This window comes from Podarcis raffonei, chromosome 6 (genome assembly GCF_027172205.1).
Source record: "Podarcis raffonei isolate rPodRaf1 chromosome 6, rPodRaf1.pri, whole genome shotgun sequence".
NCBI classification, from domain to species: Eukaryota; Metazoa; Chordata; class Lepidosauria; order Squamata; family Lacertidae; genus Podarcis; species Podarcis raffonei.
In genome coordinates this window covers 81,429,422-81,717,779 of record NC_070607.1, presented here as the reverse complement: position 1 = coordinate 81,717,779, position 288,358 = coordinate 81,429,422, and the positions used below count along the sequence as shown (strand labels likewise).

The 288,358-nt window shown below is 43.3% G+C and overlaps 6 protein-coding genes across 14 annotated transcripts; 3 read left to right on the top strand and 3 right to left on the bottom strand.

The window, feature by feature from the left end:
• Positions 1-52,496: 52,496 nt before the first annotated feature.
• On the top strand, positions 52,497-64,017 carry KCNG1 (potassium voltage-gated channel modifier subfamily G member 1). 3 transcript variants are annotated; one of them, XM_053394258.1, is made up of 3 exons: positions 52,497-52,884; positions 58,369-59,178; positions 61,880-64,017. In XM_053394258.1, exons 2-3 carry the CDS (start codon positions 58,420-58,422, stop codon positions 62,648-62,650), a joined length of 1,530 nt encoding a protein of 509 aa, XP_053250233.1. In that variant the 5' UTR covers positions 52,497-52,884; positions 58,369-58,419; the 3' UTR covers positions 62,651-64,017. The 3 variants fall into 3 exon arrangements, with proteins under 3 accessions (XP_053250233.1, XP_053250232.1, XP_053250234.1); XM_053394257.1 differs by lacking the exon at positions 52,497-52,884 and adding an exon at positions 52,987-53,446; XM_053394259.1 differs by lacking the exon at positions 52,497-52,884 and adding an exon at positions 53,779-54,033.
• A 39,083-nt stretch (positions 64,018-103,100) lies between these two features.
• Positions 103,101-104,557, bottom strand: MOCS3 (molybdenum cofactor synthesis 3). Its single transcript, XM_053394260.1, has one exon. It carries the CDS (start codon positions 104,555-104,557, stop codon positions 103,265-103,267), a length of 1,293 nt encoding a protein of 430 aa, XP_053250235.1. The 3' UTR covers positions 103,101-103,264.
• Positions 104,558-104,730: 173 nt separating this feature from the next.
• Positions 104,731-115,129, top strand: DPM1 (dolichyl-phosphate mannosyltransferase subunit 1, catalytic). The gene is made up of 9 exons (XM_053394261.1): positions 104,731-104,853; positions 106,900-106,999; positions 108,261-108,294; positions 108,828-108,904; positions 109,025-109,050; positions 110,294-110,389; positions 111,073-111,141; positions 111,340-111,454; positions 114,782-115,129. Exons 1-9 carry the CDS (start codon positions 104,750-104,752, stop codon positions 114,884-114,886), a joined length of 726 nt encoding a protein of 241 aa, XP_053250236.1. The 5' UTR covers positions 104,731-104,749; the 3' UTR covers positions 114,887-115,129.
• A 21,378-nt stretch (positions 115,130-136,507) lies between these two features.
• On the top strand, positions 136,508-183,009 carry ADNP (activity dependent neuroprotector homeobox). 5 transcript variants are annotated; one of them, XM_053394255.1, is made up of 6 exons: positions 136,508-137,203; positions 139,410-139,520; positions 171,244-171,356; positions 173,870-173,962; positions 174,824-175,111; positions 178,801-183,009. In XM_053394255.1, the coding sequence occupies exons 3-6, from the start codon at positions 171,249-171,251 to the stop codon at positions 181,936-181,938; spliced, it is 3,627 nt and encodes a 1,208-aa protein (XP_053250230.1). In that variant the 5' UTR covers positions 136,508-137,203; positions 139,410-139,520; positions 171,244-171,248; the 3' UTR covers positions 181,939-183,009. The 5 variants fall into 5 exon arrangements, with proteins under 5 accessions (XP_053250230.1, XP_053250229.1, XP_053250228.1 ...); XM_053394254.1 differs by having other exon boundaries at positions 171,241-171,356; XM_053394253.1 differs by lacking the exon at positions 139,410-139,520.
• Positions 183,010-185,262: 2,253 nt separating this feature from the next.
• BCAS4 (breast carcinoma amplified sequence 4) lies at positions 185,263-231,727 on the bottom strand. 3 transcript variants are annotated; one of them, XM_053394264.1, is made up of 5 exons: positions 231,392-231,715; positions 222,307-222,378; positions 215,295-215,396; positions 212,778-212,912; positions 185,263-185,942 (listed from the first exon to the last, which is right to left on the bottom strand). In XM_053394264.1, exons 1-5 carry the CDS (start codon positions 231,584-231,586, stop codon positions 185,838-185,840), a joined length of 609 nt encoding a protein of 202 aa, XP_053250239.1. In that variant the 5' UTR covers positions 231,587-231,715; the 3' UTR covers positions 185,263-185,837. The 3 variants fall into 3 exon arrangements, with proteins under 3 accessions (XP_053250239.1, XP_053250237.1, XP_053250240.1); XM_053394262.1 differs by lacking the exon at positions 185,263-185,942 and adding an exon at positions 194,033-194,239 and having other exon boundaries at positions 231,392-231,727; XM_053394265.1 differs by lacking the exons at positions 185,263-185,942; positions 231,392-231,715 and adding exons at positions 194,033-194,239; positions 228,074-228,202.
• Positions 231,728-242,918: 11,191 nt separating this feature from the next.
• On the bottom strand, positions 242,919-265,811 carry PARD6B (par-6 family cell polarity regulator beta). Its single transcript, XM_053394251.1, has 3 exons — positions 265,251-265,811; positions 256,995-257,217; positions 242,919-246,510 (listed from the first exon to the last, which is right to left on the bottom strand). Exons 1-3 carry the CDS (start codon positions 265,323-265,325, stop codon positions 245,678-245,680), a joined length of 1,131 nt encoding a protein of 376 aa, XP_053250226.1. The 5' UTR covers positions 265,326-265,811; the 3' UTR covers positions 242,919-245,677.
• Positions 265,812-288,358: the final 22,547 nt, after the last annotated feature.

Sequence of the window (288,358 nt, the reverse complement as noted above, 5' to 3'; positions counted from 1 at the left end):
ACTCCCAACTCTCTTTTTTTCTCTCTAAGTTCAAACTGTAAAATTGCCTGCTTCTCAACCAATCTCCTGTACAGCACAGGTTCCAGACCCCATCTCCTCAGGTAAATTACCCATTCAAGAAATGCATCCTTAATCAAAGAGAACCATTGATATTCTTTTGAGAAGTCCTACATTACTGAGCATCAGGTGCCACTTTAAGAAAATCGCAATGATAGGCCCATTCACAGAAACGAAGGCAGCCAAACTCACAATGATAGTCAAGTAATCCTTTTCATGTTCATAAGTATTTGTCTCTCGTTCTCTAAATAATCTTAAATGCATAGGCTACAGCAACTCACTCACCTTCCAGCAAAAGCTAAAATTTGATACCCTGGTTGCCAGAAAAGTTTGGAAATCCTGTCATATATACGTAGTTCCTCTCTATCCTTTGAAAGTGAGGACATAAACTCCACATCACAGCAGGTCTTGGTTTGAGTGAGGGGTGGGGGGTAGGATTTCTGATGGCAGAGAAGTGAGAAGTCTGAAAGTGAGACAAAGCACATGCATGCCCTCCAACATTTCTCTGATGAAAATAGGGACGCCCCATTCCATAATTATAATTTTACTATTTATACACCACACATCTTACTGGGTTGCCCAGCCATTCTGGGCAGCTTCCAACATATATAAAAACATAATAAAACATTTTTAAAAAATACTTCCCTATACAGGATTGCCTTCAGATGGCTCAGGGATCAGATAAGTCCATACCCTCCAACATTTCTCCAGTGAAAATAGGGACATCCTAAGGAAAAGTGGGACATTCCAGGATCAAATCAGAAAATTTGGCTTCTCCAAATCAGGGATGTCCCTGAAAAATAGGGACACTGCACATGTGAAGAGGGCTTCTTCTTGTAGCCCAGACACATAAATACAACTTGCATTTTGCAATTGTCTATTTGTTTCTGGCTATCTCTGCTCCAAAAATTGTTGGGACAAATGAAGCACATCGTCTCTTGCATAGGTCAGAGACCTTGCAAGGCAGAGAAGCCAAACAATAATATAAAACATGGCTGGGGAACCTGAGCCAGATCGACTACAGCTCCCATCATTCTTGACTGGGGCTGACTGGGGAGCTGGAGTCTACTAACAACAGGAGGACCACAGGTTCCCCATCCCAAGTCTAATGGGAACAAATGGACCACAGCGAACCATTGACTCATGCACTCCCCTTTTCCTCTGTTCCTCTGACATCTGCTTTCACTTGAGAACGAGCCACACTTCTGTACTATGGACAAACTCAAGAAACTGGGAAACTGTGGTTTGTTCTAGCCAGAGTTAGTTTAAGCAACCCAGAAGTGATGTATTCTGATGGCCTGGTTTGTTTCAACTAATTTTGGCTAGAACAAATCACAGTTCCCCAGGTGAGTGCATAACATACAGTTGTGTGTTGTGTGTATGTGTGTGTGGTTTTTTCGGAAATAAAATTTTATTTGATTTTCCAAAGTATAAACATACAACAAAACCAATTCCGAATCTAATTATCGAGATTACTCTGAATCTCCTGACTTCCTCCCATCACTTCCATGGGTCCTATTAATTCTATTTTCAACTGCATATCAATACTTCTTCAATTTTTCATATTCTTAGATTACACTGGGCAACAATTTTTTACTTTTTGAATGTTGTCTAGATTTCTACAACTGATTTAGGGTATTTTTGCACTGCTGAATCAGGAAATGGCATCCGTTTCTCTCCATCAGGTCAGGTTTACTGTAAACTGAATGGTAGGCATTGATAAAGGTAAGTACATGTAAATTGCATGTTGCTTCACCATTTTTCAAACTTCAGGGCTTGAACTTCCGTTTCTTGGAACTCCTGGAATGCTCAGCGGCAGGGAGGTCTCTCTTCAGAGTCCAACAGTAGTCAGCCATTATGACTGTGTCCCAGCGACCCTGATACCTGGTCTCCATCTCTTTCATGTCCTGATGGAATCTCTCCTCCTGCTCGTCACTCATTGAACCCAGGTTCTCAGGAAACCGGTCCATATGTGAAAATAGGTAGTGCATCTTGACGCTCATGTTGCAGCCCAGGTTTCTGAAAGCAGTCAGCATGTTGTTGAAAAGTTCTGTGTAGTTTCTGGCCTTATTGTTGCCAAGAAAGTTCTTCACTACCAGAACAAATGCCTTCCACGCTTCCAGTTCCACTTCGTTCATTGAGTTTCCGAACTCTGGATCTCTGATGAGCTGACGGATCTGAGGACCGTCAAAGATGCCAGCTTTCAACTTCTCCATGGTCAATCTTGGAAAAGCCTGGCACAAGTAAGTGAAGCAGTCACCATCCTTGTCCAGAGCCTTGGTGAACTGCTTGATTAAGCCGAGCTTGATGTGCAGCGGTGGGAAGAGTATTCCTTTTTTTGCAAGGCACCAATTCCTCCTGCACAGGCCAGTCCTTTTTCGTGTAATGCTGAGCACGGTCCCTACTATCCCACATGCACAGAAAACATGGGTACTTGGTGAAGCCAGACTGTTGTCCCAACAAAAAGTTCACCATCTTCAGGTCAACACAAATAAACCACTTATGCTGATCATAACCAATTTTCTCCAGCACATACTTCACCGCTTCATAGTTCTCCTTCAGTGTACTCGAGTGAGCCAGGGGTATAGAGGCAAACTGGTTGCCGTTGTGTAGCAGAACACATTTCAGTGATCGCTTGCTGCTGTCAATGAACAGTCTCCAATCTTTGGGTTCGTACTTTGGCACTCCAAGCTTGAGCAGAAGCTGCGCAATGTCTGCACAGTACACCAAGTCCTTCTCTTCCGAGAAAAAACGGAGGTACTCTTGATGCCTGTTGCGGAAGAAGCTGATGCAAGCACTGTCAGAGAGGAGGTTTTTTTCCCTTCAATCTGGATGCCAACAGTTCGGCAGAGTCCTTTGACAAGCTGAGGTCGCGAACTAGATCAATCAACTCCTTTGGGGAAAATGGATGTGGAGCATCATCTTCAAGAACCACTTCTTCTTCATGTCCTTCAACATTGGAGGCATCTTCGTCACTAATGTCAGGAAGTTCTCCGAAGATAGGCACTGGAATTTCATCACAATGAGCTACAGGACGACGTGCTGATTGAAGATCAGGATTAACTTAGTTTTGATCCCCCAACTTTATGCTTTGCCGCACTAATTTATGAAGATTTCGAGGTTTTATGACTTCAAACTGATCCCTTTTCGACATAATCACCCAGAACTATCGGACCTGAATACTTCTTGTCATTAAAATAATCATTTCCAATCAAAACAATTATTTGGCATGGCATTTTACCCCCACGAACTTCTTCTAAAATGCTCCACACAAGCGTACATGTGAACAAAAACGTAAAAAACGACATGTGGCCATAGCTCAAAAACTTGACCTGATTGAGCAAAACCAATGTGATTTTTGGATTCAGCACATCAGATTCGTCCTAAATCAACTGAAAAAACGCAGACAACAAATTTGTTGTTGACCAGTGTTATCTATACATTCTGTTACATTACAGGTGTGATTAAAATCCTGTTAATGTTTTGACGTGTTTACAGTGATTTTGTATTTACATTAGAAATATTTCCCATTCTTTTTTAAATTTGCTGTCTTTTTGATTCCTGAGCTTCCCATTTAGTTTTGCCATTTCGGCATAGTCCATCAGCTTGATTTGCCATTCAGTTGTGTTGTGTTTTTGTTCTAAAATGGAAGTGGAAGCTTTCACATGCCTCCTTTTACACACAAAGCCACAGCTCGATGGTACAGTGGTACAAACCCTGGTATTATTACTATTATGATCTTCTTCCTCCTCCTCCTCCTCCCTTCATCCAAAGATCTCAGGGCTAGTTAAATGCACCAATGTGGTCCAAATGGAGGAAGGGAAGGGAAGAGGAACCTGTGAGTATAAAGTTAGAGATGTGTTCTCTTACTCCTCTACCATTATCAGACTCGGTCCCTCCCAGTACAGTTGGAGACAGCTGGCAGTGGGTCAAACCAAGAATGAAACAAGTAGGAGGCTAGACTTCTGCCCTCAGATGCAGTGGAGATAGCTGCAAAACATTGCTAAGGTACATGAAAGGAAATTCATTTTTGTATTTATAGACAATGAAGCTTTTGTACAGTTCAGGAGCTTATTAGCTGAGACACGAGATAAGCCCCAAAAAGTGCACATAAACTCATGCAATCTGCTGGGATTCTGAACAAACTTGAGCTAAAAATAACCGCTCATTATGGCATCTACAAATTCAAAAGGTTGTTTATATTGTGATCACACAACACTTGAGTGGCTTTTTTGTTTGCTTGTTTGCTTGCTTGCTGGCTTTTATTGCTAACATTTAACTTTTTGGCTCAGTTTTCTGTACACTTCTTTGCTTTCCTCACTCCATTTTTCACCTGTGTTTTTTAATTTGCACTTCTTGTTCGGAAGATTACTGTTGGAAATGCGCTAATAAAGTTCAGGCAGGGACAACAAAATATCCAACAGAAGGTGTCATTTGTATTGGGCCAATACCCCAATGAAATACATGAAAGAAAAATCAATAAAGGGAATTTGGGGGAATTGATGAAACAGAGCAAAAGACTGGGGAGTTTTTCAAAAACAGAGATTAAGAAGTACTTCCAAAAATCTATAGTATGAGATGTGTCACTTCTGAATACTGCTAATGCTTGAAGATAAGACAATGGAAGGGAGCCATCTTAAATTACGCATATATTTGCATTAAATCTAGCTCTTTCATTCTATTTATAGACACAGAACATATGAAAACCAATTTACATGTTAGTAACTTTCGGAAATGGCTTGAAATATTTGCATAATTTAGCCCAAGATGCTGTGTGCAAATTAGACATGTCCCTTATTTTGCAGAAAGTAGTTATATATTTCAACTAACAAGCAGGCTGTGAGAGAACTTTGTGAGGACTACAAACCGACTAAAGGATAATTTAATGGTTGTTGTTCTCCTGCAGGACTGGCCCTGCCTTTAGGTAGAGTGAGACCACTGTTCCAGGCAGTGGGTGCGGGGGGAGGAGGCAATGGTTTTGAGAGAGGGAGGTGTTTAAAATAAATAAAAGGATAGGAAAGTTTCTTCCTACAATATCTCTCCAGACTTAAATTTTTAAAGGAAGGCAGACTGGACCCTGCCTTTCCGACTTCTGAAAGTCAAAAGAGAACGCTGCAGATTTGGTTTCAAGCGATTATGCAACAGGAGAATGTTATTAAAGGGAGCGGGCATAGGCTACAGCCAAGTACAAACTCTTAACTGAATGCCAGAATTCACCACTAAAGCGTTTTGTGAAGGAAATTTCAGGGTGAAAAGCCTGGAACAAGAACACTACAAAACAAAGAACACCTGATAGAACAGAACAGCCTGAAAGTATCTATATTTGATACTGAACATTTGCAGGCTGTTCACAATAACAATAATGCAAAAGATGACTATGCAAACAAATACTCTGGTTGTGGTCTTCATGGGGTTTCAGAGGAACTGTACATGAAGATCCAAAGCATTGATCCTGAGACATTGTGCAAGTAAAACGCGTGCTCTGGCAGTGAGTGACGGCTCCTTGCTAAGCCCTTCCCCAGTTTGTAATTTTTTCCAGGAAACATATGATTGGACACTGTGGAAAGCAGGTTGCTAGTGCATGTGGGCCCTTGCTCTGTTCTAGCAGGAACTCGTATGCTTTCTAAGGGCTGTAAACCATGCCTGATCACCTCTTAAAACAGTTTTCCTGGAATATATCATGCAACCTTTTTGTTTTAGGTAAAGGTAAAGGGACCCCTGACCAGTAGGTCCAGTCGTGACCGACTCTAGGGTTGCGGCGCTCATCTCGCTTTACTGGCCGAGGGAGCCGGCGTACCGCTTCCAGATCATGTGGCCAGCATGACTAAGCTGCTTTTGGCGAACCAGAGCAGCGCATGGAAACGCCGTTTACATTCCCACCAGAACCTATTTATCCACTTGCACTTTGACATGCTTTCAAACTGCTAGGTTGGCAGGAGCAGGGACGGAGCAACGGGAGCTCACCCCATTGCGGGGATTTGAACCACCATCCTTCTGATCAGCAAGTCCTAGGCTCGGTGGTTTAACCCACAGGCATTCACCAAAGTTGCATGTTGTAAACAATCATATGAGTGGGTGCAGAAAAATGCTGCCAAGCTCTGCCCCTCTGGTGCAACTTCATTATTCCATGTACAGTCCCTCATTAATCTTAGAGTGAAAATTTGCAGCGGGGAGTCTATTCTATTCACGGGCCTGCCGAATCAGGGTTCAAATCATGCAGGGAGCCTCCAGAAGCAGAAGTTGTTCCCTGCTTCAAACTCTCACCCTTAAACTCATGGAGAGTTCTAAATTGAGTAGAATTGATGTGCCACAGGGGGTAGACCTTGACAGCGCACACCCCATGCTTCCCTGCATAATTGCTTACATGAGGCTGCATTAAACAGCCAAATAGGCCTACAGACTGATTCCTACACAGAGGTGTCATGCGAAAGCACTTAAAGAACTTATGTTTCTTAGGAATAATTGCATGATAGGTCGCATAGGAATCAAAGATACACTTGCTCTTTCCTGATCACCCATGTCGCTTTTTAAATGTTATCTCCCATCCAAATGACACGTTTGCTCATGTTTTTACAGTGGGATCCAGCTCGATCCAGCACTCTGATTACATGACTAACAAGAGCTACACTAGTGACATTTTGAAATATACACATCACTGTGCTTTACTTTTGTAAAACAATAAGCCCACCAGAAGAACAAAATTGACAGATGGCTGGCAAACAACATCACTGAGAGTGATGTGCTCAGAGGAGGTGGTGGTAATCCAAAATGATGTGCAGGTCGCAACTCAAGTGTTGTTGAAGTCCAAAAGGCAGTATTTGGAATGACCTCAGTGGACTTCAGAGCAGGTTTCTATAGTCCTGACAGGTATAAAGGTTTAGCGCTGCATCTGGCATAACACATTCTCAAGATCTCTTACCCCTGCCCTCCACATTCATCCATATACTATATACACACACATACACGTTCTCAAGAAAAACACCACAATTTCCCAAATGGTACACATTCTCTCTTTCCGATTCAGTCCTAGTAAACATCATTTCTGTTTGCATTGTTGAGCCCCATTACAGCTAAACCACTGTTCAGAACCACCAACTGGTCCTGAATGTGACAGCCTGTTGCCCAAGAAATATGGATTCTGACAGTGCCTGCACTTTTAGACTTTTTGTATCTTTTGTACAACTTAAAGACCTGGCAATTTCATCCTTTTCTCCCCAATTGCACATCACCCAAATAGTGATATTTTAATCCAACGCTATTCACTGCCTTCCTTGTTACTCTGGAAAGATACAAAGTTATTTGTATTGATTGAACACTCCTAGGTGGGCGGGTTTCACTCTTTAAAAAACACACGCACACAATCTAATATTAGGCTTTGTATGTTGCAAAGTAAACTTTTCCCCACATGTAGGGCAAGCGGTTTCTATAGAAACGAATGCTTTTCCCATTCGACATTAGAGTTGCTATAGCAACATATCAAGAGTTATAGAAATATGTAAGAGAAATTAACTTCTCAATCGTGTTCTCCTCCTCCTTTTTTTTCTGTGCCCCTTCAATTTTCTAACTATGAAGCCTTCATTTGTTCTCATAGTTTTCGAGTGTGCAAGATGTTTTCCCAGAACAGAAAAGCAGTTCTCACCAGGTCCTACTTCAATCCACGTCTTCGTGTGTTTCTTCAGCTGAATTAAATGACCCACTCCAAATGGATTGAGCACTTCATGCAATGCGTTCAGGTAACAAGCCCGGATCAGCTAAATTGTGCCTATTTAGAGTGGAGTACCTAGTCACAAAACATGATTATAATAATATAGTTATGTGGCGGACTCCAAAAGGTGACTCACACTATTGTGTTGGAAGAGAGTATGGGTTGAAATGTTCATATGCAGGAAGGTGCTGGCCTGCGGGCAATAACATGGCCTTGTGTTTTGCTTTACAGACTGCGGTCCTCTTAGGTAAGGAAATATTTGTATTATCCTTCCTTCACTCACCCTAGTAAGTGATGTAGCAGAGCAAACCGCCTCTATATTCATGGAAGCTAGTTGATTAGATTCATTTGAATCTTTGTTGTTGTTGTTTAGTCATTTAGTTCTGTCCGACTCTTCGTGACCCCATGGACCAGAGCACGCCAGGCACTTCTGTCTACCACTGCCTCCCGCAGTTTGGTCAAACTCATGCTGGTAGCTTTGAGATCACTATCCAACCATCTCATCCTCTGTCGTCCCCTTCTCCTTGTGCCCTCCATCTTTCCCAACATCAGGGTCTTTTCCAGGGAGTCTTCTCTTCTCATGAGGTGGCCAAAGTATTGGAGCCTCAGTTTCAGGACCTGTCCTTCCAGTGAGCACTCAGGGCTGATTTCCTTCAGAATGGATAGGTTTGATCTTCTTGCAGTCCATGGGACTCTTAAGAGTCTCCTCCAGCACCATAATTCAAAAGCATCCATTCTTCGACGTTCAGCCTTCTTTATAGTCCAGCTCTCACTTCCATACATCACTACTGGGAAAACCATAGCTTTTACTATACAGACCTTTGTTGGCAAGGTGATGTCTCTACTTTTTAAGATGCTGTCTAGGTTTGTCATTGCGTTTGAATCTTTACAAGATGACTAATCCAATCTGCCTTGCCCAGATGGATTACTCCTGGTGTCCCCTTTTCTCCCTCTTAAAATACAATAAAGACTCGCGGGTCTGTCTTTAAAAGTATAACAATAAGTTTACTCACAAGTTGTTCACAGTACACATCCTAGAAGGCAGGCTTACATCCTTTGTAAGGATGGGCCGAAGTGCTGCTGGCTGAGAGCCGGCAGACAACAAAATGAATGAGATTTAACTTAGAGTTGAATCGACCAGAGAACAAAATGGCTGTGTGACTCTGCTTTTATAGGGTCACAAACATCTGCTAAGTCACGTATAGCAGGGACAGGAAGTTACACATCCCACTGTCTCTGTCCACTCTAGGAAGTAAAGCATGTTGTAACTGACTGTACCGATGTAACGCATCCCACACTCTGTTAGGAAGCTTCTTCTATTTGAAGGGCTTTCTGATCCATGCCCAGTTTAAAGATGAAGAACCACCCTCCCTCCTCCGTTGGGGAGGAGAAATTGTAAACAGTAAGGTCAGAAGGAAAGGAGATACAGAAAAATACAGACAATGATAATTAACTTTATTAGCAGCAGACAACACAGACATCCTGGCATTGATAAGCCAATAAACGCACGTAGTGTGATAAATATCTACCATGCTGATTCAGACCTGAACCCCTTGATGAACTGTAATTCAGTGGTTTCATGTAGTCTCTACTTTTGAAGCTCTTTTGTTCAAGTATGGCCACTTTAAGATTCATTGCAGGGTATCCCAAGAGGTTGAAATGTTTGTCCACTCTTTTTTGGATATTGGTATTTCTGATATGACAGATTTGTGTCCATTTATTGAACTTTTTCATATAGATTGGCCAGAATGTAGTTCACAAAAGCTTAGGCCGCAATATATTTGTTGGCCTGTTAGGTACCACAGGAGTCCTTGTTGCTCTTGGGACTTGTGTTTCTCGGATAGGTGTTCTTCATGTCATCATTAGATGCTTTCTTTCCCAGCCTAAGGCCAACAGAAACAAGGTTTTAAATCCTTGTGTAAAGCCAGTGTGGTGTAGTGGTTACAAGCGGTAGACTTGTAATCTGGTGAACCAGGTTCGCGTCTCCGCTCCTCCACATGCAGCTGCTGAGTGACCTTGGGCCAGTCACACTTCTCTGAAGTCTCTCAGCCCCACTCACCTCACAGAGTGTTTGTTGTGGGGGAGGAAGGGAAAGGAGAATGTTAGCCGCTTTGAGACTCCTTAAAGGGAGTGAAAGGCGGGATATCAAATCCAAACTCTTCTTCTTCTTCTTCTCTAAGCCAAGCATTTCTTGCATAATCAAAAGCCCATTACACCTGACATCATAAAAATTACGAATTGACCTAGCTTTTGATTAGTACTGCTGAATTATGAATAATACATCGTTGCTGAAAATGCCGACTTCTCCCCTTTCCTTCATCTCAAAAACTCGACCGTTGTGAGAATCCAGTGGGTTTTGTTTTCTTTTCTAGTTTAGGCTTCAAGCTTCTAGCTGTCTCACACTGATAACAATCGCAGTGAGTTTCATGGAATTGCTACAGAATAAGAAGTTACCTTCCGGATAAGGTCAATGTTCTATATTGTCTAACATCAAGTTCACACTATGGCCTATCAGATGCCTCTGGGAAACCATCAAGCAGAACTTGAGCACAAGAACAACTCTCCCCTCCTGTGATTCCCAGAAACTGGCATTCAGAAGTTATAATGCCTCTGAGAAAATTAAGTGCTTTGAGGATGGCAACTTCTGGTTACTTCGAGGCAAATGGAGCTCAGAAAGTTCACCCACATTTGAAAGAATCTGGCTAATGGGCCCCACAGGAATAGTAGGCCAGGGGGGTGATAGAACCCAGCTGAAATGCATTTATATCTGTTGGACTTACAATCTATGAAATTATATTCAGTAATGATTAAAGAACCAAACCCTCACTAGAGTCAATTAAATGTTATTATGTCTATACACTGCCAGGGTGTAGCTTCTCTTTCCATATAATAAAATTAGGGCAGAAATAATTGGTGACCTATTTCAAAAAAAAAATTATTATTGTTCTGAGCATGGCTTGTGAATGATAAACACTGCAGCTTCCTACATGCTTAAAATAGCTAATCAATAAAATTATAAATCAATGAATTATATAATAAAACCCTAACTTACAGGGAATAAAACCACAGGAAGACCACCATCCTGTGGTCTTACTTTCCCAAGAGCATAATTTCTCACCCAATGTTTCAACCTGGTCTCCAATTATTTCATAATTATATCAGTAGTGGCTGGTCAATTAAAAAAAAACGTAAATTAAATTAATTGCGTATTTGAATAATAGCTAAGGAAATAAGCTTGAAAAATATGTAATATCCTATTTACTGTATCATCTGGAAACTCACAACAATGGGAGCTGCCTATTCAGCCAGAAAATGAATGAGTCTGATTGTATATGCTGCTTTCCTACATGCTTTGGACAACATAAAGTGCTGTATTAGATTAGTTAGTCTAATTTTGTTGGACTTCCTAAATCTAGTAAAAGTTGTAGGATCCAATTTCCTGCAAAATTAAATGAGAGCAGACCTATATCTTTTTCTTTTTTAAAACCTTCATTTCCATGGACAGGGTTGAGGGTGGAATGAAGTGCAAGGAATAGTACGTAAATAGTTAAACATCACACATACCATCTCGGGACTATTTAATTGCTCATCGTCTAACATTGTATATGCCATCAAATGCCAACAGTGTCCTTCAGCTCTCTATATTGGACAAACAGGCCAAACCTTACGCCAAAGAATAAACGGACATAAATCGGACATCAAGAATCACAAGACAGAGAAACCAGTAGGAGAACACTTCAATCTTCCAGGACATTCTATACAAGATCTCAAAGTAGCTGTTTTACTACAAAGGAATTTCAGAAATAGACTGGAAAGAGAAGCTGCTGAATTGCAACTCATTACCAAACTTAAAACCATGGAGAGACCTGGTCTGAACAAAGACATTGGATTCTTATCTCATTATACATGACAAAGCCATTTTCACCTTCTCACCCCTTGCTTTTTCCTGTAAGACCTATTGCAGTCGTTAAGAGTCATCAACAGGCTCATCACAGCTATCTGCCAATCACCCATTCCCACCACCCTTCTGAGTAATACCCCTCCCCACCTTCTCACTATATAGAGGGATCTGGCAACTTCTGTTTCAAGTGTATCTGAAGAAGTGTGCATGCACACGAAAGCTCATACCAAGAACTAACTTAGTTGGTCTTTAAGGTGCTACTGGAAGAAAAAAATTTTTTTGTTTTAGTTAAAAAAAGAATTGCGACTGGCCAGATGGTGAGAAGAATTTAGTTTACAAAATACATGAGAGTGAAGTGGGAAAGACGCTTGCTCAGCCTGGCAAAGAGTGCTTTTGACACTGCATGCTATTAAGGAATCCAACTGAAATCCCAGCTTTCATGTGGAAATGTTGAGGTCTCTTTTATTTTGCATCAAATTTTGCCACGGGAAGTAAGAGGAAGCTGACTCAACACCACATAGCTGCATAACTTTCAAAAGTCCTGAGCACTTCCATTTTCTGGCTTTTGGTCAATCCCACTACTGCAATGGAGGGCAGAGGGCACTGATGTTAATCTATTCTTTGGAAATCAAACCCCCCTTGTGGGACAAGCCTGAACAGTCTCATTCTATCCAAGACTGGAGTGTGTTGTGATGCAACATCAGCAGCTGTTGGCATTTATTCCATAATTCCACTGGCTCTCCTTTAAAATAATATCCCCCCTTCTCTAGGGTTCAGATTGCACTCACTGCCACAATGCTTTTCCTGGTGATTTATGAGCATCCTAGGAATTATCATCATCATCATCATTATCATCATCATTTTAATTTATTTATTTGGTTTTTCAAATTACAGCTTTACAATCACATATCCAACATACACCATAAAAACAAGATTCCAAAGAATCTCCTGGGCTTCCCTCCTCCAAGATTAGGATTATTATAAAAGATGCAGGAGGAAATGACCAACAATAATAGGACCCACAAAGAGGAGGAGGGCATGTGAGGATCTTTAAAACTTGCAGAATCTGGTTCTGTTGTATAGTCAGTGGCAAGATATGGTATATACAGTGTTAGTAGAGCCATGGCAGGTCTGAGTTTTCCATGTGCTAGTTTACAGTTAACTCACAAATAAATCTGTACCTTCTTCACGACATTATACAGCTGGATAGAAGATTAACTGAAGTAACACTTTCTGCTACAATGCTGTCATAGATCTAGGGTGCTAGAGCCTGCCAGTGAATGGTAGAAATTAATAAACAGTAGTGTGGTGAGAATTCACTTCTACATTATCCAGGTGATAAACTGAATGTGTGTTGCCCTCCTTTCTACAGCTAAAGTCACCAGCAGCCTGTTTTAGAAGAAATCTTCTCCCCATCCTTATTTTTGATGCCCTCCTAATGCCCCTGCCTTTCATTTCATTTCAGCCGCTGTCCTCAGATGTACATGTTCATTTCAAGTGCTTCCAAGTCAACCCTGAAGTTAAATAATCTCCTCGCTCCCCAATTCTTTCAAGCGTCTTATGGAGATGCTTTCCCAGGCTCACAAACCTTAGAGAAGAGGCAGTGAGCAAAATCGAAATGGAAGCAAAACACAACTGAGCATTTGAGACAGAAAACACAGTGCCTTGAATAAGAAAATCTTTTTCCTGGGAAATGAAATCATGGTGACTAACAAGAAGGATAGCATGCTTTTTCATTTCCGGCAGCTTCTATCCCTTTGAGAAGATGATTGGGAAACGACTAAAATGAGCGAGATCTGCCTCTTGGGTGGCATGCATATTTGTGGTATGACAAGGTTAAAGCACATAAAGCATTTAAAAACCATATTGTTAGGAAAGCATTGTTTAATGTTTGGATTAGATATAAAGATTTGTTGGAAAATAAAACCCCAAGGTGGTTGTCACCAATGGAAGCGAAAGCTCAGAAAAAGCTCAATATGGAGGCCAGATGGCCAAAGTATTGGGAAATTTTGGAACAAGAAGGAGATAGACTGAAACTGCAGAGTTTTGAGAAACTAAAAAACAAAGTGCAAGACTGGCTTCATTATGATCAGATAATGGAGGCTTACAATTTGGATAAGAAAGTTGGCTTCCAGGTGGAAAAATCTAAATTGGAAACAGAACTGTTAGAACCCAAAACTAAGATTTTGTCAAAAATGTATAACTTGCTGCTGAAATGGAACACTCAGGATGAGACTGTCAAATCAGCTATGATTAAATGGGCACAAGATGTTGGACATAACATTATGTTTGCTGACTGGGAACAGTTGTGGACCACTGGGATGAAATTTACGGCATGTAATGCCTTAAGAGAAAATATTATGAAAATGATATACAGGTGGTACATGACCCCAGTCAAGCTTGCAAAAATTTACCATTTGCCCGATAATAAATGTTGGAAATGTAAAGAAAATGAAGGTACATTTTTTCACCTTTGGTGGACGTGCCCTAAGATTAAGGCTTTCTGGGAAATGATCTATAATGAATTGAAAAAGGTATTTAAATATACCTTCTTGAAGAAACCAGAGGCCTTTCTCTTGGGTATGGTCGGCCAGTTGGTGTCAAAAAAGGATAGAACTTTCTTTATGTATGCTACAACAGCAGCAAGAATACTTATTGCAAAGTATTGGAAGATGCAAGATTTACCCACTCTGGAAGAATGGCAGATGAAGATGATTGACTGCATGGGATTGGCAGAAATGACTGGCAGAATCCGTGACCAGGGAGAAGAGTCGGCGGAAGAAGATTGGAAGAAATTCAAGGACTATTTACAGAAATATTGTAAAATTAATGAATGTTGAATGATGTTGGATAGAAATTAAGGGGTTTTTTAGCTGTAATGCTTTGAGATAAGGATTTGCTGAATAAATAATTTGAATTGGATTACAAGAAGGGGAGGTATGAGGAGGTCAGGGAAATATGTCACTGAAAACTAAGTATTGTGAACTATATGTGTTTTTTAAACTTTTTTGCTTTTTGTTTGTATAAAAATTGGAAATTTTAATAAATATCTTTAAAAAGAGAGAGAGATCTGCCTCTTGGGAATCTCAGTAAAGAAAATGACCTGGAGTTTCATGTTACAAGAGGCCAAAACCAAGGTAGACATCTTGCAGAACCAACTAATATATGAATTCCCATTACCTTGAATTATACAAAACACCCCCCAAACAATGGAATGCTCTCATTCAGGGTATCTGTGCATTACTATTAGACTGCCATCATTCTGAGGTCTTGGCAAGCCATGGTCTATGGGTGGTCTCTGCATTTACGGTGACAACATCCAAGTATCTGTGGACAGAGTAACATACAGTGGTACCTCAGGTTAAGAACTTAATTCGTTCTGGAGGTCCGTTCTTAACCTGAAACTGTTCTTAACCTGAAGCACCACTTTAGCTAATGGGGCCTCCCGCTGCCACCGTGCAATTTCTGTTCTCATCCTGAAGCAAAGTTCTTAACCCGAGGTACTATTCTGGGTTAGTGGAGTGTGTAAGTTGAAGCATCTGTAACCTGAAGCGTCTGTAACCCGAGGTACCACTGTATAGTCACCAAGCTAAAAGAGTTAACAAGGTGGATTTACCCACATCAATTTCAAGCTACGGATAGAAATTCTGCAGAATTTCATCAGGGCTTTAGTCCTTGGTGCCTTTGGCTGGTGTGCTTCCTCCCCACTGCCCCCCACCCATTTTCCATTCCCAATTCAGGCATGTGTCAAATACTTGCCATAGAAAACAACCAAGGAAGTGTTAGCATTTCACTCCTCCATTGCTGATGTGTGACTGTTACATCACGTCACATATCTGTGTTTATTTTCTAGGCTGAAAAGCCTGAGAACGGAAATGGGCCTTATCTCTTCCGCTCTGATATGTTTTTGTACTTTTTACTTTTTGTTCTCTCTCAGAGCTAGAGGGAGAGAACGCCATGATCATTTGTCCTGTAAATATTGTGAATAAAAAAGCTTAGAATGAACACACAATTCCCCACTTTGTTTCTGCTGATCTTTGCTGAGTGTGTGTGCACATAGGCATCTGCTATGTGTCGCTGGAGCATCCCGGGTGTTATGTACTGAGTTGAATAGGATTCAAAAGGCAGCAGTCTGATTGGTCCTAGAACAATAGGGTCCAGAATGCAGCAGTCTGATTGGTCCTAGAACAATGCAGCAGTATGATTGGTCCGCAGGAGTCACCCAATCCAGCTCCAGGTGGAAGTGAATCCGCAACCTGATTGGCCTACAGGAGAATCCCAGAATCAGCCAATCACGTGCTGCCCATTGTGTAAATAATGTATATAAAGCAGATATTTTAGGGGAACTTTCATTCCTCACAACTATGAATAAAGAGCATGAAATCCACACTCGACTCCGAGTATATTTCACCGGGACTGTTGATTTATGGACGTCCTGGAGCTGCGCAACACCAGGAGGCCTGGAGAGATTTGTCTCATCCCAGGGGCTGCGCAGGCCCCCAGGGGCGTATCCTGACAGGAAGGACATCTATTTTTACCAGTGTAACATAGGCACACAGATTGCCTGAACATTTAACTTAGCGTGCTGGCGGAGATGCTTCATAGGTAGTATAAGATCCTTGTCCAAAAATATCTTAAAAGGCAATCACATTTAAGAGAGAGCTTACGGTATTTGAGAAGTTAATTACGAAAACAAACAGAGATAAGTAAAAATATATCAGCTTTTACTTAAATCAAATACAGGACAGATAACAGAATACATGGTGAAGGGAGCACAAAATGCTAGGAAGTATATTCCTTTGGATATTTGGGGAGGTCTCTGGAAATCATCTCATAAATTTTCATTAAATTTGAGCATAAGAGAAAATGCTTCAAAGGCATCAGCAAACAGTGCATCATTTCAGCAAAGATAAGCAAATTTGGTGAAAATTGTCCATCTTTGTGCTGGAAATGTCACAAAGAGTTAGGGGGCTTTTTCATATGTGGTGGAAGTGTAAGATGATGGATGGTTGTTGAAAGATAACAAAAAAAAAACAATGTCCAAAGATTTTAGGAGAGGAGGTCCTACTTCACTTTATATGGTTTTTATTAAATTATGTTGAACAATCAATGAGGTCAGAAGATAAAGAGCTGGTTTCTTTTGTGGCCACTATGGCCAGAATTCTCTACACAAAATACTGGAGATTACAAGCTGTACAAAAAATTAAAGAATGGGTTGAAAAAAGGGGGGTTCACAGCTACAAATTCAAATATTTTCTAAAATACTGAGAAAGAACAGAGAGAAGAGAACCTCTTGGCAAGGTGGCAGAAATTTATTGATCTTAGGAAGAGATATGGTTTAGAACAAAATAGTAGTTATGGATTTACAATGCACTAATATATGAAAAATAGATACAGACATATCTTATTTATTATGAAAAATGTTCATGAAAAATGAAAATGATGTTTTAGATTTTCCTAATTGGGGAAGATGGAGCATATTTTTTTTTTTCTGTTCAGCTTTTGGCTAGCAACATTATTATTATTGAATTAAGTAGTTATGGTTTTGTGGAGTACTCTGTTATGACTAGTAATGTTATTTCTCTGCAGTAAAGCTATGTATGCTGTTAAAATGATAATGATGATGGATTATGAGAATATATGTTGAACTTCGGGTAAAGGAAGTGATTCTCAATTGAAATATACTAATAGGAGGTGGTATTCAACTAAGTTTTACTCAAAATAGACCCATTGAAATTAGTTTACACAACTAAGTTATTTCCATGAATTTAAATGGTTTACTCTGTGCAAAACTTAGTTCAATACAACCAAATATATTAGATAGAAAATATTTAATAACTTTGATAAAACCTGAGTATACGTAGTCTTTCATGAAGAAATGCAGTTATCTCAATTACATATCCTTAATAAAATAAAGATTTACAACTATTAATCAGCACTGAGCTCCCTTTTGTGGAAGACAACACTGATTAACGTCTAGTTTAAAATGTCTGTATTGTAAATCTGCAGTTGCTGCATTTGATCATATTTGGCACATCCATCCTTGCATATCAATCCATTAAAAGCAAGCTATTTAGCTTAATGTAAATAGAAAACCCAGGGGCGGATCTTTTGGCATAATTCATGGGCACTGCTTATGTTTACCAAGCTTCCCATAAATTGGCATAATTGCCTACATTGGTGTGGGATGTGAACCATCAATAAAATCGCTTACCAATATGAAATGGCCAAGCAAGTCCACTGATCTTCCATGACTGGTTTCAATCTTCAGGTTTTATCTCCACGGTACTAAAATGGTTTGTTCAAAGAAGGCAGGCAAGTATGTCTGGAACGTGCATTCTGAGAACTGCAGCTAATGGCAGAAAGGTTTTGAACGGCAGCAGCTGGTCTGTTGAGGCTGAGCTGCCCTCCTGATACTGGCATTGCTGAGGTTGACCTAGATGGCATTGGGTGGTGCAGGGTGGAGGTAAGGTCTGGGCTGCACGCAGGTGCCATGGGAGCACTGGACTGGCTCTGCTGGTGCATCTGCACAACGCTGACCTCACTGTTGCCCTGTTGCACCCCAGGAAAGCTACAGTGACACATGTGCCAAGTGGGTAGCTCTGCCCAACCACATTAGCTGCTACTGATTTTGAATCAATCACAAGAGGCAAAGCGGAACAACTCTGTGCCAAAAAATTCTCCTCCTGCCCAACCATTCTCTACAAATTAATGATTAAAGAAATTGCATTCAAAAAGGGAAGGTGAGGGTGTTCAGGGTTATTGCTGCACTTATCTTATTTTCAAACGAAGATCATGGCCACTGGTCCCATCACCTCCTGGCAAATAGAAGGGGAAGAAATGGAGGCAGTGAGAGATTTTACTTTCTTGGGCTCCATGGTCACTGCAGATGGTGACAGCAGTCACGAAATTAAAAGACGCCTGCTTCTTGGGAGGAAAGCGATGACAAACCTAGACAGCATCTTAAAAAGCAGAGACATCACCTTGCCAACAAACATCCGTATACAGTAGTTAAAGCTATGGTTTTCCCAGTAGTGATGTATGGAAGTGAGAGCTGGACCATAAAGAAGGCTGATCACCGAAGAATTTATGCTTTTGAATTATGGTGCTGGAGGAGACTCTTGAGAGTCCCACGGACTGCAAGAAGATCAAACCTCTCCATTCTGAAGGAAATCCGCCCTGAGTGCTCACTGGAAGGACAGAGCCTGAAGCTGAGGCTCCAATACTTTGGCCACCTCATGAGAAAAGAAGACTCCCTGGAAAAGACCCTGATGTTGGGAAAGACTGAGGGCACAAGGAGGAGGGGACGACAGAGGACAAGATGGTTGGACAGTGTTCTCGAAGCTACCAACATGAGTCTGACTAAACTGCGTGAGGCAGCGGAAGACAGGAGTGTCTGGTGTGCTCTGATCCATGAGGTCACAAAGAGTCAGACATGACTGAACGACTAAACAACAACAATGCCAAACATATCCATCAGATATGAAGAGTCGGAAACGACTAAACAACTAAACAACAACAATCTTATTTTCATCGGAGAAATGTTGGAGGGTATGGGAAACTTGTTAGATGGCTTGGACTCCATCTCCCATCATCTCAAACCAGCATGACCAATGATCTGGGATGATGAGAGCTATTGTTCAACAACTTCCCAAGGGCCTGTCTTTGTTTTAAGACACCATAATGTGTAGAAACTGGCTTTATACAAACTACAGCTCAGTTGGTAGAGCCTGAGACTCATGAGACTCTTAATCTCGTGTCATGGGTTCAAGTTCCATGTTGAGCAAATGTTTCCTGCATTGAAGAAGGTTTGATGACAGGACTCTCGTGGTCCCATCCAACTCTACAATTCTATGATACAGCTCAATGAGGTTTGTTTGAAACTGTTAAGTATGGTAACATAAGAGAACTGCATTTAGTACAACGTTCTTTTCACTATTAACCTATATTAGCACATCAAGGCTCTGACAATGTTTGTTGTCTCCTGGTTGCCTAAGCACAACAAATATCAGCAGCTCACTCCCACTTAACTACTTATCAAGAAGATGGATCTTGGATGTGCTTGCTGGATGTTGGCAGCTAGTGTTAAGTAGGTACAATCAGTTCCATTTTGAGGTTGGCATGAAATATTCTTAAGGGTTTTTCACCTCCCCAAAAAGAAATATTTATGGTCATGTTATTAACACTCTTGCTTTAGAAGCCAAAGCAGGACTGGGTTTGGTTGAGAAAATGAATTATTGTGTACAGGAACAGAGCCTGTTCAACAACGTGTTATTGTGAGGAAGAACAAACATACAAAAGAATGCTCCCCTTTTCAGCTGAGAAATGTTGGAGGCTGTGATTTCAGGGAGCCTTTCTCAACCTGGGGCTCTTCAGGAGTTTGGGGACTACAATTTTCATCAACTGCAGGCAACATATGCCAGTGGTGAAGGACAGCAGGATATATATTCCAAAACTTCTGAGGGGCAGCAGTTTGGGGGCAGCTGCTTTAAGACTTGGATGTTAGTAAGAAAAAGTTCCCTTCTTTCAATGTTATACACAGAAAGGCACATTGAACTTAATTAAATTAGTGTCTTATGATTTGCTACTGTCCACAGTCTCTCTGCCAGCCTGATATACAAGCCAGTTTGAGAAGCATTTGCTTGGCCAGTGGCTAAAGCACTAAAACCATCACAGCAAATTGTACTTTCCTGCAGAATTTGTTCATCTCAGTCAAAAGGGAAAGCCCTGCCAGTACAGGAAGTTGAGAACTTGATCTGAAATTGCAAAAAATCACATTTTCAGAGCTCGGAACGTTTTCATATCAAGCGTTCCCATCTGCAAGGATAGGGGTGGTGTTAGTGTAGATATTACATAATCTCAGTTTATAACTAGTTTCCAAGTCACAAACAGACAATTACAAAACACATTTAATAAACACGAAATTAATCCTATTGGAATCTGACAATAATGAAGTTAATTTTGCCAGTCAACAAATAAGCAAGCCTCTCTTTCCAGTAATTCTCCCCAGGGATGCTCGTCTGGTGCCTTCATTGCACATCTTTAGGTGCCAGACGAAAATGATTCTCTATAACCTGGCCTTTGGATGATTAACACTCTATGGCCTTTTAAATGTGTTTGTGGGATATTAGATTGTTTTTGTTTTATTATGTATTTTGTGTTCTCACTTTGTATTTTTTGTGTTTGTGTGTTCAGACCCAGAAACCTCCCCCCTAAATAAATTCAGACTTGACTCAAATTTTGGTTTTGGTTTTTGGCAGAATTTAGGCCACAACTTTATTGATTACAGAAAGTGACTGGTTGCATAGGCTCTGGTTCGACTAGCTCCCTGCCATGCAGGTAGCGCTGACCCAGGGTTCCAGCATAGGTCAGCCTAGGGTGAACACCTGGATAAGCGGAAAGCCAGGAACAGGCTATCTCCACCACCCAAATGTCCCCCTGGACTCAGGCACAGGCACAACCCCCTCTCAGGGGTTGACCAAACCATCGAGTCCCTGGATTCCTTTAACGGAATACCCTTCACATAGATATGGCAAGACCGTTCTTCCATCCCTATCACTTGAACCAGAGCCTATCCGCAACCTTACAAGTTGTGATGATTTGCTACGCGGCAGGCGAAACCCAAATGGCAACAGTCAATCAGCCAAGTGGGGAAAATTCCTGCCAGGACCCTGTCCCAACAATAGACGACATACAACAGCATAGCAAGTTCAAGCGCAAAGCTCTGGGTCACATGCATGGGTATAAATAGGTCCCTCGAAACGTTTGGACTGCGTCCCATTGGCCAAATTGCACCCAGCTTCAAGGGACCTGCCAATCAGGTGTTGTGGCTGACCAATCATACCCACCCACAACACAGGGAGTCGGTTGTCCAGGACTCACCTCAATATGTGCCCTCTTTAAGGGAGGACCCGATTGAGAACCGCCCTATGATCTTTAGATGAAGTATACAAATACCATCAACACCAACATTTAATGACCCCCCCCCCGTCAAGTAAATATAGCTGATTAACTTACACATAGTTTCAAACTAGAGACATCAGTGATCAGCAAAAGAGGCATGAGTTTTATATGTCAGTGTGTTGCAGCAAAGGTTGGAGAGGAGCAAGCTGGAGGGTTTGTCTAATCTTGTTGGACTCTTTTTGATCTAATATGATTCTTCTTTGCCGGTCTTTCCTAACTGCCACTTCGGATTTCTTCATTCTCATTTGCAAATGGTCATTTAATGAGGCTAGCCCAAAGACGTTGGTGCTAGGCATATTATAGGCACTGTAAAATTATTTACAGTTATTAAAGGAGGATAAATGATGATAACTCCAGTACTCTCTCTTCTCCAAAAGAAAACAACTTTGGGATGACTGTTCCTAACTTTCCACCAAGCAGAGAAGAGAGAAGAAAATAAAAGATAGTCTTGCTGTCAGCATCAACACTTCGAATCTTTGACTTTTAACTAGGGAAGACATCCTAAGAAAATCAACATGTTTCTGAGCCTGTGTATATATTTTTGCATTTATCCTCTTTTTGCATGCAGTTTGTGATGTACCCTTTCGAAAATAGCAGCCCAAATAGTAACCCGGGCTTTGCATAATTAGCTATTATTGAAAGTAGCTGACTGTTTAATGAAGTTCCAACTCACAATGCGACTGATGAAAAACAAAGAGAATATATGAGACCTGCAGAAAGCTAATCAATGTTAGATGTCAAAAGTAGGAGGGCTAAACAGACGGATTATAATAGTCAATTCTTTGTTTTAAAGCCTGTCCATATATATACAGTTGCAGGAAAGACACATCTGGATGGGCAGAGAATTGATTTTCCAGTCAAAGCCCAATATGCCAAGAAATGAGGATAGTAAAAGAGATGAAATAGTAGGAAATAAAATACCCAGCATTTCATGGGCCTGGGAAGCAATAAGTTAGTCCAAGTCATCATCTTGCCTGAGATGAAAGGCAGAGGGAAACGTATGCCCTGAAAACTTGCGAATAGATGTCACACAATGGCTTCCAGTTTGTTTCTGGGTCCATTCAACATGCTCATGTTGGTGTTTAAAGTCCTAAACAAGTTATGAAGGGAGAAGAAAGGGTTAATCTCAATATTATCTGCACCGAAGCTAATTTCTGCAGTTGTGGTTAAGCAGCTAACAAAAACCACAATTGCTTTAGCTCTGCAAGCCAGGAGCTGCTTCCTGTTTGCAATTGCTTTAGCTCTGCAGGCCAGGAGCTGCTTCCTGTTTGCAATTGCTTGAGCTCTGCAAGCCAGGAGCTGCTTCCTGTTTGCAATTGCTTGCGCTCTGCAAGCCAGGAGCTGCTTTCTGCACATGCTCTCTGCTGCAGTAACGCAAGAGAAGAACACACGAACAAGGGAAGGAGGGGGGCTTAGCTAACCATATAGCCATATGCCATATAAGGAAATAAGCTTAACCTTGCCAGCTGATTGGAGGGAATTAAGGAGATGGGTATGCTCTTAGGTATAAAAATGCTTGTTTACTTTTATCAGTGTAGCCAGTCTTTGGAAAGGATTCCACTGGTTGCCTCTGCGCAGATCTCAATAAACTTTTTTTCTCTGAAGAGGAAGTTGCTTCCCTGGTGCTTTTGTTCTCTCCTCGGTCCTGGGACAAGCGGGCAGAAATGAATCCCTTGTAAACTAAGGCTTCAGTTAGGCTACAAATATCTAACAAATATCCCTACAGTCCATCCTGGGTATTAAGATAAACAGAGGGTGCCCTTTTGATAGTTCCATCTCCCTCAGAAATTCAGGGGACTGCTCTGGGAGAGGGCATTCTCTGTGGTAGCCCTTAAGTCGTGGAATTTCCTCCCTAAGGAGGTGCATCTGGCTTCTTCTCAATATACAGTAGTACCTTGGGTTACAGACACTTCGGGTTAAAAACTCCGCTAACCAGGAAGTGGTTGCTCCAGGTTAAGTACTTTGCCCCAGGATAAGAATGGAAATCGCACGCCAGCAGCGCAGCGGCAGCAGAAGGCACCATTAGTGAAAGCACGCCTCAGGTTAAGAACCATTTCAGGTTAAGAACAGACCTCTGGAACAAATTAAGTTCTTAACCTGAGGTACCACTGCACAGCTCTCTGCTAATGCTGAAGACACATCTCTTTACGCTGACTTTTGACACCTGATATGTGTTTTCAGGGTCTACGCCATGGGTAGGCAAACTAAGGCCCGGGGGCTAGATCTGGCCCAATCACCTTCTAAATCCAGCCCGTGGATGGTTCGGGAATCAGCATGTTTTTACATGAGTAGACTGTGTCTTTTTATTTCAAATGCATCTCTGGGTTATTTGTGGGGCCTGCCTGGTGTTTTTACATGAGTAGAATGTGTGCTTTTATTTAAAATGCATCTCTGGTTATTTGTGGGTCATAGGAATTCGTTCATTATTTTTTTTTTCAAAATATAGCCTGGCCCCTCACAAGGTCTGAGGGACAGTAGACCGGCCCCCTGCTGAAAAAGTTTGCTGACCTTTCGCTATTCCTGTGACTGTCATCCGTTTCGTAAGTGGGTGGAGCAATGAATGCAAATGTTACATTTGTAAAGCAATCTAGTTTCTACCCACACTTAAACAGCCCTCTCTATCCCCCATATAAACAAGCAAAAGGCATTGTGCTAAACCATGCTTTAGTGTGGCATGCGGACGTGGTCTCCATGTACCGGACTTCTCACTTTTACCACCGCTATTATTGCCCTCACCCCCAGGCCCTGAACCACGTGTTTGAAATCGAAGCCCAAAAGTTCCACTTTTCAGCTCCGACTCTTCACCTTCTGGCACAATTGCAAATGAACCGAAATATTAATTAATTTGCATTAATTAATGAGATAAAAATGGGGATAGATGCCTGAAAGACAGGACATGTCAGCAAGTTTACAAAGCCAACTGTCTCAAGACAGCAGTAAGGTATATAATTGGCACAGTCAATTAGTGCAGTCAATTGGAAGAATCCTGAAAGATTTAACCAACCAGTAGACAATTAATGACATGAAAACTCTCTTCTTAATTCTATTTATAATCCTGTTATGTGCATCAGTGCATACTTTTCCCTTTTCTTGCTGCATTTCTTATGCCAGAGAAGTGTGTTTGTGTGTGTGTGTGTGTGTGTGTGTGTGTGTGTGTAAAAGAGTAAGGGAACAGGAACAGGACAATTGCAGAGAAGCATTTTCATGAAGTGCCAAAGGAGTGTTTAAACCTTCCATATGAATGGATTCTCTCCATGAGATCAGCTGCAGGCCAGTCACTGCGCTGGCATTACAAAACAAGCATACCTGTGTTTGTCTCGCAAAGCAGTTCTGCCCTAAGGAGTTGTTATTATTTTCTTATTATTCTTAGATTTCTAGCAAACAATTTCCTCCAGAGGAGCCCATGGCGGCAAGTTAGGATGGGAAACCTCATCAACTGTTGGCCTGGATAGTCACAATTACCAGGTGAGGAGCAGTGGTATGCAGATTGGCAGGATGTGCAGAATTGCATGGAGAAGGGATGCAGCAAGAGCAAGTTGACCCCATCTGGACCGCATTGGGAGCCATTCGGCTCATCATGAACCACCTTTGTGTGTGCAATGATAGGCCCTGATTTAATAGTCACCTATTATAGTAGGATTACAGCCCCGCAAAAAAGTAGGTAGTTAGCCCAACCCACCATGTGGTATTTTGCTCCACTTGCCATGACTCCACTGGCGGAGGAGGGGGTGCGGTGGGTGAGGTCTACCCCAGGTGTCATCCCTGAGGAGGGGTGACATTGCTGTCGAAGCTTCCGCTACGACCGAGCTAGAAAAGCTCATCCTCTGGTCGAGTCCTCAGAATTGCCTCCAACAATGATTAACGACCTGAGCCTCTGATAAGGCTCCAGGCACGTTCCCTCATTACGCAGAGTATCCAGCAGCAGGGAAGGACGAGAAATATGAGCTACATTGCAAAGAGTTTTATTTCTAGTTACACAGACAGAAAAGAAACATCCTCTCTCTGTGAGAGCAGAGAGCAACCAAACACAAAGGAACAGGAAACCAGTAACATCACATCCGTCTCCCGTGAGACTTCCAACAGTCTGGAATGCAAAGCAGAGTCTTGTGACTCCAAGCGCTGCACAGTGGCAACACACAGAAACCTAACAATCGCCCCCCCCCAGGACGCTCGCCACTTTCTGCAGGTGGCGCCCCCCCTGGGATGTTCACCCCACCCTTGGGCGCCGCTCCGGGTGCCAGAGCAGCTAGCTCCACCTCTGCATGACTCCCTGGCTATAGGCCAAACCACTATTCTTCAGCTGGTGGCATGGGTGGGCTCCCACTACATGGCCCAATCTACATGTGCCACAACAGCAGCAGTACCTGTCAGGGGGGTCCCCTGGAGGCAGGACAGGCCCCCAGGCAAACCCTTCTGTGTGCCGCTTGTGAGATCCATCTTCGTCCCCGACGTGATTCCGTGACCCATGTCGTGGGACGTGAGCACACATTGACTTAGCAGAGTCAATAACAGCAGAGCTAGGCTTGAGGCGTGAGTACTAAGCTACTTTTATTATATACAAATCAGGACAAAGGAAAAACATGGCTCCTCTCTCTTCTTCCTCGGAGAGAAGGGAAATACAACAGTACAACAGAGTGGAACAGTGTAAAAACAACATCCGCTCCCATGACTCCATCAGTGATGGAATGTAAACACAGACATGTGATGAAACAATCCCATATATCTGCACAGCGGGGGAATGGAAATCCAACATCACCACCATACAAATATATGGTTAAAAGCTAAGAAATGGGTCCCCAAATGCATGTTTGGGTTAAAGGCAGTCTCAGGTCTTTAAAAGTTGGGCAACTGCTATCCTAAAGCAACTTTGCCTCTCAAGTATGTGTCTGAAGAGATTAATGCTGAAACATCCTTTCCTCCTTGAGATGTTTTTAAAAGGTATCATCTTGCCATCAGCAGCTGAAATAATGATCTTGTTCAGCAGGCTATAATCACCCTTCACAGTCTTGCAGGGAACTTGGGGCAGCTGGAGTAGAAATCTTAATTCTTGTGCCATGTTAAATCCTGTGTCTCTGCTAATAAGCTTCCATCCGTTGCAATCAAGGGAGGGGGGGATTGTAATGGAGAATGGGGAGTGACCCAAACACTTCAACAAAATTACTGCACACAATTACATGTGAGGTTGTGATTCAGAAAGGTCAATCTTTTGAAGGTTTATAATTGCTGTACTTTGAAGGAAGTATTTGGAAGTGGTATTTTTTTTAAAAAAAAAAAAAGCTTGAAAGCATTCAACATCCTGGAGGCAGGATGTTGAAAGAGATGGACCAGGAACAGGGCCATCTTAACCATAGGCGCCAGGGGTGCAGTTGCCAAATGTATCTGTGCATTTGCCACTCTCTGGGTGTTAAGCTGTGGGTGAACATATCAGATGACACAGCGATTCTTCAAACAGCTCTTGTTTATTCACAGGTCAGAACAGAACTGAACTGAAGGGTTCAGCCAGCCTGCTTATATAGAGCTCCAGTACAACGTAACTGTAACAACTTTCTGTAACTATCCAATCACTTAACGTCACTTTTGATCCCTTATTTGCATATGTGGACCTGAACTATCTACAGTATCCCCCTGCTGGCCCAGGGTGAGAACTTCACTACATAACACCAGGATTCTTGCACACTCTGGCACAACTAAGAAAAAGAAGTAATTTTAGGCCTATACAGACAGAAATTGGTTCTGTGTTTGCAAAGGATGGAGAGGAAGCCAACCAAATTTCAATTTGTTTCATGGATGTAAGCCTTTTGTTGATGGCAGAAAACAGCCACAATTTTACAGTAAATGTTATCCCTTTGAGCTTCTCATTTTAAATCTCTGGTGCATGTGGACATTTATAAATGGGTGTGGATGTGAAGATAGGGGACACCAAGAAGTTTATCTCCTTCGCTACTAATATCCAGGGACATCCAATGAAAGTCAGTGGCAAGAGATTTGGAACAGACAAAAGAAAGTAATCTGAAAATGATTGATTCATAGAAATTAGTGTCACAGGACTGGTGTGATGAATGCCACCATTAGTTTAGATGTTTTTTAAAAAGGTGATTAGACAAATAATGAAGGATAAGTATATGAATGGTGATTGGTCACGAAGGCATATGCCACTGAATATTAGTTGCTTGGGAGGAACAGCAGCAGCCTGGTTTGTGGGCTTCCCCAGAGATGTCTAATTGGTGACTTATGAGAAATAGGGTGCTGGACTAGAAAGACCTTTGATTTGATCCAGCAGGGTTCTCCGTATGCTTTTATAAGCTGTATTTTGTACAGCTGGAGTGGGGAGAGCAAAACAAAAGGCTCCTCCACACTATTTTAAAAAGCCTCTTTTTCCAACCTTCACCTGTGCACTGTAGTACATTGTTCTTTTAATTCTTGGTCTGGCAGGAGGGAGAAAAATCATTTCCCACAAACTAAAACCTCATTGTCAGACTTAAAATATGACATCTACAAGCTGCAAAGATTGTGGGTTATTTGTGAGCACAAATGTTTGAAGTAACGTCCTTTGCCGTGCTGAACCAGTGGAGCAGGTGATGATAAGAACCACTCTAACAAAAGCAGAACGAAGGGCTGATAATGCAGCACAAGCTATCTTTTTGTTGTCGGTATATGCTAGTGCTTCCGTACTTATAAAGCAGCTCTGTTGCCAATAAGTGCTTTCTATTCCTTTTGGCTTTTGCAGGAAGGAATTTGCATTTTCTCCTTCTTGATTACCTTGCTTGACATTTGCAATCAAATAATGGGGCAGAGTTATCTCAGATAACTTTACTTGAAAAAAAATACTTGCAAATAATTTATCCCAGCTTAATCAAGTTTGTTTTAAGACAATTGCTCATAAATGTATTGGGCTGCAATCCTAGCATAAGGAGAACTTAAGAAAAGCCTGCTGGATCAGGCCAGTGGCCCATCTGGACCAACATCCTGGTCTCACAGTGGTCACCTAGATGCCTGTGGGTCAGTGGCATAGCATGGGTTGCCAGTACCTGGGGCCACACAGAGTGGGTGGGAGGGAAGGAAACAGATGGAGTACACATGCGCATTCAACTGCCTAACAGCATCTGCGTCACCCAGGAGATTACAGCCACAGAGTTAAGAAAATAAGAGTTCTTCCGTTGTCTGGAGAGGTCATTTCCTGATTCAAACCGAGAAGCTGTTTTCAACAGAGCCCAGCAATGAAATCATGCAGCTGTATTGGAGCAGCACCAGGTGTTGAAATTGTGCATCCCTAACAATTTTGCACCCAGGGCAAGCAACCCTGTGCCCCTCCCCACGCCATGCCATTGCTGTGGGCACAAGATTTGAGCACAAGAGCATTCTCCCTTCCTATGCTTTCCTGTAACTAGTATTCAGAAGCATGGCTGCCTCTAACTAAGGAGGCAGAGCCTAGCCACCATGGCTAGTGTTAAGTTGTGGGTGAACATATCAGACGACACAGCGATTCTTCAAACAGCTCTTGTTTATTCACAGGCCAGAACAGAACTGAACTGAAGGGTTCAGCCAGCCTGCTTATATAGAGCTCCACTACAACGCAACTGTAACCACTTTCTGTAACTATCCAATCACTTTTTAGTCACTTTCAATCCCCTATTTGCATATGTGGACCTGAGTGAAAACTATCTACAGTATCCCCCTGCTGGCCCAGGGTGAGAACTTCAGTACATAGCAGCAAGTACTCTTCAATAGCTCTCTCCTCCATGATTCCGTCTAATTCTCTTTTAAAGCCATCCAAGTTGGTGGCCCTCACTGCTTGCTTTGGGAACAAGCTCCATAGTTGAGCTGTGCGCTGTGTGAAGAATTATTTACATACATACACACACACACACACACACACACACACACACACACACACAACTGGTTTTTACAAAAAAGAAGATTTACTTACTTTTCTCTGCTGAACTCTGTTGGAAGTCCACAAACTATGAGAGAGCAAGAAAAACTTTTCTCTTTCCACTTTCTGCATGCCGTACATACTGTATCACCTCTTCCTCACCTTTTCTCTAAACAAAAAACTCCCAAATTCTGCAACCTTTCTTCATAGGGGAGTCACTGCATCCCCTTGCTCAATCCTATACACTCTTCCTTGGAAGCAAGCCCCATTGAAAACAGCAGGGTTTCCTTCGGTGTAGGCATGTCAGGCAAGTTATGCAGTGTTAGCCTAAGCATATTTACTTAGGAGTAAATCTCCATCACTTATTTTGGGTTTACCCCCTAATAAGTGTGTTTAGGATTGCAGCCTTAAAAGAGGTCAAATGAGACTGCCATTGCTTATGACAATGTGTTGCCCTCCAGATGTTTTTGGATTAAAGCTTGCATTGGCTGCATGATGGGAGTTGTAGTTCAAAATCAGGAAGGCACAGCATTGGCTACCCCTAACTTACAGGATGTACAAGCAAATATGATCATGGTGGTGAGTTTTTTGGTTTGTTTTGACCACTATCATCTCTGGCTAAACAGGTTTTAAATGTTTTGGTAGTACTTCAAAAACTGTTTGGGCAGTGATTCCCTCTGCAGCTTTTAACACCACTGTAGTGAGAGGAAGCAGCAAGTGAATAATGATGAGTTGCTTCCAAATTATTAAGAAGGAAAAATCTGGTAAACTGAACTGTGAGGGATAAATTTAGCTTTTTCTCCTTATAAACTCCTCTCACTTTTCCTCATAAATTGCCTGGCACTGTACTGTTTGTACAACCCATGCAAGATGCCCCACCTTCCCAAAGAACCTAACTTTTTTAAAAAAAAAGGAAAACAATGTTCCCGTTTGATATGCGCTGGCATCAGATAGGCTAAGCACAGAGATTTCTGGTGAGTGTGTAGATGGGAGTTTTTCCAAGTGAAAGCTCAGAAAAGTGTCGAGCAACCTTAATGGGTGGCACACTTCCAAGGCGCTTTTTCACAAATCCACGAGGAATGTATAATTATAATTTGCTCTGCTTTTTCAGACGCTGTATTTCTAATATAATGACAAAACGTGCAGTGCACTCCTATGCATGTTTATTCAGAGGTATATTCAATTATGATGTTGTAGGTTTGGGTCAGTCCAGAGTCCCTTCCGATTCTTGGTGTTCTGTACCAAGTATGGGCAGGGGCGTAGCTAGTGGAGGGGGCACCGCAATGATCCACGCACAGGGGCACCGCACAGGGGTGCCACAGCGATCAGTGCATGGGGGAGCCGGGGCGAGCTGCCCACAGAGTCTGCCTGGCAGACGCAAGCCCCACACTGCTGTTTTGGGCAGCGTGAGCCACTGTCACTCCCAGGAGAGACGCGTGGCTTGGGTGCGCTGCAGGCCAGGCCCCACGGTAAGTGCCGACCCCCGCGGTGTGCTATTTTGTCACCCCCCTCAAGCATGATACCCAGGGCAGGCCTCACCCCTGCACCCCCCTTCCTACGCCCCTGAGTACGGTTTAGAATCCAATAGAGGATTCTATTATTGAAGTAGTCTGGCTGTTTATGTTAGCCAGATTTAATATGTTTCCCTCTATGATAGTAAGAGGAAGATACAGTGGTGCCTCGCAAGACGAACGCCTCGCAAAACGAAAAACTCGCAAGACGAAAGAGTTTTCCGTTTTGGAGGTGCTTCGCAAAACGAATTTCCCTATGGGCTTGCTTTGCAAGAAGAAAGCCCATAGGGAAATCTCCGCCGGCCTTCAGAAGAGGTCCTGGACCTCTTCTGAAGGCCAGCGGGGGGCAAAAGTCTTTGCTCCCCCCCCGCCTGCCTTCCCGGGATAGCGGAGAAGCGCAGCGCGTTTCTCTGCTATCCCGACGGCTTTTGAAGGCAGGCGGGGGGGAGCAAAGACTTTGGCCCACCGCCGGCCTTCAGAAGAGGTCCTGGACCTCTTCTGAAGGCCGGCGGGGGGCAAAAGTCTTTGCTCCCCCCGCCTGCCTTCCCGGGACAGCGGAGACTTCTCCGCTGTCCCGGGGCGATCTGAAAATGCTGGCGGGCGGCAGCGAACGCATCGCTGCCGCCCGCCAGCATTTTAAAAGCCCCCGGGACAGTGGAGACTTCTCCGCTGTCCCGGGGCGATCTGAAAATGCTGGCGGGCGGCAGCGAACGCTTCGCTGCCGCCCGCCAGCATTTTAAAAGCCCCCGGGACAGCGGAGAAGTCTCCGCTGTCCAGGGGGCTTTTAAAATGCTGGCAGTCGGGAGGAAAGCCCTCCTGTCCCCGGAGCTTGCGGGGTGGGAGGTGGGGAGAAGGGCTTTTCTTCCCACCGCCAGCCTTCAGAACAGCCTTCTGAAGGCTGGCGGTGGGAAGAAAAGCCCTTGTCCCCCCCCCCAGCCTTCAGAAGAGGTCGGGGGACAGACTGTCCCCGGACCTGGTCTGAAGGTGGTTTCCATAGGAACGCATTGATTGATTTTCAATGCATTCCTATGGGAAACCGTGCTTCGCAAGACGAAAAACTCGCAAGAAGAAAAAACTTGCGGAACGAATTAATTTCGTCTTGCGAGGCACCACTGTAGTTAGCTCTCTCAGAAGCAGAGCGTCTCTGCAAATGTAGTAAACGGGAACCTGATACTTTGGAGCATATTTTCTTTTCTTGTGATTTTGTCATTTATGCCAAAAGACAATTATTAGAGGCCTTACAACTTAACAGGCTCAATTCTATGCCACCAACAGTTCAGGACCTTCCCTCGGACAGGAATGATCAAATTACTTTAATAATGGCTGAATTTTTGAGTGCTGTCCATGTAGAAAGACTGGGCCATTATAAAGAGATTTAGTGGTTCTTAACTGATCGGTGATGTGGTAGTGTTATATTGTATTATTTATGCAAATTTATTTTCTCTGGCATTAAAGATCTGATTGGGACAAACCTTGTTATGCTGAATTAGTATTTTGCACAATTTGTATATGGTGTTTGTTTGATAATGTGTGGTTTGCTATGCCTAATAAAGGATTGACTTTTTAACTAGTCTGACAAGGAACATTCCTTGTTATTCACAAACGTGCCTAGAGAGCTGGTGTAGTGGTTAGCATATCAAACCAAGGAAAACTGTAGTCAAAATCCCTTTCTGTAGGGCCCCAGCTCTCTGCGAAATCCACACACAAAGGCCTTCCTTCTCCACAAACTGAAGTTAAATAAGTACTGTGTGTTCTGCAACATTTGTCCCCACAATATCTGAGAGCCAATTTTCCTATTAAGCCTTTCTGTGTCTCCCTTTCATCTGATTAAGTGCATTAGTCAGAAACAGATAGGATATTTGCCATTAACTTAATACGTATTTGTCACCCTAAATGATGTGTTTAGAATAAGGCTGCAGTGAAATTACACACCATTATAGATGACACCATATCAGAAATATTCTATACACAGATTAAAATGCACAAAGAGCCTTTTCTCTGCAGCTATAAAAGCCGCGGTTCCTCCCAGGCTTAAAGTGCAAAGTATAAACTAGCTTTGTCCGTTATGTAAGACAAGAGTGCAAGAAGCCCCCTGCTGGATCAGGGGATCTTGCTCTTCCTTACCCTTCAAATTTCCATTTTCCAGGGACAGTTCTGGAATTACTGAAGCCATCCCAGTTTCTGATCTGATCCCGGAATGTCCCGGTGTTCCTTTTTCTCTCCCCTCCACATCTCGGAGAAGAATGAAAAGTGGTGTGTTTGGGTGGGTGGGTGGGTGCAAAAACGGAATCCTGTTTATACTGAAAATAAAATTCTTGCACCAAATGAAGGATATGGTGATGCTGGCATACAAAGCCCTTCCTAGAATTTTGAAGGAAAATGTCACCAATCCACTTTAAATTCATTGATGTTGAGAAAATTTACTGTTCCCAATCCTAATCCTGCGGAAAGCCATCTAATTCAATTTTAATTTGATCCTGACTTGTTTTTAGGAGGTAATTTAATTATTGTTTGATTTTATACCAATGTTATATATATGATGTTAGCCTCCCTGAGCCCAGTCCCGGCCAGGATACAAATAAAAGTTGTTGTTGTTGTTGTTGTTGTTGTTGCAATGCTTCAGCAGCCTGCCATTTTTAAGGAAACGTGTGGAGTGCTGTCAGGGGCTCAGGAGCAGAAGCACAGGGGAGAGAGGAAATGGAGAGCGAAGGGGAGGAATCCGAGGGAAGCGTAGGGGAGTATGACAGTGACCCGAGAGATTCCATGAGCTTCTCCAGCGAATCAGAAGATTCCCAGAAGGGGGCACCGATGGTGAGGGCAAGGGAGGTCCCAGGGGGGACGCACCAGAAGCAAGGGGCCAGCGGGGACTCCCAAGGCAGCAGCGGGGGATCAGGACCAGCTCCCCCACCAGAGCGCAGTGGGGGGGAAGAGTCACATGTGTCAGGACCAGCCTCTCCTCCAGCGGGGAGAGAAGATGAGTCAGGGCTGACCACGCCCCCATCGGAAAGTGGGGAAACGGAGGGGAGGTCAGTTCCAGCTAGCCTCCCCGAAAGGGGGGAGCAGTGACAGCAGTGTAACGGTCAGAAGGAAAGTGGGAGGCTGGGCGCGCGCGCCAAGTTCAAATGTACAGGCGCGCGGGACAGCAGGAAACCCGGATTGGGAGCCAGGTCCTAAAGCCCGACGGAGGGAGGGGGAAGAGTCAGGGGACTCAGCGTCAGAAGAGTCTAGGAAGGGAGAGACCCCGACGGGCAGGCGGACCCAGAGGAGGAAAGAACAAAGGAAGAGGTGGAGCAAGGCTAGAATCTTAAACTGGTGTCAGGGGGGAGGAGATTCAGATGGAGCTTCGGCGGTCTAGAGTTTGAGACGTAGGGCTGCACGCTGCAGCTGTGGAAGTGAAACTGAACTTCAATAAAGACTTTTATACTAAACAACGAAGCAGCATTGGTCCTCTGTGAGCTGGGACCTCGGGCAGCTCTGACAAGTGCTTATTTCTTTATTGTAAGCAGAGTTTTACACAGTCTACTGAGAAGTAAGTCCCACTGTATTCAATGGAGCTGACTCCCAGGTAACTGGGTAAAGACTGTGCAGCCTTACACTGCAATCCTAAGCATTCTTCCTTAGAACTGAGTCCCAATCAGTTCAGTAAGATGGTATGTTTCTGATCATTCTCACAGTTTCCATTACTACTGCTGCTGCTGTAGCCTTTTTCCCTTCTGAGCGTTGCCCCAGGGTGAGAAGATAGAGTAGTCAATGGACGCCAGGGTGAGGTTTCACAGAGAAAGAGTTTTATTCAGCTCTGCACAGAGGCAGCCAGCGGAATCGCTTCCAAAGGCTGGCAGGCCTTACAGCATGTTGGCAAGCCATTTTTATACCCTTCTCATCACCCCATACATCATCATCCCTCTCCTTATCCAACCATAATACACAATTCAACTCATTCGCCCTGTTAGCCCTTGTTCATTGGTCCCTGACCCCACCCTCTCTGAACATACGCACTTACCTAGCTTGCATAGCAAATTCTATATAATCTGTTTAAGGCAGGCACCGCCCATACATGCTTCTGCCCAGGCCATTTTCCTTATCTTCTCTTTGCACGTTCCAAGGAGTGCCCCTGACCTTTATTTCACATTCTTGTGTTCTTCACTGCTACTACTACCAATTATTATTATTATTATTATTATTATTATTATTATTATTATTATTATTATTATTTCCTACCTTTTTCCCTGACAGAGACTCAAGGCAGCTTACAGCTAAAATTTTATTTCATTCCATTTACCTGTTGAATACAATCCCTTCTCTCACACATTTTTTCTTTACAATAATCCTGTGAGGTTGTGAGGTTCACTCAATGTGACGGGGGAATTTCTGGAAGGCAGTGGATCTTTGGCAAGTAAACCAAGAAATCGTGGTTTTCTTGCAATTTCGTAAAAAATAGCTCAACAATTTCAGGGTGTCTCCGGGTTTTTACTTTTTGAAATATGGCATCCCTTCCTTAGAGCAGCTGCCTTCAGAGTCCAACACACTGATGGCTGTCCGCCCTCATGGACCCTTCAGGCCCATTGAATTTCTGCAGCCACAACATAGCTGGCATCCACCATTTTGATTTCCCCACAATACCCCAGATGTTGTGTCAGTCCATGGCACTGCGGGAAAAGAACAAAAATGGCACCCAACTCCCCCAACCAGCACCTCTGGGACATTGTGGGGAAACAAAATGGCAGATGCAAGAAGACTTTTACTCAGCAGAATTGTCATTCCTTACAGCTAAAAAGAAAAAACGGAGAACGGCTACATATACATCCTACACATTTAAAGCAGTTTACCTCTCACAGAGCTGTAATTCCCAGAGCCCTTATGATCTATTTTCTAAAATAAGCTCAACAATTACAAAAATACCTCAACAACTTTCTTACTTCTAGAAATATGGCAACCCTGAATTTGCAGTACCAAAAATCTAGCCCCCTCCCTTGAAACTTTGGGGACCCCCCCCCCACATAGGGGGAGAGACAATGAGAGTAATGTGCAAAGGGACCCTCAAACCTGCCCTGAATCCATTGATTTGCTTTTACCCATATACCGGTATTTATGCCCCTGTCCTGATACAAGTTCATGCTCTACATATTTTCCCCCATAAAGGACTGAATAGCATTTTCCAGGGAGGGGAGCGGAAACCTCTGCAGTGGTTGAACTGCAGAAAATAGGCAAGCTTGTTGCCCGTGATAAGCAGAAAACAGGCATAGATAATTACAAAGGTGGGGGGATGGGGGACGAGGAGAGACATCAAGGCAGATACTTATTTTTAGATAAAGACTTGGAGAAGATTTATGGTACAATTACTATGAAATACCATTATCAGATTCTTGTGTCTGCTTAATAAAGTCCTTATTTTAGAATAATGCTTCCTAAACTTAATTTGTAAGGGCAGGAGTCATTAACCAGATAGCTAGACTGCATTTCATGGTAATTTTGCCCTATGCAAAGACGTATGTGCAGAATAATCACATTATGTATGTCTCGCATCTTGGTGTATTATAAGAACGATAAGAAGCACAGACACTGTTTGAACTTCACGTTGTCTCCCCCGGTTCATTGTTACAAATATCCACCCCATGCTAAATGAATTCATTATCTTCCTTATTCATGACCCTCAAATTTAGATTAAAGTTAGTCTAATTGCATGCCTTATCCATTCCTTAAGACCGTACAGGCCAGCTGCTCTCAGATTCTTCCTAAACTTAATGCTCTTGCCAGTTGGGGAACTATAGACCAACTAATTTTTGACATCTCCACACCCCTTTACCAATTAATTAATTAATTAATTAATGCCCCCAAAAAGAGGGGTTTGGGGTTGGAAAGCTGCATGCTCCTGCCTGGTTTGTGCTCCAGATTTAATTCCCTTTTCTTTAATTTATGTTACGTTGTTTTTTTATTTCTGAAATAATGCAGAAACAGACAGAATGTTGTCTTTCAGGAGCAGGTAACTCTAGCAACAAGTGCACAAGTGACATTTGAAGTTAAGAGTTGTACGCCGGGGTTGGGGCTGTTTGAGGGCCAGTGTGGTGTAGTGGTTAAGAGTGTTGGACTCGTAATCTGGTGAACCGGGTTCGCTTCCCCGCTCTTCCACATGCAGCTGCTGGGTGACCTTGGGCCAGTCGCACTTCTCTGAAGTCTCTCAGCCCCACTCACCTCACAGAGTGTTTGTTGTGGGGAAGGAAGGGGAAGGAGAATGTTAGCTGCTTTGAGACTCCTTAGGGTAGTGATAAAGCGGGATATCAAATCCAAACTCTTCTTCTTTTTCTCCTATTCAGAACTTTTGGCTAGGGGTTTTTGTGAGCAGGAATTTTCCTGATGATATCAGATCTGTGGAACTGAGGAGCAAGGCCATTTCAGCAGCGGCCCCCGGGGCCTTGAAATAAACTCCCAGAGAAGGAAAAGAACACGCCTCTCATTTATTTCTTCAGGAGGGAAAAGCTGAAGACCATTTGCTAATTCAGGCTCAGAGAGTGCAAACCTATGCACCGATATTCAGAAGTAAGTGCCATTTACCATTCAGTGGGGTTTACTTCCAGATAAATGGCGACAGGACTGCAGGCGTTGGGAGAACTAAAATGAGGCTGCAGCAGAACCGAATGACTTGCTTTTATCTTTACTTTGCATTCCACTTATTTGCTTGATCATGCTGGCATTTGCGGCGCCTGTCAGAGCTGCTTCAAGCAGAGAGGCAGAATATGAATATCTTAAGCAAATGAACAAGTAACTTTTGCGAGAGCTCAGAGGTGTGGTCTGTAGAGTTTAACTCATGCAGATTTCTCACAGCAAGCTCATGTAGCCCTCCTGTTTCTTTTTTTTTTTTATAATAATTTTTTATTACAGATTTTTATAACAACACAAACATATAACAAATACATAAACAAACAAAAAACACAATCAAAACAAAAAACATGTACCATTTCATATCTTAGTTTCTTACACCTTTCTTCCCCGACTTCCTCATGCCTCCCTTCTCTGTATTCCAAGTTCTTATCATTTACTCAGCAAATCTTCCCTTATTTTAATAAAAATTCAAGCTAATCTTCCTTATTCTCCTTGTCTTAACCATTACTAATAGTAACCATTTACTTTCCAATCCAACATCATTCTAACTCTCATTAATTTTGTAATATTTCTTTAAATAGTCCTTAAACTTTTTCCAATCTTCTTGCGCTGCTTCTCTTCCCTGGTTTCGGATTCTGCTCGTCATTTCTGCCAAGCCCATGTAGTCTATCACCTTCATCTGCCATTCTTCCAGTGTGGGTAAATCTTGCGTCTTCCAGTACTTCGCAATAAGTATTCTAGCTGCTGTTGTAGCATACATGAAAAAAGTTATATCTGTCTTTAACACCCCTTGGCCGACAATACCCAAGAGAAAGGCCTCTGGTTTCTTGGTGAAAGTATATTTAAATACCTTTTTAAGTTCATTATAGATCATTTCCCAGAATGCCTTAATCTTCGGGCACGTCCACCAAAGGTGAAAGAATGTACCTTCCTTTTCTTTACATTTCCAACATTTATTATCAGGCAAATGGTAAATCTTTGCAAGCTTGACTGGGGTTATGTACCACCTATAGATCATTTTCATAATATTTTCTCTTAAGGCATTGCATGCCGTAAATTTCATCCCGGTGGTCCACAACTTTTCCCAGTCAGCAAACATGATATTATGACCCATATCCTGAGCCCATTTAATCATACTTGATTTAACCGTTTCATCCTGTGTATTCCATTTCAGCAGCAAATTATACATTTTTGACAAATTTCTAGTACTGGGTTCTAACAGTTCGTAGCCCTCCTGTTTCGCCTCCTCCCCGTTTGGATTCACACGCTCCTTTCCTGGCCCTTCTCTAAATAGTGTTAATGGTGGTGCAACGTTATGTCTGTGGTTTATGGCAGGGATGGGGGATAAATTCTATTCTGTTGACATTTAAAGGCAAACTTACCTACTTCACAAGGTACGAACCGAAGTTATCCAGGCCAAGTGAACAAAAGTGCATATACCTATAAATGCATATCATACTGAAAACAACATTCGGAAATGCACTGCACATGGGGAAATTGCTTGCAAAAATGTGTATATTAGTGCAAAAATGTGCATATTTGGAGAAATTCTCGCTAAAAAGCTGGTTAATTTTTATGAGAACTTTTTAAAAAAAATATCACAAGCTGATGTGGAAATGTGGAGAATTGAACTTAAGAGCGGGAAATGAGAAACTCAGAGAAACCAAAACTGAAAGCTGCACCCATCCATTGCAGCAGCTGGTTATGCTGATACAGACATAATACTGGAGTTCCACGCAAAGACCAGCTGTGGGAGAACTCTAGCTCTCCAGATGTTACAGATTCCAATTCCTATCAGACCCATCAAGCATGGTCAATGGCCAAGGATCATGGAATAGCAGTTCAGAAACATTTGGAAGGCCTAAGTTCCCCCACACCTGATTTTGACTAAACATTAGGTGGAGCTCCCTGATGATGCAAGCTGTTTTGAAAATGGAACAGATTGCCCCTGAAGTACTACCTCTCCTTCATTGGAAGTTTTTTAGCAGGTGCTGGAAGGCCACCAGTCAGGGATGCTACAGTAGTAGATTTCCTACATTGGCAAGGGAGTGAAGTAGATGAACTCACACCGCTAGGATTCTAAGGTTCCCTGGACTTCCTACTGATCATATAAACCCAATAGGAGGAGTGTGAAACAGTGTTACTCTTGAACAATTAGCCTTCTAATAAGCTTTGCCAGTCTCAAAAGAATGGCAATTTATTTCTTGGTACAGCTTTCTAACGAATAAAAACCGGTATACAGTGGTACCTCAGGTAAAGTACTTAATTCGTTCCGGAGGTCTGTACTTAACCTGAAATTGTTCTTAACCTGAAGCACCACTTTAGCTAATGGGGCCTCCTGATGCTGCCGTGCCACCGGAGCACAATTTCTGTTCTCATCCTGAAGCAAAGTTCTTAACCTGAGGTAATATTTCTGGGTTAGCGGAGTCTATAACCTGAAGCGTATGTAACCCGAGGTACCACTGTATTTTAATTTTAATGAAGATCAACACAACTTGAAAGGCGTAATGGAGCAATCATTCACACTGCCTCAGTTAACAAGCAGAGCTGAGATACAAAGGAATGGCAGGGAACTTTCTCATGAACAAAGAGAGAGAGAATCGCATTGTCACACAACCACGTTACAGATATGAAAGAGGAAGGGACAAAGGAAAGCAGCGCAAATGTAAGAATCATTCCATAATAAATGGGATGAAAGGAAAAGGGAAAGGTAGGTTGGGTAACACGAAATCTGTAACAGAGCTGGGCTTATGACAAATAGCAACAACTAGGCTTCTAGCCTATGTAGCTCAGTGGGACAGCATCTGCTGTGTACGTAAAAAGTTGCAGGTTCAATCCCCACCATCTCTAGGTAGGGTTGGGAATGTCCCAAATGGACCACCAGGGGAAGTGAAACTGCTCGTGGCGTGATATCTCATAAACAGGGATTTTTTTCTGCCAAAACTCGCCGAAACTCAGTCCAGGCCCCTCTCAGGTGGGCGCCATTGCCGTTCTAAGAAAACGAGGGAAGTGTTCATGGGGAGTTCCGGCACCTATTTTTCTAGAAAAATAGCACTGCTTATAAAGATGTGTTATCACTCCAACCTCATCCTATGAGTATTGGCCAGAATCCAATACGAAACCATGCTAATGAATTGTCAGCGCTGTTAACACAGATTGTCGAACTTTTGAGTTGACATTACGGGCAATGGCAAACAGAGAAAGACATGAAGTGAATGGCTGAGAGCAAGAGGTGTGTGTGTGTGTGTGTGTGTGTGTGTGTGTGTGTGTAAGCACTCTTCAAACCATAGCAAACCTGTCAGGGAACTGCCATCAGTGCCGGAGGGAGAGAGCAAAAGCCAGAGGGATTCCAGGGATTGGGAGAAGCAGCCCATCTTCTGGGGAAGAGAATCAGCGTAGCACCAGTGGAGAAGGGGGGCAGATGGGGGAAGCGGCGAGGCGGTCCCATGACTCCTTGCCTGGGACCAGCGGGGAGAGTAGGGGTCCTCCGTTGCCCACGCCCTCCTTGCGCAGAAGGCTTTCGCGCAGAGAGAGTAGGAGGAGACTAGGCGTCAAAGAGCGTCTTTGCTGGAAGAAGATTAAGAAACGCCCACTGACGGATTCTGCCAGCGATTGAGTCAGCCACGGGTGAGTGGCTGTCCGGACAGAAAAGGTTCACTTTGGCATCCCAGCCAGGTGTTTGCACCCAGCCAGGGAGATAAGCACCGGCTTACGCACGAGCAACCCCTAGAACCATTACAGCAATGCGTCAGTCCCTGACGTTGCTTGTGCACAGCCCCGGGGAGGCAGCACGATGGGCCAAACAGTGCCGGCTGGAGAGACAGAGCAAGAAGCCATGGTGCGAGGTCTGGTCAAGAGGAACCGAGACCTGGAGGCACATGCCGCTACCCTGTCAGCGCGGCTGGAGGAGAGGCGGGCTCAGGATGCACAGATCAGAGCCACCCCGATAGGGAGGAAGGTCCCGGGGTTGGTAAACAAGTTTGGTGGAAAGCCCCGAGACTACAATGCTTTCCGAACGGAAATTCAATACGCTTTGAAATTGCAGAAAAATGACTTTGCTGATGACGGGGAGAGGGTGGCTTACATTGTTGGACATCTGCAGGATGGGGCGCGCGAATGGATCAGGCCCTTAATGGCAACGGGGAATGATGCATTGAAAGATCTTAAGAAATTCTACCAGGCAATGGACACGATGTTCTCCAGCGAGGTTGAGCAAAGCGTGACACGGAGGGAGCTGATGAGGTGCAAGCAGGGGAGCCTGTCTGTCAGAAACTACTGGTCGCGTTTTGCGATGTTAGTCCACAAGCTCGGGTGGGATCTGGACTCTGAACCAGTACAAATGCTGTTTGAGGCAGGTTTGGACCCCAAAGTGAAAGACGAATTGTCCAGAGTACCCTGCCCGCGGTCGATGGATAAAGTCACAAAGACTGTGCTTGCGATCGGTGTACGCCAGGAAGCGCGGGCTCAGGAGAAGCGGAAGATAAGGGCGGAACGTTTCCATGGCAACCACATTCCTGAGATGCCGAGGGAGCCTTCCCAGGCAGCAGAGAGAAGTGTTTCCTCTGTCAGCGGCCAGGACATTTTGCAAAGGTCTGTCCTCAACGAAAGGCCTGGCAAGGCATGATGGGGGCTGCAGGCCACGACGAGAAGGGGGAGGAAGGGCCGGTGCAGGGAAACGAGAAAGCCTGGCTGCCAACCAGCAGGGGCAGCAGCCAGGCCAGCAACCAATAGAAGTGCCCCAGCCTGACCCTCCCAAGGCAGCTATAGCCATAGAAGTGGTGCTAGAACTCCCAAATGGGCACCCAGTCAAAGTGGAGGAGCTGCTGGATTCTGGCAGCTCGTGTAATTTCTTCAGCAGAGACTTCGCCCTGGAGCACCAGCTCCACCTGTTGCCACTAGATTTTCCCTTGCAGGTGACCACCACTGATGGCAGGGAACTACTGGGAGGGAAAGTGACACACCAGACACCGCCAATGCGGATGAGTGTTTCCAGGCACACGGAAACCATTGCCTTTCACGTGGCCACGCTGGCAGGACCCCCAGTAATACTGGGAATAAGCTGGCTGGCAATACATGACCCAGTGGTGTCATGGCATCAGCGGTCGCTCACCTTTGGGTCAGCTTACCGCTTAGAACACTGTCTGGGAGGGAAGGAACCAAGAATGACTGTGGCCAGGGTAGCTAGGGTGGCCCTGGAGGAAAAAGGGCAGGTGCCACCACAATATGCTGATTTGAAGGAGGTCTTCAGCGAGAGGGAGGCAGACAGACTGTCCCCCCACAGGCCATTTGACTGCCAAATCAACCTGCTTCCAGGGGCTCAGTTACCGGTGGGTAAGCTGTATGCCATGTCCGACCAGGAGATGCAGGAGTTGAGGCAGTTTATTGACAAGAACCTGAAGAGAGGTTTCATAAGGGAATCAAAGGCGGTGGGGGGCAGTCCAGTATTCTTTGTGGACAAAAAAGAGACTAATCAGCCCAGATTAGTCGTGGATTACAGGGCCGTAAACCTGGTGTCAGAACCCGTGACTTTCCCAATGCCCAGGATTGACGATATTTTGACACGTGTGAGGCAGGGGAAGATTTTTACCAAGCTGGACCTCAGGGGGGCATACAATCTGCTTAGGATAAGGGAGGGGGACGAATGGAAAACGACCATGTTCACCCCACTGGGGGCTTTTGAGTACTTAGTTATGCCATTTGGATTACAATCGGGGTCCGCCTGCTTTCAAGCCTTCATGCACCATGTGTTGGGGCCCCTGCTGTACAAGAATTGCGTAGCCTTTTTGGATGACGTCTTAATCTATTCGGACAATGAAACGCAACACGTCAGAGACGTCAGGGAGGTGCTACAGAGATTGAAGAAGCATCAGTTGTGGGTCAAGCTGGAAAAATGCCATTTCCACACCATGGAGGTCGAGTTCCTGGGGTACAGGTTGTCAGACAAAGGACTGGCCATGGATCCAGGCAAGGTGAAGGCAGTGCTGGAATGGAAGGCCCCCAAAAACAGAAAGGATGTGCAGAGGTTCCTAGGCTTCAGCAACTTCTACAGGAAGTTCATAAAGAACTTCGCTCACTTGATAGCGCCCATAACGGATTGTCTTAGTAGCAAAAAGAAGTTCGCATGGACAGAGGATGCGCAGCAATCCTTTGAAAAACTGAAGAAGGCGTTCGCCTTGGAAGAGCAGCTCCTGCACGTGGATCCGGAGAAGCCCATGAGACTGGAGACGGACACGTCCGACCGTGCGATTGGAGCGGTACTTTTGCAACCCAGGTCCAAGGAGAACTGGAGACCGTGTGCCTTTTTCTCTAGGAAGCTGAGCAAGTCGGAGCAAAACTACACGGTGTATGACCGAGAACTGCTTGCGATCTATGCGGCATTTCGGCAATGGAGACATCTTTTGATAGGGGCGCGGCACAAGATCCAGGTCCGAACTGACCACACGAACTTGGAATACTGGCGGACCGCACGAGTGCTCAACCAGAGACAGATCAGATGGTCCCAGGAGTTCGCCAAGTTTTTCTTCGAGATACGATACGTGCCGGGAGGGGAAAACGTGAGGGCAGATGCACTCTCCAGGAAACCAGAGTACATGGAAGGAGAGGGGCCACCAGAGACCAGGCACATGTTCCCCAAGGACCAGTGGGTGTGTGGGGGAGCGTTGGTAGGGAAACGAGAACTAGCAGGGCTCACCAGAGACGATGAGTTTGCTCAGACAAAAATCAGGGAGCTCAGGGACGGAAAGGAAGACAATGGAGGGTTTGAGGAAAAGGAAGGGCTACTGTACTACAAAGGTTCACTTTGGCAACCCAGCCAGGTGTTTGCACCCAGCCGGGGAGATAAGCACACTTATTTTTTTATCACACTTTCTCCTGCTTCTCACAGTGCCTCTGAGCATCTGATATTGGCTACTGGCAGAGAAAGGAAACCATTAAGTGGGAGGTTGGTTTCCTTCAGCTATTAGGGCTGTTTCAATGTTCTTAATCAGGAAGAAAGGAAGTGTCATCATGAGTGTCTCAATTTATGCTCAATTGGCGCATCCTGTGGGCATTTTGTTGTTGGCATCCATCTGTCTTGGGAGACGATGGAGTGCGCATCCAGGGGCGCATGCCAAACCACCAAAGAATCACAGCGCCCACTGTGGCTGCTGAGATGGATAACTCATAACTGTTGCCTTCCATGTTGTTTTTGCTGCGTTAGCAGCACTGAAGTGACCTCCCCAGGGTCACTTGGCCAGTGGGCCTGAGCAGTGTGTATGGAGGTCCTGGCCTGCCCAGATGACAAGACCCCCTCTCTGATGTGGTCCAAAGGAAAGCAGAGCAATATGCTTGGCACCAGCTTGGCTGCAGGAGTTGCCAGAAGGAGGCGTAAAAGGCACCATCCAACTGTTTTAGGGAGTCCACTCTGGCTTTGTGTAGGTTTCACTCATTTGTCTTATCTTCTCCCAAAGACATTCCCCGAAGCAGTGGGTACCTGTGGGTATAAAAAATCAGAATCAACTGTGGCCCCAATTAAAGAGCACCTTTTGGGCAACCAAAATGGTCAAAGGCCTGGAAACGATGCCTTATGAGGAACGGCTAAGGGAGCTGGGCATGTTTAGCCTGGAGAAAAGGAGGTTAAGGGGTGATATGATAGCCATGTTCAAATATATAAAAGGATGTCACATAGAGGAGGGAGAAAGGTTGTTTTCTGCTGCTCCAGAGAAGCGGACACGGAGCAATGGATCCAAACTACAAGAAAGAAGATTCCACCTAAACATTAGGAAGAACTTCCTGACAGTAAGAGCTGTTCGACAGTGGAATTTGCTGCCAAGGAGTGTGGTGGAGTCTCCTTCTTTGGAGGTCTTTAAGCAGAGGCTTGACAACCATATGTCAGGAGTGCTCTGATGGTGTTTCCTGCTTGGCAGGGGGTTGGACTCGATGGCCCTTGTGGTCTCTTCCAACTCTATGATTCTATGATTCTATGATCTATTGTGGAGGGTGAAGAAGGGGAAATCTTGTTCTCTCAGGCTCCAGCATGGGTCTCAGGCCCCACTGCACACACATGTGCACAAACCTAAACCTACAAACCGGCAGCCCTTCTGATTTTATCTGAGTATAAAATTTCCAGGTTCAGTGGTGTGACCCTTTGCCAGGTCAAGCACCAGTCAGTTAATTTATTCGCCACATTTTCCACATACTTGTATGCTCAAAGCAGTTCACCAAAAAAAAAAAATTGCAGTCTAAGTTAGGGATGGGGGAGGAATTTTATTCAGTTCACATCTGAAAGCAAACTTACCTAATTCACACTTCCTGAAACAATATGTGAATTGGATCACCGCCACCCTTCAAACTTCACACTTCTCTGAATTTTGCAATTATATTTAAGTATTTAACTTAAGTCATTAATATCCCACCTTTTTCTCTAAGGAGCTCGTGTTGGTGTACATGGTCCTCCCCCCCCCATTTATCCTCACAATGACCCTGTGAGGTAAGTTAGTCCAAGAGGCAGTGACTGGCCCCTGGTTACCCAGTGTCAAGTGGAGATTTGAACCCTAATCTCCCAGCCCCTAGTCTCCACACTAGCTCTCAACACAGACCTCCAGCCAAGTAATGTGTAGAGCTGTCCAAATTTTTCATGTTGGTGACAAGCTTTTTAGACATGCATCGTATCTCGACACAGAAATTCAGTTTTGCTAGCAAAATGCAGTCAAACTAACCCCTTTCCAGCGCCAGATGGAGCACGGAGAGCATTTGCACAATGCACCTGCACACTGCAGTAGACACATAAATTTGTCATGACACACAGTTTGGAAAGCTCTGCTGTAGAAAAATGCATATAGTAGGACAAAGTGCACATGCAAGTATATGTAAAAGTGCTGACCTTTAAAGCCCTAAACGGCCTCGGTCCTCTATACCTGAAGGAGCGTCTCCAACCTCATCGTTCAGCCCGGACACTGAGGTCTAGTACCAAGGGCCTTCTGGTGGTTCCCTCACTGTGAGAAGCAAAGTTACAGGGAACCAGGCAGAGGGCCTTCTAGGTAGTGGCACCTGCCCTGTGGAACACCATCCCACCAGATGTCAAAAAAATAAACAACTATATGACATTTAGAAGACATCTGAAGGCAGCCCTGTTTAGGGAAGTTTTTAATGTTTAGGGAAGATGTTTCAATGTATTTTTAACCTTCTGTTGGAAGCCACCCAGAGTGGCTGGGGAAACCCAGCCAAATGGGTGGGGTAGAATTAGTTTAATAATAATAATAATAATAATAATAATAATAATAATAATAATAATAATTGTTGTTGTTGTTGTTGTTGTTGTTGTTGTTGTTATATTGCACATTATACTAGGGGAAATTGCTTTGCAAATTTGCATACAAAAATGTGTACATTATGCGAAATCTGCTCTAAAATGCTGGTGACTATTCATGAGTAGTTTCTTTTTTTAAAGGGCAAACTGGACCATAAAGAAGGCTGATCGCCGAAGAATTGATGCTTTTGAATTATGGTGCTGGAGAAGACTCTTGAGAGTCCCATGGACTGCAAGAAGATCAAACCTATCCATTCTGAAGGAAATCAGCCCTGAGTGCTCACTGGAAGGACAGAGCCTGAAGCTGAGGCTCCAATACTTTGGCCACCTCATGAGAAGAGAAGACTCCCTGGAAAAGACCCTGATCTTGGGAAAGTTTGAGGGCACAAGGAGAAGGGGACGACAGAGGACGAGATGGTTGGACAGTGTTCTCGAAGCTACCAGCATGAGTTTGACCAAACTGCGGGAGGCAGTGGAAGACAGGAGTGCCTGGCGTGCTCTGGTCCAGGGGGTCACGAAGAGTCGGACATGACTAAACAACTAAACAACAACAACAACACATTGTTATTAGCTGGGATCATCATATGACACACCAAGGCTGGCTACAGAGAGTTGGGCACTTGGGGGGACTCAGAGCAGGCAATGACCCCCCTGCCCCTGAGAAACATGTAACAATATCCATTATGAATTATTGAAGGAACAGCAGCAGAAAATCAAATTAGCAGCCAGGTGTAACTCAGAAACCTGCTCTACATTAAAGACAGCAACAACAACAACAACAGAACCGATATGGTTCTTAAACTTTGCTGCATACATCATTCTGGGTTGCTTTTTCTGGGTTGCATTGACTTTTTAACATTCAAACTAGAAAATGGCTTGCCTCTTCAGCATGTGGCACAGGGGCAGCTGCCATGTTGCTGACTACAACACCCACCAGCCCTGACCACTGACCATGCTGCCTGGGGCTGATGGGAGTTGGAGTCCATTGACTTCATGGGCGGGCACCATGTTGGCTACCCCGTAAGTCAAAACATCCAAGAAACCTTAAGCCCTTCAAATGTTTTCCTTTCATTTCATTACAGACTTGGAGATGATCTGAAAACATGTCAGGGACCAGTTTGTCCAGTCATCCCCCCCCCCCCGTCCCAGCTTGGGTCATAACTGTTTCCCTGCTGAATAACATACTAATCCTCATCCGCCCCCTCCAAAAAGCAATTCCCTGAAACGTATTATGACTTTGTAAGCATCCATTCCTGTAAATACTCCTGTATTGTCTTTATTGGAGACAAAGCCTATTAATATTTTAAACGAATAACCCCTTTCCTTTTCATTGAGCCATCGAGAGATTGTTCTGCACCTGCTTTTGTCTCGCTTTTACAACAATGTTTACATCACCTGTACCGCGAAGATACAAACAGCTATGTATTTTATTAATTATTGTGTATTTGCAGCCAGCTCTGTTGCACAGGCTCAAGGCAACAGCAACATGATTAAAATGCAACAATGAACTATATCCCCATTACAATTCAATTAGTTGCTCAAAACATAAAGTGTTTCAAATCATCAACCTTCCCTTTAAAACCTGCTCTCAGTAAAAAGGGCTTTCAGCGTTTCTGAAAGTTGCTTGAGCTTTCAGGAAGTAAAAAAAAAAATGTGGTTTGCATGCATACATAAGAGGCTGGTCACTAGGGCGGGGTGGGGCAGAGGGTGGGAAGGAATTTGCAAAATAAGCTAAGGCTGCCTTTTTGGGAGAGTTATAACAGTAACCAATGTGGAGCCATCCAGACAACAGCTCTCAACACTCCCATTGCATAGCCAATGGTCAGAAATGGTAAGACCTGTAGCTCAACAATGCCTGGATAGCATCACGTTGGCTACCCCTAAAAGTAGGTGGCTGTTCTCCAGCTTTCAATAAGGCAACCCAAGCTGAAACAGTTTGCTGCCTGCTTAGTTTTCCTCTTCCCTCTTCATTCCTTTTTCCTTTTGTGTTGTGTATTTTAGATGTGAGAACAGGGACTGTCTTATTCTTATCAATATTTATGTAAGCTGCACTGGGAGCCTTTTTTGCCTTAAGCGGCAGAGGTGAAAATGCTTCAAAATAAATAAATAATTTGCAAGGCCAATTCTGCATCTACCCCACATCTAGAAGGCTTCACCACTGAGCTTTACAGAAGCCACTAAGCTTAGAACAAAACAGTCCTCCCCTTCTGCTTGTGGAATAAAAAGGATGTCGAGGATCCACGAAGCTGGAATCGCCCTGTTCCACCTTCAGCGTCGCTGCTGACTGCAGAACGACGCTGGTTTTATCTGCAAGGACCAGGGAGCTGGTAAAACAAGCTTTCAGCTTCAGGATTCAAAGGAACAGAAGGTAAGGTAGCCCTCAAGCAACAAACAGTAATGAAAGGGGGATTAAAATTTTCTTCTGGCGCGAAATCTTCAAGGAGGACAGACCAGTTCATTTATTCAGGAAATCCCTTGCTAGTTTAATATGCAGTTAATTTACGGAGGTGGTTGGATCTCTGCTCAACATCTTTAGGGCATCTATTTCTCCACCTGAATTCGCTGGTGATGGTATGGAACACTGCCCAAACAATATTGCAAAACACTGACAGAAGCACTCTAGCATCAAACGGGCCGTATTTCAACATGTTGTTACAATTTTTTTAAAAAAAAAAGTTGTCATGCTTCATGTGTAGCCTTCAGACTGAGAAAAATGTGTCAGAAGAGGGTCAGTGCCTATATAAGCTCTTTAAAGGTAAAGGGACCCCTGACCATTAGGTCCAGTCGTGACCGACTCTGGGGTTGCGGCGCTCATCTCGCTCTATGGGCCGAGGGAGCCGGTGTTTGTCTGCAGACAGCTTCCGGGTCATGTGGCCAGCATGACTAAGCCGCTTCTGGCGAACCAAGCAGCGCACGGAAATGCCGTTTACCTTCCTGCCGGAGCAGTACCTATTTATCTACTTGCACTTGGACGTGCTTTCGAACTGCTAGGTTGGCAGGAGCTGGGACCGAGCAACGGGCGCTCATCCCGTCGCGGGGATTCGAACCGCTGACCTTCTGATCAGCAAGTCCTAGGCTCTGTGGTTTAACCCACAGGACCACCCGCATCCCATATAAGCTCTTTAGTCCTGCAAAAAACAATACCCTTAACCTGTATGATTTGTAGTAAGGCTATGAAATGCAAAGCTTGGCAACGGCACCTAGGCTGGACATATATAGTTCCAAAAGCTTCCTGAGCCACCAAACCAGTAAAGTAAATATGCACTGTATATTCTATAGCCAGTGTGGTTTAGTGGTTAGAATGCTGCCCTAGGACCTGGGGGACCAGGGATCAAATCCCTGGCATGCCATGAAACTCAATGGGGAGCCTTGGACCAGTCAGTCTCTTAGCCTAACCTACCTCACAGGGCTTGTTTTCTCTTGCTCCGGAGGAAATATGCTGTCAGTCAGAGACGACTCAACTGGAACCTACGGACAAATAGCCTGACGCAGTATATGGCTGCTTCCTGTATGTTGCATCAACTGTACCTCTGTCAAAGGGACAGACTTGTCCAATGAGCATGAACAACTTGCTCTATATCTGGGAATCGGAACTAAATCAAAGTTTTCTGGTCCAAGCCCACAGCTGCAGAATCAACATTCAGCACTCATGGATGGCCTTTAAAAAACACACCTGAATTAATCCCTCCCCCCCAGTTAAAAAATAGTAATAACCCTAAGGTCATGTTCTTCAATATACCGTTAAGTTCTGCCAATTTCCTGGAAAGTAAAAGAAATTTCATGCAGTGTGCCATTTCCAAAGCTCCTGTGCTAGTTTAATTGGAAGATCTTAATTCTGAAACTTATTTTTGAGCTGCCAGAGAAGCAAATTATCATTCAGTTTTAATGGTCTCGAATGGGTTTTGTCCGACAGATTTCTCCCCCCCCCCATAGTCCTTTGTTAAAATTGTTCTTTTTTAAAATATAGCCTTAGGTTGCCTCAACATGTGTTGAAAGTAAGATACAAGGGCTTTTTAACAAAATAAAGCGTCATATTATAAATAGGAGCATGGCAAGCAACACATGTGCAAGAAGCCTGCTGTTCAGACAAAAACACAGAAATGCATGAGATAATAATAATAAATAATAAAATTTTATTTATATCCCGCCCTCCCCAGCCAAAGCCGGGCTGAAAGCAGCTAACAACAGTAAAAAATAGCATAGTTTACATAAAAACACAGTCCATTAATTGAAATACATTCTAAAATCAATTCATTTAATAATAAAATCCCTCTGTCCAGCAAAGAAGTCAGCCTACAGCAATGCAGCGTCACCTAGTGGCCCAAGTCCACAATGACTGCAAGAGTTTCTGCAGAGTAAATATCTATATTTGCAGACACGGGTGGCGCTGTGGTCTAAACCAGAGCCTAGGGCTTGCAGATCAGATGGTCAGCAGTTCGAATCCCCGCAACAGGGTGAGCTCCCGTTGTTCAGTCCCAGCTCCTGCCCACCTAGAAGTTCGAAAACACGTCAAAAGTGCAAGTAGATAAATGGGTACCGCTCCGGCGGGAAGGTAACCGGTGTTTCCCTGCGCTGCTCTGGTTCACCAGAAGCAGCTTAGTCGTGCTGGCCACATGACCCGGAAGCTGTCTGCGGACAAACGCTGGCTCCCTCGGCCTATAGAGCGAGATGAGCACCGCAACCCCAGAGTTGTCAGAGACTGGACCTAACGGTCAGGGGTACCTTTACCTTTACCTTGGACGGAGATTTTAATCAGGAAACAGCGTAAAGAAATCATTTTACTTTTCAGTGCATGGTTCTTGGAAGCAAACCCCTCTATTAAAAGTGGATCAGCGCTGTGTCTGAGAGGGGCTGTGGGCCAGTGGTTTTTTAAAAACCCCACGCTTTGAATGTATGGTCGCAGGTTCAGTCCCTGTCCAAGTAGACCCGAGAATGACTCCTGCCTGGAGAGTCAATGTGTGTGTAGACTCTCTAGTTGGGAGGGCCAACTTTTGGTGGGTTGTTGATTTTAACACTAATATATCCATCAACATGTTATCTATCCACCAGGTAAAAGACACACTTAGAATTAAAAAAAATGATGAGCCCAGGAATATGTTAGAAGCGCCTCCAAAACGGCCTCCCACACGAAAATCCACTCCCTGCAATCTCCCCACGCCACGATTCTTTCCTCATTTCAGTGTTATAATGCGGTGTGTGTGTGTGTGTGTGTGCTGTTAAACAACATGGGAATCAGAAATCCTTGTTGATCTACCGCAAAACACCCTACCAGCAGATCTCGAGCTACCCTCCGCTTTCCCCGGATCCTAGGCTAGCTAGACGGACCAGGGGATCCTATTCCATGCAGCAGAATCCCACGTATCTGCACAGGGAGGACAGCCGCAACTGAACTGCATCACTAACACGCTGCAGCGATTTGAGGTGTGGGGGGGGGGGGCTGTCCTACAGAAATTGCTTTCCGGAGTATGGTAGGGCCCGGCTGGGGTGGAAGATGCCGGCAGCCTCACACACAAAAATCTAGGCTATAAAGCGTTTGCGAGAGTGGGGGGATTCGTTCCTGGTATATACTGTGAGGCGCACACGCGTGCCGCTCCAAAAGGGAAAAGTGTCTCTACGACCACGTGTGTGTTTGCGCGTGTGTCTGCTATGGTTCACTGCAAACCTGACCTCTTCCTATTCCCGGTTTATTCCACGGATACCCCTGCCTTGACGTGCTTAGTGGACTGGAGGCGGGTTACAAAAAGATGCATACGTCGTTGAAGGGGAAATTAGCTGCGGAAATATATCGCCGCTGAACGCTATGGAGGCGATCTACAGAACGAGGGACGCACTTTCCTCTTAATTGCATGCGGCAGAAGGAGAGCTGCGCACACGCCGGAGTCGAAGCCCTGCAGCCGGGTCTTCCTTCTTTGCAACGCTTCACTCGATGCGCGTCCCGCGGAAAGAGAATCGAGATCTTCCTTCGTGGGAGCGGCGCTCCAGCCTGGAAAGGTGGGATTTGCTTCTTCCATGCTCACGTTCCGCGGGGATGCGAGTTTCACGCCCACTTGTTGCAGTGTGTGTGTGTGCGCGCGCGCGCGTTCCTGTTGCATGTACAGTACAGCCCTGGATGCGAGAAACGTGCGCTGGCTCTCTGCCAAGCAAGAGCACGCGTCCACTGGGATGCGCGTCGCGGCGTGCAGACCTGTTGCAGGCAAGCGCGTCCCGGCGCCCGTTGCGCTCAGGGCGCACTTGGCCGCCGGCTGCCGACCTCGCCAAAGGGCGGGCGCGGAGGGTCGCGCACGCGTCGGACTCGTGTGCAGGGTGTGGCCTCCGCCTCTCTTGCGCGGGAGCCATACCCCAGGCCGGGCTTCCTTGGGTGCCGGAGCCGCCGTTGCCATGCCCGTGCGCTCTCCTTCCAAAGGGCGCAAGCCGAGGGCGTCCCGTGGGCTCAGCCCCGCCGCCGCCTGCGCGCCGGAGTCTCCGTCCTGGTTAGCGGCGCTGCTGCTCACTCCCGGGCTGTTTCTCCACCTGCTATGCCCGCCCAGGAGGAGAAGCGAAGCGGCTGTTGCAAGTAAGTGAACGGATCCCCTCCCTCTCCTCGCTTTCCTCCGACAGGCGATCTTCTAGGCGCGCAGCTCCTCGCCGAACTTCCCGGGTAAGTTTCTCGGGGGGAACTTTATTCAGTTCCGGGAAGCAAAGCAGCGGATTGGATTGGGGAATCCGGTATACAGATCCGCCGCCGCTACAAGCTCTTGGGTCATTCCGGGCTCCAAGCGCTTAATGCAGGTTTAGAGACCCCTTAACGGCGATTACTCTTTTTTCAAGCCCACCAGCGCGGAGATTTAAGGGAAAGTGCCGGCGTGTTGTTGTCCGTCCCCCCCTCCCTTTGCGCGCCCCACCCTTTCCGTATTGGAATACGGAGGGAGGGGTTAATCCAGATTTAATGCGCGTGGTCTGCTTTGACTTTCGGTCCCAGGGACACTTGAAGAACTACCGGAGCTGGTAGTAGGATGGTGTGGGAATAATGGTGAAATATTTTGCTCGCCATAAAATTATCCACACATTCCTCTTACATCAGTCACCGCGTCTGGGAACGGTGTTCTGTTTTGGTGAAGATCCGCTTTCTCCTGCTTCTTTTCCGCCCCCGCTATCCCATCGGTATGTGGTCTGATTTTAGGCACGATTACTGAGAACCAAAAGCCTCCCTCTCCTCATTAATTCGGTGGGATTCACTTCCAAAGCATGCATGGGGCTGTAGCTTTAATTTTGGATCGCTCCCTTCATTTCCCTCTTTTCCACCTTCCACAGCCCCAAGACAAGCCTCTCCAAACTGCAGTTATGGAGCCCCACCACTACAGCAGGTTGAATCCAATCTATCACTTGGTGCAGGCTGTCTGGTATGACTTGGGTGCTTGGAAACGTTGACTGCATCTGGTATCATAACTGCATTGGATTCCATGTGCAAAACCCCAAAGCTCTTTTATTTTCACATCCCCAAACAAGACTTCTTTGCTTTGCTTGGGGGGACAGAAGTGCTTTGGAACAACTGAACTTCTGCAGTTGTGCACCTTTGGAAGCCCAGGTCTATTTCCCCTCAGTTGTTTTCCTTTGCAATCAATTGAGTGACAGCTATCTGTGTCAATCTTTGTGATAAACGTGGCGTATTGTTGATATGGCATATTATTGGCATCAGTTCTCCTGCCTCCAGTATCACACTCTTGTTTCGTGTCGGATGCTTTCTCTCAGTTTGAGCAATGTGGTGCATTGAAGTTGGGAAGGTGAATGAATTTCATACTGATACTTTATTCTAAGCTAGATTTTCTGTTAAAACCAGCTTTATTAGTTGTCTTCATCACTGATACATCTCCTTTGTCTGCTCTTTGTGGTGTTTTCTGTTGCTGAAAATAATCATGTGTTTTAGCATTTCACTGCTCTAGTTCTTGAGGTACATGTTAATGGCTGTTTTGCGGCTTGGTAACAGTTTCTGCAGAAGGATGTAGCCTATCTGAAATAAATTTGCAGGGGAAATGGTCACACTCCCATCCCATCAACATCCAGCAACAATAGCTCTGTAGTTGGAATTAATAGCAGAGTGGATTCTCTGTATTTGCAGAACAACCTTATGGGAAGAAGTAATGTTTTTCTGCAAAATGTATTTCTTCTCCTTAATAGAGTCTGTAATAGACTTTCTGCAAAGCCCAAATTTCGACCACTATTGAATACATGTGTTGATTTTCCCCTGGTCTTTAGGTACTGAATTGTCCTGCTCCAGTTAATAGCTGCAGTGAGATAGTTAAGCATAATATTTATTTTCAGATATTGTAAAAACTTGGATATGCTGATGGACTCATTTTGTTATGCCTTTCAGGTCTGCCTTGTAGTGAGCAGCAAAAGTTTAAGGTGACCTTGTCAGTGTGCAGGTCTTAAATCTGCCAAATCAGAATTTGTGAGGTTGCCTTGTGGTGAGGTTTAAGGTATGTTTCAACTATTGAAGAACCATCTCTTGAACCCTAAACTTCCTTTGAGCTTTACCGAGTGTAGCGTACATAAATAAAGTGGTGGTATAAAGTGGTACCTCGGGTTAAGAACTTAATTCGTTCTGGAGGTCCGTTCTTAACCTGAAACTGTTCTTAACCTGAAGCAACACTTTAGCTAATGGGGCCTCCTGCTGCTGCCGTGCCGCCAGAGCACAACTTCTGTTCTCACCCTGAAGCAAAGTTCTTAACCTGAGGTACTATTTCTGGGTTAGCCGAGTGTGTAACCTGAAGCGTATGTAACCTGAAGCGTATGTAACCCGAGGTACCACTATATTAGAAGATCCCCCTTGGATCACACCCAGCCCAGCATCAACATAATACAAACATAGAAAGCTGCCTTCTATTGGGACAGATAAGTGGTCCTTCTACCTCAGTACTGTCTACACTGACTGGTAGCAGCCCACCCAAGATTTTAGACAGTTGTCTTTTCCAGCCGTAGCTGGAGATTTCAGGGATTGAACCTTTGACTTTCTGCATGAAAAGAAGTTACTCTGTTATTCAGCTACAGCCATGCTTCTGTTGCTTTCCAGCAGCTGTTATTCAGAAGTAGGGATGGAAAGATCTGTCAAGTTTGAGATTTTTCCAATCCTAAATTTGTGATTTACTTGTTTTTTTTTAAATCATTACGAAATTCTTCAGCAATTTAGGGCAAAATTCTCCTAACGAACACATCTTTGTATGCAGTTTTGACTAACACATTTCTGCAAACAATTTATCCTAATATTGTGCATTTTTGCTCGCTGTTTCCATGGCTAAGCACATTTTCACCTAATATTTGCACTTACTTGGTTGGAGAACTGCATCTCAAAATTCAGATAAGTGTGAATTTTGAAAGAGGCCTGTGTTTTGGTCCTTGTTTCAGAAAGTGTGAATTTGGTAAATTCAGCCTTTAATGCGAGCCGAATCAAATCCCTCCTCCATCCCTACTCAGAAGCATGCTTTCTCTGAAACCTGGAGGTTACATACAGGTATCATCAATTGATTTTTCTTCCCGAAGGAAAAGTCTTTCAATGAGACCTTCAGACTGCTTAAACAGCAGATAGCTTTAGTTTCTTGTAGCAATGCCTTTTTTTGGCAAAGCCCATTCATTATATTGATGCTTAACACTGCACCAGGAGATGCTTTGCTAGGGTGGTGGGTGGAAATAATAAAACGGTAGCTAAGACCGTTCCAGACGTCAGACGTCTGTTCAGACTTTTATGACTTGCTGCAGAACCCGTTTTCATCCATGGAGTGAATCGAAAATTGCTTGCACCATGGAATAGTAACAATCCCTTTTTTGCAAGTTCGGTGATTACATCAGAGATGCACTGCAGAAATCCAAATGCTGCAGAGGGAATTTGGAGGGGTGTGTGCAGATGATCAAGAGTGGAATGTTAACACTGAAGTTGCTGCTTCTGTTTCTTGCTGTGGAAAGGGCAAATGTCTCTGGTCTCTTTAGCCTGGCATTGTCTTGGATTCTTGCAGATAAGAGGACTGATCACACAGCTTTCTAAATTTGATAGCCGGGGGGGGGGTCCTTCATCCTGCTGAGTCTGATTAGTTGCTTAGGAGATGTGCCTATGCATGTTTACAGAGAAATCTGTGTTCAGTGCTACTTATTCCCAAGTAGGCGCACATAGGATTGTATATGCGTCTCCCAATTCGGCCGCTCTTAATATGGTCTCTGTATGCATCCCGTTTGTTCTCATGTGAACACACACAGAAGCAGCACTGTAACACTGTGGACTAAGGAAGCTATTCGGTAAACTTTTTCTCAATTAAACAAATAATATTTTTTATTATTTATACCCCACCCATCTGGCTGGGTTGACCCAGCAATTCTGGGCGGCTTCCAACATATATAAAAGCATAATAAAACATCAAACACTTTAAAACTTCTCAGTACAGGGCTGCCTTCAGATGTCTTCTAACAACTGTTTATTTATCTCCTTGACATCTGATGGGAGAGTGTTCTACGGGGTGGGCGCCACCACCGAGAAGGCCCTCTGCCTGGTTCCCTGTAACTTCACTTCTCACAGTGCTTGGTGCTGTATTCGCTCATAGATTGAATTGACGGCAACACAGCCCTTCATGCAAAGGACCAAGGCGTTAAAGACGGTTTAGTCTCCACATCCAGAGAACAGTAACAGAGAACAGAACCCTTTGTAGAAAGATGCTGTCACACCGCTGGTAGGTTAGCAGGTGAAACTATTCAAACATCTTGAAAACACAAGAGGCCCACACAAACCTGCAATATACCTTGCCCTGCGGTAGCCAACGAGATGATGTTGGACTCCAACTCCCATCATCCCCAGCAAGTATGGGTAATAGGGATGATGGGAGATGTAGTCCACAACACATCAGCTACCCACTGTAAGCGACTCTCCCAGCACACAGGTTGCGTGGTCCAGTCCTGCCATCTTTCTTGGCTGCCGCCCAGTGGCTGCCTCTGGTAATGGCAGGTTCCTCTTTCTTACCACCATTGGCCCCAGGTGGCTGTGCTTTCATCCCTTCCTTCATCCATTGCTATTTCATCCTATTTTCCCACATCAAACCATTAATATGCCCTCATCGCAAATAGCCTCTTTGTAGGCTTCACGCTTCTTTCAGTGCACACACCACTTTGTTGTCTCTCTCATCCCTTCCATTGGCTGTACAGTGGTACCTCTGGTTACAGACGCTTCAGGTTACAGATGCTTCAGGTTACAGACTCCGCTAACCCAGAAATAGTACCTCGGGTTAAGAACTTTGCTTCAGGATGAGAACAGAAATTGCGCAGCAGCAGCACAGAGACAGCGGGAGGCCCCATTAGCTAAAGTGGTGCTTCAGGTTAAGAACAGTTTCAGGTTAAGAACGGACCTCCAGAACGAATTAAGTTCTTAACCCGAGGTACCACTGTATAAACAATATGCAGTGCATGGGGAATGTCACACAAACCGAGACCCTGAAATGTCTGTTTATTTTTCCGTTGCAGAAATCTTGTAGCGGGAGCAGCAAAGGGATGTGAAGCCACCTGGTGACCAAGATGACTCTCTTACCAGGCGAAAATTCGGACTATGACTACAGTGCCCTGAGCTGTGCTTCGGATGCCTCCTTCAACCACCCTTTCTTTGCTGAAACAGAAACGCTCAAGGGAGTCTTTTACCAAAGGGCCAAACTCATCCACCCCTCGGAAGAACTGTACGAAAGCATTCGCCCGGAAGACCGGAAGCATCACATCATCATCAACGTGGGTGGCTTCAAGTACTTGCTCCCATGGACCACTCTGGATGAGTTCCCCATGACCCGCTTGGGGCAGCTGAAGTTCTGCAACAACTTTGACGACATCCTCAACATCTGTGACGATTACGATGTGACCTGCAACGAGTTCTTTTTCGACCGTAACCCCGGGGCGTTTAGGACCATCTTGACTTTCCTACGGGCAGGGAAGCTCCGGCTCCTGAGAGAGATGTGTGCGCTTTCATTCCAGGAGGAGCTGCTGTACTGGGGCATCGAGGAAGACAACCTGGAGTGGTGCTGCAAGAGACGGTACCTGCAGAAAATGGAGGAGATTGCGGAAATGAATGAAGCGGAGGACGAGTTCGCGGACGGTGAAAACCAATGCGAAGCTGTGGCGGAGACGAAAGCCGGGCGTTGCATGAAAAGGTTGCAAGACATGGTGGAGAGGCCCCAGTCTGGGATTCCGGGGAAGGTCTTTGCCTGTTTATCGGTGCTGTTTGTGACTATCACTGCCGTCAACCTTTCCATCAGCACCATGCCTGGCTTAAGGGAGGAAGAGGAGAGAGTAAGTTGATTTTAAGATGCGTAGTTGATCTTAAGATGCGTAGGGAGCTATCTTCAGGCATGTGGGGGGAAGCCATCTAAATGGAAAGGAAGTTGGTGTGATGGTTTTGCAGACCATCAGTGCAAGTATATGTGGACACCAAGTATATGTGGACATGCAAAGCTGGTTTTTAAAAAAATGGGTGGAATAACAAACTTGGAGATTCATTCACAAAGCTGCTCCGTGATCACAGTCAAACAACCAGGGCCCGTTCCTACTTACATTAGGGTAGGAGCGGGCAGCCTCTACTTCTGCCTCACTTCCTGCCTTGACGAAAACCAGAGGGAACATTGCACTATTGCCACAAGAGCCAGTAGGAAGGGAGAGAGGCACATGCTTGACCGAACCACAGGGCATCACCTAGGGCAGTGTAGGGACCCTCTAGGGCAGGCATAGGCAAACTTGGCCCTCCAGCTGTTTTGGGACTACAACTCCCATCATCCCTAGCTAACAGGACCAGTGGTCAGGGATGATGGGAATTGTAGTCTCAAAACATCTGGATGGCCAAGTTTGCCTATGCCTGCTCTAGGGGAGCGAACCTCTAGGCCTAGATGTGGATGGCAGGGGGTAGGGGAGAAATGTGCATTAGGGTATCTTTAAGATCTGCCCTTTGGTTCTTGCTTTAGCACTGAAGTGAAAGGGGCCACGACTAATTCTGCTCTAAGACCCTGTCACCTGGAGTCCTGTGTCCTGTTCTGGGTACCGTACTTTGGGGGAGGATATAGACAAAATGGTTCAAAGGAGGGCAGGAACGATGGTCAGGGATATGGAAAACAAGTCCCATGAAGAAAGTTGAAGGAATTGAGTAAGTTTAGACTGGAGAAGAGAAGACTGAAAGGGGGGGGGGGGTGGTACTGCCTGTAGGGCTGTGACATACTGCATTCAGCAAGCGTACATACAGCCTGTGCATGCAAATAGCTGTGCTATGCAAATCAACAAATGTACTCTCACACAAACACTTGTGCATATGGAGAGAGCTTGTACCCGTGTTCAGTGTAGCACATGAAGAAACATATCGAAGAGGAGAAAGACTTTACTGCCTCGGTGGTGAGTTCTTCTATACTGGAGGTCCTCTAGTGTCTGTTGCAGGACGTTCTCTGCTTCCCACTGGCTTCAGGGAGTGAAGAGTTAACCCTCCCTGCAGAGAAAGAGAAGGGGCAGCAGAGAGAAAGGGGCAGCTCCACCTGCTTCTGCTTTCAACCCCGGTCTGTCTTAGTAAAGGTAAAAGTAAAGGGACCCTTGACCATTAGGTCCAGTCGTGGCCAACTCTGGGGTTGCGGCGCTCATCTTGCTTTACTGGCCGAGGGAGCCGGCGTACAGCTTCCGGGTCATGTGGCCAGCATGACTAAGCTGCTTCTGGCGAACCAGAGCAGCCATGGGAACACCGTTTACCTTCCCTCCAGAGTGGTACCTATTTATCTACTTGCACTCTGACGTGCTTTCAAACTGCTAGGTTGGTATGCGGCCCTAAACATTAAAGAAAGAGGATTTCCTACCCTTGATCATAGAATCATAGAACTATAGAATTGAAAGGGACCACAGGAGTCATCTTTTGCCCAGTGTGGGGCTCAAACCCACAACCCTGAGATTAAGAGTCTCGTGCTTTGCCAAATGAGCTATGCCAGCTGTACAGCTTCAAAGCGTGGTTAACACAGCAACGTGAACAGGCACCTGGGGATCAGGGGGCCAGTCACATCTGGCTATGCAGACAGCAATATTAAGCACAGGGTTACTGTCACCGCCCCGGAATCACTCAAGCATCGAAGAAAGTGAGGGCATGATCACACTGGGCTGAGCAAATGTCCAGAGTCCAGATTTATTAAAAGGGTGCAGCTGGCCATGTCTAAGTTTAGCATGGTTTATGTAGAAAGGCAGTTTATAATATAAATCTATAAACTTTTTTATTTTTTTAAATGTAAACTCTGAGGAAACTTGGATAACCTGTCCTGGCAAATCATGTGGAAAATTTGACAAGAGCTGGTAGCTGCTGCCCTGCATAGCTGCATGTTCTAAAGCGAAAATTTAAGCCTAGTGAACAGCGCAGGGACATCTGGTGCTAAACAGGCATCATGGGGTTGATTATGTCCTTGGAAGAGAAAACCAGGTAAGAGTAGGATGTAGGTGATTTGGAAGCACTTTAAAACAGCCAGAACACCGCATTTTAACCCATTTTTAATATAAGTTGCAGATCAGCAAGGAGCGCTATGTTGTATTGTTGAGAGTTTTTCATTTTGAAAGTCTTTATACCCAGAAAGGTGGCCATAAAATATTTTAAAATTAAAAATGAATACATAAATAATACAGTCATACCTCAGGTTACAGACGCTTCAGGTTGCGTTTTTTTAGGTTACGGACTGCCGAAACCCGGAAGTACCAGAATGGGTTACTTCCGGGTTTCGGCAGTCGCGCATGCGCAGAAGCGCTAGATTGCGCATGTGCAGAAGTGCCGAATTGCAACCTGCGCATGCGCAGATGCATAGCTGTTGGTTGCAGACGTGCATCCCGCACGGATCACGTTCACAATCCGAGCGTGAAGATGCAACACATAGATACACTCGCATAGGTGGCTTCTTAAAAGCATTGGGCAAACTTCTGTGTTCTTAGCAAAACCTTTCTGCCAGCTGTTTCTTTGCTTACGCAGTCCCCTTCTCTCCCACTCCAGGGCGAATGTTCTCAGATGTGCTACAATATTTTCGTAGTGGAATCCGTCTGCGTGGGGTGGTTTTCCTTGGAGTTCCTCTTGAGGCTCATCCAGGCACCCAGCAAGTTTGTGTTCCTGAGGAACCCCTTGACCCTGATCGATATCGTCGCCATCCTCCCCTACTACATCACCTTACTGCTGGACAGCACTTCGCTGGGCAGCAACAAGAAGCCGACCTCCGGCAACATCTATCTGGACAAGGTGGGCCTGGTCCTCCGCATCCTGCGTGCCTTGAGGATTCTGTACGTCATGCGGCTGGCCAGGCACTCGCTGGGCCTGCAGACTCTGGGGCTGACGGCCCGCAGGTGCACCCGCGAGTTCGGGCTCTTGCTGCTGTTCCTCTGCGTGGCCATCGCGCTTTTTGCGCCCCTCTTGTACGTGATCGAGAACGAGATGGCGGACTCTCAGGAGTTCACCAGCATCCCTGCCAGCTACTGGTGGGCCGTGATCACCATGACGACGGTGGGATACGGTGACATGGTACCCAGGAGCATCCCAGGCCAGGTGGTGGCCCTGAGCAGCATCCTCAGCGGCATCCTGCTCATGGCCTTTCCCGTCACGTCCATCTTCCACACGTTCTCGCGCTCCTACATCGAGCTGAAGCAAGAGCAGGAGAGGATCATGTACAGGAGGGCGCAGTTCTTAATGAAAACAAAGTCCCAGTTAAGCAACGCATCACAGGGGAGCGGCATGTTTCCGAGCCTCTCTTCAGAGACCAGAAATGACGGCTGAAACGGAAGTTTCCATGTCTGCCCTGTTGCCGAGCAAACAGCGACAGGATTTCTCTCTCTCTTTTTTTAATCTCGGCATTTGCTTCTGGAGGCTTTGGGGAGAGATGGCATTGTACAAATAAACACGCAAAGGGCTTTTAGCCATTATGACCGTGGGGACTTGGTTCATCATTATGTTGTATTAGCATTGCTATTAGGGGGTGGGGGATAAGATGGTTGCTTTCCAGTAGGTTGCACAATTTGGGATCATGAAATGGAGATTTGTTTATTTTTTAAAGGAAGAGCAACGTGCATCGTTAACCAAAAGGAGAACAGTGTAAAATTACATACTGGGCACAGCTGTTGCCATTTGTAATGTAAAGAGGCAGGCCGTTTTCCAAGAGAGAACTGACTGTGAATGTCAACATTCTGATCTTTCGGTTAATTGACCTTTTGTTGTTTATTTTTACCAAACTTTGTGAACTATAACATCTCGCAGATCCAGATTTAATCCTTGGATGTATAACCCTGTTGTTTGTACTGGAGTTAGGAAGTTTGTGGGTCACATTTGAAGTAGGCTTAGGAATGTTTTATTTTCTTGCAACTCCCCCCCCCCCCTTGCTGACCTCCCAAGCTTCAAACACAGGACCCATCAAGCAATTTTGGATTATATTCTGAAGATAAGCAATAGCGGCGTCTTTCAGCTATAATTTAAATTGCAGCAGCAAGCTGCTTGTTTCTAAGGCCACTTCTCAATCAGGGCATTTCAACCTACAATTCTCATTGACTCCAGCAAGCATGGCCAGTGGGGGGGAGGGATGATGGGAGTTGTAGTCCTACAACATCTGGAGGACTACCAGTTCTCCATCCTACCTTCAATGAAGCACCCACTTACTGCTGAGTCAAGTAGCATTTCCTGATAGGCGGTCAGGCACAGCCCCAGTGTCGCTGGATGCGATTTCTCTTTTCTGCGAGATGGCTCATTATGTAAAGTGTCTCATACCCGGTTCCATCGTGTATCCAATACCAACAGGAGCTCACAGCTTGCTTTTAGCACCATTTCCCTTCAGACTGGTTAGGCGTAGAAAGGAGATTTGGAAGGGGGGAATAGCTTTATAACTCCCCTCCTGATTTTTCGTGTGCATCATCCTCTGAACATTTATGAGAAAACATACGGCAGTCATCCTCTTGTCTCCAGGATACTGATTGTGCTAGATTGACCTGATACAGCTGTCCTTCTGTTCCACACCCTCTAATGTTAGTAACACAAAGCTAGATAACAGAAAATCCAAACAGAATATGCACCCAAATGCCACACCAGTCATTGTCTCACGGTTGTTTTCTTTTGCACAGGATAGAAGGAAATAAAACTCGCTATGTCTTAATCCAGCTCCGTTGCCGAAATTACTAGTGTGATAGCTGCAACAACTTCTGGACATATGGCTCCTTTCAAGGAGCAAAGGAAAATACCGGAAGCAGTTGCTGGAAATGTAGAAAAGAGGATATTATATGGATGAGTCATTGGAAACTTAGTAAGATTCCCATGAGTGAAACCTAAAAGGCGTAAAGCCTTTTGTTAATTGCCTTGTCCTTCCTTACTGTGGTAAGCGCACCATAGCAATTGGATGAAATATTTTCAGAACACACACACACCAACCAAGGGTCTGATACAAATTGGGTTTCTTTTTCAAGAATCTGGGCATTTTTGCCACCTGGATTGCACCACATGCTTGGCAAACCCGTTGCGTGACAAAATAATGGCTGTGTTTCCGCTGAGGAAATACTGTACACATGAGCCCTTGCAATTCAGGCTTGCAGTAAACTGCTCGTACTCAAGTAACACAGCCAGTGCACTGCGTCCAGTTTTGTCAACCCTGTTGGACAGCATTGACTGCCTGGGATTGGGAAGCAAAGATTACCAAACAGTTTTACAATTGTGTACTGGTTCCATTGGTATCTTGAAATGGTTGGTCTGTAAAACACCCTATAATCAGTGGTTATCAACCTGTTCCCTGGAAGTTTTCCAGCAGTGGCCCAATGAGAAGGCAAACAAGCTTCCCAGAAATAAAGTTAGACCTCCGCAACAGGCCCTCTGCAATATGCAATTTCAGGGGAGCATATTCTATTTGTATAGGGCGATGGGGAGGACCAAGAGGCACGACCGTAGCTTTGCATGGACAAAATAGACTGCCCCAGAATCCTTTGCAACATAAGAGGTTCCAAGGCAAATATGCAGAGGTGGTTCTTCAGCAGATGAGTCTCATCCTGAAGGTTTGGTGTTTGAATATCGCTGCTCTATGAACCCCTGGATCTCATCCAACCATTTCTTCTTAACTGCTCTTTAATTGCCAAGATCTAGTTTATTGACCTAGAAGAACCCACCTGATTTCCAGCTAACTAGATATAGTTATTCATTTGTATTGGTTTATCACTTAATGTGGAGGCAAACAATGTACCTTTCTGGTATCTTTAAATCATGTTAGTATTCATGTGCAAGATCAGGTCCCAAAATGAAAATTTGAGAGCTTAGAAGCAAAATAGTAGAATGATAGGAGTGAAATACCATACTCTTCCGTGTATAAGACCACTTTAAAAAGTATGCTAAAAAGTGGGGGTCATCTTATACATGGATAATGCATAGGGTGGATGTTTGATTGGTGGTCAGCAGCTATTTGGCGTGTTATTGGTTGCTGCGTCAAGGGCTGGTGTTGATTGGCTGATGCTGCAGCAATTGGGCAGGCGATTGGCAGCTTCTGCCGGTGAGGGGACAAAAGGTGGATTTTGTGACACGTGCTGGTGAGCAATTTTCGGCAATCCTCCCTTAAAAAAGCTCAACAACTCTGTGCCATCTCCCCCCATTTTCTTAAATTTGAGTCCCCCAAAATAGGAGGCGTCTTATACATGGGCGTGTTATACACGGAAAAATACGGTACATTGCTGATTTACAATGCAGTTGAGAATATGATGGATAGTTTCATCCCCTTATGCATACATTAGCATTACCTTGTAGTATTTCAGATTTTTGTCGTGCAGTCCAATCCTCTGTACAGTACGTTTATTCTAAGCCTCGCTGTGTTCAGTGGGGTTACTCCCAAGTAAATATGTATATTATTTCAGTCTTAATGACCCAAGAGTCAAACTCCAGAGTGAACTGGGGTTTGGTGGTATTCTGCAGAATTCTGGATGCCAGACCTGCCTGCCAAACTAGAGCTGCGAATTATGCACATTTACTGGGGGTAAGCCCCACTGAGCACAGCAGGAAGTAGTTCTGAGTAAACATGAAGGAAGATTGAGCTGTCAGGAATTAGGATGGATTTGGCTTGCTTTGGTTTTGTATCTTGGTAACAAATTACTTCCAAGCTAGGAATATGTTCTATGAATCACTCTTTAAGAAATTGCTTCTCTTCCCCTTTCAAAACACCAAAATGAGACCCACTGTGGCTTCTTGCAATGAATACAGTTTATATGTTTCAACTTCCATAATGTATTGTGTCCCACTGCCAGCTATGAATATTTTTAAAATGATAATCAACCCTTCACAAAGTACAGTCTCATTTCGGTCTTTGAAGCCAGCTTCGGTGAAACAACAGAATTATTTTACACTATTTTTTTAAAAAAAAAAACCATCTCAATGTTTGCAAGTCCTGAGAGTTTTAAAAATATTTTGCTTTCAAACAGCACAAACAGCTTACGCCATTCCAGTGAGAAAAAATGTGGTATAAGTTAACATCCAAACTATATACACACAAACCAGTATACCTGAGGGAGCGTCTCCATCCCCATCGTTCTGCCCGGACACTGAGGTCTAGTGCCGAGGGCCTTCTGGCGGTTCCCTCACTGCGAGAAGCCAATTTACAGAGAACCAGGCAGGGGGCCTTCTCAGTAGTGGCACCTGCCCTGTGGAATGCCCTCCCACCAGATGTCAAAGAGAAGAACAACTACCAGACTTTTAGAAGACATCTGAAGGCAGCCCTCTTTAGGGAAGCTTTTAATGTTTAACAGACTAGTGTATTTTAATACTTCGTTAGAAGCCGCCCAGAGTGGTTGGGAAACCCAGCCAGATGGGCGGGGTATAAATAATAAATTATTATTATTATTATTATTATTATTATTATTATTATTATTATTGGTAAAGGGACCCCTGACCATTAGGTCCAGTCGTGGCCGACTCGGGTTGCAGCACTCATCTCGCTTTATTGGCCGAGGGAGCCGGTGTACAGCTTCTGGGTCATGTGGCCAGCAGGACTAAGCCGCTTCTGGCGAACCAGAGCAGCACACGGAAACACCATTTACCTTCCAGCCGGAGTGGTACCTATTTATCTACTTGCACTTTAACATGCTTTCGAACTGCTAGGTTGGCAGGAGCAGGGACCAAGCAATGGGAGCTCACCCCGTTGCAGGGATTCGAACTGCTGACCTTCTGATCGGCAAGTCCTAGGCTCTGTGGTTTAACCCACAGCGCCACCCGCGTCCCATTATTATTATTATTATAAACATATAAGAACCTCCAGGTTCAAAGGCATTTTGCTTCTGCATACCAGTTGTTAGAGCAACAAGAAGAGAGGTTTCTTTCCTTCAAGCCCAGATTGTACCTGGGAGACCACTGTGGGAAAGGATGCTGGAATAGATGGGCAGTACGAAACAGTAGTGCTTCTGAATGCCAGTTGATGAAAACCACAGAAGGGGCGAGTGCTCTTGTGCTCAGGTCCTGCTTATAGGCTTCCCACAAGCAGCTGATGCGCCACTGTGAGAACAGAATGCTGGACCCCTGGCGAGATCCAGCAAGCTCTTACTTGTTTCTTATATCCAATTAGTTTTTCATAATCTCCTTTGGCACAGACCAGACAAACAGCGTTCGCCAGAACCTTTCATGTAAAAACCACCACAGCGATTCAAGATGTCTCTGAAGCAAAGATGTGTCACAGTGCAATGGATTTTCATTTAATTCTCTGCCCCTCCTAAGCGAATCGCTCGCTGGATCAGCAAACCTGTCTATTTCCATGCTTTGGCGTTCTGGGAAGCTTAGCGTTATTAAACAAGAGTTTGCCCACCGCCAGTTCAAAGAGCATTCTCTCCAGGGTTTGGTTCTGGTTTGATTGTCGTGTTTTTCAGTCTTGGCTAAATGGGCAGCCAACTTTTTAGCTGTATCTTAATTCAACAGAAAGTATTTGTGCTTGACCAAGTCATAGCTGTATGCTTCGTTTGATGCATATGTCGGGGAAAGGAAACGGGCATGAATTGTGTATGCACAATCTGTGTGGGCAGAGTTTTCCAGTCTGCGTTAAATCCAGAGTTGCCGAGGGGAACAATGCTGGTCTCCACCTTGTGCCTTCTGTTAAAGGGTTTAGAGTGTATGGGAATCCTATGTGAGGTTAACTTTTCCACACATAATATACAACTCACAGCAAGTACGATAATCACACACTAATTCTCAGTGCTCCCATCATGTAAGCACTTGCTGTGCGCAAAACTGGGAGGATGAAATCCATTTTTTCTTGGCCCAGACAACTAGCTTCTGCAGGAAACCCATCAGGCAGTATGGATTTCAACCAGTTATGGCTGTGCTTCAGTTTCTTCATTTTCATCATCAGTGGTTCATGTTCCTTCTAGGTCCCATGTGTTTTCATGCAGGTGTTTCCTCCCGTGCATGGCATGCATTATGGGATTTGTAAACTTAACCCTATACAAAGACCAGAGACAGCCAACGTGGTGCCCTCCGGATGTGTTTCAACTACAACTCTCATGACTGTGAGACTACGGAGCTGGCATCTAGCAACATCTGAAGGATACCCCTGCATTAGACATAGCAGCAATTTGTCATTAAGAAGTTTTCTGAGTTGACTGCTATGTCCCATTGGAAGAGCTCTGTACATTGTGGGTGAGCAACTTCACCTGCCATCCACTCCAGCCAGCACAGGCAATGGTCCGAGATAATAAAATTGTTGAGTTGGAAGGTACCACATGGGTCATTTAGTCCAATCCCCTGCAATGAAGGAATCTTTTGCCCAATGTGGGACTTGAACCCTCAAACCTGAGATTAAGAGCCTCATGCTCTACTGACTGAGCTATCCCAGCAGGACAGTTGTTCCCCACCCCTGCTGTATGTGTTCAGCATACAGTGAAACAGTGCAAGTGTTCATATTGTAGGCTCAAGATCTGTGACCTGGTGCCTGAAGTAGCTTGATACCTGAGATCCCTGTATGTCCTTGTTATGATACCAGATAGTCCCAGCTCAGTGAAGTACTTAACACAGGATTCATATTTAGATCTGTTAATTCAAGGCTATTGGGTAGTAGTCCGCATATAGAGCTCTCCAGGAAGTTGAACCTCGTGTTCAGAGCTTAGTAGCTGTGCAGCTCAATAGAGCCCCTGATTGGCATGTCATGTGCTGCATGCCATGTATTCCGGTCTATTTTTTCTCAAGCATTGCCTAACCAACAAAAGCAGTAGATTAAGCTCCTGCTTAATCACGCCACTGTTCAAGGGGTACAAGTCTTGAGCTGCAAAGCCTGCAGAGGCTCCAACTGACCATATCTGAAGGATTAATTTGTCCTCTAAGATTAGCTGAAAACGTCTATTCTGTGGGTGTGCCATGCCTCCATGCCAAGATGGTTAGAGCGTGGTGCTGATAATGCAAAGGTTGCAGGTTCAATCCTCTTATGGAACAGCTGCATATTCCTGCATTGCAGGAGGAGATGATCCTGGTTCCACAACAAAGACGGAAAGCTGGCTCATATAGTTCATGGCCAGTGCATCAAATGAGTTGAATATGTGAATTGGCCATCACAGAGCTATCACCACAGATTGGCCTCCCAAATCGGCCCAAATGCAGTGTTTTTGAATTGTGTTCATTCATACAAGGTGCTTCCAGTATGGGCATTTACTGTGAGATGAGCTCTTGCCCATTTTCTGCTATATTAATAAGCGAGGGGGTTGTCCAAACAGAGTCTCTTAAGTCTAAACTACCTCACAGAGGAGTTCAGTCGGAGCCTGAGTTACAATACTACTGGATTGCCTAACCGTCTACAGCAAGTGTGGGGAACCTTTGGCCCTGCAGCAGCTCCTGATCTGCAGTTCCCATCAGCCTCAGCAGGCATCCCATCAGAGATGATGGGAGTTGTAGTTCAGCAGCATCTGGTTCCCACACCAGGTCTATAGCACCTTTGCAAGGGAGGAGGAAGGGCAGAAAAGTGGGAAAAAATGGTCCTGCCTCCACTGTCCCCCTTGATCCCACCTCCACTGTCCCCCTTGGCCACCCCACCAGTCACCACTGCATTGCCCTTGGCTGAGCAGTGGATCAGTCAAGTGGGGGAAGAGCCATAGCTCCCTGGCAGAGCATATACTCTGCATGCAAAAGGTCCCGGGGTCACCCTCTAGCACAGGGGTCAGCAACCTTTTTCAGCTGTGGGCCGGTCCACCGTCCCTCAGACCTTGTGGGGAGCCGGACTATATTTTAACAAACAAATGAACAAATTCCTATGCCCCACGAATAACCCAGAGATGCATTTTAAATAAAAGCACACATTCTACTCATGTAAAAACACGCTGATTCCTGGACCGTCCGCGGGCTGAATTGAGAAGGTGATTGGGCTGCATCCGGACCCTGGGCCTTAGGTTGCCTACCCCTGCTCTAGCACTTCCAGGTAGGGCTGGGAAAGAGGTCAACATAAAAGCCTGGAAAGTCAAGGCTAGGCAGTGTCACCAGGGGTCTGACTCAGTGTAAGGCAGCCTCCTTTGCTCCCAAGAGAAGGAAAAGGACTGCTGGACAGAAAGGGTTTCAAGGAGATCCTGGTAACCCAACCCCCCCTCCCCATTTCCATCTGAGCCCCTGAGTAGGAGCTGAAGGCATTCTCCCGATACTCATAGCAATATAAACCCTGCACAACGCGATACTCCACATTCCACTTCCAATTGGTAAGAGTCCAGAGTAGTTGGAGAACATGAGCTATGTGTGACTTGCAGACACTGAATGAAACAGAGAATCGGGGATGGTCTTTTTTTTTACTATCACAAGCACTGCCAAAAATAGCCCATGCATATTCGTGCTTGTCAAGGTGACACAATTTTCCTCCACCTGATCTTGCCAGTGCCAGCCTTTGTCTTCCTAACCATGTGTCCTTGGGCTGAGTGCACACCATACATTCTCCGACAATAGAATCATGAGCATTGTTTGTTGTTGGTGCTGTGGATTACAGTTCGGGGGCGGGCAGGTAAACCTGTTCCTAGGATGTGGAAGGGGGAATGTGTTTTAAATGTATGGTTTGTATGCAGCCCTTGGCTTCCTAACTTTATAGGCTGCTACTTTTGGCATTGGCTTGCTTCTGCTGCCTAATGTTTCAGCCCAGAGTGGCAGCTGGGGCCAAGCCAGAAGGCTTGCCAAGTTGCCTGATGATTTATTGGCTTCTTAATATTCTTACTCAACTCGTTCAAAAGGAGTGCTCCTCATCTAAGCAACAGCCTACGAAAATTTATAGCTGAAAACCTTGGTGGGGTTTCTCATCTTGACCTTTTGGTAACTTCTAATATTTCACCTGAATATTGTTTTGCCCTTTTAGGATTTCTCTGGGCTCTGGTCTAAAACTCACTGGGGTGGTAAACCTGTGTCTAGACTCTGGTAATTCAGAGTGAAGGTGAGACTCACATGTCTGGATGCTCTGCCGTAAGTTAAAAAGAATGTCAGGGGTGACCTTTCTTTCTGACATCTGGTTTTGTGTGTACAAAGCCATGGGCAGTACTAGTTATAACGCCCATGACACAAATCTGCATCAAAACTGCACATGCTAATTTTACATAATATAGCTTCCCAAATCAATTGCCTCTGGTCAGTGAGTTCTAGGCCCAAGTAATCACTCCAAGCATTCAAATAAGTTGCTGGTTTTTCTGCACAGATTTGTAGAGTTACCTTTCTCCACCTCTGTTCTTTACCTGATGACAAGTCATCCATCAGCAGGTATTTGGGGGCCCAAACAAGAGAACTCCACAATGTCTACATCCGTCCACATTCACCATGTTCCCGTGCATGTTTACTCAGAAGTTAATAGGTCTGCTTACAATAATTGCTCAGACACTTTCAAATACTTCAAAATATAAAAATGTGTTCATCAAACAGCAGTGCCTCTGCATACTTATTCCTTCTAATAATGAACTTGTATGCTTGCATGCCCAATTCTATCATTTTGGTAGTGAAAAATATCTCAAAAATAACTTGGCAGTCTTGTACTTGCAGGATTGCCTAAGCTTCAGAAGTATACAAGTATGGAATTTAAATGAAAAAATGCTTTTAAACCCCAAAATGGGATTCTAGTACCTTGAACAGGGCTTTCAGCTGGAGAAATTTGAAGAGATTATCTCCACAGGTGTGAAAAGCAGAACCTGCTGAGTTCTGTAGATCAAGCTCCTATTAACTGTTAATAGTGCAAGAACACACCAGGATGGTTATTTCTGGTCAGTTGGCAGCCAAGCCCTCATCCAGGTGACCCTGCCATAGCCTAAAGAAAGATTTGAGAATTTAATTAGCATTAATGAAATCTCCCTCTTCGTTTCCTTCTGGCATCAATTTCCCCTTCTTTCTTCATTCCTTAAACTGGCATAATGCAGAACCCTTCACAGCAATCACCATCACTGTCAATAGTGCAGGGCACACCTGATAAACTGCAGGCCTGGAAGGAAAAAAATGGCATGTTGAGCTCGCATTCGACTAGCAGCAGCTGTGTCTTCTCTCTGCCTAATAGGAATATCACTTCCTTTCCACTTTTCGGACCTGCTCCAGATACAAACGTCAGCTAAACAGAAATAAAGAGCCCAGCCCTGCTATCCGTTATGCTTATGTAACTCATCAGTTTTCACAAGGCTTCAGGCCAAAGTCAGCTAGGTAATTTTAGACCCTGGACTTAATGGTCTTATGTACATGGTTCCAGGTGCTCGTTTTATTGTTTTCAACTTCAAAAATGTAGTATCATTTCCTGCCACAAAATTGTGCATGAAAATGTGCTTGGCTTCGAGGCAGCAGAAGCAAACAAGTTTTTATTTGTGTAGTCGTGATGGTGCTATGATTTAAGTGAGTTTAAAATGCAAAACTGCACTTACTCAATCTTTCTAATGAGAGGCTGGTAAACTCTTTTTTCAGGCTGAGGGTCGCATTGACCTGTGGTCCAACCAGAGTGGGGGATGCCAAAGGGGGAGTAGCCAAACTGTAAAATTGATGGTGGCAAAAACTACGGTTCCCTAGGCTGTGGGTAGGAATGGGGGAGGAATTGGATTTAGTTCGTATTTAAAGGCAAACCTGCATAATCTTCACTTACTGGACCAATATGTGAAGCAAAACACAGCCATTCTTCAAAATTCGCACTCCTTTTAATTTTGCAATCCACTTCAACCAGCCAAGTAATGTGTGCAAAAATGCATAAACTCAATTAAAGGTGCCTACAAATCCATGCATTTGTGAAAACGGCATATAAAAATGCATTATATGAGGGGAAATTGCTTTCCAAAAATGTACCTATTAGGGGAAATTGCATACAAAATTGTGTATATTAGGAGAAATTCGCTGATAGGTTTTCAGGAGGACTTTTTTTTTTTTAAGCAAATTGATGTGGAAATGTGTAAAATTGCAATTAAGATTGGAAAAACAAGAAACGGAGAAAGCAAACCCGACAAGTTCACCTGTGCCTAGCTGTGACACCTTGACTTCAGCCTGGAGGTCCAGCCACGGCTGTGCTGGTTGTTGTTTGTTGTTTGGCCCTTCCTTATACATCAGTAAATAAGCCCAGGACCTTGAATGTAAACAGCCTTACATAATTTATCCATATAAGCATGAAGCATGCTGGTAAACAAACACCTGCAAATAAATTATACACATGGCCACAAGAGCATCTACTACACACTGATGAACTCTTGTTCTCTGCTCTGTATTACATCTTTGTAACAGCCTGAGGCTATATTTCTTTCCCAGGTTTTGATTATATAAAACCTCAAACTGGTGCCAATAACATTCTGAATGTGTGTCTTTGTGCTGCAAAGTTATAGGCTAACCTTTATTTGGGGAGCCACGACACTAGGTGGCTCCAGAATACCAAGATACAGTGTCCTTGCTCCTGTCTCAACAAACCAGTGAGTGACTACATTGCTCCATCTATTGCTCAGGGTCCTCTGTAAGCACCAATATTTATTAATATGATTCAGACATGGCAAAGCACAGCATACACCTTGAGCCCAGGACTGCTCTCCCAGAGACTGTAGCTGAAGAGTTCCCTCACCAATTTGGGAACCTTGGCCACTGAATCAAAACTTGCAGGAAAATTAAGCTCGGGTGATATTGTTGAATTATTTGCTAATAGAAAAGTCTGCAAAGCCCTGTTAAATGTGCTGCAGGCCAATAGACTGATAAGCAGTATGTTTTCATTCAAATGTAATAGCACTGTTAATTAAGTAGTTTAGTAATGTATCAGTGCTAAAAATGTTAAGTTTGTTTATTTTCACTCGGTTTTGTGAATAGTGTTGTTTTTAATAAGCGTATTAACTATCCCATTCTGATAAATGCTGTTCATTTATTTTCAATCTTTCCCACCCTAAGGGAAACCTAAGCTACTTCAAAACTTGTTTAAAGAAACTAGCAACATTTGGCCTGTAGGAAGATTTAGGGAGGGTAGTCTTTGATCGTGCATCTTGCCCCAGGCCCAGCACCAGCTCTCATCTGCCAGCTTCCACTGGGTCCATCGCTAGACATCAGCCAGCTTCCAACCAGGGATATAAATTGCCTTAAAACTGCAATCCCGCTCAGGAAGAAGACCAGACAATGCTGAATGTTGCAGCTGTTACCTGCTGTGTTTTGTTGGGGAAGAGGGTAAAAGGCCCACCTATATATCCACTCGGCTGAGGAGGCATTATCATAACCTCCTTAGGCCTCACAATTGTGGATAGAGTGATTTGTGGGCCATATTAAGCTAAATCAGTGGTTCCCAACTGGTGGTCTGCGGATGACAGCACAGCATGACAGCACAGCATCCCAAATCATTTGAGAGAGTGGCTAGACAGGTCTCTCACGTGAGGCCATGGCACCCCAAAACATGTGTTTTGGGGCGCCGTGCTGTCACGCTAGTCATGTGAGATGCACTTCCTGGTTGTTGGAGGGTTTGGTGACACCACTTACATAACAGAAACTTCCACAAAAATATCAACATTTTCAAAAGTAAGGGGTCCATGGCTTGGCTTTTGAAAAACAGGGCCCTCGCAGTATTTAGCTAATTGGGAACCACTGATCTAAATTATTTATAGGCCACCCCTCACCTGTACCGATTCCAGGAAGCAGCATTCCATAAAACTGTTGTAGGGGCTCTTGCTCAGCACAAGGGCCACACTTCTTTGTTGGGAACCTTCCAGGGGCCGCATGCCAGCAGTGGGTGGGGGTCAGAGACAAAGGGGAGTGGAGCAACAAATTTGATTTTTGTATTTATACAGGGGGCTCCATTCCAGCTGTGCAAAAGAAGGAAAATTCATGGACTCTGTGGGAGTGTTGTTGTGAAGGGACAGGGAAGGTATTCCCTGTATTTTATATTTAAGTAAATTGCTCTGATAAATTGTTTTCTAAAGTAAATTGCTCTGTTAAAATTGCATATTATCCTGCTTTGCTGAATTGGGAAGAGGCCCACTTCCTCTTTCTGCCGGCTAGCAGACAGCGAGCAGCGGCTTTGCAGAAAGGCCAGCTTCCTCTTTCTGCTGGCTAGCAGGGAAGCCCATTTCCTGTTTTTTTCTCTCAGCTAAGTAGAAACTGCAGTACTCTTTGCACATGCTCTCTGATGCAGTAATGCAAGAGAAGAACACACGAACAAGGGAAGGAGGGGCGTTTAGATAGCCATATGCCATATAAGGAAGTAAGCTAAAACTTGCCAGCTGATTGGAGAAGGTTTTGGGGAAGCTTGGGGGAGGGAAGGGTGTTTTCAAGGTATAAGAAAGTTTGCAAATGTGAAATTGGGCGTAGCCAGTCTTTGGAGAGGACTCCACTGGCTGCCTCTGCGCAGATCTCAATAAATCTCTTTTCTCTGACCAAGAAGTCTCTGGAATTGTTTTTCCCCTCTGGCCACGGGGTTGGCGGACCGCCGGACCTCTGGGTAATTCCAAAGTAAGGCTTTTATTTGGTGCATTGGCCAGGAAGAGGTCCCCACCCCCAGCCGAGGGGCCAGACTCGACCGGGTGAGCAACCAGGACCAGCGCTCGCAATCTCCAGCGCGCACCCTGCCAGTTTGTAGGGGGAGATCGCCACGCTGTGCCTGAGCCGAGACACCCAGTCGGGAGAGAAAAGAGGACGGCCGAAGGAGGGGTCCGCAGCGGAACAGGTAACCCTAAGGGAAAGGGCGTGGTAGGAAGCCTGGACAGCTTCACCTGGCTGTGAGCAGTAGAGTGCCGCCAGAAAAGGGATAAAGGGTCTGGCTGTGAGCAGTAGAGTGCCGCCAGAAAAGGAACAAGGGAACTGGCCGTGGCAATAAGGTGCCGCCCCGCCAGACAGGGACGGGAAAAGGGAAAAGGGGAAACAGAGGTGGCAGTAGAGTGCCGCCAGTAAGGTTGGGGAAAGGGGAAACAGAGGGAAAATTATTTTGGTGTGTTTTGTGTGTTGCATGTTGGGTGTTTTGTATGTTGCATGTCAGATACTCCAGTGGCTGAATTGTCAAGTGTGGGCCGGGGCTTAGCGTCCCCTTGGCCGAGCGATTGCAGGGCTGTGCATTTCTTGGCAACGAGAGTTCGCCAAGTCACAGTCTGTAGTGGTTGGTGTGTGAAAGGATCTTAAGCCCGGTTAGGAGCGGAGTATCTGAAAAAAAATGGGGTCTGGGGCAAGCTAACGTAGTCCTCTGAAATGCTTTTTAACCAACTGGAAAGCAGCTACGAAGCATGATGATTGGGTTCAAATTGAGAAGAGAGAGGATGAGGACATTATGTGAGGTTGATTGGCCCACCCAAGGAACTAATTGGCCCTCGGAGGGCAGATTTAATTTGCAACTAATCAACCCACTATATCAAAATATCTTGAACGTCCACCCAGACCAGATCCCTTATATTTCTACCTGGAAAATCAATGTAGAAAAGAATCCACCGTGGCTGAAAACCTGCCGAGGCGACGCCCCACAAAATACAATATGTGCAGTCCGACCGGCAGGGAAGTCAGAAAGGCCCCCCCGGTGATACCAGAACCGGAAGGAGAAGAGGGGGAAGTCATTAAACCGCCGCCACCCTATGCTCCACCAACTGCCCCTCTAGCGAATCCCCGAGGCCCAGGGCCCCAGGACTAGGGAGGAGCCGGCCCTCAGCCTGAACCCTCCAAGGTTGATGAATTAGAGAGCAAAGAGGAAGAGGATGATGAGGAGTTTATGAAGGGACTAATTGAGTTAGCAAAGAAAGGAAAAATGTGGACACAGTATCAGACAATTGAGATTGCAACAGTATGTACAACCCTATGCGAAAGAAGTGGATGTTAGTTCCCATTTGTTGGCAGCAGCAGGATGTTCCCCAACACAAGGGAAGAAATGGCAGAAGGAATGGATAGAAGCAGCAACCAGGGCGTCCCTCCATAAGTCCCATAAGGCACAGAAAAAGGGTGGGACTGCAATGATGCCTCTACGCAGAGTGTATGACCCACCAGCCCCCCAGGACAGGGTGGGGAAGCACCACCATGCACTTATACAGTCCAACATGTGCCTTTTTCAAGTGCTGATGTGTGCAATTGGAGAAATTAGAACCCTACCTTTGAGGAGAACCCAGATGATATTGCCAACGCCCCATTATAAAGGCTGCCTTTGTAGTTCAGGCAGCGTCCGATATTCGCCAAAAGAAAAAATCCAGAAGCATAAGGGGTTCATCGACCATGGGCTGCAATGGATGTTGAAGTTAGCTCAAACCACTTACAATCAGAGAGATGAGGAGGCCCAGAGAAAAAAGGAGAAGTATCAAACAAGGAAGTTGATGGCATTACAGGCTACCACACCCACCCCTCAGGAAAGAGGAAGTGCCCGGGGAGGAGGGCGAAGCCGTCTGGGGAGGAATCAGTGCGCCATCTGCCGACAGGAAGGGCACTGGAAGAGAGAATGCCCTATTCTATTATTAGGAAGAGATTTGTTGGTAAAGTTGCAAGCCCAAATTACTTTTAAGCCATCGGGAGAAGCCACAATGTCCACTATGTCACTTGGGGAACTGGTTGTGGAGGCACCCCTGAGGGAGTACTGGCGCCTCATGATGGTAAAAGAAGAGGAGGGACCCATCCCCGCCAGTATTCTGGAACAAGTGAACCCCCCAGGAATGGCAAAGAATATCCCACCAATAATCGTGAAGCCCAAGCCATTTGTCAATCCTGTTGCAGTAAATAAGTATCCCATCCCACGAAGGGCGGCTGAAGGAGTGTGGGTGCATCTAGAGCGACTGCTCCAACATAGGATCTTGAGGCAATGCCAATCACAGTGAAACACCCCTTTGTTACCAGTGAAGAAAGGAAGCAGGCTATTATCCTGATACCAGAGCCAAAGAACTGCAGAGAACTCCGTGGCTTTCTGGGGTCTGCAGGATTTTGTAGGATATGGATATTTAATTACAGCATCATTGCCAAGCCTCTACATGAGTCAACCAGAGGAATTGAGAGAGACCCCTTTGTTTGAGGCACAGAACAACAGCAAGCCTTCGTGGATTTGAAGAGGGCACTACAGCAAGCCCCAGCGCTTGGCATCCCAAACCCTGAGAAACCCTTTACTCTATTCGTGGATGAGGACCAAGGGACAGCTAAAGGGGTTTTGTGCCAAAATTGGGAAGCTGGCAACAGCCAGTGGCATACCTATCTGAGCGCCTGACGCCTACAGAACAAGGCTTACCGCCGTGCATGAGAGCAGTTGTGGCAGTAGCCACCCTACTGAACAAAGCAGACAAATTTACTTTTGGCCAAGACACCATTTGTGTGACCCCGCATGCAGCCCCAGCTCTGCTTGACATGAAGGGTACCTATTTTCTCTCCCAAGCGAAGATGAGAAAGTGCCAGATGTTACTGCTGCATCCGCGTTTGAAGTTTCAGGTCACCACCGCCCTCAACCCAGCTACCCTGTTGACAGTAGGAGAAGGTGAGGAGCAGATGCACGATTGCATTGAAGTAATGGATGAAGAATATTTTAGCAGGCCTGACCTCAAAGAGGAGGCAAACCCCCATTGGCCTTCATGGTTTGTGGATGGAAGCAGCTTTGTTAAGGCTGGACAGCGGAAGGCAGGCTATGCAGTGGTAGCCTTGGAAGACCTGTTGAATGGTTTATTTAAATGTAAAGGTTCATCATTGTTGCACCCGATGTGTATGTCTTTAAGGGGCCAGAGCAAGGGCCAGAGTAAGATAACGAGACCCAGCTTTACAGCTGTGAAATGTAGCAGGTGCTGCTGAGTTGTATTTGATTAAGGTGTGTCAGCATTTGGCTGTAGTATATAAGGAGCAGCACCTAGCTCTCCCATTACCCTGGGGGATGGGTTGGTGGTTGGGTCTGGTTTGGTTGTTAATGTACTTAGTGTAAAAGGAGTTTTTGTTTTTCTTATTAAAACCTAGTTTAAGTTATTTTTGAGTCCTTTCTTTTTAATGCATGGTCTCCCCAGCAAGCTCTCTGCGCTACTAAACTGCAAACAGCCAACATCTTTGGTTATGGGCCCAGCTGCTGAGTGGATGACTGCATATTTTTGGACTCTGAGAAAGGTTTGAAAACTCCTTCTCCTGTTAGCGTAGTTCTGTGGGTCTGGAAGAGTTCCAGAATGGTTGACCGGGTTCCTGAAGCTGAGAAGGCTCTGGTCTTCCCACAGCTAACAGATGAGAACTATAGTTTATGGTCTTTTCGGGTGGAGGCGCTTTTGACCTCTAGAGAAGTATGGACCTATGTAACTGATGACCCTCCTGACCCTGTGACTAATGCTTGGTCGAAAGGAGATGCAAAAGCCAGGGCGATAATTAATTTGGCAGTCAGTGACCAGCAAGTAGTCTATATAAGAAATAAGAAAACTGCCAAAGAAATGTGGGACAGTCTTGCAGCAGTGCATGTTAGAAAAGAGTCAGCATCTGCATTGACATTTTTCAAGCAGTTGTACCAGACGAAGTTGCAGCCTGGTGGTGATTTGGCAGCACACTTGAGACGTCTGGAGGCAATACGCGGCGAATTAATTCGAAGGGACATGGACATACCTGATATTCAGTATGTTTTTATCATTCTTTGTTCCCTTAACGAGGACTTCGATGGTATAGCTAGCCAGATATCTGCTGTTCCACCAGCACAATTAACTGTGGAAGGGGTAACGGCAAGATTAATGGGAGAGTTGGATAGAAGGGAGGCTTGTGCCATAAGCACTCCTATTTCCAGAAGTAATGAGGAACGCCATATGCAAACCTGTGGTGATACAACTGCATTTAAAGCTGCCAAGCGTTGTTGGTTCTGCAATAAGCAAGGACATTTTGCAAAGGACTGCAGATCCAAAAGAAAGCAAAGTACTCCCAAGCCTGTTTCTGTTCGTCAGTCACGGTCGTCAGCCCAGCAACCGACATTGTATAGTAGAGACAGAAACGAGCCGCGAGTTTTCCATGCTAGGACAACAGATCATAAAAGACTTAAACGTGCCAAGTGGAAGTATTTTGTTGTGGACTCAGGAGCATCTCAGCATATTTGCAACGATCGAAGCTTGTTTATTTCTTTCGAAGAGGAAATTGGTAATGTACATTTAGCCAATTCACAAGTCTTGCAGTCGCTTGGCAGGGGTACTGTTAAACTTGACTCTTTAAACATTACAATAGCGAACTGCATTTACTGCCCGTCAGTGGACAATTTATTGTCAGTAAGGTGCTTTGCTCGTCAAGGCATAACTGTGCGTTTCTTAAAGTCAATGTGTGAGTTTTTTGATGGGAACAAACGTCTATTATATGCCCGGGAATCTGATGGTTTATATAGACTGTATTTTCGCACCTACTCCCAATCGCCTATAAATTGCAGAGCAGCACAGTCAAGCCAGGGGTTGAGGAATGTAAGGCCACATTCCGGGTGTGTCCATGAGGCGCACAGAATTCTGGGACACCTGAATTTTGCTGATGTAATTAAGACAAAGAATATTGTTAATGGCCTCAACTTAAAACCATGTAAATTCTTTATGCAATGTCTATCCTGTTGCAAGAATAAGATTAAGGTTGCACGCAAGGGTAGGTGCTCAGATAGGAAAGTAACTGAGCCATTTGAGCGTGTACACTGTGATTTAGTTGGGCCACTCCCACCATCATTAGGAGGTTCTAAGTACTGGCTTACTCTGATAGACCAGTATAGTAGATATTGTTGGACTTATGCAATAGCTGAGAAGTCCCAAGCATTTGAGAAGTACAAAGTTTTTTGCAACTGGGTAAAAACGCACTTTAACAAACCAATTAAGAACCTGTTTTCTGACCAGGGTGGGGAATTTGTTTCTGAGGATTTTGAGAAATTCCTGGAAGCGCAGGGGACTACTCATGAGTTATCTTGCCCCCGAAGTCCCTGGCAAAATGGGCTTGTTGAAGTTGTGCAGCGTGACTTACAGGCAGGGGTTAAAACGTATCTGCACGATGCTAATCTGCCCAAAGACTTTTGGGCTGAAGCGCTTAATGCCTTTTGTTATGTTAGAAATCGCAGTTATCATTCTGGTTTAGATGTCACCCCCTATGAAAAGCTGTTTAAAAAACGCCCTAATCTGAAATACCTACGCATTTGGGGTTCAGATGTAATTATGCATTATCCCGCTAAGCAGAAATTGGGTGAACGTAGTGTCCAAGGAAAATTAATGGGCTACCAGCAGGGGGCGTACAGAATTTACATACCAGCAACTGGCAAATTTCATATTACCAGAAGCATGATACAAACTGTAAATTGGAATGGAGTTGCTGTCTTCCAAGATACTGATGGTATAGATAATACTGAGGAAGAAGAGGAAGAAGCAGCAGCAGCAGCAGCAGGAAATGGTGCTTCTGAATTAATGGAAAAAGACAAAAAGTCTGTTGAATCTGATTTGTTTGATGATTTAAAGTCACAGGCACCCGAGGGGAAGTTAGATTCTCTTGAGTTTTCTGACTGTGAGCTTAGCCTACAGGCATCTCTTCAATCGGACAATGATTTACAACCTGAAACTAGTGGTTCACTTAGTCCCATTAAGTCTGAGGAGTCTGACTCTCCTTCCGGACTGAGACGTTCAGATAGAAAGAGACAGAAGCCACAACGTTTTGCAGATGAACATTTTAATACTGTGTATGCCAATAAGGCAGTTTTTGAGCCAAAAAGCTACAATGATGTTCAGAAATTACCTTAAACACACCAAAAATTATAGGTTGCAGTTTACAACATGTATTGACAAAGGTTTTGAAATTTTCTGCGATGCATCTCATGCAGTGGAACAAAATAATTGCAGGGGTGTCTCTGGTATGGTGTTTTGTTATAATGGTTGTCCATTTGAATGGAAGTCCCAGACACAAACCATTATTTGTCTCTCCACAACAGAGAGTGAATTATGTGCATGCGTTCAGGCCACTCGTGATGTAGAATGGTATCTGCAAGTATTTGCAGACCTACAGATGCAAGTAACACTACCAGTAAAAGTTTACCTTGATTCCCAGAGCGGACTTGCTATCCTGTGTTCAGAGACCAATACGCAGCGCACTAGAGTCTTAAGGTTACGTTTACAGTTTGTAAAGAAACTAATTGCTGACGAAATGATTGTATTTGAATATGTTCCAGGTGACAATCAAATTGCGGACATTTTTACTAAAGCACTTCCAAAGGTTACACATGAAAGACATGTACAAAATATGCTTTATGTTTTTGTTCCACAATGATGAACCGCAGGGGAAATGTTGAATGGTTTATTTAAATGTAAAGGTTCATCATTGTTGCACCCGATGTGTATGTCTTTAAGGGGCCAGAGCAAGGGCCAGAGTAAGATAACGAGACCCAGCTTTACAGCTGTGAAATGTAGCAGGTGCTGCTGAGTTGTATTTGATTAAGGTGTGTCAGCATTTGGCTGTAGTATATAAGGAGCAGCACCTAGCTCTCCCATTACCCTGGGGGATGGGTTGGTGGTTGGGTCTGGTTTGGTTGTTAATGTACTTAGTGTAAAAGGAGTTTTTGTTTTTCTTATTAAAACCTAGTTTAAGTTATTTTTGAGTCCTTTCTTTTTAATGCATGGTCTCCCCAGCAAGCTCTCTGCGCTACTAAACTGCAAACAGCCAACAAGACCAAGTGATCGAAGTGCAGCCACTCCCGCCTGGAACGTCGGCCCGGCTGGCATAAATAACAGCGCTCACCAGAGCCCTGACCCTAGCAAAGGGACAGAAGATAAACATTTATACTCTAAGTATGCCTTTCTGACTTTACATGCCCATGGAGCCTTATGGAAGGAAAGAGGTTTGCTTACCTCCAGAGGAAACCAGGTGGCCCACCCACAAGCCTTATTGAACCTTCTGGATGCTGTATGGGAGCCCAAGGCAGTGGCAGTTATCCATTGTTATGGACACAAAACTGGACTAGGAGAAGTGGCCAGAGGAAACCGACTAGCAGACAGAGTGGCCAAGGAAGCAGCCCGGGAACCAGCTCCCGCGTCAGTTATTGGAGCACTGGTCCCTGGAAGGATCTTGAACACCGCTGATAAGCCAATATACACCAAAAGGAGAGGGACACTGCAGATGCCCAGGGGCTGACCATGTCCAAAGAAGGATGGTACCTTATTCATGATGACAGAATATGGATTCCAGAGTCCCTTTCTCGGCAGATTACTCAGAGATACCATGAGTCCACCCACATGGGACCAGATGCCACAACCAGACAGCTGAAGCAGTGCTTCTACATAGCCCACCTTTATCAACTGGCAGCCCAGATCTCCAGGAAATGCCTGCTGGGTCAAAAGAATAATCCCAGAACCGGACCCTTAGCTCCCCCGGGGATTCAGCATAGGGGAACTGCACCCATGGAAGACCTTGTTGTGGATTTCACTGAATTGCCCCGCTGTGGACTATACCGCTACCTGCTTGTGGTGGTCTGCACGTATACAGGATGGGTTGAAGCTTGGCCTACCAGAACTGAGGGGGCGTCCGAGGTAACCAGGTGCCTGCTTAGGGAGATCATTCCCCGCTATGGGCTACCTAGGTCAATAGGATCTGACAATGGACCAGCCTTTGTCCACTCAGTTTTGCAATAACCCCCCATGCTAGTCAAAATGTGCAGTTTGATAATTATGTGCACTCATTCTCCCGAGATTTTCTCTCTTTCTAACAGGTGGACCCAGGCCCACTGCTGTTAAAGTTCCTGACCTCACCCCTTGGGTCCACCACACTTAAGTGAAGAAGGCTATTTTAGATTGGACAGTTACACCAAATCCTGATGATCCTCTGAAGCTAACCATCTCCAGAAGAGCGCCAGACGACTGGACAAGTGGATGGGAGGGACGCCCGCGGGCAGCGTCCCCAACGTAGAGACTTTTTTTCCCCAGCAAAGTCTGAGGCACCGCCAGGACTTTTGATATTGGGGCCAGAACTCTTTGATATAGTCACTCCGTGTGTCAGGCCTCTGCAAGGGTGGATATATATATTCCTGTGGGTATATGTTAATATATGTAGAGGGAGAAGCCCCTTTCGGATACAGTATGTTGGGAGGAAATCATGAGAGTATTAAGCATCCACAAGGACAGGTGGGAAAATTGGTTAAGATAATAGGCTCCTCCTCAGAGAGGTGGGACACAACCTCCCAAGAAGCAAGGCAGCTGATAGAGCACGAGTATCAGTGGGCCCTTCAGCAATAAAATAGATATGTCCCAGATAATAATGTCAGCATTTCAGCCACCATTGATCACATGGAAACAATGATAGCCAGGAACCCGCTGAAAACTACAGGAGGTGATCTATGGGGTTGGTAATATTCCTGGCTGCCTCATGGCAGTTGGCTCAGGCATATTGTGGTATTATTAGCAGGGCCGCTGTTAATCCTTCTGCTTCTTTGCCTCTGTATACCCTGCTTCGTGCAATGCTTACAAGGTGTGATGCAAAAAGAATCATGGCCCTTATTGCTCTTCCCCAGGATTATAAACCCGAGAGACCAGGACGAACCTAGGAGATAGGTTGTCCCAAAAGAAGAGGAGGGAATGAAGGGACAGGGAAGGTATTCCCTGTATTTTATATTTAAGTAAATTGCTCTGATAAATTGTTTTCTAAAGTAAATTGCTCTGTTAAAATTGCATATTATCCTGCTTTGCTGAATTGGGAAGAGGCCCACTTCCTCTTTCTGCCGGCTAGCAGACAGCGAGCAGCGGCTTTGCAGAAAGGCCAGCTTCCTCTTTCTGCTGGCTAGCAGGGAAGCCCATTTCCTGTTTTTTCTCTCAGCTAAGTAGAAACTGCAGTACTCTTTGCACATGCTCTCTGATGCAGTAATGCAAGAGAAGAACACACGAACAAGGGAAGGAGGGGCGTTTAGATAGCCATATGCCATATAAGGAAGTAAGCTAAAACTTGCCAGCTGATTGGAGAAGGTTTTGGGGAAGCTTGGGGGAGGGAAGGGTGTTTTCAAGGTATAAGAAAGTTTGCAAATGTGAAATTGGGCGTAGCCAGTCTTTGGAGAGGACTCCACTGGCTGCCTCTGCGCAGATCTCAATAAATCTCTTTTCTCTGACCAAGAAGTCTCTGGAATTGTTTTTCCCCTCTGGCCACGGGGTTGGCGGACCGCCGGACCTCTGGGTAATTCCAAAGTAAGGCTTTTAGTTGTTTTTTTATATTTTTGTGGTTTTGTCTTGTTACTAGACTGCATCTCACATTGCTGCTTTATATGCCTTACAACACACACACACCAACAGGAAGACAAGGAGAGCTTTTGAAGGCTGAAGGAGTAAGGAGAGAGGATAGGGCTTGGGAAAGCCTCAAATAAACCAACATAATCACCTCGTCAGTAGAAATGCCATGTGGTTCCTGCAAAAGAAATGGAGGCGCAAGCAACCTACAAAGCAAATTTTTAGACAGTGCGAATGAGGCTGGAGGCAGCCTTCTAACCTAACTGTGCAGTCCAAGCAAAATTGGAACCTGCAATAAGTGTTACTTATTTTTGCATCTTACACTGCCACCTTCAGGCCCTTTGCAGAAGTTTTAAAAATATTTTTATTATAGCTATGAAAATGTATACCAAGTGATACAATAGAGTATTAAGAGTACAGTGGTACCTCGGGTTAAGTACTTAATTCATTCCAGAAGTCCGTACTTAACCTGAAACTGTTCTTAACCTGAAGCACCACTTTAGCTAATGGGGCCTCCTGCTGCTGCTGCGCTGCCGGAGCACAATTTCTGTTCTCATCCTGAAGCAAAGTTCTTAACCTGAAGCACTATTTCTGGGTTAGTGGAGTCTGTAACCTGAAGCGTATGTAACCTGAAGCGTATGTAACCCGAGGTACCACTGTACTGAGACTGAGAGGAGTAATACCGCAGGAGCTGCAACATTTGCGGGGGGTGGGAAGGCGGCGGAATAGATGGGTGAGTTCAGAGGCCCCTATTTTGCTACTTTTCACAGGGAACTCAGGGATTGGTAGCTCTGAGAGGAGAATGGAGTAAACTAACCCTACCCAACTCTTGGCCCCCTTAACAAACTACAGCTCCCATAATGCTTTGGGGGAAGCCATGACAGTTTAAAGTGGCATCATAGTGATTAAAACATATGGCATGAGTGTGGCCTAAGAAACTGACAGGATTGCCACTCCCCAGGCTGGGTGTAAGTAAGAAGACAAGGCAGGTGGGGCTGCCAGAAAGCAGATTAAGTAGGGCAGTGCCCATCCACCCTAATGGAGCAGCCTCCATCACGGAGGCTATTTCAGCCATTATGTCAAATGGCTGGATCTGGGCTAGCAGCACAATCCCACTTCTCTCTGTGTGTTGTGTGTGTATGTTCACTCAGATATGATTAGTATTTATATCTACATCAGGAGAGCTATTCTTAAATAAACTTACAGCACGGCCAGTTCCCACAACTATGAAATAAAAAAGCAGAGTCCTTCCGATGCTTCACAAAGTTGACCTTCCTCCAGCAGAGAGGACTAACTCTACCTTATGTGGCAGCAATTTTATTTTATTATTAGTATTTTGCTGTACAGGATTTAGTCTTATTTTCAGCATCTGGGGTCAAGGAGACCTCCATTTGTGTAAGACGGAACTGATTTCTCAAGGTAACGTCATGAGAGGAAAAAAATTAAATTTGGAGACAGAAGCAGAGTTCTTGCTCCTTAGCAACTGCACAAATACATTTGGTGTGTTGAGGGGGGACAGCAGTTATTTTGCAACAGAGGGGCCACGTGTCAATGTCTACAGGAGCCTGCAACGGTGCCCAGCAATTTCTTCCTTTTGTGGTCGATAGTGAGTGACCCCTGGCAGCTGGACACCTGAAGAGCAATTATTATTTATTGTTTATTTGACCAGAGTCAGTATGAACACTTTGGGTGGGGGGGGGGATGTGACCTTCAGGGTGGGGACATACCCACTGCATTCAGCAAGGGATAGAGAGGCCATGAGTAAGGTATCCTCAGCCCCTTAGTTGAGAGGAAGTGGGACTGAATAGGAACCTGTTTTTTTACAAAGCCAGACCCTGGGTCCATCTCACTCTATTGTGCACTCTGACCACTGGCAGTGGCTCCTGATGGGCTTCAAACAGATTCCCAACCATGCCGACCCTTGATGCCGGCCTCAATCTTATACAGCGAGATACTCCCTCTTCCAGTCTCTGTCTACTTTAAGTGCTCTGGTTATTCAACCAGAGCAGGGATGTGGTGGTGCCATGGTCTAAAAACCACCGAGCCTCGTGGCTTACTGATCGTAAGGTTGGCAGTTCAAATCTGTGTGACGGGGTGAACTCCCATTGCTCTGTCTCAGCTCCTGCCAACCTAGCAGCTGTAAAGCATACCAGCATGAGTAGATAAATAAGTACCACTGCAGCAGGTAGGTAAATGGCGTTTCCATGAGCTCTGGCTTCCGTCATGGTGTCCTGTTGCGTCAGAAGCAGTTTAGTCATGCCAGTCACATGACCCAGAAAAGCAGTCTGCAGACAAATGTTGCCTCTCTCAACCTGAAAGCGGAGATGAGCACCGCACCCCATAGTTGAATTTGAGTGGACTTAACCATCCAGGGGTCCCTTAACCTTTATTTCACCAGACTGCAAAAAAGGGTGAAGAATTTCTGAAAGAGGTGGTGAGCAAAATCCAGAGTAGCCACACAACCCAGTGACAGTGTAGGACCTGAGGAATCAGAAATAAAGATCTCAAGGGAGAGAAGGAAATTGCCCTATGCCAAATCAGACCCTTGGCCCATTGAGCTCAGTGGTTCTGCACTGGCTAAGCATGGCTCTCCAGGGTTTCAGGCAACAGCCTTTCCCAACCCTATCAGGAGATGGAGAGGGATTAAACCTGGGACATTCTATGACTGAGTTACAGCCCTTCCCCTGGTGGACATCAGGCTAGTAACATATGTTGGCATGCCCTGGCATGTTGAAGTCCATCCTTGGATGAAATCATTTCCTTCATGTTTAGGACTCTCCAGGCTTAATTAACATTTGACATTAAGCTTAATTATGTGCTCAAAGTCTTGAGCTGTCCAAGGCATTGTATAGTTTTATTTGTTTTCGAGCCAGTTCCTCCTCAGACATGCTGTGGAACTAGTCTTGTGAAGAAACACACATGGAAAATATTACATTGGCATGAGAACTCTGCCCAGGGCAGACACAATTTTTTACGAGCAGTGAAGGAAGTGTCCCCCACTGTGTTCACTACAACATGCATTTCTGCACCAGGAACCAGGATACATTTTCAAAAGCTGGTTCTTCAAGCGTCTGCTGAGGTTCAGTGTGAACTGAAGAAAGTATAGCTATGGAGAGCACCTATTGGATAGTACCTGTGACATCACTAAATGCAGCTTGCCACCCACCCCAAATTCCAGAGCAGTTTTGCAATGTTTTGAAAGATGCTTTTCATTATTTTATAAATGAAAATATTATATATAAAAGAATGAAAATATTATAGCTATAAAGGTCCTTAAAGTGGACAGCCTACTTAATACATGAGGGAAAGGCAAGATAGACTGCTTAAGCAGCATGTAGGTCTGGCATGTTGTAGAGCCAAAAAGACACTTCAAGTGAAAGGTCCACTGTGACCACTGTCCAAGTGTTTCTCTTTTGGACCAGAACAGGTCATACTGCAACTCATAAAGACTGAATTCCACAAGTTTCCTTAAGAGAGAAAGATCCTTTCAAACTGAAAACTTTACATTTATCATTATATACTCTATTGTGGTGTTTAGATTGAACTCAGGAGGAAATTTTTCAATGACTTGGCTGGTTTTGATAACTTACTTGTAAATAATTTACTTTCTGCCTAACCAAGAGAAATACGTTACTGTCAGAATTGCAATATTTCCTTGGCTGCACAGAAACTGAGAACAAAATGTACTGCAACAAATGCCATAAACTGTCAAAATGTACATATGTATTAAGATGTGTCTTTAAACATATGGACTGCCTACCATCACCCTGTTTGCTTGTTTTCACTTCTGCTACAGTTTAAATTAATGCTGTATATTATTTGCAAAGATGCTGAAGTCTTGTAATGATGTAACTGGTTAAACCAGCTGTTCCTATTTGGGTGAAGTTTAGTTCCCATCACCCCCTAACCATTAGATATACTGACTGGGGCTTGCGGAAGTTCAAAAACATGTGAAGGTCACCAATCTGGGAGATGCTAGGTTCAAGTGTTGGCCTTCATTCAACTGGTAGATCAAGACCCACTCTTGGGTCACAACTCAATGTAAACCGGGTGACAACAGTAGCACAGCCACCATAGAAATATGCTGTAAAAAAATTAAGAAGTGGGTCTCCAAGATGCACAAAGGTGGGTCCTGAAAATCTAAAGCATCTCCACCCCCATCGTTCAGCCTGGACACTGAGGTCCAGCTCTGAGGGCCTTCTGGCAGTTCCCTCACTGCAAGTGAAGGCTGAAGCCTTATCCTTGCCAGGGAATCGTTTGCCTGCGTCCCCAGGACCGAAGAGAGAGCAAAAAGCACCAGGAAAGATTCTTCTTTGGAGAAAAAAGTTTTATTGAAATCTGTGCACAGAGGTGGCCAGTGGGATCGTTCCCAAAAGACTGGCCCATAGATACAAATAAACAAGCATCTTTATACCTGAGAGTCTGCCCATCTCTTCCCACCTCTTCAAATTCTCCAATCAGCTGGCCAGGTTAAGCTTATTTCCTTATATGGCATATGGCTATCTGACCAGCTAAGCCCACCTCCTTCCCTTGTTCGTGTGCTCCTCTCTTGCGTTTCTGCAGCAGGAAGCATGTGCAAAAAAAAAGAAACGACCGTCTGGCCAAATATAGCAAGCAACTGCAATTTCTGCTTAGCTGAGAGAAAAAAAGGAAATGGGCCTCCCTGCTAGCCGGCAGAAAGAGGAAGTTGGCCTCTTAGCAAAGCCGCTGCTCTCTCTCTGCTAGCCGGCAGAAAGAGGAAGTGGGCCTCTTCCAAACTCAGCAAAGCAAGCAATTTATCAGAGCAATTTATCAGAGCAATTTACTTAAATATAAAATACAGGGAATACCTTCCCTCTCCCTTCACTCCCTCCTCTTCTTCTGAACAACCTAATACTTAGGTTCGTTCAGGCCGCTCGGGCTCATAGTATCCTTGGAGGAGAGCAGTAAGGGTAATGACACGGGGCCCCATCATGCGGGACATCATCTTCTCCATCATATTTTGCATACATTGCATGAAGCAGGGCATACAGAAGCAGAAAAGCAGTAAGATTAAAACAGGTCCAGCAATGAAAACGGTAGCATGACGAAACCAGCTGCTGTCAGGCAACCAGGAGTACAACCAACTCCACGGATCCACACCATCAGCGGGCTTTAAAGGATTTTGAGCTATCAATTGTTCCATGTGGTCTATGGTTGCAGAAATGCTGACATTATTATCTGGGACATATCTATTTTATTGCTGAAGGGCCCACTGATACTCGTGCTCTATCAGCTGCCTTGCTTCTTGGGAGGTTGTGTCCCACCTCTCTAAGGAGGAGCCTATTATCTTAACCAATTTCCCCACCTGTCCTTGTGGATGCTTAATACTCTCATGATTTCTTCCCAACACACTGTATCCGAAAGGGGCTTCTCCCTCTACATATATTAACATACACCCACAGGAATATATATCCACCCTTGCAGAGGCCTGACACACGGAGTGACTATATCAAAGAGTTCTGGCCGCAATATCAAAAGTCCTGGCGGTGCCTCAGAATTTGCTGGAAAAAAAGTCTCTACGTTGGGGACGCTGCCCGCGGGCGTCCCTCCCATCCACTTGTCCATCCGTGCATAGAAGTGTCAGCGTCCGGAGTGACACCAGCAGGGCGGTCATCTGGCGCTCTTCTGGAGATGGTTAGCTTCAGAGGATCATCAGGATTTGGTGTAACTGTCCAATCTAAGATAGCCTTCTTCACTTAAGTGTGGTGGACCCAAGGGGTGAGGTCAGCAACTTTAACAGCAGTGGGCCTGGGTCCACCTGTTAAGAAAGAGAAAATCTCGGGAGAATGACTGCACATAATTATCAAACTGCACATTTTGACTAGCATGGGGGGTTATTGCAAAACTGAGTGGACAAAGGCTGGTCCATTGTCAGATCCTATTGACCTAGGTAGTCCATAGCGGGGAATGATCTTCTATAACAGGCACCTGGTTACCTCTGGAGGTAAGCAAACCTCTTTCCTTCCATAACGCTCCATGGCCATGTAAAGTCAGAAAGGCATACTTAGAATCAGTATAAATGTTTATCTTCTGTCCCTTTGCTAGGGTCAGGGCTCTGGTGAGCGCTGTTATTTATGCCAGCCGGGCCGACGTTCCAGGTGGGAGTGGCTGCGCTTTGATCCCTTGGTCTTCCAAGGCTACCACTGCATAGCCTGCTTTTCGCTGTCCAGCCTTAACAAAGCTGCTTCCATCCACAAACCATGAAGGCCAGTGGGGGTTTGCTTCATCTTTGAGGTCAGGTCGGCTGGAATATACTTCATCCATTACTTCAATGCAATCGTGCATCTGCTCCTCACCTTCTCCTACCGGCAACAGGGTAGCTGGGTTGAGGGCGGTGGTGACCTGAAACTTCAAACGCGGATGCAACAATAACATCTGACACTTTCTCATCTTTGCTTGGGAGAGGAAATAGGTACCCTTCATGTCAAGCAGAGCTGGGACTGCATGCGGGGTCACACAAACAGTGTCTTGGCCAAAAGTAAATTTGTCTGCTTTGTTCAGTAGGGTACTCATTCACGAATAGAGTAAAGGGTTTCTCAGGATTTGGGATGCCAAGCGCTGGGGCTTGCTGTAGTGCCTTCTTCAAATCCACGAAGGCTTGCTGTTGTTCTGTGCTCCAAACAAAGGGGTCTCTCTCAGTTCCTCTGGTTGACTCATGTAGAGGCTTGGCAATGATGCTGTAATTAAATATCCATATCCTACAAAATCCTGCAGACCCCAGAAAGCCACGGAGTTCCCTGCGGTTCTTTGGCTCTGGTATCAGGATAATAGCCTGCTTTCTTTCTTCACTGGTAACAAAGGGGTGTTCCACTGTGATTGGCATTGCCTCAAGATCCTATGTTGGAGCAGTCGCTCTAGATGCACCTACACTCTTTCAGCCGCCCTTCGTGGGATGGGATACTTATTTACTGCAACAGGATTGGCAAATGGCTTGGGCTTCACAATTATTGGTGGGATATTCTTTGCCATTCCTGGGGGGTTACCTTCAGCCCATACCGCGGGGTTCACTTGTTCCAGAATACTGGCGGGGATGGGTCCCTCCTCTTCTTTTACCATCATGAGGCGCCAGTACTCCCTCAGGGGTGCCTCCACAACCAGTTCCCCAAGTGGCATAGTGGACATTGTGGCTTCTCCCGATGGCTTAAAGGTAATTTGGGCTTGCAACTTTGCCAACAAGTCTCTTCCTAATAATGGAATAGGGCATTCAGGGATATACAAAAGGTTGTGTTACACCACTTGGCCTCCCAACTTGCAGGTAACTGGTTGCAGAAACGATGCCCACTGGGATTTTCCGGTGGCTCCTATTATGGTAATAGATTCAGGGGTTGGTTTAGCAACGGGGGTGGGGACGACCGAGTTGGCCGCTCCCATGTCCTTTCTGTCGGCAGATGGCGCACCGATTCCGTTCAAGACGGCTTCGCCCTCCTCCCCGGGCATTTCCTCTTTTCTGAGGGACGGGGGTGGCTGCCTGTAATGCCATCAACTTCTTTGTTTGATACTTCTCCTTTTTTCTCTGGGCCTCCTCATCTCTCTGATTGTAAGTGGTTTGAGCTATTTTCAACATCCATTCCATACCATGGCCGATGAACCCCTTATGCTTCTGGATTTTTCAGCGAACATCGGGCGCTGCCTGAGCTACAAAGGCAGCCTTTATAATGGGGGCATTGGCAATATCATCTGGGTTCTCCTCAAAGGTAGGGTTCTGATTTCTCCAATTGCACACATCAGCACTTGAAAAAGGCACATGTTGGACTGTATAAGTGCGTGGTGGTGCTTCCCCACCCTGTCCTGGGGGGGGCCTGGTGGGTCATACACTCTGCGTAGAGGCATCATTGCAGTCCCACCCTTTTTCTGTGCCTTATGGGACTTATGGAGGGACACCCTGGTTGCTGCTTCTATCCATTCCTTCTGCCATTTCTTCCCTTGTGTTGGGGAACATCCTGCTGCTGCCAACAAATGGGAACTAACATCCACTTCTTTCACATAGGGTTGTACATACTGTTGCAATCTCAATGTCCACCTTTTTTTCTTTCTTTGCTAACTCAATTAGTCCCTTCATAAACTCCTCATCATTCTCTTCCTCTTCGCTCTCTAATTCATCAACCTTGGAGGGTTCAGGCTGAGGGCCGGCTCCTCCCTGGTCCTGGGGCCCTGGGCCTGGGGGATTTGCTAGAGGGGCAGTTGGTGGAGCATAGGGTGGCGGCGGTTTAATGACTTCCCCCTCTTCTCCTTCCGGCTCTGGTATCACCGGGGGCTTTTCTGACTTCCCTGCCGGTCGGACTGCACAAATTGTATTTTGTGGGGCGTCGCCTCGGCAGGCTTTCAGCCACGGTGGATTCTTTTCTACATTGATTTTCCAGGTAGAAATATAAGGGATCTGGTCTGGGTGGACGTTCAAGATATTTTGATATAGTGGGTTGATTAGTTGCAAATTAAATCTGCCCTCCGAGGGCCAATTAGTTCCTTGGGTGGGCCAATCAACCTCACATAATGTCCTCATCCTCTCTCTTCTCAATTTGAACCCAATCATCATGCTTCGTAGCTGCTTTCCAGTTGGTTAAAAAGCATTTCAGAGGACTACGTTGGCTTGCCCCAGACCCCATTTTTCAGATACTCCGCTCCTAACCGGGCTTAAGATCCTTTCACACTCCACACACTACAGACTGTGACTTGGCGAACTCGCGTTGCCAAGAAATGCACAGCCCTGCAATCGCTCGGCCAAGGGGACGCTAAGCCCCGGCCCACACTTGACAATTCAGCCACTGGAGTATCTGACATGCAACATACAAAACACACCCCAATATAATTCCAACATGCAACACACAAAACACACCCCAATATAATTCCAACATGCAACACACAAAACACACCAAAATAATTTTCCCTCTGTTTCCCCTTTCCCCAACCTTACTGGCGGCACTCTACTGCCACCTCTGTTTCCCCTTTTCCCTTTTCCCGTCCCTGTCTGGCGGGGCGGCACCTTATTGCCACGGCCAGTTCCTTTGTTCCTTTTCTGGCGGCACTCTACTGCTCACAGCCAGACCCTTTATCCCTTTTCTGGCGGCACTCTACTGCTCACAGCCAGACCCTTTATCCCTTTTCTGGCGGCACTCTACTGCTCACAGCCAGACCCTTTATCCCTTTTCTGGCGGCACTCTACTGCTCACAGCCAGACCCTTTATCCCTTTTCTGGCGGCACTCTACTGCTCACAGCCAGACCCTTTATCCCTTTTCTGGCGGCACTCTACTGCTCACAGCCAGACCCTTTCCTGGCGGCACTCTACTGCTCACGGCCAGGTGAAGCTGATCAGGCTTCCTACCACGCCCTTTTAGGGCTTACCTGTTCCGCTGCGGACCCCTCCTTCGGCCGTCCTCTTTTCTCCCTCGACCAGGTGTCTCACTCCGGAGCGGTGTGGCCGGCTCCCCCCACGAACAGGCAGGGGTGCGCACTTGGAGCCGCGAACGCCGGTCCGGGGCTGTTCACCGAGGTCGGGCCTGGCCCTCCCCGGCCCCCTGGGGTGGGGCGATTCCCGGCCAACGCACCAAAATGAAGGCTGAAGCCTTATCCTTGCCAGGGAATCGTTTGCCTGCGTCCCCAGGACCGAAGAGAGAGCAAAAAGCACCAGGAAAGATTCTTCTTTGGAGAAAAAAGTTTTATTGAAATCTGTGCACAGAGGTGGCCAGTGGGATCGTTCCCAAAAGACTGGCCCATAGATACAAATAAACAAGCATCTTTATACCTGAGAGTCTGCCCATCTCTTCCCACCTCTTCAAATTCTCCAATCAGCTGGCCAGGTTAAGCTTATTTCCTTATATGGCATATGGCTATCTGACCAGCTAAGCCCACCTCCTTCCCTTGTTCGTGTGCTCCTCTCTTGCGTTTCTGCAGCAGGAAGCATGTGCAAAAAAAAAGAAACGACCGTCTGGCCAAATATAGCAAGCAACTGCAATTTCTGCTTAGCTGAGAGAAAAAAAGGAAATGGGCCTCCCTGCTAGCCGGCAGAAAGAGGAAGTTGGCCTCTTAGCAAAGCCGCTGCTCTCTCTCTGCTAGCCGGCAGAAAGAGGAAGTGGGCCTCTTCCAAACTCAGCAAAGCAAGCAATTTATCAGAGCAATTTATCAGAGCAATTTACTTAAATATAAAATACAGGGAATACCTTCCCTCTCCCTTCACAAGGTTACAGGAAACCAGACAGAGGGCCTTCTCAGTAGTGGTGCCCTCCCTGTGAAACACCTTCCCACCAGATGTCAAGGAAATAAGCAACTATCTGACTTTTAGAAGACATCTGAAGACAACCCTGTTTAGGGAAGTTTTTAATGTTTGATGTTTTATCATGTTTTTAATATTCTGTTGGGAGCTGCACAGAGTGATTGGGGAAACCCAGCCAGATGGGTGGGGGTATGTATGTATGTATAAATAAATAAATAAAATTATAATTATTTATAATTATAAAAGGTTGAAGACTACTGGGTTAACCAAAACATATTTTGACTGACTGACCTGGATAGGTCAAATGATTCAACCTCAATCTGTTAACCACTACCCATCCAGCCAGGTCCTGTATCTATAGCAGTGACTAGAGGAGGAACAACGACTGGGAGGAATGCAGAGAGAATAAACACCATGGTGCATGTGGATACCTTCATCTGCCCAAGCTGCAACAAAACATGTCTCTCCTGCATTGGTCTCTACAGCTACATAGCCTGCCCTTCCCTGGCTCAAAAACAAAACAAAAACAAAAAAAACCTTGTTTGCAGGCAGACATAGTAGGAAGAAAAAGAATGGATAGTTCTTTCTACTGTTCCATTAGAAGACAATAAAGCAACATAGCCTAGAAATAGCTATGAATCCAGTATAGTCTCTGAGTTCTATTTCAAACTTTTCTTTTTTTATCTAAGTCAGTGAAAGATTAATCAGGCTCTGTGCATAACAAATAATGTCATGTGGATAATTAATCAAGAGCTCTAATGGGCTTTTCAATGCTTGGAGAAGTATCCATTCATTCACCTAATTATATGAAGAGTAAAAGTCAGCGCCAGAAATTTCTTCCATAATTAGATTAAGTCTCTTGATCATGATACTTTTTAAAAGTTTATCAGCCCTTGCCTCCTTGTTTCTTACTTCCTTTTAAATCTGGCGAGTAAAAGTGGCTCATTTTAACACTTTGCTTGAATCCCAGAAGAATATACCCTTTAACATTTCGCAGGTGAAATCTGCATATTTTACAACACCGCCAAGCTTGACTATCAGAGGACTCCACCGTTCACCTCTGGCTGCTGTTCTGTTTCATTAAAAATTTACTTAGCCTGACCTATGAAGCAGTGCAGAACTGAGTGTGCCAGTTTATTTGTTCCATTTATTTCCTGCCTTTACTCCAAGGAGGTAAAGGTGCTGTGCAGAGTTCTCTTCCACAGTATCTTCACAAGAACCCTGTGAAGTAGGTAGAACTGCAGAGTTGGAAAGGACCCCGCGGGTCATCCTGCAATGCAGGAATCTCAACTAAAGCCAGGTGGGGTCTTGAACCAGGGTCTCTTCCATCCCTTTTGGCCTGGTACTCTGACCAATATAACACACTGGCTCGAGTAAACTTAATAACGTTCAGTAGAACATATAGACCTACTTACAAAATAGCTGCAGCTTAAACTTGTCTAGACAGGCAGCGATAAGGAATATAGAAGCACTGGCATTTCTGTGTCTCTGTGTGTCCATTTTCACAATGTGCACTGGGGTCAAGGTGCATCTGTCAAACTGAGATTAAGCTTCTAGGGAGCAGGGTAAGGGAGCTGAGCCCCCCAAGAACGGCAACTGTACTGCATATTTGAGCAAACATTATTTTTAAAAGAAATCCTCAGCTGTTTCCCAAATGAGGGGGGAAAGGAACAGCGAGTACTTGAAACAGGGAGAGAAACGAAAAAACTAGGCCTGTTGGAGTGTCTATGAAAGTGCATAATTTTTACGATCCTCTTTGTTGTTTTGAGATCCAGCATGTTTTTCAGATACTGCCTATAGCGAGCATGCTGGCTTAACATTCGCTTCTACGCCGTTCCCGAGGACAGCATTGTTATCTGTTAACAAGGCTCGTGAGGTGCTGAATTTTATATACTAGCAGTACTGGAATCAAAAGAACCTTTACAGCTGACTTCAATAAAATCAGGACTTCTAGTCCCACTGCTCTATGAGAAGTACGGAGAGCAGGGGAAAGCTCACAGTTAGCTGAGCAAGTACATTATGCTGAGTAATACATGTGCAGGAAGCTTGGTTTTCCACAGTACAAATTATAGAGCAGCAGGGAGGGATAAGAAGGAATTTACCCTACATCACATCCTGGCATTTACTTTTGAGGAGAAAGGGGAGAAGGAGCAATGGTCGAACACTAGGTGGTTGCATCCTGTTGTTGTTGTTATTTCTATACCAACCTTCATCCAAAGATGAACAATTTACAATAAAATGCAGTGGAGCTCCATGGGCACAATGGTACTTCCATTTCTTCTTCCTAGTGTGCATTCCTCAATCCCCAGTTTATTTCGAGGGTGCAAGAGAGGAAGTCCTGTTGCCCGCATGCAAGTTCCTTGTGCCAGCAGTGCTGCAGCATTAGAAACTGCTCTAGGCAAGGAATCTGAGCAGGAACAGAATAAGTTCATTGGGCCCAGAGCCTGGCATGAAGCATATGTGAGCAAGGAGCAAGTGTTCATCAATGGAAGATTAAGGTAGAGTCTGGGCGAAAGGTGAAGCAATGGGAGAATGGATGCAATTATACTGAGTTCCAACTGTCCAAGGATTCAGCAAGAGGGCGCTAAAACACACCATTCTTAAGGCATAGTTTTGTATGTCATTTTATTGTTAGGCACGAATCAGCATGAAGTAGGAATATGGGCACTGTTTGTGGCTTTGTCTTGGATCTGGCTAGCATCCCCAGATGGATGGATACTAACTATAGATTCCAGAAAGAGAAGAGGGACAAGTCCCATTGAGACTAACCTCAAAGACTGGGAGATTAACTTTGCACTGTAACAGATGGATAAAGCAGGATGATCAGGATTGTCAGGAACTGAGCAAAAGAATTGTTCTAGCTATTTAAGATCTGAAGGTGTGTCAGCAATGTTTGTCAGTAATGCTTGAGTTATATACTTAATCTTTCCAGAAACTGGGGGGGGGGGGGACCTCTGAAAGCTCAATTTGCATTTCCCCCCTGGATTGGTAGAAAAGTACTTTAATCAGGACTGATAATCCTGATGCTTTAAGGGAGGGGGCACAGCATGAAAATCTGATTCTTTACATTTTGTGGTGAAGGTGAAAATACAGGAAACAATCTGATTCTTTAAGAAACCTCCCCAATTTTCTTTGAAAGTTAAAAACTAAAATGCTTTAAGTACTGGGTAATTTTAGGTAGGATAATTATTCCCCTAATGGGACATGAACTGGAGAAGCATTCTGAATATCCAAAGGCCTGAAAATTAACCAGCATGTTTGTGATCCTATCATGCCTGTGCTAGTTAGCACTGTCCATTCATTTTAATGAAATCTGCATGGCCACCTGCAGCAGCACCGCACTTGAAATGAATGCAGGCAACACAGAAACTTTTTGCTTTGCTTTTCCCTCTCTTTTTAACTGTCTGCAGCCTGTCATTATGTGCCACTTTTGAACTGCTAAAGTATATGTACCAAATTGCTGCTGTCGATTTTATATGATTTGCACAAAATTCCAGTCCTCTCAAAAGAACTGTCTAAAACGAAGCGGCTCATTCTCATCCAGTGTATCGAGGTTCCCGCCATGCAAAGTTACCATAATCATGTATTACCCTGCAGCGCCACCTAGCACACATTGATTTAACTCTGCAAACTTTAAAATGCAACTTTGCACTAGATTTCACTACAGGCAGATTTACATGCTATACTATTCCCATGATGTAAATCCGCTGTTAGTATGTATGTGAGGGTTTTCCACAACAGCCATAGAGCCAGCTCATGTGTGGGCTGAATCACACTAAGAAGTGTCCAGGTTACTGCCAGTCATTGCTGCTGCCATCCATCTGTCTTGGAAGATAATGGAGGAATGAGCCTTTTGGGGTGAAGTCAAGCAGCTGGAAGGGTACAGTTCCTGCTGTGGCTGTAGAGACTGACACAGGAGGCATGTGTTTTGTTGCAGCAGTCACATAGGAAGACATCCTGTTGTGCTGCTGCAAAAGCACCATGGTGTTTATTTTCTCTGCGCTCCTTGCTGCAGTCATTCCTTCTCTGGTCACTATGGATGCACGACCTGACTGCCTGTCTCCGGGCACTGCAGTCTTCTGCAGGGAATTCCCACATAGCAGGGTTGGTGTTGCATGTTTGCAGGCATCTTTGTAATGCAGAGTTGGTCTACCAGTCATTACCAAGGAATTTACTGCAGAGGTACAGGCTTGCTACAAGATGTGCACAATGGGTGGTATTAGCCACATTATAACAAAAGTCTGTAGAAATCGCCAGTGTAGATCTACAAGTACAAAATGTAATATGGAAAGCACGAATGCCAATAGCAAACATGAAAACACACATTCAAATCAACCATAAGAGCCAATGGTTTCTCAGAAATGTAATTGTAGTGATATAAATCTAAGATTGCAACATGATTTTGAGTTGCAGCCTAGTTAGGCCATGTTTCTTGAACCTAGACATTTAATTACACAAATGTCTAAATTAGCAAGATCAACTGATTGGACTGTTGAGATTATGTTATTTATTACACATATATCCTAGCATTCATCTAAGGTCATGCAGACAAATAATGGGGAGGGTGTGTGTAAGGTATGTTCAGCTTCAACTATAAAATTGCATCACATGTCAAAAATCTCTAGCATGCTGGATAAGGGCACCAAGAGGAAGGAAGAATGAATGTAATATCACAGCCTATTAAAGCTGTTAGAAACATTACCCATTTTACAGTTAAGCCTTATAGAGTGGTATCCAAGTCAGAGTGCAAGTAGAAACACTGAAATCAATGGGATTCAGTTAGTCATAATTAACATGTCCACTGATCATAATTATCTACTCCAAGATGACTTAGTCAGGTACCATCCATATCACTTTGTATTTTCCCCTAATCTCCCATAGCTTGGCTAAATACCACTATCATGTTCTCTAAAGCAGTGGTTTTCAACCAGTGTGCCGTGGCACCCTGGGCTGCCTTGAATGATGGTCAGGGGTGCTGCAGGCAACACTGGCCTCTGTTGCTCTTTCCTTCCCTCCCTCCTCTGATGCCCTCTCCCATCCCTGCCTTTCAAAGACTTGCACAGCTGTTTGTTGCAGCAGCCCTGGCTACAAGCTCCCCAGGCAAATGGTACCTCTGGGTTGCCAGGAGCTGAGGCAGTTGGGGGTAGCTGTGGCAGTTGCCTGGAAGACTCCCAAGGAGAGGGGAGATTGAGGCTGAGGGAACACTCCACAAGGGAGGGTGTTTGAAAAAGGGTAAGAGGCTGCCAGCTCAGCAGGCAAGGGAGGACATAACTGGGCTCCTGAGCCCCACAGGGGTGCCACAGAAAGAATGTAGTTGGTCAAGGGAGCTGTGAACTTAAAAGGGTTGAAAACTCCTGCTCTAAAGTGTCCAGAATAGATTTGATTGAATTTCTAATACACATGCACTCCACCCTACAAAAAGTAGCCCTATTTCTTTTCATTTAGAAACAGGATCAGTCATAGCTAGTAAGTATATGAAAAGGGGACAAGAACAGTAAAGGCATACTGTATAACAGGAGACACAGTGCCATTAGCATGCATGGTGCTCAGTACTTCAATCTAAAAGACTAGATATGCTTTTCTGTTTAAATTTTATTGTAGTATTCTATTGATTATGGCATGCTTTCATATTGTCAGCTGCCTCAAGAATTATTCTGACCGAGGTGGGATATTAATGTTTTAAAGTTCTCTCTGTGTAAAAGTTCATTACTTAAACTCATAATCGGATACTTAAAAAAAGATTATTTGGGAATAATAAATTCTATAGCAAGCAGCAACTGAAGTGAGAAGGACTCCCAAAACTCCATCTTTATCTTCATATATCTAACGCCTGTGTCTGCAAAGAAATATTTGGGGTGGGGGGAGTGTGGACAGTATCTGTTCAACTATCAATAATCACATGGCTCTCAATCTCCCTCCTATTGTGACCTTTATTGCACAGCTGTTTCACCCTATTTTCTGTCCCAACTCTCCAAGATCTGTTTGACATCATGAATTCTGAACACAGAAAAAAGCAACGCAAATGCTTGTAAATACATTTATATGTTCAGTGTGCCAAATTATTTTTGATTTATGTATTTATTTTGCAGCACTGAGGAAGCACATGTTCTGTAAGCATTCTCCCAAGATCTGTTAGTTGAGTAAACATATGAGCTTTGAACTTCATGCCAGAGGAATTTTGTACACCGGTACAGAAGTACAGGCATGGAGAGGAATACTATAGTACACAACAGACACCATCTTCTTCTTGTACAGAAAATTGCTCTTTCCAAAATCCACTACTAGTTGGGTTCAAGGAGATCTGAGGGGGGAAACCTCAAGTTACTGGTTATATAAATGTCTTCCTCCAAGTTATTTAGGAATGCCTCTCTCACATGATTTTATAGCTCACAACCAAGTAGGTCATAAAGAAAAGATGGAGAGTCTGAAGCTAAAGAAAGAGATGAAGTGCTAGATATAAAAGTTTCCAGCAATAGTGTGTGGGAGAAAGCAAAGCATGTGTGCAAAATGTAAACCCCATACACCCAATAGGACTCAGGAGCAAATATTCTCCAAGATGTAGAGGCAGCAAATGGCATCCAAATTGATATAGTGGGATGCAGCAAAGAGGGGAAGAAGGAACACATGAGAAAGTTGAACAGTGCTCTCTCTCAGCTTTGTTAAGCAAAATAATTACCGTACTAAAGACACACAAGGGAGATGATAAAGAAAAGTGAAGGGGAGACTGCCATTTTCAAAGTTCATTGGATCAGTGATGTTCAATGCTCTCAAAAGTATTAAAGGTAAAGGTAAAGGTAAAGGTACCCCTGCCCATACGGGCCAGTCTTGACAGACTCTAGGGTTGTGCGCTCATCTCACTCTAGAGGCCGGGAGCCGGCGCCGTCCGCAGACACTTCCAGGTCACGTAGCCAGTGTGACATCGCTGCTCTGGCGAGCCTGCACCAGAGCAGCACACGGAATGCCGTTTACCTTCCCGCTATAAAGCGGTACCTATTTATCTACTTGCACTTAAGGGTGCTTTCGAACTGCTAGGTGGGCAGGAGCTGGGACCGAAAGACGGGAGCTCACCCCGCCGCGGGGATTCGAACCGCCGACCATACGATCGGCAAGTCCTAGGCACTGTGGTTTTACCCACAGCGCCACCCGCGTCCCTCAAAAGTATTAGACGATACATAAATGGAACCTGATATATACCTTGATTTGGCTTTTGTCGCAGCTTGAGACAAGCATCATTACTAGTAAAAGTAAAAGTACTAGAGATTCAAAAGTAAAGATGTAAATAAATCAGCTTATTATGGAAGCAATTCTTCTGAAACGCTGTGAGTTGCATCTAAGATTTTCTCATCAGTAGATCCATTAAAAGTAAAAGGCCTAAGTCAGTGAGGTCCATTAATTTCATTGGGTCTACTCTGACCATGACTAGCTTCGGCTACAACCCCATACGACTTTTTAACAAATTGACGCACACACACATTTGTCTTTTATAATAATAATAATAATAATAACTTTTTTTCCTAAAAAAGAAATTTCACATATTCCAAAAAGTCTTCTGCAGGAGTATTACAAATATTTTCACCCACGAGAGTGATCAATGAAACACTTGAATAAAAACAAAACGCTATCGCTCTTAGAAAACATCAATACTGGGGGAACTCTTCGTCGATTTTGCTAGCCCACGCCATCAGCCCTCCCCTGATATCCTTGACAGAAATGGGACCAAGTCCATTCTGAGACAACCCCTGCAATATTCGCACAGCCTTCTGAGAGTCATTTCCCAATTTGCAGACCACGTAAAGGGGGAGAGCCGTGCTGTCGTCCGCCCCTTGCCTCGCTTCATGTATCCTCTCCTGCAAGGACTTCAAGGATCCTTCGTCTCCTCCTTCCAGCTTACTTAAGGGCACGTGAAGGGAATGCGGCAGGCGGCAGATGTCCACTTCCACCGGCGGGCGCACGTCCACCAGCACGTGAGGAGCCCGGCTGTCCAGGACCCTTTTGTACTCTTCCACGGACACCCTCTCCTCGCCGCTCAACAGGTGCAGTGCCCGGCACTTGTCCGTTGCCGATGACCCGCAAAACTCCTCATAGTCCTGGAGGGCGGTCACCGTGGGGTGGTCCCCACACACGGCGCACCTGGGGTCCCTGGGCCTCAGCTTGATGTGGCGGAACCTGCCTTCCAGGGCGTCAAAGAGCAGCATGGACCCGTGGCACGTGGCGCCCATGCCCGAGGCGATCTTGATCACTTCCAAGGCCTGGAGGGTACCGAGGATGCCAGGCACGACCCCCAGGACCCCTCCGTCGGCGCAGTTGGTGACCGTCTCCGGAGGGGGCGGCTTGGGGAAGAGGCAGCGGTAGCAGGGGCCCCCTCGGTGGTTGTACACCGCCAGCTGCCCTTCGAGCCTGAGGGCGCTGGCGGAGACCAGGGGCTTCCCGGCCAGGACGCAGGCGTCGTTGACCAGGTATCGGGTGGGCACGTTGTCCGAGCAGTCGGCCACCACGTCGTGGTCTCGGACCAGCTGCAGGGCGTTGCTGGGCGACAGGGCCAGCTCGTAAGGCACGCAGCGCACCCGGGAATTGAGCTCCCCCAGCGCCGAGGCCGCCGAGCGCGCTTTCGGGGTGCCCAGGCGGCTCTCCCGGTGCAGCACCTGCCTGTGGAGGTTGTCCAGCTCCACCACATCCGGGTCCACCAGGCCCAAGCGCCCCACGCCCGCCGCCGCCAGGTACTGAGCCACCGGGCAGCCCAGCCCTCCGCAGCCCACCACCAGCACCGAGGAGCCCAACAGCCGCAGCTGGCCGCTCACGCCCAGCTCCGGGAGAACCAGCTGCCGGGAGTAGCGCCGGATGTCCAGCCGGCTCAGCGGGCCTGGCGCCTCCTGGAACTCGCCGCCGCCGCCTCCCAACACGCTCCCCTCAGCGCGCTTTTCCGCCGCCATGATTTACCTCAGCACCTCACGGAGAGGGTAGAAACGCCTCAGCGGCGAGCCGCGGGTGTTTGTGAGGGAGGGAGCGGAGGCCTCGCCTCTTCCGCTTCCGCGGCTCTTCGGTGCTGAGGCAGCCGGTTGGTACGCAGGCGACGTCGGCTCGGCCCTTGCCAGGCCTCCGCCTCCTCCTCCGCCGCCACCATCATGGCCGCCTCCCGGGACAAGTACTCGGTGCTGCTGCCCACCTACAACGAGCGCGAGAACCTGCCGCTCATTGTGTGGCTGCTGGTGAGGAGTTTCGAGCAGAGGTGACTGAGGGGAGGGGACTTGTTTCGTTTCAGCGGCTTAACTATATACAAAAAAAGCCCCTAGCGCTAACGAGCTCCCCCCCCCCAAAAAAAAATCTGCCCCGTTCCTGTACTCCGCGTTAGTTAATCTGGAATAACTAGCCCCATCTTCCAGACCCCCGGTCCGTTTCCCATCGTCGCCGTTGCGAATTAGAATCCTCCATATCGTGGGGAGAAGCTTTTCTCCCGAGGCCGTTTTAAAGGTGTTGGGGGTTGTGAGTCCGTGGTATATGTACCCCGAAGTAAGAGCATGATGGTGTTGGGTCTGCTTAACTTCCAGGGGTAAAAGATGTACTGTATCTGCTTCGTTTGTTTCAGGCACCACCATATAACTAGGTTTTTAAGGATGCGTCAGACCCATTACGCCCCCATAGAATATGTTTAGACATGACTTTTGTCTGTTGTTTTAGAAAAGCTAGGACTTTGCAGGTAAACCTCACTGTGTCCAATGGGGTTTTCACACTTAGGGGAGCATGTGCATAGGATTAAAGCCTGGCAGCACAAGCCTATGCATGTCTACTTGGAAGCAAACTTTCTTTCGTATCCAAGTGAGATTTCCTTCCAAGCAAGTGTGTCTAGGATAGGAGTGAAACCTAAACATTATTTCCCCCCATCTGCATGTAAAATGGATGGTGATTTTCCAGGGACATTCCTATATTATTATGAAAATCAATTTATTAATCACCTTCTAAACCACTGTCTCAAGGCAATCTATAGACCGGTTTATGTGTACCTGTAAGTGAGTAAGTGTCAGAGTGTAGATTTTGTAGGTTTTCATTAAGCAGTCTTTGGATTCTTGCCTATGGTGAAAATTTTCAGCCTGTTTTCACAGACGGAGCAAGCGGTGTGTAGGTTGCCAGCAACTTCTGAAACATGATTTTTCACCAGCTGTAAGCACATTATTGCGTGTTGATCAAGAGCCAAAATCCAATCTGATAGCTTTATTTATGGAGTAGTAACTTACTTATTTGGAATGCTGGCTTTAAGGACCAGATCTCTTGAATGGGACACCTGGAGTAGTATTTGTGAAATACTACTCTTTGCCAGTAGTATTTGTGGAAAGGATCTAGGGGTCTTGGTAGACCACAGGCTTAGCACGAGTCAACAGTGTGATGCAGCAACACACACAAAAAGCTAATGCTGTTCTAGGCTACATCAACAGAAGTATAGCGTCCAGGTCAAGGAAAGTATTAGTACCACTCTATTCTGCCTTGGTCAGGCCAGTACTGTATCCAGTTCTGGTCACCACAATTTAAGAAGGTTATTGACAAGCTGAAACATGTGCAGAGGAGGGTGACCAAAATGATCAGGGGTCTGGAAATCAATCCTTAATGAGGAACAGTTGAAGGAACTGAGGATGTTTAGCCCAAAGAAGAGGCTGAGAGGAGATACAATAGCCATCTTGAAATAGCTAAAGGGCTGTCCCATGGAAGATGGAGCAAGCTTGTTTTCTCCTGCTCTGGGGGCTAGAACTTGAACCAATGGATTCAAGTTACAATAAATGAGATTCCGTTTAAACATCAGGAATAACTTTTTGACATTAAGAACTGCTTCCCTTAGGAGGTGATGGACTCTCCTCCTTTGGAGGTTTTTAAGCAGATGATGGATGGCCATCTATCATAGATGCTTTAGTTGAGATTCTGCATTGCAGGGGTTGAACTAGATGACCCTTGGGGTCCCTTCCACTTCTAGGATTCTAATCATTCAGTTTCTGAATCAGGCAAATGCCTGAGGCAACTGTGACCCATGAAATGAATAACCAACATTGGCCAACAGTGCAAACCCTACTGTTACTCTGCAGTATTTACTTGGAGCAAGGGCACTATGAAGCATTTCAGTTCCATTTTGAGAGGAGAGTGCATTGTAATAGAATTAATAACACCATTTACTTTTGATGAGGAAGCATTGGGTATTTCTCTCTGTTCCCCTACCCACTTTCATAATACTGTACTGTATATACTTTAACTTTTGAACCTGGCTTTAAAATGTAATTCTCAATTTTTTTAGTGGAAATGATTTCGAAATTATAGTAATAGATGATGGAAGTCCTGATGGGACCCAGGAAGTTGCCGAACAGTTGATAAAGATTTATGGATCTGATAAGATTGTGAGTCATATGTTTATTTTTTGCCGTGACTTGTTTGCTGTTACAACACAAGATGCTTAATAATATTAGCATTAAGGGATGAAATTTGAATGCATGGGTTGTTCGTTTTCTTAACACTGAATTGTTTATCAACCAGTTTATTCAGGTTGATAACATGGGTAGCAACATTGGGAGTAGTTTGAAATTTCCTGAATTAGCATATTTGGATGCAGTTTTAATTTTCACTTTATAAAGTTGTGCTAATTCTTAGAGTTGTCATCACTTGACCTCATAGGATGCTCTAATAGCTGTCTGTGAGAAATCTACCAGATATCACTTTCCCCATAATTTTTGCATTGTGACACACACAGAAAAGTTTGTCATGTTCAGCACTGCATCAGGGGATCCAGGTGCAGTATTAGCAATGCTTCTTCAGCTGCATATACAGTGGGTGCTATTCAATGTTGGTTGTAGTCTGAGTAGATCCATTGAAATCAGTGGACTCTACTTGTCCATTAATTGCAATGGGTTCTACTCTGATTGCGACTCAGTTGGATATTATCCAATACATTTTCATCCATTTGATACTGTGCCCACTCATATTTGCAGAATTAAGTCCTTAAAGGTCTTAAGGCCTTTATAAATGCTGCTGAATACCTCTTGATGAAGCGTTGCTAAGAAAAATTGGAAATGCATGATTTTTAAAAAATGCAATATGTATTTCTGATAATGAGCAAACTTACTTGCACTAAGCCCCTGAAGTTTTTATGTGAGCGCCTAAGAGAGCATGGATGTATGGCAGGTGTATGCTCTAACCCTGCTAGTCAAGCCTCCCTTATTTCGAAGTGCTTGGTGGTGAGCCATACTTTACGCTAAGGGAGGGGGACTTTTTTGGCTCTTTGGGCTGAAATCAACAAGTGGGTGGGCTGACCATCTGTCAATCACCTGACATCGCAATGATTTCAAAGACCCAAAGTCAGGACTACAAAGCACCACGCACAGCTGATTCAGCCAGCTTTGGCTCTATTTCCCATCTTCAGCAGACCATTCTAAACTTGGTCTACAGCTCTATATTCTGTAACTGTTTTGATCTGAATTAATGTCTGTGTAATCCAAATGTTAAAGGCAGGTTGCTCTGTAAATATGGAAGTGTAGCAGCCCTAATTGAGAGAAGAGCAACTGTGTTAATGTTAATATTTAGCTGAAATAATAAAAAACCTACAATCATGGATCATTTAATGCAATTAATTGGTTACTCATTTCCTCCACTGATATTTTACAGCTTTTAAGACCCAGAGCAAAGAAACTTGGATTGGGTAAGTATTCATTAATTTGAGGATTTACAAGTTTTATATTCTGACCTTGAACTCCCAGGGCAGTTTACCATTTTAAAAAGCATGAGTTTAATCATATCTTTAACTCTGTTGGTTAGCGTGTGTGTTGGAAACTTGGAAAAAACTTACATATGTATATATACCTTTCTGGGGGTAGGAAGGCATATTTGTTGGTTTTCAACAGCGTCCAACATATCACAACTCCAGTTAAATAATAAGCTGAACCTACACAATTTTCTCTAACCATGAAATTACACTGTTTATCCCCATTTATGCACTACACTTTGGGGTTGTAGTACCCGCTTGAAATTCATGCATGTGTGACTAACTGTTGCCCGGGACAGGCTAGAGTGGGATAGCAGATTGATCAAGCAGCCATTCAGTAAAAATGTAGGGCATTTTTTTATTCCATATGTTGACTTTAAAGAGAAACTGAATCAGCCATGTAGCTGACAGCTCACATACATGATTCTGAATGTGGGTGACAGATCTTGCCTTTGTATCATTTACACCAGGGACTGCTTACATTCATGGAATGAAGCATGCCACAGGAAACTTCATTATTATTATGGATGCTGACCTCTCACACCATGTAAGTGTTTCTGTTGTATCTGTGCATATATTTCTTTAGCCTTTTTAAAGTTTTCTTTATTTAACGTGAATTGAGCTGGGGTATATTTTCATTTTCCCACATCTCTCTTTTGTGTTTCAGCCAAAATTCATTCCAGAGTTCATCAGGTGGGTAGTATTTTTAATATTTTTAGTATTTTTTAAATATTTCAGTCAGACCTTGCCATTTATTGCCCAGGTGCATAGGAAGCTGCCTTATACTAAGTCAAACTATTTCTCCAACTAGCTCAGTATAATCTACACTGACTGGCAGCAGTTCTCTAGGGTTTCAGGCAGAAATCCTTTCCAATCTTACCTGGAGATATTGGGGAATGAACCTGCAACCTTCTTCCTGTGAAACAGATGCTTTGTCCTGTCTGCATTTACATTTGGTACATTAGCAATGGGCAATAGGTTGAACAATGAAAGAAATAAGAAAAGAAGAGTCTAAACTTTAATTTTTGACCAGAATTAGATAAAGTTTGCAGCAAGGTCAGATTCCTGCCAAACTTCACAAGGATAGCAGCACGGAGATGTGAAAGCCTATGCTTTTGAGTTTTTCTGAAAAATAATGAGTTATGAAATACTTTCCTCCAGAATGGTGAATAAAGTTTTTAAGACTATGTTTTCATAAGCATACTCCCCCAGAATGATTTCTAAAAACTATGCAACAGGTAAACTTTTATGTAAAACTATGAACAGTATCAGATTCCTGTACACCTAGAGAACAACTCTCAAATGCAAGAGCAAGAATTGTTTTTGCCTCTAGGGGGCACTGTCGTTGTCACAAGAGAAGGGAGAATTCAGGGTTTTCTTTGCTTCTGGACTTCCTTTTGTTGACGTATTGGCGGATCTGTTTCTGTCTTTTCTGTCCTCTTGACTTGACCTCAAACTTGTCATCGTTTGATACATATGAAGAAGCAGAAACTGATAGTGATAGCTTAGAAAATGAAAATGATTACATTTCATGTAGTATTTATTGAGTCTTGCTCCCCACCCCTTTTTCTCCACTATTTTTATGGAAACAAGTGTTTTGTGTGCTTAAAACAGTGAGGGACTGGAGGAGGCATAGTAGAACAAAGAAAATTATTAAAATGTTGATTCTTCTGTTATTGTTGCTTTTTGTCTGGTCCTCAAACTGGAAAAACGTAAGATGGGAAGAATTAAAAGGGATTAGTTTCCCAGTTGAAATTACTCCCTTTTACTACAGCCTAGACCTGCCAGTCACAAATGGACCCTTTTTCTCCCCTTCTCAACTTGGTGCCTTCCTTAAGCTGAATTTATTGTATTAAATCGGACCTAGATTACTGGAAGTTAATAGGTTTTTGTTAATGTAATTGTGTTTCCCTCTTCCTCTCAAATGTTTACATAGAACACAGAAAGAAGGTAACTTTGACATTGTGTCTGGAACGCGATATAAAGGAAATGGAGGTGTGCATGGGTGGGATTTGAAACGAAAATTGATCAGGTTGGTAGCTACTTCTTCCATCATTCAAGGTCTGTGATAGAAAAAGCCACACAGGATGATTCTGAGTTCTGTTATTAACTCTCCTCTTCCTCCTTTTGTACTGTTCCAGATTAGTCTTTCATTCTTGCTTCATCCTAGGGTAATAGCATTTTTTGTTTTCGTCCTACTTTGTAGATACTAAACCTGTGGGCAGAGATTTGATTATCTTTTATTCTTGTAATTCTCCTGGTTGTGTTTGGCAATATATAAACAATTTACAAACTGGGATAGATAAATCTTTTTTGTTCTACATGCTTCTTTTCTTGGCTTGATGTGAATTAGCAAACTCTTCCAAATTATGCATTTGTATTGAATCAGGCCAATGTTATTACAGTGGTACCTTGGGTTAAGTACTTAATTCGTTCCGTAGGTGCATTCTTAACCTGAAGCACCACTTTAGCTAATGAGGCCTCCTTTGGCTGCCGTGCCGCCGGAGCCCGATTTCTGTTCTTATCCTGAAGCAAAGTTCTTAACCTGAAGCACTATCTCTGGGTTAGCGAAGTCTGTAACCTGAAGCGTATGTAACCTGAAGCATATGTAACCCGAAGTACCATTGTATAGTGAAATCCCATCTATAGAACAGTTTGTGATTTTTTAACATTGGATTCTGAATGTTTACCAAAACTCCTTATCTTTCTTGGCAGCCGTGGCGCCAACTTCCTCACTCAAGTTCTACTGCGGCCAGGTGCATCCGACTTAACAGGCAGCTTCAGGTGTGTTGCTTCCAAAGTTGCATTCAGCTTTCAAAGATGAGCAATAAAATTAATGGTCAATTTGAAATGGATAATAACGTCAGACATGGATTGAAATGGTAAAACTTGTTTAATTTTGGGAGTAGAGACTGCAGTTGTGGAGTGTTTGTATAACGGAAATATTTCAAGAGGGTTTGATTTTATGTACGTTCTCTGTAGGTTATATAGAAAAGATGTTTTACAAAAACTGATGGAGAAATGCGTCTCGAAAGGATATGTTTTCCAGATGGAAATGATTGTCCGGGCCAGACAACTGGGTTTCTCTGTTGGAGAGGTAAATAATGTTAAATCACAAACACTACTTTTTAAATATTATAAATTTACCTGATGGATAATAGAATAATAATTGGCTAACAGCTGCAAAATGGCCCAGGAGGTGTAATAAGCCTGAGAACTACTAAATCTAATATTGTGACAGAAATTACACAAATTATGTAATGCTGTGAGGAGCTTGGCAGTCAGCAACGTACAAATGTAGGCTTGTGGTAATTGCTGTTAAAAATGTGAATATTTAATTTGTTTAACATCCTGTACTGAGACAGGTACCCGCTTGAGTTCCATGTGTTCACAAAAATGTATTGAATTGAGCCAATAATCCAATGATCTCCAGTCATAACCCCTAATTCAGATCAGTTATACAGAAACTATGCAACTACGAGTTAGTTCTCTCCAACCTTCCAGCAACTATTTAGACTTGGACTGTCAACTTAATTGCTATTAATGAATTAGGGATAAAAGTTAATCCCTATCTATGCCATAGTACACTGGAAAGCCCTAATTAACAAATGTCTACCTAATATGTACCTAACTTCAACAGTCATTACTTATTCTAACAAGCTTTAAACAACAGCAGGTGTGGGTGCTTCTTTTGCAGATGAAAATCTCTTCTTGGCACCCTCACACAAACATGGTGGCCTGCCTTTGTTGTGGATTCTGCTCTGTATTTTGGAAAGTTGTTTGTTCACTATGCATTTGGACATCTCTTAAGATACCAGGCGAAATTCAGTTGTAGTGCTAAGGAAATCATTCCTTCCATTTCTGCTTTGCCCTATGGAATGATCTCCCCTTGGCTCCCAATGTGTTGTTCTGGACATTCTCCCAATCCTTCAGAATGGATTTGGGGGAGGCGTGGGGTACGAGAGGGAATAGGGGAACCCCATTGCACTGGCTTCCAGTAGCAGAACAGGGCAGTTGAATCTCGTCCTATGTAACCAAATTTTGCATGATGGTTCCTGACATCAAGGAGCAGGTTTTTATCTATGCTTAGATACCATTTTGAATCAAGATAGTGGACTGAACCTTTCAGAACTGCACTGATTTTAATCACAGATTTCAAAATTGTACTTCTTTTTTGGTTTCTTAGGATTCCCAAACAGGCACAAGACTGCTAAGAAAATAAACATGTTTTATGAGATTATTTTTTAGCATAAGCGTTCTAGACTGTCTCATTCCACTACATTCCAAGCTGCTTTTTCCTGCACTGGCAAGAGCCTCCAGTAGGAGTCCCAGATTCTTTAGCAATTCTGTCTCAAGACTGTGCCCTTGTTGTCGGTGAAGCAACTGAAAATGTACTAGACAAGCCTCTGCCTTTGGCTCTCCATTGGCAGAAGAAACTATTGCCTAGAGATGCAACAACTCATGTTTGGCAGAGCGGCATGTGTGTGGGAAGCGTGGTTTTTTCCATTTCTGCCTGCCAGCTGATTTCTGGTTCAGTATGCCAACTGAGAGTACCTAGCCAGACTTTCTGTGGATTCCACCGTCTGACTTTGGGCCCTTGGGTATTATTTAACATATAGTCTTACACACTGGAATGTTAAAGTTCCTGCTTCAGTATAGTGAAAATAGCTGGCATTCTAAAGCACTGCAAATCAGTGTTTACTATATTTAAATGAATAGCTACTGAATTAGAACCTTGTGCAATATAGTTATTAAAGGAGCAGCACTTCAATATGTTTGCTACAAAAATAAAATGCATGTTAGGCTTACTGGTAATCTTATTTAACACTTAGAAGGTATATACAGTCACATTTGCCTCTCTTGTTCTCACAGCAACTCTGTGAGGTAGGTTAGTATTGTTCCCAAATTACAGATAAGGCGCTCAGGATGAGAGGTAGTAACTTTCTCAGGGCTATATGAATTCACATGCATCTCCAGATCAAGTCTAGTATTCTGTTCATAGGACTGTGCTAATTCCCCTAACAGTGCGATCCTATGCACGTTTATCATTGAATATTTCCTGCATTCAGTGGAAGTATTATGCTACTTCCAGATAACACCTGTCACTGCTTTTGTAAAGGGTCACTCTACTTATTGTGCATATATTAGCTCTCAATTGAATTGCCGGTATTTGTACTTTTTGCATTTTGTTTCCCCCTTATCCCACTATTTACAACCGTATATACCGGCAACTGAGAATTACACTTCATGCATCATGCTAGAATAAAGTGTGCTAGTTTTTAAGGTGCTACAAGAGCAATTGTTGTCTGAGGCTAGTGTGTGTGTAGGATTGTAGCCCAAGTATGTATCCCTTGGAAGTATAACACTAATTGCAGTTATAACACTATTTTAACTACTGTTGAGATGGTGATGAATTCTGCTGCAATATGGAAAACCCACCACCACATAGATGGGGATGCTGAAAAGAAAGCCAAACAGGATTTTGTCTCAGCTTTTCCCTTTGTTTAAAAGATTTATACCCTGCCTTTTGAACAGAGTTTTAATAATATTTTTGCCAGGCTGTTTGCAGCTATGCCCAATTCAAGACCTTGACTTTAACTTACAAAGCTGAAAGAGGACCTCTCCCTATATCTGCTCATCCAGGCATTGACATCTGCAAATACGGCTTATTGGGTGGTGATGCGAGATAGGACCCCCTCTGCAGTACCACCAGATCTGTGTAACTCCCTCCCTTTGGGGGTGTATCCCTCATTGATGTCTTTTTGTTCTCAAGTCTTCTTTTCACCAGGTGTTTGTGGGTGGAGTGTAAGCCAGAGAAGTAATTTTTTATGCCTGCTGTAATTACTTTTTATGTCTCCTGTAATTGCTGATGTTATTGTTCTAATCTAGTGTTTATGCTGTTTTCTTGTACTCCACCCTGGGGTCCAACACAAATGTTTCTTTAAAAAAACAAACATACAACAAAACAATTTAAATCATTAAAACAACATAACAGACAGAATAACATAGCAGGACATTTTGCTGCAGAAAATCGTCAGATTAAAATGCTGTCAAAAACCTGAGTGAACAGAAAAGTTTTCAGCCACTGCTTGAAAGACCATGTTAACCACAAAGAGAAAGGAGAGCCTTAACTATTCTTCTGAGCCATTGGAGCTTCTGCCACCACATGCAAGATCCAGTCATGCACACTAGGAACATGCTTTTACAGGAGATGGTAGCTGAGATGCTTTGGATTAGAACTAGGTTTTGAGAGTGAAAATGGCTATGATAACATAGGTGCCATCATTTCATACCTTCTCACCAAAGCAGATTTTATTCTGGACATGATGCTAGATGGAGCTGAAGTGGCCCTTTTTTCTTTCTATTACTTCTTGAACTTGTTATGTTAAAACTAAAATAATTTTGTGTTTTGTTTTTTTAATAGGTACCTATATCATTTGTGGACAGAGTCTATGGCGAATCTAAACTAGGAGGCAATGAAATAGTTTCTTTTGTAAAGGGACTGTTGACTTTGTTTGCAACTACATAATTTATTAAAGAGAATCTTCCTAGCATTCCATATACCTTTGCATTGGACTGAAGAAATTATTTTTATATGGGATAGTGGAATCTTGCTAAGTTTTCTTGTGGCTATATATAGAAAATCATTGCTAATTTCTGATTTGAAGAAAAACAATACAGTGCATATAATTCGGGCGGCATTATTTATTAAATGTGAATAATGATCACTGTGTAATGTTTACTATTCAAAAATAAACCCATTCCATTTAAATTGTGTTTAAATTTTGGGTATGTGTGGGATGAGACCACCTGCTCTGAATGGAGTAAGCTATTTGCATCCTTCTTTAACATGATATTCATTGTTTAAAGATTCACATGTCCGCTGGGGGGGTGGAATGGGCCTATGTATGTTAGATTTTATGCATGTAGACTACATTTGCACGTTGCATCCCAGGGAAGCTGAAGGTGGATCAAGTGCATTTGCCCCTCTCCATGTGCATAAGTCAGAGCAACAGAAAATACCATTCAGTCTGCCCCTCCATGTATTTAAATTAAGTGCATTTGGACCAAGCAGGATCACACCCCTGATGATGAGCTGATGTGAGGAAGGCAGGTCCTATTTAGTGCTGGGTGTGGTTCTGCCTCTCATGGACCCAACCCAGCGCTAAGCAGCCTTGCTTCTTCCCCCATCATATGGCACAGAGGGGAGAAACAAAACTACATTTTGCAAGCAACTGCAGCAAAGCAAAACAGTCACACTTGCAAACTTCAGCCTTGTTTCTCCTGTCCTTGTCAATGGACGGGAGGCGACAAACAACCACTTTGTCAGCTCTAGTTTCCCCAAGCACTGAACATGGGGCTGACAACATCCCTTGCAGTGTGGTTCCCAAGCGAAAACCCCCATGCAAGTCCCCAGGCTGTGGGGGCTCCTTCAGAGGAGGTGCTGCCCCATCCAGCATGGGAAATCAGCCAGTTTCTCAGACACAAGAACCACTTACCCCTAAAACCTTCATTTTGCCAGGATTCAAGCCTAGTTAATTTCCCAGCATCCCCTGGTCCAGGGCCTGCACAGCCTCCTGTGATTCAGATGTTGTGGAGAAATAGAGCTGCGTTTATTTTATCAGCATATTGATGGCACCTGACCACAAATCTCTTAATAACTATTCTCAACAGCTTCATATGGATATTAAGCAACACAAAATGCCCTATGGCATAACTGCTAGAGGTCAAAAAAACACGCTCCTGGCGCTAAACTTTTGATTTGGACCTTTAGGTAGGGCCTGAACCACATTATGTAATTCATAATTGCACTGCTTTGGAAAATTACTACCCCTCGCTAGGAATTATGGCTGGACTTTAGCTTCCTTGAGCATTTCTATGCAAAAGCAAGGCAGGATTTTTAAACAAATAATGTTCGTTTGGGACGAGATAGGCAAAAAACCCCAGAAGCACTTGGATATGGACACATGTACAGTGTGGCCTATTTTTCATGGGTGCACCTACATAAGATTTTTTGCAGCTAAATACAACAGTGCATACTTCTCTGAATAAAGCTAGTGCAGTAATGTCTTCCTGGCTGTACACTTCTCCATATTTAGATTACTGCTAACATTAATAGAATCCTAATATGAACTGTTCGTGGAAAAACAAAACAAAAAGTACACTCTGATCCCCGGCAGTAATTTTTTGTGCAGTATACCTCTGCTCTTCTAGAGAGTTTGGTTATTTGTAATTCATAGTATACATGAAAGGAATATGGAAATCAAGCTCCAGAGTTCAGGCTATATAGAATTGCAAATTATCTATCCATGAATGGTTAGGTTCTCTTCTGGAAAATATAGCAGGCCTACAGGTACTCCCAAATTGTGATTGCATTGGGGGAGCGGGGATAAAACTACAACCCAATCTGTTATGTTTGTGTGTAGTGGTGAATGCGAGAGAAAAGGAAGCTTGCTGTTGCAAGACTATGTATTTCCTGGTGCATCTGTTGTGCTTTATAAATGTTGGTTGGTTGTTTTTCAGACTCCAGGCCAAAAGCAGGACATAAATCCACCAAATAAAAAAAACAGTAGTGTTATGGGACCTACATCTTAAGACTTGTCTGTTCAATGGAATAGGCACATGTAGCCAATACCATTGAATCTACCACCCCATTTTACAAGTACACAGCAAGAAATACCATTTTTGGTTAATTGAATATTAATATCTGCCAAGTTTTATTCCTCTTTTTTCAACAATACAATGCAGTTTAAATTGTTAATCAGGGAGCTATGAAGCCATCATCATCATCATATTTTTTTATTATTTACACCCAGCCCATCTGGCTAGGTTTTCCCAGACACTCTGGGCGACTCCCAACAGAATATTAAAAACAAGATAAAACATCAAAAATTAAATAATTCCCTAAACAGGGCTGCCTTCAGGTGTCTTCTAAAAGTCAGATAGTTGTTTATTTCCTTGACATCTGGTGGGAGGGAGTTCCACAGGGCGGGCCTAAGCTTACTCCAAAGAGTACAGATACGTTACGCTAATAATAGGGAAAAGCACACACTAAATATGTTCTCCTTGACCTAACACAACAAACTATTTCCCAAAAGGCACAATGCAAATGGAGAAATATTTCCAGAAAAAAATACCTCAGCAAAGTCTATGGAAGAAAAATGCACAGCATCTATCAGTATGCCAGTCTCACCAAATGTTTAGCTTGCTTAAAACAAGTAATATCCTTTCTACCCCAAATTTGGCATGGGCCGTCCACCAAGCTTGCTTTTATTACACTGCCAAGTTTTAAGAGTTGAACCATTTTTTAACTATAAGCCTTAGAACCTCGTTCCCCCAGCCATGTCTCATTATAATGACAGTATGTGATCCAGCTCCCTCACCTTTAAGATAGTGCCCTGGCTATAGTACATATCTGAATTCATGTTTAGGAAGCTAAGATGAAAAAGGTTGACTTTAGTTTACTTTGAACCTAGTCAGGGCTTGATCAGAACTTGAGTTCATTGGGCTTAACATGGCACCTAAAAAAAAGAATGTAAGGCCAAATATGCTTGGAAAACTAAATTTAGTATCATAGAATTGAAAGGGACTACAGGGGTCATCAGTCCAGCCCTCTGCAATCCAGGAGTCTTTTGCCCAATGTGGGGCTCAAACCCACAACTCTGAGATTAAAAGTCTCTTGCTCTAGTGACACAGCTATCCCAGCAGTAATTCCTTGAATGCACAGGACTCAAGCCAGGTATTACCAACCTTCTCTTCACAAGAACCCTTTAAGTTAGCCTGCTGTTATGTCCAATATGCAGAGGAAGATTCGAGTCGGGGAATAGATGGTTTCAGGCAGCTGATCTCACACATTCCGATAGGAGCATAGACCACCATTCTCTTCGCACCCTCTTGTTAGTAAGCCAGTCCTCTAACTTACCTTTAACAAATTCCATTTATGTCCTCGGTTGTCTGCATGCTGGCATTATCTTTGATTCCTTCAAAGGGTAAGAAGTCCCTTCAAAGTGACTGGAAACAGAAATGTACTACTTGAATGGAAAGCATTCCTTTTAAACGAATGCCTATTTGCTCATGTATAATTGCTGGTGTTTACTAAAATAAGCTCTAGCTTTCCTTTCTCCCTTCCTTCCTACCTTCCTTCCTTCCTTCCTTCCTTCCTTCCTTCCTGTGGCCAGAAGATTAAGCGCCATAGTGTCATACTAATTGTCTGAGCTGATGGTGACTAACCAGAGTGGTTTAAGAATCATTCCCTCTTCCATTGTGACTCTGGGAATTGTAGTTCTCGGAGTGGAACAGAAGTCTTCTAACAACTCTCAATGCCCTTAACTAACTAGGGCTCCCAGGATTCCTTTTGGAAAGCTATGACTGTTTAAACAGGTATGATATGGCTTTAAGTATATAGTGCAGATGTGGCCTCTTGCCTACTTTTCGAAGTGTGACTCTAGATGTGAAAGGGTTAATCTCAATACTATCTGCACCTAAGCTAACTTCTGCAGTTGTGGTTAAGCAGCTAACAAAACCGCAATTGCTTTAGCTTTGCAAGCTGGGAGCTACTTCCTCTCTGCAATTACTTGAGTTCTGCAAACCAGGAACTACTCTCTGCACATGCTCTTTGCTGCAGTAACGCAAGAGAGGAACACACAAACAAGGGAAGGAGGGGGGCTTAGCTAGCCGAGTAGCCATATGCCATATAAGGAAATAAGCTTAACCTTGCTAGCTGATTGGAGAATTTGAAGAGGTGGGAAGAGATGGGCAGACTCTCAGGTATAAAGATGCTTGTTTATTTGTATCTATGGGCCAGTCTTTTGGGAATGATCCCACTGGCCACCTCTGTGCACAGATTTCAATAAAACTTTTTTCTCCAAAGAAGAATCTTTCCTGGTGCTTTTTTGCTCTCTCTTCGGCCCTGGGGACGCAGGCAAACGATTCCCTGGCAAGGATAAGGCTTCAGCCTTCATTTTGGTGCATTGGCCGGGAAGTTGCCCCACCCCAGGGGGCCGGGGAGGGCCAGGCCCGACCTCGGTGAACAGCCCCGGACCGGCGTTCGCGGCTCCAAGTGCGCACCCCTGCCTGTTCGTGGGGGGAGCCGGCCACACCGCTCCGGAGTGAGACACCTGGTCGAGGGAGAAAAGAGGACGGCCGAAGGAGGGGTCCGCAGCGGAACAGGTAAGCCCTAAGGGAAAGGGCGTGGTAGGAAGCCTGGACAGCTTCCCCTGGCTGTGAGCAGTAGAGTGCCACCAGAAAAGGGATAAAGGGTCTGGCTGTGAGCAGTAGAGTGCCGCCAGAAAAGGAACAAAGGAACTGGCCGTGGCAATAAGGTGCCGCCCCGCCAGACAGGGACGGGAAAAGGGAAAAGGGGAAACAGAGGTGGCAGTAGAGTGCCACCAGTAAGGTTGGGGAAAGGGGAAACAGAGGGAAAATTATTTTGGTGTGTTTTGTGTGTTGCATGTTGGAATTATTTTGGTGTGTTTTGTGTGTTGCATGTTGGAATTATATTGAGGTGTGTTTTGTATGTTGCATGTCAGATACTCCAGTGGCTGAATTGTCAAGTGTGGGCCGGGGCTTAGCGTCCCCTTGGCCGAGCGATTGCAGGGCTGTGCATTTCTTGGCAACGAGAGTTCACCAAGTCACAGTCTGTAGTGGTTGGTGTGTGAAAGGATCTTAAGCCCGGTTAGGAGCGGAGTATCTGAAAAAAAATGGGGTCTGGGGCAAGCTAACGTAGTCCTCTGAAATGCTTTTTAACCAACTGGAAAGCAGCTACGAAGCATGATGATTGGGTTCAAATTGAGAAGAGAGAGGATGAGGACATTATGTGAGGTGATTGGCCCACCCAAGGAACTAATTAGCCCTCGGAGGGCAGATTTAATTTGCAACTAATCAACCCACAATATCAAAATATCTTGAACGTCCACCCAGACCAGATCCCTTATATTTCTACCTGGAAAATCAATGTAGAAAAGAATCCACCGTGGCTGAAAGCCTGCCGAGGCGACGCCCCACAAAATACAATTTGTGCAGTCCAACCGGCAGGGAAGTCAGAAAAGCCCCCGGTGATATCAGAGCCGGAAGGAGAAGAAGGAGAAGAGGGGGAAGTCATTAAACCGCCGCCACCCTATGCTCCACCAGCTGCCCCTCTAGCGAATCCCCCAGGCCCAGGGCCCCAGGACCAGGGAGGAGCCGGCCCTCAGCCTGAACCCTCCAAGGTTGATGAATTAGAGAGCAAAGAGGAAGAGGATGATGAGGAGTTTATGAAGGGACTAATTGAGTTAGCAAAGAAAGGAAAAATGTGGACACAGTATCAGACAATTGAGATTGCAACAGTATGTACAACCCTATGCGAAAGAAGTGGATGTTAGTTCCCATTTGTTGGCAGCAGCAGGATGTTCCCAACACAAGGGAAGAAAGGGCAGAAGAAATGGATAGAAGCAGCAACCAGGGCGTCCCTCCATAAGTCCCATAAGGCACAGAAAAAGGGTGGGACTGCAATGATGCCTCTACGCAGAGCGTATGACCCACCAGGCCCCCCAGGACAGGGTGGGGAAGCACCACCTTGCACTTATACAGTCCAACATGTGCCTTTTTCAAGTGCTGATGTGTGCAATTGGAGAAATTAGAACCCTACCTTTGAGGAGAACCCAGATGATATTGCCATAAAGGCTGCCTTTGTAGCTCAGGCAGCGTCCGATATTCGCCAAAAGAAAAAATCCAGAAGCCTGAGGGGTTCATCGGCCATGGGCTGGAATAGATGTTGGAAATAGCTCAAACCACTTGCAATCAGAGAGATGAGGAAGCCCAGAGAAAAAAGGAGAAGTATCAAACAAGGAAGTTGATGGCATTACAGGCAGCCACCCCCACCCCTCAGGAAAGAGGAAGTGCCCGGGGAGGAGGGCGAAGCCGTCTGGGGAGGAATCAGTGCGCCATCTGCCGACAGGAAGGGCACTGGAAGAGAGAATGCCCTATTCTATTATTAGGAAGAGATTTGTTGGTAAAGTTGCAAGCCCAAATTACCTTTAAGCCATCGGGAGAAGCCACATTGTCCACTATGTCACTTGGGGAACTGGTTGTGGAGGCACCCCTGAGGGAGTACTGGCGCCTCATGATGGTAAAAGAAGAGGAGGGACCCATCCCCGCCAGTATTCTGGAACAAGTGAACCCCACGGTATGGGCTGAAGGCAACCCCCCAGGAATGGCAAAGAATGTCCCACCAATAATCGTGAAGCCCAAGCCATTTGTCAATCCTGTTGCAGTAAATAAGTATCCCATCCCACGAAGGGCGGCTGAAGGAGTGTAGGTGCATCTAGAGCGACTGCTCCAACATAGGATCTTGAGGCAATGCCAATCACAGTGGAAGACCCCTTTGTTACCAGTGAAGAAAGGAAGCAGGCTATTATCCTGATACCAGAACCAAAGAACTCCGTGGCTTTCTGGGGTCTGCAGGATTTTGTGGGATATGGATATTTAGTTACAGCATCATTGCCAAGCCTCTACATGAGTCAACCAGAGGAACTGAGAGAGACCCCTTTGTTTGAGGCACAGAACAACAGCAAGCCTTCGTGGATTTGAAGAGGGCACTACAGCAAGCCCCAGCGCTTGGCATCCCAAACCCTGAGAAACCCTTTACTCTATTCGTGGATGAGGACCAAGGGACAGCGAAAGGGGTTTTGTGCCAAAATTGGGAAGCTGGCAACAGCCAGTGGCATACCTATCTGAGTGCCTGACGCCTACAGAACAAGGCTTACCGCCGTGCATGAGAGCAGTTGTGGCAGTAGCCACCCTACTGAACAAAGCAGACAAATTTATTTTTGGCCAAGACACTGTTTGTGTGACCCCGCATGCAGTCCCAGCTCTGCTTGACATGAAGGGTACCTATTTTCTCTCCCAAGCGAAGATGAGAAAGTGCCAGATGTTACTGCTGCATCCGCGTTTGAAGTTTAGCAGGCCTGACCTCAAAGAGGAGGCAAACCCCCATTGGCCTTCATGGTTTGTGGATGGAAGCAGCTTTGTAGAGGCTGGGCAGCGAAAAGCAGGCTATGCAGTGGTAGCCTTGGAAGACCAAGTGATTGAAGCGCAGCCACTCCCGCCTGGAACGTCGGCCCGGCTGGCATAAATAACAGCGCTCACCAGAGCCCTGACCCTAGCAAAGGGACAGAAGATAAACATTTATACTCTAAGTATGCCTTTCTGACTTTACATGCCCATGGAGCCTTATGGAAGGAAAGAGGTTTGCTTACCTCCAGAGGAAACCAGGTGGCCCACCCACAAGCCTTATTGAACCTTCTGGATGCTGTATGGGAGCCCAAGGCAGTGGCAGTTATCCATTGTTATGGACACAAAACTGGACTAGGAGAAGTGGCCAGAGGAAACCGACTAGCAGACAGGGTGGCCAAGGAAGCAGCCCGGGAACCAGCTCCCGCGTCAGTTATTGGAGCACTGGTCCCTGGAAGGATCTTGAACACCGCTGATAAGCCAATATACACCAAAAGGAGAGGGACACTGCAGATGCCCAGGGGCTGACCATGTCCAAAGAAGGATGGTACCTTATTCATGATGACAGAATATGGATTCCAGAGTCCCTTTCTCGGCAGATTACTCAGAGATACCATGAGTCCACCCACATGGGACCAGATGCCACAACCAGACAGCTGAAGCAGTGCTTCTACATAGCCCACCTTTATCAACTGGCAGCCCAGATTTCCAGGAAGTGCCCGCTATGTCAAAAGAATAATCCCAGAACCGGACCCTTGGCTCCCCCGGGGATTCAGCATAGTGGAACTGCACCCATGGAAGACCTTGTTGTGGATTTCACTGAATTGCCCCGCTGTGGACTATACCGCTACCTGCTTGTGGTGGTCTGCACGTATACAGGATGGGTTGAAGCCTGGCCTACCAGAACTGAGGGGGCGTCCGAGGTAACCAGGTGCCTGTTATAGAAGATCATTCCCCGCTATGGACTACCTAGGTCAATAGGATCTGACAATGGACCAGCCTTTGTCCACTCAGTTTTGCAATAACCCCCCATGCTAGTCAAAATGTGCAGTTTGATAATTATGTGCAGTAATTCTCCCGAGATTTTCTCTTTTTTTTAACAGGTGGACCCAGGCCCACTGCTGTTAAAGTTCCTGACCTCACCCCTTGGGTCCACCACACTTAAGTGAAGAAGGCTATTTTAGATTGGACAGTTACACCAAATCCTGATGATCCTCTGAAGCTAACCATCTCCAGAAGAGCGCCAGACGGCTGGACAAGTGGATGGGAGGGACGCCCGCGGGCAGCGTCCCCAACGTAGAGACTTTTTTCCCAGCAAATTTTAAGGCACCGCCAGGACTTTTGATATTGGGGCCAGCCGTGTGTCAGGCCTCTGCAAGGGTGGATATATATATTCCTGTGGGTATATGTTAATATATGTAGAGGGAGAAGCCCCTTTCGGATACAGTGTGTTGGGAAGAAATCATGAGAGTATTAAGCATCCACAAGGACAGGTGGGAAAATTGGTTAAGATAATAGGCTCCTCCTCAGAGAGGTGGGACACAACCTCCCAAGAAGCAAGGCAGCTGATAGAGCACGAGTATCAGTGGGCCCTTCAGCAATAAAATAGATATGTCCCAGATAATAATGTCAGCATTTCAGCCACCATTGATCACATGGAAACAATGATAGCCAGGAACCCGCTGAAAACTACAGGAGGTGATCTATGGGGTTGGTTATATTTCTGGCTGCCTCATGGCAGTTGGCTCAGGCATATTGTGGTATTATTAGCAAGGCCGCTATTAATCCTTTTGCTTCTTTGCCTCTGTATACCCTGCTTGGTGCAATGCTTACAAGGTGTGATGCAAAAAAAATAAAAATATCATGGCCCTTATTGTTCTCCCCCAGGATTATAAACCCAAGAGACCAGGACGAACCTAGGAGATAGGTTGTCCAAAAGAAGAGGAGGGAATTGAAAGGGTTAATCTCAATACTATCTGCACCTAAGCTAACTTCTGCAGTTGTGGTTAAGCAGCTAACAAAACCGCAATTGCTTTAGCTTTGCAAGCTGGGAGCTACTTCCTCTCTGCAATTACTTGAGTTCTGCAAACCAGGAACTACTCTCTGCACATGCTCTTTGCTGCAGTAACGCAAGAGAGGAACACACAAACAAGGGAAGGAGGGGGGCTTAGCTAGCCGAGTAGCCATATGCCATATAAGGAAATAAGCTTAACCTTGCTAGCTGATTGGAGAATTTGAAGAGGTGGGAAGAGATGGGCAGACTCTCAGGTATAAAGATGCTTGTTTATTTGTATCTATGGGCCAGTCTTTTGGGAATGATCCCACTGGCCACCTCTGTGCACAGATTTCAATAAAACTTTTTTCTCCAAAGAAGAATCTTTCCTGGTGCTTTTTTGCTCTCTCTTCGGCCCTGGGGACGCAGGCAAACGATTCCCTGGCAAGGATAAGGCTTCAGCCTTCAGATGTACTTAATCTTGAAGTAGCTGGCATCTGTCTGTTTCAAGAATACGCATCTGGTGGGTGAAGTCAAACCGGTGCTTGCAGGCTTTTTCAGTGGGTGTTCTGATCGTAGGCGATTTCACACAAGTGCGCAATGGCCTGAAATGAACCCCCCACATAAGGCGGGAGTTGGCTGTCATAATAATAATCGTAATGATACATCATCATTATTATTTACAATAATACAACTATTATTATAATAGTAATTTTACACCTGTGAACATAAATTGACACAACTCTGATCTCAGAAAGGGCAATATTTAGAGAATATTTCAGTGCCCTCAAACACTCTGTCGCCAACCTTAATGTGGCCATTCTTGAACATAGGAACTTCAAAGGGAGACTCCAGAGTGAAAAGACAACATATCAAGAAGTTCAAATCTATCACCTGACGCCTGACATTTCTTTTCCCATTACAAGTTTCAAAAGGCTTAAGGATGCCAGGATGTTTCTGTTATCAACACCGCTTTGTGAATTATCTCTGTCATTATTTTGCATACGTTTAAGATAATTATCAGTTCGCTGCTGTTTGCATTTGATTTCCCTCTCTAACCTCGCTGCTTATAATTAGGGACACAGGAAATTGTCTTACACTGAGCAGGATTCATTTAGCTCAATATTGTCTAAACTGACTGGCAGCATTCTCCAATATTTCAGACATGGGACATTCATAGCCCTACTTGAAGCAGCAGGGAATTTAACCTGGAACCTCATGCATCCAAGGCAGATACTCTTCTACTGAGCTATGGTGCTTCGCATTCCCCACAACCACAGACCCTCCAAGTGTCCCTATTTTCCAGGGACAGTCCCGGATTTACAGAAGCCATCCCAGTTTCTGATTTGATCCCAGAATGTCCCACTTTTCCTTAAGATGTCCCTATTTTCATCAAAAAAATGTGGGGATATTGAGTTATGCAATCCCTGAGTCATGGAGAAAAGTAACTACTCAACCTTTGGAAGACAGCTGAAGGCATCCCTGTATAGGGAAGGTTTTTATAAAAATGTTTAATGTTTTATTATGTTTTTATATATGTTGGAAGCTGCCCAGAGTGTCTGGACAGGTATAGGCAAACTCGGCCCTCCAGATGTTTTGGGACTACAATTCCCATCATCCCTGACCATTGGTCCTGTTAGCTAAGGATCATGGGAGTTGTAGTCCCAAAACTTCTGGTGGGCCGAGTTTGCCTATGCCTGGTCTGGGGCAACCCAGTCAGGTGGGCAGGGTAGAAATGAAATGAAATAAAATAAAATATAAATGATATGCCTATTATCATCAGAAAAATGATGGAGGATATGCAACCATGTGTATGTACACTTGCCAACTTAGGATACTCCATGCACCTGATGAACTTAACTCTAGCCCACACAAGCGTATACCATAATAAAATTTGTTACGTCTTTAAAGTGCCACAGAACTCTTACACATACAGTGGTACCTCGGGTTAAGTACTTAATTCGTTCTGGAGGTCCGTTCTTAACCTGAAACTGTTCTTAACCTGAAGCACCACTTTAGCTAATGGGGCCTCCAGCTGCTGCCATGCCGCCGGAGCACAATTTCTGTTCTCATCCTGAAGCAAAGTTCTTAACCCGAGGTACTATTTCTGGGTTAGCGGAGTCTGTAACCTGAAACGTATGTAACCTGAAGCATATGTAACCCAAGGTACTACTGTATTTGAATTGGGATACGTATCTAACAGAAGCTTTGGTGATGAAATGGAGAGTGTATTAGATTTAGGCCTCAATTCAGCTGTCTGCTTCAGCCAATTACAGCAGAAAGTCTTCCTGGGCAAGTGACCCTAACTCAGACTCTTGTGTTTGCTTTGATGTGCATATGCTCTTCCTGCACATGCAGGAACAGCATATGCACATTTCATTTCAGTCAAGGGACATCTATTCATTTCAATTCATTTTAGTCAAGGGACATCTATGTAGAACAGAATAAAAAGGCACTGAGCTGCATTCTCCATTGAAGTAAACAAGGAACATTTTGCAGTCAGGGAAGAACTCAAAAGGAAACGCTAGTTTGGGCTGTTTTACTCTGAGCTTCAACTCCCTGTGGGTACAATGGAAGCAACAGCCATCTCTCCCAGGGATTGTCTCAAAGCCCATGAAGCCACCATCGTTTCCTTCTTCATACTGTACACCGTCAAACTATGAAATTCGCTCCCTCAGTGATGGCCACCAACTTGTACGGCTTTAAAAGATTAGACGAATCCATGGAGAGGGCTAGCTGGCTATTCTTTTCCCTCCACAGCTGGAGGCAGCACAGGAGGGGAGAGTTGCTCTTGTGCTCCCATTCTGCTCTCTGGTTTCCCACAGGCATCTGACTGTGAGAACGGGATGCTGGACAAGGTGGACCATTGGGATATCTACGTAAGGAAAGACAGAAAGAACGTATGACGTGTAGAATGTTTTGCCATCATTAACATTGCAGCATGCTGGTGAAGTAGAGCTCATACCTGGCATAACCTCAGGACTGCATGGAGCCACTGGGCTTGCAACCGAGGCAGATAAGTGATGCAAACTGCAGCAGTTGCAGATAGGGCTCTAGAAGGCAGTGGTTCACACACATGGTACCACAATGTGAGCATGGTCCATCTGTAGCCAAATACTCGCAAGGTAATACTCCTGCAGGGGCCAACAGCGGGGGTTCAAATGTCACCTCATCCACATAACTCAAGAGGTGGCCTTAGACATGGACATGGACGTGGGCAGGGGCAGCTGCCACCGCCTAAATCAAGTAAACAAATAACAATACTTAACTCAAAGTAGAAATAATCAGAATATTTGAAATTGAAATATTCACTGAGGTCACTTGTGAGACATTTGAAGGCAGCCTTGTTTAGGGAAATTTTTAATGTTTGAAGTTTTATTGTTTTAGTGTTCTGTTGGGAGCTGCCCAGAGTGGCTGGGGAAACCCTGCCAGATGGGTGGGGTATAAATAATAAAATAATAATAATAATAATAATTACTTGGATGATGTTGCAGTGCATTCTAGCGATGCAACTGACAACCCAACTGAGCGATAGGTGTGGCTTCATGTCAGAGGTAGCTTGGTTCTGGAACAGGTCAGGTGGGTGTCCTGCCCCCCCCCACCCGCTAAATCCTGGCTACGCCCATGGCCTTAGACAAACCATTATATATACTTAGCATACCTCCTAGGTAGGGACAATAATGTTCCTGGCATAACAGTTGGGGCTGTTGCAGTAATGATTGGTACAATTATCCGGGAAGCACCTTGAACCCTTGAAATGCTTGTCTAAACAAAGCTATTATTCATAACATATATTTAGAGTACTACTGATGGATTGTGACTGGCAGTACATGTGTGGACTGGTGGGAAGGCCCACAGGCTGTTCAAATCCTTGGCCATGTATTCAACATGTACTCTGAGCACAGATATGCTTTGCACATACTGGATGTTGTCCCTATGGATGGAAGCCAGACCACCCAATCTCAGAGTGAGCAGGTTCTTGCCTCACTGAAACACTCTCCCTAGGTGCAGCACTTTAAATATCCCCCATAGAAGTAATTCCAATTAATCTTCCACCGTTTCCCTTTCTTTTCTCCGTAACAGCGCTTTATTCTTCATCCCTTCCACAGGGTTGTGATCTTTTTTTCCCAGCCTTCCCCATTCTGGCGCCATCCAGATTCCGTGGACCACAACTCCCACTAATCCCTGTCCATTTGGGCTGATCCGGCTAGTGCTCACTGGAGTTCTAGTCCAAAAATCTGGAGGTTCAAGGAATGGCAACCAAAATGAGCAAGGTGGAGCAATTCATCCATGACAAAATGTTGCAGCATTTGGGACTTTTTCATTTGAAAGAAAGGCAAGTAAGAGGCGACATGATAGAAGTTTACAAAACTATACATGGAATGGAGGAAGTGGATGGAGAAAAAGCTTCTCGCCCTCTGTCATAATTCTAGGACTCATGCACATCCGATAAAGCTGAATTTTGGAAGGTTCCGGACAGATTTTTAAAATTATTCGTTCTATTGCAGAGTTAATCTATGGAACCTGCTCCTGCAGGAGGCAGTGTTGGCCAACAACTTGGATGGCTTTAAAAGAGGATTGGACAGATTTACGGAGGATGAGGCTATCTGTGGCTTCTAGTCATGACGGTTATGTTCTGTCCTCACTGTCAGAGGCATGACTCTGAATACCGGTCGCTGGAAGCTGCAGGTGGGCACTGCGCTCTTGTGTTCATGTTCAACTTGCAGGCTTCCCACAGGCATCTGGTGGGCCACTGTGAGAGAAGGATGCTGGACTAGATGGGCTATTGGCCTGATCCAGTATGCTTGTCTTATGTTCTTAGGATGAAAGAAAGGCTTTGGTGTTTTAATTTTTGTACAATGCTTGGGAATTTAAAGAACAAGGATAAATAAAAGTAAGAGTACAGTTAAGAGAAAGGGTGGCTCCACATTTAAGCAGGCATTTGTCAACCTTATCTGCCAATGTCAGTGGGTCCTCCCAGGATCAGGCTCATGACTGCCATTTTAAATTTGCCACAACATCCTGGAGAGTGCAGTTTAGTGTCACTCCAGAGCACTCAGAAATCAAGATGGCGGGTCCTGCTGTTCTATAGATAGATAGATAGATAGATAGATAGATAGATAGATAGATAGATGATAGATGATAGATAGGTAGATAGATAGATAGATAGATAGATAGATAGATAGATAGATAGATAGATAGATTTTTTAACATATCAGTTCCAACAGTCATACAACAAATCTTCTCATACTTCTCAACATATCTTCTCATCTTATACAATGTTTTAGACTTCCATCAACACCTCTGATGATTTTCCGTTCTTTATCACTTATTCTGCATTTCTTAATTTCTATATTGCATTTAATTGTCCTTAACCAATAATTCTTTTCATAGTCTTTCTTGTAGTATTTCAGATAATCCACTTTACAAAACTTCTTGCAGTCCTACTAGCGTAATCTGTTCATCACAATTACTTTTCAAATAGTTCATCTATTTACTCCAGTCCTCTAAGAATCTCTGATCCCACAGGTTTCGAATCCTTCCTGTTAATTTATCTAATTCTGCATAGTCCAGGTGGGTCCTGCTGTTCAAAGTGCTGGGCGCTGATACCAGGCCTGCTTAGGAACATTATTGGGGAGGAAGGAAAATCTGCCCTCCATCCCCTAGTGCTTCTTCTGTCCAAGCAACTTCCCCCGCTACCCCAACACTTTGTTCCACATTGCAACCCATTTATAGTAATATCTGCACGGTCCCCTCTGGTAGACTGAGATAAAAATGCTGGGATAATGAAATGATATACTAATAACTTTCCTTCATATAGGTAACCATATTATAATTATTCACATATATTAAGGATAATGATGATGCTTACCAGTAGGGTGGTGCTAATGGCATGCTGTATAAAAACACCTGCTATACAGCCACAACAGCAGCATCAAGGGGTATGATAGAACGCTGTTATTATTTTATTAATTAATTAAATGGTTATACTGCCCTTCATCCAAAAATCTCAGGGTGGTTCATAACATAAAAATACAAAATAAAACCAAAAAGTACACGATGGAAACAAGAACAAATTAAACCAATACTTCTCCCCCTTCACAAACACATTTAAAAGATATCAAGATTCACAAGACAGAGAAACTAGTAGGAGAACACTTCAATCTCCCAGGACATTCTATACAAGATCTCATAGTAGCTGTCTTATTACAAAAGAATTTCAGAAATAGAGTGGAAAGAGAAGTTGCTGAGTTGCAACTTATTACCAAACTTAAAACCATGGAGAGACCTGGTCTGAATAGAGACAATGGATTCTTATCTCATTATACATGATAAAGCTATTTTTAGCCATCTCACCCATTGCTTTTTCCTGTAAGACCAATTGCAGCCGTTAACAGTCGTCAACAGGTTTACCATACCTATCAGCCAATCACCCATTCCCACCACCCTTCTGAGTAATACCCATCCCCACCCTCTCACTATATATAAGGGTCTGGTGACTTCTGTTTCAGTGTATCTGAAGAAGTGTGCATGCACACGAAAGCTCATACCAATACAGTGGTACCTCGGGATAAGAACTTAATTCGTTCTGGAGGTCCATTCTTAACCTGAAACTGTTCTTAACCTGAGGTACCACTTAAGCTAATGGGGCCTCCCGCTGCCGCCGCACCGCCAGAGCATGATTTCTGTTCTCATCCTGAAGCAAAGTTCTTAACCCGAGGTACTATTTCTGGGTTAGCAGACACTGTAACCTGAAGCGTCTGTAACCTGAAGTATCACTGTAACTAACTTAGTTGGTCTGTAAGGTGCTACTGGAAGGAATTTTTTATTTTATTTCGACATTTAAAAGGACATAGACTATTACATCAGGCAAAGGCCTAGTTGAAGACGAAAGTTTTCACCCGGCACCTAGAGATGTGTAATAAAGGTGCCATATTAACCTCCCCCAGAAGACCATTCCACAAATGTAGAGCAACTGCAGAAAAGCCTCATATGATGATTGCAGGGTCTGGATAGGTTCATCTGGGGAGAGGCAGTCCTTGAGGTATTGCGGTCCTGAGCGGTTTAAAGCAGTTTAGAGCCAGTGTGGTGTAGTGGTTAAGAGTGGTAGACTCGTAATCTGGTGAACCGGGTTTGCGTCTCCACTCTTCCACATGCAGCTGCTGGGTGACCTTGGGCTAGTCACACTTCTTTGAAGTCTCTCAGCCTCACTCACCTCACAGAGTGTTTGTTGTGGGGGAGGAAGGGAAAGGAGAACGTTAGCCGCTTTGAGACTCCTTCGGGTAGTGATAAAGCGGGATATCAAATCCAAACTCTTCTTCTTTATAGCTCAAAACCAGCACTTTGAATTGGGCCCGGAAACTAATTGGCAGCCAGTGTAGTTGTGCCAAGACTGGCATCATATGCTTAAACGGTCTTGCCCTAGTGAGCACCTCACTGTCAAATTCTGCACCAGCTGAAATTCCCAAACTGTCTCCAAAGGCAGCCCTACATGTAATACTTTGCAGTAATCTAACCTAGAGATTACCAGAGCCTAGATCACCAATGTTAGCCTAAGCCTGCCCAGATAGGCCACCAGCTGAAGGTGATGGAAGGCACTCTGTGCCACAGACGCTACCTGAGCCTCAAGCGACAGCAAAGGATTCAGAAGTACTCTCAAGCTACGTACCTGCTCCTTCGGGGGAAGTGCAAATCTATCAAGAGCAGGCAATCTCCCATCCATCCAATCTAGGGAACCATCCACTAACAGTGCCTCAGTCTGTGCCAAAGCAGTTTATGTGCCAAAACTGGGCCTAAAACCCAATTGTTCTGCTTATATTATTGCTACTGCTGTATGTAGTTAGTATTTTCACCTCTTGAGCCACGCTGTTGTGCATCTTGACATAATTGCAATTACGTCACAGTTGCACTGTCCTATATAGTTAGTAATCAGACTGTTACCTGCTATTATATGGTTACTGTTAGGCTAGTGGTATGCAATGTATGGTTGCAGCTGTTGCTATGCAGCTGCATTACCCCTGGCATATCTGCCAGCATAGTGAGGAGCTACTAAAGCAGTAGTCACTAATAATAATAATAATAATAATAATAATAATAATAATAATAATAATATATTGTCAATGTACAACCTTTGTACAATGAAATTAACTTGCACTATCTGCGCTGTTGCAGCTTTTTAAAAATGGTGACAGTTGAAATGTCCTTAGAATGGCTTCCCCTGTGATATTTGGTCTCTAATTTGGCAATATTGAGTGTTACTGTCAAGGAGTCACCAAAGATTGGCCCAAAACATTTTGCTGCACTCAATGTAATTGTATTACCTGATGCTACAGGCATGCCACAAGATCTCTCGCAGTGTTCAAGAAAATGCTGAGGTGCATCTCTGAGATTATGCACTCCTGCCATAATACCACAGCTTAGGTTGCTTGTGTAGTCTTAGAATTATAAAATTGGAAGGGTACTGTGGAGGTTATCTAGCACAACCCCCTCCTTAATGCAGGATGTAACCATAACATCACTGATAGATGGTTGTCCTGCCTTTGCTTAAATACCTCCAGAGAAAGAAAAAAAACAAACCACCATCTCCAGAGAAAGCCTTTCCACTGTCAAATACAGTGGTACCTCAGGTTAAGAACTTAATTCGTTCTGGAGGTCCGTTCTTAACCTGAAGCACCACTTTAGCTAATGGGGCCTCCTGCTGCTGCCACCACTACACGATTTCTGTCCTCATCCTGAGGTAAAATTCTTAATCCGAGGTACTATTTCTGGGTTAGCAGAGTCTGTAACCTGAAGCGTATGTAACCTGAAGCGTATGTAACCTGAGGTACCATTGTAGTTCATACTGACTTGAAGTTTCTCCTAAGGTTTAGCTGAAATATGGTTCTCTGCAATTTTCATAGAATCATAGAATCATAGAGTTGGAAGAGACCACAAGGGCCATCGAGTCCATCCCCCTGCCAAGCAGGAAACACCATCAGAGCACTCCTGACATATGGTTGTCAAGCCTCTGCTTAAAGACCTCCAAAGAAGGAGACTCCACCACACTCCTTGGCAGCAAATTCCACTGTCGAACAGCTCTTACTGTCAGGAAGTTCTTCCTAATGTTTAGGTGGAATCTTCTTTCCTGAGGTTTGGATCCTGCAGTCCGCTTCTCTGGAGCAGCAGAAAACAACCTTTCTCCTTCCTTTATGTGACATCCTTTTATATATTTGAACATGGCTATCATATCACCCCTTAACCTCCTCTTCTCCAGGCTAAACATGCCCAGCTCCCTTAGCCGTTCCTCATAAGGCATCGTTTCCAGGCCTTTGTCCATTTTGGTTGCCCTCCTCTGGACACGTTCCAGTTTGTCAGTGTCCTTCTTGAACTGTGGCGCCCAGAACTGGACACAGTACTCCAGGTGAGGTCTGACCAGAGCAGAATACAGTGGCACTATTACTTCCCTTGATCTAGATGCTATACTCCTATTGATGCAGCCCAGAATTGCATTGGCTTTTTTAGCTGCCGCGTCACACTGTTGGCTCATGTCAAGTTTGTGGTCAACCAAGACTCCTAGATCCTTTTCACATGTACTGCTCTCAAGCCAGGTGTCACCCATCTTGTATTTGTGCCTCTCATTTTTTTTGCCCAAGTGCAATACTTTACATTTCTCCCTGTTAAAATTCATCTTGTTTGTTTTGGCCCAGTTCTCTAATCTGTCAAGGTCGTTTTGAAGTGTGATCCTGTCCTCTGGGGTGTTAGCCACCCCTCCCAGTTTGGTGTCATCTGCAAATTTGATCAGGATGCCCTTGAGTCCATCATCCAAGTCGTTGATAAAGATGTTGAATAAGACTGGGCCCAAGACAGAACCCTGTGGCACCCCACTAGTCACTCTTCTCCAGGATGAAGAGGAACCATTGATGAGCACCCTTTGGGTTCGGTCAGTCAGCCAGTTACAAATCCACTGAGTGGTAGCATAGTCAAGACCGCATTTTACCAGCTTCTTTACAAGAATATCATGGGGCACCTTGTCAAATGCCTTGCTGAAATCAAGGTAGGCTACATCCACTGCGTTCCCTTCATCTACCAGGCTTGTAATTCTGTCAAAAAATGAGATCAGGTTAGTCTGACATGACTTATTTTTCAGAAATCCATGCTGACTATTGGTGATCACAGCACTCCTTTCTAGGTGCTCACAGACTGTTTGCTTAATGATCTGCTCCAGAATCTTCCCTGGTATTGATGTCAGACTGACTGGGCGGTAATTATTTGGGTCCTCTCTTTTCCCCTTTTTGAAAATAGGGACAACATTTGCCCTCCTCCAGTCTGCCGGGACTTCGCCTGTTCTCCAGGAATTCTCAAAGATGATTGCCAGTGGTTCTGAGATCACATCTGCCAGTTCTTTTAATACTCTTGGATGCAGTTCATCTGACCCTGGAGACTTAAATACATCTAAACTAGCCAAGTATTCTTGTACTATCTCCTTAGTTATTCTGGGCTGTGTTTCCTCTGCTGAATCATTTGCTCCAAATTCTTCAGGTCGGGCATTGTTTTCTTTATCGGAGAAGACTGAGGCAAAGAAGGCATTGAAGAGTTCAGCCCTTTCTGTGTCCCCTGTTTGAATTTCACCATCTTCTCCTCTGAGTGACCCCACTGTTTCTTTGTTCTTCCTTTTGCTACGAACATACCCATAAAAGCCTTTTTTGTTGCTTTTAACCTCTCTAGCAAGCCTGAGTTCATTCTGTGCTTTAGCTTTTCTGACTTTGTGTCTACACATGCTGGCTATTTGTTTGAATTCCTCTTTGGTGGTTTCCCCCCTTTCCATTTTTCGTACACATCCTTTTTTAATCTTAACTCAGTTAAAAGTTCTTTAGATAGCCACCCTGGCTTCTTTAGGCACCTTCCATGTTTCCGTCTCATTGGTACTGCCTGAAGTTGTGCTTTTACTATCTCCCTCTTAACAAACTCCCAGCCATCATGAACTCCCTTTCCTTTTAGTATTACTGTCCATGGGAACTCACCCAGCACTTCCCTAAGTTTTATGAAGTCGGCTTTCTTAAAGTCAAGAAATTGAGTCCTAGTATGCTTGGCTGCTCCTTTCCGCTGTATAGTAAACTTCGGAAGAGTTTTCACCCACTGGTTCTAGTCCTGCCTTGTGGAGCAACCGAGAACAAGTCCTCCCCAACCTACACAACAGCCCTTTAGATACCTATCTATACTTACAATTATCTTCTCTAGGTTAAACATACTCAGCTTTTTCAATGGCTCCTCATAGGACCTGAATTCCTGACCTGTTGTCTTCGTTGGCCTCATCTGGACATACTCCAGTTTGCGAACCTCCTTCTTACAATGCCGTGTCCAGAGTGGACAGAGTACCTTTGACAGGGCCTGACCACTGCATAATGGAGTGTAATTATTACTTCGCACCCTATGCATCTTTTAATGCAGTCTTAAGAGTGTGTTAGCTTTTTTAGCAGATGTACCACATTGGTGGCTCATGTTCACTTAGCTATCAGCTGCAACATCTTGATCCTCTTTTGCACGTGCATCCTATACTGCAGTCTGTATTTTTTTTTATTTTAGGTAATGTAAATGCTTAGTAGCCCATGCTAATGAAATAAAGGCCTGTCCAATAAAAAACACCACTGGTATGCTATCTGTTAATGCCACCGTGATGTGATGTGCAGCAGTTCACCCGTTCTCTCTTGATGGCGCGTCAATGGTGCCATGCCGCATGCTGATGGGTGATCACCATTGTGCAGGAACAAATCTGGCTGCCTGTTACTGGGAGGTGTGAGGCACACTACTGGTAGCTCACAACACAAAAGGCTTCTGCTGCGTTATTCCAAGAGCAGCCGCCAGACTGTGGCACAAGGATGCCTCTGCCACCCTCTGGTCCTCACACTCGCTCTTGCACTAGTGCAAAGGCGTGTGACCAGCAGCTTAGCGGCACGAGGTGTCAGGATGCTCGCTCAGGTGAAGCTGGGGTCACGTGGCGGGCTCACTCCCGAGTCACGTGGCCGCGGGCTCACTCCGGGCTCTTCCCCCTCCCGCGCGCCACCTCTTCCCCGGCGTGGTGACCCCCTTCCCCTCCTCCCCTCAGGGAAAGATGTAGTGCCGGCTGGGGCGGCGGAGGGATAAGCGGGCGGCTCCGCGTTCCTCTCTCCGGCCCCAGCCGCAGGGCGCGGCGCCTCCTAGCGGAGCCGGGGCAGATCCCGCCGCCGGCTGCCTTTCTCGCGAGAATCCCCCCACTCTGACGGGGTTATGTAACCCGCTCCCCTCACCCACCCACCTACTTTTTTAAAGGGCCCGCTTCTCCTCACGCCGGGAGGGGAGGCGCGACTGAGGAAAAAAAAAAAAACAAACAAGTCCCATTGCCGGGGTCCGGCCTCGTCCCGGCTCAATGCCCCTCACAGGAAGGGGGGGCGTGTGCGCCCGTGCCCGCGAGTCCCCCTCCTCTCCGGCCGGACAATGAGTCCCATATGCTAATGAGCGCCCCACGTCACTTCCGCTCTTTCTCGGCCGCCATCTTGGCCAGGGCAGGTTCTGGGCAGGAGGGACCCGGCTGTATTGTCTGCAGGGCGCCTAGGGAGCCCCCCCTCCCCTTCCCCGCGGCCCGGAGCCCGACGCCCCTCGCCCCGGTGACGGAGCCGCTGCCGCCGCCGCCGCCCCCTCATCCCCGCTGAGGGCCCAGCCCCCGCCCTGCCCCCCGCGCAGCCGGCCCCCCCGGCGCAGCCCGCCATCCAGCCCCCTTTGTCTCCCCCGCACCGCCGGCTCCGCTGCCCGCCCGCCCTGCCGGGAGCCGCTAGCAGGAGCAGCAGCGCCACCGCCGCCGGGGGAAAGAGCGCCCGCCGCTGCTGAGGAGGGAGCGCGAGACCCAGCCAGGTAGGTGCCTGAGCGCGCGCGGGAGCCCCGCGCAACCCTCCCTCCCTTCCCTCGCCCTCCCTTCGCCGCCGCCGCCTGCTTTCTTTCTCCTCCTCCTCCGGTGCAGCCGGGCCCGGCGGCCTCCGATGCTCGCATCTTTGCACATGCCGCTAAGAAGCACTCGCTCCCGGTCCCTCCCTCCTTTCTTCCTCCTCCTCCTCTTCATCTCCATCCGTCCGAGGCCGGGTTGTAAGGCGCGGGAGGACGCCTCCGTAGCCGGCTTTCCTCTCCCTTGCTTGCCTTAACTCCGGGCGCCTCTCCGTTTGCATCGCGCTCTCTCGCTTTCTCCCCCCCCCCCACCTCCCGTTCCTTGCAGGGAGGCGGCACATGGATGTTGCGCCCGACCGCGATTGCATGGGCTGCATAGTGGACCGATGAAGGAGGGAACGAAGGAACGAGCCGGGCGGGCGTGGGGGGTGGGCAAGAGGATGGCGAATGCAGCCCGTCCGCTCCGGCATGCATTCTCGGAAATTCGCCTTTTCCTCCAGCATGTGCGCTGGAAGGAGAGGAGGTGCGCGGGGGGGGGGGAGGAGAGGAAGCGAGGAAAGCCCCCTTACGACTGCAGAGTTGGCGCTGGAAATTTAGAGCAGGCTGCGGTGCAATGAATGGAGAACGGCCGCCTCCTCTGCGACCCCCCCTCCCTTTCCTACTTAGAGGTGTCGGGTGTACTGGAAAAGGCGGGATTCGTAGCTGTAGCAGAGTAGCAGCTCCAAGCGAGTAACAGGCACCCATCCACCCCCGTAACTCTTGTTTACTGCATCCATCCCGCGCAGTAGTTCTTCTAACCTATATTTCAGACAAAGAGGAGGGAAAAGGAGGTTGCCTTCTGGTTCTGTCGCAGACAAACACCACCAGCAGGCACTTTTCCCTCTAACGTGCCTTTCTACACGGGTGTTGTGACTATTTATGTATTTGTCCGTCTCCCCCATCCCCAGTTCAGTTTTACTTAGGCGTGTGCGTAATCAGCGCGTGGCTTCATGTTAAAACTACCGTTGCCTGGGGTTTGTGGCCATCGAAGGAAAAAAATACCAGCCCCCACCCAAACTGCACCGCAGCCAAGTCGGTGGAATGGAGAAATGAGCATGCAAGTCAGTAGGGGGCGCATTCTTTTCACTGGGTAAGGCTGCTGCAGAGAGGGGGGGAGGGCCCCAGATGCACGGAATGGAGTTGCCACACAGCGCCTTCTATAGGCCTGGGAAAATGGGCCTATCACTGCAGGCTCAGTTGCTCTGACAGCAGCACAGGCAAAGATTTAAGAGAGCAGAGAGCATTGATTTAAAGAATCTGGCCACTTCCATCTGCTTTCCTGGAAAACGATGACCAAAAGTGTCATCCTGATGTGGTACCTAAAATCTCTGCCGTTCTTGATGCACCTTACCCCCCTGAAGCTTTTGCTAAAAGTCATGGAGGTTGATTGTGTCTGTGCCACTGAAGCAGCCTGATGGCAGTTAAGAAGTTGCTTCCCAAAATCAAGGTGGTGATTTAAAGGAAGGGACGTAACTACAATGCAGTGAGGATGCTTTAAGCCTTTTTCTAGGTTTAACATTAAACTTTGTTCCAGGTTTGAACATAAAACTTCATGATGAGTAAAGGAACTACACTTCAACTCATTTGTGATTGGGGATGCCATGTATATTATTTACTTGCATGGCTGTTTCTTGTGTGGTGCAGTTCATGATAATAGAGATCGTTAGGAATTTCCAAATATGCATTGCCTTTCCTCAGGCACTGTTTCTTGTTGAAGAAGTATTGCAGATATCTGTGACAATTAGGAGATAAAAACTCGAGTTCTTGGGGAAAACAAACAACTCCTACAAGTTCATCCTGTGGCACCTGCCAATTTTATTCTCAGAATTTCAATGTTTAGTGGAGGCAATGTGTCAGATAAAGAAAAATGCCACATGTGCAGTATGGTGTGACCTACATTTACATTATTAACTCCCTCCCTGATGTCATGCTTTGTGTTATAAGAGTATTAAATTCAGGTTTTTGTCCCAGGATCTCAAACACCACTTCCTTCACCGGGACAAAAGTGGTTCTGTGTGCTCTGGTGATAGATGCTAAAATGAACTGAGAACTAGGCAGAAGCTTTAAAAGCTTATTTAAAAGATAGCTGCTTAAAAAGCAAGACCAAAATAAGTCTACTAACATTTTGTGTTTGTTCTAGAGTGTTTTGATGGGAACTGGAAGCAGTTGGATAGCAACCGATCAACACATTTATTGCAATGTGCAATGAAGCCAGAGCATCCTAGAAAAATGAAAGAACCATAGCTTCCAAGTATGTCTGGTTGAGGTTGCTTCCTTGAACTATGGTTGTTTAAAGAGTTGACAGTGTTTTCAGTGTCAAGAGTATAAACACCTGTCAGGAAAGATGTGCATTTTATCACAGTTAATGTACTCTGCAGTTAAAAGAAATACTGTATTGAACTTAATTCATACAATATCCACACTTGTATGGATACATACCACACTTGCATGATTCTGCAGGAATTCATCCTACTTAATATTTTCTTACATGTGCTTTCCCCCCTTAATGTTGAGAAACATTTTCATTCCTTTTCTGCTGGATTTTTTTAAGATTTAGAAAGTTTCAACTGTGATAAGTATGCCAACTGTAAATTTGACATATTTGCTTGCTGGAATATTTTGGACAACTGTTCTACTCCAGTGGTTTAGTAACCGATAAGGAATCGTTCTGATAGGTCATGAAACCCACTCTGAGTTGATATGATTCAATTTAGACTCTATTCCCCCCCCCCCAAACACTTTCATACATGTTTAAAATTACAAATGTTGGAAATCCCAGGAGAGATAATACTACATAGCCTAGTTCTGTATTGCATGATGCTACTGTGATGTCTAATAAACGAAATGCTAAAACCATTTTACTTGAGTTTCAGCATGTGGTGTCTTGAAACCTATTCTACATGCAGAAAACTACTCAGCTACAGCTTATTTTAAAGTCAAGTGTTGTCGGTTAATAATGGCAGAAAGTAGAAAATGTGTCATGAAGCACACATTTTTTTGCAGGTTTTGTAATTTTAAACAAATTAGAGTGGTGTCATCAAGGAAAAAAAATGCACAGGAATTCAGAAAGAGTTATTGACCGTTGCTGCAGAAAGCCCCATCCCCAGGTAAAACCCAAATATTTTGAACTTCCCAAAGTGTAGGAGATGAAAAAAACAAAGATGAATTTTCTTGTAGTGCTCTCATTTGATGCAGAAAGTTCTGTAATCGTTGGAGAAGGATTGGGCATAGTTTGTATGTGAAACACTTTCTTAAACAAGTACTTCGTTGGCTCCCTGCAACATCAGTCACCTGGAATGAGATGGGGAGCACACATTTCTGTTCTCAACTCTTAATTGTAATTTGAGATGGGCAGGCAGAGCCCTACTTTGCCTACAGTTAGTGCAAAGCAATACTTGAACATTTCAGATAGTTGTGAATGAAATATGCACATCTCAGTGCTCTGGGCAGTGGCTTTGAGATATTTAAGATACAGTACTTTTAACTGGAATAGTTAAAAAGATTTGGATTGAAACTTGCAGTGTTTGTATGTCAGTTTGGTAAAAATCCTGGGTACAGCCTTGTTTTATGATGCAGGCTGCTGGTGGCAAAGTTTAGAGCAGTGTACATCTTTTTCTTGCACAAGGCTGTGGATGCAATTCCTTGTTTCTCCAGTTGAAGAATCTTCTGCATCGGAGCAGGGAAATACCTCTGCCTGAGACATTAAGAGTTATTACCCATTGTAGTGGGATGCATAGTCAAGCAGATCTGACTTGTAAAATGCAGCATTGTTTTATTCTTATTCTTATTCGATGGATTGTAAATGGACATTAAGACCAAAGCAGAAAAAAATCAGTATCAGGTTTGAAGATCTGCTGTCAGGCTGCAGTTACACTTACCTGGGGGACTCAGTAAGACTTGCATCTAAGTAAACATGAATAGGATTGTGCTACAATTCACTTGAAAGGCCAAAAATAGAAGTACAATAAACATTTTACTTGAACTGTGTATATGACAGAGCACCTGATTTTTTCCAGTACACTCCAGCAAGTGAATACATCTATCCCATTCAAAAGTTTATCATGAGGGTTGAAGGACCCTGGTGCAAAATAGGATATGATGTAGAGGGCTGCAATTAGTATGGGGTTTGGTGAAAATTGTGTGTTTTGTCTTAAAGTTATTCTGATAGTAGGCCACTACTGAATGCAACCTTATGCTTCCCTGAAGTAAGCCACTGTCAGTAAATAACTTTATATGGTCAGATCGGTGTAGTTATCAAATGATATTTGGTGTTTATATACTTTGATTTTAGCTTCCATATCTGAATATAACCTATCAATATTTATTAAACAGAACAAGCTGCAAAATGGAATTGTATTGTGATTTCAAAATAATTAAACAAGTATTAAGCAGTATGAAAGTGTGATCATGTACTGTACACAGTTACTTGTTAGTCTTCTTGAATTTACTGGGATTTGCTCAGTCATGTGTCCAAGCCAGTGTGCTTGAAGCCCTGAAGATTTGCAATGTATTTTAAAAGGGAGAAAGGCAGAGAGTATTGAAACTAATCAGCTATGTGTGAGTGAATGTCTTACACTTTAGCTTGTTCTGTTTTCTTTGTCTTTTTCAATAACCTGTTTACTGTCCATGTGCCTGTCTTCATCTGTTCCTATCCTGTTTGATTCTTAGTCTATATTTTTCTTTGTTGTTGTCACCACAGGGCATAAAAACACACAACTTTTGTTGGATCCAACTATCCATTCCATTATCCTGTTTGCATTAATGCTTGCTTATGGGTGCATTTTAAGAAACAGCCACAACTTGGTCCAAGAGGGGAATATACTGTATTATTGCTTGCTTGTTCAGGGGTTCATGTGCAATGTTCCTGTCTGACCTAATCATCCAAGCTTTTTTGCTGGAGAGTTTGAATCCTTTCTCTCTACAGTACTCCTCTCGTCACATACCCAGTTGCAGGAGTTCCTTGTTTGTTAAATAAGTTACCCCATGCAACTGGCTGAAGCACTCCCTAAGAGAAAATTTGCAACTCATGATCAGTTCAGACATCATGGGAAAATTGGTTTAACAAACCAGGAAGTGTCTTCTATAGCCAAGGGGTGGGGAGAGAAAGGAAGTGCTTGAGGTCATCAGTTATTCCTGCTTCAGTAAACCATAGTTTGGACCGGGAATTTTGCATCAGACCTAGCCAAGGCACTTGATAGCGTAAAGGCCAGGGATACACAGAGGAATGCGTACCATAACTCTTTCATTGTGATTTCCCCCTGGTTAGATTTCTGAAGTCAGCCATCTTGTAGCTCCCAAGTTACGTTGGTCATTACTATGCTGTGAAAAGTATGCCTACTTTTCTTAAGTTCACTGCAGCATTAGACACCCTTATTAGGTACCTTATAGTTTCTAGGTTTTGCATTTGTCCTTAGTACCCACAACTTAGCAGTAGGGAAATAACATACAGTGGTACCTCAGGTTAAGTACTTAATTTGTTCTGGAGGTCCGTTCTTAACCTGAAACTGTTCTTAACCTGAAGCACCACTTTAGCTAATGGGGCCTCCTGCTGCTGCCATGCCGCCGGAGCACGATTTCTGTTTTCATCCTGAAGCAAAGTTCTTAACCCGAGGTACTATTTCTGGGTTAGCAGAGTCTGTAACCTGAAGCGTATGTAACCTGAGGTACCACTGTGCAATTGATGGTCTAACATTTAGGGTTTTCCTTCTGGCATTTCTACTCTTAATTTTTCATATGAAATAGTGGCTCCATAATGCTTTGTTTTATTTTTCTTCTACTTTTTCTTACACCCTCTCTTCTGCTGCCATAAATCATTACAGTACTATACTAGGTACCGTATGCCCTATTGATATACATAGAAACATTGATGTGTTCTGAATTGTTTCCGGTTCCTTTCTTGTTAGAAATACTGTGTTAGGATAAAGTGGCTTTAAGCAGTGATTACAGCCAAAATAAGTACTTTGTGTAAGACAGGTGTCCCAGTAGTTATTAGCCATTTATAGCTAAATGATAGCAAATATCAGGGGCAAATAGAGGATGGACATTGTTTTCAAGCCTTCTTGTACGTTTACAGAGATGTATGTCTTACCACTATCAGGAATAGAATACTGGAAATAGATAGCTCTTTAGTTTGGTCAGTAAGATACTAAAACATTTCCTTCATGGAAATGAATGAAAACCACCTTTAATTTCAACATTGGGCAAAAATTTGTTGGGAAAGCGTATTGAGTAGTATAGTAAAATGTTTACAACAATGGGTAGAATTCAGTGTTGCACTCTTCCAGTTGCTCTATGTGTCCAAGCATTTCAGCTTGTTAATTGGAATACTCTCCCTTCTTTCTCTGCCTGCTATTCTGAGGGTCCTCCCTTGAGCCAATTTTGGTGGGCATATGAGCAGGAAGCCCTGTTGCGCAAGCTGATGTTCTTGTACATGGCTTCTGCTGATGGGGCTAGTTAGGTGATTCCTGCCTATTTAAAAAAAATGGCAAGCTACTTTTTGCATTTTGTCTTTATTACTATTTAGTAAAGCACCCAGACAGCTAATTATGAAAGTCTGAACGTTCAACATAAAACTATGTAGGGCACAAACCAGCCAAAGGTAAGCAGTTTGAAGTTGTACATGTTTGGATTGGGAGTTCAGCATGCATTTCATAGAATTGTAGAGTTGGAAGGGACCCCCAAGGGTCATCTAGTCCAACCCTCTGCAATGCAGGGATCTTTTGCCAATTCCATCCTATATACAGTTACCTGGAAGCTAAGCCCCACTAAGTGTATAGAATTGCAGCCTTAAGCTCATGCCTAACTATCCTGTACAAAGTACTTACCTATGGCTAAATTGTTCTCTTGAGTATTTTACTTCTTTTACAGGGATTTCCACCCTGCTCTTGAACCCTAAATGGACTTTCAGAGCAGCCAACAATTAAAAACCAGTAATTTAAAGCAAGCATTTATTTAGCATGTCATGAGTGCCCAAAGCTATGTTTGTTAAATAATCAGTCACAGCAACCCTGAATTAACAGACTAGTACAGTGGTACCACCAGTTGCGCACGGGATCTGTTCTGGAGCTCCCGTAGGATCCTGAGGAATTCACAACTGGAGGTGCCTGTTATGCACATGGTGCGGTAAAGCACTTCTGCGCATGCACACAGCGCACAGAGTGCTTCTGCGCATGCACGCACAGCGAAACCCGGAAAAATACTTCCAGGTGTGCCACGTGCGTAGCCAAAAGGATACGCAACCAGAGGTGTGTGTATCCTGAGGTACCACTGTATTGGACTGAAGTTGTAAGTATAGTGGTACCTCGGGTTAAGAACTTAATTCATTCCGGAGGTCCGTTCTTAACCTGAAACTGTTCTTAACCTGAGTTACCACTTTAGCTAATGGGGCCTCCCGCTGCCGCCGCCGCTGCACGATTTCTATTCTCATCCTGAAGCAAAGTTCTTAACCCGAGGTACTATTTCTGGGTTAGCGGAGTCTGTAACCTGAAGCCTCTGTAACCTGAGGTACCACTGTAGTGTGCCTTCAGCTGCCCAGAAAATTCATGGCTGAGATTGTAGTAAGCAGCCTGGGCTTTAGTTGTAGACAACAAGAGATTAATGACATGTTAGACTAGGGTGCACTGCAGTACACAAGTTCTTCACCTTATTGCAGTTCTGTACATGTATTCCTAAGCAGTGTGGCACACACCCTCTCTAATGATGATGATGATGATGATGAGACCAGTAGCTTGCCTTGTTTTCTTAATGCAAAATCTCACAGAAACCTAAGGCCCTCCAGTTATTATTGGACTTCAGCTCCCATCAGTCCCAGCCAGCAGTCAGGGATGGTGGGAGTTGTAGTCCAAAATATCTGGACCAACACATGTTACCCATTCCTGCTGTAGGCAGATAGCAGAAAGTCTGTGTGGATGTCCCGTCCCCCCACCGCTTATGTCACAACTGTTTGAGATACGCATTTACCTTAGTATTTAATTTGCATCAATAGTTATCTTCATATCTGTTGTGTGTCCTTCAGTACAACGCCTGTGACACAAACAGTCACAGGTAGAGTTGACAGAAAGTGCTTGTGGCAGTGTTTTCCCTTGGCTTGCACCCATGTATTTGTCTATGCAAGTACATAATTGGCAAAGGTAAAGGACTGTTCATAGGGATGAAAAATGTGTCTTGTGACCTGATAACAAAGCTGCCTACATTTTGAAGAGACTTTGCATGTTTTCCTCTTTACATGATGGGAAATACAAGGCTTTAATTTCCACAGCAATCAGTGTGATAGCTTCGTGAAAAGTAATACGTAATACAGATTGCTCTGCAGCTTAGTGCTTCATAAGGAAACAGTTAATTCCTTTTCTGTTAAGAAGTTAGGATGCATGCCCGCTAGATGGCGTGTCAGCTGCCAGTGGAAAATTCCAGAACTCGCCATGAGTGAGAAATGTATGTGAGTCAAAAGGATTCTGTTTGCTAGGCTGCAGAGCAGATGGGAAGACTAGACCAAAAAAGGAAGGTGGTCTTTGTAGGTTATGTCTGCCTTGAAGCCCTCATCAAAGTCCTTCCTTTTAACATGGCAATCAGGTGATGTATCAGCAATTGTCTAACCTGTGGATCACAAGTAAAATAACCTTGGTGCTGAACATACTTTAGTGCCTAAGCCAATAGGGTTTTCTGCGTTCCAAGAATCCTGAGCCCAGCCCATGCTTGAGTGTAAGCTTTCATCCTTCCATCCTCCTCTGTATTTAGCTGGAAGGTTTCATGAGCGTTGGGTAGTCACAGAAATTCCAAGAGAAGTGTTTAAATAAACTTGCAACTGGAATCCTCGGAGTTAGTGTAATTCCTCTTTAAAAGCGTATGCCAAATAACAGTTCACATGTTTCTGTTTAAAAGGCTTCCTAGCAGAGCAGTAACCCTGGGACATGAAGTAACCAGTAATGTCAAAGGCACAAAAAGACTAAACCCTCCAACATAAACGACAATTTGAAAATTGCAGTCTTTTGGCCTAAATGGCGCTTCCTTTACAAGCCTCATCTCTCTTGCAAACGTGCTTGTCAATAAAAACTTTTGAAGGAATAGTGCTTCTATTCCATAATTTCTTAGAAAACTTTCTAACTAGTGGTTGAGTCCTCTATAAATAGAAGTGAAGCTTATTTTGCTTTGTCTTTCAAAATAAAAGCAAAGTTAAGTTTTATAGCTGAAACTAACTTCACTTTTACACAGTTATAAGTAATTCTAACTAATTTCACTGTGAATGGTTAATATTCATATTTTTCAGAAAATACATGAGCAGACAGAGGGAGAGGATTGCCCCCCCCACCCCGCACACAGTAGGACTGTAGCAAGTGCATCCTCCGTTTTGAAGTGATGTTTTTATGGTAATCAAATGCCTTTTCATGAAGCATGCAGTGTTGCTGAGTGAAATTGCTGAGTTTAAAAAGTAATTTAAACTTGTGGCAGGATGGTGGCGGCTTTTATCCGGACAGCTTCAAAGTAAAGTATTGGCTATTAGAATGAATTTCTGATCCAGATGGTCCTTTAAGGGGGTGCACCAGTGTCTCCTAAAATGTTACTGTTCCATAGTACAATGAGTGTCACACTCCTACATCAATATATTTCTTGTATGTAGAACCAGTGTAAGCAACTCAGATAAATAACCTAATCACCAAATTGCACCTTAAACCTATGTTACAGTTGCCACAAACGAATGTCTAGGCACCATTCTTTTTAAAAGTAATATTTTTATTACTACTACTACTATTCTACTATTTTCATTTCTATGCTGCTATATATATTAAAGAAAAGATCTCAGAGCGGTTTACAACACATTAAAGCATCAACTAAAACAATCCAGAATAAAAGAAATTCAAGCTTCAAGGAAAATATTTCAGATCCTTCTCTAAGTGGCATTTTGCTTTCCGCATATTTGTTTACCTACTTAATTTATATAGCTGCCCCATAGCAAAAGTGCTTTAGGAAGCCAGTGTGGTGTAGTGGTTAGAGTGTTGGACTAGAACTTGGGAGATCAGTGTTCAAATTCCCACTGAGTCGTGAAGCTCACTGGGTGACCTTGGGCTAGTCACAGCCTCTTAAGCTACCTCACAAGGTCGTTTTAGGGATTAATTGAGGAGCAGGGTGAATTGTGTACTACTGAGAGGAAAAAGGTGGTATATAAATGCAGTGAATAATCTTTTCTGCTTACCTGCAGATGGAGATGTCAGTTGCCAACCTGGCATCCAGAGATCTCCATGTGGTTGCAATTAGGCTTCTGCCAGTTGCAAAATGCTCCTGGCACCTGGCTAATTTCCAACACTAGAACAGCTTACTGTGATTTGGGTTGGAGTAGCTGAAGGTGAAGGTTATATGGGGTTATGCTACATTTTCAGAGTGGCTTTAAAAATGTACAATATATGCTGTTGAACATTTTAAAATTATTGTTTCATAGACTGAATTTATTTTTGTCTGTGACTAATATCCAAAGAGGGATGCGGGTGGCGCTGTGGGTAAAAGCCTCAGCGCCTAGGACTTGCCGATCCAAAGGTCGGCGGTTCGAATCCCCGCGGCGGGGTGCGCTCCTGTCGCTCGGTCCCAGCGCCTGCCAACCTAGCAGTTCGAAAGCACCCCCGGGTGCAAGTAGATAAATAGGGACCGCTTACTAGCGGGAAGGTAAACGGCGTTCCGTGTGCTGCGCTGGCTCGCCAGATGCAGCTTGTCACGCTGGCCACGTGACCCGGAAGTGTCTTCGGACAGCGCTGTCTCCCGGCCTATAGAGTGAGATGAGCGCACAACCCTAGAGTCGTGTCAAGACTGGCCCGTACGGGCAGGGGTACCTTTACCTTTACCTTTTAATATCCAAAGAACCATGAATTGTTCCAGAAACCCAAAGTGGTTTTGGATGTTTATATCCAGCAGCAGCCCCTGTCCCCTGCAGTGTAATAAACCGCTTTTGCAACTGAGTGGATTTTCAGAAGTGGGTTGTGATGAGACAAAGGAGTAATCCGTTCAAAGAGAAAAAAATGAGTTGTTGGGGCACTAGTACAATTGTAGATAGTACAATTTGGATGCCTGGGCTTAAGAATTTTTTTCTGGATCCTGACCCATGCGTTTAAATTTCACCTATGGTATTAAAGCTACCATGCCGTAATCATATATGCTATAGTGCCTTGTGAACAAAACAGATTGACTTGAGTGGAGGAGCCTTGTAAGCAGATGACCTAAATCTAATCTCATGAACAGTCTTGGTTTGTTCGGTGCTTACATCAACAGCAGTGTTAAAAACTCGGGTAAATAAGCAAGGCACCAAATGACTCCTTAAACCAGGATTACAGTCACCAAAATGGAATGCCTAGTTGCCATTTTGGGGCCGGACGGTTTGAACATTGTATTTTTCAATACAGCTTTTTGGTTCCTGAAATTCGTTTTGATTATGCAGATAAAATATCACAGATAGAATTCTACAGGATGTGTGTGTGGTTAGTGTCTGAAAATAGGCAAGATCCAAGGATCTCCAGGCATGCACCTCCAGATGTTGCCTGGGTATCTTCACTTGGTCACACATGGCCAATAGCTAGGTGCAAAATGTGCCTGGCAAATTTCGAATGCTGATCAACAGGCTTGATATACTCTATAGAAACTTTGTTATTTCAGAAGGAAAGTTAATGATCCCAGTTCAGTGAGTCACATAAACCTCTATTACCTTGAATGGTTCATGGAGCTAGTCCATGTAAGTTATACCGTATTTGCTTGTCTAGTGTGTTACCATTATCTGAAGCTATTCTGCTTCCTGAAACTTCTGTTGCCTGTTATGCCTGGAAACCTTTCCCAGAATGCCTTGTTTCCCTTACTTAATTCAAATCCCTGTTTCAAACTCATATTTTCATGATGGTATTGGAACAAAATAAGTGATCCCATGCCCTACTGTAACTAAGCCTAAGTCTCCAGAACTGATATTAGAATAAGTAACTGATGCAAGTTGCAGTAGAAGCAGATGCATAGCAGCGATCATTTCTGCATTCTTTTGTAGGAAAAAAAGTCATGAGGAGTACTTGTTGAATTAAGCATGCCGCAAGTCAGTAGAGTTGTTTAGCCATTAGCAAGTTCTGTAGACATTATCTACTCATAAGGTGTACAGATTTTGTTGTACAAATTTTGGATTGTGGTTTTCTTTAAGTTGATAATGTTCCTGCTACATAAATGTGCTACTGCATGTAGATATGCTAACAGTTCCAACTTCAGTCCTAAGCCCTTTTAATTGGAAATGTCTTCTTGTCCCCAAAAGAAAGGGGGAATCACTTGGTTGTCACCTCAGCACTAGAACTTACTTTAGGATGACCGTACTCCAACAGTTGTAAGATTTCTGTACTTTTAAAAGCTCTATGGAAATCAGACATTCTTCAACTTACATTGAAAGGACAAGAAAAACTGCACTAGTTTACCACAGCCTGCTTACTACTTACAGACAAAAGCCTGCTTATTTTAAAATATGACTGTACTTAGATGATGGTTTCTATGAAATGTGTCCTTGTTGTGCTCCAGATACATCTTTAGTTTGATTTTAATGACCAAGTATGTCATTATGTACAAAGTTGACTAACTTTTAGAAATATTGCAGGTCTATCCCTTCATTGCCTGGGACTGTCAACTGCATCACATAGAGAGTTATAGAAGATTTACTGGGATGGGATAGTGCATTCGGAAGCCCTATTTGTGAACTTGGGATGAAAGAGGAGGGCATGCACACAAGCCTGGCTAGAACATCCCTGCATGTGCTGGTTCCACTTCCGTCCTTTGCATGTTCAGCATGAAGATCTGAAGTGACAGTCTATCAAGTAAAGGCTTTCTGATTCCAGGGAGGATTCTAAGCATGCTTGCCCAAATGCACTTAGAATCCCCTTCAGACTTCAGTGCTGAATATAGAAAGCTCTGAAGTGGAACCAGTGTGTGCAAGGATATTAGGGGCAGGTTTTGTGTCCCTCTCCCCACTTTAAGCCCACAGCCATTATTCCCAAATGCCTGAATAGGATTATAGCCATCAACAAATTCTTCCTGTTGGTGCTTTCTCTCAAAGCATTGGGAATTAGTTAGCTATTAACTTAAGCATGCATAGGTTTAAGTGCTGTGAGCAGCAATGGAGAAAAGTAGAACTAAAGGCATGCTAATGTATAGAAAAAGTATAGTGGTACCTCTGGATGCAAACGGGAGCCATTCCGGAGCCCCGTTCACATCCTGAAGTGAATGTAAGATGCGCGTTCGCGGGTCGTGTTTCGCCGCTTCTGCGCGTGACGTAATTTTGAGCATCTGCACATGCGCAAGCGGCGAAACCTGGAAGTAATGCACTCCATTACTTCCGGATCGCCGCGGAGCGCAGCCTGAAAATATTCATCCCGAAGCTACTTCAACCTGTATACAAGTCAGTGTTTTGATGAAAATCTCAATTTTTTTTAAAAAATTATAGGTTGAGATGCTACCCTGCTATAAGTACTACTTTGGATTTTGCTTAAAATGTAGGCTAGTAATGAACAGACTGTGGCATAAGACTGATAACATTCCAATTTATTGCATGCTTAAGTGTTCAGTATGCTTATAGATGAACTCCTTGGCTTAATTTTCAACGAAGTATTTTGCTGCATTGGCAGATGTGGATTGGCTAGTGTGCTATGTTTTTGTTCCAAGTAGTTACTTCTTTTAATAGTGCCACTTTCTACTGTAGTATGCTTTTAGAACTAATTGTCACAACCATAACTCTAAGGCTTACCTCACTTTAATTTTATTTAACACTTGGTTTTGTTTAGGAGGATATGAACTTTCGCCTATGCCTGTGCTGTGACCTCACATAATAGGCGTAATACTCGCTGAAGTGGGAGGTTCGATAAGGACAATGATTTTTTGGAAGCTTTTGCACAAAATGTCCTCAATAAGTCTGAAACCAAAGCACCATTAATTTTGTACATAAAATGTCCGTATTATGTGCCCTGAATAATGAAAAGAGACTTTTAAATGTTCCAAGAATTGGTACTGCACCCAAGTGGTGTGCAGATGAATGGTTACTTTGGGACACAGGTAGGCAACCTAAGGCCCATGGTCCACAAGTGGCCCACAGGGGTCGTTTAATCGGCCCCCGAGCCGCCCCCAAACTGAGTCGCCCGCTTGGCAAATCCCCACGCACTGCACTAAACCGGTGCGGTGCGGGGACTTGCTTCTGCGGCATCGGAAATCGCATGTGTGCAAACGCAGACGTTGGAAATTGCAGGCTCACACGTGCATGCAATCCGGCCCACAAAGGGATCTCCGCTGGAGTGAACCGGCCCCGGTGAGGTAAACCTTGCCGACCCCTTTTTTGGGACATGGGCTTTCATTGGCCATATGAAAAGCTGGCAGAGATAACTTGCTGGGAGCTAAGTAATGTGGTGCAAAGAAGAGAATTTCTGTTTCCAAAGGTGCTTGCACAAAACCAGCGGTAAAGGAGGGGTGCCACTGATGTTATATGAACTCAGGCACTGTATAAAAGATTATAACTACAAGCTACGTTCCTCTAGTTATCACCGTTGGTTTTTTAATTAAATAAAAAATATTTATTTTTCCAAATACAAAGCAACCTAGAGAGTTGTAAGTAAATGAAAAATGCAACCATCTCTGACCCCAGTGTACAAAACGTTGGAACAACAACAAAAAAAAGACCCACCCCAATCCTGGCAATACAATTAGGCAACAAATAGATAACGATAATACTGCTTGAAGCTGCTGAAGGTTAATCAGGGAAGCAATGAGATTAACAACCAAATTGTGAAGGAAATAATATGCAATATTAATAGGCCATGTTGCATTATAACTCCTGTCATGGTGACATAGTCTCAGTCAGTATTGTTTAACAACCCTTAAGGTTCCTTAGTTTTCAAGAAACATTGGTTTGAAATCTAGGCTGGTTTCACATATGTTGTTACTACCCTGAAATCGACAATGTATGTTGAAAGTGATATGACTGGCTGAAGTTAATTAAGCAGATTTGAAAACCTATTTAGCAGCATAGTAATACTTGAGTCACCTTTATAAATAAGCAGTGTTTGAAGCCCAGATGGTTGAGTGTCTCTGAATGAAGTTGCTCTTAAAGAAGTTGCCAAGTTAATGCATTTTAAACAGAGATGTAATTGCACCTGTTCGAAAGCTTAATTGAAATGTTTCCTAGTTTGAGTTCCATATTTATGAACGAATATAAATACCTTTGCTTTCTTTTAAAATAAAGAATTCATTTTTGCATCTTCATTCACACAGATATTATATTCCTTGTAAACAATCATTTTTCCAGAATACTATTGGCACCAATTTATAGGGGATGTTTTCAAGATGGAATTTGCAACAAACTTTACAACAAACAACGAAGTTAGAAGGAAGCAATGTGGCAAAAGTATTCTTTTAGGCAATAGGCAAATAAATGGCCTTTTTCTCAAATAACTCCTGCTGCATATGCTAGAGCAGGGCATAGAATATTTATCTGTAATGACTTCTGGCGAGATACTGTTTTGCTTTTGTAGACTTTGGAAACCACAGTGGTACCTCGGGTTAAGAACTTAATTCGTTCTGGAGGTCCGTTCTTAACCTGAAACTGTTCTTAACCTGAAGCACCACTTTAGCTAATGGGGCCTCCCGCTGCTGCCGCCGCTGCACGATATCTGTTCTCATCCTGAAGCAAAGTTCTTAACCCGAGGTACTATTTCTGGGTTAGTGGAGTCTGTAACCTGAAGCCTCTGTAACCAGAGGTACCGCTGTATTTTGTAGCACCCAAGCCACACAGTAATTAAATAGGGATGAAGTGTGTGGTAACTCAAGAAGAGGCTTGGAGAAGGGGTCTCTTAACCTCCCTTTTTATCAGCTGTTGCCCACTGATCTGCAGCAGCACTGGTATCTTATGGTTTTGGTCCTATTGAGTCCCAATATTTCTTGATAATTGGGGCTTGTAAACAAACATTTACCTGCGAGAGTTTATTTCCTGAAATGTAATCCCTTGCTGTTACAGGAATGTGTATATACATGAGCAGCTAATGTAGTTCCTTGCCATGAGTTTGTTGTCCTGGGCAACAGTAACATGTGAATGAACTCTAACATTAGCTCTATCTTTGCATTTGTTCTTGTACATGTTCCTGGAATTGTGGGAAAGCAACTGCAGTGCTCCTGTAAGTAAGTGTGAATTGAATCCTGGTGGACTGCTTAAAATGGTATGACTAAAGGAAATAAAATGCAAGTAGGACTTGAGGCTGCTTCCTCTTCCTGCACCCCCAAGATTATTATTAGTGTCCCGTGGTGGTGCTGGGCTCAGGAGTGGAGGATGACATTGGAGTGGGTGCTGAAACCAGGGAACAGAGGTTGGAGAAGGCCTGTACTTAGCCTCTCCCAGGACTCCTATCTACCCTCTTCCCTCCTGGAAAGAGGAGCACAGCAATGGGAGGGCATTAGCCCACCACTAAGGGGGAAGAACCAGTCTCGAGGGGACGGTACAGCCTGGTTGACAGCAGTCACGAAATTAAAAGACGCCTGCTTCTTGGGAGAAGGGCAATGACAGGCCTAGACAGCATCTTGAGAAGTAGGGACATCACCTTGCCAACAAAGGTTCGTATAGTTAAAGCTATGGTTTTCCCAGTAGTGATGTATGGAAGTGAGAGCTGGACCATAAAGAAGGCTGATCGCCGAAGAATTGATGCTTTTGAATTATGGTGCTGGAGGAGACTCTTGAGAGTCCCATGGACTGCAAGAAGATCAAACCTCTCCATTCTGAAGGAAATCAGCCCTGAGTGCTCACTGGAAGGACAGATTGTGAAGCTGAGGCTCCAGTACTTTGGCCACCTCATGAGAAGAGAAGACTCCCTGGAGAAGACCCTGATGTTGGGAAAGATGGAGGGCACAAGGAGAAGGGGGCGACAGAGGACGAGATGGTTGGATAGTGTTTTTGAGGTTACCAGCATGAATTTGACCAAACTGCGGGAGGCAGTGGAGGACAGAGGTGCCTGGCATGCTCTGGTCCAAGGGGTCACGAAGAGTCGGATACGACTAAACGACTAAACAACAACAACTGGGAACAGACACATCCTCCCAAATGCAGTGCTCCTCTGACTAGGCTTACCTAAACTATTACAATCTGAATTGGGGAACTGGAAAACTATCTGGTACTAGATCACTAAACATCTACTAAAGGTGTCAGTATGAAAAATAATTATCTCTTGTCTATCCTGAAACTGATAGGAGATTCAAGGTAGGCAAGAGATCATTCTTGTTCCAACTGCATAATTTGACAATGGCCACATCCCAGGAAATGGTTTCAGCTGGCTGGCTAAGCCAGTTGCGGGTAGGTGATGGGTCTCAAACCCTCAGTGAGTCAGGGATGTGCCCTGCATGCAAAGACAGGTTCTGATGAATTGAGCAGACAAGACCAATAGCGGGCCAAATGGTCAAGAAGGCAGTTTCAGCATGTGCTATAGAAGGAAGTGAGGGGCAGATGGGGCTTGTCAACCTGGGAAGGTAGCCCGTCTAGGAGAAGAAAAACCTCCACTGCCCTGTTGGTTATACTCATTTGTGAGAAAGGCTTCAGGAGTAAACCCCGAGAAACAATCCTGGCAGGCTGTGTGATTCTTCATTGGTTTGACTTCACCCCAGAAGCACACTCCATTGTGTCTTGAGACAGACAGATGCCAACAACAGGTACCAGTTGCCCCAGTTGAGATTATAGTAGTTCAGGTAAGACAAGCTGAATAAATGAATAAGGATGGGAAATACACTGTCATATATAATAAGAAAGTTGGGTAGGGTACTGAAGGATAAACAAAGGACAGGCTGAACATATGCCACCAAACTCTTGCTAATTAATAGTCAGAAAACTGAGCAAAAGCAGCTGCTTTTGACATTTTGCTACCCATGCCTGTGAGCACTCTGATTAGAAAGGGTTGGGTGAAATTCTAGCCTTTGATTGGAAGCTAGAGTAGCCATTGAGTAAACTGTAGGTCCTCTCCTCACCTCCCTGGCAATTTCCTTATGTGGTAGTGTTTGCCTTTTTTGCAGCCTTTGAGACCAGGCTGTTTGGCTTTCTCAGAGAGCATTTTGAGCTCCAGATTGGTTCAGAATAACTCGCTTCAGACCAGGTCTGAATCACTGCGAATTGGCTCAATTAGGTTCAGAATTTGAGATTCATCCAATGTGGTCTTGCAGTTCCAGTTATTATGTCCCATTTGAGAAAACGTGGTTATTCTTGAAGAGTGAACCTCATTTTCCGTGCTGGTGTTTGTCTTTTAGTTTGTAGCTGTAATCTTGACTGAAACACATATTTATTAAATTGGAATAAACTGGAAAAGTTTATATTATAAAATGCAAGCTATGTGTCTGGTTTACTGTTTAATAAGTTGATTTCCAGAGGGGTAGCCACGATAGATGAGGTTTGTCTGCTTCTTTTAAGGTGTGGTGAAGTGCAGCACAGTGACAGGTTCTGCTTTACTAGAACAATTTTAGGTATCAATCTGTAATGAGATGATATGGCTATATTTAGGATTTAGAGCATTCTGGCCTTGTTTATGCAGTTATGCTGTTCAGGTGTTTCTGGGTCCGCCTTTTGATGATACCAACTATTATGTATAAACTGATTTAACCTAGTTAAGAACTGAACTGCTTTTTATGTTGCTTTTCCATGGGAGGTTATTACAACATTTGTTTCCAGATAAACACAGGAAGTAGTGGAAGGAAAGCACTTGCTGTGATAAACTGTTCTTAACCAGCCAGCACAGTCTGCAATTCAGTGTTTCATGTTCTGACACCCACAGTCTAGTAGTTGTCTGTCGGCAGGAGCCGCAGACGGTTTCCCCCTAAGAAATTCAGTCCAATTAATAGTATTAGATTAAAGCTGCATACTTTCTAGTGCGTGTTTTGTTGTGTCAGTTCGTTCTTGCTTTTCTCTTAACAACTGTTTGTGGTTTCCTGTATCATAATGAACGTGGGAGGACAATGCCACTATCTTACCTCCATTAGCTTGGTCTAAATGTTGGGATGAAAAATTCCTGCCAATTTTATGGTGCAGAGAAATTCAAAGGGGAAGTGGGATCAAGAAAGTAGAGACAAAGTCCCCCTGTTTTGTAATACTGAAGCGTGGCGTCACTCATTGAAACGGATAGAAGATTTAGGATACACAAGAGATAATTTTTCACACTGCATAATTTGACAGTTGAGTTGATTTGTAGCCATCTGATAACAGATAGTTTTCCAGTTGTCTCAGTCATGACTATAATAGTTGAAAAGTCCCTAGTCAGGCTGTTCTGATCTTATAGTTTCTGCTGTAGTTTTGAAGGTGAAATTATCCTGAGGAAGTCTTGCACTGAAGAAGTGAAATTCCCTAACCTCAGGGTGCATTTGTTTTGAATGCAAATTGGTCCTTTTAAAACCCCTATGTGCACATTGCAGCTTGGGTATGTTGCTTGAGTCACCTATGTACTTCAGTCTCTGAGGTCCAGTAATGAAATTTATTTATTTAGGGGGTTTTTTATACTGCTTTTGAAGCTTGTTTACATAATAAATGGCAGCTTAAAACAATGTTCCAGTAAAGTTGTTTCAGAGTCTTCTCAAGGGATGGGCTTTCACATGCAGATTTTTCAGACTCACCAGATTGTCTACACAGATTCTGGCTGTCTTGGACAGCAGTCCTCTCAAGAAATACCCAATCCTACCCCAAGTCAAATTTGGAGACAGATCAGACAATTTGCAAGGGATTTCTCCTGCCACGCAGCTCTTCCTTCAGGTGGAAGAAACCTGTCACATTCTCCACACCCCAAAAAGATTGAAAAATGGGGAAAATGATTATGAAATAATTTCTTTTAAACTGGACAAAAAAATTAAGACTAAGTTTTCAAATACTTACTGCACCAAAATGTTTTCTAAAACTGTAACAGGAAGTCTTGTGTAAGATGATGTACAGTATCAGATTATTGCAGTTTCTATCTATACAGTGAGGACAAATTGGTCCTGAAAAGCAAAGATGCATTTCTGCCTCTTGGAAGGCACTGCTATTGTCAGAAGAGAAGGAAGAAAGATTTAGTTTCTTCTTTGCTTGCGAACTTTCTCTTGTTGACATAGTTGGTGGATTTGCTTCTGTCTTCTTCTCTATGCATTGAAGGATTGAAAATGAGAGAAAGTACAGAACTACATAATTTTGTTTCCATATAATTCACGCTGCTGCAAATATGTTGGACCCAGGATTCAAAGGCAGAAATGTAAGTGACGATAACATTGCTTCTGCATTTGACTGGACTACAAAACACACAGCACGCTTAGGGCTTGATTTTGGGATGGTACTTTCAGATGTTGCAGAGTACAGAACATCTCCAGGTATTTGGCCGAGAAATGTAGTTTGGGATTCTGCCAAGCATACCACTCTTGCAGCATGGTGGCAAAGCCTTTTGTACAACACAGCCCCTGGTACCTCTTGCTTCTGCAGCAGGCGAAAGATGTGGGTGTGGAAATACACCAAATCAAGAAATAAACTGACGCAAACAGTAGAGGTCTGGTTCAATCCAGGGATTTTTAGAAGTCCATTGTAAATATGGTGATGAATATGAAGAAACAGAAAAGATAGTGATAGCTTTGAAAAGAGCCTGATTACATTTCATGTAATGTTTATTGAGTTTTGTTCCACCTTCCTTCCTTTTCTCACCTCTTTTTATGTCTGCTTGATACTCTGGGGGAATGGAGAAGACACAATAGTTTTCAGAATAAGTAATAATTTGTTTTACTCTACGCAAGTGATGGGATTGAGAATTAGGAGAAATCTGTTTTGCTTATGGGACGTGGGTGGCTCTGTGGGTTAAGCCACAGAGCCTAGGACTTGCCGATCAGAAGGTCGGCGGTTCGAATCCCTGTGATGGGGTGAGATCCCGTTCCTCAGTCCCTGGCTCCTGCCAACCTAGCAGTTTGAAAGCACATCAAAGTGCAAGTAGATAAATAGGTACCGCTCTGACGGGAAGGTAAACGGCGTTTTTGTGCGCTGCTCTGGTTCACCAGAAGTGGCTTAGGTATGTTGGCCACATGACCCAGAAGCTGTACGCCGGCTCCCTTGGCCAATAAAGCGAGATGAGCGCCGCAACCCCAGAGTCGGCCACGACTGGACCTAATGGTCAGGGGTCCCTTTACCTTTACCTTTATTTTGCTTATGCAAAGGAGTTTTTTGTTAAAAATATGTGCTCCTGAAATGAAGTTGAATGAATTTGGTTTCCCGTTCTTTTATATGCGGCTTGCTGTGGCAATTTCTGAAATACCTTAATCAAGCACTTAAAGATTGCTCCTTTAACAGTTTGTAATGTTTCAGGTATAATATGAAACGCTTATAAAAAGAAAAAGTAATCCATATAGGGCCTTAACAACTTTGCTAAGCACTGCCATGCAACTTGTATATTTAGGCTGGTTCGTAAGTGATATAATGAAGCTACACTTTCATTTAAGATTTACAAGCTCACCCAGTCCAACTGACCATTGAACAGTTTTGGCTGTGGCTGGCTTTAGTCCAGCTCTTACCTAAGTAGGCAATAGTTGTTAATGTCTACATAAGGTCAGAAATCATTACTATGTAAACAGTTTAGCATATGATAGATTATTTTATCAAAGCGTCACTATGAAAATATTAACAACTTTGTATTTGTTGAAATTGGTTCTTTTTTTGCAGGCAATACCATTTATCTAATTGCACTACTATTGTGAGTATTACTAATGTAAGCAGAATGCCTACCAACAGGCAAAAGTAAATGACTTCTAATTACATATGTGCAATGCAATCCTATGCATGTTTGCTATTAGCAAGAGCCAGTTGTTGTGTGATAAGAGTGTCAGACTTAGGACCTGGGAGAGTTTCAAATCCCCACTTAGCTATGAAGCTCATTATGTGATCTAGTTACTGCTTCTCACCCTGGCCTACTTTACAAGGTTGTTGTGTGGATTAAATGAGGAGGGGGAGAACCATGCAATGCCACATTGAACTCCTTGGAGAAAAAAGTGGGATATAAAGACAAGAAACAAGCAAGACTTACTCCCAAGTGTATTTAGGATTTCATCCTCAAAGTTATGTACAGAATCAAATTACAAACAATATAAAACATTCAAAGACAAAAACACATAGTGAAAACAGCAAAAACAGCATTTAATTCCCACATGTTCATAGTTTCATCTGGTTTGGTGAGAATGCATGAAAGCTGGGAGTTTTTGATTCTTTATGTATTATCATTGTAAAACTTCTATACCAGTGTATGCACTTTAAGTAGTGATCAGGTCCCCACCTGCCATATGGAATTGATTGATTGATTGTAACCTGAATTACAAAATTGAGAAACAAAATTGGTGACAGAGACCATGCATTTGGCACCAGTAAACCTCTTGTGAGAGGCTGTTCATAACTTTGGTGCCACCACCAAAGAAGGCCCTACTTGCCAGCCACCTCACTTCATTTGGGAGAGGCCCTCAGAGCAGCATGTCTGACTAAGATCTTAAGGATTGGGTAGGTATATTTGGGGAAAGGATGATATTTCAAGCAGCCTGGCTGTTAGGCATTACAGCAGGGATGGGGAACCTTTGGCTCCCCAGATGTTAGATTACCACTGCCATTATTCCTGGCTGTTGAATACATTGGCTGGGGTTGATGGGAGCTGGAGTTCCATAACATCTAGAGGCCCACAGATTCCTCACCCCTGCTTTAAGGGCTTTGAAGGTTAAAACCAGTTCTTAAAAACAGGACCCACAAACTGACTACAATACATTGCAGCTGGCAGAGCAAAGGGAAAATCTACTGTCTTGTGACTTTGAGCAAGTTGCTCAGTTTCGGTTTCCCCTTTTGTAAATGAAAGAGCTCTATACAGGAATAAATATAAGTGGAGATCTGCAAACCCTTGTATATTTTTGTGTTTACAGGCCCACTTGTTCCCGGCTATACAGACGTAGATTTGAAACAATAAAAACCGCTAGCACATTTGCAAAGCTAAGCAGAGACTGGTATGGTTTCAAATTAGATGGAGGTCTGTTTGTTAGAGATTCCTGCATTGCCCGGGGGGGTGGACTAGATGACCCTTGGAGGTACCTCCCAACTCTACAATTCTGTGATTCTATGAAGGTACTAATTTCCACTCGTTGCTTCAACGTTTTCAAAATAATTGTCTCCCTGACCTCTCTTAAAGACAATATGTGGAATCCAGTTGGTGCCCTTGTACACATGGAAGGGCTTTTGGTTCAGTGGAGGCATCTATTAATGGAATATGTCAGGGCGCCTTCTGCCAAGTTTCCCTTGCCTGTGACTCCGCAGTGCCCACCGCCCCTGCAAATCAGCACCACAGAGTTGGGGGGAACCATCCAGAACATGTTGGGAGGTGGTATGGAGAGCAGCAGGGGAATGGGGGAAATCAGCAGAAATCTCCTGTGCTCTCCTGTTAGCTGGATCACCTCTGCTGGATCAAAAGCCTTTCTGTGAATGCAAGATTACAGATTGGATTCCTCCCAGTGGGAACTAATTGGACCTGGATAGTGCCAGAACAACATTTTAAATAGGAATTGAATTGAAACTTTAGGTGGTTTCTTGAGAAATCACTTAGTATGTGGCCTTGTAGCTGTTATAACTACCCGTCTTAAAAACAGCTCCATTTTCCCTCGGTGTTGTGTGATGATTGTGTTTTAAAGCTTTTCTGACCAGGAATATTCCATGACTGACAAGTAGCTGAACCAAGCCATTACCCAAGATGCTTCAGATTCTCAGAACTATTTCAGACAATGCAGCCTACCTACCTGAGGCTTCTATTTTGTTGAATTGATCTGATTTTTTAAGTGCAATTTTTTTTAAAAAAAAGATTTTCCTTCTGTTGTTTTTTTAAAATTATTATTAATTATAATAAGGTCCCGGGATGGGTTACAACAATGAAAAATATAGTTTAAAGTGGTTTTAAAACATGCAATTAAACAATTGCAAAAAAGTAGGGTTAGTCCTGAAAATAAACATCTCAGGTGTCAAAAGCCAGGGTAAAGAGGAGCATCTTCAGCATTGCCAGACACTCCTCTGGGGGAAGGAGTCCTCCAGTTTTGAGGCTGCCACAGAGAATGCTCTCGTTAGGACTACCACCATCTTGAGGGTGCCAGAACCACCACTGCCATTTTTAGTACCTGAGGTGGTCTGTAAAGAAGGAGGCTACTTTTAATGAACCATCTCATTTAGATCTATGGAGACATCCTTGCTACAATCCATTATCTGAAGTTGTCTTTGAAAATATACATTAGATCATGTCTAACTGCAAAAATAATGTTGTAACGTATAAATTAATGGTGGTTGATGTGCTGAATATTGCCAATTCAAGAAACTTTCGAATCTGCCTTGTACTTTTAAGACCATTGATCCATCTAGCCCAGTATTTCCTTGCTCTGATTGACTGTAGTTCTCTTTGCTTTTCCCCAGTCACTGCTACCTGAAATTCTTTAAGAGGAGATGCTGGAGTTATCTGCCCAGCACTAGCCATAACCTAGAATAGATGGCTTGAAGAAAGACTGGCACTTCTTTTCAGTACAGAGATAATGATCTGCTGATAGATCTAGCCCAGAATTCTCTACTCTGACTGGTAGCATCTCTCCAAAGACCAAAGTCAGTAGAGCATGAGACTCTTAATCTCAGGGTTGTGGGTTAAGCCCCACATTGGGCAAAAGATTCCTGCATTGCAGGAGGTTGGACTCGATGACTACAATTCTTTGATTATGCTCATGGTGGTATCAGGACTCAGCTATGCAACTCGGGGTTGTGGTCCCTTCCAACTGCACAATCCTATGATTCTTAGCTCTGCTTACCTCAGATCCTATGTGCTGTTAGAGAGCTTTCACACAAATTTGACTAAAGTTAAATACTGTAAATTTGTGTAGCTCTTTCAGTAGCATTACCTAGAAAATAGGAAATTGAATGGGTTTTTATGGAGCAATGGGGACTACAATTCTATTATTTCTACCAGTTGACTTTATCACTCTGGGAATTTTGATGACCCCCATTCTCAAACCTTAATATTTCTCAGCATTAGCAGATACTGACCCTCAATATTTTTTTCTCATTGGGTATTTTTTTAGAGACTATTCAGTCCTCAGATGAGGTGTGTAGGCTGCTTAGTCTTTTCCATACACCTCTTCAGATGAATCAGTTTCTCCTTGGGTAAGGTGTGTATTGTTTCAAACATTCTCTTTGAATTAATGAGAAAAGAAATTGCATTAGAAAAATATCACAGAGGAGAGAAGATTTCACTGAAATTCTCATGGGCAGTGGGTGTAGGGATTTTGTTAAACTTGCCTGTTATCTGAGTTGGCCAAAGGGTGTTAGCGTCATTCTAAAAATCATCTTTCTAGTACAGTGGTACCTTGGGCTAAGTACTTACTTCGTTCCGGAGGTCCGTTCTTACCCTGAAACTGTTCTTAACCTGAAGCACCACTTTAGCTAATGGGGCCTCCTGCTGCCGCCGGAGCACAATTTCTGTTTTCATCCTGAAGCAAAGTTCTTAACCCGAGGTACTATTTCTGGGTTAGCGGAGTCTGTAACCTGAAGCGTATGTAACCTGAAGCGTATGTAACCCGAGGTACCACTGTAGTCTGCACTCTGGAGCCCTCCTGTGTCCTGGCACTTTAATTAAAGGTTAGGGGAAGACTGTCTCCTGCCATGAATTTTTTTCAGATCAGGAAGCGTGGACAGCCAGGAAGGCTGTGGAGTTTGGGAGAAATTTATACAGTTGGGAAGTGGGACCACTCTTGCCACCTTGTAACGACAAGGTAAGCTCAAAATCCTACATGGTCCTCTTTCACAAAGGAAGAACACTCTTGGGAAATTGGAGGTGAGATTTCAGCACAGCACTTGTTTCTCGGCATTCTTCACTAGCTGATGGTAACATCCTCATTTTGCCCGGGTGTCCTCTGACAATGTCACACACAGCCATGTTTGTTGGCAGACCAATGTTTCATTCTGATTCACCATTGGCAGCATTAATGGTTCTTCTACCAGAAGTCATAAGGTACAGGAACTGTAGCAGAAGAGGAACTTGCAGGAATAGGAAGCCTCTGGGAACTCATTGCCTTCAGCAGCTACAAAGAAGTATGTGACTAGTTGTTTATGGGTCTAAAGGATGGTTCCTTTTCAAATGGGTCCTGGAGAAGATGCAGAAATCAGCAGTCTAGGGTGATAAATACTGATATTTGATCTCTTAGAGAGAATTATTGGAAAAATATCAGTCTGTGATCCCTGACCAAAAGCCTAATATACCGGTACTTTGCACATGAGCTGCTTTAGTCAAATGGACTTCCTCTTGTTTTAGTTCCACGTGAAGCTACTTATGATGCTTAAATGTTGCCTTGCTGGATTAGATCGAAGGTCCACTTAGGCTAGCTCACTGACTCCAAGTTTTAAGTATCTGAGTTCTAATATTTTGAGGTGCTAGAAGTCATTTCTATACTACAGGGTTCCCAGACTTTAATATCTAGCTGCTCCCATCATCCCTTGCTAGCAGGACCAGTGGTCCAGGATGGTGGGAATTATAGTCCAAAAACAGCGGGAGGCCTAGTTTTGGGAAGGCCTGCTACATTCCACATAGTTCTGTCAATCTTAATATGCAACCCTTAATCATTCCCTCTTTTCCACTTCTAGCACTAGCCTTAGTATACTGACCCAAGAAATAGAGGATAGTTTAACTGTCCCATTTTCTGTCCCTCATTTTAAGGAGCAAAAGCATTCTCCACTGGAATTAGGAAATGCGCGGGCATCAAAAGGAAAACATTATGGTCTCTTTATTGTAAACTTCCCCTCTTCATGATTCTTTTAGCCCCCCCCCCACACTCTGGTACTTGAGATACAACAACATGATAACTACAAATGTGAGCATGATGGGCACATAACACCATTACAGTGGTACCTCGGGTTAAGTACTTAATTCGTTCTGGAGGTCCGTTCTTAACCTGAAACTATTCTTAACCTGAAGCACCACTTTAGCTTATAGGGCCTCCTCCTGCCACCGCGCTGCCGGAGCACGATTTCTGTTCTCATCCTGAAGCAAAGTTCTTAACCTGAAGCACTATTTCTGGGTTAGCGGAGTCTGTAACCTGAAGTGTATGTAACCTGAAGCGTATGTAACCTGAGGTACCACTGTATGATGGTAGTTTTCTTTTAAATCCTTTCCCTTATCCCCCCCCCTCCATTTTTACTACCAAGGCTCATTAACGAGATACCTAATGAGCTTTGTATCATAACCTCCATATTTTTCCCGATGTGGCTGTAGCCTCTTTTAAATCCTCTTCAGAATATTTGTATTTAGGATATTTGTCTCTCTCAACATCACTTAGACCAGGGATTTCCAGCCCAGCAAGCTCCGGGTTGCAGGCCTTTGTGCGTTTTTGCTGGGGTGGAGGGGCTTGAATAATAATAATAATAATAATAATAATAATAATAATAATAATAGGCACTTCCTATTATGATGGGAGAGATGCATGTTTGGTTTTGTAAATGTGAACATAAAGAAGAGCCTATGGGATCAGGTCAATGATCTATCTAGTCATTGTGGGAAACCCACAAGCAGGATTTGAGCACAAGAGCACTCTCCCCTCCTGTGGTGAAGTGTATGTGTGAGAGAGATACTTGTGTGTCTGTGGTGTGTATGTATACAGTTAGCATGTGTGAGGAGTGGGTTAGCCACCTTGTGCTTTTTTTCCCCTCCTGGGGAATGCTCCCTGATATTAGACAGCAACGGACAGCATCAGGGTGTGGATCTGGGTGTAATCAATATTGTGTGATTGCTGCAGTCAGGATGAGCAGGACACTGATGACTTCTCACAGGAAGCATGAGGTGGGGCGGCAGCAGCAATGACTGCACTCTCTCTAGTTTTCTGTTATGTTACCCCCATCCCCATCAGTCACAGCGCTGCCTTCCAATTCACAATGCACCTGCTGATCCCAAAAGATTGGCGACCTGGTAAGCCTGTCCGATTGTTGCTCAGCTCTCCCTTCCCTGCTAATCCCTTTCTTTATCTTGCTTACATTACCTGTGCCTGGAGTTCAGTTCCAGGCTTGGTAACAAACAATTATTGAGGGCATTTCTTCTTCACCAGCCAGTTTGTTTTACCTTGAAGGCCGCATCAAAGTGTATTAAATAAATATTTGAGAAGAAGTAGGAGTCTAATAATTCTGCTGTTGGTTCGATTCTTCAAGAGCATTCGCAAAGCAAGATTAGAATTCTAAGCAGAGAATGCATTGTATTACTTTCAGAGAAGAGTTGATTCCAGGCAGTCAAGATTCTTCAGTCATATGGAAAAAGATTTTGGGTTCTAGATTGGAATTGTAACAGGACCTGTAGTGAAGCCGTGTGCACAGGACAAACAGTTAATTAATTTTATTTTAGGTGCTTCAAGGCTAAGCTGGGTCCAATATGGTTTCAAGTTGGATTGGGGACCGCATGTTTAGATCCCTTCATTGCAGGGTGTTTACTAGATGACCATAGGGGTCTCTTCTGTGATTCTATTATTGCTTTATAACTCATCTTTTCCAGTTGCACTTTGTGAATATAGGTCATATTGAACCAATCTAATTCAGTGAAACCAGCCACCTTCTTCACAAATGAACTTATACCATTATTAGCAAAATGCTCCGTGAAGGTAAAGATGCTTCTATCTCCAGTTGTGCAGAGATGAAAATCACAGTACAGTGGTACCTCAGGTTACAGACGCTTCAGGTTACAGACTCCGCTAACCCAGAAATAGTACCTCGGGTTAAGAACTTTGCTTCAGGATGAGAACAGAAATCATGCTCTGGTGGCAGTGGGAAGCCCCATTAGCTAAAGTGGTACCTCAGATTAAGAACAGATTCAGGTTAAGAACGGACCTCCAGAACGAATTAAGTTCTTAACCCAAGGTACCACTGTACTCACAACCAGAATGAGACGTGCACTAAAATCTTAAATCCTCTGAATGCTATGAAGTGATCTTATGCCCTCATAACTTTTTGTGAGCACAAAAATAAAGCAGCTCCTTTTTTCACTGACTCCAGCATCTTAAGGTGGTGGTTTGTTTGTTTTTTAAAGCATTTGGCCTTTGTTAATCAGATCACTATGTATGTGGTTGCTCACTTCTTATCCAGATGGTCAATGTGTTTGTGAATTACAGACACACCAAGAACATTAATACGTTTTCACACAAAGGAAATGTTCATGTGCAAGTGTATAATCTTTTAATTGCGGTAGAATTATAATAAGGTAGAGCTGATACTTATACTGTGAATGGGAAACACTTTTGTATTCCATGGGAACCTGCTTCATTAGGCAATCGGTTGCACAATATTTTTTCCAGAGCAGCCACTTGTAAACATGTGATGACAACTTGGGGGGGGGGGCAAGGTTTTAGTCCTTTAGTTTTGCAGGATAGAATCTCAAACAAAAATTTAAAAATCCTAAAACGAGGGTTGGGGGAGAAAAAGTTACTACAATTTTGCTGATAAGTACAAAATCTACCAGACAACTAAACATTTACTGGAGTGTTCAGAAGCTCAGATAGTCAGAATTCTCCTGTCAAGTGTGGATTTTGTGCTTCACAACTATGCAGGTTTCTCAGCTACCTTATTTACTGTGGTCTCGTTCTGAATGTCTGTTTCTGCCCTGGCCAAACATGTTCTTGGAAGTGACCTGTTTTGTATGAAGATGCCCTAAATACTGGTCATGCATTAGTGTTGTTGCGTTAGGTGAAAACACTTGAAGGAGGTGGAGCAGAGGCAGTGAGGAGTCTGACTCACTGAGAGCTTCAAAGGGCAGATGAAGAGGACTGCAGTTGATCCCCGGGCTTGAGATCCCCTCACCCCTGCTCTACAAAGACCAGTAGCTACAATTGGTTTAAAAACAAAGTTCACCGGAACTTGCTGCTGTTTAAACAATGCGCTTTGCTGAGTTGTCTGGAAAGCAGGGGGCATCTTAACAGGAGTGAGGGCAGGAGTCTTCTTCTTTGGCGATCACTCCGAGTAAGATTGTCTTCCATAAACACGGTTTTAACAATGAGTCTGTAAGTGACTATGGAGGCCAATTCTGGACCCACACGTCCTTCCACAGTGGGGACATTGGTTTCCGGGTGGGAGTTGATCACGGTGTGGATTTGCCAAGTGTGCCTTCCTCTTAGCATGTTTCTCCCTTGCGTCCTGAGTTCGAGTGTCTTCAAAGCTCATGACACCTTTGATAAATGCTGTTTTCCAACTGGAGCGCTCGCAGGCCAGTGTTTCCCAGTTGTCAGTGCTTATACTACATTTTTTAAGATTTGCCTTGAGACAGTCTTTAAACCTCTTTTGTTGACCACCAGCATTACGCTTTCCATTTTTAAGTTTGGAATAGAGTAGTTGCTTTGGAAGACGATCATCTGGAAAGCAGGGGGCATCTTAACAGGAGTTAGGACAGGAGTGGGCATACATCTGCCTAGCAGTTGGTTCTAGCTTGAGGCAAGCTGCTTTTCAAAATAAGCACTTCTTCATGGTTTGAATGAACCAGATTCTGCAGGTGCATTGTGGGAGGTCTTAGTGTTTGCAGCCTAGTATAAAATATCTCCTACATGCCCCAGGCAAAACCTTCAATCCTGCCAGCTATAAGAATGAAATTACAAGGGAGGTGGCTTGTTCACAAACACATGCAAGCACATACATAATGGACAGCCCTTTGGCTTTTAAAAATCAAAATCGATCCTCATCAGTTGTACTAAAATAGGGGCGGGCAATTTCCTTGTCCCCAAAGACTGCATGCCGTGGTGGGCTATGGGCCACATGGCTGTAGTAGGCATGGCCTGGGCTCCCCCCACCCAAATACTCCCCAGCTTAGTCTCTCGTACTTATCCTTCCCCCAGTGTCTCAGTGTGGAGAGAGAGAGGTTTAAGCCTTCTCTCCTGGAGCACTGAGATCCAGTAACATCTTCCTCCCTGCTGCAAGCTGCTGGGAATATTTTGTCTGGGCAGTGAGAAAAGGAAGGCACATATGTTGGAAATTCAGGGAGCAAGCCATTGTGTGCATCTTTCACATCCTGGATTTGAGTATAGTGGGTGGAATTCAATGTCATGCTCCTCTAACCATTCTCTCTGCACTGAGCTGGGGGTTCTTGCCCCCCCCGAGCAAATTTTGGAGGGTGTGTTGGGGGAAGAGCAGGAGGGGGCAGCCCTGTTGTACAAGTGGAAGTCCTTGATCAGTGCTTCCACTGATAGGGCTGGTTGGGTGAATTCCACCCAGAATGTTTGTTGGGAGACTAGTTCATGGGTGACACAGGCATATGAACAATAGTGATGAACTGTATAATATATTGCAAGTCAGGTACACTAAGAGGGTTGGCTGGTTTGTTGCATGGTAGAAACAAAATATATTTGTTTCTCCACTTAATATGAATCAAAAGAAAGACTTGGGTGTTCTGCTCTTTCAACTTTTGAATGTTTATTGGCCTTGTGTTTTAATTCTGAAGCTTCTGTTAGCAATTCAGAGGGCAAACAGTCCCAGTTTTGATAATAAAATATACATTTTTAGTCTTCTGAGGATACAAATTTTCTAGAATTGGTTTTTGCTTCATTTGTAATTTTATGCACAACCCTAAGTACAAACAGCAGATTGTAAATCGCCATCCTCCAGCTACTGTCGTAATTATGGTAAGTGGGGAACTCTTAACACAGAAAGTCTATTGTGTGTGCTTATTCATACCTGATATTGATCAAATATCTTCTCAATTTCCCTATAATCGCATTAAGACATAAGGTCCACTAAGGAGCAGTTTAATGTTATTACTGTGGTACCTCGGGTTACGTACTTAATTCATTCCGGAGGTCCGTTCTTAACCCGAAACTATTCTTAACCTGAGGTGCACTTTCGCTAATGGGGCCTCCCACTGCCGCCGGCACACAATTTCCATTCTCATCCTGGGGCAAAGTTTGTAACCCGAGGTACTACTTCCGGGTTAGCGGAGTTTATAACCCGAGGTGTTTGTAACCCAAGGTACCACTGTACATTCTTCAAATGCATCATTCTATGGGCTCATTGAAGGATATTTTAACAACTTTAGCAGTTGTCATATGCTTGGGACAGCTGATGCATTTATTTATTTTCTCTCCTGCCCTTCTTTAGAAAGGAGCCCAAGGTAACAAACAAAACAGAAAAAACAAAAAACCACAAAACATTTAAATAAGAATGACACCTCCTCACCGCTAGATAACTTGAAGAGTTCCAGGCACAATATATTTCAGCAGCCAAATTCTAGGGTACAATTGCAAGAATGTTTAAAACTCTGCCCAAAGTGAGAATTAAGATTAAGCCACTGCTTTAAGTTGTAAGTGTTGCCAGGATACTGATGCAAGCAGTTGAAATTCAGATTTAAGGTTCTGATGGAGTTTGAAAAAGCCAAGTTGTTGATTAGTTATGAGAATGCTGTATGGGTTATGGGAGTGGAGTGGGATGTGTACATAGGGGTGAGTACTGCTGCAGTTTTGTGTATGTGTGTATGTGTGTGTTGCACTATTAAGAAATAAGTTTCAATGAACTTGGTAATTTGAAATCCCTGGAATTTGTCATACTAGTTTCTAAACAAGACTTTTCAGAAGAATGAGCTGAATTCACAATCATTTGGATTTTGAGGTTCAAACGCTTTGTTATTTGGTTGTTGCTTTGATCTTCTAGGTAGTATTCTCTTGAAATCATTGTTGAACTGAGCATATTTATCAGTCAAACTCCTAGCCTGTCTGCTATTTTTCATTGCGTGCCCACAGCCCCGCTTCCTTCATGCACCAGACTGAAAAAACAAACTCTGCAATTTCACTGAGCTAACGTAGCCTGTTGACGAAGAGGGTAATGGTGTGAGCAATGGCTGATTTATGTGTTCTTCATGAAAATGGAAAGCTATAGCATGACATAGAAAAGGGTTAACATCAGGCACCAGCTATTCTGTTTGCCACGGCGAGTGTGGGACTCCACCGAAGCGCATGTGACAAGGGGCCGCAACTTCCTTGCAACTTCAGACCTGCAGAAGTAGGCTGAGATAATCCTGGCCATTGCTTAGCTCTCCATTCCACCTTCCCAGCTCCAAAGTTGGAAAGATGGCCAAGGCTTGTACACCAGCTGCCTGGAGTCATGCAGGCAACAAAACAAGCAATATCCAGCCTTGTGTTTTACAGAGCAGGGAAGAGAAGGGAAGGGGAAAGGGTGCGATATAAATTGAATTATTATTATTATTATTTGAAGGTGCCTTTGATTCTTTCTCTGCATTGACCCTTTCTCTTGGGAAAGGTGAGTTGCGTGTTGGGAGCCTTTTCCCCTTCCCTCCAGAAAGGCCACTCTCCTCAAGCCAGCAAACTCCCATTTCTAAGGGAGAAGAGCTGGTGATTACAATTGTTGGCTTTTATACTTTTCCAATAAGACATTGGGCTGGGGTCACCTACTAAGTCCGGCTCTGAGGGGAGGGCAAACTCCCAGAAAGAGTGCACTGCAATGCTTGCACTGACGTTCCCCTTAGCACAACATTGAATTCCATCCTTTGTAGTTGTCTTTAATTTATGTGTATTGTATGTGCATGTAAAAACATGTAAACAATTGACTTGGCCAGCAAAGCCAGCCAAAAGCTGTAGACCTTTTGTTAGAGTAGCATCTTTTGTTGGGATGAATTTGACTTTTCCACATGAGAGCGGGTATGCAACTTGGTCATTAAGTTGGATGTGTGTGTTTTAGACCAAATCTGGATACTATATTCTCTGTTCCTGTAAGGTGTTGGTTTTTTAAAAAACTTTTTCTGAAGTTTACTTACCTGGCTCAACTTTGAAAACAAGATGGCTGAACAAGTCAGTTTATTTTGAACTGCCTAGAATCTGAGGGATATGACGTGCATAAATGTAAACAGAAAATTGAGTGATAACAGACTTTTTGATCTGAATTCAAGTGCTTTGGGACAAAACGTTTTCAGTAAATTATTTTCTCCCCCTCCCTTTTCTCTCCCCCCTCCCAGTAGAAACTATGTTCCAACTTCCTGTCAACAACCTTGGCAGTTTAAGAAAAGCCCGGAAAACTGTGAAAAAAATACTAAGTGACATTGGTTTGGAATACTGTAAAGAGCATATAGAAGTAAGTACAATCTTTCGTTGAACTCTTGGGTTGCAGTTTAAATTGAAGGGCTGTATCTTCCGTTGGGAATATTATAAACTGAAATGTGAAGTTTCAGGAGAACAGTGATTGACTGGTATTACAAAAGTGGCATGAGTTTTTCGCTTCTTGGCTGTACTTATCAAGCCAAAAACTGTGCTTGGCTGAATGGTGGCCAAGGGAGCCACTCCGCAAAGGGAGTCATCTCCTGAGAGACAGAGAGACATGGAGCTTTCCCACCTAACCACTGCTTGGTCTCTTTGTGGGAAAGGTTGGCGTTGGCTGGTTTAAGTCTGTGCCACCAAGACACACTGGTTAGCCTCTGGATGGAGAACTTCCGCCACATGCTCCACTTGTTATAGGGAGATGATGATGATGATGAGATGATGATGATGATAATAATAATAATAATAATAATAATTTTTTATTTGTACCCCACCCATCTGGCTGGGTTTCCCCAGCCACTCTGGGCAGCTTCCAACAAAGACAAAAAAATACACTAAAATGTCACACATTAAAAACTTCTCTGAACAGGGCTGCCTTCAGATGTCTTCTAAATGTCAGGTAGATGTTTATCTCTTTGACATCTGATGGGAGGGCATTCCACAGGGCGGGTGCCACTGAGAAGGCCCTCTGCCTGGTTCTCTGTAGCTTTGCTTCTCGCAATGAGGGAACCACCAGAAGGCCCTCGGTGCTGGACCTCAGTGTCCGGGCAGAACGATGGGGGTGGAGATGCTCCTTCAGAGATGCCTCGTAGGTAAGAGGTCCAAGGAGTGTTGCTGAAGAAACTCCCACGGAGTTGTTCCAAGGCAAAAGGATGCTCTCTCTGTGTTAAATATCACAGCATTAACTGTGGTAGTCTAGTAATGTGGTACCCGCGCCTCAAACTGCTTCTCCCTCTGCAGTGGAGAACCTCTTCTGCCTACTGAAGGGTAGAAAACCAACCATGAAACTGAGGTGGTACGGCTAGCAGGCAGGAAAGGAGAGGGAGAAAACAGGAGATGCTACAGAATACTGCTTATTTCAAGCCCAACACGTTTTGGAAAACCTTGCTGGAGGGCATGTTTTTATCAACAGTTCTGACACACCAGGGGTTACTGCAGTATCCTTTGTATGTTAGAATTGTTGCTAAAATCTGCCCTTGAGAAATGATTTTTTTCCAAAATGCATTGGGCTAAAAATGAACGCTGTCTTGTAGCCCTTCAAGTCCCCCCCCATCACTTTTTTTTGTCTGCTGAATTGTGAATCTGACTTATGCATTTCAAAACTGTGCAGCTGTAATACTAGATTCTCTTCTTTAGCTACTACCAAAGTTTTAGATTACTTCAATTAAATCGGTGCGTGCACTTTTTGCATATAACCAACAAAATGGATTGACGTTAATGCCCAATTTATCAGTAATAAAATAAACAACGATGCACACTGTGTCTGTTTAGTGTTCACAACTGCAGCACTTAGAAGCAGCTATGATTGATTTCACTGGGACCAATTTAAGCATGAAATACTTTGTAAACTGGACAAGTTATTCGACAATAAATTTGTCAGTCTTCAATGTGCCGCATGACTCTTGCTTTTGGACAAACGCTAAATGCATATTTTGAAAAATGTGGGCTGAAATTTCATGTTATCTGTGATTTTTCACACAATCGTTTCTAATTTTTGTAGTCTGGTATATAGGTTCTGCTCCTGCACAGGACAGATCTAGGAGGATTCTAGCCCTCTAGCCAGGGAACTAGTGCTCATGCCCTCTCCTTTTGAGGATTGGCAGTGAGAGCAGCTTCATGCTCTGTGATCTTCTGGAGAGCATTCTCAGTAAGGTTCTCACTGAGCCTAGCTTTTTAGAGACTGCTCTTTCCGTTTCTACGCCTTTTACTTTAAGGTACAAATAACCTGTCGACACACAAACAACCGTACTTTTCTGTCTATTAGATGCCCCCATATATAAAACTCCCCCTATTTTGGGAGACTCAGTTTTGCCATTATCCGTGTATTAGACGACCCCAGTTTTTTGACATGATTTTTGTGTCAAAAAACCTCATCCAATACACAGAAAAATACGGTAATCTATGCACCTGCAAATACTTCCTTGCTCATACGGTCTGGCAAGCTCATTCCCTCAAATAATTTTTCATATGTGATTATCTGTATGACTTATAGATTGCATAAAAAAATTAAACTGACTTCGTAGGGGGAAACGAACAGGGGCCAGACAAATTTAAGCAATTTAAAGTCATCTTCATTTCAAAGGAATGTTAAGTACCTGTCTTCTATTGAAGTGGTTGTATCATGCCCTTAATTAGTAAAAAAATAGTAAGTGCATTAATTAGTAAAAATTATACTCCCTGGGAAGTTTTCTGTTAATGAGCCCTTTTATTTGTAATTTTTGGTACCTTAATAATTCTTCTTGAATTTTCAAGATCTAAAGAAATGGATAGGCAATCATTCTGTGGTTTGTTATTTCTATTTATGCTTTTGTCAATGTTCCACTGTTGCAGGATTTTAAGCAGTTTGAACCCAATGACTTCTATCTGAAAAACACTACATGGGAAGATGTTGGATTGTGGGATCCTTCACTTACAAAAAATCAGGTTGGTAATAATGTGGTAAAATGACCTTAAATCTGAAACCAATTAAGTTTGGAATCGTGTTTTTATGACAGACGTTAAGTGCTTTACAACCTAAATTATATCTGTTTACGAAAGTAATAATTCCCACTGATTTCAGTGAGATTTATTGCAAGATGTGCGTGCATAGGATTACAGCCCAGATGTCAGCAGAGGTGGGACAGAAGAAAAAGAGTGTTATAGTATTATGGGGACTGGTCACTATGGTGTCTGTGGAAACTGCAGTTGCTGAGTGATGTCTCAGGACTGAGTAGGTCTGTTGAAATCTTTTGGACTTGAGTTTGGCAGTGAGTGTACTCCTGAATATGACTTAGTTGGATATTACCACTAGTAGTTCAACATAATTGAAGAAATTTAAACTTAACTAGCAAATTTGGTGCCCCTTTTAAGATAAGCAGAATTGAGAAAGAACTGACAGCAGGTAGTTCAACTCTGATATACTACCAAAACATCGTTAAACAAGCTTAACAATGGTTTGGTGGGTCTGAATTGACAAAGCATAGTGTATGCAGTGAGGGGGGAAAGTATTTGATCCCTTGCTAAATTTTCCCGTTTGCCCTCTGACGAAGAAATGACCAGTCCATAATTTTAATGGTAGGTTTATTGTAGCTGTGAGAGACAGAATAACAGCAGGAAAACCCCCCAGAAACCCAGAAGACAAAAGTCAGAGATTGATGTGCATTATAATGAATGAAATAAGTATTTGGTCCCCTATCAGCCAGCCAAATGTCAGGCTACCTGGTATCTTCACTGTATGTAACGAGCTGAGAGTAGAAGCACCTGCTGTAAGGGAGAGGTCTTACCTGTAATCCCACCTCGTTACAGTACCTGTACAAAAGAGACCTGTCGACAGAAGCAATCAATCCAGCAGATTCCCAAGTAGCCACCATGACCAAGACCAAAGAGCTGTCCAAGGATGTCAGGGACAAGATTGTAGACCTGCACAAGGCTGGACTGGGCTACAAGACTATTGCCAAGCAGCTTGGTGAGAAGGTGACAACAGTTGGTGCAATCATTCGCAAATGGAAGAAACACAAAATAACCGCCAACCTCCCTCGGTCTGGGGCTCCATGCAAGATCTCATCTCGTGGAGTTGAAATGATCATGAGCAAGGTGATGAAGCAGCCCAGAACTACACGGGGGGGAACTTGTCAATTATCTCAGGGCAGCTGGGACCATAGTCTAAGGTTATCAGATTTTTTCCCAATAAATCTGGGGACGCAGATAAATTAATATAATATAATACAATATAATATAATATAATTAATATATTTTTGTAAAAAAGAAAAAAATATTTTAAAAAATTAAGGGAAAAAGTCAACACCACAGATCAAAGTTTGCTTTAAAACTGAGCTGGCAAGGAGGTCCTCTCTGTGAGTGGGCAGACGGCACCCAGTGGGGACCCAGAGATGCAGCCGAGCCTGCTGCGGGGCTGCCCCAAAGCTCCCAGCCACTGTCGGCTGAAGTGATCCAATGCTCCCTGCTGCCGCCAGATCGAGCCCAAAGCTTTTGCACGAACACACCTACCCCGCACCGCTTATTTCTCTTTCTCTCCCCAGCCCACCTCCCCCCCATCCCTCCTCCTGCCCTCCCCAAAGCCATGCAGCCGCAAGCAGCTCAAATGGAGTGGAAAATGGCCAGTGGTGGCAGATCGAGCCTTTACATTATCTCCTTCACATTTAGTACCTAGGTAAAGGTAAAGGGACCCCTGACCATTAGGTCCAGTCGTGGCCGACTCTGGAGTTGCAGCGATCATCTCGCTTTATTGGGCGAGGGAGCCAGCATACAGCTTCCAGGTTGTGTGGCCAGCATGACCAAGCTGCTTCTGGCGAACCAGAGCAGCACATGTAAACGCTGAGACCAGGGGTGGGTAGAAGAGAGAGAAAGAGGGAGATTGGCGGAAGAGGTGGAGGCGGGAGGTGGCTCCAGTTCAGAACTTGTGGAGAGTCTGTGTCAGGACTTCGCAATCCCCAGTCACACACAGAGAGAGGTGCATGAGCGTAAGGGAGCTGGCAATACAATTCACTGGGATTATTTTTTTCTCTTTTAAGGGCAATTTCACTTGCCCCCCGCCCTCCTTTCCCTCTCTGTCTCTCTTCCTTTCTCTCCCCATTGCTTTGAGTGCGACCAGCTTTGCTCTTGATCTCCATTCACGGGGCAGCAGCAGCGTCCAGGACAGGGGAGAAGCAAGGAGGGTGGGGGGGAGCGAAGCTTGAAGAAGGGTTGGAACTGGATCCTGCCAGAGGCCAGGATGCCATCCAGGGAGATGTAAATGAGGCCGACGGGGAGAAAGGGGGCTTTTCTTTCCGATTTTTGCTCTGTAGCTCGTGTTCCTGTGCTTTGCAATCACAGCAGCCTTCTCCCCACTTCGCCTCCCCGCCAAACAATTGAGTTGATTCTGGCTGCTCCTGTTGGCATCGTTGTTTCCTGGGGACATTTAATGAAATCTGGGGCCATTCCGAGGGTGGAATTGGTCCGGGGAAACATATGCAAATCTGGGGATTGTACCTGGGAACCGGGGACGTCAGGTAACCCTACCATAGTCACCATGAAAACAGTTGGTAACACACTACGCCGTGAAGGACAGAGATCTTGCAGAGCCCACCAGGTCCCTTGGCTCAAGACAGCACATGTACAGGCCCATCTGCAGTTTGCACATCTGAATGACCCAGAGGAGAAGTGGGTGAATGTGCGAGACCAAAATCAAGCTCTTTGGCATCAACTCAACACGCCGTGTTTGGAGGAGGAGGAATGCTGCCTGCAACCCCAAGAACACCACCCCCACTGTCAAACATGGAGGGGGACATATTATGCTTTGGGGGTGTTTTTCTGCTAAGGGGACAGGACCATGTATCGTCAAATCTTGGGGGAGCACCTCCTTCCCTCAACCAGGAAATGGGTCGAGGATGGGTATTCCAGCATGACAATGACCTAAAACACATAGCCAAGGCAACAAAGGAGTGGCTCAAGAAGAAGCACATTAAGGTCCTGGAGGGGCCTAGCCAGTTCCCAGATCTTAATTCCATCGAAAATCTGTGGAGGGAGCTGAAGGTTCGAGTAGCTACACATCAGGCTCGAAATCTTACTGACTTGGAGAGGATCTGCGAAGAGGAGTGGGACAAAGTACCTCCTGAGATATGTGGAAACCTGGTGGCCACCTACAAGAAACATCTGACCTCTGCAATTGCCAACAAGGGTTTTGCTACCAAGTACTAAGTCATCTTTTGCAAAGGGATCAAATACTTATTTCACTCATTTTAATGCACATCAATCTTTGACTTTCGTCTTCTGGGTTTCTGGGGGTTTTTCCTATTGTTATTTTGTCTCTCACAGCTACAATAAACCTACATTAAAATTATGAAGTGGTCATTTCTTTGTCGGAGGGCAAATGGGCAAATTTAGCAGGGGATCAAATACTTTTTCCCCTCACTGTATTAGGCCAACAAACTAAAGCTGGTAAACCATAATTTAGTTTGCAAAGCATAAACTATGGTTTAGCATGATTAATGAATTGACAGACCATAGTTAGGGCCTTGTGTTTTCCTTGCAGAAGCTGCTGCACAATAGGGAGGAGTGAATCTGTGATTTATGAAGCTAAGAGGGCAGAAAATGAAAGCAGTCTAGCAGCCTTGAATTATGGTTTGGCTGTTGTGTGTTTGGAATCTCAAAACAGTGATTTGAGTTACACACTAAGTTTAGCACAAACCATGGTTTGATGTCTGAAGTGTCAGGATATATTTACCGGAGAAATCTGAGTTTATCTAGTTACAGAGTGTATCAGATTGAAAGTTTGGAAACTTTGATAAAGCCATAATTAGATGTTGCACCAATACAGAGATTCTAAAAAGAATTTGTGCATGCTTAAGTTTTTTATCACTGCTTGAGAATCTGATATACGCTGATGAATCACTGAACTGGTTCATATATAGTGGGAAACTGCGCTTTCGTGTTATGAGAACATGCGGTGGCACAGCTTAGGTTTCTGTGCTCTCCCATTACTTCTCTGGACATGAGAAGAGGAAATGGAAAGCTGCTTTCATTGTTGAGCTCAATAGAAGCCATGTCCTGGTGTTTTTACTGCTGTGCATGCTAACACTTACGTGAGAGAGAATAAGAGCACCCTTACAAGCCCTACTTCCTCTGAAGCATAACTTTTTTCCAAGTCTTCCACAAGTTGGGAGGATCAAGTTCTGAAACTGGGAGCCTCCTTTCCTTCTGGAGGCTCCTTACACAATTTAAAACCCTTAGTTTGAAAGTGGTGTGGCTCTATGAAGCTTTCAGTCTCCTAAAGTAAAGCACAAAGTTGCAGGACAAGGGTGGAGGAAGCATGCAGCCCAAAGGTCACTGCAGCTCGTTCTCTTAATGGTAAACCATGGTTTGTAGCATATGCTAGCCCTACTCAGAGTAGACCCATTGAAGTTAATGGACATGGCTAACTTAGGTTCATTAATTTCAGTGGGTCTACTCTGAGTAGCACCAGCATAGGATACAACCCATGGCTTCCTATTACGTCTTAAACAGGCAGCTGTCTTGGTTTGTAATGCTTGATTTGCAGGGGCTGAATGATCAAAAATAAGGAAGATGTATTTATCTGTGGTCTCGAACTAGTCTTCTTTCTTAAAGACTTTCTATGAATTGCCTGATTTTTGCTAGCTTACAAAAAAAAAGAGTGTTAAATGGGTGATAGTTTCATAAGTTTGCCTTGAGGCTGTGATCCATTGAGTCAGAAGGATTAGGAAAGGGAATGCAAATCAAATGCAGTTTTTCTGATACTTAAGTTTCTTTTTTGTTTTGTTTTTAAGGACTATCGGACAAAACCCTTTTGCTGCAGTGCATGTCCATTTTCCTCAAAGTTCTTTTCTGCCTACAAAAGTCACTTCCGGAATGTTCATAGTGAAGACTTTGAAAACAGGATCCTTCTCAATTGTCCCTACTGTACTTTCAATGCAGACAAAAAGACTTTGGAAACGCATATTAAAATATTTCATGCTCCAAATGCCAATACACCAAGTGGAGGCATCAGCACTTTTAAAGATAAAAACAAGCATGATAGCCTTAAACCTAAGCAGGCTGACAGTGTAGAACAAGCTGTTTATTACTGTAAGAAGTGCACTTACCGAGATCCTCTCTACGAAATAGTTAGAAAGCACATTTACAGGGAACATTTTCAGCATGTTGCTGCACCTTATATAGCAAAGGGAAGTGAGAAGTCACTCAATGGGATTGTACCCTTAAGTTCCCGAGAAGAGGGCATGATTCACTGCAAACGCTGCCTTTTTATGCCGAAGTCGTATGAAGCTTTAGTACAGCATGTTATTGAAGACCACGAGCGTATAGGATACCAAGTGACAGCAATGATAGGGCATACAAATGTGGTAGTTCCAAGATCCAAACCTTTAATGCTAATTGCTCCAAAACCACAGGATAAAAAGCCTATGGGACTTCCTCAGAGGATGGGTGCCCTGTCCCCTGGAAATGTCCGGTCTCTTCCATCACAGCAAATGATGAATCGACTGAATATACCAAAGCCTACGTTAAATTCTGGAGGAGTAAATATGATGTCCAACGTTCATTTGCAACCGAACAACTATGGTGTGAAATCGGTACCGCCAAGTTACGTTGGTCACACGGGAGGAAGGCTAAGTTTAACAGGTAGTTCTCCAGTTTCCCTATCCCAGCAGTCTCAATCAATGAAGCAGTATTCCCCAAGTGGAAACGGGCGACCTTACCCTCTTGGAGGGGAACCAAGATCGCAGGCTACAGCAAGGTACTCTCTTTCGTCTGCCAACTCATCTTCACTTTCATCAGGGTCACTGAAATCAACATCATTAGGTCAGTCTCAGGCAGCATCCAGAATATTATCCCAGTCCACACCCAAGCCTCTTGCCGTTGGCCCTATATGTACCACTTCTGCCAATACTTCATCAACTCAGAAATGGAAGATTTGTACAATCTGCAATGAGCTCTTCCCTGAAAACGTGTACAGTGTTCATTTTGAGAAAGAGCACAAGGCCGAAAAGGTGCCCGCAGTTGCTAACTACATCATGAAAATACATAATTTTACTAGCAAATGTTTATACTGTAATCGCTACTTACCTACTGACACGCTGCTCAACCACATGTTAATCCATGGTCTATCCTGTCCCTACTGCCGCTCAACGTTCAACGATGTTGAGAAGATGGCTGCTCACATGCGAATGGTTCATGTCGATGAAGAAATGGGGCCCAAAACTGATTCCACGTTAACGTTTGATTTGACGTTGCAGCAGGGTAGCCACACCAATATACACTTGCTTGTAACTACCTACAACTTGAGAGATGCCCCTGCCGAATCCGTTGCTTACCATGCTCAAAATACTGCTCCAGTTCCTCCAAAACCACAGCCAAAAATTCAGGAGAAGACAGATGTACCTGTAAAAAGTTCTCCTCAAGCGGCAGTCCCCTACAAAAAAGATGTGGGGAAAACCCTTTGCCCTTTGTGCTTTTCAATCCTGAAAGGACCCATTTCTGATGCTCTGGCCCATCACTTAAGGGAGAGACATCAAGTTATTCAAACAGTTCATCCAGTAGAGAAAAAGCTTACGTATAAATGTATTCATTGCCTTGGAGTGTACACGAGTAACATGACTGCCTCAACTATAACCCTGCACCTTGTCCACTGCAGGGGTGTGGGGAAGACTCAGAACGGTCAAGACAAAGGTAATGTTCCCTCCCGACTAAATCAGTCTCCAGGTGCAGGACCTGTGAAACGTACCTATGAACACATGGAATTCTCTCTGCTGAAGAAAAGAAAAATGGATGATGACGATTCCCCTTCCGTCTTTGAGGAGAAGCCTGAAGAACCTGTAGTGCTGGCTTTAGATCCCAAGGGTCATGAAGATGATTCTTACGAAGCTAGAAAAACATTTCTCACCAAGTATTTCAATAAGCAACCGTATCCCAGTCGGAGGGAGATTGAAAAGTTAGCTGCTAGTCTCTGGCTTTGGAAATCCGACATTGCTTCACACTTCAGCAACAAAAGAAAGAAATGCGTTAGAGATTGTGAAAGGTATAAACTGGGTGTCTTGCTAGGTTTCAACATGAAAGAACTGAACAAGGTTAAACACGAAATGGATTTTGATGCCGAGTGGTTGTTTGAGAACCACGACGAAGAGAATTCCAGAGTCAACCCTAGCAAAACTGTTGATAAAAAGATAAATCTAGAGAAAGATAATGAAAGTTCCTCAGACAGTTTTGAGAACATAGAACAGGAGTTCAACGAAAGCAATAGTCCATTTGCAGAATCTGTGTCTAACTCTGGTCGCAAAACATCTATTAATAGTATAAATGAGACACCGGATGAAAGCATATCTAAGGAGACAACTGAAGAAGCCACTTTGGAGTCTCCAGAAAAAATAGACCAAAAGGAGGATGGAGACCCAAAATACAAGGAGAGTAGCTCTGCAGAAGAACCAACAAAGCTGGTAGCTGAAGGTTCAGACAGTGAAGGTGACCAAGAAGACCAAGATGATCCCATTGAATGGAAAGTAGAAGCATCGCCATCTGAAAGCGTACCTGGTTCTCAGCAAGTGTCTGACTTTGAAGATAATACATCTGAAGTGAAACCAGAAACGTGGACGGATGAATCATCCCAAAGTGAAGATGCTACTAATAGTAAACCAGTTGCAGAAACTAAAGGTGCCGCCTCTGAGAGTGACGAAGAACAGTCAAAGTGGAAGAATAGTTCCTATGGAAAAGTGGGCGAGTTTTGGTCCAAGGACCAGTCACAGTGGAAAAATGCAACAGAAATCGAAGAGAGCTTGTCAAATCAGCAGATGGAGTGGCAGAACAGCACAATTGACAGCGAGGACGGAGAACAGTTTGACAGTGTGACTGATGGGGTTACGGAATCGATGCACAGCACCCTAACTGGGGTAGAGCTGAGTAGTCAGCAAGCATAAGCTGTTAAAACTCGAGACTCCATATCTTCCACTTGACAACCGTCTAAACATTTTCATTTCAGAACGACTGCTAAGTTCATTGTAAACTGGTACTGCCTTTTGAATGCAAGGTCACCTGGTTAGTGGCTGCGAGGCTGCCACACCGATTCCAGTTCTTATTTCAAAGTATGCTGTTGGCAAATCTCACTTGAGAGTATCTGCTGTGACGAGCACAGTAACTTAATGTGAAAATGGATATGTTGGTGGCTTCCAGTTGCTCACTGAAGAAAAGCAAAGGTTTTATTTTATTGGCATTTTCAACATATTTCACTCTGTATATGTTCAGCTGTATGTCTTTTTAAACATTACCCTTTTTCACATGGTAGTTTTAGGGCCAACATATGAGCTACCAATTCAATGTGTATAGTAGGACTCTGGGGAAATTGTTTTTTTTCATGTATCATTCTGAATAGTTGAAATGTATATTTGTACAGTCTTTTAGACCTATTCAAGTGATGCTTATGCTATTGTTCTTGTGTACCCATCATAGATTTGGTTCTTTTTTCCTTTTTTTTAGTGTTGCCCTGCTGTGTAATAAATGCTGTATCTAGTTTACCTAGCAAAAAGCTTGAAACTGCTATAGTAAGAATTTTGACAGACTTAGTTTTTGCACATAACCTTGTACAATCTCAAAACAGAGGCCAGCAACATAAAAGTATATCTGGACTCTATTGTATTATAGAATTTTCTTGTTCTTGAATATCCTTGACATTACAACTGATGACTATGTATTTCAGAGCCATTTTCTGAAATCTTTTAAGCTAAAAAAAAAAAATCACATGCAAGAAACAAGTTTGCAGCTACTAATTTTGACACCTTTTAGATCTGTATAAAAGTGTACTGTGTTAAAGCAGCATACGGAAATGAGTGCTGCATTTTTGGATATTTAGTTTTATCTTTAGTTAACACCAACATGGTGTTGTATTCATTTATACCATCTAATATATGACACATTGTTGTAGTATGGATAATTTGTGATCTTTATTTCCCCTTTGTATTCATTTAAGCATCTAAATAAATTGCTGTATTGTGCTTAATGTAAACATTTGCTTTATTACAAGGTCTGCATCCCTCATTCTAAAAACTCTGCTTCATTATGTTGGCTTTTGTTGAAAGGAAGCAATCTTGGATGATGATGCCTTGAGAAAACGAAAGATTTCTGCTGGAGCAGTCTCATACAAATCACAATAGGTGGCCTATATGAAAACAAATCCTATGGAGCCTCAATCAAATAATAGACAAATACAAATGTAAAAGACTATATAGGTTAACTGATGTGCAAATATGCAGCACAGCCAATTTAAAGTTGAGCATTTTAAAGTCCCATTGCTTTCTGTGGGGAAGTTAAATGTATACTTAAAGATGGGGCAGATGAGCAACATGAGGATAAATTAAGGTAGTAGTGAACATTGTAACTTTGGAATGTGTTCATATATCACATATTTCTAATATAATTCATGCATTTATCAGCATTTATCATGTTAAAAGTAATATACCAGGGGCATCTTATTCCATACTAGGAGTGAATACGTAATGATATGTATTTTCCCCTAATGATAGGCATAGGAAAAAAAATACTCCAACATCCCAGTTTGTACAGAGACCATTCTGTTCAAGTGACACAGCTTACTCATTTTCTCAGTTACTGAAAAATGTAAATGTTTTCCCCTTCTTCTAAGACCTCACTTGTGCGGAAAGCTTTTAAAACATCATAGTTTTGCTTCATTGTGCTGCGATGTGCCTGGAGTCAAGGATGCATCTTGTTCTAGCAGGAAGCGGCAAGAATACAACCTGGGCAACTGATAGTGGTGGACTCATAAGGCAAAAGCTCACAAGAAACCTTACAAACGTTCTGGTGATATATATTGACGACTACTTTTGCAGAGGAGGGTAAGTTAGTCTGTATATTTGCAAGTTTTTTTCCTACTAGTCACAGATATAATCAGGTATTAGACAAGCTGTCAGTTCCTGGCAGTCAGTTAATCAGGTATTTGGAGTCGACCACAAAGCAATTAGGTCCAACTTGATATTCCAGGCCACAGCCTGCCATGGACATAAAAGTCTAATACTTGCACTGGTGCCCTTGAAGCAGGTACTGTTCGTATTCATTCCTCCTTAACCTTTTTACAAAAAAACCAAATCCTTTTTGCTAGAGTTCTCCCTAATGTGTCAGCATTCCATATGCTAATAGAATGTATTCCATGTACTTGCATAACATTTCATAGGTTCTAAACTACTTAAACAGGACCTACTCCTTTTCTGTGTTTCATTTTTGGTTTATGCCATAACTGCTTCACAACTGCAGCATAATTTGTGAGTGTGTAATGCAGCACCAATGTCAAAAAAAGATTTTAAATTTTCACACTAGGTTTTTTATTTTGTGCACATGATAGTATAATAAGAAGCCAGGTGTTCTGTCAGATGTAGGCAACATGGTTCTAAAGACATTTTTGTGAGCCCTCTTGGGTAACCTTGGATGAGCAAGATTGCTTTCATTTTATATTGCATTCATGAAAATCAATAGATTGCAGCAGTCTGATCATATATTTTTAATATAGCCTTCAGTATTGATCAATTTACTCGAAAGGATACAGTTGTTTACTTCTGCAGTCTAAAATCTACATCTCCAGAAACTAATAATAGTTGTGTCAATGTGCATCGTTAGTTGTGCATGTCTTAAATGTTCTAAACAGTCCATTGCTGTTGTGAGCAAAACCAATGGAAAGAGCTGGAAGATCTTAAAAGTATGAGCTCCTGTAATCGCAACATCTGCAGCAACAGTTGTGTACATACACTGTATAAATACAGATACACAGAGCTTGTTCTTAGCTGCATGACAGAATTTAGGCATCCCAGAAGTGCCATTCATTTCAGTAGAGGCAGAACCATACACACAAAGTCCATGTGCTGATCAACTGCCTTTGTTAAAATGAGTGTTAATTCATTTCATCCCTTTTAGGGAAGTACTTTGTATAGAGGGGTCAGAAAATGCTTTAAAATCGCATTTAATGGAGAGCTGGCCCAAGACATCTTGGCAGCTGAGGCAAACCACAAAATGGTGCCCTCCTGCCTGCCAGGAAGAAGGGTGAGTGAAGATCTGTATCAGGAATAGAGATCTACACTGGGATCTGCTGTTGTGTGGATTCTGCCTGAGCAGTACCCTGTTTCATATGGGGGAGTCTGCCTCATATGGCTTATATGTACTGCTTCTGATCGCTTATACCTTTGTGGTTGAGCTTGTAACCAAAGGTTCATGCCTCAAAAATAAGACACTGGATGCAATGGTCTCTTTAGTGCGCATTACGTATTTTAATTTGCGTGTTTTGAACATGCTGTGGTTCAATAACAAGCATTTTCCAGAACTAAACCATTCAAGTTATACTTCAGAAGAATATGTGCTATTTGGAAGGGGGGAGGTAAGTAAGATTGTGCCACTTTATTAGGCAACTTTCAAAATTGGATTTCTACACTGCAACAGCCTTGGTATAAATGAAAGATTGCAGCAGTTAGGCACAGAGTAGGAAAATAGCTTCTTGCTGCAATCCATGGTACTTAAGGTAAGTAAGTTTCATCCAATTTTGACATCTTAAATGTGCTATTCCTGCTTTGTTTACATAAACCTGTCTCAAATGCCAAATGGAAGCAAAGCAACAAGACTGTATAAAGTTTTTTGTCATAGCGCAAGGGCCATCAATACTTGGAAACCAGCAAATCTGGGGATTAGTTTCTCCCTCATGGGAAAGATAAAAAGGCAGAAATATTACCACTCTTCCCTTCTTTGGTCTAACATCTATTTTACTCTATCCCTGTAGCTGTTCGGATCAAGTTCTCTCAAATGCTAGAGACGATTAAATGCAGCCTTAGTGGTTCTGGTACTTGCTGCCTATATATTTGATAGGAAAATAATCTTCAGTTCTGTAGAGTTCTGGCAGGCTGTAAGTGTGCTGCGAAGCTGTGGCATGTTTCTGAAAAAGAAGAAAGACATTAGTTCTCCCTCAGCTGGTCGCCAAAGAATTAGATTTTAATTAAATTGCTCCTAATTAACAGATTAAATCAAATTTAAATGTATATTCTACATAATATCTAAGTGGAAGTGGTCTTCTGAGCATCAAAAATAAATTTGGGAATTCTGAATATTTCAAATTGCTGCAACAAACTAATGGTAAAAATTGTTTTAAACCCCCCCCCCCAAGCTCTAGCTCTGTTAGCAGCATGAGATCCAAACGAAAGTTGATACAGGTCTAAGCTTGAGTTGCCTGCAGATTTTACTGGTCATGGGAAGAACCAATTTTGTGACTGAATTACCTCTTGAACTTTTGTTAAATTACTGAAAATCAAGTAATCTTATGTTTGATTTGGTGCAGAAGAAGATGGCACCTATCCTGGTGGCAAGTCCTTCAAACACCTCAAATCTTGCTGCCTTTGCTTTGTATCAGCCCTACCTCTTAATCTGCAGGTGTATCAAGTTATGTTGTACCATTTGAAGCTTTTGTTTTGTAAATGTATCACACTCAATACATTTAAGCTCTCGGGTCTTTGTTCCAATTCTGTGCTAGCATTTAAACAGTAAATTAACACTGAAGTCTTTCTGTGAGTGAAAGACCTTTCTGGCTTTTAGGCAAGTAACTTGGGGGAAGTGATTGCTAGAGAACTGGCAGGTGCAAGCAGAGTGTGTATTAGCTTGGCAAACATGGGTTTTTTGGATTCTAATGGCCCCACCGACAGACTTGGAAGCAGAATGAAATACTCCTCTTAATTCCCTCCTCCTCCCCCCCCCCAAAAAAAACCACATACCCAAACTGGACCATGTGAGGCCTGGACTGACTGCTGGCAGGAAGATGCAGGTCAATGCATCCTTATTTCAGTCTGGCCCTTTGGAATTAATGACTTTCTGATCTTGGCCTGTGGGACATCTGCATCCTTGTCACAGTACCAAGCTTCATCAGACGAAACTAATATAACCTAAAGTCCCCCCCCCCCCAAAATGTGGCCAGTCAAATACTGAGCTCACAAGCAGGGCATGAAGGCAATAGCCTTCCCCAGTTGCTTGTGCCCAGCACTATCTGCCTCTGAAGGAAAAGAAAAGCAAGTTTCTGTTCTGTTCTATAATAACTCAAAACTCTTCAGCTTTCATTTACATATAAAACTGAAAGGATGGGTAAGTCTGTTTAGAAGGGGGCTGGTTCTGGATTGACAGGATGAGGGGGATTCCTAATTCTTGTGCACTGCTCAAATAGCAAATGTGAGTCTGAAAGCACATTTTTAGGCATGTTTACCTGGAAATAAGTCAAATTGTGTTTTGCTGGACTTTCTAGTAATTAGATTCAGCATTACAGCTTTCAGACTTTATGAAACTTCAGTCCAAGAAAGAAGCTTAACAAGATACTTGAGGACAAGAGAACTGAGGCACCAGGTAGTGAAATCTGCTATACTGCCAGCTGTCAGTGAAAGCCTATTAGGAGGGTCTTCTATTCTTAATCTCCTCCTCCAGAAACTGGGCAGGGGGAAAGGAATGAATAGTCAACAAGGCCTTTGTAGCTTTACTGTCTCCTCTTCAACTTTTAGTTACTGATGGCTTCCTCTACAAGAACCCTTAGCATTCCCCCCCCCAATACACATATTTTTAAAATGCAATTCATTCTGAATTTCACTTCGCCATTCCCATCACCCTAGGTCGGTGGAGACCACCACAAATCCTAGACCTGTATAATTAAAAAAATCCTTATTTTATTATCATGAAGAAAAAAAATAAATTCCATTTAGCCATGCAGAAGCACTCTCCTAAGAGCCAGAGGTCCATAATGATTACACATCTCGGTGGAATTTAAGGCATTTGATTCAGCTATAAAGTTGGAACAGATTGATATCAAACTTGACCCACTGTAGTAAGGAAATCGTAGCTGTGGCAAGGTAGGCGACTGCTTGAATAACATTCCCTAACCTTACAAGGGAAACCGTTAATGGCCTTTTCTCCAGTGGTTCCAGAGTGGGACAGTTTTAACATGAAGTATCTCCATTGTAGCAAAGTGACACCAAAGACCTCACCTCTAAGTGCCCAGGCCAGCAGGTAGCTTTATTTCATTTGTGCATCAGAGAGAGAGACCCTTTCTGACAGAGACACTGGCTATGTTTGGTTGCACCTCCAAAGCCTGAGCGCGTTCCTGAATTCAGATGGCCGCCTTCTGGTATAGTTAGTTTCTCGTGCTTGGCAAGAAACCTTCAACCCGGCGCAGGAAGGCAAGGGGCTGGCACCAGAGCCAAAAAGGCTGGTGAGCACTGCAGTTCCCTTGCAGCTCTTTGCTGATCTCCAGTTTTTGCATCCGTGGTGAGGCAAAGGTGCTCCGTCACGGCAACCTGCCTTTTGCATTGCATGGCTGCACTTCCCATCATTGCACAGAGCCTCCCTGAAATGCTGCAGAGGAGGTTTAACTGATAGTGCCACATCTCCGTCACACAGTTTGAGAGCCAACACCCCCACCCCTGGCTCATCAGCCTCAAAATGGCATCGCGCCACAGCACAGTGGAGGCTGTTGCACATCAGCACTGAAACCAGCATCTAGTGGCTTCCTCCTGACGTTTTCTCTTGGTGACTCAGAGTCAGCAAGTGCACGGGAGGATTGCTGGTCTCGGCTTTTTCCCTTCCATGCAGCCCTCCTTCTCACTGAGGTGCTGGATCAAAAATGTGGAAAGAACACCTCTGCAGTACTGAGCCTTAATTAAATGTGATAAAGAATGCCAGCACACTTCCCCTTCCCCTCCGGAGGCCCAAGTTTGGAGTGTGACCAGTGTCTGCACCCAAAGGGCAGCAGCTCAGATCAGAACAAGATGGAAAGGACAGGTAGCCCTGTGTGGCTTCTGAAGTGAAGAAAATAGAGATGACGAGCAGCTACCAGGCTCCCTCCTCTTCAAAGCAAGCTGGCCATTCTCTCTGAAAGCAGCAGTACTGCTACTCAGGAGCTGAGCCATAGGTTGGAATAAGTTTCTTTTTCCTTTATAATGCTGTTTTTGTTTTCAAACAGCTAACAAGATTGGGCACTATCCCCCTTATTGCCTAAAGATCACATCGTTCCTTTCATTAAAGCATTAAGGTTACCAGTTAACCATAGTTTAATTCTGCTGGTCCAGCTTCCCTATTCTAGCAAGTTGAAGGGAATGGATGCATTTTGTTACCTATCCATCTCAAAGCAGCACTGGCCTACAGGTGACTCCTCCCTCTGTTGCTGGCATTTCATCAGCCAGCGCAGCCAATGGTCAGGGATAGATGATGGGAATTGTAGTCCAAAATCTAGAGGGTCGGTTGTTCCCACCCTCATTCATGTAAGGTAAGCTAACTGGTAGAATGAGTGCCAAAAGGCTTTTCTGGGCCCAGTACACTGTACATGGATTGCATTTTCTGCATTCACAAATGACACAGATTTGCATATTATTTGCCATATGCAAATTTGCACCCTCCTCTGCGGGTGGAGCTGGGCCACACAGAAGGAACTGCTTTGGTAGACACAATGTTGACAGGTGAATCCCCATAATTTGATTTCCATACCAGAAAAGGTTCTCTTTGCCTAATTTGTGCTTGCCACACTGCTGCTAAAGGCTCAGGAGCCCTGCTTTCCACCCTAAAAAATGCAAAGAACAAGTAAAGAGAAAAAGCAACAAACCATTTGGGCAACCTGGTAATACACTTTTTTTAAATAACTGTATATGTGTGATATAGTATCCACAGGCAAAAAAGGTGCTGAGACACCAGAAATAAAAAAACAAAGCCAGGTAAATTAGCACACATCCCCTCCTGATTGCTACATTCCACTTGTGATACTGTACAGCAGAGCACAACTAAAAACCAGCTTGTCAACCTTGAGAAACAACAGTGAGCAAACACAGTTTCACATTCTAAACTTTCTGCCATGAACCAGCCACCAACTCTCATAACAGGAGGAGGCATACAATGGCTGCAATTCTAGCCCCGCTTAACTGGGAGGAAGCGCCACTAGCTTCAACAGGATTTACTCCTGAGTAGAACTGGTTATGCCTGCACTCTGTATCACAGGCATCTAATTTTAGTCCTTTTAACCAGACAGATGCTTCTTTGTTACTAGGGAGTGTTTTTTTACCCTCCACCCATGAAGCTCCAAGACTTCAAGCAAACTTAATCTGACCTGGTTATTGTGTGTTTACTAAGATGCACAAGTCCCACTTGTATTCAGCTGAGCTTATTCCCAGGTTGGTGTGCGCAGGAGACTGATTCCTAAGAGGAGTCACCTTAGGCCAGTCACTGGTGTTGGGAGACCAAGGAAAACAAAACACTCTGCTTTTTAGTTTTTACTATTCGCCCTTTACTGGTAAAATAGAGGAAAGAAAAGCACATCTGATCAACATATTTCCTAATAGCTTGCTAAAAAAATAAAAGCTACTCCTACTTTTCCAGTGTCAAGGCCATAGGATTTTTAAAATGTTACATTAATTTTTTTTGTTAGAATTATTAATATTATATGCCTTTCTTTATAGCATAACTTTAGAACTATAAGTTCTGCTTTGTAGTAATACTGAACCCTTTTGCCCCTTACAAGAAAGCCGAGACCTCAATGCTGTACCCACTTATCTGGGAGTAAGTCCTGCTAAAGGGCAAAGGAAGATGAGGGGAAATAGTAGATCTTTAAACTGCAGAGATTTCAAAGGGAAGAAAATGAGCCAGAACCAGGAAATAAAAAATTGTACTTGATGGGGAAACAGCAGCTCTTTAATATCCCAGGCATTCCAACCACCTGGTGTCCAAGCATCCATTAGCTAAAAAGAATGAAAGGTGGGATCAGCCAGCCTAACTCATCTCACACAAATCATTCACATTTTCCTTTGAATCTTCCCCTAAGCCTACTGACTTCACCTTTTTAAAAATAACATGGAAGCTTGCAGTCCAGGCCCCCTGCTAGTCCAGCAGCCATGAGGGGCAGAATTCACACTTTTACCACCAGGCATTTTTTTGGGGGGGGGGAGGGAGAGAGGTACTTTTGCCTGAGATGCCAATGTTGCTGATAGCCAGCAGAGTCAATATTACACTATATGGGCCATTGTAAAAGCCATTCCTTGTATCTTTTTTATTATTATTATTTCATAGAATTGTAGAGTTGGAAGGGAACCAATGGTGATCTAGCCCAACCCTCAGCTAAAGCTTCTATGGCAGATTTATTTATTTATAGAATAAATGAGATCTCTGGGTATAGGGCAGCATATAAATTGAATTATTATTATTAATAACATATCACCATCCCATAAATTACTATCCAAGTTTGTATAATCGAGGGTTACCTCTGCAATGCACTCTCCGTTGATACTGTTCAAGCAGTGGTGGGTTAGTATATATTATCCACACATTCTGGAACTGTCAACTAGGAATCCACTGTCTTCCAAGCTTGCCTATAACCCATAAACACCAAACTGTTGAAATCTTTCATACCTTCTGCTATGAGACAATTTGCTTGGGACGTATCAATGAAATTGTTATCTATGGGCTAAGAAGTTCAGTCAGGAAGGGCATGAGAGTGGTATTCTTGAAGACCATTCCAAAGAGACATTGAATCTAAACTAGTATTTTTTCTAAAGATACTCTGATAGGAAAGTAGTTTGTTAAACAGTACCATGGGGCAATTCAGACAGATGGGATTTTTTAATGTTGGTGTGCCAGCCATGGTGTTGCCCAACTGTCTTAGGACCCCTAGACTTCTGGTGCCAGGCTAAATTAAGGCAGATAAAAGGATTATTTGCCCACAAATACTCATGTTCTCGAAGTGTGAAACATTTCTAGGAGCCTATACACTACTTAATAGCTTTCACTTTCCATTTTGTTCATCTCTACTCCCAAACACTGCTTCTTGAGAAGCTAAGAAAATGGAGAAACAAAGATAAAATACCTACACTGTATTCAATCACAGTGAACTGGTGCTCACTCGATAAGACTAACAAGGGAACCGTATTTTCAAAGTTACATCCATACTGAGGTCCAAGCAGCTGGAAAGATTAGTTCCTATTTCTCCTGGGGTTCACAGTCTAATAGCTGCTCAACAGAAGCAAAGAATAAAACATACATGGGGCACCTTGGCAGAGGCAGGTCTGTTAACAGCACAAAGTGACAGCAAGCAGCGCTAGGCCAATTGTTAAAAAAAGGTGAGAGGCCACATCACAGAAGATCTGCACAAAATCAGCAGGTTTTGCTGTCTACATAACCACCATTCTAGGATTAGACAAGATTATCTGCTTCACCATATAACTCTCCTCATACTTCTGTTTTAAGACCAAAGCTCAATCAGGAAGAACAATTCCATACTTTCAATATCACAATCTGTGTTTGTGGGGCAAGTGGCTTTTTAAAACGAAAAACACTAATACAAAAGGAATGCATACCCAACATCTATTTCTATGTTTAGAGGGTCAGACTCCTAGCACTTTTGCATTGGATTTTCCGAGTCAACAGTAGTTTGTAAGAAACAACAAAGAATTCGGGAGAGGGGAATTCTTACAGCATCTGTCTCCGTGTCTTCATTAGTCACCGGCTTCAAAAAGGGAAAATGTGTTAATATTGAGTTAATTTTCCTTTATCAGCTGGTTTGGAAGCCTGTTGTCAGACAGAAAGGTGGGATATCAATATTTTAAATAAGTCCAAGGTAACCTTGGGATTCCCAACCCTACGTGGCAGTACATTTATAGGAAAGCATCAGCAGATGGGAGATGCTTCATGTGACTTCTGCTCACGACTAATTCTCTACAAATGTGTCTTCCACAGCTGTTTTCACACATACACACCCCACCTTACCTTCTCCCCTAAGCTAGGCCCAAAGATCAAAAAGTGTCGCTGGTTGTGAACTCAGGGGAGAGCAACTTGCAGAGAAAACATGGGCAGGCAGGGAGAAGGGTTCAATACTCTGGCCCCACATGATCTCAGAAAATGCAGGTCTGGAATCAGGCATTTGCCAAAGTAACATGTAGCTCGGTCCTTGACTAGGCATTGTTAAAATTCCTTCCTACGTTTCCAGATTCTGAAGGGCCTGTATAACCATTGCCCATGAACTGCATTCTACAAAGAACCTCAGTGTAGGTGGAGTCAGAGACTAATGGCACAAACAGCTCGGGAGTTGGCAAACTGCCAAGAAGAGGCCTTCTGAGTACTTAGCAAAGTGAAACGCAGATTTACTTCAGCACATATAAAAAGTGGTGGCACAGATATAGGCAGAAAGTGGGTGCCATGGAAGAGAATTTTGGTGCCATGCTAAAGCCCAATGCACTGGACACAAGTTGTAACCTGAGCCCTTTCTGCCATGCAAAATCAGGAGAAACTTGTGCTTGGAGGAGAAAAATCAACAGGTTATGAGCATCTCCATCACCCAGTAAATTTGGATATATAACCAACCACCCAACACTTTAATAGTATATAGTATTAAGACTCACAGCAAGGGTAGGCTAAACAAGTCATCCTGAATAAGCATAACGTCTTTATGAACAGTAAACAATGATATATTCTTTAAATTGTATCAATGACCCTTTTCTACTTGGAATATGAGTTTAGAAGATATACAGTTTGGGATTTTAAATTCCTAAGGGTCACACCCCCTGACTTCCTTATGAGGCTTGAATGGGGGGAGGAAATGGGAAAGAAAGGGTTTCCCCCCAATAATAATAATAAATATAAATCCTCCTCCACCCATAGCAGAGAGAAAAAAGTGGGGGGCTTCATATCTGTATTGGAGGTAGGGAATGTGAAATAGCGGCATAGAGATTGGCTCATGGCAGGAGACAGGTGCCAGGGAAAACACCAACCACTGCCTGACCACACAGAACTGAGCTCATCTCCATAGCAATTATGGAGCCTTCATGAAGACACTTCTCACATAGTTCTAGACTTTTGAGGGCTAGACGTTTACTCTGAAACCATAAAGGCACCAGATGCTAGATTCTATATTTGAAATCACAAAACATATATATAATACACACAGCCCTAAACCTGAAATTTGGAATCAATCTGGCAGTCCTTATGACATTAGGGTCCTCTGCTCAGCTCAAGATCCCTCTTTTCAGCCACGAACTTAGCTAAGCTTTCCTATATGACGTTGCCAGAAGCGACATGTCTAAATGAGGGCCTCTGCTTGTTTTCTATCTGCTGTTTGTGATCAACTTGACAGTCTGTATCTGCTGGCACTCTGGGCTTTGTGCAAGGGCGTTTTGCTCTAGTTTCTAACACAGACTGTGCAACGCTGCCTCCGAACACGACACACTTGCGCTGAACGGAAGAAGAAAAGAAAACGCTGAGGTCCAAATCAAAAAGCGCTTTAACATGCTCCATCTGCTGCATGGTCCCCCCCCCCCGGTGGAGGGCTATTCTTATACCCACTGCTGTGTCTGTGGTATCCACAATGGCAGACAGCTGCAGAGCTGCAGTTTCCCAGCTGATACCAGAGGTAGTCAATTAATGAAAAGTCTCAGTTAACAGCACCAGGAGGCAGGCCACTATTCTCCACATTTTCACACAGAGGGGAAACGAAGTTCAGGGAGGCTACTATCCCCGCTCCAGTTATAGATAAGACATTAATGCATGGCCCAGAATCTGGACTCAGATGCAGGAAAAATGCTAACTTCAAATGAAAAACAAACAAACCATGCGCTACACCACTATGAAAAGGAGCCACTTGTGCAAACAAGCTCTGCTACTTGAACCCAAAAGGGAGGGGGTAATACAAAAAGGTCAGTGTGTGGCCTCAAAACCATCCTGGTTCCCAAGAAAGGCAGAAAACTCAGACCTTGAAATAATGGAGAACTGTTTGTCAATTAAAGGGTTAAACAGCTGTAACCCACACCCCAGGGGTCCATATAACTTTTTTGGGGGGGAGGTGATATTGGTGCACAGATCCTGGGTAGAAAAAAGCCCATTCAACATGGCAACAGCATAGCCAGCTAAGAGGGAATAAAAATAGTCTTGTGTATGACTATGTGAAAACTCTTTCTCTCTCTCTCACCATAGAACTGGCACTGCAGCATGGATGGGGGATGGGCAGCCAGAAAGAGAAGCTGCAGTAATCATGGCGACTCCTGCAGGCTGAGCTCTGCTAGGTAAACTACAGTGAAGCACTGTGTAATAGCAACCGCTGGCCACAGCAACTGCAAAGAGAAAGAGCTAGAATTTTCCCGGCAGGCCAGGAACGCTTCGCTCCTACTGGCCAGGAGAGAACACACACAAGCACACAAAATGCACACACCTTTCTTGTCGAATTAGAGGCAACAGAAGCCTCGGTGTTCTGCAGGTTAAGTGCAGTTGCACGAGGGCAAAGAAGTAAAGGCGGTTTAACACTCAACCGGAGCAGAATGCGCAGCAAAGCTGCCATTGCGGTGATGGGATCTTTGGATATTCAACTGCTTCTGTTAGCAGGAATGTTCATCTACCAACAACCCTTCTGAAATAGCCTATTAGCGCCCGATTACTTGAAATGAGCTACTTAAGAGCGACTAGTGCAAAAGCTTAGATTGCAGTGCAGTAAAAAAATGGCCTGCAATCCATGCAGGAAATGTAATGATACGTGCGAACGTACGTGCGAAAGTTTTTAGACTTTAATAGTCTGCTAAAAACAACTGTAGTTCTGACCAATCTAGGTTGTTGTTGTTGTTTCCATTTATATTCAGTCCTTTATTAAAAGATCTCAGGGAGGTGTACAACATTAAAAACATACAAGTTGTGCCATTTGTTTGGTTCACAGGAAATGCATAATGATAACAATCAGCTGGTAAAGAAAACGTAAAGGGTGTGTCCAAACCAAAGGTTGTGGGGGGAAGTCTTTTCCCTTCCCCTTAAATCTGATCTTCCTTTGATCTTAATGTATCCCAAAGCCTTCTTTTCTGCCCTCTTTAAGCCTGAGCGAATGGAATTTTGACATCAACTTTGGTCCAGGAGGCAGATCCTTTTAGGGATCTGGTCCATGAAGCCAAGAAGGTTCCTTCTCTACAGGATCCCACCTATTCACCTTGGCTAGGGAGAGCCATTCAAGATGAGCCTGCCTCCTTGATCCATCTGGGGGAAAGCTGGTAGAAGCTTCTACATGCTTCAAGAAAACGGGTGGATAAATAGTACAGAAATATAAATTTTACACTTTTCTAACCCATACCAAGGTTGAAGTAACAGATAATTAACCTAAAGAAGGAGTCTTATTACTAAATACAGTTGTACCTTGGCTCCCAAACGCCTTGGTACTCAGACATTTTGGCTCCCGAAAGCCACAAACCTGGAAGTGAGTGTTCCGGTTTGCGAACGTTCTTTGGAACCCAAACATCTGACAGGGCTTCCAATTGGCTGCAGGAGCTTCCTGCAGCCAATCAGAAGCCACGCTTTGTTTTCCAAACATTTTGGAAGTCGAACGGACTTCCGGAACGGATTCCGTTCAACTTCCAAGGTACAACTGTATATCAACACATAATTATATTACCTTTCTTCAAAAAGCAACAACATATGCCCACCTCCCTTGTCTGACTTGTCTTTCAGACTGTAAGTTTCTTGAAGGCAGGCACCTGTCTCTTTTTTTCCAAAAGAGGCTCTGCGTTGATGGAATGGTACATATAATAGGCTTTGGGGACAATCCTATGGCAAGATTTACTGGAATGAGCAGACTGGGATGCAGAGGATCTCCATCAGCATCAAGTCCTTGACCCTGGCTCAGCCAAAGATACATTGGCTTAATTTGCTAATCAGGACTCAGCCATCTAAGTTGAAGCTGGCTGAGCCAAGGCCAGTGTTAAGTCCCAAAAGGTGGCCATTCAGGGGTGTGGCAGGCGCAGGACCAGAGAGTGGTGACTTAGGCTGCATCTCAAGCCTGCCCAGCTTAGCCATGTGACTTGGCAACCCAAAGTAGAAGACTATTTTGAAGGCTCACTTGCTTTCCTTCTGCTGGGCTTGTGCCCTGCTATGGAACAGAGTTTGGGTCTGCTGTACTTTACTTTGCCTTAACTTACCCCAGCTTGCCTTTCACTAGTTGCTTGTGCATAGGATTGCTCCCCTAACCATTATTTAATTCTCAAGGAAGAAAATATGACAATCCTAAAAAGAGGTTTACATGACACACATGCCATCACGTTTATGCTGTGTTAAGTTGCACCATTGTGGTGTCATGCTGGTCACAACAAATGTGGTTTGCACATTTTCTCAATGGCAAGAAAATCAAAGAAGAGAATAAGGTTATTGACATAATATACATATAGATATTTCTTTTAATTTCTTGATGTAGGGGGAGTATGTTTTTTGTGACTAATGTAACACTCAAGTAAAGTAAGTTTTACTCTCCCAAGTTCAGCTGATTGTGCTCCTAACAAAAAAAAATCTTGTCATATTCACCACATGAGAAAGCAAACTGTCAATACAATAAAGGGTCATTAACCTATTCTCTATTTCATTGGAGAGATATTTAACTGAACTTTAGGAGGAGGGAACAGAGAAATTCAGAGTCATCTTGCAGGTCGTGCTTCTGGTTGTTTTGCTCATGTATAAAACGCCATTTTGAAAAAACTGTTTGCCAGATAATGAAACTTTGGAAAATTATCTTTAAAATGATATTGAACAAGTTAACTATATATGAAAATGAAAGATGAGTCTGTAGGTTGACATTTTCAAAAAATTACCCATCCAACTATGAACAATTACTTTCTTCCAGAAAGAAGTCTTTGTATGGTAGGCCACTGCCTGCCTGTTCTTCTAGATAATGAATAGCATGTGTTTCATATATCATCCCTCTGTTTTGTCAAAGGTTTGCCTCAGTTTAAGTATGAATATAAGAGAAACACACCCTTTTTAAACTAGGGGCTAGGCTTCTGAGCACTGTTTCTACTTCTTCTTGAATAAAAACTAGCTAGAATAAAGGAGACAAACATCAAAGAAGTCCATGTTTCCAAATCCCTGATATCTGAAAAGTTTGTGATGGGACCATCCATAAAACATTTCCAAAATATGATTGTCATTAGCCCGGTCAATAAAAATGTACACTATTCAGTGCCTTCATGTTTAGAACTTGTCAGTTGAACATATCAAAAATAAGAAAGCACATCACCAGATACAGGGCCGTGTTATGATAATAGTATTTAATCTGCATTTGCTAAGAGCCCAATCACTGCAAGATTTATAACAGTTTAGGGTACAGGAAGCCATGCACAGCTGCTCTCTATTTTTTATTGTGTTTTGGAATGCTGTGAATATTTGCAATTTCGGGGTGAACAAAAAAACTGCACATCCACTTTCCCCAAATGGCAGCAGGTATTACAAATATTACCAGATCTGTAAAAAAAGAAAGAAAAAAATAAAAGAGGCAGCTTCATCGTGCAAGCTGTTGTGCATTTATGTCAACGGCACCTGCAGTGCTAACAATGATAAAGATCTGTATTAAATTACAGTGCTGTGTTTTTGAATGGGCAACATGACAAGCATATGTGATGCACATTAATGATTGAAATCTACTTTGTGAAAACGGCATAGCCACTTTTGTGGACAAGTGTCACAATCGCGTGATGCCATTGTGACACGAAAGCAGAAAAGGCTGTGGAAATAAAAGGAACAGGTTTTGCACACCCTTATTAATTTTCATCTCCTTATTAAAAGTGGGTAATTTACATTGTGGACAAATGAATGCGTTGAGAGGAGGGGGAGGAGCTGGTTTCAAAACTTCACACTACTCTGTTATTCCTCAAGGACTCATTGATCGCCGAACCTCAGCACATATCAAATATTTCAAGTGGAACAAATTCATTAACTTGTAAACACTACTTAACTAGCTGCAAGTCCATGACAGAAGCCTACATCATTGTTAAAATCAGCGTCTAGGGGCAAGGATTGCGTTTTGTGTGTTAATACTTGCCATCTGCTCATGTTGAATTTTCACCACAGGAAAAAAAAACTGGAATGGCAAGAGAGTGCTTCTAGCTTATGCGGAGCTACTGTTTGTATAGATGTACAAAGTTGAATGAAGCAAAGCAGACAAACCCACACCACAGGGAAAAAAAGAGAACCTGAGCAAAGTTGAGTGGCTTTTCAAGGTATTGCTTGCGCCTTACAACCACCACACTGGGAAATCCTTTGGAGGGAGAGAGAGAGAAAGGGGGGGGGGAGTGCCTGTGCATATTTGATACTCCAGACAGCAAGAAATTTGCCTCAGGGAAAAGCTCTGTGGAGAGAGTTGGGGGAGGTGCGGTGCGCTGAGAGTGGAGCGAAAATGCCTTGTGTTGGGAGGCAGGCGAGAGATCGGCCAAACGTTATGACTCCTATAGGCCACAGTGAAGAACAGCACCTTTGCTGCAACCACCATTACATCACAGCCAGAGAGCTGCTAGCAGCCTACAGAAAATGGCCATAATCCTACCCAGCCAAAAGCAGATGCAGCAGCACACACCCCACCTCTCGCCATGCCGCTGGAGACTTACATAAGTGCTTCTGCTCACCGGAAATAATTATTTCCTTGAAAGCAGTTGCCCTTTGAAAATGTCCATCGAAGGCCTAGGTTTTATTCATTTTTAAGCAGAAGACTGGCCTGCTGCTATTGAAAGCGTGAGCCTTGGTTTAGCCAGGCCTTAATGAGTTACACTCTTCCTGCTCCCCTTGCAGAACACTGGTTTTAAGACTGCGCAAGGTATTCCATGCGGCATGAGTCGGTTGATCTTATTATATAAAGTCCTTCAACAGGGAAACATAAAACGGACCTTTGGAGAAGAACACAAAACTAACATGCAGCTTTATCAACAAACTGGTTTCCTTGGGGCTTTTTCCTACCAAACAGGTCCATAAGAATGTGTTGCTGTTTTTAGAATTTGGGTAATAGCAGTTTTTGATTATGAATTGAGGAACATGCTGCCATTTTGTAGGTGTTCAAAAGGACTGCAGAAATATTTACATTCTGGGGTGTTAAAACCAAAGCAAGTAAATCTCTGTTAGGTATGTTGAGTTGGAGAATGTTCTCATGTCTCATCTAGTTTTTTTAATTCCTCACTTGCATCTCTTCTGTACATTGCAATCTCATTTCTCCATTCAGCAAAGTATCCTTGTTTATCATTATGAAAGGCAAGGGTGCTAGACAGAAGTCTTGAAAGGAAAAAAAACCAGACTGAAAATGAACCCTTCTTCCCAGGAAGATGATAAGTTTCATAACCTTTGTTCATAAATTTCACAAGGTACTGACTATTAAAATACTTTAAACAACTGATAAAGGGTTTTTTAAAAAAATTGGAAATCTTCTAAATGGAAAACTTGGCCATGTAAACATGATTTTATTCAATACATAGCCATTTGTTCACCACTAGCCAGACTAAAGTATAACATTTTCATAGAAAACCATGGGACACACAAATACAAAATTTGCCCTCACCAAAGGTGATTCACAATATGTAAAATTTAATTAAAACCCCCAGCAAGATTAAATTCACAATTCTTCACCAGCAACAGGCAACAAATATCGTTATGTGAGATTTTAAAGAAATAGCCTCCCAAAGTGAGTTTCTCGTATCAATATGTTCCTCAAAGATAAAAGCCATGCCACCTTTTTTCTGATTTAAAATGGAAGCCATTGGCTTAAATCTTAAGATAAGCTAATTTAAGGAAGCCCAAAGAAAGAAAGTCTCCTGTCTCCTCTTCCCCTCTGCAACTACTCACGACCCCCAAAATACCTTATCCATAGGGTTAGGGGTTGGTGAGATGGAGCATGGGAACCTTTCCTGTCAACTTCCTGAAGTTAAGTTATCCTGGGATCCAAACTAATAAGTAATTCTCACCTCAAAGGAGCCCCCCATCCTTTAAGGAAAGATAATAGCTCAGTGCTAAAGCACAGAAAGTTCAAGGGCTGGGAAAGAACTCTCTCTAAAATTGTGGTGATGTGCTGTCAGCCGGTATAGATGATACAGTGGTACCTTGGAAGTCGAACAGAATCCATTCCGGAAGTCCGCTCGACTTCCAAAACGATCGGAAACCAAGGCGTGGCTTCCGATTGGCTGCAGGAAGCTCCTGCAGCCAATCGGAAGCCACGTAAGCCGTTCAGGTTCCAAAGAACGTTCGCAATCCGGAACACTCACTTCCTGTTTTGTGGCATTCAGGAGCCAAAACGTTCAACTCGCAAGGCGTTCAGGATCCAAGGTACGACTGCACTGAGCTTTGGTCTCTCAGTGTAAGGCAATTTTCACTCTTGTATTTCTACATGGTGATACACAGCCTCCTCTGAAAGCGGTAATCCTGCTGCATTTCTGTATTGGGAGTGATTGCATACTCTAATTACAATGCTGCAATAGGGGGGAAAATTACCTCCCCACGCCCCCGGTGAGGATGTGTTAGAAATGTTCTAAGGCCAAAGCATAGGTGCAATATGCACTTACTCCAAGGCTGATATTTTGGGCTCACCAGAGCCTTTGTTTAATTTAGTCTCATGGTGCACTACGTAGCAGTTCTCTAATGGCAGCAAACCGTTTTGGAATGACAGCTATAAATTGCTAATCAGAACTTTATTCCATCCCAAGTCTCATCAACAACAGCATGACTTTCAGAATAGGGTTGCTATTCTCGGCTTGAGAGTGAGAGGGAGGGGAAAGAGGATTAGAGTAAAATAGTGATAGTAAGCAAAATGAATGAAGGGAAAGAAATCAGCCAAAGTGTAACTGTCCAAGAATGGTATTTCTGTGCTCTTACTACCACATTAAGCTTTTTAGAAGCAGAACAGGGCAATCTGAATCAGCATGCCCTCTTTCATATTTACCTTCCTGCTTCTTTGTTAAAATCCTGAAAATCCGAAGGGGGAAGCAGAGAAGAGGAAACCGATTTAGTAGTTTTTCCATTACTTCAGTCACCCTTAGTAGTAACAGATTCCAGATGTTTATAATCCTAAACAGGGACAGCTGATACATCGGAGAAGTGGGGGTGCAGCAAGCCCCACCCAGACTGCCAACAAGCCGCACAACACGAAATACATAATAAAACAAAAACAAAGAAATAACCCCCCTTCCACAAACACATTTAAAAGGCCAAAGAATATTAATCAACCAAGGGCCTGGTTAAAGAGAAATATTTTTGTCCGGCGTCTAAAGATGCATAGTGAAGGTACCAGGCAAGCCTCCCTAAAGAAAGCATTTCACAAATGGAGGGCCAATGCAGAAAAGGCCCGTTCTCGTGTTGCCACCCTCTGGACCTCTCATGGAGGAGGCACACAAAGAAGGGCTCAGATGGTGGTCGCAGGGCCTGGATTGGTTCACATGGGAAGAGGCTTCATGGGGGTATTGCGGTTATGAGCTTGTACATTAACTTGTAAAGGAAGATCACTACAATTAATTTAGTTAGAGTCCCTGTGCTAAAGAACTGTTGTTATCCAGTGCTTTACATCCCTAGATCTTAAATATATCGGTCTTAAACCCAGCTCTAATTTGATATGATGTGTGTGAAACTAGTAGTAGCAGCAGCAGAGAGAGGCACATCCATCAAGTTCAATGAGGCCCAAATGACTATTTCAAGGCAGACACACATTAGATGTGTCCAAATAGAAGCAACCACCAAGAAAATAAAGGAAACTTACATTTAGTCACCCTGATCCAATAAGGTTCAAATAGGCTGCAGTCTATGTATGATATCCAAAGTCTTGAGTAGTCCCATTAATAGCACTAGACTTGAATTCAACAGGCCTGTTCCCTAACAATCAAAATTCAAAAGGATCCTTGCATTTGGTGCTGAGAGCCACACTGCAAGTGTTTCATGAGAGCAGCAGAGAATTGGCAAAGTTGAGCTTCCATGCAGTTAGCACAAAATTTTCAGGAATGTTACAGCTACCCAACTGCAATCAAGGGCAAATGTGGAGCAGGAGGTTAAATTTGAAAACAGGATGTGTCCCAGATACACTTTAACTTTTGCAAAGTTCCTACTCCACGTTACTTTCTCCCAATTATTTAAGTATTTCTTGCAGTGTCCCAAAAGCTACTTGAAACTGAGTTGAGGGGATGGAAATGCAGTCCTGCAGTTCCCTTGTGCTTCTTTCTGCTGTATCATCTTTGCCCTTTGCTGCCCTTGATATTTTAGAGTTCGGAAGGAGATGGGGGGGGGTTCCCCCACATCTTTAAAAACAGACCCTCAACAAAGCCTTCTCTCATTCTATCACTCTTCCCATTCTTCTTCTGAATGGCATCACTTGAAAATTATACATCTATTTACAGGATTTAGTAACACATTAGGTTTGTCTTTGCCCAAGTGTAAATGTTAGGTTCCAAGTTAAATTCCATGTAAATCGCCATGCCCTCCCAGGGCATTACCTAACATTACAGGCAATCTTTACTAAAGAATATACTGATGGAATTCACATGCTGGAAAACAACCATCAATATTTAAATTACGTCAAAGGCTTTCCAGTCACTGGTGTCTCGAATTTTCTCTCTAATCTCTCTCAAAAACAAACAAGAACAAATATTTGAAAACATCATGAGCATCCGTAGATAGAACGGCAAATTTACTATATGAGTTTGCCATTATCAATCTGTCTTTTGAACCAGAATTTGAGATGTGGGATGTTCCCCCCCCCCATAGTTATACACGCTTTCAGAACTTGTTCTAAACTTTGAAAAATGAAGTGCCTAACCATTTCAAAAAAGCAACAGAGTTCTATTTCCAGCAAGGCGGCGGCGACTGCATTGGAGAAGTGTTGCTAAAATACCTTTCTAAAAAGTGGTAGGTGTCCAAAAAAACATGACTAATCTGACCTAACCTAAAGTGGTAACACCACTCAGCCGCAGCACTGAGGAAATGGCATAGGAGGGGTCTAACCAGAGGCATGCATGAAGTTGAGTTGGGGGAGGGCGAGACAGGAAGGCAGCAATCAACTCCCCAGACCAGACTGTGAGAGGCAGGGCTAAAGTGAAATCCTAGCTAGAAGCAGAGCTGTACAATCCATGCAGATGTGCTCCAATACACTCTGGGAGGGAATTTTAGTATTTACTATAGCGCACCACAAACGCAAAAGCTGTGCCACTGCCCTTTCCAAATGAATCACTTAAATGATTTTCAGGAGATGTATCACTTTAAGATGTGTCTGGGGTGGAGGTTTCTGGAGTTCCTCTTCGTACATATTAGCTTTCATTATGGGTGCAAGTTTCCGGCCAAAATTGGAAAATACAAAGTAATGGACACCTAAGGGGTGTCATTATGGCTCAAAACTATGGCTCATTTAGCCACAAATTACGATTCCAACAACGTACCAGACCATGCTATAAACTCCTAGAAGTAATTCTTTATTGTTATTAACACAACTCTTTGAGCACTCATGTGATTCACAGGTCTCTCATACGCTTTTGCTAGTTCTGCTGGGTGGGTCATGAAACTTGATCTATAATGCCACTGGCATGATCCTTAGCAGGCTCACTTTTATTAAGTCTAACCATTTCCTGTTACAGCATTCACAGGTAAAACATCTTGTACCAATGAGTTCCACAGATTAACTGTCTTTTGCATTAAAAAGTAAATTCATTTTAAATAAAGGCTTAAGCAGTCACGTTTTAAGAAGTGGTTACACCCACCCTCACCCCAAATAACACTATCCCACCATTGAGTGATTCTTAGTTAACTTTTCTTTAAAGAAAAATAAAATAAAACTGTATTAAATTCACAAACTTCTCCCCTCTTTTGCCACAAGTCTATTCAGAAGATTTTTGAAAATTAGGAACCCCCTTGCTAGATCAGACCATATCTAACTAGAGCAGGCTTCCTCAAACTTGGCCCTCCAGGAGTTTTGAGACTACAATTCCCATCATCCCTGACCACTGGTCCTGCTAGCTAGGGATCATCTGGAGGGCCGAGTTTGAGGAAGTCTGAACTAGAGTTTAGCATCTTGTCTCCCACAGAGACTTGCCAGAGGCCTTAGGACCACAAGCAGGATAACAGCCTCTGCTACTGCTGTACCCTAGCACAGTACAGTGGTACCTCAGGTTACATACGCTTCAGGTTACATACGCTTCAGGTTACAGACTCCGCTAACCCAGAAATAGTGCTTCAGGTTAAGAAATTTGCTTCAGGATGAGAACAGAAATCGTGCTCCAGCAGCATGGCGGCAGTAGGAAGCCCCATTAGCTAAAGTGGTGCTTCAGGTTAAGAACAGTTTCAGGTTAAGTACGGACCTCCGGAATGAATTAAGTACTTAACCTGAGGTACCACTGTAACTCATAAGTATACTGCCTCTGAACCTGTAGGTAGCATATAAGCATTATGATGTGTCTTATCCCCTTTCAAAGCCATCAAAGCTAGTGGTCACCACTGTAACTTGCACAGTGAATGCCATGGTTTACTTACGTGCCATTTTAAAAACTACATTTTTTTCCTTGTTTTACTGGATGGCCCCAAATTCTAGAAGAAACGATGGGAAGAAAAAGCCCACCTTTCCCCATACATAATTTGAAATCCCTCTTGAATTGACAGAAACCTCTCCTCCCCCCCCCCACCTATAAAACAAACCAAAATAGCGGTGGTGGGACTGACTTGAGATCCGTATATAATTTGGAACTGAGAAAGAAAAACGGAATTAGAGATCTAGCCTCAGAGCATAAAATGTTGACTAGCACACAAACGGGGTGAGGGAGGGGTGGGGAAGCTAAGTAGCAGGGAATATCTTTAATGATAATGTAAACATAGTTGGCTCTGCGCTGATTTATTTCATCGAGGGCAATCAGTGCCAGAACATGACAATCCTTGCTACTGTTGTTCTAGTCAAAGTACAGTAGTAGAACATTAGCTTCTCCTGTATCAGCAACGAATCCATTCATGTGACAGGAACATGCAACCAAATGCCAGACATTGAACTACAGCTCTGCCCCCTATGTGCATTCCACTCGCACACAACCACGTTTTTGTGGGACACTGTGAAATAAACAAATAAATTGCCCTTCCCTTACTCGGGACTGCTGGAGTGAGGGAAGGTGGCCTTCGACTGATCAGTGGCGCTCCCTGCCTCTGCACCGATCCTGGCCAGCTGCTGCACGCACTGCCTGCCCTCAGGCAGGTGGGCAGGCTGTGCAGCAGCCCTGAGCAATTTCCAGGATGAGTCTCTCTCTCCCCCCCCCCTTCCCGCATGGCTTCCCTTTTAAGTGGGGTGCTCCCCAATTTAAGTGATTTCACTTATGTGTGCAGAGGCTCAGACCATAACCCCTGCATAAGGGGAACGTCTGTAATTAGCAATGGCAACTGCTTGCAGAGACAACCAGGCCCAGATCAAGAATGTAATGCCCTTCCTTTGTAAATTTGCCTGTGCATGGCTGGAACATATGCAGACACTTAAGTCAATAGTGCTGCAGAAAACGCTGTCATGCTGCAGTCCCAGCAGAAGGAGCAGCTACAAAGGGACACAGGAAAAGGCAGGAGACTCCCAACCACTTTCCTCTGGAACGAGTTATGCTTCCCTGTTGTAGCTCATAGATATCGATGCAGCACAGGACAAGCCTGACAGTGCAATTCATAAGGCACTCTCCCAGGTGGAAACATGAATGCAGGGTTGTGCTCTACCAAATCTGCTGGGAGGCACAATAAATGCTAAGATAAAGTTACAATATTCACATAAAATATGATGTTTTATTATACTGACCTGATATCAAATTCATATGGACTACTGTCAATAGCTGCAATGCTCTTGACACCATTTATTTTTAAAAAATATTAACTTTGAACTATTTACTTAGGAAACAAATGTACATTCCTGTAATAATAATAATAATAATAATAATAATAATAATAATAATAATATTTATACCCCGCCCATCTGGCTGGGTTTTCCCAGCCACTCTAGACGGCTTCCAGCAGAATATTAAAATACAATGATTCATCCTGTCTTAAAAGCTTCCCCAAAAGGGCTGCCATCAGATGTCTTCTAAAAGTCCAATAGTTGTTTATTTCTTTGACATCTGCTGGGAGGGCGTTCCACTACTGAGAAGGCCCTCTGCCTGGTTCCCTGTAACTTTGCTTCTCGCAGTGAGGGAACTGCCAGAAGGCCCTCAGCGCTGGATCTCACATGTCCAGGCAGAACGATGAGGTTGGAAATGCTCCTTCAGGTATACTGGGCCGAGGCCGTTTAGGGCTTTAAAGGTCAGCACCAACACTTGGAATTGTGCCCGGAAATGTACTGGGAGCCAATGTAGGTCTTTTAGGACTGGTGTTATGTGGTCTCGGCGGCCACTCCCAGTCACCAGTCTAGCTGCCGCATTCTGGTTTAGTTGTAGTTTCCGAGTCACCTTCAAAGGTAGCCCCACATAGAGCGCATTGCAGTAGTCCAAGCGGGAGATAACCAGCGCATGCACCACTCTGGCAAGACAGTCCATGGGCAGGTAGGGTCTCAGCCTGCGTACCAGATGGAGCTGGGAGACAGCTGCCCTGGACACAGAATTGACCTGCGCCTCCATGGACATCTGTGAGTCCAAAATAAAGAAAGCACATGCATTGTTTGATACCATATTGCAGAGATTCAGCACCAAAGAAACTGGACTGTCTTGATGTACAGTGCATCCCCACATAACAGTCTCCATCCACAGAAAAATTATGAGGATTGGAACATTAGGTCACAAAGCCCACCTCAGTTCTTTCCTTTCCTTTCAGGGATCTGAAGATCTAAATTACCCTATACTGGGGAAGAAGGACAAGCCAATGTTGTACCAATATAGCACAAAACTGACATGGAGAAGTTCTGAAATTTGACTTATTTGAGTTATTCCAAAGAAAAATGTGATCCAATCCAAGACTGAGTCCAGTTTCTTCTGCTTTCCACAACAGGTCAAATAGGCCAATGGAAAAGAAAAGTAGCAATATACTTGGGGGTTTATAGCGTAGTGGCAGCTAGGGGTGGGTGGGTCTATCATTTTCGGTTTCTCAATTTTTCAATCTTAAATTCAATTCTCTATATTTCCGCATCACCCTGCATTTTTAATAACAGTCCTCATAAAAATTCATCAACATTTTAGTGCAAATTTCTCCTGATATATGTAAATTAGGTACGTTAATCTTAAATGCAAACTGAATCCAGTTTCTCCCCCATCCCTAGAGGCAGCTCAACTGTATTGCACCAAAATAGGATCTTTGAAATCTGATCGTAACATTCCTTTCTAGTGATTTCATTATGGTTCAGTCTTTGGCAGCTGAAAACATGCATTTTTATCATCTGGAGATGGGCAGCCAGTGGTCTCATAGGATCTTGGTTTCAGAACTGTCTAGAAGCTGTAGTTTTAATCAATTCTCTCTAGTTCTCCTAAGTAAAAATAATGTCCTGTCAGCCAATGTGACCTCAAAAGCAACAGAACTATCTGTGTTGTTGTTTTTTTTAAAGAGTTTAGTTATGCAGGATAATGCCTTTGCCAAAATGACAAAGCAAACTACATGCATTGCACATCAGTTGGCTAAACAGCATATCAGATGGCTGAATCTGTATTGAAGTTTTTGAGCATTTAAAAAATGTGAACGCTGGAGCAAGACATGCACACTTCTGCACCACCCCCTTCAGCCAATACAAGTGGATTCTCTCTCCAATGTTTAGTGAAGCCAGGGCAACTTCCGGTCCAGAGTTCCTGAAGAATGCTAAAAGGGGTGGGGGGAGCAGAGACAACAGTATACAATGCTGATGTGCTGCTCTTCATAAATAGAAAAAGAATGCTAGAAAGGTATTGCAGTTGTGCATATTGCCTCAAGGCTCTTTAAGGCCAGAATACAGCACACATAAATAGTTTAGCTGCAACTAGCTCCTATTCCACAACACATAGAAGCAAACAACACAAAGGCAAAAAGCCTCACTCCAGAAAACTACAAAAAAGCTTCAAGAAGAAATGAAACTTGATGTAAAGCACCAAACACACATCTGTTCTAACACATATGGAACAAAAGTCTACATTCTATTTTCTGATCTAGATGATCCCAAAGCTGCAGACCTGCACCAATGGGTAACAACCACTCCATCAATTTCTGCCTTATTTAAGCTCTACTCTCACCCTCAGGGCACAATAATTTCCACAAGCATCCTCTCTGACTTGTCTAGATTCTATTTCAGTCTGTTCTACGTAATCCTTCTGACCAGCTTTAAAACACACTGGTGAAGGACGGAAAAGGCTCCAGATATGTAATAGAGACTAATCAGCATATTGATGACAGCCAACGGCAAATCTCAGGAATATCTCTCCCAGGAGTTTAACTTACACATTTAAAAGCACTGGTGAAAGAACTAAACCTTGTGGAACACCATGCACCAAGTTCCACTGGGTTGAATGTGTGTCTCCAAATATCCAGTTTAATTGGACAATAAAACTACCAGAGACCAGCCCCCAACACCCAGACCAGAAAGGACAACTTGCCCTTTAGTATAGCATGGTCCTCTGTAGAAAAGCTGCTGAGAGATCCAGTAAGATCAGCAGGCAAGTATTCCTCCTGTAGGTATCCATGAGCAGATAATTCACCAGGGCAATCTATGTATTCTCTGCCCCAAAATGAGGTCTGATACCAGACTAAATAGTGCATCTTTCCTCAATTATTTTCAAACACATCTGAAGTTGCTCTACTACCAACTGCTCAAACAACTTCTTTAAAGACTGGACACAGGCCTATAACTGGCTAGATCGTATTTCTTAAGGAACTGGGTTTGCTTTTTTAAAGGAAGTCCAAGTCACTACTACTTTTACAAGAGAGATAGTCTTACCCTTCTTCAAAGGGGCATCTAGAATACATGATGATAATTTGCCAGTCCTGGCTGCCCAACTACTCAGTAAGTTGGAGTACGAACCTTGGGCCCTCAAGATGTTGCTGGATTCCAACACCTATCAGCCTCAAGTCAGCAAGGTCAGTGGTCAGGGTGATGGATGCTATAGTTCAACAACATCGGGAGAGCCAGATTCACTCTTCCTGCTGAGCAAGTAACTGTTGTCTTCCATTTTCTGATTATTTCCTTTCAGTGAACACCAGAGCCTATGAAACACCAAGTGAGTGAAAAATCTGAATATTTACAGGAGAGGAGGCTACCTCTCTGTAGTTCCCAGCTACACACCTCCAGTTGCCACCTCTCCAGAGTAACTGAGAAGAGGAAGAGAAGGAAACTTAGGTCTCCCATTTGCTATCCTAGGAAACTGCAACTTACTGCTGGATTCCTCCTTGTCCTACACAACTGCAATGGGGCAGAAGTTGGGGGGGGGGTATCGTGGGAACTGAGATATGGGTCTGGAAGGTAGCTAGCAGCAGGGCCACACAGATATGAGGTATTCCAACCCTAAAATGTTACCTGATGTAGCATGCCAGTTACAGCTTTCAGTGAGAGTCAGCCATGATCAAGATGACTCAGAAATATCTATTATGTATTCGACAGCAGAAGTTGTTAAAAGCTCCTCTGTAGATTGCACACAAGGACCCCTAACCCTTACTTCTCTTTCCTGGAGGTTTCCAGCATTGCTCAATATTGCTTCTGTTAGCCTCCTGTTTTTCATGCACACCAGAGGCAGCTTCTCTGACAGTTTTCCAGTGACCCGATAAGAGACATCAACAAGCTTCTGTTGGCAAGTAGCCAGATCTTTGAGAGTGTCATATGTGCAGTGACAGCAGCAGTGAGACAGCAAAAGGGGCATGGGCTCAGGTGATGCATACCTGCATTTATTAGCTACAGGGCTACCACTTTTTAATCTAGAAAATGGGCAGTCTAATTACATCAACTAAGGCAAAACTGGGAGTACATGCAACCATATATAAGCAAGTGGTGGTTTTTTTTACATACCCTTATTAGCCAAAGCACAACTTCAAACTAAGTTTGGGTTTGTTTGTTTTTGGCATACAATGTTTGTGTAATTCAAAAACCTTCATGTGCTGCCTTAAGAAGCCCTTCCTCCCAAAACACAAAGATATTTTTCGAACTGATGACACCAGGGATTTCATTCAGACAGACTGAAACATGGATAACAAGCATCTACTTATTATGGGCAGAGCTCCAAAATATGAACAACTTTGAAAAACAGCTCTGAAAAACTTTTTCATATTCTCCAGTGTGCTACCCTTGCCGTTGTGGTGGCACGGGGTTGCCGTTCCGTGATCGGACTTACGCTACTTGTTGAACGGTTCATTTGTTCAGTCTGTATAATGTTTACTGTACATGTAACTTGTTAAGATAGAGTTGTACATTTATCCACTCCATGTTTACAGTATCTCCAGGGTTTGTCTTGCACATGGCATTTTAGTATGCTTGTTGTTTCAATGGTTATAATTCTATCTCTATTCTAGCTATTATTCTAGTAAATTTGGTTTATACCTAAAAGCCAGTTTGTGGTGGCGTTGTTTTGTTGCATTATTATCATACTTTGTGTATATATTTCAGAAAATTAAACAGGATTTTAAAGCAGACATATTGCTTTAAAGTTCAAAGTGAAAATAACCCTCAAAAAGTTCACCTTTCTACAACTCTTTCAAATGTATTTGTAGGAAATACATTATATTTTAAACTATGAGATCTGTCTACAATTCTTTTCTGTTTAAAGAAGATGGCAGAGCTTTTAAGAGCACGGCAAAATGAGTCATTAGCAAGAAACAGAACAAAACCACATTCACCTACAAACAACCTGAATATGAAGTCATCTCACCACAGAGATGACCTGGCAACAGTTTACTGTGCTCTAACAAAATCCAGGATAGACTGCTGCAGTGAATTATACATGGGTCTATCTCTGAAAAGTGTTTGTACTTTCAACAAATTTGGCAGCCAACCTTTTAACCAGCACTGGCTGCTACGAAAACGTTACTCCACTGGTTAAAGATTTGTCAATGGCTTCTGTGTTGTTTCTGAACTCAAGTCAAAGAAATGGTTGCAATATTTATAGTGCTAAACAGCTTGAACCACAGTACACAAAGACCATCTTCTGCCACATGAACCTGATTTGACAAATTATGTCAGCTTCTGGGGACCCTTCTCTTCAGAAATTAGGGAGATGACTATTAGAGAGATGGGCTTTTATGAAATTCGACATGCTTGCTTCTTGCCTTCATTGCTCTCTTTTGGGAGCCAGGGAGTAGTCTGGCCTATTCTCCCGTACTTTTAGGAGTCCTCTTTTTTACTGCTCTTCTGGTCTAATGAATTTATCGAAATTTATAAATTTTGTTTAATTTCTATTAGGTTTTATCTTCATAAGGGCTTTCTTTAGATGAAAGGTGGGATAAAAAATTGTAAATAAATAGATAATAGTTTCTTGGGTTGCCTTTGCAATGCCTGCACACAACTTGGAATGGAAAGAGACTAATCTGGTGATTAAGAAATGGAGGTGTGTAAGGTACATAACTCAAGATTACTTGGGTAAGTGATATGAGCCATCCTTTTGTGGTCAAAATAGAGGTTGTATCCCAATGTCTCAGGTTCATGAACTGCTGCGGACTTGAATTCTAGCAGCGGTATGATGGACCGAATAATCATTTTGTCGGCACTTAAGATTTAAGTGGGAGGTGCATTTGAGACCACAAATTGCAATTCTAAACAGGGCTCCATGTCTCTAAAAGTGATTCTCCACCCACTGCCAAAAAGCATCAATTCCAGGGAAGAAAGAAGCACATAGCAACATTCCACAACACCCTGTTAGCAGTTAACAATTTCATTGTTTGATTCCACTGTATGCAAACCACTCTGGGAGCCCTTTTTTGGCTGAAGATTGGGTTGAATGCAATAAATAAATAAATAAATAAATAAATAAATAAATAAATAAATAAATAAATAGAGTAACACCAGATGAATGGGATAACTGTAATACGTTATTTCAACAGGCACCCCCCCTCTTCCAATGCATCACAGAACTTTGACACTTACTTTTTTAAATGAAGGTGTAGCTACTGAGCCAAACAGCTTCTGCACAGTGTAGGGAAAGATGGCGTGAGCCTTCTCCGCCTCGAGGACTTGTTTTTCTAGGAAAGAGACATGGTGTCCTGCCATTTTCACAAATGCCTAGAAATGCCAGAAGAGAATAATAATAATAATAATAATAATAATAATAATAATAATAATTTAAACCCCGCCCATCTGGCTGGGTTTCCCCAGCCGCTCTGGGCAGCTTCCAACAAAAGATTAAAATACAATGGTCTGTTAAACATTAAAAGCTTCCCTAAACAAAAATAAAGCTAAACAGTCTCTTTTTTAACTTGGTTTCAGTGCTGCCCCAGTTTTATATCCCAGCTTTAAGAACATCTGTCCAGGGTCCCTGCTTCCTCCAATAACTCAGAGTAGTTTTTTGTGAGCAACGGTCATGCTAAATCAATGCACGACATGTGAAAAGAAGAGGGCTGTACCAATTCTCCTCCTAGTCCAAGCAAAATTACTATGTATACAACAGAAAATAATATTTAGAATTTATTGGACTCCACTACATCTGTACATAAAAGGATTGTCAAAAACAGCATTTTCTTGGAGATGTAATAAGGATAGTGCTTCTTTAAAATACATGTTTTTACAATGTCCTATACTTACTAGGTTTTGGACGAAAGTAGTGGATTATGTAAACAGGAGTGTATGAAAAAAGCTAAAATGTTCAGAGGATAATATTCTTTTGAACTACATACCTACTATATGGAATTTGACAACTGGACATCAATAAAAATAAAAGTATCTTACAGCATATCTAAAAGCATAATAAAAACATCAAGCATTAAAAACCTCCTGATTCTCCTTGACATCTGATGGGAGGGCGTTTCACAGCGAGGGTGCCACTGCCGAGAAGGCCCTCTGTCTGGCTCCAAGTAACTTCGCTGCTCACAGTGAGGGAACCAGCAGAAGAGCCTTGGAGGAGGGCCTCAGTGTCCGGGCTGAGCAATTAATGAATTCATCAATGAATTCCCTGTGCCCTTACTATGGCCAAAAGACTGATATTGCTGCACTAGAAAGATAAATGTGCAGATCCATTTATTCAAAGGACTGAAGACCTGACTACACTTGCCACCTATGAGTGGATTGCTTACAGATGTAGACTTTTGCATGGGCACTTTCAAATGCTTTAATTAACTATGCAAATCTAATAGAATATAATAAGAAATGCAAATAGGTTCCTTCAACTATCATACACATAAATAATGCTAACTTTCCAAACTCAATTGTGCTAGGAAGAATTTCCATCAGTGCACACAGAGGTTGGGTTTGAAATTTAAGAATTTACAGTCCTGATAACACAAAGACTTCTGAGTCACTTAAAGTGATATTAAACAATGCCATATGTATATTGCCATGTTTTGCTGCAGAAGCAGACTTCCTCACAGCCATTACAAGAAGGTGGCTTGTTAAAAAGAGAATATAATTCTGTTAAGTCACACAACCTTCCCTCACATAAACATCCGGCATTCACAACACACATGCACTGTGGAAGAGAGAAGCAAGCAAATTTGCCAACTAATAGAGTAAAAGAAGACATATGAATGTTTGTGTGTATGCAATACCTTTATCAGTATTCATTTATATTCACACACACAATCCTCATAATACATATATGCACACATTCCCATCTCTCAACAAAACCATTCACATGCAACTACAGTGGTACCTCAGGTTAAGTACTTAATTCGTTCCGGAGGTCTGTTCTTAACCTGAAGCACCAGTTTAGCTAATGGGGCCTCCTGCTGCTGCTGCACCACCGGAGCACAATTACTGTCCTCATCCTGAAGCAAAGTTCTTAACCCAAGGTACTATTTCTGGGTTAGCAGAGTCTGTAACCTGAAGTGCATGTAACCTGAAGCATATGTAACCCGAGGTACCACTGTATCACATACATAGAACATTCACATTTTCAGTCTATCAGTTGACTTCAGGATTGGTTCAGCACAGAAGGCATCAGGTAGCACAAATTAACTGTACACTCCTCAAAGTGCCCTTAGGCCCTGTATGTAAATTCTAACACTTCTGATTAGTTAGAATATTTATAAATGTCCCATGGATGAATCAATGGCCTAAGACGTCTCATTTCAATCTACTGAACCCAGAGTTCTTGTAGCCAATAGCTATGAAGATTTCAAAGACTGCAGATTGTATTTACCTGAGTTTTTATTACCTAGTTTGTTTGTTTTTTTTGGGGGGGGGAGGCTGACAAAAGCATTATATTACTGCAACTCTGCATATTCTAGACTTCAGTTTGATGCTTCACTGACCTCTTCACAGCATTCAAAAAACATGCAACAAGAATTAAAAGCTTCATCATATCAATTCTGCAGAGAGCTGAATAATGTTTTCATGTTTCTAGCCATCAGCACCAGATTTCTAGGCTCACTTTTAAATCTTCAACACAAACGCAGAAAAGAACTTTCACATGCATAATCTTAGGGACAATTACTTGATGTGATAACAAACCTCTAGCTTATCCACTTTGGTATAGATGCTGTTCATTTCTATCACCTTGGCTTTAATTAGTGGAATTGCCTCATCCAAGAGTTGGGATGTATTGCTTCTAATCTGTATAGACAAAGGGGGAAAATCTGTATTAGAAAGCACTAACAATAAATACCAAACATATTTCACTCACTATTTAGAAACTGAAGTACTATTACTGTGTTTTATTTATTATATCAGTACTGTGCACTTTCCTTAAGAAAGTTAGCTTATACGTATAGATCTCCTGATGGCCTCCCATTCAGTCCACGCCTACATATCCTCAATGATGCTACAATATCAAGTGCTCTGTTATGAATTGAGAACCATGAAAATATTCTCCAGATGTTGCTGCACTACATCTCCTGTTACTTGATGGGAGTTCAACAACGTCGGGGGGACCACTGGTTCCCTACCTTTGCTTTTGAATCTGGGCACATGCATTTGCAACAAAAAACACATGTTTTCACACAACAATATAGCTATTTGGCTTTCCGTTCACCCTTGTAGGAGAATGAATGCCATGTGTATCAAGTGACCATTGGGCATTCTCTAACTGACAATTAGTTGCCTTCAAAGCTATCCAGTAAAGACTCTGCATAATGTTAAGATTACATATTCTTTACTATAGCACTGCGGAACCTGAAGCGCTCCAGATGTTGTCAGACTCCAGCTTCCATCCGTTCCACCTAGCATGGCCAATGGTCAGGGACAGTGGACGTTGTAGTCATACAACATCTGGAGGGCCTCCCATTTCCCACCCTGCTTTACACCAACAAAAGATGAAGCAGACAAAGGTGGTATCATCACCATTCGACATCCCTTTGACCCAGGTCTTTGTTGTCCAAACATTTACAAAAGCAACAGAGCATTTCATGGACTAAACAAAGTTATCATGGCATAAACCATGGATAGGCAAACTAAGGCCCAGGGGCTGGATCCGGCCCAATCACCTTCTAAATCCAGCCCACGGACAGTCCAGGAATCAGCATGTTTCTACATGAGTAGATTGTGTCCTTTTATTTAAAATGCATCTCTGGGTTATTTGTGGGGCATAGGAATTAGTTCATTCCCCCCCAAAAAATAAATATAGTCCAGCCCCCCACAAGGTCTGAGGGACAGTGGACTGGCCCCCTGCTGAAAAGGTTTGCTGACCCCTGGCATAAACTCTAATCCATGGAATCTTATGCTATAATAAAAATGTTAGTATTTGAGGTGCTTCAGAACTCTGTTGTTTTTGCAGCAGCAAACAAGCATGGCTAATTCTCTGGAAATATTTAAAAATCATTGGTTCAAGGACAAGGAAACGGAGCAGAGGTTAGAAACTGACCCTTAATTTACCAAAGATAAGCAAGCGAAGGTTGCTTGCTAATGTTGAAAGAAGCAACCTCAAAAGGCCTTTTGCAAAGCCAACGTAAGTACATTGAAAAGAAATGCAGTTTGAAATGTAGACAAAACAAGGAGATATTAATCTTCAGAAGAACACTAAAGGTAAGCCCTATAAGGTTAAAACAGGCATCTTCCTCCAGATGCAGAAATATATAAGAATCAAAGTGAAGCCTTAGATTAGCAGTATCCGGAGGTCCAGCGGTCCGCCAACCCCGTGGCCAGAGGGGAAAAACAATTCCAGAGACTTCTTGGTCAGAGAAAAGAGATTTATTGAGATCTGCGCAGAGGCAGCCAGTGGAGTCCTCTCCAAAGACTGGCTACCACGATACAAATAAACAAGCATTTTTATACCTGAGAGCATGTCCATCTCCCCAATTCCCTCCAATCAGCTGGCAAGGTTAAGCTTATTTCCTTATATGGCATATGGCTATATGGTTAGCTAAACGCCCCTCCTTCCCTTGTTCGTGTGTTCTTCTCTTGCGTTACTGCAGCAGAGAGCATGTGCAGAAAGCAACTGCAGTTTCTGCTTAGCTGAGAGAAAAAAAAGGAAATGGGCCTCCCTGCTAGCCCTCAGAAAGAGGAAGTTGGCCGCCTCCCTGCTAGCCGGCAGAAAGAGGAAGTTGGCCGCCTCCCTGCTAGCCGGCAGAAAGAGGAAGTGGGCCTCTTCCAAATTCAGCAAAGCAGGATAGTAAGCAATTTTAACAGAGCAATTTAGAAAAGCAATTTATCAAAGCAGAGCAATTTACTTTAGAAAACAATTTATCAGAGCAATTTACTTAAATATAAAATACAGGGAATACCTTCCCTGTCCCTTCAAAAGAATGATAGAATTATACTGTTGGAAGGGACCACGAGGATCATCTAGTTCAAGCCCCTGCAATACAGAAATCTGTTCCTCAAGAAATAGAACACCTTTTTGCCAGAGATTCGCAGGTTGAATTAAGAACCATACCAACAAAGAAACCAACATAGAAATATGCAGCAAGCCCTTATTTACTCCTCACCCTTGCACCCCCTTTGCTAAAAAAGAAATTCCATTCTATCCTCCCCTCTTAGATAAAGAGAGAGTGTTGTGAACTCTGATGGGATCTTTTCTTCTCTCCTCTCCTCCCTTCCCCCATGGCAGGTTCTTGAAAAATAACATAATCCCTTTTCCCCAGGAGTACCCAAAACAAACTGAGCAAGGTAGAATCATAGAATCATAGAGTTGGAAGAGACCACAAGGGCCATTGCCGTAGGTCCTCCTAACTATCCCAATTGGTATTGGCTGGGTGGGTGAGAAGAGAGCACAGGGTTCTGTGTTTATCAGGGAAACAAACAGTATGAAGAAGTTGCCACTACTACATGAGGGAGAATGCCTTTGATTTTTTTTTATAAAAAGGAGGTGATCTGTCACTTCAAAATACTTTTAGAAAAACATATTTTTGTTTCTTCTTGCCCACATTATTTTTGTCCCACTGATCTGACACAGGATGAGAGAAGGCAGTAAAGTCTTTGTGTGTGCTGGTGCATGTGTCTGCCTGTGTTGAGACTGAATGACGGTTCTATTTTCCCTTTCCTCTTTTGTGTCTACACATTTCCCGCAGTGAGCCTCAAGCTTGCACACACTGCCCTTCCCAGCCAGCACAGCTGCAACAATTACTCTGGACATTTTCACTTCTGTTTTAGACCAACCAGTTCGCTGTGACATTCACACTCAGGCAAACTGTAGTACAGTGGAACCTCGGGTTACGTACCGTCCCCCTTACAAATGCTTCGGGTAACGAGCTCCGCTAACCCGGAAGTAGATGTCCCTAGTTGCGAACTTTGCCCCGGGATGCGAGCGGAAGTCGTGTGCCAGAGATGCAGCAGCAGCAGCGCCTCATGTTAAGAACGGTTTTGGCTTAAGAACGGACCTCCTGAACGAATTAAGTTCGTAACCAGAGGTACTACTGTAGTCTTAATTACGGTTGGTGGAAACAAGTCAACTTCAAAAACACAAGACTGGCTCACATGTAACACTAAAAGAGCCTTCACAGATCCAGCGGCCTCCTGACGTTTTGGTCTACAGATCCCAGTTGGCGAACCCTATGCTGAACCATCAGAAGGGAACCAAAATAAACGAAAGCGAAGATGTAGACATCCCAAAACATGACTGATGGATGACCAGATGGGCTTAGGTATAAAACAACCTAGTGTGCCATTCTATATCTAAACCCTTCTGCTTCGTAGATTAAATGAAATAAGTCTCACCAGGTTTACTATGTTCAGCAAATCTAGCTTCCCTGGGCTAGAAATCATTACATCAGTAGGCTGTTTTTTAAAACCCTCAAAACATGAGACTTTGCTGATTAGTTCTGTTTCACACACCCTGCTGATCAAGGCTCTCACATCTACAAATACGTGAATTTGATAAAAATGTATGGCCGTGTAAAGAAAATCTGATGTCATACATGTCTAATGTGATGGATCTCATTTTATATATTTATATAACCAGCACTCTCAGTTCAGCCACATCTTTGCCCAAAGATTGTTTGAAGTTAGGATTCTCATAAATCATAGGAACCAACAAATTTATGCAAATATATAAAGAATCATTGAGCCCAATAACTGTAACAACTAAACATACCCAGAGAAGCAGGATACCGAAAGCAGCGAAACAAATTAATGTAGAATGTTTTATTGACTCACTAATTAAAACGATGCATCCATTTCTTCATGACAACAAACAGAAGACTATAAATTCCTTGGTTTGTTTTTATGTGCAAAATTTGGAATGAATCTGAAAGATGACATGAAATTTTATTGGATACTATTTCATACACTGCTGAAAGGAAGCTGCCACTACAGGTATTTAGCACTGCCAAGCACAAATTCAGCAAACTAAGCATAATGCTTTGATGCTGCCATAGCAGGTCAATAATTTGTACACAGCCTAATTATTCATACTTCAGATTCTCTAAAAATGTTTTCATGGGTAGAGCAAAGATGAAGCAAGCAAACAAACCCCCATTGAAGAAAGGGATTTGGGGGGGGGGTCCTCGAGGGAGCACTCAGTTTATTGAACCAACTTAAGTGATTTTTGAAAGTTTTAAATAGCTGAAATGCCAATAAAATGAAGTGTACCTCAAAACTCAGTAGAGGCAAAAGTTTCAATTGAACTTTCCCTATAGGGAAAATGAAAAAAGAAGTGGCTATTCCTTCAGTGGCCCTGAAACTTGCAAAAATATTACAGAGCCACAAACTTTAACCATTTTGTTTGAACAGTTCCAAGCTTGAAACCTAAAGCACTATAATAAGATTGATCAGAATAAACCTTTGGCCACTTGCAGAATTGAATCAATTTTCCGCATTCATTGCAATATTAAATCAGTAACAGGGGAGTAAGCAACATTGCCCCTGTTCCAGCTATTATGAGCAACATAACTTTAAAGTCCCAAGAATAGTGGTTTGCGCAATTCCAAGCACTGGTACTTACCTTTAAAGGCAGCCCTACATGGCTTGGGACCTGGATAATGCTTTCACCTACATCAACCAGCCTGTACACTAAAATCTTCCCCAAAGGCCTTCCTCTGGGTGCTGCCGCCACCATTTGAAGCAAATGAGAGAGGGCCCTTTTAGTTGTGATGAGTCGCTTGCAGAGCCCTCTCCCTATGGAGGTTTGCCTGGTAAGACTGCAGATGTTGTTTAGATTCCCAGGCTTTTAACCTCCACTGTAATTTTCTCCTGCTACAATAGTCAGTGTTGCCTTCTACTGTTTTTGCTTGTTACTGTTAAGCAAAATTTTGAAATGAAGGCAGTGTAAAAATGCTGTCTGCATGTGATAGTGTTGAAAACAATGGCAAAACTGCACTGGAAACCAAAAATCATATTTAAAAAGAAGCAGGATTTTAATTTACTCACCTATGGAGGGTTGTTTTGTTTCTTCAAATCACACAACTGTTTTCCAGCTTATGTAAACATTTAGACTAGTATCACAACCCTATCCATGATTACTCAAAAGTATCCTCCATTCAATTCAGTGAGGCTTACTTCCAGGTAAGTGGGAAATAAGGATTTTGTGAGCTGCAACTGTCACAGGGAATTTAGATGTGGCAGAAGCCAGATACAGTGGTACCTTGGGTTAAGTACTTAATTTGTTCTGGAGGTCCGTTCTTAACCTGAAATTGTTCTTAACCTGAAGCACCACTTTAGCTAATGGGGCCTTCTGCTGCCGCCGCGCCGCTAAAACACGATTTCTGTTCTCATCCTGAAGCAAAGTTCTTAACCTGAAGCACTATTTCTGGGTTAGCGGAGTCTGTAACCTGAAGCGTATGTAACCTGAAGCGTATGTAACCCGAGGTACCACTGTATCAATAGTTAAACAGAAGGCTAACTGTTTCAGCATACAGCGGTACCTCTGGTTGCGTACTTAATTCGTTCTGGAAGTCCGTTCTTAACCTGAAACCGTTCTTAACCTGAGGTACCACTTTAGCTAATGGGGCCTCTTGCTGCTGCCGGGCCGCCACGCGATTTCTGTTCTCATCTTGAGGTAAAGTTCTTAACCCGAGGTACTACTTCCAGGTTAGTGGAGTCTGTAACCCGAAGTGTTTGTAACCCGAGGTACCACTGTACTAATTATGTTACAAAAATATTTGATGTCTTTCTTGGGAAGAGCTGCTGCAGCACTGCTGCTTTGGGTGGGTTCGAGACATGTCATAATTTTCTTCATTTGCACTTGCCTAACTAATTCCTACTAAAAAGGGGCCAAGTTGGGCTGCTGTGACAACATACAGCAATTCCACTTCTCCTAAGCATTTCCAATCGCACTGCATATACAGCAGTGGTGAGGAAAGATGCTGATAACATTCTTATCAATTGCAGCTTATCACTATTTTGTTGTCTCAAATGAGTTTGCACCTTGTGGCAACCAGATGACTGCATTATTATCAAAGCTATTATTCAGCCACCCCACCCCAAGTCTTAAACCATCAACTGGGGTGACGCCAATCATCGTGACAGGTCAGCATGGAACCTCCTGAGAAATGCGCTTTGCAACCCCACCAAATAATAAGGGCAGCAGTGCTAACAAGCAACTTTTCCCAAAATGACCTTTGGGTACCTGTCGTACTGAATGCCACCGGACTTTAACCCCTCTGGAAATCTAGAAGAGGGAACATACAGAATGTGTGTGTGTGTGTGTGTGTGTGTGTGTGGAGATGAACCTGTCAGAGTGCTTAAACAACAAAAGCCAGAAGGGCATGGGGATGATCTAGGTTCCTCGATGTGTGTGTGTGTGTGTTGTAAGGAGCACATTAAATTTACAAGCGGAGAGCACTAGTCTAGGCCCTTAAATATTAGTGCGCCAGAGTGCCACCTTGTGGCTAAACCATCACTGTAATAAAAAACCATTTCAGGGAAGGTTGTAATCAAGATGGCTGCCTCGGGAAGAGAGAGAGAGAGAGAGAGAGAGAGAGAGAGAGAGAGAGAGAGCGTGTTCCCTCCCTCCCGTCACCACAGCTGCCTGCTGCCTTGCCTGAGCTGCCAGCATGGCTTCTGAAACACTCACAAGATGGCCTCCACAGGAGCCAAACAGAGACAACAGTTACAGTGTTCAAGGTCTACAGAGGTGGAGCTAAGTACATACCAGATCAGTCATGCCACAGAACTCATCCAGTCTTATTAACATCTCTTCTATAGACTCCTCTATTTCTTTCACCTGGAAACAAACAAACAATCTTAAGGAAGTTGCATCTATGAAAGAGCAAGGCGATCGCCTTCCAAGAATAGACATTAGCACGGTCTGCATTTCAATAAAGTTCAGCAATGCCACTCAGTTATTAAAAATAAACGCTGGTAATCAAATAAATTAATCATTTGCCATTTAGCAATTAAGTGTCACGCACAGGCACGCAGGCACAAAATCAAGGTTTTTCAAGAAATAGGCTACATTTTCAAAAGGGATCGCCTCTGAAGTTTCAAGACTACCCATGGCAATTCTCAAGCATACGATACCTTCAAATTTTGAGTATTTCCTGCTTGGACAGTCTGCACAAATTATAGTTGGTACGTTGCTGAGACATAGGTCTACTGTCTGAGAACAGATCAATTTTTAAAAATGGAAATCACATTTAAGTTGATGGTGCTGTTAAAGAACCCAAATTATTTCTCCATTTTACAGTGATCACTCTTGAGAGCAATTTTAGACAAATACAAATCTTAGTTGAGTTTTTAAACTTGGATGTTCACTTCTTTCAGAGTGGGATTTCCAAGGAAGTATTTCTATTGTATAGTTAGCAAAAGCAACAGAAACTCTTGGGATAGCATGTTGTGGAAAGGAAAATAAGTGAGGAGGTTTGGCCACTCACAACATCTATCTTCTCTCTTTTGTGCTGATGGAAGTTTAGAACTTCTGTGTATACTTATAGAATGGCGACATTTTCTCTAAAATTGCTGTTTGGAAGACAATTTCAGAGTTAACAGTCTCAGCAGCCAATCATTCACACTCGTAAAAGTTTGACAACTTTAAAAATTGAACAGGTTACTTAGGGTCTTGAAGTGAATACAGTCATACCTCGGGGGTTGAAGTTGCTTCAGGTTGAGTGTTTTCGGGTTGCACTCCGCGGTGACCCGGAAGTAACAGAATGTGTTACTTCCGGGTTTCGCTGCTCGCGCATGCGCAGACGGTCAAAACGACATCACGCGCATGCGCAGAAGCAGCGAATTGCGACCCGCGCATGCGCAGACACGGGTTGCGTTTGCTTCAGGATACGAACAGGGCTCCGGAATGGATCCCATTCGTATCCAGAGGTACCACTGTATAAAGAGAGAATCCTGGTGAAAACTAGTTTTCTCTACCCACCTCTGGATCATCTTAGGACTGGTGTAGACAACCTGGGATACAACCTCAGATTTATAGCCCACCCCACTCAGGGTCGGCAAGTAAACCAAAACGTAATGAACGTAATTTAATGATTTTTTCATAGCATTTCTCAACTTAACCCATAAATAATATGGCCTGAGTCTTAACCATAGTTGACCAAGGCTAGTAGCTTTGTCACAAACTGCCCTCTTGCCAGCATAGATACCTTGCCTTAACCATGGCTCATGCTAACCGAGGTTACTGTGTTAACCATAGTTCCAAAATCATATTAAGATCCATAAAAGGTAAAGGTAAAGGGACCCCTGACCATTCGGTCCAGTCGTGGCCGACTCTGAGGTTGTGGTGCTCATCTCGCTTTATTGGCCGAGGGAGCTGGCATAAAGCTTCTGGGTCATGTGGCCAGCATGACTAAGCCGCTTCTGGCAAACCAGAGCAGCGCACGGAAACGCCGGTTACCTTCCCGCTGGAGCGGTACCTATTTATCTACTTGCACTTTGACGTGCTTTCAAACTGCTAGGTTGGCAGGAGCAGGGACTGAGCAACGGAAGCTCACCCCATCGCGGGGATTCGAACCGCCGACCTTCGGATCGGCAAGTCCTAGGCTCTGTGGTTTAACCCACAGCGCCACCCGCGTCCCGCATTAAGATCCATACTGACTGCCTAATAGCTTCCGAGCCAAGTTCAAAGATTTGCTGCTGACATATCAGACCCTAAACAAGCTGGGACCAGTTTAGCAAACTTTCTGCCCCAGTACGGACTAAGGGTGGTATCCAACCAACCTGTTGAACCAGTGCAAGGATTTAATACAGAATAAGTGAATTAGGGTTGCCCACTGTTCAAGATCAAAACCCTCTTTATAATTTCATATAGCGGTTTTGCCACAGAGATATTACTCCTTGGGATAAAAACACAATAGTTATAGTATGGGGATGAAAAATTGTAAGACTGAAGGGATTTGATGGGAAAATTTTCAGTTCCAAAACGTTGCCACCAATGTGATATTGCAGGCTTTTCTTTAAATGTGTAGGCAACACCTATCATAACACCTCAACCATCTAGTAAACCAATAGCTTTATCTTAAAACAACGAAACAAAAAATATTCATAGGGAATTCTTTGAAGAAGGTACTTCCTATAATGTCTCCGTGCAAGTATTCAAATAAATATTTTGATTATTTCTATATAGAATTATTTCTGTATCACCAAACATTAAAAGAAACCAATATGGGCAGTGAACAATATAAAATGATTAATAAGATTACATCAAGAACTCAATAAATCAGAAGAATAACTCAATTTAACTGGATCACCTCTTAGGGAAAGCATGGGCAAACAAATATGTTTTAAGTAGGCACCTAAACGCCCTGTGGGTTAAACCACAGAGCCTAGGACTTGCCGATCAGAAGGTCGGCGGTTCGAATCCCCACGACGGGGTGAGCTCCCGTTGCTCGGTCCCTGCTCCTGCCAACCTAGCAGTTTGAAAGCACGTCAAAGTGCAAGTAGATAAATAGGTACCACTCCGGCAGGAAGGTAAACGGCGTTTCCATGCGCTGCTCTGGTTCGCCAGAAGCGGCTTAGTCATGCTGGCCACATGACCCGGAAGCTGTACGCTGGCTCCCTCGGCCAATAAAGAGAGATGAGTGCCGCAACCCCAGAGTTGGCCACGACTGGACCTAATGGTCAGGGGTCCCTTTACCTTTACCTAAACGCCAATACTGTAGGCACCTGACTACTATTCACTGGGAGCAAATTTCAAACAGCAGGCGACACAACTTAAGAGCATGCAGCACTACTTAAGAGCATTTATTTCAAAGATCCAAGTGACCAGACAGAGGCATATAAATCTCCTTTTCCAAGCATTATTCAGTCTTATCTGTTGCTGGTGAGGTGTTGAAGATTTAAAGCTAGAAGAATATAAATAAAACGTGTTTCAAAATTATTCTTGAACTCGGTTACTGAATGAATATAAATACATGCACCATCTATCACAAATGAAAAGATTTGTTTAATTCCGGCTGGCTAGTAATCATGCTATTTTTATTATTTAAATAATTTTTATTCCACTCCTCAGCCAGAAAAGGCTTCCAGAGTGGCCATTCAGGTCGCTTAAAAGAATAAAACACGGAACCCCAGTCTTACAATCTGGAAAGGTATGGCACAAAAGGAAAATGAATTGGGAGGGAGGAGGAAATGATCAAATGCAAGTAGAAGTTATTTGCTACAAAAGTATGAACACACAGAATAGAAGAGAGTAACTGATGAGAGACAACACACCAGAGTTGTGGTTGAAAAACACTGCCCCAGCCTTGCTGACTGTATAGACCACGGGTGTCAAACACAAGGCCCGCGGGCCGAATCCGGCCCGCCAGACCTCGTCATGTGGCCCGTGTAGCTGCCGCCGGCTGCCAGCCTTCACCTTTTATTCTCGCTCTTTTTTTTTTTGACACAAGAAAGCCGCCTCTTCAGCGCATGCGTGGCAGCCTACAAGCCAGAGAACGTCTGCCCTCTAGCGGCGCCGGCCGTTCTACACAGGAAACCTCCACTTTACATGCATTCAGGAAACCTCTACTTGTTTTTATATTGAGCGCATGCCATAGTCCTACAGATACAACCGGCCCTTTGAGGGTGACCAAACTGCTGATTCGGCCCCCGATGAATTTGAGTTTGACACCCCTGGTATAGACTATGCTGCCTTTTACTGGTGACAAGCTTTTGAAAAGCACAGAATGCCACTTCAAGGAAGAATAAAAACAGAAAGAGTTGTAAACCAAGGAACAGACTTACTACTCTCACAAACTGGGACCACACCCATTTTAAATTATTCTGTCATCAATGCAAAGGGAGGGGGGTGGAGATCTTGCAAGTTCTCAAAATGTGCAAGTACTGTGGGTATGTGGCCTTAGGTTCTCACCTGTCTTTGGCATTGCTCATTTAGTCCCATAAACAAAAACTCATCTCAAACAGAAGAGAATCAGAAAACAACAGCAGCAGGTTGCATTAATGTTTTAGCTTGTGCCAGCAGCTTGTTTGCTAAAATAAAATACTATAATATAATATAATATAATATAATATAATATAATATAATATAATATACCAACACTATCATACCATTGCTAAAGCCTATACAGGTACTTACTACATTATTTCACCACTTCCTGACATTAAAATAGAGCAAGTATATTTTTGCAAGCATGAGGTTCAACTACATGATATGTCAGTTACTTCTAGTGCTTATAGATTCTATGAAAAAGAACACCAGAATGTACATATAGGAAACAAAACAATGATTAAACCACAGCAAAATGAATACTGAGGTCCATAGCTCAGTGGTAGAGCCCCCTGCATTGCAAGCGGAAGGTCACTGCTTCAATCCCGGCATCTCCAGGTAAAACAAGAAAAGATTCCTACCTAAAATCCTAGAGAGCTGCTGCCAGTCAGTGTAGACAATATTGAGCTAGGCAAACAAACAGACTCAGTATGAGGCAGCTTCCTATGTTCCTAATGCAAGTTCACAGCATTTTACCCATGGCAATGTCTAAGTCAAAAGCAAGGAGTATGTGATGTTTCTTTTAGCTTCCATTTTAGCAAAGTTTATTGAAAAGCTGGAACCTTGGTATTTTTAGATTAAAATCCAAGGAGTATAATCTACATCAAATCCATTGCAGGAAACCTATAGCTTCACACCTGGAGAATCTTGAGATCCAATCATATAATGAGATTGGTTCCTATGGAAACATGCCGAGTTACATGTTTCAATACTTTTACCATAGGGATTTTGTGTATCCTTCCTGTCTGAGAGTTGGATTAAAAAAAGGAACACTATTAAATCATTAAGGAGACTCTGCACACATAATATTTTAACATCCTTAGCATCGTTCTGTACGTTGCCTTGAGCAGTATTAGACACGTGACGTACACATACAGTCATACCTCGGGAGTCAAACGGAATCTGTTCCAGAAGTCCGTTGAACTTCCAAAACGTTTGGAAACCAAAGCACTGCTTCTGATTGGCTGCAGGAAGCTTCTGTCAGACGTTCGGCTTCCAAAAATAGTTCACAAATTGGAACACTCACTCCCAGGTTTGCCGCGTTTGGGAGCCTAAACTTTCGAGAACTAAGCTGTTCAAAAACCAAGGTACGACTGTATATTAAACAACATTTCAGGGGCAGAACGGAAATTGTACACAATTCAAAAATTAGTAACTGTGCACAGTTCTGTGCCAAGTGACACATTTCAGTCACATAAGACCCAAAACAGTAGCACAAAGGGCTTTAGCATCTCTATATGTGGCACCACACGAACCCTGCAATTCCCCCAACTGGAGGGGGTCAAAGGAACATTTGTATCACATTCAATTCAGGCAGAACCAAGGTGCATTTAGACTTTTTTAACCAAGACAGATCTGTACGCTCTGTAGTTAGTAGCCATGATACTGGAATGATATGGATTCACTTGGTCACTTCAGAGTAAAAAAAAAAAGCAGGGTCTAAAAGGCACAAGTAAACCAACACAGCTTCAGCTGTACAACTTACATTACTCTTAGCACTGCAGCCACCATGGAATGAACCCTTAAGATACAATGAGAAGGCGGGGGGGGGCAGCATGGACCTCAACACAGCCTTCATCCTATTCTCTCCCTAGGCCAGTCTGGGCACATTCAACAATACAGTACTGCTGCAAATCATAAAAACAGGAAAGGGATGCTGTAGCTCATTCATTCATCTTTCTCCTAGTGACTCTGAAGGTTTGTATTTGTCAAAGTACATTAAACACACAAAACATTTTCAGACATCTGTATGTGGTTATTTAACATGAATCTGCTAAAATATGTATTAAAAATAACTATTAGGTGACAGACAAATTAATGTATCTATTCTACAGCAATATGAAAGACAAATGAACACACACAAAAACACAATAAACAAACAACGAACACCAGATCTTTTGCAACCTTCAAAGCTAATGGATTTCTCTTTCCCCTTCTAATTATTTTGGCTGTATTCTTTTTATTCTTATTCTTTATGTATGGTTTAATAGATCTGGGGTGGCTAAGCTACAGCCCCCCAGACATTGCTGAACTACAACTAGTGTCAACTCTGGCCACTGGCCTGTTGCAGTTTGAACCCCTTCAGATATACTGTGCAGATGTGCTCTAGCAGCAGCACCATTTGCAACAGCAATTTGCTGCAGTTGCTCCCCCCCAAGGAGGGATTGCTACTGTTGATTCACCTCTTCTTGCCCCATATCACAGATAAACCAAGGGTAGCACTGCCAGCTCCTGGGCACTGCTCTTTGTAGTGTCTGTCCCCACCTAGTTCTCGAACTGTAGCAGATAGAACGCCAACACAGAAAGGAATCAGGGTGTATTACCTGTGACAGTACAACTTTGGTATTTTCTCAGCTCCACTGACAGATACCTCCTGCTCTTGAACTGTTTCTATTCCAACTTGTCCTTATAAGACCTGCTATTTAATTTAAATAACTGGTACCTGAGTTTGCTTTTTTCATCTTTCCTCCCTGTCCCTTTTCCTTTTATGTCATGTCTTTAAAACTATTAAGAATAAGAACAGTAGGGGTCGCCCTGTTTTAAATGACTGCATATAAGCCACTTTGGGAGCCTTCTGGAAGTTACATTCTAAATAAATAAATAAAACCTTTTTTTATAGTGCAACTATGCACATGCTTGGGACGCGGGTGGCGCTGTGGGTAAAAGCCTCAGCGTCTAGGGCTTGCCGATTGAAAGGTCGGCGGTTCGAATCCCCGCAGCGGGGTGCGCTCCCGCTGCTCGGTCCCAGCACCTGCCAACTTAGCAGTTCGAAAGCACCCCTGGGTGCAAGTAGATAAATAGGGACTGCTTACTAGCGGGAAGGTAAACGGCGTTTCCGTGTGCGGCTCTGGCTTGCCAGAGCAACGATGTCACGCTGGCCACGTGACCCGGAAGTGTCTCCGGACAGCGCTGGCCCCCGGCCTCTTGAGTGAGATGGGCGCACAACCCTAGAGTCTGTCAAGACTGGCCCGTACGGGCAGGGGTACCTTTACCTTTACCTTTATGCACATGCTGACACAGAAGCAAGTCTGGGTGCATACAGCAGCATACTTTGCATGCAGCTCCAAATTTCCATTCCTGGCATCTATATACATCTTATACCGTACTCTGTATAAGGCAGCTTCTTGTATTATTTCTAGATAAACGGGCACAGCGCTGTAACCTTAGGATATAAAATTAATTTTTATAACATTAACTGACATCTGCAAGCAGATGTGTCTGTGCGTATGGAATTCTTTAGCTTTCCTATGCTTCAACAAACACTGAAGGGAAGGTGGCTAACCCTTCGCTTTGGTTGTGATTATAGCTTTTTTTAAAAAAGAAAATATGTTTATGTTTTACTAAGTAGTTTGTTTGTTTGTTTTACTGCATTGAGGCTTTCTCTGAATTTCAGCCACCCAGACAGCCCAGCTTGGTAGAGGAGGTGGGACAGAAATCTTAAATAATAAAGTGGTTTGATTTTAAAAAGATAAAGGCTGCCTTCACCAATCACACATGCTCCCAGTTTATTTATCTGCTCTTCTAAGAATAGAAGTCAAATAAGTTTGTGTATAGCAGAACTTCTTTGCTTGATAATGCTAACTAACCATTCCTCAATTATTTTCAAGGTTGCATTCATGTATTAAGACAGACCATCAGAAAGCCAACTAGCTCAAGTTAATTAGTTTGGCTCCACACAGAATTGCTTTTACAGAATTAAGACCGCCTTTCTGGACAGCTGCTATAAGAAGCTGCCTTTGGAACAGGGTTTGTGAGTGGGTTTAAGACAGTTATATAAAATGTTGTTGACTGCATTCCTTTATATAAAGATTCTTATTAAAAAATCAGGAAAAGTTGTCCCATCAAGTGGGAGTTGAGTGTACTTATTTGTTTATTTATTTAATAACATCTTATATACTACTTGATTGTTGTAGAAGAAACCTCAAAGCAGCTTAAAAAAGATAGCACAATAAAATGATCACCTAAAATATTACAACCCTAATTAAAAACATACATAAAGTTAATACCAGAATAGATTAAAATGAACTAAAACTAATACAAACTTTCTAAATATCTGCGTAGGCTTGTCTAAATAAGAATGTCTTCGGCAGGCACAAAAAAGAATACCGTTGCGGGACAAGGGAAATAATGCAACCTTGCCTATTTTCTCTATTTGCACTGGCTGCCAGGAAAATAAGACCCCAATTTGTGCCTCAACTCTGAATGGATCCCCACCTCCATGCCCACCCCCTGCTTTCCTTTGTTATGGCTTAGCTTAGAATTATAGAATGGCAGAAGGGTAGAGCTGAAAGGGACCCCAGGGTCATCTAGTCCAACCCCCTGAAATGCAGGAATCGCAGCCAAAGCCTCCCTGACAGAGGCCTCTGCATAAAAGCCTCCAAGGATGGAGAGAGTCCACCGCCTCTCGTGGGAATCCATCCCAAATGACTCTTACTGTTAGTTTAGTATTACACTGTGTGTGTTTGTATCTAAATATATGTGTGTGTACACGTGTACACACACACACACACACAAAATGATAGGATACTAAACGAAGCCTGGCATCTATCTATGTGTGTGTGAACGTATACACCCCCCGAAAGACACGCGACACCCCCCGCAGCGTGGCTTTCAAAGTCTCAATACGCCTCACACATCCGCCAGAGACAAACGAATCCAACCCCAGCCCCCCCCCCAAATATTTTGGCGGGAACCCCACCCCCGCCGCCACGCCCACCTGTCCTTCCCACCACCGTAGCTAAGCAACGCTTCCCCCTCCCCCCGCGGGCGACCCCTCAGCCGCGGCCGTTAACCGCCCACGCACCTCCTCGCGCCCCTCTCGCCCCGCCTCAGGGGCCAGGTAGAGGGCGAACTGCCGAGCCTCGCGCTCCGCTTCTTCCGCCGCCTCCTCTGCCCTCAGCTGGGGCTCCCCGTGGCCGCCTCCCTCCTCAGCTGAGGGGGACAAGGTCGACGACGAGGCCGAAGCTTCCTCCCGCTCCGAGGCCGCCGCGGCGCTCATGGCGGCCGCCGGCAGTCGACTGGGCCCGGAGGCCGCGGGTAACGGCTTCTCCAGCCCCGGCTCGGGGATCCCGCCGCAGCCAAGCGCCGCCGGCCGGATCCGAAGCGGCTCCCTTTTTCCTGGGGCCGCGGGGCGAGCTCGGGGCGCCCCCTGGCGGCGGCGGCGCGGAAGTGCTGCTCCTCCCGCCCAAAGGGGGGGGGGGAGAGGCGGCGGCGCCCCGCATCGCCCTCGATTTTGCCTCTTCCCCCTCGCAGGGGTGGGGAACCTGTGTCTCTCCAGTTGCCGTTGGAAGACGGCTCCCGTCGGGGCCAGGGTGAAGCAGCCACCTCGGGCGGAGGAAGCACAGGTTCGCAGACTCGGAAGGGACACCGAGGGTCATCTAGTCCAACCCCCTGCAATGCAAGAATCTTTTGTGCAATGTTGGGCTCGAACCCGCGACCCTGAGATTAAGAGTCTCACGCTCTACCCAACTGAGCAGACCCAAGGCAGCGCCTGGCAGGGAACTGTCCACACAGATATTGCACCACCAGCACACAAGCTAAGGGGTAAGGGATGCTGTGGCAGGGCAGGGCAGCACTCCCTGTTTCGCATCAAGCAGTAATTACCTAACCCATGCAATAACCAATAGCTCATCATATGGAAAGATCATTTGACAAAATTAGACCGTTGCAGTTGAGCAAAGCCAGAATGCACTGCCTTCCTTCTTCTCTATAAAGGGACCCTTGACCATTAGGTCCATTTGTGGATGACTCTGGGGTTGCTGCGCTCATCTCTCTTTATTGGCCGAAGGAGCTGGCGTACAGCTTCTGGGTCGTGGCCAGCATGACGAAGCCGCTTCTGGCGAACAGAGCAACGCACAGGAACACCGTTTACCTTCCCGCCAGAGCGGTACCTATTTATCTGCTTGCACTTTGATGTGCTTTCGAACTGCTAGGTTGGCAGGAGCATAGACCGAGCAATAGGAGTTCACCTGTCACAGGTATTCGAACCGCCGACCTGATGGGCAACTCCTAGGCTCTGTGGTTTAACCCACAGCGCCACCCACGTCCCTCCTTCTTTATATCATTGCACAAATGTCTGGCTGTTGACCAGTTGCAATGCAATCTTTAAATGCGTGTCTATTCAGGCATAAGCTCTGCCAAGTTTGAAGGGACTTCCAGGGAAGTGTACTTAGGTTGTTTGGTGTTATGTTGTGGAGACTGCCTATTTTGGTGAGAACAAAAAGGAACATTTTTTTAAATATTTCAAATATTTTCTGTGGGTAAAGTAACTGCACACCTGATTATCTGCTCCTTTGTTCATTTAACTGTATGCTGTAACTGTATGCATTTGTATGCTACATTTCTGCCAAGACACCTTGGGGTGGTTAAGAATTTAAAATATTAAAATAAGTAATGAAAAACTCTTTTCAGGTGATTGAGGATACTTTCAGGAGTTTATTATGGGATGGGTTTCCTAGCCCAGGTTACATTTCCTGCCTCCCACCTCATTCTGTTTGTTCTAGAGTTCTTGGATTTGTTTGTTTGTTTAGAATCATAGAATCATAGATTTAACCCAATAGCTTTTTGTTGTGTTCCTTTGGTAGCTGCAAGACAGACAAGAACACAGCAGGTGGAGCTTTCCCTTCTCCATTATACAGTGATGGGGAAGCTGTAACTGCTGTTTGCTATGTAAGTGAGAAGAATAAGAATGCAGCCTTTACATGCAACATGATGCTTTGCATGCTTGCTCAGAGATTGCCCACGGAGTTCAGTGAAACTTACTTCCAAATATTTGGAAACAGGATTACAACCTAAATGATATGTGTCAGTATTTAAAGGCAGAAGCCTATGTGCACTGAAACAGTAGCTACAACCCTAACAACAGGCAAACACAACTGGCCAAATGCAAAAATGTCCCTTTATGCAGATAGCAGACACTGAAATTCTTAAGGAGCATGACGGTATTCCCAGAAAAATTTTTACACACTCCAACAGCAACCATGCTTGCCCTAGTCTAGGACCAGCAGCAAGATTCTTTACATAATGGATGTGGGTGGAGACTTGTTCATAGAACAGGCATAATTTACACTGACCTGTCACCAAAAGATATTGCACACAATTGAAGCAATAGACATTAAGACTTAGCCCCACTCATTTTATAAATTTATTGCTGACCCGTTTAGATAATGAATATGTATATGTCTCTCTCTGGACATACAGTGATATGTATATTATTTTAGCAAAATAAATAAATACTTTAAAAATATTGAGATGTGCCTCTAGATTTGTCTGCTGGCTTTATATATATATTAGGCAGAGTTTTGTAGCCTTTGGTGGAAACTGAGATTATTACATTACTTTCACCTTTTGTTCCTCCCCCCCCCCACTAGATATGCCCTAACCTAATTAAATCCGTTTAACACAGTTTAATCTTCAATTATTACAGGCTGAAGATTTTCACAGTGCACAGCAACATCATTTTCTCTGTCTGTTGTTGTGTTCTACTTTTCATCCTACCTGATGAAGAATGTTGGTCAACTGTAATTTTTGCCCATTTCTTTGTAACATTTTTGTTGGACCTGTGAAAGGTATAAAAGTAACCTACTGTTACTTTTTGGATTCTGCCCTCCACTCCAAATGGTTCAACATGGCAGCCTGCTATGTTATACCTTTAGGTTGTTGCACCTTTCCTGGAATGTGAATTCATTTTCTGAAAGGGCAATTTCTTTCTCTCTCAATTCTTTGACTGATGTTTGAAAGCAAAGATTACTGGCAATGTTTACTCATGTCAGTAACATGCTCACCATCTGCAAGAGGAGGAAGATCTGGCTGTTTCCTTATAGCTTGGTCTAACAAATTACTTACAGGGTATTAAGAAATAATTGGGCATCACAAGGGAGACATCTTATGATAAGATTTAAACTGCTTTACTTCAAAGTGATTACATTCTCAGGACTTAACCGAGTTGGCACGTTACCTCGCAGAACCTCTTCAAAATGAGGGGGTACACAGAGTAACTTTCTCATAATCTATTATAGAATTCCCTAAAGTTTGACATTGCCAACATATTTTCACTGGCAGGCAAGATTTGTTTTCAAAAAGAGCCATCTAATCTTAAATACATGGGGTGGGTTTTTTAAAAAAAGAGTATCAAGGCTTAAATTTCTAATTAGCCCCTTACTCAAGGCACTGGAGGCTAAAATTTCTTAATTATCAGAACAGTTGAACAATGGAACCAATTACCTGGGGAAGGGTGTCTCCCATGCTGGGGTTCTTCGATCTTTGTATCCAATTTCCTACGATTTTCCAACTCCAAAGACTACCCATAGTGAGTACATGTAAGCCTCAGCCTCTCCTTGTTTCTCCTGGGGAGTTAGGGAAGGAAAAACAGTAACCCTTAAGGAAGAAAAGAGAACCTTGTTTCTCTCCCACATTAAATGAAATATTCATTTCATATTCCCACTCAGTACATAACACCCACTAGTATATATGTATGTGTGTGTGTGTGTGTGTGTGTGTGTCGATATTTCTCTCGTTTCTCAGCAATGCCATTCTGGCTGCAATGGAATCGCCCACCAACCGAGTTTGCTATTAATAGGAGTAATATTGTGGTAAATACCAAAAATCTAGTGAATACTTCATTGGCATTTTTAGTAATCCTTAAGATGTTAGGTGGCTAATGGAAAATGTATAAAAAAATTCACACACACAAACACAATTTACTGGTAATTTTGAAACTAAGTTGGAGTTCCTCAGTAAGTGATGACATTCCCTCTCATTTTCACCATTTATTGGTGAAGGCAGTGGCGGACTGCCTAAAGCACTTGAAATTTCAGGGGCACCCTGTGTGACACCAAAATCTGCTACAACTTGATACCACGGCTGAAGAGCACCAGCCTAAAGCACTTGAAATAAATCTCCTGGGCAGATGAGCATTGGCATACCTATTGAAATAACATATTGGGCATTTTCTTGTGGACATGCAATGCCAGCCATCTTTTGTGTGTCACTGCCAAAACAGATCTACCCTCACTATTATAGAACTATCCCTCCATTTCCTGATTCTCTGCAGCTATACATGTAACTTGATCCCCTCCCATCTGTACTCATCAAGCTAGACTTTGCACCCATTTCTTCATGCAATCTCTCTCTTTACCACCAGATGGCAACATCTTGGTGGCTACTATTGATGACAACATTAACAACAATCACATTCAGCAGCCATACAAATTGAATCAATACTTTTATAAGTAGTATGGAGGCATGGCAAAAAAAAAGTATGCAGGGCCATCAAATTGGCATGCATGCAATTAAACGGCTGGGTTTCCCTGTAGTAAGCACAAGTACATAGGAATCCATAGGAAGTTGCCTTATTATATTCAGGCAGACCATTGGTCCATTTTGCTCAGCATTGCCCACTCTGCACATACTGGCAGTGACTTTCCAAGGTTGCAGACAGGACTCCTACCCCCAACCCTACCTGGAATTGTCAGGAATTTAATCAGGGACCTACCACTGAACTACATCTGCTTCCCTAAAGGATCCTCTCTTAATCACCACATCCACTTTAATGCTGGAAGATAAGGCCATTTGAGACAATCAATGAGCTGGAGGCAACCAATGGAAGAAGTGAGACATTGAGTGGCAGAATTCACATTAAGGTTAGCCCTATTTAATGACTTGCATACCCCCCTCTGCAACTAGGGTAATGAGAATCAAGCGAATTATGTAGTATTGCATAATTTACACAGGTTGCTTTCATTGTCTCAGTATTTGGCTTTATATTACGCACAATTCTGTTTTAATTCTGTGCTGGGTGGGGACATTGCTGGCCTCAGTTATGGTTGGATGGCTAGTATTCTGAATGAGATTTCACCGTTTGTTGACTTCAAGCAGCTTTCAAGGTTTGTTTGGGTGCAAACATGAAATACGGCAAATGCAAAATACCGTGGGGGCACATTCTGTCTAACTAGCTCCAATCACAACCCTTCCTTGCAATTTTATTCGCATCTTTCATAAATAATGCGTTCCCAGACATTAATGCTTCCTGCAGGCCATGGCAAGTTTGCCAGCCTAATTGGCATTACAATTTAAATGACAACTGAATGTGGGAGTTACTCCACCCTGGCTAATTTATTTTTCTCTAGGGAACAGAATGAGCTGCTTGTTAAAGCAGAAGATGGGACGCCTGGTTGCCTTGTAACCTTGTTTTGCTTGCCAATTGGCCCAAAATAGATGACTTAGGGTGTTTTCACACTTTAACTGTTAGAGCCCAGTGACATAATGTCAATGTAAGGTGTTCATGTTTGCAGTCCTGCCCAGAGTTAAGTGAGATTTAAATATAAGTCATATTGGGCTGAATTGCAACCCATCAGAGGCAAGAGAGAGAAGAATATACACTGCCTTAAGCTTCTTGGCGGAAAGAGGAATAGAAATGTAAGAAATAAATGCTTCCACTTTTTCCTCTTCCTGTTTTACACAATGCTATATTGATTAGATTATAAAAGGAAACAACCAACCATATATGAGTCTCTGCTTACACTTGGTTGAGATCTCTTTTTTTTTTTTTTATAATATTTTTTATTAAACAATTTTTATATTAACACAAACAAAACATACAAAAACAAACAACAAACATTAACAGAACAAAAAACAAGTACCATTTCATGTCCTAATTTCTTAAACCTTACTTCCTCGACTTCCTCTTGCTTCCCGTTTCTGTATTCCAAGTTCTTACAATTATTCAGCGAATCTTCCCTTATTTTACTATAAATTTATGTTAATCATCCTTATTCTCTCTGTCTTAACCATTACTAATAGTAACCATTTATTTTAAGCCCAACATCATTCTAACTGTCATTAATTTTATAGTATTTCTTTAAGTAATCCTTAAACTTCTTCCATTCCTCTTCCGCCGCTTCTCTTCCCTGGTCTCGGATTCTGCTCGTCATTTCTGCCAAACCCATGTAGTCCATCACCTTCATCTGCCATTCTTCCAGTGTGGGTAGATCCTGTGTCTTCCAGTACTTTGCAATAAGTATTCTAGCTGCTGTTGTAGCATACATAAAAAAAATTGTATCTGTCTTTAACACCCCCTGGCCGACAATACCCAAGAGAAAGGCCTCTGGTTTCTTGGGGAAAGTATATTTAAATACCTTTTTCAGTTCATTATAAATCATTTCCCAGAATGCCTTAATCTTCGGGCACGTCCACCAGAGGTGAAAGAATGTACCTTCCTTTTCTTTACATTTCCAACATTTATTATCAGGCAAATGGTAGATCTTTGCAAGCTTGACTGGGGTTATGTACCACCTATAAATCATTTTCATTATATTTTCTCTTAAGGCGTTACACGCCGTAAACTTCAACCCGGTGGTCCACAACTTTTCCCAATCAGCAAACATGATGTTATGGCCAATGTCCTGAGCCCATTTAATCATACTTGATTTTACCATTTCATCTTGTGTATTCCATTTCAGCAGCAGATCATACATTTTTGACAAATTCTTAGTACTGGATTCTAACAGTTCAGTCTCTAATTTTGATTTTTCCACCTGGAAGCCTATTTTACTGTCTAATTTAAACACTTCATTTATTTGATGGTAATGTAACCAATCTCTCACCTTCCCTTTTAGTTTTTCAAAACTCTGCAATCTCAATTTGTCCCCTTCCTTTTCCAAGATTTCCCAATATCTTGGCCATTTCGACTCCATATTTAGCTTTTTAACTGCCTTAGCTTCCATTGGTGATAACCATCTTGGAGTCTTATTTTCCAGCAAGTCCTTATATCTGACCCAGACATTTAATAGTGCTTTTCTGACAATATGATTTTTGAAACTTTTATGCGCTTTAACCTTGTCATACCACAAATATGCATGCCACCCAAAAATATTGTTAAATCCTTCCAGATCCAAAATGTCTGTGTTTTCAAGAAGCAGCCATTCTTTTAGCCAGCAGAAAGCTGCCGCTTCATAGTACAATTTAAAGTCTGGCAGGGCAAACCCCCCTCTTTCCTTTGAATCCGTTAATATCTTGAATTTTATTCTGGGCTTCTTGCCCTGCCAGACAAATTTAGATATATCTTTCTGCCACTTCTTGAAACAATCCATTTTGTCCATAATTTGTAATGCTTGAAACAGGAACAACATTCTTGGCAATACATTCATTTTTATAACTGCAATTCGACCTAACAAGGAAAGCTTCAGATTTGACCAAATCTCCAGATCTTTTTTCACTTCTGTCCAAGTTTTTTCATAATTATCTTTAAATAAGTTCACATTCTTAGCTGTCATGTTCACACCCAGATATTTCACTTTTTTAACCACAGTCAACCCCGTCTCATTCTGAAACCTTTCTTTTTCAATCTGTGTTAAATTTTTCTCCAATACCTTAGTCTTTAACTTATTCAATTTAAATCCTGCCAATTGGCCAAACTCTTGAATTATTTCCAAAACTCTTTTTGTGCTAGCTTCTGGCTCTTGCAATGTAAGGGTGCTAGCTTCTGGCTCTTGCAATGTAACCCTACATTGCAAGGGTTGAGATCTCTTTTCACCTAGGGTCCAAACAAATACTATTTGCTTATTTTATAGAAATACATTTTACACACGTTTCAAAAAGAAAATGTCGCATGATAAATCACTGTAATAAAAAAAATCAGCCTAAACCATGATTTAAAAGGCAGCAACAGCATGTATCTCAGTAGAAAGGTAGCTTTCCTACTGAAAAAGTAATCAGTGGGAAGAGACTGAGTAATCCCTGCTATGTAAAAACTTCCATGGTTTCAAGTTTGACAGCTTCCCCCCACCCTCACTGACACATTCGTGTCCCCAAATTTCATTGTATTCCTGCATACTTTACTCTTCCAAGGCTCCAGGAATTTGAGCTGTGAGTAAAACCACGTATGTAAACACAACCAAGATTGCAGAACACCAGCTATCTGATTAGCTCAAAGAGAAAAACCTGAGGATCAAGTCATTGTGCAGTGCAGGTGAAAGGCCACCCAGCTCTCATGTGAAAAATAAGCAATGGGTGCAAGGTACACACCATTTGTTACACAAGTTGTGTATGCAACTATCAGTCATGCAGAACTGGCTTCACCAAAGGAGGAAACAGTTTCTATATCATTTTAGGGATCCAAGGCAACACTAGCAATATTTCAGGTAGTGCCTGAGGGTATTTTTGAAAACCCAGTAAGTTGTTGCAGGCACTAATTGCAATATATATTTCACAGAAAAGCTCTGATGGGTCAGACCTGCCCCCTAAAACATGCAAAACACCTACATGCACCCCAAAATCAAACAGGTGAGGAGGAATGCAAGCCTACCCATCCATACAAAATCCAAGCACCCTTAATTTTTAAAAGGGGGGAGTGCAGGGGCCTTGGCACACTTGGGGGGGGGTACCATAGTGCCCACAGATGCCACTTTTGAGAACCCCAGATATAGTTCCAAAGGATCTGGATAGCATGAGGGCTATGGAAGGCTGCTTTGTGAATAGCAGACATTGGTATCCTTATCTGTATGAATGTGCCTTATCTTTTAAATCCGTCTAAATTTATGTAGCCATATCTTGCAGCAGTAAAGTCCATCGCTTCATTATATGCAATGTGAAGTACTTTTTCTTGTCTGTCTCTCCCACCATTCAGCTACACTGGACTATGTAGTGTACTGGATACAGTACGAGAAAAAAAGAGAAACATTCCACACTATCCATCTTTACCAATCCAACAACTTCTTCCTTTCCCCTTTTCAAAACTAAAAAGCCCTGGGTAAGTAAATATCTTTCTCATAGCGGAGTTATTCTCATCCAGGTGATGGGGTGGACTTTGGTCCTCCAGCTGTTGTTGAACTACAATTACCATCCTCCCTGGTCATTGGCTATGCCTGCTGGAACTGATGGGAAGAGAGTTGTAGTTCATAACATCTGGAGGATGAAATGTTTTCCATGCTGCTCCAGCCCCTTTACTGTTTTGATGACCTTTTCTACATCTTTTTTAGCTCTGTAATATGCTTTTTGAGACGCAGCAGCCAGAACTGTGCTCAATATGCCAAACGCACTTGCATCTGAAGTCTATATAAAAGCATTACAATATTGGCGTTTTTCAAAAGAGCAAAGGAACTCCTCTTATCCCATGACTTCCACCTTTGCACTGACTGAGGTTCTGACCACACAACTCAGGGTGTACTTAGATTTAAATCAAATTTATTCACTATCCACACAAGCTCCAATTGGTTTTTGTTGTTACTCTTTGCCAGTGAACCCTGGACCTTGTAGCTCCAACAGGCGCTAGGAAATTCTAGCAGAGAATTCAAACATCCTCACAAAACTATAACCCTCAATACACTTTTAGGAAATCATAGACTATTAAACTTAGGTTTGCACTATAGAGAGCTGGTGTTAATATACCACTGTTTCCATCCCACTTAGTATATTTCAGCAAGGTTTTCTGCACTACTCTGCACTATTCTTTCTGCTCTTTGTATGACATTCTCTGGGCTTTCAGGCACAAGTTGCCAGTGATAAAGGGGAAAAGGGGGACAGCCTTATCTCCTCTGTCAAAATCCGCAAGTCACCAGCTTAAAATGCAGGGTCATAAGATATTTTACAGCATTACAGATCCAACTGAAGTCACAGAAAGTGGCACAGAGTTTTATTTTGCACATAAATGCTAAAAGGGGTTGGGTTTTCAAATCCCATGGAACAGGCAAGTACTTGTGTCAAGTTTCTTCCCTAAAAGCATGAGAAATTAAATTATACAACTGGAGTCGTAATTGTCTTTCATGTTTTATAGCAGAAACCTTAGTGCCTGTTCATTTATTATTTCATCAAACTTCACCCACATTTAATATTAAATTGGATTTAAATGCAAAATACTCTAGTCTAACTGGCTTTGTGGATCACAGCCATGATCTTACAATTTGAAACACTTCTTATGTAGGAGTGAACACACCCAATGCCAATTAATTGGTGAAACCTGAGGTAACAAGGTTTCGCAATGCATTGAATTTTCATTTTAGATTGAAACTTTTATTCACTCCTGCAGACCTGGTCTGTGCCTTACCATTTTAACTTTCTGATCATACGCTAAGGGAACTTATGAATACCTATGAAGCATAATTGTTTTTACAAATTAAGGACATAAACTGTATCTCTAAAATCCAGCATGATGAACTGACCTTTTCAAACCTGCCTTCCAAGGTTTCCCCTCTTTATGAACTGAGGTGTCCAAAATGAAATAATGAAACATTTAACTGTCCCGTATTCATTTCTTTTCAGAATGCTGAAAATTTATGCTAGAAAACTTAGTTAGGGTATGAAATCAAGTTACTTGCCTTAATAAGGCACTGTGAGAATGGAGCCTTTTACACATTAAAACATGTTGATTTGGGTGGTGATGCAATAAGAAGGAATTTAAGGGGACAGTAAGTAATTGGAAATGTTAATCTTGGGTAGGGAAAATCCAAGTTCTACATCTGTAGGAAGCGAGGGATGGGTAGAAAAGGCAAAACAAAAAACTACACTGTCTGAAAGCAAGACTGGACACTTGAGTAAAAAAAATGGAACAAAGTGGTTAAACTGGATACATTTTCTATATAAAATACTGTGGAATGAATTGTAGAAAACAAAGATTGGTTCCCTTTTCATTCGCATTACTACTTTAAATTTTATCTTCCTTGACCACCTAACTACAAAAGTTGAAAGGGTTTTTAAAACTGAAAGGTCTTTGGATGAATTGTTGCAAAACTGGCCTACTCCCTTAGATAAGATGGGACTATAAATCAAAATAAAAATTCAGAATTTTCTGGAGGACAGAGAAGGAGCAGAAGCAACTTGGAGACTCCTCTGTGAGACGCAGTTATCTAATCAGTAACTTCATGAACACATACAACACAAGAGAGGAAATAAATCATATGGTTACAGGGCATGGCCTAAAGACACACAATATAGCAGACCTGCTGAATCTAAGCAGCTCAGGGGTTTGATCACTCCTTGGATGAGAGACCACATGTGTGGTGCTATTAGTTTCTTTCTTTCATGGAGCAAAAGTGGGATACATATGTAATATAAACAGACTAGTTTTGAAGTGACTTCTACAACAGAAACTATGGTGGTCATTTTGATTGAGGTGATGAGCGATTGTTTTTAACCCTTTCAGAATACTCTAGGAAAAGGTAATGTGATCCTGGTCCTTCCTTTTTCTAGTGATTGGCCTGACTGTGGAAGGATAAACTCTGTGCTTTAGCAATTTCTGGGATAGCTCCAATGAAATTCTATATAGACCTGGGGAAAATCAGGAAGTAACTTTTGAGATTTCTTAAGTAAGTAATAAAGCATTCTTGAAGGCATCTAAGTTTAAAATTAGCAATAGTTACAGTTTTTTATTATTGAGTCTGTAAAAATATGACTAACATACAACTTATGCCAATTTGATTTGTAAAATCAAAGTCCATTTAGTGGTATTGACGTACATCATACATTAAAGTGGTAAGAAAAATACTGACATTTGACATATTATACATGTTCATGTAAAAATCATGTTGCATAAAGGTTTTAATTAGAAAACACACAAGTCACAAAAGTACACAACAACATCCTAAATAACGTAGCTGTGGAAGAACAGAGATTTCACAGTTTAGCTTGACTTCATCAGAAACTATAAAATAGTTCCAGAAAACTGTACTACTAGCCATATTCTGCTCTCTTTCAGATAAGGTGCACTTAAAAGGCAAATCAGTCTTTAAATTGCTGAGAGGGTTTTTTTTTAAAAAAATCTTTTCATTTTTGTAAATCAATACAAACATCAAAAGAATTTTGATTCTGTGAAGTTGTCCATACACATTCATTTTAAGATTCAATCAAAAATTGAGAATGCATTTATGTATGTTCATGTATATATACACACACATATAGAGCAAACAGCATATTAGAACTTGTAGTAAAATTTTAAGTATCTCTGGGTTTTAAAGTAAAAATTGTACATACACCAAGCCTTCATGTCTTCATCTAGCAGACCGACCTTGTCCCCCACAAGATGCTAGCTGTCAAAGTTTAAGAGGTAGTATATGAAAGTCTAATAGTTTCACTTATACTGAAGCCCAGTACCGTTGTATATATATATAATTAAAATGTACTATTATTCTGTTTCAAATTGATTTTAAAAGGCTTAGTAAAAATAAGGTAGTGATAAACCATCATGGCAACTGCATTACTTTGCAATTAAATGCAGTGCAGCCTGTTATTTTAATAGCAAAACACATTGAGCCTTTTGCTTATCCTCTCTAGTGTTCATTATTTCCCCCATCCCCCAATGTTTAATTTTATTAGGTATAATTACATTACTTCAAGCCAAGATTATTTTATGCATTACAAGGATATGTATAGATATGTATGCTTTTTAAAGAACACACTCCATCCCGTAAAACAAGCTACCTGATTGAGGCTAGTATCATAAGGAGTAAAATTTAAACACAGTTTAATAAAATATTTTCTTAAGTTTGTAATTGCACTAATATATCCAAAGTGTTCATGCACATGATTGCAGTACAAGTATCAAAAAATCAAACTGAATGTGTTAAGCAGCACAACAACCCTATGTGTGTTTCCACAATAAATTAACATTCAACTCTTTCACTAATGTTTTGGTTTCCATGCTTCTGTGTAAGTGAAAAGTTCATTTTACACATTATCTACCATATAATGAACCATGGTAAGATCCATAGTTGTACCAAACATATGCATCCATGAAAATGGCTACCTGATTGCACACATTATCTATTTGTGGAACCCTCTTCAAGTGGACTGTACTTCAGTCATAATTATGTGAAGAAAAAGGAATAAGCACATGCCCAAAGGATAAATATTAGGATGCCTTTTGCTTAGAATTCTATAAATAGAAAGCATTTTGTCAAGGGGAACGTAACTAAAACCAACATTCTAAACTGCTTTATTTGTGGTTATATAATCTGCCTCCTTTTGGGAACTTTTCCACTACAAAAGAACCTTCATAAGCAGTAAGATTTATGTTAGCCAAATCTGTCATTAGCACTTGCATTTTTATATTCATTCCATAACAGTTACAGCAGTAGTGGGTGCCATGAACCAAGAGAACTAATTAAGGAACAAAAAGGAATAATATTTTAAGACTTTCACATTATGGGTACAACTCCCACTGACGTAAATGGAAAATCCAATTGGGTTTTTGTGGAGCTTGATTGAATCATAATATTTCAAGATCACAGTTTTTCTCATAAAAAGGGTAAATGTACACATCTATATATGATATGATCAGACAAATAACTTCTTTTTTTAGTGAGCTCTCCAATCCATACAAAATAGCAGTGATTTATCCCTCCAACACCAGTAGTAGATGACAATACAGTTTAAAAGGTTTTTTTTTAAAAAAAGTTACACTTCACAACTATCAAATCAATAAATCCAATGGACAGTTCTCTCCCTTCTGATTTTGTGAACTGCTTCAAGAAATTTTAGAACAACTGAAGTCAATCAACTCATTGAATGCAATCCAATACCGACTTGCCTGTAGTAAGCAGAGTTCAACTCAATGGAGCTTACTTCTGAGTAAATATGAATAGGATTGCACTGATAATTAACATTCCAGATTATTTTAATTTACACATGTCTGGAGTATGGAGTAAGAAGGCCAAAAATTGTTGAAGTTTATGTTTGGTTATTTTATTAACATTCTCGTGTTGAAAAATGGTTCAGGCTGGTTCTCATATGGCAATACTCAAATCCACAATTAAAACATGTTCCATGAACAATACATGGAACCAGATCACAGGACAATAAACTAAACGGTGGGGCTCCTTCTAGACACTGACATTCTGAAAAATAGACCTGCACAATTTTAGGTCATGGAAATGCTGTCCTGCCTTGAACCACAAAACCAGTCAGTGTGTGTTCCTAAAACACTTGTTTCTCAGCTGGGTATCAAAATGGAACAGTTCCTGTGAATCACAGCAGAGTGCTCTAATCCGTTATGCAGATATCAAAAGTCATTGGAGTATGGTAGTTGAGAGGTACGTCCTGCATGAATACAGCCAAGTAAAAAAATTCTTATGGCCTTTTTAGCAAATAAGCTGTTGTAGTTTCACAATGTTATGATTGTCCCATCTTCTTCTAAAGTCTTTGGGCCTGAGTCCTGGATTTCATACTCCATGTTAATGCTGCCAGTTGAACAATACAAGTTTACTTCTCTGGAAGAAATTAAACCATTCTGCACAGATTCATGATTGGTTTCAGTTTGTGTCAGTGACTCAATGCTGTCACTGGAAGGAGCCGCTTTTGGAATTTGTTGTGGCTCACCATTATCTTCAATAATAATATCATCTTCATCACTGTCTTCCTCTTCTTCAGGGTGGTATATGGGCACAGTATGTGGAGTGTAACTTGGAAGGCTGGTATCTGTAGACTGTCCTGAGCTACCAGAAGTCCGGCTGTTCCTAACAACATTGTTTCTCTGATTCGCTGGTCTCACAGTAATTATTAAGTTTCGACTGTTAGCAATCATCATATCTGTAACCTGATCAAGGCTTTTACCTGAAACTTCTATACCGTTTACTTCCAGAACTTCATCATTTACAGCTAATAAGCCCGTGCTTTGAGCCAGTCCACCAGGAACAAGCCTAGATATGAAAATTCCTGGTACTTTCTCTAACCCATGAGGCGTTACTCTGACACTAGAGCCATCCCGTATATAAAATCCTAGAGGCTTGTCCGTTCCATATTTATAAAGCCGCACTCTGCGATGGGTTTCTGGAAGTATGTCTACATCTATAATAGAAGATACTGGTCTGAAGTCTTGCGGCATACTAATGACAATGTGAGGCTTTTTCCTATGGTTATCTGGACGCAACACGTTTGTCAAGACATTTTTCTTCCTTGTTATGGTATCCATCCCAAAGGCACTGTAGTCTGCATCTTCTGTACAAATGAGAAGAGAAAAGGGGGGGGGGGGAAGAAGTACATGTTAATTTTTGGAGTACAAAATAAGCCCAGTCAACATATATGGCACTAGCCATTAAAGAGCTCCTAAATAAATGGTTCTCAGCATTCTGTAATGTTTTGCTCCTGATCTGGCTGGCCTAGTCCAAGAAAAAAGGGATTCAAGGAACAAGGTAGCTGCACATGTCTGTATTGCGCTTTATTTTATATAGCCCACTAAATGTGAGACATGGCTCTCAAACGGAACATCCTTAGCTCTAGGACTTTTAGCAAAGAAGTTAGCACTGGAAGAGCAAAACTCAGAGCTTTCCAAAGAACTGTCGATGGCTTATAAGATATGTACTTGCAATTCTTTAGTCAATGTGTAATTCTAGGTTACATTTTTCTTCTTCTTGAGTTTCAGTATATTAGAATAAAAAGAATGAGGAAAGGCAAACAGCCAGTGGACCTAGTGCTGCCAAATATTGGGATGGTGGCCAAATGACCTGGTTTTAATCTCCTGAAAACAAATACCATTCCACAAGCTCCCTTCCTTGCCCCTCATCAAGAGTAGGTAAAATGGCTGGCAACAGACTAAATAAGTAACATATTTAAACATTGGAAGACACTTCTAACAAGTGGTTTAACAGCAAACTAGTACTACCAACGCCTTGCAACTCAAGCTGAAGAATGTTCTTCCATGGATTTCATTCAGTTATTATAGCAAAAGGTGCTTTAAGCAGAGGGAGATAAGCCTTAATCCACTGCTTAATTGAATTTATATACTGATTTTTAATTAAGAAAATTAATTATAATAAAGCAGGCACCCCAAACTCAGCCCTCCAGCTGTTTTGGGACTACAATTCCCATCATCCCTGACCACTGATCCTGTTAGCTAGGGATGATGGGAGTTGTAGTCCCAAAACAGCTGGAGGGCCGAGTTTGGGGATGCCCGTAATAAAGTATTATAATTGATTATAACTGAGAAGATTATAAGTTGTTTCTTCATATTTCAGGTAGTAGTACATCTGTTTAGCATACAGTTCCTAAGGACCAAGGGTAATATTAAATCAAGTTTTACTCAGAGTAGACCTATTGAAATTAATGAACATGACCAAGTTAGCTTCATTAATTTCAAAATGTCTACTCAAAGTAAATCTTAGCTGAATACCACCCCAACTGAATACTTCATCCAATGATTTGATTATATATTTGCTCCTAAAATTAATCCAGGTCCTTTCCCATATGCCACAGGACATCAATATGAATCCCATCAGTTTCAAGTCTTAGAAAGTTGTATTTTGGATCATGCTTTAAAGTTGCACACTCAGTTCATGAGGGGCATTTATATGAGTCAATGGGTCTCACCTGCTTTTCTGCATATACTCAGAACACACCCTACTTTGTAGCTACAGATTGCAGGGGAAGCCCAGCAGTGGCAGGAAAACAGTTCTTCATGCAACCTTGTCTGCTATTACTGGCCTTTGAATTTGAAGAACCCCAGATAATATTTTTTTTGAAAACTACTGTTATAAAAAAAATGTTTCTTATGGCTTTAGCACAAGATACCAATGCTAATCATATCTGATACACTAACAGTGCAATTCTACACAAGTGAATTCAGAAGTGCTTCTCTTCAAGTTTGATGGGACTTACTCCCAGGTAAGTGTATAGTACTGAAACTTGAAGCTTATTTTAATCTGCAATTATGCACAGATCTTATGGCAATTCTAAGTGAAGACCACTATATAGCTAGATGTTACATTAAGGGGAACAAAGATAATGGAATGGTGGATTAGGTACTACTGTTGAATAACTTTCCAGCTTGTGTGTGCTAGGGATTTTAATATTTAAAAGGTATGTGTTATGCATTCAATTGTATAATTAGTAGCAGTACCTAGTCCTAGTTCTAGGCCATGTCTGAAATCAAATACACTATCAAGTACTAACACATTCAAAGACTCAGGATCCAAATGCTAGACAGGAAGGGTATTCTCGGGTTGCCATAGTTTGAAGAGCAAAAAGGAGGACACATTTGCTGACTTTTAATTTTAACTGTGGATTGCTATGACGACTCTCCCCATGAAAAAAAGGTTGTGTCCTGGAAAAAGAGAGTTGGTAGACCCTCTGGAGGAGATTGGGGGGCATGTGAGGGGGGGGGAGAGAACTGAGAAATCTCATGTGCCACAATATGTCACCCAATATGGGAACTGGGCAGATTCCAGGGTAACTGATACTACAAATGGACTAGTATGACTCTCACAGCCACCATAACACAAAAGCATTGCCAACAGCACAACACATCTGTTGCTAGAAAGTATCTCTTCTTAGAGGTATGTTTATCCTATTTCCTGTTTGTTGTTACCAGTGCTTGGGGGAAACAGAAAACTAACATTTCCGAGCACAATTCAAAGTGTTGGTGCTGACCTTTAAAGCCCTAAACGGCCTCGGCCCAGTATACCTGAAGGAGCATCTCCACCCCCATTGTCCAGCCCAGACACTGAGGTCCAGCTCCGAGAGGCCTTCTGGCGGTTCCCTCACTGAGGTAAGTGACATTACTGTATACGGAACCAGGCAGAGGGAAGTCAAGGAAATAACTACTGCATCTGACTTTTAGATAACTTCTGAAGGCAGCCCTGTTTAGGGAAGTTTTTAATGTTTTGATGTTTTATCGTATTTTTAATATTCTGTTGGGAGCCACCCAGAGTGGCTGGGGAATAAATATATTATTATTATTATTATTATTATTATTATTATTATTATTTATTTTACTAGTTTTGTGAGTATAATTAGCAGCTTGGTTCACATATAAAAGTGCTGTACTCATCATTATTTTTAAAGATCAGGTTAATACAACAACAAACCTAGACAGCATCTTAGAAAGCAGAGACATCACCTTGCTGAGAAAGGTCTGTATAGTTAAAGCTATGGTTTTCCCAGTAGTGATGTATGGAAGTGAGAGCTGGACCATAAAGAAGGCTGATCGCCGAAGAATTGATGCTTTTGAACTATGGTGCTGGAGGAGACTCTTGAGAGTCCCATGGACTGCAAGAAGATCAAACCTATCCATTCTTAAGGAAATCAGCCCTGAATGCTCACTGGAAGGACAGAGCCTGAAGCTGAGGCTCCAATACTTTGGCCACCTCATGAGAAAAGAAGACTCCCTGGAAAAGACCCTGCTGTTGGGAAAGATTGAGGGCACAATGAGAAGGGGACGACAGAGGACGAGATGGTTGGACAGTGTTCTCGAAGCTACCAGCATGAGTTTGACCAAACTGCGGGAGGCAGTGGAAGACAGGAGTGCCTGGCGTGCTCTGGTCCATGGGGTCACGAAGAGTCAGACACGACTAAACAACTAAACAACAATACAACCAGATATGTTTCTATGATTAAACTTTAAGCTTGCAGGGTGGGCAGAGAGATAGGTTTGAATCCTGAGTTGCCTTACAATCCATCAGAGGATACTGCTAGTGCAATGATGTGATTTTCACTTAGTCCTCTTTCCCCTTGTAGCCCCCCCCCCCATGCCATCTTCCACAGTTTTGGAAGGTTCCTAGTTAGGGGAGCTATAAAAGGAAATGGGAATAGTAAAAACAAAAACAAAAAAAACACCATCTGCTTCTGCAGTAACTTAAGTTCTAAGCTTCAGCATGCCTACACCTCTGAAAAAACTGTCTGCCTTCTCCTTCTGAGTTGCTTTGTCACACCAGGTACAACTACCACCTGAAAGGGGGTTGTGGCACAAGGGCTGGGGAATCTTGAACATTTCACCTAGAACTGACCACCTAAGAATTTGGCAGTATGTAAGGAAATGACACTGCTTTCCTTGAGAACCAGCAATGCAAAATGATGTTAATTGATATTAGACAGAATATCAGGTGTATTAGAAATTGGATCCCTAGCAACCATCTTCTTGCACTGGAGAAAGGTGTGAGGGAGGGCAATAGCTTATGAGGGCTGGAAAAGAAAAAGTCAAGAATGGGTAGATCAGCAAATTATACTAACAAAACATAATGGGTTGTATTCAACATAAGGAAGTCCATGCCCCCCTCCAACATCCTGTATGCCCCCAAACCACTCCTGAGGATCAGGGTGCACCCAGGAAAGGCCTAAGATGTAAACAAGTATGGGAATAATATTAATAAATAAAATTAATCTGGAAATGTGAAGTTATGCAAATACTATCAACTCCTATATTAGAAAGAATCTCCAAGTACATCCCTCAATAGTTGAGCTAAAAGAATATTAACTTGAGGAATGAGTAGTGCATGTACCTGAAACCAAGAACTGAATGAAATGCACTTATTCCACGACAGCACCAGTAAGAGAATTTTTAACCCAGGTTAAAGTTAAATATGCTGTTATGAACACAATTTCCCCAGTGTTCAACTTCAGTCCAAGTTGAAAGTTCATTTACTGTTTGTCTTTATGAGTAGCAGTTTTCCCTTCAATAGCAACGTAACTAAAATGTTAAATTCAATAAAGTCTAAGATTCTTCTGATTTAAAACCTTCTTTTATTCAGGTTTTAGTTTAAGAATTAAGAACAGCAACTCATGTATACACTAAGATTTTCATATTCCCCAAAAGATGCAGACGTGGTGCTTCATTTTGAAAGGACAATGCCCTTGTCAGGAAACAATTTTTAAAATGCTGTGCAGCACTGGAAACAGAGATCAAGATACCTACGTCATGCAGCTTATCTGGGTGTATATTCCATGTTTCTAAACAGAATTGGAGCAATGTAATACCTACACAGCTGAAGGAAGTCTATTGATAAACACTTTGATAGTCTTGAACATAAAAAGCCTTTTATGAAGAAAATATACTAGCTGAGCAACAGTTACTCTTACAGAAAATAAGCAGTTGAAGAATGTGCAAAATAAAGTTCTCACAACTTCTTGTGGAAACTATTACAGTGGTACCCCGCAAGACGAACGCCTCAGAAGACGAAAAACTCGCTAGACGAAGGAGTTTTTCGTTTTCTTAGCCGCTTCGCAAGACGCATTTCCCTATGGGTTTGCTTCGCAAAACGAAGCTTGCCCCGCAAGCTCCGGGGATAGCGGGGAAGCGCAGCGCGTCTTCCCCGCTGTCCCCGGACCTCTTTTGAAGCAAGGGGCGGCGGGGAGAAGATCGCTTCTCGTTGCGCGCACCTTCCCCTCTGTCCCTGGACCCCTTTTGAACCAAGGGGCGGCAACGGGGAGAAGCGATTCTCCCTGCTGCCCCTTCCCTTGCTTTAAAACAGGTCCGGGGACAGAGGGGAAGGCGCGCGCGCCTTCCCCTCTGTCCCCGGAGATTGCGGGGCAGGCAACGGGGAGAAGCAATTTTCTCCCCGCCGCCCCTTGCTTTAAAACAGGTCCGGGGACAGAGGGGAAGGCGCGCGGCGCTTCCCCTCTGTCCCCGGACGGTCTCCATAGGAACGCATTGATTGATTTTCAATGCATTCCTATGGGAAACCGTGCTTCGCAAGACGAAAAACTCGCAAGAAGAAAAAACTTGCGGAACGAATTAATTTCATCTTGCGAGGCACCACTGTATAGCAGGTTGTGTTTTAACCTTTTATCAGCAACTCCTTTCTGCATTACCAGTACTTCCTTTCAAATAAATGTTTCCTGTTTTTCCAGGTCTACCTTTCGAAACTCATTGGCATAGTTTGCATGTCATTTTGAGTCAAAGCCTGAAAGAAATTATGGCTTACCATGAAAAAGTGTCTTGGTATGTGCACATAGCTCAAATCAGGCTCATCCCACTCCTCCCCTTACTGAACCAGGAAGAAGCAAATCAGAATATTGCTTTAATGCTGCATGTGAGCCAGTACTCATGGTCTGTTTCTAAACAGTGAGTGGAAGCTAAGGTTTGTTCTTGGCTTTAATAATAATAATAATAATAATAATAATAATAATAATATACCCCACCCATCTGGCTGGGTTTCCCCAGCAACTCTGGGCGGCTCCCAACAGAATATTAAAAACTTCCCTAAATAGGGTTGCCTTCAGATGTCTACTAAAAGTCAGATAGTTGTTTATTTCCTTGACATCTGATGGTAGGGCATTCCACAGGGTGGGTGCCACTACCGAGAAGACCCTTTGCCTGGTTCCCTGTAACCTCATTTCTTGCAGTGAGGGAACCACCAGAAGGCCCTCAGAGCTGGACCTCAGTGAATGATGGGGGTGAAGACGTTCCTTCAGGTATACTGATTTGTTTTTTCTTTCTTTCTTGGCAAAGGTAAGAGTGGGGCAGGGACAACTTGAGCAGCATGTACCAGTATGCTGCTCATTCAGGGTAAGACATGGTTTGTCTTGGACTAACTATGACCCAATGTGACATGTGAATAGATCCACTGATGTATGACGACACATTCTAAATAAAGGTGAATACAATGAGGAGTTTATGGCATGGCAATTCTAACACTAGTTTTGAGATAAATAAATGCAAAAAATGGGAAATAATAAAGTCTGATCTTTATAAACTTAGTCAGGCAGCATGATTGTTTAGCCTCTCAACAACCCTTGAATAAATTCTTTTAAGCAATATCCTTCAGTACAAAGGTACTATTGTTCTGACATCAACCAATCAGTTTAGAACAGTGAAAAACTTTTGGCAAGAAACCAGAAGTAAAAAGTGTTGCCATAAATAAGGTGAATGCCTATAAGGTACAAAGGTGAACTGCTTTTAATAAGCATGCTCACTGGTGTGAAACCAAATCAGCATATTGCCAGCTCAACACAAAGAATGAGACATTAGGTAAAGCTTATACTGACCTAACCCACACAAGAGCCTTTATCAAGCACTGTGCAGTTTTCTATGCTTGGTTGCCAGTTACTCAGCTCTTCTGAGAGCATGTAGTACACAAATTAGAAAACTGTCTCAACTATTTTTAAAAAATGACTGCCCTTGAAACTCCACAGATGAAAATGGTTATGTATACAATCATTTACACTATTAATTGTTTAACATGTGCTTGTTATTAGCTTATGTTTTGAAATACAAATACTATTTGCATTTGTTTAAAGTGTACTGTTAAGTTTAGAATTCAGCATACCGGTAACTGATTACAATGCACAAAAGCTAAGCAACTAGTACTAGTATATGCAGAGTTTGAGAACCTCAGAGCTGGTTTTGCAATGAACACATTTCTAGGTCTATTCCTAATAAATTCTCAAGTTACAGCATTTGTTTATTAAAAAAATAAGACATAGAAAGATTATATTGTATTTAAGACAGAAATTTTACCCTTCTGAATATTATTTCTCCCTCCTCACCCAATCTACCTTCTAAAATACTCTACTATATATAGTAATAGGCATATTTTGCTCCAGACATCTCTGCCAAATACGGTACATCCTGAATCAGCCAGGACATCTATTTTGTAACTAGATGAAAAAAGGCTATAAGTTTGTAGAATTTATTTTTAATGCAGAATGTTATATGCCTTTTATAAAATCATTAAATGTGGAATGCTTCTCAACCAGGGAATTGTACTAGTTAGCTCTTTCTTACATTGCAGTCAATGGCATGACAACTCTGTGCAGCATTGTTTCAGAAATACTTTCAGAAAGACCAATTCCATACATTTTGTATTAGATTTAAACTGCAGAAGCCTGGCCATTAGATTCTCTCTTTTTTTAACTCTTCCAAAAATTATAACCTCAGATATTCCAGTGTAGCAAAATAACTGAATTAAATGAGAGAACAATTTTAAATGCTTCAGTATAAAAGCTAATCTATGTTGTTTTGCCCCATATATGCTGTAAACTGGAAATACTGTAGTACCAGAATAGCATTCCAAATTAGGTATATTCCTATAGCAAGTCTCTCCCCACCCCCATCTTTATTTTAATGTCTTGTACAGAAGAACATGTATACAATTACAGGTAGGTAGCCGTGTTGGTCTGCCGTAGTCGAAACAAACAAAATCCTTCCAGTAGCACCTTAGAGACCAACTAAGTTTGTTATTGGTATGAGCTTTCGTATACATGCACACTTCTTCAGATATTCTAAGGTGCTACTGGAAGGAATTTTATTATTATTATGTATACAATTGTTAATTACTGCATAGTGAGTGAACACAGCATAATCATGAACAAAAAAAGCCTAAAACTGAAACTTCAGAACTGCTTTCTGATCTACAAGTTTAAAAAACTGGATACAGATTCACTTTAAACTCTGTTAAAGTAGACAATGAATTACATACAAGATTGTGCCACTTGTAAACTAAAGAAATATATCCATATTTTTGTCATTACAGGCAAACCCCGATTTGCACAGGGTCATTGTGCGTGACAGCGGAGTGCACATAAGCCCATTCCACCCACTTTTCCAGCCACTTCTGGGTCGCCGTGATACAAGTGTCAATTGGGTGCACATAAATCGGGTCACTGCCTGTATGAACCAGTATGCCAATTATCAAATTCTGGAATATATTCATTGTATATACCCTAAGTCAGAGCTTTCCAAACTGTGTGTCGCCACATGTTAGTGTGTCGGCTGCAATGTGTAGGTGTGTCGCGCAAATGCTCCCCACGCTCCTCCCAGGGCTGGAAAGGGGTTAGTTTGCTAGCAAAACTAAACTACTGTGTCGCGAAATGATGCATGTCTACAAAATTGTGTTACCAACATGAACATTTTGGAAAGCCCTGCCCAGGTCAAGTGAGGACTTACTGTCTCTGGAACCAAAGAAAGAAAAGAAATGGCTGTTTCTACAGATTTAAACATTAACATGAGCACCATAAATTGGATGATAAAATGAACTGGCAACTAATGCAACTGTTTAAAAACAGGGGTTATGAAAGATCTAAATGGAACTCCAACCAGTAATCTGGCCACTGCATTTTGGACCAAACAAAGTTTCTGAGTAATCTTCAAGGGTAGCCCCACAGAGTGCATTGCAATAATCAAATCTGGAAGTTATGAGAGCATGGAGTATTATGAGCTAAGTAGTTTCTGTCCAAACAGGGGTGTAGCTAGCAAACAAGCCAGAGCTGGAAATATTAAGTTACAAGTGTAGAAGATAAGGCTGGAGCACTGGTAACAGCATTCATACAGTTGCTAATGAACTGTTGACAGAAGCTAGCATTGTATGCTGAATAAATGAGAATTGTAATTTTGAATAGATCTTTTGAAGGATTCTAGAGCTTTAAAAACCACTGAAGTATGGAACAGGGTGATATGAGCTTGGCGGCACTCCTAGCCCCCATGGCCACCCAAGCCTCCAGACCTGCTCCCTCCTGGGGAATACCACCCCTCCAGAGCAAGTCATCTTCCCACTTCACGAAGATGACAACTTGGGACACAGAACACCTGTCTATCCAGTATTCAGCTTTCATTTTACTATTTTAATGATACATTGCTTTTCAAACTGTACACTACTTGGAGATGTTTAAAATATTAAGCAGTTTAGAAATACTTTAAAATAAATAAATAACTGTTAAGTGAATAACTCATATAAACACACACATATGGTGCTAAAATGTTAAGTAATAATCCCAGCCCAACAAAGTAGCTTATCTGCTCTAGTCATATGGCTACTGAAAGAGATTAAGCAGAACTGCTGAATATGACCTCACCAGTCCATCTACTTCTATTCCAGATTCAGCTTCTATCTTTTTGATGAATATTACAAAATATAAGGGATTAGAAAAAGGTAGCTGGAATGTGCCACTTTACATATTTTAAGGCATTCTATTTAAACAGTTACATATAACTATTTGCTCTTCTACTTACAGCAAATATGACTTGCGTCAGTATTAGGGAGGCTGTGACCATTTCCCATCTTCTCTCCAAACCAGAATAGAGCCTTTGTTTTTTACTGGAAACTCCAGGAATCACACTGTCTGGGTTTTCCCAAGCTATTCAGATTCCCAGGTACAATACAGTGACTTAGAGCCCTTATTATACATAAAAACTGCTGAATATTTTGTTCATTTTTCATCAACGTGAGAAAAACCTAATACATAATTTGTGAGGAGTTCAGAGTAAAGCTACATTTTTTCTTTGCTTATCTATCAATGATGTGCTTTTGGGGGTAAGTGGTGCTTGTGATTTTATTAAAGAATCTCTCTTTCAGTACCAACACATTCTATATCTCTTCATGATAAGCTAGGTAACAAAGTTTTCAGTAGGGAAGGCAAGATTTGTAGCAAGGTTAAAAGGCATGATCTTGTGTATTAAATCAAGGTTGAATTTCAAAAAGATTTAACTATTAGATGAATATGGCTGCCTCTCTAAATGGTTCTATGCTCCCCTCCCCCAACTTCTCTCTATGCATAGCAAAGGAAATGCAGCAGGATGAAATCCCACCATACACTGCACAACTGTGCAATATTCTTTCTCAATAAATCAACAGGTATCAAACAATGCATCAGTGTGAATACATATAATGATGCATTTTCTTCCAAGCCAGTAAACTGCAGTTTGAGCAATGATCAGGAAAAACACACAAAGAAATTTAGCTCATTGAAGGATGTATGATGAAATATATGCTTACCTTTTCTTTGAATAAAAATTCTAAGCAAAGGATTAGCTGTAGAAACTGCTTTGTGATAATTGTCATCGTTGTTGATAGGCAAGAGATCTCCATGAATGTCTATATATCCAACTAAGACATCAATGTTGGGTATTTTGTGAACATGCTGCAGTAATCCATAGAATTCCTCAAATTTTCCAGGCTTCGACCTTTCCAAAGAAAAGCGCCGGAATTCTGCACCAAACTACAAAAACAAACAAACAAAAATGAAGTTGATACAGTAATAGGAAATGTTCACATATACACAAAGTCTACTTAAATTTAACACCAAGTTGTAACGTGGTGTCATGAACAGTGTTGAACTAGAATTGAGGAGAATAAAGTTAAAGTTCCCATTCATCTAAGAAGTTATTTGGATGAATTTTCACAAGTTACCAGCTCTTAGAAAGCTAAAGGGTTCTTGTGAAAGGGAGATCCAATGGATGAATGCTGCAATATAAATGTAACCAATCAATGGAGTTCCACTTCAAATACAAATTCTAACATGAATCAAAACAGTTTTCTGCCTCACTGTATTATGGAGGAAATCATTATGAAAACAAAAAATAAAATAAATCCAAGTATTGCCCACAACTGCAACCATGGCTTAGTACTTGCAGATATAATGCATCTCTGACAATGTTCGGAGTGCATGACACCCATCAAATTAACAGAGTCCATTCCTCCTAGTCAACTCCTGTCAGACACCCACCTCCCTGCCCGCAAGGTTACCCAGGCTTCAGCCAGAATTTGTGAAGAGCTTTGCTCAGAAACTTGTTTTCAGTGCTAGAGCTCAACTCTTAATCATGTGACGTAACTAACAGTATCTGAGTAGGTGCAGAATATTGTCTTTCATCACTAAGTAACCACTGCATGTCCCAATATGTATAGGATTAGTGGGCAGGACTTCCAGGTTACAAGGTGTGGCTTTCATTCAGGCAATTTTACACGCCAGCACCTATCTCTTATATATATTATTTGGCATTATTTGCTTGCCCTTCACCATGCGTTCTCAGCTCAATTGTGTAATGTCTTCCACCCTCAAGGGCCTGTGTAGAAAGGTGCACTTTAATCCAACATCAAGTGTATACAGCAACTGAACATCAAGTGTATAGCGCGACAAGGCCAGACACACCTCAAGAATTCCATGATCTGAGGGCCACCACAAAAGGCCCTTATGCACTGCTGCCCGACCAACTTTATATGATGGTAGAACTACCAGCATGGCCTCCCTTACAGATCCTAATACTTGGATAGGCTTATGTATCAGAGGAGACTCTCCTTCAGATATTTGGAGCCTAAGTTGTCTAGGGGTTTCTGTGTCAATGTAAGTACCTTGGATTGGGCTCTGAAGCGTACTAGCAACCAGTGCATTTCTGTCCACAGCCAGTAGTGCCGTCCAGCCCCTTGGCCTCTGCATCCTTCACCAGCTACAATTTCTAACCCCAACTCTGAGGTGACCTCTACCTTCTCAATTAGGGTGGATGATGAGCAGAAGAGTATGGAGTACATCATTAACATCCTACTCTTGTCTCTCTGGACCAACACAAGGTACAAACCCTAAAACCAAGCCACAGAGTGGATTAGCCTATTGGAGAGAAGGTCTAAATCTCTATGGACTACATGACACGCCAACCTCACCCCACTTGTCTGGACTGGTGCTCCACTGAGGACCCAAGTATCCACTTGCCCTATATTAGAATTCTCCAAACCATTTAAGTGCTCTTTCCACTAGCTACTGTTCACTGCCTGCCAAAACCCTCTCACTGGTATCACCACCTGCCTATCCTTCTGCAGATCCCAACAATCCACTACTGAAGCTCCCTCACCCCATGCAATATTTGCCTGCTTGTCCAAACTCTATTAAATGTCAAACTACCTGCCATTCTCACCATTACAAACATTCCTGCAATTAAAACACACAAATTCACAAGGCACAATCACCCCTGGGCCGTTCCTAGTCCCATTGCAGCTGCAATTTCCATACTCAATTCTACAGCAAAATGTTCCACTGCAGTATTGCTTACTTACCACATGCCTTAAAATCCATGCTAACTGAAAGGAATGCCAAAATGATAGCCTTCATCCTTCTAGAAGTTTCCTAGTTCTGAAGATTATGCAAATTATTCAACAAAGTGCAGCACATATAGTGAGAAAGCAGACCTTCTGTTTGATGCACACATTCTAATAAAGTGGACTCTCGGTTCCTGAACACCTCTGTAGTTGTATGTTTCAATTCTCGAACGCCGAAAACCCAGAGGCAAATGCTTCCATTTTTGAACGTTTTTCAGAACCCAAATGTGCAATGCGGCTTCCGCTGAGGGCAAAAAACTCTTGCAACCAATGGGAAGCCGTGCCTCAGTTTTTGAACATTTCAGAAGCTGAACAGGCTTCCGGAATGAATTTCAATTGAGAACCGAGGTACCACTGCAAAGTAATTCGGCAAACAAACAAGCATTCAACCTATTCCATTAATTTAACTGTGAAACTAACCACTTATAGGGGAAGAGACGATTATAAATATAAGACAGCTACTTAGTAGTAACACTGTTGGCTACCTATTTCAATTGTGAGCACAGTAAGATGTATAAACTTTTTTACACACCTCACTCTGTCTGTGCAAAAGCAGTAGCTGAAAATAGTCTGAAAAACTGGGTTCAATTCTATAAACCATGTCCACCAAGGTTTAAAAGTAAGCCAAGGCAGTAGTATCAGTCAGCCTTTAAAATCAAAATAGCCAAAGAAAGCAAAACTTAGCCACAAAAAAGATAAACGGATAGAAATTCGCAATGATTAAACCAACAAGAACGGCATACACCTATAAATCATGCTAGGGAATTTTTAAAAGTTGACATTCAAGCAGACATGGGATTAAAACTATCCTAACAAAGCTAAAAGGGCTGACCTGTGCTCAACAGAATTTTTCAATCATTGCTGCTTGTTAAAGTAAGCTGACAGATATTAAAATTCTTACATCAGCATGCTTAAGTTCAGATATCTCTTTCTCAACTCTTTTAAGCTTAAACAGATTGGCACCATCATAGAACCTAATGCAACTCATGTTATCATTATCTTTTGTTGTTCCTCTCATGCTATGAAGCTACCTGGACCCTTCAGCTGTCACCTGGGGCCCTCCCACAGATGTTCCTCCTGAGTGAGGTTCAGAGGGAGGCTACTGTATTGCAATTATTATGAGCCACTTTAAGCTCAACATTTGTTGTTGGAAAAGTGGAATACAAATATTAAATCAAATCAAACTCTGTTGAACACTCTGGATGCTGTCATTAGCATATTCCAGGTGCCAGGTTAAAACTTCTCTTCTCCCAGGCATTTTATGACAAGCCAGCCAATTGCTTACTTGAATTTTGTCTGTATGTTTTCGGCTGGGTTCCCCCCTGTTGGGTCTGTTTAAGTTTTTGTTATTGCTGCTGGGTTTATGGATTGTTGAACTGGTTTTATTCAAATGTATAATTTCTTGGGTTTTGTATTACACTTTCCAACTCAACCTTTTCAAAAGTCACTTAAAGCCTTCTTTGTAGCAAGTGCACGGTAGTTAAATAACCACTACCACCACCACAACAAGTAGCAACTTGGGAGCTCAGGAATCAAGTATGAATATTTGCTTAAGGGGCAATTTAAAATGATACACTTATTAAAGAACACAAATGCTTGGTAGAAATTAGGAGTGATTCAAATTGAATCTTAGTTGGTATACAAACCCTAGGACAAGTGCAGATTTCAAATTGCTAAAACAGTACGAATTTAAGACTGAACTTGTACAATCCATTTTGGAAAATAACTATAGCTTATTGAGGAAATGGACAAAGAAACATAAAATAACTCTCATGAAGCTATTGGCATTGAACATGTACCTACCAACTACAGTACTTGTTTATATTCCATTTGGCCTTCATTTAGATCTTCTAAAAGCAATAAATTGCTGCTTAATTGGGACTATTTTGGCCACTATAAGCAAAAACACATTCCCCCTTGCTCTCTAGCACTATACAGTAGTCATCCAAATGTTGTCCACACACCAGATGGAGATAATTTAAAAATAAGGCACAAACACTGCACCTTGGCCTAGAGACATTTAAATTTAAGGAATTACGGTAATCAAATAGTTTTGTTCTCTGTATATTCTATAAAGCCTATAATAGCTGGCAGCAAGGCAGAACAGATGAGTCATTTTGTTTTATTACACCTGTGCCACATGAAGTAATTAAAAAAAAACCAAAACACTGTAGGAGTAACTTCCCTTACAAAGGTAAATAGATTTATGGTGCCAGGTAATATTGTCTTTTCTATTTATAGAATCATAGAATCATAGAGTTGGAAGAGACCACAAGGGCCATCGAGTCCAACCCCCTGCCAAGCAGGAAACACCATCACAGCATTCCTGACATATGGTTGTCAAGCCTCTGCTTAAAGACCTCCAAAGAAGGAGACTCCACCACACTCCTTGGCAGCAAATTCCACTGTCGAACAGCTCTTACTGTCAGGAAGTTCTTCCTAATGTTTAGGTGGAATCTTCTTTCTTGTAGTTTGGAACCATTGCTCCGTGTCCGCTTCTCTGGAGCAGCAGAAAACAACCTTTCTCCCTCCTCTATTTGCATTCTACTTCCTCGCAATTTTAAAATTTAAGGAAACCTACACTCTGTTACAATACAATATTACTGTAATTCTCCAGAAGATTGACATGTAGTACCAAAAAATTAACTACACACAACCCAGATCCAACAAAAGAACTAACTGAAGCCTGTAAAATGTTGAGGGAGAAAGTACAATTCTAATTGCCCAGAGAAGGAAATAACATTTTTACTTTAACATGAGAAATGGAACAACTTGAGAAGATGGGTTAGAATGGAACAACTTGAGAAGATAGGGCCTTTCCAGATACTGTAAAACTAGTTTTACCTTCAACACTATGCTTAAACTTGCCAAAGGCAATTCAAGATCCTGACCTATGTAATTGTTAAGTGTGTGTATGTATGTAATGTGTAGGTGCATGTACAGCAGATGTGAGGGATTAATCCAATGGTGCTTAAGTGATTTTAAAAGGCTATTTTTAAAATCATTTTAAATATTCGAAGTTATTTAAGGGAACAAGCCTTACAATCCAGCCAGAAACCAGCTGAGGAGTGTCTGTAAGGACAATTATGCCTCTGGAAGTCCCATAGCACACTAGCCAACTACATCCTCCCCAACAGATCTTCTGCTGGTGGAGTGAGGGGAACTGGGGCATGTTGGAGGAAGGCAGTGAGATGCAAAGTCCAAAGGCCCTTCATTTCTCTTACAAAGGTGGGTCCTTACACATAGCTAATTCCCTCCACTGACTAAAAGGGGAGTAACGATGATAAAGAGATGTGGCAGCTGCTCTGCCAGTGGATTTCCCCAAACCACCATCATATGCTGCCAGTGAACTGTAGGATTACACTTCCCAAAATTGTACTCTCTATTTTGGTAAGGAATTTTCCCTGTCTAATTGCACCATGCTTCACTACAGATTGTATGAGGATATAGATTTTAGGGCCCTCAACAGATTAGTTACCCCTTAACACTGCTTAATTACCCACTTGTGTTCACAATCAAAGTGACTGAAGAGAGTGGGGCTTCCCATTATATATAGGTGAAAGACAGCTCTCATTTACACAAGTGACTGAGTACAGAATGTGGAATGGTAGGTATTTTATGTCCACGTGGAATTCAAGGGTGTGATCTTAGCTACCTGGTATAGAATTCTTCTAGGTGGCTTGGGATGATGAATACTAAATTACCCCATAGGTCAACTTAGGAACAAGGTGGGGTGGGGATGGACTTAGTGCTTTAGTAAATAGACAGGAATGCCAAGTAGAGATCTTGTTAAACAAACAAACAAACAAACAAACAAACAAACAAACAAACAAAAGGAAAGAGCAAGAATAATACAGTGTTTACTTCACATTAAATCTAAAAAAAACTCCATTATGAGTAATATGTTTTTAAGTCTCACTTTGCCTAAGAAAGCTCTCCTCTTCAAACATATAATTTCCCCCCTCATTAAAATGGAATTTTAAATATAAAGCATAGCAATTTGCACCCCCAAAGAAATACTCCTTCATTGTCTCCTGAGACAGATGGATGCCACCAGGAGCAAACTAGCCATCAGAAGTACTGTTTTCCACATAAGTATATGTGGAAATAGCCACAAGACCAAAGTGGTACATGGATGTTCACTTGTAATTAGGAATAAACACGAAATGAGTGATAAAACGCTTCATTACAGCCACAGTCTATAGTAAGACATATCCTGTTACTCAGAGGCTGTGGTGTTGGGATGGCTCACCAGTTTAATTTGCGGCATGACCATACAAATAATGAAAGAACACTTTAATCTTCAACAAAGTATACCAGGGTGTGTTCCCTAACATAAGGAGGTTCTGAAAACACTCCAGGGTAAGTATTTTGTATGAACACAACCAGCTAAATTGCAGACACTCTGAACATTCCAAAGGCCTAAAACAGCCTATGATGCCCCAAAACTATCCCCAGTAAAATTCGGGTCTCTCTAGCTTCCTTTTAAATCCAAATAGCTACTCTGTTAGTACCAGGAAGGTGTGCACAATTTGTGAAGTCCTCATGCTACCCTGGTGATCAGTGCCAAAATTACAGCTGAACTAACATGGCTGAACAATTCAGGGGCTGCAGGAAACAAAAGGCTGTTTCATTTGCTCAAAATGGCATTCTCTGTACCCCCTTCTCCAGAAGAGATTGGCAGCAAGTGCTTTAAAAATGCCATTCTGACTTGCAATCAGGTTAGAAATGCACAACACAAAAAAACAACTGTTTACACAGTCATTAAGAGATTCTAGATATTGGAGAAAAACATTTTTTTCTATGCAAACAGAATAGTGTATAACTAACAATTGTGTTGCACATTGTAGAACTTTTATGGTCATGACACTCAAACTATGTCTGAGAATGGATACTTAGCAGTCCCCATAATACTTCATAGAAACCAATCCCAAGACCACTTTTTCAGACCACATTAAAACACAGAGCAATACTCTCTCAATGGTTTAACAAGCTCATTCATCAAGCACTGGCAGAAGCACAAATGCCCAGGCCATATGGGATCCTTGTGTTTGGGTAAAAGGAAGTGTCATCAACACAAGGAGAAAAAGGAATAAAAGTGCTGAGACTTGAGGAGTGGTGGTGACTGGCAAAGCCAAGACAAACCAGTAATGCCTACACAAAATCACACCCTATTATTCATTCATGCTAATCATGGATAACCTTCACCCCCTGATTCTGTAATCACTCTCAGATTAGAACTACCTACCACTATACACATGCTCACACCTTGAAAATATCAATGAATTGTAGAGTTGGAAGGAATCCCAAGGGTCATCTAGTCCAACCCCCTGCCATGCAGGAGCCTTTTGCCCAACCTGGGGCTCAATCCCACGACCCTAAGATTAAGTCTCACACTGAGCTATCCCAAATGGGGTGGGGGAAGGGGGGAAAAGCTAGTGTTTTGAAAGGGCTCTTCAAAGGTAAGCACAGCCGCATTCTTAATAGGTTACTCTTGGAAAATAAGTCATCTGCAAGTGGCTCCTCAAGCGCATTTTTGGTAACAACTCGCCCTAATTACACATTATTCCATGAGCGAAATTACTACCTTGACTTTAGTCACCCCAAATAAATGTCACCTGGCACACTATTGGGGCCAGAGATGAAAGATGAAGCACTTAACTGTTCCCCCGCCAAAATAATAATAATAAATCGTGCTGACGCTCTCTCCCGCCATCACTGCAAGCGAGGCAGCAGAATATGTACAGTACATCGTTTCCTTCTCAGCATGACCACCATGCCTTTTCCCCACATACAATCTTAAAAGAAAAAAAGAAAAGAAACTGCTGGGGCTTAAGACTGCCTGCTAGCTGCGGCCACTACCCAGGACGAGAGCACCTTCCCACACCCGGTTTCAGGTGCCTGGTACGGACTGGGGGGGCCGGGGATTGGTCAGCCCTGAAGAGAATGCCCTTTGTACGTGCTCAGAAACACTGCTGCGCGCGGAGGTTCTGGGCTACGGAATTAAACGCGGCCACCCGCTTCCTTGGTAACCATCCCCCCCCCAGAAAAAAAAACCCCACAGAGACCCCGAAAGAGCACCCCCACCCACCTCAGCGAGACGTAACAAACCCGAGTACCCCTCCCCAAAGCCGAGGCGAGGGCCGGCGTGGGGACGCCACCCACCTTGCTCTTCACTTCCATGGTGCCGAGGCCGCCGCGGCTCCCCGCTCCGCCGCCTCCGCGTTGGCCCCGGTTCATGCCGCGGGCGAGTCTGTCAGCCAGCCCGTCAGCCAGACGCTGGTCCGCTCGGCGGCGCGAAGGGAGCGGGTCTGAGGGAAGCCCGGAGCACCAACACCACGACCGCCGCCGCCGCCCCTCTCAGCCTCAACCTGCCGCCTCCCGTCTGAGGAGGAACGGCCGCCGCCAGACCGACCTCGCGAAGCCCAGGGGAGGGGAAGGGAGGGGGGAGGAGGAAGAAGGAGAGGGGGAGGGGCCGCCGCCCAGCAGCCTCCTCCTGGCACCTGCAGCTCCGCGGAAGGGAGGAGGAGGAGGAGGCGGCGAGGGGAGCGGAGCGAGAGAAAAAGAGCGAGGCACGAAAGACGACGCATGCGCGCGCGCGCGTGAGAAGGAGGAGGGGAAGCCAGGAGAAGGGAAAGCCCCGGCGCACCTGCACCTCCAGCGCGCGTGCGCAACCTGCCGCTCTCGCAGGAGGAAGAGGAAGAGGAAAAGCACCTGCTCGTGGCAGGAGCGGCCGTGGCCCGTGAACGTGCGTGCGCACAGTTCGCGCGCGGGAGGAGAATACCTGCCGGGCTGGATTCCAGAGAGAGATGGGGGGCGGCGCATGCGCGTATAGCGGCCGTCTCTTTCCTTGGGTGTTTTTTTTTTCGCCTCAGGGTGGAAGGACACCTAGCCACCCTCTGAGGGATAAATATTTACAGTGCTTTTCCCCCCTTAAAAAACGTTTAGGGGTACTCTCATTTTCCTACTCATATTGAAATACTGCCCCTCAGCGAGGCCAAACTTACATTCACAAAATGATTAGGGGTATGCGTACCCCCAGAAAAAAACACTGAATAATATATATACATGTTTATCCTACTTCTGCACCACCCAATAATAATAATTGCAACCAAATAATACAACACAGCCCTCCCACCCCAAATAATAATTCAGTATTTTTTGTGTAATGTGAAACTCCTGGAGAAGGGAGGAGGGATGGGGTAATATGGGGGGGGGGAGCCATCAAGTATATAGCCTGGGAGTGTGGGACAGAGAAACAGGAGAGGTTGATAATATGGAACCTGCTGTATTTATTTACTCCATTTATAGCCCCTCTTTTGATCAAGGAAAGGAGCATGTTTTCATCCTCACAACAGCCCTGCAAAGTAGGGCTAGTCTGAGAGATAGTAATTAATTTGCCCTAAGGTCACCCAGTGAGCTGGGATTTGCACCAACAACTCTGAGCCTACCCTAAGACTCTGTGAAATGAAATATTGCTTTTAAAGGGGAATGGAAATGTCTGGAAATCTACAGAGAGAGGAAGGTGCAGTAAGATCAAGAGGGACATAGGAAACTGTCCGGGATTGGGATTAATTAAGATCAACTGTATAGTGTTGTGATAAAAATAGAAACCATTTAGCATTTACTCATTGTTAGTAAAACCGACGTGTCATTGTGTGGGTGGAGACTGGAAGAATGAGATTGTATTTTAAGTAGCATCTGTATGTATAGGCAAAGTGTCTCTGGGAACTATTTTCTGCTAGTAGGCCAGCAAAAACTTGCAATGGTCAACTGGGAGGGAGGCTGGGTTTGTGATGTTGGCTGATGCACCATAAAAACAGGCATCTCGTTGCATAAAATGTTTCAGGTTTTGCATGACTTCTAACAACCACCATGGAGTGGGGAAACATTTCCATTAGCAAATTGTGCCCTCCCAGTCCACTGAACTTTCACAGTGGGCTGTAATTATTGCTCTTGCTGCTGCTTAGAATGTAAGATAAAAGTCTGTTATAATAAGTCTTCTGGAAAAATAGTAATGAAGTGTGTTCTAAAGTAATGTACATAGATCAAATTTAAGTGTTGTTAAAACAATTACAAGTCTTCTCATTTCACTCAGGTGGCACATTATAGGATCTGATAACATAAGCTGCAACATCAGCAACTCATTCACTGACCTGATCTATGCCATTGCCAACCCAGCAAAGCTCATCTGCTTTTTTCATAGGATAAAAATAACAATTCCTACAAAAATAATAATAAAGGGACACAAATCTGACAAAATAAATTATTTTGAAACATTCAGAAACCAGTAGGAGAACATGACAGTCTCTTGGAGCATTCTACAAGTGACCTTAAAACTGCTGTTCTTCAGTAAAAAAATAAAATAAAGGAAGACTTCAGGGTACAATAGTTGAATCAAAAGTTTGATTCAGTTAAACTTTAACAGAGACTTTTGTTTCCCTTCACACTACAGATGTCAATTAACATAACAAATCTAGGATGATAGTGTTTTAAGTAATTCGTGATAACACAACCATCCTAGATTTTCTATGTTAATTAACACTTGTAGTGGGTCAGGCAACCATTGTCTCTTTTTGGAGTCCAACTGATAGAATCAAACTTCTGAATAAGTTCTAAACTTCCTTTATAGAAGGAATTGATTACTGCAGTGAATGGTCAGTGTGCTTATCTTCCATACAGTTGAAATTCAGCACTCTAGTTCTTAGCCTTTAAGAGGTTGTAAGACTTCTTGTTCTTTTTGCTGCAACAGACTAATTTGTAGCCACCCCTCTTGTGGCATTGTGGCCCCTTAACTAAAATATGTCTTGTGGCAGGCATTATAGACTAAAGCACATTTCATCACATACCTGAAGAAGTTAAGATTTGAAATAACAGTAATATATGCAAACATGCCTGCTTTTCCATCTTTTCCATCTTCCATTTCCATACAGAGCAGCTTTTCCATCTTGCTTTTTCAAGGACTTTTAAATTTTGTGTTATGTGAAGTAAAACAAGTGAAATTATTGGGAACTAACTTGAACATTGGGGTAAATGGGAAATCATTGGGAACTAACTTGAACAGTGGGGTAAATACAATGGGAAGAGAGAAAACATTTTAACTGGGATGCAGTTCAAAAGGAACATTGGAAACTGCCTTAAACTGAATCAGACTATTGGTCCATCTAACAGTCGGCACTGACTGTCATCGACTCTCCATGGTTCGGGGGGGGGGACACACACTCCCTGAGCCCTACGTGGAGATGATGGGGACTTTTTGCATGCAGAGCAGATGCTCAGCTACAGAGCTGGATCACTTCCCCCAACTCCATAGGGCTACAGTCCTAGTCACACTCACATACTTAGGAGTAAGCCCTGAGGAACTCAGTGGAATTTGTTGTTGTTTAGTTGTTTAGTCGTGTCCGACTCTTCGTGACCCCATGGACCAGAGCACGCCAGGCACTCCTGTCTTCCACTGCCTCCTGCAGTCTGGTCAAACTCATGCTGGTAGCTTCGAGAACACTGTCCAACCATCTCGTCCTCTGTTGTCCCCTTCTCCTTGTGCCCTCCATCTTTCCCATACGATTTTGTTGCAAATGTATTTAAAATCCAAATATTTTTTGGCTTAACTGGCTTGTGGGTTGGCCATTCTGGGCATGCATTTGAAGTATATCACATGTTGCTATTTAAATGATCATATGTTAGAGAGTACAGAAAGCAGGGAATCGGAGTTCGGTTTCCATTCATTTTTAGATTACCAGAATCTATTAGAAAAAAGCCGATTCTGCTTTTCTTCTTCCATTTTCCTCTCTAACTTTCTGCTGGGTAGTGCAATGGAAAATGGAGGAGATCACAGGCCACACTGAGGATTTGCGTGTCAGTTGAACCGGCCTGCTTCTGAGATGCAAAAGCTGAGCTCTGGGTGCTTAAACACATCATGTGACTGGTTTTATCGCTAAAGATTTATTAGGTTTCTATGAAGGAAGTTTATTTCTCCCCCTGCATTCCTGGAATTGTTGGAGTGCTATAGAAGGAGGGTGTGGCAAAAGGTTTCTTGAAGTCAGCAAGGTACAGTCATATGAAACCTTTGGAGCCAGTCACATAATATTAATCGCTGCTTACGTCACATGAATGACTTGGTAGCCAATCAAGGAAGCAACCAAGGAACAGTTCAGTTTCTGATCTTAGTAAAGAAATGGGCAAGTCTTCTGCTCCTGGAGAGAAAGTACAAGATTAGGGAGCTATTTTAGTCACCCCTCTGCAGAACCTGTGAGTCAGACTTACTAGAAGGTGGTGATTTATTTATTTTTTTACTTCCCCAAAAGAAAGGAATGTTCTATTTCTACCAACCAGTTCATAACAAGATGGAGAGGTTTGATTTCTTCCCCTAATGCTAACATTTATCATGGTCAACCTTAAAATCCAATTTGTGACTACCAAAATTGATAAGAATTTATTGGAGAGATGTTGTACTGACTGCATATTAATATTAACATTTACTCAACAAGCATGAAATCCTATACCCACTTAACTGGGACTATGGCTGCATACACAAGCAGATATATTTAAGGCATCCCTCCAAAAAAATAATGGGAACTGTAATATGTTAAATGTGCTGGAAATTATAGTTCATTGAAGGGCAAACTAGTTTCCTGGATTCTAGTGGGGGGTGCACTTTAAATGTATTATGTGTACACAGCTCAAGTTACATTTAACTCAGTGTGACTTACTTCTGTATAGGATTGTGCTGTAAGCATCAAGTACATTGGGGGGTGAGGGTGGTTTACAATGCAGGTCAAGTAAGAAGTAATTGCAATTAGATTAAATAGTTCTCAATCCCATGTTAGAGAGTTTAGGATTGCCCCTTCAATTTTCAGAACTAGAATTTTTGGGCACTGAGAAAATCCTACACATGACCAGACTTTTCCACCTGCCAGATTAAGATCACTTGTAGCATCTTAAAGACTAGCACGTTTATTAAATTTATTTAAATTCCTCAGATTCATGAAGTGTGATCCTCACTTGTCAGATTTCTATACACATGGGCATAATGGGTGGAAGGAATGTAAAGGCTACAATTAAATGGCAACAGAAAGAAAAAGCACAGGGTGGTGGTTTTTTTAACAATTAAATTGGAGCTTAAATGTATGCAAAATGACTGCTCACAAAAGCAACAATCGGAGATACTGATAACACAATCATCTTGCCATTGAGTTGCTGAGTTTCTTTTTTATTCATTTGGCCTGAATAGGGACAACTGTTTCTTTAGCAACACAGGTGGTAATTTCCTCAGTAATGCTAAAATAATTCTGTTGTTGCTGGTAACAACTAAGGATGGTAGCTGACTAAGTCACACCCATTGATTTGAATATCACCCAGAGAGTCTTATGGCACTTGGAGGAGTTAACATATTTATTATGGGCTATGCTTTTGTGGTCTAAAGTCCACTTGCGTCAGTTGCAGGAAGGGCAAAAAGTTGGGTCTATACAGTAATAAAATAAGCACAGTCTGTGACAATGCAGTTTGAGGTTAACGGTGTAGTCCTGTGGGTGTGTACTCATAAGCAAGCCCTACTGGATTGAATGGGATTTACTCCTAGGTACGTGTGTATAGGATGGCAGCATTGATATATACAAAATAGCTATAGATATATTTTGGCTGAATAAAATAACACTTGTAGTTGGGCAGGAGACCACTGCTTCTTTCGGGAAAGGATTTCATGGAGTAGCAAACCACATGAAAAGGATGCTAAATTCAATGCCAGTGCTGCTAGGTGGGAAGAAGAAGAAGAAGAGTTTGGATTTGATATCCCGCCTTTCACTCCCTTTAAGGAGTCTCAAAGCGGCTAACATTCTCCTTTCCGTTCCTCCCCCACAACAAACACTCTGTGAGGTGAGTGGGGCTGAGAGACTTCAAAGAAGTGTGACTGGCCCAAGGTCACCCAGCAGCTGCATGTGGAGGAGCGGAGACGCGAACCCAGTTCCCCAGATTACAAGACTACCACTCTTAACCACTACACCACACTAGCAGGAAAGACCCTCTGTCTGAACCCCTGGAGAGTTGCTGTCAATCATAAACAATACTGAGCTGGAGGGACCAGTGGTTTGTTACCAAACTTCCTGTTCAGGCTCAAACAAAGAGAATCAAACTTTGTTATTCATTCCAATTCAGCTATTTTGGGGTGGTGTGTCACTTCGAAATTATGAGCTCTTATGTCACAATAAATGTTTTTAAGGTGAGTCTACAAGGCTCTTGTTCGTTTTTTTGCTGCAACAGGACAACACAGCTATCCCTCTGGAAGCAGATTGTTCACGGTTGCAAACACGCAGAAATGACATTTGCTGCAGTGGCATGCAAACAACTTAATCCCACCCATGGATCACTCACTTTGCACAACCAGCACCACCTCCTCACTCGTGATGCTGATTCTGCACGTGCCAAGATTTCAAGATGCTACAACATGCCCAGTGGTCATGTGAAGCAACCCTTAAAAAGATTAATAAAGCTGGTATTGTCACTGGTTTTGTGACAAGTACACAGAGTGCAATGAGATTGAGTGTTTGGGGGTGGGGGGAGGCTCGGTTAATTTCATTGTACACAGGTTGTACATTGACAATAAAGATACTGTGTTGTTGTTGTTGTTGTTGTTGTGTATACCTACTAAAATCCATGAACATAACTAAGTCCAGTCCATTAATTTCAGTGGGTCTGCTCTGACTATTATTGGATATAGTTCACATATACACGCAGAGGGAGAGAGAACGACATAGAATCATAGAAACAATAAAAAGTTTATGACATTTGCACATTTCTTTACAACATATATAACACCCATTTATGTCTTTAATGTATAGATCTTTTCCACTATTAGAAAGTTATAAGTTAAATTATCTTGTAAGTTAAATTATGCACTGCTCTTAAAGGGCAGAACAAACTGGCAATCAAAACTTTAACTAATTACAGATGTTTAGGAACCTCCTATGAATCACTTGTTCTCAGAGATGAGACAGATAAGATTATTTAAGACATTCATAAATGTGAAAAATGTAGTCTCCCGCATAACCATTTGAATGTTCTTCATTCCTTTGGAGTGATGCTCCTGATATTTCAGCATAAAACTGAGTATGTCCTGGATCTTAGGTTGCAATCCAGAAATAACCAGTGCTCAGATAGGCACCAATGCTGGACTGCAGCTTTAAGCAATTTGTTCCAGATGTGTTCTTTGAGGATTGGGCCTTCTTCACTGTGTCGTCGTCCCCCCCCCCGCCCTACACTTCCTCTGTTGTCTGGTGAATCTAGGGCTACGTACACACAGCATTTTATTCTAGAACCAATGGAGACCGCTGCATTGAGTGGCAAGATATGGTTAACACACTTAACCATTTGTAGTGCGAAGAAGTCATGTTTCTCAATAAGGAATCATGCCCGATCAACCTCAGCGTGTTGCCTTCATTCTAGAAATTGATACGAGATTCATTTTGCCATGCACAAGGTTGGGTGTGGTTACCTGATCTGGAAAACTTCCCCTTGATTTGGTTATCCATGCCTTTCCTCCTCACCCATGCCCCAGGTGAATGAAGGAAGAAGCCGTAATTGTGATCTTGGTATAAAGGTAAAGAGACCCCTGACCATTAGGTCCAGTCGTGACTGACTCTGGGGTTGCGGCGCTCATCTCGCTTTATTGGCCGAGGGAGCCGGCATACAGCTTCCGGGTCATGTGGCCAGCATGACTAAGTCGCTTCTGGCGAACCAGAGCAGCGCACAGAAACGCCGTTTACCTTCCCGCTGGAGCGGTACCAATTTATCTACTTGCACTTTGACGTCCTTTCGAACTGCTAGGTTGGCAGGAGCAGGGACCAACAACGGGAGCTCACCCCGTCGCGGGGATTTGAACCACCGACCTTCTGATCGGCAAGACCTAGGCTCTGTGGTTTAACCCACAGCGCCATCCGCATCCCACGATCTTGGTATAAGCCCACCCAAAGGAGGTCTCAATTGTGTGTGGTTTAGGCAGAAAAAACAAGATCTCAGTCATTTGTTAAGCATGCTGGGCATGGGCATGGCCAAGAGGGGGCAGTTGCCCCCCAATCAATTAATAAAAGAAAATAAAAACAACTAACTGACAAATTGCATCACAAAAAGCTCAGTTCTGCCCCCCAAAAACATAACGCCTGCTTCCCAACCAAAAAAATCCTGGCTACACCCACAGACTGGGTATTATAGTTCTGTGAGGGATAAACTACAGTTCACAGGATTCTGGGGGCTTCAGATATATTACACAGCCTCAGTTTTGGTCCTCAGCAGAGAGGAGGATGGGGACAAGCTAGGATCTGCCTTTCAATGTCTCTTGTCCTACCCACTGTTTGGTCTCCCTGCCTTCTGGTTCACCAGTACCAATGGGCACAAGCCACTGCTGCCGCCCACAGTGTCTTTGGGTAGCTGTGGGCCACCTACACCTGTTTTCAAATTGACACACTGCAATGTAGTGCAGAATCACTCTGCAATAAGCTCTTGTTTTCTGAATGAAATCAGTTTCTTGAGAACCATTTTTCTGGGGCAAAAAAAATATGTAATGGATCCATATTGTGCGTGGAACTCTGTGAAAAAAGCAAGTATTTGGTCTCGATTCTGTGCATACACAGGCTTCTTTTTCTGCCTCTGTAATCTTTCCCACTGGAGACCTCTGTTCTGCCAGTGTCCCTCACCCAACTGCTCTCCAGATCAATGCATCCTAGAAAATAGGCTTCTGCTTCGGAGACTGAAGGCTGCTTTATCTCATTCTGATCCTGCAAAAACCAGCTCCTTCCATCTAGCACAGTTAGCTCCCATTGCCAGCACCATGTGTGGTCTATTGAAGTGAACTTTGCTATGGATTTCAGGTTCTATGCAGGTTGATTACGTAACGTATTTATTAACACTGCAATGCTGTGTATGTTTACTCAGCAAGTTAAGTCCTCAATTGTTTTTCAGTGCGGCTTACTCCCAGAGTTAAACATGCCCAGGACTGCAGTCTAACAAGGTGTCATTCAGCTCCCTGGCAGAAACCTTCAGAAGGCTTTCTCTCAGGTCCAAGGAAGAAAGAGCTGTAATGGGGAATGTGGAGGCTGGAAGTGTTTCAAAGGACAGGGCATAGCTAATTCACTGATGTCGATGAAAGCAAAGCATGTTGATGAAAGCTATGCTAGGTGCCTGCTTCCAATATTCAGACTTCTGCTGTCAAAAGCTGGGATTCCCAAGTATCCCATTAGGAAGCATACAGCAAGTGAGTTTCAGCAGGTGAAATTCTGCCCACCTACAAGAGATGCCTTGTTCACTTTTTCATCTAGTCACCCCAGGCTCCATCCAGCCACCAAACTCACTGATTGATTTGACTAAGTTTCTCAAGCCAACCTACCTCACAGGGTTGTTGTCTTACTGGGACAAATGCTGCCTCGAGCTCCTGAGAGCAAGATGGAGAACTCGTGGTCCTTATGATGTTCTTGGACCTCCCATCTTCCATCAGCCCCAGTCAGCATGGCCAATGATCAGGGATGAAAGGAGTCGTCATCGTCTTAACAATAGCTGAAGGGTCACAGTTTAGCCACTTCTGCCTTAGTGAACAGACGATGTAAAGGTAAAGGTAAAGGGACCTCTGACCATTAGGTCCAGTTGTGGACGACTCTGGAGTTGCAGCGCTCATCTCGCTTTATTGGCCGAGGGAGCCGGCGTACAGCTTCCGGGTCATGTGGCCAGCATGACTAAGCCGCTTCTGGCGAACCAGAGCAGGGCATGGAAATGCTGTTTACCTTCCCGCCGGAGTGGTACCTATTTATCTGCTTGCACTTTGACGTGCTTTCGAACTACTAGATTGGCAGGAGCAGGGACCGAGCAACAGGAGCTCACCCCGTCGCGGGGGTTCGAACCACCGACCGTCTTATTGGCAAGCCCAAGAGGCTCAGTGGTTTAGACCACAGCGCCACCCGCATCCCTTTGGATTGGCTTGTCTAAACACAAATGTATTTAGCAGGCACCAAAAAGAACACAGTGAAGGCATCTGCCTCTTGTCAACAGGCAGGGAGTGAATAATAATCCATTTTCTTTCTCAGCTGTCTGAAAATTTACTCTCTGAAAAATTTCTAACTTTCCATGCTGCACAATGAATAATTCCACAGAACTTAAAAGCTTGCATATTCCTATCCCAGCAGCAGTTTGCTTCATTAAAAAAACACAACCCAGTCTATTAGCTTTATGTCCTCTATATTTATATTTCCTTTTGTCACGGAAGAATAAATAGAGAAGTTACCCATTAGGATCCACCCTATGCGAGCCCCAAACTCCCATGTACTCGGCTTAGGGTGGAGGGGATTTTTCCATCATATTTATTTGAAAGTGACACAGTGTTGCAGCGAAATATTCCAGGCTGGGCCTTTTAAAACATTCCTCTCCCCCAACATGGGTTTTGGGGCCCACCCCAATTGACACTGGAAAACTCTAGATTTGCTTGAAAATGGAAATAATCAAGCCCTGGAAGCTTTGCTTATCACGCCCTGCCTTTCACCCTGCTTTATGTCTTAAGCAGCCTTATCTTTTTCAGGCATGGGATTTTAGTTTGAAGTTTGCAGGCAACAGAGAGCATTTAACACTTTCCATTCTCAAAAGCGCTTTTCGACCACAGTTAACTTAAGCCTCGCAGAATTATTGCCCTGGACGCTGAGAGAAAAGCAGTGTTTAAGGCTCTTCACCTATAACCTCTTTTCCTCCTGGTACAGACAGCTCGATCTGTAGGCGTGTGGGTCATAGCTTTTGATGAGTTTCAGTCCCATCAGGATCATGTGTGGCTTACAGTGAATCTGGCATTTTTGTTCAAGGAAAGTGTATAAAATGGGGCACAGCTTACTTAGCGATAAATTCTGAAACACACCCACAGAAAACCCCCAAATGCAGAAAATTGTTATTGCACACATTCCTTCCAAAAAAGCAGCAGTATACAGCAGAATACTGTACCAGTTTACTGAGATAAATATGACTGCAATCCTATTCATTGTTACCTTGAAGTAAGCTTCACCGGTCAATGGTGCTTACTTCTGACTGTACAGTTTCAGCCTTAAAGGTAAAGGTAAAGGAACCCCTGACCATTAGGTCCAGTCGTGGCCGACTCTGGGGTTGCAGCGCTCATCTCGCTTTATTGGCCGAGGGAGCCGGTGTACAGCTTCCGGGTCATGTGGCCAGCATGACTAAGCGGCTTCTGGCGAACCAGAGCAGCGCACAGAAATGCCGTTTACCTTCCCGCCGGAGTGGTACCTATTTATCTACTTGCACTTTGACGTGCTTTTGAACTGCTAGGTTGGCAGGAGCAGGGACCAAGCAACAGGAGCTCACCCCGTCGCAGGGATTCAAACCGCTGACCTTCTGATCGGCAAGTCCTAGACTGTGGTTTAACCCACAGCGCCACCGGCGTCCCTAGTTTCAGCCTTAAGCTTAGACAAAATATATTCGGCCTGGTAGAACACAAAATGTAGCTTTTAATGAGAAATACAACCATCTTGCATTGCCCAGTTAAATTGCTAGTATGAAATAGTTCCCCATCAAAGAAAGAGAAGTATCCAGCCTCTGCCGAATTATTTTGCTAATTCTCTGACTTGCTGTGTGCGACTCTGCCACAAACAAACTTGAAAGCCTTGTTATCTCCTCATTAACTTGCCAGAGCAAGGAAAATCTGTCAATTACCCTGGCAATCCAGCAGATGGTTGCTTCTACTCTGGAAAAAGTCCTGGAACTGTCCTCCCCTGCATTCTCCCTCTATAAAACTATAGTTACAGAGATTGTTGTGTTGATTTAGTATGCAGCCCAGTCTATAACTCAGCCCATATTTATTCCGGTACCACGTCCACCCACGTTGCGTATAATTTGTCCTAGCGTTCTTGGGACCCCAATCAACCACGTCAGTTCCTGATCGCAGATTCACACAACAATGGGGAATTCACTGTGAAAGTTGGAAGAAAGTGCTTGACAGTCCTGCACATGCTGGCCTTGTAAGTCTTTGGTCAGTCATGTTCACCTCTTGCTACAAGCAGTATTTAGAAACTGATATGCAACTGTAATTTACTATTTTGTCAACATGTCCTGGAAGCTGAAACTTGCTTGCAGCAGTGTGTCTGATTATGCAATTGGCTGGCAACAGGCAGGCAGCTGCAATATAGGTGGAATTTACATACACATAAAAATCGCTGTGAAAATGCTTTTTAAAAAGTTTTGAAAAATACTTTGAATTTGGCATAACTCATTGTCACCATCTAGTGTCTCATTTGTACAATGCACTTTACAACACAAATAAGGAGAAATGCCCAATAAGCAGATTTTCTGAAAGTTTGCTGAGTCTTTTGCATCTGTTTAACTTTAAAAACAAAAAAGGTGAAATGTTCTCCTAGGTCTGATTTGCTAGCCACCCCACAGAGATTTTTTTCCCCCTGGCTTGGCTCTTGGCATCTGAAGTGATGTATGGAACTGGACTTTCCCAGAATATACCTCCTCTTCAGAGTTAACTCTTTGTTTACTCTTGCACTTTGCTTGTGAACAAAACTTTTCCTCACATTAAAATAAAAAAGACACCTCCTGAAGTTTCTTTTGTGATAAAAGCGCCAAGATTTTCTGCTGTGGTTAAAAATCTTGGGATCTTTTTTGTAGGAAATCTATCTATCGATCTATCTATCTATCTGTCTATCTATCTATCATCTATCTATCTATCTATCTATCTATCTATCTATCTATCATCTATCTATCCATCTATCATCTATCTATATCTATCATCTATCTATCGATCTCTGTCATCTATCCATCTTAATTAAATTTGTATTTACTGATGAGCTGGAATATACTTTGGATTTCTATCCATTGGGGGTTTTTTTTGTTACTTACCTGTTATATTTCTCTTTTCTACAATTAATACATTTTTTTAAAAAAATAGTCACTTGTTCCCCTATACTTTCCTGCTTCTTTTCATTCCTCATTCCACCCTTTAGTTCAGCAGATTGTAGGAGGACTTGGTTATTCCCACAGATCTTGGGCTGCTTGCATTTAACTAACTTTTACTCTGTGTAGACCCATTGAAACCAGTGGGCCTAATTTGGTCATGGGTCTCCTCTGAGCAAAGATTAGCTGACTACAACCCACAGCTCCCTTAGTCCCAAGGCAAGATGCAATTCCTTCCATCTATCTCCCAATCCAGCCCACAATTTCTGCTTTGGATATGGGTAGGTTGTGCTGCTCTCACTGGCAAGCTACCCACATGCATCTGGGCCCATGTTACGGTTGAGAATGGGCAGGTCTCTGGTCATCATGCACAAAGAATGCCTTTGCATTCCTTTCAACATACCTTTCAGCATTTCTGTCATCTGGCTTTTTTGTGGCTGACAGGTACTTTTGATCTGTTCTGAACTATTTGTTAGTGCTGGGGAGGGTGCAGCCTAGAAGCTAAGAGTGAGCTGGAAAGAGATTGCTTCAGATCTTGCAGCAGAGGACTGGGCTAGAGGGCCCTTTGCTCCAAATAGGTGATCCTATATTAAGCCCACGCAGAGTTTAAGACAACATTCCCCATGTCCTCCCCCCCCCCCCCGAGAAAAGTGAACGCTTTATACTTTCCCCACCAAATTTCCTTGGGCCGATTTGTCCGCAATTTGACAGCTTGAATCCATTCCGGATTGCCTGTAAACTGCATAAATTTTGGCTGGTGGTGATGTTATTTCAATTGTAGTGAATGGGGAACACAATGTGGCTTGCACCTCAAAATGCAGACTACAGTGGAGAGTGCACAGTGGTTCAGTTTTTTTAAAGTGTTGTTGTTGTTGTTTAGTCATTTAGTTGTGACCCATGGACCAGAGCACGCCAGGCACTCCTGTCTTCCACTGCCTCCTGCAGTTCGGTCAAACTCATGTTGGTATCCTCGAGAACACAGTACAACCATGTCGCCCCCTTCTCCTTGTGCCCTCCATCTTTCCCAACATCAGGGTCTTTTCCAGGGAGTCTTCTCTTCTCATGAGGTGGCCAAAGTATTGGAGCCTCAGCTTCAGGATCTGTCCTTCCAGTGAGCACTCAGGGCTGATTTCCTTAAGAATGGATACGTTTGATCTTCTTGCAGTCCATGGGACTCTCAAGAGTCTCCTCCAGCACCATAATTCAAAAGCATCAATTCTTTGGCGATCAGCCTTCTTTATGGTCCTGCTCTCACTTCCATACATCACTACTGGTGATTTTAAAGTGCACAGAGGTGCATCTTGGGGCCTTTGTATATCTCTTCTAGGGGATGCTATATGCCAACCCAGGCCTGCACCTGGACGCGGGTGGCATTGTGGTCTCTTGTGATTGCCGATCGGAAGGTTGGCGGTTCGAATTCCCATGACGGGGTGAGCTCCCGTTGCTCTGTTCCAGCTCCTGCCAACCTAGCAGTTCAAAAGCATGCCAGTGCAAGTAGATAAATAGATACCACTGTGGTAGGAAGGTGACCGGTGTTTCCATACGCTCTGGTTTCCGTCACGGTGTTCCGTTGTGCCAGAAGCGGTTTAGTCCTGCTGGCCACATGACCTGGAAAGCTATCTGTGGACAAACGTTGACTCCCTCAGCCTGAAAGCGAGATGAGCGCCGCAACCGCATAGTCGCCTTTGACTAGACTTAACTGTACAGGGGTCCTTTACCTTTTTTTTTTAACCTTCTGCGCCTAGTGTGGCGTTTCCCTCCTAGGTGGGTCATAAGGAAAGGGTTAAATGAGTGTGAAGTGATTGGCCAGTGGAAACCTGAGGGGAGGAGTTAGAGTTAGGGTTGGAGTTATGTGGAAGTCAGTTGAGAGTTGAGAGTAGGAGAAGGAAGAGAGAAGAAAAGTCTGTGGGTTGGTTGAGTTGTGTTGTGAGAGAGTGAGAGGAACTGTTAGGTGGAGTCAGATAGATAGTTGGGATAATCAGTTTGAAGTTGTTAGGAACGAATAGGTCAATAAAGTAACTAAGAAAAATTAACTGAAACCTTAAACTTGTTCATGCTTATAAAAATAAACTTGATTATTTGTTAATGTTAACAACTGTCTGGACTCCGTGTGTACCCGAGGCAACCGGCTTGGTGGCAGCGAAGAGGCAATCACAGTGGTGGCACAGGGATCAATAGACCGTCAAACGTCCAGGGACCCTGTGTGATCGCCACACCCAGCTCATGACATACTGAACAGGAGTCGGCTACATTACTAAAGAAAAAGCGTTTTAAATGTGTTATAACACTGTGACACCAGATGGCACTGTGGAGTTTCGTCTTTCGGCAACTTGATTTCCCATTATGTTTACAACGTGTTTTTCTGAATTTTTTGGGGGGATGTGTCTAGATGCAGCCTGAATCTCCATTATTCCATATTGTTATGAATGTACTCAGATTAAAATAGGGCAACCTCGCCTTAATTGAACTCTCGTGTGCCTAGCCAGTGTATCTGACGTGAACTTCCACAAGCGGTTAAAGATGGAATGTGTTTTGTCTCGTGTCAGCCACAAGCTCGTGATAGAAATGCCTCGCAAGCACAGCAAAGCCAGGAACTTTCTGGGAAGAACAATTCTGCTTCAAAAACTACCTTGAGATTTAATGCAAAGTTTGGAAGTCCTCCTTGCTACAGATGAAACCTGGCAGGCGTTCATTAACCAAAGTAAGGAAACAGCATTGGAAATTACAGCAATAACCCAGAAGAGGGCACTATCCATTTATACAGGCCTCCGGGATTAAGAACAGATTTACAAGGCTGAAATCATTCAAGTAATAAATTCAGTATGAATCTTAAATTCTGGATTATGTGAGTAGTTATTGTGACAGATGTTTAATGTCATCCGTTTCCTTTGCAGGAATAGCATTCAACTACACAAATGTCTTCGTATTTTCACTAATTATATAACGTCTACTGCTGAGTAATAAAGCAGAAGGTGATGTGTTTTACATCTTACATTTTAAAAAACCCAGTTTAAATCCATGACATTTTAACAACAACAACAACAACAACAACTTATTGGCACATTTTATAAAGAGACAAGAATAGGTTACACGTAACGCTTTCAAACTGGGAATTTCAAATATTAAGACATTAAGTAAAGCATTGCTGTAACAGCATTTTTTCTGATAAGAATAGTTAATACCCTGCATTTTTGCAAATATAAAATGCTGCTGAATGAAGAGTTCTGGAGAACTTGAAAGCTTGTGTGCTAGTTGGCTATCCTAATTATTGCCCTAATAAGGATTTTGGAATTTTCCAGCCGTATTTTTGATGAATGTGCCACATGTATTTTATTTTTTGATGCCCTCTTATATCTCACATATGAAATTTTCTGATGGTTTTATAATCTACCGGTTGTATTTAGTGCTGTATGGTTGGTGTTGCACTCACTCAACAGGATTTCCCCTTCCTTTTTCTCCTCCTCCCTGCCTCCATCTGCTTCCAACCCTCTGGAGCACCTTGGGCTGGGGGTGGCAGAGTGCATGGAGGAGGAGAAGGAAGTTCTCTTCAAGGGGAAGTCTGTTGTGCAAGTGGAACAGCAACACTGAATATGACCCACTAGTGGAACGGTCTCCCTTGAGAGGTTGTGGACTCTTTTTCCTTGGAGGTTTTTAAGCAGAAGTTGGATGGTCATCTGTCATAGTTGATATTCCTGCATTGAAGGGGGTTGGACTAGTTGAGTCCCTTCCAACTCTACAAATATATCTATATCTATCATCTATCTATCTATCTATCTATCTATCATCTATCTATCTATCATCTATCTATCATCTATCTATCATCTATCTATCATCTATCTATCATCTATCTATCTATATCTATCTATCTATCTATCTATCTATCTATCTATCTATCTATCTATATCTATCTATCTATCTATCTATCTATCTATCTATCATCTATCTATCTATCTATCTATCTATCTATCTATCTATCATCTATCTATCTATCTATCTATCTATCTATCTATCTATCATCTATCTATCTATCTATCATCTATCATCTATCTATCTATCTATCTATCTATCTATCTATCTATCTATCATCTATCTATCTATCTATCATCTATCTATCTATCTATCTATCATCTATCTATCTATCATCTATCTGCCTCCCTCCCTCCCTACCTACCTACCTACCTACCTAAAGGGACCCCTGACCATTAGGTCCAGTCGTGACCGACTCTGGGGTTGCGGCGCTCATCTCACTTTATTGGCCAAGGGAGCTGGCGTACAGCTTCCAGGTCATGTGGCCAGCATGACTAAGCCACTTCTGGCGAACGCCATTTACCTTCCCACCGGAGTGGTACCTATTTATCTACTAGCACTTTGACGTGCTTTCAAACTGCTAGGTTGGCAGGAGCAGGGACCAAGCAACGGGAGCTCATCCCGTCGCGGGGATTTGAACCGCCAACCTTCTGATCGGCAAGCCCTAGGCTCAGTGGTTTAACCCACAGTGCCACCCGCGTCCCACCTACCTACCTACCTATTGCTTATTAGTGCTTCATGGTGTGTTTTTTGCCAAGTTAGCTAACCTTGGCAAAGCTTTTGATACTTGGATGGATATTTAATTCTGTCCTACAAAGATTGCAAGTGTAGCCTGAAACATTTCAGGATTATTCTGAGTGGAAGGCTCATAGGGAGCTGTCATGATGAATTGTCCAGGGCTTGTTCACAACTCAAGAAAACTATACATATGCAGCTTTAGAAAGCAGATTCCAAATATGCAAAATCAGCCGGGGAACAATAAATTTGCAGCCTCATGCCCTTTGTTTTCCAAAGTATTCACTGGATCATGGAATTCTTTTTCGAATGCCGTCTGAGTAACTAATTAAATGATCTGAACACCAGTTTCTATCTGGAAGATTTATAGCCAAGTATATTATTAAGGGTTTGCTGGGAGGGGATGAGGGTGGAGGAATGAACAAGCCCCCCGCCAGCAAATAATACGGGGAGACTGTTAAAATAATGCAAACCAACTACAGGCATTGCAACCATGCCAAAGGAAGATATGGTTCCAAGCAGTGCATTGTAAAAAGATATGTTGCGATGAGTCCAAGAGCACCACCCAAAGCCAGCTTCACATACATACACACACAGAGTAAGAAAATATCTATCTGTAGGTTCTGAGAACTCAGGCACATGCTATGGAGCAAAGCATCAATAGTCCCTGCTGCTTAAGGCAAGGGGGACAAACCACCAACTCACCATATGCCAAGCTTCCTTCAACCCTGTTTACTGGTGGCAACCATCGGTGCAACTGGAAATAAAACAGTCCCCTCCCCATAGCCACTACTGAGATGCACTGTGAGGCCGTGGCATACCGTGGGTTGCCAGCACCCGGGGCTGTGCAGAGTGGGGCTGGATGGGAGGAAAACAGATGGAGTGGGCATGCACACTCCACTGCCAACCAGTGTCTGCATCATCAGGAGATTGTAGCCACTGAGATAAGAAGAGTTGTTCCATGGTATGCACTTTCTGGTTGGCATGCAGAAGCTGTTTTCCAATGACCCCCAGCGATGGAGACGTGCAGCTGTGCTGAGGCATCACCAGGTGTTGAAATTTTGTGCCCCTAAATTTTTTGCGCCTGGGGCAACTGCCCCTGTGCCCCTCAAGCTATGGCCCTGCTACAAAGTGGTGCTCTGAAAACAGGAAGGAGGTGCTTTACTTGCATACATACACTACTCCCGTCATCCCTGCTGTTATGTACTGAGTTGAATAGGATCCAAAAGGCAGCAGTCTGATTCATCCTATAACAATAGGATTCAGAATGCAGCAGTCTGATTGGTCCTAGAACAATAGGATTCACAATGCAGCAGTCTGATTGGTCCACAGGAGCCACCCAATCCAGCTCCAGGTGGAAGTGAATCTGCAACCTGATTGGCCTACAGGTGAATCCCGGAATTAGCCAATCATGTGGGGCCCATTGTGTAAATAATGTATATAAAGCAGACATTCTGGGGGAACTTCCATTCCTCCTCACCACTATGAGCTGAATAAAGAGCATGAAATCCACTCTCGACTCCAAGTATATTTCACCTGCTTAAAATGACCCAATGCAGGGCCAAACAGTGAGACCTGCAACACTGAGTGGCCTCCCCATCCTCTATGTCCATTTCTTGGACGTGCATATGTCTGAACAGGGTAAGCCTACAGGACTAGAGACCTATAGAGGTGTTGGTTTCTGTGGAAGCTGGAACTCTGGGTGGCTGGTTCCAGTTCCTGTGGAAGTGCGTGCACACGCACACACACACACACACACACACACACACACGTCTATGTGCATAGGCCTCTCTGGATCAGTCATCCTCACTCAAGGTGTGGAAGTCAGGCATGAGGGCTGAGAAAGCTGTACAATGCTGGGGTGTGAACGCTGGCCTTTCAACACTTGGATTTCATTTGGATATGAAAGGGGCTCAGGAAGGGCTAGGGGTTGTTGAACACAAACTCCTATCAGCCCCAGGCACCATAGCCAGTAGCCAGGGATGGTGGGAACTGCAGTTCAGGAACATCTAGAGAACCACTAGGTTCTCCACCCCTGGTAGAGTCTGTGCCCCCTTTAAAAAAACGAATTATCTTTCCTCCAGCATATCCAGGATATAACATCCCACAAAATACATAAACGTTACTGAATAGAGACGAACAGAAACGACGAAATTCAGCAACTTGAGACGCTCCTGCTTATATAAGACACCAGTTCCCGTGAAATGTTGGCAGTACAGCAAATAAAATTGACAAATCAGCAGATACCCTAGGGACAGGTCTTTGGTTTTCTGGTGTGTTTGTGAAAATAACAAAGCTCCACCATTCGCCTGTGAAAGTATGGATATGTTTCTCTTGCCATTCTCAACTTATGTGTTATCTTTTCAGTGGCAGCTATTTGCCACACCCCCTGGTACCAACATGTTAAACTAGCCCTGTTAAAATCTTTCCAGAAAGTAGCAATGGCCATATGCACTGCACCATTCCACGTAAAGCTTAAGTGCGCCCAAGATAAGCTGAGCAGTTACTGACAATATCAGTAATTGGTGATAACACACTCAACCTGGCTTTCTTATGTTAATTTGCATCTGTGGTTGGATAGGAAACCTTTGTCTCCATTCAGACCTTGTGGGCTTTTAAGGAATTTATCAAAGCTGACATCACCTAAGAGAAAAGGATTTTAACAGGTATGGAACACAGATATGCCTGCGTAGTACTGGTTATGCCGCTTTCCCTAACTTGTGCCCTCTAGATGTGACTACGTCTCCCATCATGCCATCTGCTGGGCCTGATGGATGTTATAATCCAATACATTCAGAAGTCCCCAGGTTGGGGGAGGCTAAGATAATGAATTTGCTTTCTGCAAAGATAATAATAATAATAATAATAATAATAATAATAATAATAGTAATTTTTTATACCCCGCCCATCTGGCTGAGTTTCCCAGCCACTCTGGGCGGCTCCCAATCAAGTGTTAATATCAGTACAGCATTAAATATTAAAAACTTCACTGAACAGGGCTGCCTTCAGATGTCTTTTAAAGATAGGATAGCTGCTTATTTCCTTCACATCTGAAGGGAGGGTGTTCTACAAGGTGGGCACCACTACCGAGAAGGCCCTCTGTCTGGTTCCCTGTAACCTCACTTCTCAAAATGAGGAAACCACCAGAAGGCTCTTGGCGCTGGATCTCAGTGTCCAGGCTGAACGATGGGGGTGGAGACACTCCTTCAGGTATACAGGACCGAGGCCATTTAGGGATTTAAAGGTCAGCACCAACACTTTGAATTGTGCTCGGAAACGTACTGGGAGCCAATGCAGATCTCTCAGGACCGGTGTTATGTGGTCCCGGAGGCCGCTCCCAGTCACCAGTCTAGCTGCCGCATTCTGGATTAATTGCAGTTTCCGGTTCACCTTCAAAGGTAGCCCCACATAGAGCGCATTGCAGTAGTCCAAGCGGGAGATAACTAGAGGAATATTGTGACATCTGTGACAAAGAGAGTGGAACAATAGGATTCATATCAAATGACAAAGATAGATGAGGGCTTAACAAACGAAACTGTTGGCAAATTGTTTACACAATTTTGTTTAATTGTTTACACCTTCTTGATCCAATCTGGTTGAGTTATGGAAAGCACCTTTGAGGATTAGGGCTGGATTGCGGGTCCCCTGTTGGCCTCCAATCCCTGCCCTTTGCATAGGACTTCAAACCACAATGTACACTTTGGACCCACTATTTAAGATTTGTTTCCACCCTGGTGTAATGTCATGACATTTTGGTCTGCATGTTTTTCCTTTCCTTTCTATTAGAGAAAGGAGATGCAGAAGCTTCCTTTGTTTGGCACGCCACGCACAATGCACTTCCAGACTGAGATCTGGTGTGCTACACACAACACATCCCCTACTGTCATGCGGAACACAGTTTGGGTGAGCTGTGCCAAACAGAGCAGATGCGAAGAGGGTTTCCAACTCCCCCCAAAGAGCCCTTGTGCTGTTAACAGCTTAATCTGTAGACATTTTCAGGTAAAGCTTTTTGCTGCATTATCACTATGTTCTAGGGAGGTAAAGGACCCCTGGACAGTCCAGTCAAAGGCGACTATGGGGTGTAGCACTCATCTCACTTTTTGGGCCGAGGGAGCCAGCGTTTGTCCACAGACAGCTTTCTGGGTCATGTAGCCAGCATGACTAAACTGCTTCTGGCTCAACGGGACACCTAGCAGAAGCCAGAGTGCATTCAAACGCCGTTTACCTTCCCACCACAGTGGTACTTATTTATCTACTTGCAATGGTGTGCTTTCGAACTGTGAGGTTGGTAGAAGCTGGGACAGAACAACGGGAGCTCACCCCGTCACACGGATTTGAACTATTTGAATAGGGTAATGGCATGATTTGGTGTCTTCCTCACCAGGAAATCGTAGGCATGATATTTCCAGGAGCCCAGAAGTGGAATGATTTGCTTATCTAAGAGTTTTCTTGTCAGAAAAGGGAAAAGGTTCAGTGGTAGTGCAGAAAGTCTTTTATCTGGTCCCTGGCATCCCAAATTAAAATACTTCAGGCACACGTACCAGGGGGAAACCCTACCTGAAGCCACAGTCAAGATAGACAGCACTGGTCTAGCTTCTGTTGCTTCCTTCTCCCAGCATTACTCTGTGTAATTGAAGATTTATTTTTGCACAAGGTTAAACCACAGAGCCTAGGACTTGCCGATCAGAAGGTCAGCGGTTCGAATCCCCGCAACAGGGTGAGCTCCCGTTGCTCGGTCCCTGCTCCTGCCAACCTAGCAGTTCGAAAGCATGTCAAAGTGCAAGTAGATAAATAGGTACCGCTCTGGCAGGAAAGTAAACAGCATTTCCGTGCGCTGCTCTGGTTCACCAGAAGCGGCTTAGTCATGCTGGCCACATGACCCGGAAGCTGTACGCCGGCTCCTTGGGCCAATAAAGCGAGATAAGCGCCCAAACCCCAGAGTCAGCCATGACTGGACCTAACAGTCAGCGGTCCCTTTACCTTTACCTTACAGGTAAAACCTAATTAATCTGCACAAAGCTTCCTTCTGCAATACTGAAACAAACGGAGATCGGGTTTTAATTCCAAACGCTTGGGAACAATATTTTTCTTAATATCCAGCATGCAGAAGAGTTCTGCTTAACGTGAAAGCACGCTACACTATGCATTTTGGTTGACCCTAATTTCTGTGTGTTGCTTTTTATTTAATTATCCCAAGAACAAAAATATACTTACTTATTGCTACCAATGGGTGGCAGCAATGGGTTCTGTTGCACCAAGACGTGTAGTTCATGCAGCTGGGAACAAGATCCTTAGGGGGAAAGGGATTTAAATTTAAGATATTTAGATGGGGAGATTAATCAATGGAGAGCAAAAGCTTTGAAAGATAAGAAAGGCTTGCAGAAAAAGAGAAATAAGAAAGCGGGGGGGGGGGGAGTCAGTTGGCTTATAGTTAAGGTGATCAACTTTAACATTTCCCCATCTTCCAAAGTCCTGACATTTCTGTATTGTACATTTGCGTGAAACTATTTAGTACATATGTTTAGATAATGATGAGTATGATTATTATGGATCCAGACAATCATACCATTGAAATATTCTCCATATTAAGAGTTGGGGTTAAAGATCTGCCTGTTTTAATAGGCAGCGAATGTCCAAATGCTGAGAATGTTGAGCAGAAATCACAAGGAGACATTGTTAACCCCGCTTGCATCTTGTGAATATACAGAATCATGATATACATACATGATCAGTGGTACTGAATGCTCACTAAATGCATAAGGGATGGGTCAAACTTCATACGTTTCGGGATGTTGGAGACAACC

Excerpts from the sequence above, each read along its gene's own strand:
- KCNG1 (XM_053394258.1), top strand. The coding sequence starts at position 58,420 with ATGACTCTCTTACCAGGCGAAAATTCGGACTATGACTACAGTGCCCTG. Across the intron at positions 59,179-61,879 it reads TAAGGGAGGAAGAGGAGAGA|GGCGAATGTTCTCAGATGTG; the intron begins GTAAGTTGATTT and ends CTCCCACTCCAG.
- BCAS4 (XM_053394262.1), bottom strand. The coding sequence starts at position 231,586 with ATGAGCGCCGCGGCGGCCTCGGAGCGGGAGGAAGCTTCGGCCTCGTCG. Across the intron at positions 222,379-231,391 it reads GGCGAGAGGGGCGCGAGGAG|GTGAAAGAAATAGAGGAGTC; the intron begins GTGCGTGGGCGG and ends GTTTGTTTCCAG. Across the intron at positions 194,240-212,777 it reads CTACACCTTCATTTAAAAAA|CGCAAGTGTGTCGTGTTCGG; the intron begins GTAAGTGTCAAA and ends TCTTCCGTTCAG.
- DPM1 (XM_053394261.1), top strand. The coding sequence starts at position 104,750 with ATGGCCGCCTCCCGGGACAAGTACTCGGTGCTGCTGCCCACCTACAAC. Across the intron at positions 108,905-109,024 it reads ATGCTGACCTCTCACACCAT|CCAAAATTCATTCCAGAGTT; the intron begins GTAAGTGTTTCT and ends TTTGTGTTTCAG. Across the intron at positions 111,455-114,781 it reads TGGGTTTCTCTGTTGGAGAG|GTACCTATATCATTTGTGGA; the intron begins GTAAATAATGTT and ends TTTTTTTAATAG.
- MOCS3 (XM_053394260.1), bottom strand. The coding sequence starts at position 104,557 with ATGGCGGCGGAAAAGCGCGCTGAGGGGAGCGTGTTGGGAGGCGGCGGC.
- ADNP (XM_053394253.1), top strand. The coding sequence starts at position 171,249 with ATGTTCCAACTTCCTGTCAACAACCTTGGCAGTTTAAGAAAAGCCCGG. Across the intron at positions 171,357-173,869 it reads ACTGTAAAGAGCATATAGAA|GATTTTAAGCAGTTTGAACC; the intron begins GTAAGTACAATC and ends CCACTGTTGCAG. Across the intron at positions 175,112-178,800 it reads TTGAAATGATCATGAGCAAG|GACTATCGGACAAAACCCTT; the intron begins GTGATGAAGCAG and ends TTTGTTTTTAAG.
- PARD6B (XM_053394251.1), bottom strand. The coding sequence starts at position 265,325 with ATGAACCGGGGCCAACGCGGAGGCGGCGGAGCGGGGAGCCGCGGCGGC. Across the intron at positions 257,218-265,250 it reads CCATGGAAGTGAAGAGCAAG|TTTGGTGCAGAATTCCGGCG; the intron begins GTGGGTGGCGTC and ends TTGTTTTTGTAG. Across the intron at positions 246,511-256,994 it reads AATTTTTATTCAAAGAAAAG|AAGATGCAGACTACAGTGCC; the intron begins GTAAGCATATAT and ends TCATTTGTACAG.